At 36.8% G+C, this 288,358-nt stretch overlaps 1 protein-coding gene across 1 annotated transcript; it reads left to right on the top strand.

Annotated features, from left to right (window-relative positions):
* The first annotated feature begins 46,933 nt into the window (after positions 1 to 46,933).
* CHSY3 (chondroitin sulfate synthase 3) lies at positions 46,934 to 285,395 on the top strand. Its single transcript, XM_004420242.3, has 3 exons — positions 46,934 to 48,101; positions 50,648 to 50,931; positions 282,991 to 285,395. Exons 1-3 carry the CDS (start codon positions 47,300 to 47,302, stop codon positions 284,551 to 284,553), a joined length of 2,649 nt encoding a protein of 882 aa, XP_004420299.1. The 5' UTR covers positions 46,934 to 47,299; the 3' UTR covers positions 284,554 to 285,395.
* The last annotated feature ends 2,963 nt before the right edge of the window (positions 285,396 to 288,358 follow it).

Below are 288,358 nucleotides of genomic sequence, written 5' to 3'. Positions count from 1 at the left end.
CTATACCTGGATGTCTGTTTCCTTCCTTAGGTTAGGAAAGTTTTCAGCTATTATTTCTTCAAATAGATTCTCTGCCCCTTTGTCTCTCTCTTCTTCTTCTGGGACACCTATAACACGGATTTTAGGGTGCTTGATGTTGTCCCTTAGACTGTCCTTGTTCTTTTTAATTCTTTTTTCTTTTGTCTGTTCAGCTTGGGTGATTTCTTCTTTCATCCAGCTTGCTGATCCATTCTTCTGTATCATCTACTCTGCTATCGAGTCCTTCTATTGAATTTTTCATTTCCCTTATTATATTCTACATTTCTGATTGGTTCTTTTTTATATTTTCCAATTATTTCTTGAAGTTCTCACTGAGTTCATCCATTCTTCTCCCAAGATCAGTGAGCATCCATCTCACTATTAGTTTGTAGTCTTTGTCAGGTAGATTGTTTATCTCTGTTTTGTTTAGTTCTTTTTCAAGGATTTGTTCTTTTCCCTTATTTGGAACATATTCCTTTGTCTCCTCATTTTGCCTCTTTGTCTGTGCTTATGTCTATGTGTTAGGTAGATTGGCTATGTCTCCAGATCTTGGAGAGTTGTCTTTATGTATGAGATGCCTTATGAGGCCCAGCAGTGTGCTTCCCTCTCATTATCAGTTCCAAATATTCCAGGAGTGTCCCCTGTGTGGGCTACATGTGTCCTTCTGTTATGGCAGGGTTGCTCTTGCTGCAGGTGCCCAAGGAAGCTAGGCTGTCCCCCTGGCCAGCTCAGCTGTAATACTCAGCTGTGTGTGGCTGCTATGGTCCCTTCGGCCACATTATCAGGTGTGGAGAGCCACAGCACAGCTGGTTGCAAGGTCTAATAGCACATTCCTGTTACAGTCTTTCTGTTAAGTGAGTAGGCCCCCAGCATGGGTGGTTGTTAGGCTCAGGGGCTTACAATTGCTGTAGGTCTCTGTCCTATAAGGCTGTTGCCAGCTCTCTCAGGAGTGAAGCTGAGTGGGGCTGACCCCAGGCAATGGAGCACCCAATTGGGTGCTGAAACAAACCCAATTGTTTCAGACTTTGGAAGGTGGGGCCGATCCCCTATGTGGCTGTTTGAGAACCATAAGTCTACTGAAGCTGACAAGCCCCACCAACCACAGGGCCACACACATTGTCAATACAATCCTGCCCCGTGCACACTCCTTGACCCACTGCAGTTGACCCAGTTGCCCCGCTGCAGAAGCCCCACACACTCTACCAATGCAGGCTTGCCCCTTGCTCATTCCCTGCCCTGCAGAGGCAGACCCATTCGCCTGGCTGCAGAGGTCCCATGTACCCTGCCTCTGAGGGCCCATAAGTTGCTGAAGGGTTTGCTGTTGGGTGGGGCCAGTCCCTAGGGTGGGCTGCCTTCCCTGGCTGAGCTGGATTAAATCAGTGCTGTAGTGGGTGGGGCAGACCTCTGTGCTAACAGGCCAGGGGAAGAACTCCAATGGCATCTGCCAGCATCTGTGTCAGCATGCCTGTACTAGGTCACGATGATGGCTGCCACCAATGTCTCAGCCTGGGGGGGTTTCACCTCTCACCATGATGTTCTCAGAGCCTATCAAGTGAGTCTCTATTCACCAAAGGACTGTGCACCTTTCTTTCCGTTGATTATAGGTTGCTTTTCCAAATGGGTGAATTTGTGCATGGGCCCTTTTAGAGCAGGCTTTGTTTCCCCTTATGTCCTATAGCTTTTCTGGGGGTATTCTCCATTGTAGTTAATAGCCAGCAAAGCCAGATATTATGACACTTGTCTCAGTTGTGCTCAGCCCAATGGCTGCTTATTGTGGTAAAGCTCCCCTGCTCAGATCCCCCACTCCTCCAGGGAATGCTTCATAACTTAAGATTGCTCCTGGCCGGCCGTGAAATCCCGCAGCTTGAAGGTGGCTTTTTCCTCTCCAGAAAGGAACTTCTGCTTCTTCCACCTCAGTCAGCACTGTCCTTTGTTATGGGGGTTCTTTCTATCCAATCTTCAGTTCTCTCTCAGGGGTAATTATTCCAAGAGTAGTTGTAAATTTGTTGTGTCAGTGGGAGGAGGTGAGTTCAGAGTCTGCCTATGCCGCCATCGTGACACCAGACCTCGGAGTTGTGTTTCTGTACCCAGGCCCTCTGCCCTTATCAGGACCCTTTCCTCCACCCTCTCCTACATCTACAGTGAGAGCTCCCTCTGTGTCTGGTAACCCCTCCCTCTCATTCCATTTGAAGCCTAGACCTCCCTGGGGCTTCCACGATCTCTTCTTCACTTCCCTTAACTCTATCCCCTTCATCAAATTCTCAGTTATCCTGTGGAAGTGTCCACTTATCCTTCCAGGATCTGAATGGATACACCTCACCTCCTGTTACTCTACTCCTATCCATTTTGTTCCATCCACACTGGCCTCTGTGCTGATACTCGGACCTGCCAGGCACACCTTTGTTCTGTTTTCTGTCCCTGTAACATTCTTTCCCCACATATCCACATGGTTTGCTTCCTCATCTTCTTCTTATCATTAACCAAAACTGATCTTCCCAGTGAGACCCAAAATTTCAAACCCTGACATTTCCTCCCAGCTTTCTCCATAGCACTTATCACTCTCTAATATAGTATGTATTTTACTTATTTGCCTTTTTTTTGTGTGTGTGAGGAAGATCGGCCCTGAGCTAACATCTGCCAATCCTCCTCTTTTTTTGCTGAGGAAGATCCATGCCCATCTTCCTCTACTTTGGATGGGACGCCGCCACAGCATGGCTCAACAAGCGAACCCTGGGCCGCCACAGCGAAACGTGCACACTTAACCGCTTGCGCCACCCAGCCGGCCCCCTTATTTGCCTTTTTTATATCCATTTCCCCTTCAGAATATAAAGCACAGAAAAGTAGGAATTTCTGTCTTTTTTTTAATACTACTGTATCCTCAGTGCTAAGAACAGGGCCTGGTACATAGTTAGAAATCATTAACTATTTGTTGTTGAATAAATTGTATCTAAGTGCCCAACACACTGGTGATAGATGAATTTTTCAACTAATGACTGATTGACTTACTGACTGAAGAAATGAATAAACTTCAGTGCATGGAATCAGAGAATTTAAGAGCTGAGTGGAACTCGAGAGTTGAGAGACCATTTTCTTCAACCCTCTAATTTCACAGATAAGGAGATTGAGGCCCAGGTTTTAGTGACTTATAGTGAGACCCAGCGACTCTCCTACTACAAGTGAGAAACAAGGTAGAGATGAATATCCAGCTCTCTGACGTCTGGGTCCAGTGCCCTGCCACATTTGTAGATTCATTTTAGAAAGAAAAAATAGTGAAATATATTTCATATTATTCTAACTTTTATTTTATTTACAGATATTGATTGGAATATTCAAATAAACCACACTGAATCTTAGATTAGTGTCATAGTCATTTTTAGGGCTTAAGCATAGGTAGACTCTGGCTTTAGGCTGGTTTATTGTCAAAGCCTCTGCAACTTGTCTCTCAGCTGCTCAATATTACTTCTCACTGTATGAGCCACGGGTGATCTTTTTAATTCCACTAAGCTGCTGAAGCCAATAAAAGTAAAGGTCTTTTTGCCTCTCTAGCACTCCCGTTGATGCAGAAATGTTTTTTCTATGTTCTCTTGCACTAAATCCTCTTGTTTCCTAATTATCCAGAGGATGGAAAACCAAAAGAAAAGAGCATTTGTGCCCAGCCCCTACTGGAACATGGGTAAATAGTTTCCAAACTATTTCTATTTTTAAAATAGATTTAATAAGTAAAAAATCTCTTTAACTTCAATCTTCCTACATTATTTGCCATTTAAAAGTGACTCAGAAACAATCTTCATTTTTGGAATAAGCGAAAGAGAAATTCTGGGCTTTTGTTGTGGATGTTGGTGGTGGTGATGGACCATTTGTTGGTTTTAATCATTGTATACTTTATAGAAGAATGGACTATTTTTTAACAACCAAACATAACTAATGGTTTTGGCCTGAGAGAGGCATAATAATAACTCAGTATTTGGTCTTATTATCCCACTTAGAGATAAAGAAACTGAGGTAAAAAATAGCTTGTCTGAGGTCACATAGCTAGAAAGTGGCAGAATTTGGGTTTTAATTCAGATCAGTCTGATTCCAATATCTAAGCACTTCTGACTATGTTACAGCTGTAAAAGAGAATTTTCATTCCCCTGAAGAGTCATACCACTAGTTCCTAAACTACTATTCTTAAAGAACTTTTATATATTTTTAAACATTTAAATTGGATTCCAGAAGCATAGATTCTCAAGACTGAAAGTCTCTGGAGTCATCTAATCCAACCTCCTTCTGGCAGCTTCAATCTCTCTCACAATATCTGGGCAACTGAGCATCTGGTCTCTTACTGAACAACTCAAGTGATAGGGAACTTAGTCATTGTATCCAAAGTAGGTTTCAGTATAACTCTAATTATTAGAATAGTCATTTATTTTGATATAAGTTCTGTATCTCTAAGACTTTTGAGTTGTAGTCTTTAGAACAAAGGCATGTGTAGTTCATCAAAAATATGTTCTAATTCTTACATCTATCAACCTTCTTCTAAAGTGTAGAATCAGAATAGAACAGAATACCACAAAACCTCACTCTAATATATCTGGGAAAGGGGATGGTCCAAAAATTCAAATGCAAGTTGGTGATATTACCAGGTTAATGAAATAATCCTGATGAGCCTAGAATCCAAAGGTCTGTCTTGTGATCCAAATCTGCCCTGGTCCCTGCTGTGCTTTGGTGCCACCTGGTGGTGGATGCTATGTGACATATACCGTGATGTATGTGCTGGGTACTCAGTTGGTTAGTCTAGTGAAAAGACAGACTTAAACAGACAATGACACAAATAAATATATTATAACAAACTGCGATAATTTCAAAAAAGAATAGGAACAGTGATAAAGAGAGAATAGAACAAAACTACTTAATTAAGAGTAGAAGTGAGGGAAAGCCTCCTTGAGGAAGTAACATTTAAAAAGTAAATGATTATAGGAGTCAGTCTTACATGTAGTTAAAGGAAGGGAAACGGCAGGTGCAAAGATCCTCAGGAATATAGAAATAGTGTATTAAAAAAAAAACTGCAAGAAGCTCAATGAGGCTGACAGGTGGTTAATAGGAGGAAAATGAGACTGGAGAAGTGGCGAGAAGCCAGAACTTGAAGGTCTTGAAGAGATTTGAGGCTCTCAGACTGCAGTGGGAAGCCATTAAGGTCAAGACTGTTATTAGAGCAAGAACAAGAGTAAAAGCAAGGAGACCAGTTAGGAGAGTATTCAAATGGTTCAGTTAAGTGGGGCTGGTGCCTTGAACTAGAGTGGTAACAATGGATGGAAACAGAACAATGGTTGATTTGTTGGGAATTTGCTTTCTCTTGATTTCATTGTATCTTCTCTTTTTACACTTATGTGGTTTATGAACATGCCCACAATTTTTTTTTTTGAGGAAGATTGGCCCTGAACTAACATCTGTTGCCAATCTTCCTCTTTTTCTTTTTTTTTCTCCCCAAAGTCCCAGTACGTGGTTGTATATTCTAGTTGTAGGTTCTTCTAGTTATTCTATGTGGGAGATGAGCGGTGATGCTCTGCATTTTTGAATGAACAAAATGAGGTAATGAGAAGTACCATTGGTTGAACAAAAGCCAAAAGTTTTTTGTTTTGTTTTGTTTGTTTTCTGAGATAGACAGTTTGTCAGAGATAGCTGCTCACATTATTTGTGCCACCTTAGAAAATAGGAGGAAACGCTGCAAGGCTCTACATCAAATTGACCATCGGACATTCAAGGAGATGTTAAAGATGAGAATGGAAATGGGAGCTAGAAAAGAAATGTTTCTTCCTTGTCTATTCCATCAGGCTGTTTATCTAGCTTCCTCTCAGACGTGAGTAAGAAAAGTGTGCAGAGAGGCTGTATAATTTAATGGGTAAGAACACAGGCTCTGATACGAGACGGCCTGATCTCCCTCCCAGCTCTACCGCTTACTTGGGCAAGTTACCTAACCTCTTTGTGCCTCAGTTCTACACCTGTAAAATGTGGATAAAAATAGAACCCATTTCATCGAGTTGTTGGGACAATGAAATGAGTAATATAAGGAAGATGTTTAGAAGAGTATCTGGCATATAGCAGTGTTAAAAAATATTAGCTTTTAAGTTTCCGAAAGATCAGTACGTAGTTGTTTATTAAATACTTTGAAAATAAAATTGTCACCAATAAGAGGGTTATATACTTAGAGTGAGAATAAAAGTACAGCATTTCAACTTTTTCTATCTGCTACCTGGAGATGAGTCACATACTGGAAATACTTCCTCGCCAACTTGAACACCCAGAAAATCTGAGATCAGCAAAAGGATAAAATGAAGAAGAGGGAAAATGAGAGGAACATCAAGGGTTTCCACTTATATCCCTTTTTCTATTAAGAATGTGAAGGGACAGGTTTTTGGTGGATGTTCTCTATTTCTCCAAAGTTGGAAATCTGTTGGAAGAACCCTCTGCACTTAACAGTATTTTGACATCTCTGATCAGTGTATTGTAAATAACGCAGAATATAAATAAGACAATGCTCTCAAGACAGGTTACAGAATTTGCCGTGACTAAACTTAAACATAATAAAGACTTAAAGTCTTCACTGCATTTTCTTTTAAAGGATTTTAAGAGATGCTAAAAAATAGTTTCATCTGGATAACTGAGTTGGATTGTAAACAGCAGTCTGCAAGAGTAATATTTCCCAAGATGGCACTCTGAATTTTTTTAAACCAGCAGACCACTTTGGCAATAGCCAAAACATTCAAGAATAACTGTTAACGACATAGCCAGATGTGTCTTAGAGAATGAACTGTCTGGCCAAACCACCAAACCCTACAGAAATGGAGAATGAGCTCAGCAGGTAGAAAAAATTCCATCATGCATGATGTATGCTAGGAATATTATTGTGACTCAATGGCATAGTCTTTATTTCCTATTGGGTTTAAAACTCTTTCTTAAAGAAGCCGGTTTCTCCCAGTGCTTCTACAAGATAACAAATATACCTTCCTAAGTCATATCCTAGTATCCTGAAAGTATTCATGTGTGTTCCAGCAGGGCTTGATTCCTTCCCAGGAGACACTGTACTCACTGGGTGATTCTAGCTTATTATTACAAAAGAGCGGACATGCATTAGTCATTCAAATGTATTGTTATCTAATGAGCCATTATACTATGGTTTGTTTATTAAGGATTGATTTTTAAAACAAATTACTACTTGAAAATATCTCTTTAAAGAAAAACTAGTTTATTCTTATATTAGCAGGGAACACTTCTCCCTCACTTCTTCCCACCTCCTTATGCTTACATTCCGGGGCTCTTTACCAGGGGAGGCATCTCTCTGCCCCTCTCTCACTCCTCCTCAGAGGAGGAAGAGGATTTATCTGACTGGAAAGTTTGGGAGCTCTTTTAGGTCAACTTCGCTGTTTCTCTCTGTCTCTGTCCGTCTCAGTCCTCTGTCTCAGTCTCTCTCTCTCTATCCCAGCTGGATGCTGGCAGGAAGATGCATTCTCGGCTGTACCTTGTTCCACAAGAGCTTTTCTTGCCTATAGGTATTTTGCAATCTCATCTGCTTTCTGTCACGCAGTAACATTATGAGATTAGGTTGTCTCACAGGGCTGGGGAAGAGGAGTGAGAGGAATCTGGCAGTTTATTTTCTAGAGGGGAATAAATTCAGTTCACAGACATATAAGGAAGCCCACTTGAGCAGTTGATGCCAGTAAGTACCTAATTGCTAGTGGGGTGTTATGGGGCTGGTGATATCCTCAGGGATGCAAGAATGAGACTCTGGGGCAATGCACTGGCATATAACATATCTCCAGCATTTGAGTAAGATGGGGCAATGGTGATTTTAAGGGCTGTGAAGCTGATTAGTAACTGCTTCATGTCATTTATGCACCAAGGAAAGAAAATGATAGTGTCAGATGAGTTAATTCTCAACTCAAGTGAACAAGTGAAAATCAGAAGGCCTCCATGGTAGCATTTAAAGACATCCTCATCTCCTGAAGTCAGAGGGCAGACTGTTTCTTAAAATAGTCTCAGGACTTGGTTTTCAAACTAGCAGATTTATAAAGATTGTTGAATTAACAGCCTTCGAAAGTCTCTGTGTTCCCAGAGCCCTGATAAAGAAAGAATGAGATCCTGAGATATGGGTTGAGAAAATGTAGATGGCTGTCCTTGAGACATAGACTTCCAGATTTACCCTGAACCTTCTAAGCCAGCAGAAGTGTCTCCCTCCCATTGCTTTAAGATAGCACCGTCTCCTTGCTTGGAGACCATTTAAATGCCTCATGTGAGGTATATACCTTGGGAGACGATTCTGGCCCTCCTCAAAATCTGTTCTAATTTCCATCATTGCTTCTAAACCACTAACTAGATTCAGTCTCAACATGGCATGATCAGGGAACTATTAGCCCCGCTTTGGGAGGAAATGGAATATTCATCAAAAACACCCCAGGACCTGGCTAAGGTGTATTGGCAGGGACCAAAAGAACACATTGAATACTGGATGTGGATATCCTGTGATTTAGGGTTTAATGTCCTAGCAAGCACACCTACATTTACTTCTAATAGGCTGCTAATACAGCTCATTGAAGTTGGAAAAAATGATAGCTGGAAAAGCTGGAACTGCATGGATGAATATTGAGGAAGGCTCAGAAAACTAATCGTGTCAGAACGGATTTATTATACAACACTAGAGAATAGTTGACTGTGTTCACCTTGGAGGTCCCAGAGGAAACTCCCATACACTCTAGCCATAGAAATCTGCTGGTGAAGGAGAACCAGCATTGTTGAGAAGCTCAGTGGTGGCTGTCTTCTTTAGGCAGGGCTGAGAGTATGATCTGGGTTCCCTGGAGAGGACAGGATTCCAGACTAGCAAAGGCCATGTAGTGGCACTTAATTATTGGAGTCAATATCAATGCAATTATTGTAATGGGCAGCATTGCCAGAAGCAACCAGGGAGCCCTGACCCATAGGGATTAATTAGCGGTAATAGCTTATAGAACATGGTGATCCTAGGGTCAAGATAGGTGGGCAGCCAACAAGAATATGGCTTAATATCTACAATCAAAAATGATCAAGGGTGCAGGAACAGAAGGCTTATGTCAGCCATAGCAAAATCACGATCCCTTGCCAGTTTCCAGACCTGAGCCTATTCTCAGACCTAGAACCCATAGATTTAAGAAAAGACTGGGTCCACTTAAGGAAAAATTCTGAAATGCCTGTGCAATGTTTATAGTGTGATTCCCCCAGTCTTTTTCCTTAGGGACCTGTGACCATTTCCCCAGGTAATGTGCATTCACTGGGGAAAGGAGAACATTCAAACCTTTCAGGAGTAGTTTGATACAGTGTCTGAGATGACTATAACACATGGAACAAAAACACCATCATGGTTCTCCTGTAAGAGTGCAGAGGCTGGCGATAAATAGTGTCTTGGCTCAAATTTGGTCTCACAGTGGGACCAATATGTCATGTTCCTGGTCTCTGAGTGCATAACTGGTATGGATACACTTGGTAGTTGGCAGTACCCTCATGCTGGTTCCCTGGCCTGTGGACTATAAGCCAGAAGGGGAGGAAGGGCCAAGTGGAAGCTCTTGAACTTGCTGGCTCTGACCAAGCTAATAAATCAGAAGCAATATGTCATCCTATGCAGAATTGCACAAATTAGTGCTACCCTCAAAAACGGAAAAGGATACAAGTTCCCATTATATCCCCACTTAACCTACCAATCTGATCCCTGCAAAAGTGAGATGAATTATGGCAGATGATGTGAACTCATTTATTGGGTAACATGGAAGGCTGTCAGTTTTGAATGGGGCTTTTCAGTAGGTTCGGGCTGCATTGCAAGCATTGCCGCTACTTGGGCCATATGTCATGGCAGATCCTGTGGTGCTAGAGATTTCTAGATAAGGATGCCATGTCTTTTTCTGCAAGCCCCAAGAGAAGAGTCACAGCACAGACACCCTATACTTCTGGAGCAAGACGATGCCATCTGCAACAGAGAACTATTCATCATTTGAAAAGTAGCTCCTAGCATGCTACTGGATCCTGACAGAAGTTTGGCATCTGACTTTGGAGCATCAGGTGACCATAAGGCGGAGATGCCCATATGATGGAGATGACCATCCTTGTCTGGATTTTGTCAGGCCCACCAAGTAATAAGACAGAAGGATAAAACACAGGATGGAAATGATATGTTCAAGTTCAGACCAAAGGGGGCCTGGAGGGGATAAGAAAGTTAAAAATGGTCCACATTTCCTCTCCAAGACACCTTTCTCTATTGTACTAATGCCAATCCCACAGCTCACAGTTATGGCCTTGTGGAGGGGGTGGGGATCCCTATGACCAGCTGACAGAATGCAATGGGTACAGGCTGTCATGTTCATAAAATTCAAAAGTGTATCGCTACACCACATTCCCACTCAAGCTTTATAGGCTGACCAAAGACTCTAAATAGCCCATAAGATGCAATTCCACTGTATGCATTTAATTGATTTCCGTGCTCAACCTGGTTAATTATGTTTTACCTCTTTCTAGGATTCAATTTAATGTATGGCTTCAGTATATGGTTAAAACACCTTTCAGGAATGTACTTAGAGTGATATATTTTGCTGACTGCTTTCATATCAAAAATGTATTTATCTTGCCTTAATATTAAGTAATAATTTGTTACATATGTCAGAGATGGAGAGAAGAAAAAGAAACAAGAGAAAAGAGGAAGGAGTGAAAAATTATTTACATTCTGTTAATAATCAGAGAGAGGGGAGCCAATGATACCACAGGGAGCTTACAATTAGATCTAAAACATTTGGCTAAAACTTTGAACCACATATATTTTCAATTGATCTTTGATAAAGAAGCCAAGGCAATTCAATGGAAAACAATCTTTTCAACAAATGGGGCAAGAACAATTGGATAGCCACATGCAAAAAAAGAAGGAGAAGAAAAAGGAAGAATAATCTACCCTTTCCTTACCCTACATACAAAAATTAATTTAACATGGATCCAAGACCTGAATGTAAGTTAAAACTATAAAACTTCCCAGAAGAAAACACAGGAGAAAATCTTAGTGACCTTGAACTTGGCAAGTATTTTAAAATAGGATATAAAAGTATGAACTATTAAAGAAGAAATTAACAATTGGACTTCATCAAATTTAAACATTTACTCTTCAAAAGGCATGATATAAAAATGATAAGGCAAACCAAAGACTAGGGGAAAATTATATGTAGAAAATATATAGATCCTTAATCTTGAATATATAAAACTCTTGCTACTCTATAATAAGAAAACAACCGGTAAAACATGGACAAAAGATTTGAACATAGACCTCACCAAAAGAGATACATCAGATAGTAAAGATGCTCACAAAAAGGTGCTCCACTTCATTAGTGATTTTAGAAATGCAAATTAAAACCACCTTCAGATACCATTACATAGCCAACATTAAAAAGACTAACTATACCTACTGTTAACAAGGATATAGATGAACTGAAAATGTCATATACTGTTGGTAGGAATGTAAAATGGCACCACTTTTTTGGAAAACAGGTGGACAACTTCTTAAAAGTTAAACGTATACCCACCATATGACCCAGGCATTCCACTCCTAAGTATTTACTCAAGAGATATGAAAGCACACTCCCACACAAAGACTTGTACACAAATGTCCAAAACAGATTTATTTGTAATAGTCAAAACCTGGAAACAACATAAGTGTTTATCAACAGGAGAATGGAAAAAAGCAAATAGTGGTAAATTCATACAGTGGAATACTACTCAGCAATGAAAAGGAATGAACTATTGATACATGCAACAATATAGGTGAATCCCAAAATAATCACGATGAGTAAAAGAAGCCAGACAAAAAAGAGTACACACTAAATAATTCCACTTGTAGAAAATTCCAGGGGCCGGGCAGGTGGTGCAAGTGATTAAGTGCATGCGCTCTGCTGCAGCAGCCTGGGGTTTGCCCGTTCAGATCCCGGATGCGCACCGACGCACCGCTTGTCAGGCCATGCCGTGGCGATGTCCTATATAAAGTGGAGGAAGATGGGCACAGATGTTAGCCCAGGGCCAGTCTTCCTCAGCAAAAAGAGGAGGATTGGCAGATGTTAGCGCAGGACTGATCTTCCTCACAAAAAAAAAAAAAAAGAAAGAAAGAAAATTCCAGAAAATCCAAACAATCTATGTAACAGAGAGCGGATCAGTGGTTGATTGAGAATGGAATGTGGGAACAAAGGATATTTTACAAAGGGGCACAAGGAAACTGTTGGGGGTGATGCACATGTTCATTATCATGATTGAGGTGATGGCTTCATGGGTATATACTTATGTTGTAATACATCAAATTGTACACTAAATGTACGCAGTTTATTTTATGTTAGTTATACCTCAATAAAGCTGTAAAAAATCAAATTATACCTCAATAAATGATAGGAACTCCACCCTATATTAAGGATATTATAATGAGAAAACAAATGCATGCAAATGAAGTACTTAGTAACTGGAAGACAGGTCAAGACTTGGTTTACCTGCCCGTCTACCAAGTTTGCATTCGTGGATGTTCTAGGGAGGAATTTGGGTTTGTGATGCAGACTAAGAATCAGGACAGGGAAAAAGAATCTGAATTCTTAAACGGTCAACATGAGCCTATATGTCTACACGCTAGAAAGCTTCCGATGACTCCTATCTTTTGCTTCTCTCATGAACTCTGGTCAAATTAGAGTAAGTATAAATCTCATGGTTAATGTATCCACATTGTTTGCCTATTCTGCTCACTGACAAAACAGTGAGAAAGAAACAATGGCCCAGCAGAAGGAAACCTTATTCCTCCCCTATGCCCTGTGTCAATCAGTTTAGGTTCCGAGACCGAAGGCTGCCTAGAGTACTCTCACAGACCCAGAAGTGTGGGTCCACTACGAGTGGGGAGCAAAAGCCTAATCATTCTGCTCAGTGTGCCTCTCCGCTGAACTTCAATACTGCTTCTCTAGTAAGGCGCACACATAAGAAAGGTCTATGTGATACTTACCATGCCTTTACGGATTCTTGTTGTGCAAGATTGACTTTAACTCAACTGTCCTTTCCTGATCTTTACCAAATAGGTAAAACTTAATGATCTAGAAAGCTTGGTGACACTTTGCTCCAGCATTCCCAAACTGAAGGAAGAAGATGGTAATGAAGTCATTTGCTGTATAATACACAAAGCAAAATATAAAAGTGAAGCTAATCAGCCTGAGAAGCATTACTAAAAAGGAAGGGCAAGGAAGAGGAGGAGATAAATCACCCTTGGGTGCCATAGGGAGGAAATAAGGCAAGTAAGACCTAAGACCGGGGAGTTTGTGTTTGGTGATATTCTAATTATAGCTGCCCACAATGGTGCATATAAATTTAATTTTTATTACCCAAATTCAGCCTTCTCTTCTCACTCTGATAAACCCTACCCTAAGAACTAGCTTGTGGGACTCAAGGGATTGACTTTTGGACTTGGTGCCCTGAGGCATCTTAAGAACTTCATCCCCACCTATGGGGAGTGCAGACGAATATGTGGATGGATGAAGTATTGACAGCAATGTAATGGCAGATTTGGGGGGGATAAAATTTTGCTTAATTCTATTTTTTTTAAAAATATATCTGTTGTAATATATTTCCTCTTTTTTCCTTTCTTCACTTTTGCTGGATTGATTGGTTATTTTTTCCCTCTTTTACTGTCTTCTCAGGGTAACTTGAAAGTACTATTATAGAGTCCTATTTTTCTAATGATTAACTTCCTGTTTTTCTTTTCTTTTTTTTGTGAGGAAGATTAGCCCTGAGCTAACATCTGATGCCAATCCTCCTCTTTTTGCTGAGGAAAATTGTCCCTGAGCTAACATCTGTGCCCATCTTCCTCTGCTTTATATGGGAAGTGGCCACAGCATGGCTTGACAAGTGGTGCGTTGGTCCACGCCCAGGATCTGAACCCGCGAACCCCAGGCCGCCGAAGCTCGCAAACTTAACCGCTACACCACCAGGCCGGCCCCCTTCCTATTTTTAAATAGACTAATATTTCATTCTATATTTCTCAGTTGATGTAACAAATTTAAATAATATCACCCCAAATAATGTAGTCAGCAAGCATCAAAGACAGTTCTGATTTGGAGCCCAACCTCCATTGATTGTACAGATATGGGAGTGGGCAGTGGGGCCATAGGTCAGGTGACTATTTCCGGGTGAAAAACATCCATTCCTAGGTGGCTGGGGTTGGAGAATGGCCCCAGGATACATACAAGAGTCAGTGGCTCAGACGCCTCTTTTCTTCTGCCACCTTTCATTGCCTGCGTTTTCATTCAGTCCCTTCTGCAATATAATTTTGGGATTATTTTATGTTCTAGTAAAAAAACTGACCTTTTGGATTTGGGTTGTTTTTTTTTTTTGAGGTCATCTATGTCACCTTTTTGGAATTTCAGAATTTTCAGATTTTGAGATCAATTTGTTCCTGTCTGCTTTACATCTTTCAGAGATTCCCATTTTTCTGGTCTTGCTGTGTCAACCTTTCCTGTTTTCCAGGGCACTTACAAATTAGACTTGATATTTCAGTATTTTATGAGTAAGGCAAAGTCATCACATATGTGGCTATTGTGATCTCTATCGTAAAATCCAAAGGAAATAATTGATTGAGTAAATGAGAAAAGAGTAGATAACTGAGGTTTATTTATATATATTTTTTGAGAAATGCAATAGATACATAAATTTACCAAAAGTTTCTCAAGGTAATGTCACAGATCAAATTTGAAAATCATATAACTCACAGTCATGACTTTGCTTAATGCAAATACAGCACAAACATTTAGGAGATTTTATTATAAAATAATTGTTGCTGTAAGAGTCATTCAAGGAAAAGATATTAATCCTGATGACTTCTTGCATTTATTATTTTTATTTTCCTAGGCACTTGCTTTTCCTTTTCTTTGGAGTACAAACATGCAACTTCTGTCCACCATGAATCTGCCTTCTGTCAGTACCTTTTTTGTTTTCTATTTTGGCATGATTCACTTAGTCCTCACTTTCTACTTTGCATTGCTGTGTTAGAGGCCGGTGGTGAAGTAGTGTCTGGTGCATACTCAGTGTGTGTTTAGCCAGCATTTCACCACCCACTGCTCCTTGTTATTAATTGAAACAGAAAATAGAAGCTAACAGGAACCAGAGTTGGTGGGGCACACCAAGTTAATGAAGTGGAGGAAATATGAAGATTCAAGAGATGAAGGAAGATGCACCTCATGGATCACAGAAATAACTACTCCGAATTGAACAATTTCCCAATACTCTTTTGATGCAAATTCTTATAATATCCAGGGCTGTGTATAAAACCACAAAGCAATTAGGAATCCAGAAAATTAAGGGAAATAGATTCATTTTGCCACAGAAGGAAGAGAGTCAGTGGTTTGGAAAGAGCTGGGAAAAAAAAAGATTGTTGTGAATATTAAAGAGAATTAAGAAACAATAAAGGAAGAGAAAAAGTAATGTCTCAAAAGACAATTAAAGTGTAATATAGAAGGTAAATATTTCAGTGCAATAAAATTGTACAACTGGAGAAGTTAGCCAATATATAGCTATAACAACTGTAAGGGAGCAGAATTTGCCACTTCAAGAGGTGTCTCTTTGGGATGAGGATGATTTTGGGCTGCTTATTTTTAAAAAACTGCAGACACGGGAAAAGCTCTGGAAACCAAGGAGAAGTTACCCTTTGTAAGACACATTTATATATGTAAAGGAAATTTCCATTTGTACAGATGTCTTCCTCTCTATACCAGGAAGAGGAGGAAGACATTATGTCTAGAAACTCTTATCAATGCAGAAGGCAAGGACTTAAATCTGCATAATAATCTAATGCTTGTTTACTGTGCTTTTTCTGGTAATCTCCCATAACTGACTCCCCCCACTCCCAACACCCTCCTTTGTCTTTAGCTGAAGATGGTATTTAAGGTGGCAACCTCAGCCATTCTGGCAAGTTGCTCGGTTTTTGCTGGGTTTCTCCCAGGTATACATGTTATAAGGCTTTGTTTGATTTTCTCCTGTTATTCTGTCTCATGTCAATTTGATTCTTAGGCCAGCCAGAAGGACCTAGAAGGTAGAGTAATTGTCTTCCTCCCCTACACCACCTATGCCTATAAACCTAGACAAAGCCATCTTGCTGATGAAACAATTTAAATGTTATTTTTTTAGCAACTAGTGGAACAATTCAAGCATAGGGAAACAGCTTCATTGATTAAGACACTTTGATAAGCTTATTAAGGGCAACAAAATCATCTCAGGTTAGTTCCCAGGTTCCTAGGTGAAAGAGGAAGCAACTCTGCAAAATAAAATGTAGGGGGAGGGAAGTAGAGGGATGCTCACTGTGGCACTAAGGGTCCAGAAAATGGTTAGCATGGCTAGAGAAAGACTTTCACAAGATCAGACATGTCTAATAAGAATTTACCAAATTATATGTTAGTGATTTTGATTTAAATCCTTTACTCCGGCGGTGGCCTGGTGGCGCAAGCAGTTAAGTGCGATGCGCTCTGCTGCGGCAGCCCAGGGTTCACCGGTTCGGATCCCGGTGCACACCGACTCACTGCTTGTCAAGCCATGCTGTGGCGGCATCCCATATAAGGTGGAGGAAGATGGGCACAGATGTTAGCCCAGGGCCAGTCTTCCTCAGCAAAAAAAGAGGAGGATTGGCAGATGTTAGCACAGGGCTGATCTTCCTCACAAAAAAATAAAAAATAAAAAAAATAAATCCTTTACTCCATCTCACTGATAAGATTTTCAGCAAATTTTTACTTGCTCACTAATGCTTTTTGTAAATGGATTATTTCCATGGGATATTTAAAGCTTCATGTAAAGCAATACAATCTATAAAGAAAATGTCTTGGAAAACCAAAAGCTTGCAACCTCAGCCAATTTGACTTTTGAAATTTAGAAAAACTCAGAAAATATTTCTTTCATTTAGGAAATGACAGAAACTACCTACCTCTATCTATTACATTACTTTTATTCATTCAGCCATGAGTTACTGACTTTCTGTCCTTCATGAAGCACTGGTAGGCGAAATTGTATAATCAAGTTTACTTAAAATGGGATAGTGAGTAGCAATAAGTTCTTACATAATGAAATACTAAAATAACTTAATGGACGTTAGGTATAATGAGTACTCAGAAGTACAGATTGCTCTAAAGAAAAAAATGAAAAAGAATTCAAAAATGAAATTAAATATGAACTGGATCTTAAAAGATAGGTGAAATTTTGTTAAGCTGAGAATAGAGTTTCCATGATGGACAAGAGGAGCTGGACACACCTAAGTAACGACGTGGTGATATAGGGAAAGCACAGCATGCTGGAGGGAGAGTGGAGGTGTAGGTCCAGTGACAAGTGAGAATGTGCTTGGATGGTAGCAAAATAAGCCGAAAATCAGGCAGAGTCTGATGCTGCAGTCACATGTCTGATCCTGCAGTCACAGAATTACCCAGGCTCTCTTAGGATTCTTACGTGAAAGTATGGGGGTTGATGGAGAAGCAGTGGCCCCCTGAAAATTGGAATGTTGGGGTTAGGCTAGAGTGAAATGAATGTGAGAACTCTGCAGTTCTCACAGAGCTCCTTTTGCCAGCAGAGGCCCCTCTCCTCTCCCTTCTGACAAGCTGACTTTTCGTTGTTTAAAGACCTAGTTGTGACCTCCTCTGAAGCAGGTGTATGGAAATGGATTTTAAAGGTGCTGGGTTAGAGAAGAAGGAACATGGCATTAATTGGGCCATTCCACACACATTCCTTATATTTCTCTATATAAGTTAGCAAAATCTTGCATTTCTTTTTGAGTGTAAGCTGTCTCCTCCTGGGTCAGACTTTGTGGCTTATTCCCTGGTGTGTTAGTTTCCTATGGTTTCTGTAACAAAGTACCACAGACTTAGTGCTTAAAACTACACAAATTTATTCTCTTAGAGTTCTGGATATCAGAAGTCCTAAAATGGTCAGCAAGGCTGTATTCCTTCTAGAAGCTCTAGGGGAGAATCATTTCCTTGCCTTTTCTTGCTTCTAGAGGCCTCCTGCATTCCTTGGTTCATAGCCCCATCCTCCACCTTTAAAGCCAGCGGTGTAGCTCCACTCTCTCTGAATCTGACCTTCTGCCTCCCTCCTATGAAAATCCTTGTGCTTACATGGAGCTCACCCAGTTAACCCAGGATAATCTCCCCATCTGAAGATCCTTAATTTAATCATATCTGTAAAATCCCTTTGCCATGTAAGGTAACATATTCACAGGTCCCAGGGTTTAGAATTGTTAAAGTAATTAAACAAAGAGGCTGTAGGGGAGGAAAATAATTTTCCCTCCACCCTTCTATGTTCTTAGCTGAGACTCTCCTATAATAAAAGACAAATTAACATGAGAAAAACAAACAGAAGTTCAATAACATGTATACTTCTGTATACGTGGGAGAAACCCAAGAAAACCAAGTAACTCCCCCAAATGGCCCAACCCACCACCTTAAATACCATCTCCAGCTAAAGACAAAAGAAAATGTTATGGGGAGAAGCCAGTTATGGGAAGTCACCAGCAAAAACACAGTAAACAAGAGTAAGGTTGTTATGCAGATTTAAGTCATTGCCTTCTCCATTGACAAGAGTTTCTGGATATTTCAAATCATTTCTCTTCCTGGTACAGAGAGGGAGACACCCTTACAAATGGAGATTTCTTCTATAAATGTAAATGTCTCTTACAAAAGGGTAGCTTCTACTTGGTTTTCAGAGTTTTCCTATGTCTACTGTTTCTTAAAAATAATCAGTCTAAAATAACCCTTATGCCAAAGAGACATACTATGAGGTGGCTAATTCTGGTCTCCTTCAAGGCCACTAGACTGAGTGGCTGTAATGCCTTGGTAGCCTACATAAGCAGACCAAAACCTAAGCCAGAGTCAATTCCTGTAAATGCTCTTGTATCCCAGAAAACAAAATTTAAGAACACCCAACCATAAACAGCCAACTGGGCTTTTCCAAATAAGGCAAACATTTAAACTATAGCCAATAAATAATTTCCTTGTTTTGCTTCTGAGGCTGCTCCATAAAAGTGCTTCCCCATCTCCTGTCTTCAGAGTGCTCCTAAACACTTTCGGTTTGGCACTGCCCAATTTGAATTGATGTTTGCTCTAATAAACACTTGAGAATTTTAATGTGCTTCAGTTTATCTATTAACAGGATGTGGGCATCCTTGGGCCATTAGTCAGCCTACCCCACCTGGAGCATGTGGGGATTTGATGTCAGTCATGGGTCTAAAGGCAACAAAAATTGTAAAGAGCGGGGCATGAAAAGAATTGGTATCCCATTGTAAATTACCTCCTTCAGAGTAGCTGTGGCAACAATAGTGATGTAGTGACAGCAACGGTTTCAAATTATGAATGGCAGCAATGGTTTCCTGGAATCTGGATTATTGTGTCAGGGCATGACTTTTAATTGCAAGTTCAGTGTTAGCCTCTCTCTCTCTCTAGTTCATCCAATGGGTTTGTAAAAACCTAATCCTCCACAGTAAATCCTTCATTGCTTGAAATATCTAGATGGGTTTCTATTTCCTACACTGAACTCCGATTGATAATGACCTTGAATCCAATACACATATATCACCTATGGCAGCTAATAGCAATATTCTGACAGGTCTCAATTTTGCAACACTAACACTTAATGGCTGTGTGATCTTGGGTAAGTTTTTTTTTTTCTATGCTTCAGTTTTCTTGCCTGTAAATGGGAATTATAATACTACCTACCTGCCATCCAGGATTTTCTTTCTTACCTTTCTTTTTTTTTTTTTAGTTAAATGAATTAATACATGTAATGTCTTTAGAAAATGTCTGGAACATATTATTATACAGAACATCAAACCCCAAAAATATAGCAAATATTTTATTTTTCAGCACACATAGAACAGTCACAAAAATTTATCGTTTGTATCAGTCTGGTATTTTAGAAGAGAGACTATTTAATACAAGCAATTTTTATCTAGTTAACTAAAAAATGCAAAAAAGAACACTATGGTATCACAAGGTAGAAACTGCAGGAAGCAGCTATCACCCCTAGATTTGGAAAAACAAAGTGAAGAGATGGAAATTAATAAAAGTTAAAAGCTTGAAAGAGGGGCCCTATGGGGCTGAAACCCATATCTCTGAGGAAGGCACTATTTGGCCAACGCTAGTGTCTCGGAAGGCAATGTAATGAGGCTCATCCAGAATGTGTTGGAAAAAATATAAAATGGATTCAAACACTGCTACAGAAAGGTATCCAGATTCCTTTGTTGGAAATATTTTTTAAAAGCCTTGATAAGGTGATACACATAGAAGCAGGAGGCAAATAGGAAGCAAACACAAGGCAAACAGGATGGAACAAGTTTCTTTTCCCTCCTACAGCCTTGAGTCTGTCTCTCTAGTTCTGGATATTAGCCAATTTAACAGGGAGCCAGCCCAAAGCAGCAATGTGGTTTTGTAGAGTTTCAGCTCTAATATCTCAAAATGTGTATGGAAGGATGGGTTTGAAGCTGAGAGAGAAGAGCTTAATAACTAGCAAATCTACCTTTGACTACCCATATAAAACTTTAGATAAAAATTTGAAATTTCCTATTTCCACCCAACATAATGCAACTATTCTTCATACAAATGGAGACGTTCTTCTCTTTCCCCAAAATAAGAAGCAGCAAAGTTCCAGTAGCCAGTGTATCCATCTCTGGAAGATAGTCACCCTCTCCCTTTCTCTGCTGTATTGATTATTCTTCAAATTCAGTCATGGTTCCAACTGACTTTTGTATTACTTACAGAAAACTCTTACACAAAATTTTTATAAAACACCAAAGAGAAGGAGGAGATAGTGCATGGGGAGCATCCCTCGAAGGGGAAAGGCAAGTTACTCCATCTTATACCACTTACTGCAAAAGAGTCATAATGTTTAGTATACTTTTTCAATTCTGCAGGTGACATATACCACATTTGAGTGTCTTCTTTGGATTTGCTTATCAAGTAAAATTACATTTTTAGACCTAATTATTATCTATGTTGAATTTAACATTTAAAAAATGGGTTATAATTCAGTATATTTTGTCTAATATTTTTTAGAGTATAAAGAGATAGTTACATTTCCAAAATCTTCAGATTGCTATAGCACCTCTCATATATTCTCCAAGTATATTTGCTCTCCTCCTTTTCTGTTTTCATATGGTTAAATTTGTATTACAATCAACATTATTTTCCATACCCTTCTGTAAACCTTCATGATGTTCCACATATTTAACTTGATGCTGTCATTGATCATAACAATGCATGTGTGACCTTTCACTACTTCTGAATAAAGGAAATGGTGGCTTGTTCTAATCGAAATGTAAATATTAGATTTTGAAATACATTAGTGTATTTTTATCCTTTAAAAATTCCTTTTATGCGACTCTTCTCTCTTCATTCTTCTACAGGTATTATTTTCCTTCAAGATAGAATTTGATTGTTACAAGAAGGATGCCAAGAGGACAACAGAGTCAACATCTAGCATTTGATGTCCAGAATGGGATTTTTTGAGTCAGTAACATAAAAACAGACTTGAACAACCAGGCTTTGTTGAGAAGAGGATTTCATTAACATATCTGGGGACAAGGTTTGTTGATCAGATCATAGAATGTTATCATAAGCCAAGAATAGAACAAAATCAGAATAAGGTAAGGGCATACAGAGAGGAAAGAAAGAGCCTGCTCTGATTGACCTTGGATTGGGGGAAGGAAAAGGCTACAGACATCAAGGAAGTAGAGGTCCATTTCCTTTGTCCTGACTTACTCTTTTCCAGGCTGATGCCCCAGGAATCATGGGGTATGTATACTAGATGTGTTCTGAAGAAAATGGAAAACAGAATAGCTTTCACCTTGTTCTCTATTCGGAGCCCTGGTAGACCACACACAGACTGACCCCTCTCCACTATGAGGGGGAATAACAGGATTGGTGGAGAGGTGAGTAAAAAGATCTAAGGTATCTGTACTGCCTCCCCACAGCACAGGCTGATTCAAGGACCACACAAGACTGGGGAAACCTGTGCCCCATGCCTTAAGGACTGCAGAGTTTCCCCTATGCCCTGATTTCAGTTTAAAGAGGAAAGTGAAAGGGAGAAAGAGCCCCATAGGAAGATTAACTTTGGATTAAGAAGCTATTAATGCAGTAGAGATTTTTAAAATTGAAAGACACTGTTTAAAACAAAAGATAAGGAGCTATTGTTAAAATTCCCCTCCAATCCCAGTGCCTGTTCCTCCTCGTGGATAGTTTAGAAAAGCTACAGATAATAAAGGATGCTTGCATTCTTTGGACATCTGTGTGGTGTATGTGTGAATTTAAGACCACAATAATTATCTATTGATTTAAAAGAGCTTGGTGATAGTAGCTGTGTGCACAGAATTATATGTAAGCTAAGTCACAGGCATTTTGGAGACACAGAACTCCAAAACAGAAATGTAGAGATTATATTGGTTAAATATTTATTTAAATTATTTGGTAACGTTGATATTACATAGTAAGAAATGATTAGTTATAATAATATTCAAGTAGGTTCACTCATTTATTTTATGTAAAATTGTACAATTTGCAGTCTTTTATGATATTTTGCTATACTTCCATTTCAGAGCATTCTTACTATGTTCATTTTAGACAAAAAGTAATAAAAATTATCTTAAGATTTATAAAAGTCCAATATTTACAGAATAGATGGATACATTTGTAAGTTATCAGCAATTTTAAAAAGTCTGTATTATAGTCAGAAAGTTTGATGATTTGTTCTATTTTTTTACATTGTATTATTTTTTATCCAGTTTGCATTCTTATATTTTGATTAAAGCCAAGGAACTGACTAGCTATATTTAAAAGGAAACAACAAAATATTATCACAGATTATCATTTTAATATAATAACTGCTGCCATATATTTTCCTATTTGAAAATAGAATAATCTGAGTTTTAATGTGTTATCATTTTACTTGCCTCATACACTAATTAAAAGCCTCAGACTGGAACCACATTCTATTAAATATCTGTTACAAAATGTCTGTAGAAATGTCTGCTCTATGCATATAAAATTCTCAGGAAACTGGAAACATAATATTCAAGTTTTATATAATTCTGTTAACACCACTCTTAGAAAAAAATTAAGGAACATTTATGACTAAGGTACTGAAATAGCTAACAAAAATTCTGCCAATTTAGAATATCTACTGGTTGGTGCTATCCATAGAGTTTTTGTTTTAGTGCCAGAATCAAAGATTCCATTTAAAAAAATAAAATAAATAGAATGTCCGGGCCACTGGCTGGCAACTTTTGATTCATGGATTTTGTGCTGCGGGTGTCATCAAATATGAGAATTTATGTCTTCATTTTTATTCTATGTTTCTATTTTTTACCAAGAATTTCTTCACGATTCTTTGAGTTCCATTTAATTTCAGTGTGCCATATTTTCTCTACCATTGCCTTGCTTTGGTATTGTTTTTCAATTTCTTGCTATTACTTCTTTTAATGCATCTATTCTTAACCAGGTAATTTTTTTTCAGTGTGTACACTATTTAATGTGATATTAATAGCTTGCATTTATTGAGCACTTATCCTAGGCCAGACATTGTGCTGTAATATGCACACAATGTCAATTAATACTCCCCATTTAAGGAGGTTGGTGTTATTACTATGCTTTTATTACAGAGGAGGCACAAAGGATTAAAGTAACTTGTCCAAGGTCACAAAGCTGGCAGGTGAAAGAACTGGGGTTTTTTTTTTTTGTTTTTTGTTTTTTAATTTTTTGTTTATTGCAGTAACATTGGTTTATAACATTGTAAAAATTTCAGGTGTACATCATTGTACTTCTATTTCTGCATAGATTACATCATGTTCACCACCAAAATACTAATTACAACCCATCACCACACACATGTACCCAATTATCCCTTTCACCCTCCTCCCTCCCCCCTTCCCCTCTGGTAACCACCAATCCAATCTCTGTCCCTATGTGTTTGTTTATTGTTGTTATTATCTACTACTTAATGAAGGAAGTCATACGGTATTTGACCTTCTCCCTCTGACTTATTTCACTTTGCATCATGCCCTCAATGTCCATCCATGTTGTCACAAATGGCTGGATTTCATCATTTCTTATGGCTGAGTAGTATTCCATTGTGTATATATACCATAGCTTTTTTATCCATTCGTCCCTTGATGGGCACTTAGGTTGCTTCCAAGTCTTGGCTATCGTGAATAAGGCTGCAATGAACACAGGGGTGCATGTACCTTTGCAAATTGGTGTTTTCAAGTTCTTTGGATAAATACCCAACAGTGGAATAGCTGGATCATATGGTAGTTCTATCGTTGATTTTTTGAGGAATCTCCATACTGTTTTCCATAGTGGCTGCACCAGTTTGCACTCCCACCAGCAGTGTATGAGAGTTCCCTTCTCTCCACATCCTCTCCAACACATGTTGTTTCCTGTCTTGTTAATTATAGCCATTCTGACGGGCGTGAGGTGATATCTCATTGTAGTTTTAATTTGCATTTCCCTGATAGTTAGTGATTTTGAACATCTTTTCATGTGTCTGTTGGCCATCTGTATATCTTCTTTGGAGAAATGTCTGTTCAGGTCTTTTGCCCATTTTTTAATTGGGTTGTTAGTTTTGTTGTTGAGATGCATGAGTTCTTTATATATTTTGGAGATTAAGCCCTTATCAGATGTATGGTTTGCAAATATCTTCTCCCAATTGTTAGGTTGTCTTTTCGTTTTGTTGATGGTTTCCTTTGCTGTGCAGAAGCTTTTTAGTTTGATGTAGTCCCATTTGTTTATTTTTTCTATTGTTTCTCTTGCCCGGTCAGATGTGGTGTTTGAAAAGATGTTGCTAAGACTGATGTCGAAGAGCGTACTGCCTATGTTTTCTTCTAGAACTTGCACAGTTTCAGGTCTTACATTCAAGTCTTTAATCCATTTGGAGTTAATTTTTGTGTATGGTGTAAGGTAAGAGTCTACTTTCATTTTTTTGCATATGGCTATCCAGTTTTCCCAACACCATTTGTTGAAGAGACTTTCTTTTCCCCATTGTATGTTCTTGGCTCCTTTGTCAAAGATTAGCTGTCCATAGATGTGTGGGTTTATTTCTGGGCTTTCGATTCTATTCCATTGATCTGTGTGTCTGTTTTTGTGCCAGTACCATGCTGTTTTGGTTACTACAGCTTTGTAGTATATTTTGAAATCAGGGAGTGTGATACCTCCAGCTTTGTTCTTTTTCTCAGGATTCCTTTAGCTATTCGGGTCTTTTGTTGTTCCATATAAATTTTAGGATTCTTTGTTCTATTTCTGTGAAAAATGTTGTTGGAACTTTGATAGGGATTGCATTGAATCTATAGATGGCTTTAGGAAGTATGGACATCTTAACTATGTTAATTCTTCCAATCCAAGAGCACGGAATATCTTTCCATTTCTTTGTGTCTTCTTCAATTTCTTTCAGAAATGTTTTATAGTTTTCGTGTACAGATCTTTCACCTCTTTGGTTAAGTTTATTCCTAGGTATTTTATTCTTTTTGTTGCAATTGTAAATGGGATGGTATTCTTAATTTCTCTTTCTGCTACTTCGTTGTTAGTGTACAGAAATGCAACTGATTTTTGTATGTTGATTTTGTATCCTGCAACTTTACCATATTCGTTTATTACTTCTAAAAGTTTTCTGGTGGATTCTTTAGGGTTTTCTATATATAAAATCATGTCATCTGCAAATAGTGACAGTTTCACTTCTTCCTTTCCAATTTGGATCCCTTTTATTTCTTTCTCTTGCCTGATTGCTCTGGCTAGGACTTCCAATACTATGTTAAATAGGAGTGGTGACAGTGGGCATCCTTGTCTGGTTCCTGTTCTTAGAGGGATAGCTTTCAGTTTTTCACCATTGAGGATGATATTAGCTGTGGGTTTGTCATATATGGTCTTTATTATGTTGAGGTACTTTCCTTCTATACCCATTTTATTCAGAGTTTTTATCATAAATGGATGTTGGATCTTGTCAAATGCTTTCTCTGCATCTATTGAGATGATCATGTGATTTTTGTTCTTCATTTTATTAATGTGGTGTATTACGTTGATTGATTTGCGAATGTTAAACCATCCCTGCATACCTGGAATAAATCCCACTTGATCATGGTGTATAATCTTTTTAACATATTGTTGTATGCGATTTGCTAGTATTTTGTTGAGGATTTTTGCATCGATGTTCATCAGTGATATTGGCCTGTAATTTTCTTTTTGTGTTGTCCTTGTCTGGTTTTGGTATCAGGGTAATGTCAGCTTCAGAGAATGAGTTAGGAGCTTCCCCCTCCTCAATTTTTGGAAGAGTTTGAGAAGGATAGGTATTAAGTCTTCTTTGAATGTTTGGTAGAATTCACCAGGGAAGCCGTCTGGTCCTGGACTTTTATTTTTGGAAGGTTTTTGATTACTGTTTCGATCTCCTTACTGGTGATTGGTCTATTCAAATTCTCTACTTCTTCTTGATCCAGTTTTGGAAGGTTGTATGATTCTAAGAATTTATCCATTTCTTCCAGATTGTCGAATCGGTTGGCATATAGTTTTTCATAGTATTCTCTTATAATCTTTTGTATTTCTGAGGTGTCTGTTGTAACCTCTCCTCTTTCATTTCTGATTTTACTTATTTGTGCCTTCTCTCTTTTTTTCTTGGTGAGTCTAGCTAAAGGTTTGTCTATTTTGTTGATCTTTTCAAAGAACCAGCTCTTGGTTTTATTAATTTTTTCTATTGTTTTTTTGGTCTCTATTTCATTTATTTCTGCTCTGATTTTTATTATTTCCCTTCTTCTACTGATTTTGGGCTTTGTTTGTTCTTCTTTTTCCAGTTCCTTTAGGTGCATTGTTAGATTGTTTATTTGAGATTTTTCTTGTTTGTTGAGATAGGCCTGTATTGCTATAAACTTCCCTCTTAGAACCGCTTTTGCTGTATCCCTTAAATTCTGGCATGTCGTATTTTCATTTTCATTTGTCTCCAGGTATTTTTTGATTTCTTCTTTGATTTCTTCATTAACCCAGTCGTTGTTCAGTAGCATTTTGTTTAATCTCCATGTATTTGTGGCTTTTCTGATTTTCTTCCTATAGTTGATTTCTAGTTTCATACCGTTGTGGTCAGAAAAGATGCTTGGTATTATTTCAATCTTCTTAAATTTATGGAGACTTGTTTTGTGGCCTAATATGTGATCAATCCTGGAGAACGTTCTATGTGCATTTGAAAAGAACGTGTATTCTTCGGTTTTTGGATGCAATGCTCTGTATATATCTACTAGGTCCATCTGTTCTAGTGTGTCGTTTAAGGCCAATGTTTCCTTATTGATCTTCTGTTTGGATGATCTATCCGTTGGTGTAAGTGGAGTGTTAAAGTCCCCTACTATTATTGTGTTACTGTCTATTTCTGTTTTTATGTCTGTTAATAATTGCTTTATATATTTAGGTGCACCTACATTGGGTGCGTAGATATTTACAAGTGTTATATCCTCTTGTTGGATTGTTCCCTTGATCATTATGTAATGCCCTTCTTTGTCTCGTTTTACAGTTTTTGTTTTAAAGTCTATTTTGTCTGATATGAGTACTGCTACCCCAGCTTTCTTTTCATTGCCATTTGCGTGGAGTATCTTTTTCCATCCCTTCACTTTCAGTTTGTGAGTGTCTTTAGGTCTGAAGTGTGTCTCTTGTATGCAGCATATATATGGGTCTTGTTTTTTTATCCAGTCAGCCACCCTATGCCTTTTAATTGGAGCATTTAGTCCATTGACGTTTAAAGTAGCTATTGATAAGTATGTACTTACTGCCATTTTTTAACTTTTTTTTTTTCCTCAGTGTTTTAGTAGTCCTTCTCTGTTCCTTACTTCTTCTATACAGAATTGATGGTCACTTTAGTTTGACCTCTGTCTAAAGCTGTACTCTTTAACTCCCCTCCTCCCTCCTTTTATGTTTTTGATATCATATCCAACCTCTTTTTTGTGCATTTGTATCCATTACGTTCTAATCGTGGAAATAGATAATTTTTCCTATTTGTGGTCTTCTCTTTTCCCCTTAAATCAGTCCCTTTAACATTTCTTGTAACACTGGTTTCTTGGTGACAAACTCCTTTAATTTTTGCTTATCTGGGAAAATTTTGATCTCTCCTTCCATTTTGAACGATAACCTTGCTGGGTAGAGTATTCTTGGCTGTAAGTTTTTTCCTTTTAGCACTTTAAATATATCATGCCATTCTCTTCTAGCCTGTAAGGTTTCTGCTGAGAAGTCAGCTGATAGCCTTATGGGGTTTCCTTTGTATGTAACTTGACATTCTCTTGCGGCTTTTAGGATTCTCTCTTTATCTTTAATTCTGGACATTTTGATTATGATGTGTCTTGGTGTGGGCCTCTTTGGGTTTATCTTGTTTGGGGCTCTCTGTGCATCCTGTACCTGGATGTTTCTTTCCTTCCTTAGGTTAGGGAAGTTTTCATCTATTATTTCTTGAAATAGATTCTCTGCCCCCTTGTCTCGCTCTTCTCCTTCCGGGACACCTATAACACGGATGTTAGTGCGCTTGATGTTGTCCCAGAGGTCCCTTAGACTGTCCTCACTCTTTTTAATTCTTTTCTCTTTTACCTGTTCACCTTGGGTAATTTCTTCTAGTCTTTCTTCCAGCTCACAGATCCGTTCTTCTGTATCCTCTACTCTGCTTTTGAGTCCCTCTAATGAGTTTTTCATTTCCAGTATTGTATTCTTCATTTCTGATTGGTTCTTTTTTATATCTTCCATTTCTTTGTTGACATTCTCACTGAGTCCATCTATTCTTCTCCCCAGATCAGTGAGCATCCTTAACACTCTTAGTTTGAACTCTCTGTCGGGTAGGTTGCTCATTTCTGTTTCACTAAGTTCCTTTTCTGGGGTTTTGTCCTGTTCCCTTACTTGGAATGTATTCCTTTGCCTCTTCATTTTGCCTCTTTCCCTGTGCTTGTGTCTACGTATTAGGTAGGTCACCTCCGTCTCCTGCTCTTGGATAGGTGACCTTATGTAAGTGATGGCTTAGGAGGCTTCCAGTGTGCTTCCCTCAGTTCTCAATGTTCCAGGGGTGACCCCTATGTGGGCTACGTGTATCCTTCTGCTGTGGCCTGTTTGCTCTCCCTGTAGGCGCCCAGGGAGGCCGAGTTATGCTCCTGGCCAGCTGTTGTAATGCTCAGCTGCTTGTAGTTGTTGTGGGCCCTTCAGTCTCTTTATCAGCTGTGGGGAGCCCCAGCACAGTTGGCTGCAAGTTCTAATACCACATTTGTGTTGCAGTATTTCTTTTAAGTGAGTAGGCCCCCACCGTGGCAGGTTGTTAGGCTCAGGGCCTTACAATTGCTGTAAGCCTCTAGCCTATTAGGTCTCTTGTCAGCTCTCTGAGGATTGCAGCTGGGTGGGGCTGGCCTCAGGCACAGGAGCACCCAATTGTTTCAGGCTTTGGAAGGTGGAGCAAACTTCCTATGTGGGTCTTTGAGAAGTACAAGTCTTCTGTGGCTGAGAAGCCCTGCCGCCCACAGGTCCACACACACAGTCAACACAGTCCTGCCCCGTGTGAGTGCCCCGACCTCCCCAAGTGGACCCAGTCTCTCCCCGGCGGCAGCCCCACACACTCTGCCACCGCCCCACACTCTCCACCCGCTCCTTGTGCACACCCTGCCCCGCTCAAGTCAGCTCAGTTGCCAGGCTGCAGAGAATCCAGTCACCAATCTATGCAGGCCCACACGTTGCCTGAGGGCTTGTTGTTGGGTGGGACCAGTCTCTAGGGTGGGCTGCCTGCCCTAGCTGAGCTGGATTAAATCGGTGCTCTAGCGGGTGGAGCAGACCCTGGGCTAGCAGGCCTCAGGGAGAACTCCAATGGCGTCTGTGTCAGCATGCTCACACCAGGCCACAACAATGGCCGCCGCCAATGTCCCAGTCCCTGGAGAGGTCTCACCCCTCACCGAGATGCACTCAGGGCCTATTAGGTGAGTCTCTTGTCACCGAAGCACTGTGCACCTTTCTTTCTGGTGATTTTAGGATGCTTTCTGGAACGGGTGAGTTTGTGCGCGGGCCCTTTAAGAGCCAGTTTTAGTTTCTTTGTGAACCGGGTTTTCTGGGGGTGCTACCCAATGCTTTAGTAGCAGGCACAGTCAGATATTATGCTGCTGGTCTCAATTGTGCTGGGTCCACAAAATGCCCACAGCGGGGGCGCTCCCCGGCTCAGGGCCCCGCGCCTCCAGGGAGGCTGCGTACCTGTGAGCTGCTCCCGGCGGCCGTGAAGCTGGCGGCTTGTGAAGGCGGCGTTTTTCCTCTCCGGAAGGGAGTCTCTGCCTCTTCTACCCCAGTTAGGATTGTCCGTTGTTGCAGGAGTTCCTCTTATCCAGTTTTCAGTTCTGTCTCAGGGGTAATTTTTCCACGAGTAGTTGTAAATTGGCTGTGTCCACGGGAGGAAGTGAGTTCAGAGTCTGCCTACGCCGCCATCTTGACTCCGCCCCCCAAGAACTGGGGTTTGATTCCACGTGGTCTGACTTCAAAGCACACTTAACAATATTTTAGTGAAAATTCTATTAGTTGTGAGTGACAGAAACTTATCATAAACTAGCTTATGAAACATGGCATAAAATGCCTTGCATAACTGAAAAATCTAGGAGTGGGCTTCCAAACATCGCTGAACTCACATACTTAAATAACAACAGAGTCTATCTCTTGCCATCCTTGTGGCTTCATTCTTTTCATTCTCAGACTGCCTCCGCATGACTAGAACGATGGCTGCCAGCAGTTGTAGGCTCACAGGGCCCTTGCAGCTGGAGATCGTGGAGAATTGAGAGCATCTTTCCTGTTGTCTCTGGCAATAACCCCAGGGAGGGCTGCGATTAGCCTTGTTTGGGTCACACGCCTAAAGCTCACTTGCAGTCAGGACTTTAAGACAACTATGGACAACAGTCAGCCTTATCTAAACCATAAGGGCTGAACAGGATTATTGCAGAAGAGAAGTTAGGTGATTCCTCAAAAGAAGGATATTAGGCAGGAGAAAAAAAAAGTCCATTAAATGTCCATTAATGCACATTGGCATTAGACCTTGTGAATTACTAAACTTATACAGAAACACAACATCAAACTTTACAAAAGTACTGTGAGGTAGATTTTATCTTCATTTTTTCACATAACAGAAACAAAGACCAATACAGCTTGCCCAAACTCACATTATGTGTAAGTCATCAGATCTTTTAAAGATAAATTACGTATCCAACTGCACTGCTACTAGAGGAATAATGTACAAAATTCACATACCCAGACCTAAAAGTGATGGCATCAAATCTAACTACCAATTTTTTTAAAGATTAAACATATTTAAATGGATGAAATTAGACATTACTCTGATTTAGTCTTTCAGTGTTTAGTGATGATCTTTTACATATATCTAATGTCCTGTGCATCCTCACTCTTACTTGCAATTTCCTGAGGGTATAAAATCAAAGAGTGGAAAATTTCTGCTGGATGAATGTCAGCTTTATTCACATTCTTTAGATGAATAAATGTGATTGCTAAGAACCATGTTTAAATAAATAAGTTAAGAAGTTACAAGAACTTGAAGCAAATTGTTTATTAACGTTCTATGTAAAACAGAAGTGTCATTGGGGAAAGGAACTTATTTTTTAATGTTTTTAAAGGTCATTATTGCCTAAGGGAGGGGGGAATATGTATGGTATGAATCTTAATCTACATACTCAATATACACGCCATGTCACATTTCTTTATTTTTTTTTTTTGTGAGGAAGATCAGCCCTGAGCTAACATCCATGCTAATCCTCTTTTTTTTTTTTTTTTTGCTGAAGAAGACTGGCTCTGAGCTAACATCTATTGCCAATCCTCCTCTTTTTTTTTTTTTCCCCAAAGCCCCAGTAGATAGTTGTATGTCATAGTTGCACATCCTTCTAGTTGCTGTATGTAGGAGGCGGCCTCAGCGTGGCCAGAGAAGCGGTGCATCGGTGCGCTCCTGGGATCCGAACCCGGGCCGCCAGTAGTGGAGCACGTGCACTTAACCACCAAGCCACGGGGCCGGCCTGTATTTTTTTATTTTTTAAGTCGTCTTAAGTCCATCTCCAAGCCTCCATTTAGAATGAATGGTAAGAAGTGAAATCTAAGACATTGCTGGGATACACCCCCCACCCATGGCTGTCTAAAATCTTAGGGTTGTGTGCAGCATCAAGTATCTGGGATGCCCCTAAAGTTGTGTGTCTGCAGTTGTTTCTACTGATATATCCATCATTCTTCTAAGCATGGTCCCTTCAGATCTAGTGGCTCTCTGCTTCTCTTCTCTTGGGTGCCCTAGGTTCTTGCAGAGGCTGAAACTGCTGTGTCTAGGGTCCAGGCTCCCTGAAGGCTGCTACCTAGGGGGATTCAAGGGAACCCACAAATCTTTGGACCCCTTCATAGGTTGTAGAAATGTCATCTCTCTCACTATTTGGCCTCAAAGTCCTCACTGTCTTCTCCCCTCTCTCCTCATCTGCTAGGACAGCCAAAATGATCTGATCCATGAGCTAATACTTTTACAAAATATAGGAATGGCTGTTGTCCTCCTCAAGACGATTCTACTTCCAGCTCTGCAAAAAGTCCAGGAGCAAGAACACACAAATGGCCTAGCTAAACAGCTTGAAATAGGAGGAAGAGTGAGAAACACAGAAGATAAACAGAAATCATTATCTTAAAATATTGTTCTGTTATAATATATAACCAAGATCTGCAGCTTGAGTCGTATACAGTTTCATCAGTATTACCTCTGAAATAATATATCGTGTGACAAGAAAATCTCATCACCTCTAGCCATCTTGAAGTACAGCTAATCAATACATCTCAGCTCCACTGAGTTGGAGATAATGCCCAGAATGGATGCCAGCAGGATCCCTAAACAGCAGCTAGATGAAGGAATGAGGAGATACCAAGAGCAGAATAAATACTTAAAAACTGCTGGAGAACAGATTAAAGAGGCCAGGCATAAATACCTATAGCTAGAAAATGAGAGTCAAGTCAACTTGTTTAGTATCCGGAAACTGAGGGGTATACAGAATGTTGGTGCTGGGAGAGTCTTTAAGCCTGTCTAACTCCGAAGTCATCAGCCTATGTTCTTTGGGTCCATGGAGGGGCTTGAAGATGTCTGGAAATGTTTGATTGGAATTCCATTTAAAAATGCTGTTTTCAGCTATTTTTAACACTATAATGAAAAACAGAAGGTAAACCTAAAAGTGTTATATTGTGAAGGGATACCAAATGGATATGTAACTTAAAACTTGATTTGAGATCCTTTCACATAAGATGTGACTCCATGAGGCCCATTCTGGAGGAATAAGTGTTAAAACTTAAGTGAGGTCACATCCCTCCTCTGCTCAACACCTATAATGGCTTCCCATCCCACTCTAGGTGAAAGCCTTACATTGGCCAACAGGTGCTACAGAACACGCCCCTAACCTTGCCAACCTCATCTCCTACCACATTTCCCTTGCTCACACCCCTTCAGCCACCCTAGCCTCCTTGCTGCTCCTAGAACATATCAGGCACGCTCCTATCTGCCTGAAATGCTCTTTCTGTGAGCATCACTGTATTTTGCTTCCTCACATCCTTCAAGTACTTGCTCAAATGCCATCTTCTGAATGAGACCCTTTCTGACCACCATATTTAAAAATTGCCTCCTTGTCTCTAAGTCCCTAACCGCCTTTCCTGACTTATGTTTTCATAGATTTCTCACCATCTTAACATACTCTACAATTTAATGCTGTGTTTCATTTTATTGTCTGCCACCCCCAACTAGTGTGTAAGCTCCCTGAGACAAGGGCAAGGGAATTTGGTCTGCTTTATTTAATGATAAAACCCCAGCACCTAGAATAGTACTGTATAGAAGGTGCTTAGTAAATCTTTGTTGAATAAATGAATAGGAGGCTGGATGATCAGTGGAATAAAAGATCAAGTGCCACCTCAGAAAGACCAGGGCAAGTGATCAAATTTTTCTTTATAGATTTGTGTGTGTCTGTGTTTGTGTGTATTTTAACACTGAAAGTGTTAAAAATTGACAGCTTTATTTCTTATTCCAAATTGTCATTGGAGCTTGTTGTATACACACACACATATACACACACAAATCTATAGAGAAAAATTTGATCACTTGTTTAAATATATATATATTTAAGAATAATATTCGACTATAGGAAATATTTATTAATCACCTTCTGTGTTCCAAACCTTATGCTGGGAGTGTTCATCTTGTTTAACTCACTTGATCCACACGACAACCTACAAAACTATTAATGTTTTTCAATAGAAGTTAAACCCTAAAAGCAAGAGGCATTTGAAATTCTCTACCCACCCTCTAGTCACTACAAGGGTTTCATAGGTTATCTTAAAGGCAGAATGTCCACATATTTGAATACACTCTTTTTCTCAGTCTAGTTCAGCAGTCCTCAAACTTAAGTGGCAAAAAATATATCACACAGGGATATATATACAAGACCATGTATAATCTACTTTATGAAAAAGGAAGCGATTTTCAAGAGTAATTTTCACTCACTCCAATTTTCAGCTTATTTTCTAATCTAATCTCTTAAAAATATAACTTCAATTTATATGACTTTAACCTCATTGTGTTTTTAAGTTACCTTATTTCTGATTGAACTTCAGAAGAAAGCTTCAACTGTCGTATTTGCGCATATATTTGAACATTTTGTTAAGGAACCTTGGAACAAGAAGGTTGTTGTTCTTCACTACTCTCTTTAAAATTCAAGCTTACTTATGTCCACTCACATAAAATTGCAGCAGCAAACTCCTGTGCTCCGTGTCTGCTCCTCACAGCACAGATGTCAGTGGTACAAGGATAAGAAAATACCAAAGTGTTAAAATATACAGACAGCTTTATCTCTTATTCCAAATTATTGGTGCTTCTTGTCTGATTGCTATAGTTTGATTATGAGAGCTTTTTTTTTTTGATGTTGTAAGTAAAATCAAAATTTTCTACTTCTCTTTTAAGAATTTGGATCAGTTTAATTTCAGAATGTCCTGAGATTGCAAGGTGAGCTTTAAAAAATTGCTACTATTTATAACCGCTTATCTGCTTGAAACAGGATTTTATTTTTGAAATCATCCAACAAAAAATCCACAGGAATAAATTGTAGGCTGAATCTTCTCTAAGAATGTAACTGTCATCTACAATCCCCAATGTCAAAATTGTTTTTCCTTTCTTTAGTCTATCATGTTCATCAAAGCAGCCTTATTGTTCCTGATTGAATTTCTTAAGGAGCAATTATGAAAAATTTTAAGTTCATTTAAATAAATATACATTTGTTTGTTTCAAGCAAAGGGGTTTAGAATAAGATTTTTTTTCTCTCTTTTTTTTAAAGTTCTGTTACTGCAAATCATTTGAAAATCAATGCCTAGGAGTGGGTGAAAGTTTTCAGAAAGGGTCAAATCCTAAATATTTTAGGCTTAGCAAGCCAAGAGGCAGAATTGAGGATATTATGTGGGTACTTATATAACGTTTAAAATATAACAATTTAAAAATCATTCTTAATTTGGAGGCCACTAGAAAAAGGTGGTGGGCTGGATTTGGCCTATGGGCTATAGTTTGCTAACCTCAGCTCTAGCCCAATAGCCTTCTTTTTCTAGGTGAAGAAATGCTTAGCAGGATTGAATTTCCTGCGGAAGGTTCACAGATACTGTGGCAGCCTTGAGAGAAGAGCATGAACGGCATTACAGCTCTCTTGATGTCTGACACTGCTGGATTGTTAATGAAAACTTAAGAAAAGAGGCCCAGATACAAACATCAAAAGACCCCAAACCATGGGCGAAGCCAAAACCACAGAGAAAACGACTCCATAAACACTCACTGTGTAAAAGAACCACGTTTAGCAGGTTTTTTTCCTTTTCCATATTCAGCCCCACTAAACCTTTTTGAATGCAAAGGAATATTTCTATAATTCATATATAATTTCAGATATAATAAACCAGAAATTCCAGATGGCGAGGAACTGTATACATACAAAAATCCAACTTCCCACCTCACCTTCACAGCCTATTTGTTTCTGAATTTTAGAAGTTCAATAAATGTGACTTAATGAATAAAAAAGTAAAAATAGAAAAATATAGCACCTTTTTCTTCGTACAGCCACAACTTTGTGTCCTGATGTGTTGATTAGAGTATTAGTGATATGAATAGCAGAAAATGAGATTGCTTCTGGTAGGAACAAGCTTCTGTTTTTGGATTATTTCAATTAGCTTTACCTAGCAAAGTCTTCTAAGGAACTGAGTATAGACATCTTTACTGCTCAACCATCTTCTAAAGTCTCTTGATCATCGAAAATTAAGGATAAAAAAAGAACTGTTTATGCTGTCTTTACTATGCAGATTGTACTACTAGATAACTTAATAGTAACATTTCTCTTCATAGAAGTATTCCTGTTAATAAAGGAAGAAACAAGGGTAGATTTAGAATTATAACCATTTGCAACTTCTAACAAATTAATGAATCTAGAAATTCATTATCAACAGCAGTTTAGGTCAGAAACGAGATAAACAGTGTGTGCCTCCTACTGAAAAAACATAGTATCATCTATTAAGTACTTTTGTTCAGAAAGAAAAATTGAACTTGTATCTGGCAATTCTCTAGATCCTAATGCTAATTTACCAATTCACAGGACATATAGAAGACAGGAAGCATGTTAAATGACACCTCAGGAATGGAATCCGCAAAATCCGGACTGTGGGAAACCCCACAAGGCAAATGATCCTGTTTTTTTAACCAAATACAGTACAAGGAAAATAAAAGATGGAGGCAGAACCTATTAGAGAAGCTTGAGAGACATATAAAACAATACTGATTATAAAGAAAGATGAAAGTGTAAAAATGAAATTAATGTGACTTGACAATTTGAACAATTATTTGATATTTGATAATATTAAGGAATGTTGAATTTTCATAAGGTGATGGCATTTTTAAAGTTCTTATCTTCTAGAGCTATATATTAAAATGTTTATGGATAAATGAGATTTGTGATTTGCTTTTTTGTGTGTGTGTGTGAGGAAGATCAGCCCTGAGCTAACATCCATGCCAATCATCCTCTTTTTTTGCTGAGGAAGACCGGCTCTGAGCTAACATCTATTGCCCATCTTCCTCATTTTTTTTTTCTTTTTTCCCTTTTTCTCCCCAAAGCCCCAGTAGATAGTTGCATGCAATAGTTGCACATCCTTCTAGTTGCTGTATGTGGGACGCCGCCTCAGCATGGCCGGACAAGTGGTGCGTCGGTGCACGCCCGGGATCCGAACCCAGGCCGCCAGTAGCGGAGCGAGCGTGCTTAACCGCTAAGCCATGGGGCCGGCCCCCTGTGATTTGCTTTAAAATGATCCAGCAGGAGCTAAGTAGGTGAGGATATACATAAAACAAGATTGGTTATGAATTGAGAAATATTGAAGTTGGATGATGGGTAGAGGAGGTTCTAGTCCATGTATTTTGTGTATGTTTGAAATTTTCCATAGCAAAACGTTTTTAAAAAAATAGCCAAAAGGAATTCCCAATATCAAGACACGGTAAATGGCCTTAGCGGCCCCCTGCCTAGAATTCTGGTAGTTCAACAGGGGATGGCAACAGGAAAACATCAGCAACTCCAATAGCCCCATAAGAAGACTGTTTATATAAGATACATTCATCAATGAAAAGAAATCTGAATTAGCAAGACACACTTTTTAAAAATATTACTTGGTGTATTAAGACTTACTTTCTCATATGGTTTGTGTCTAAGAGTGAATATCACTTTCAACTTGTGGGTTAGAGCAGAGGCTGTCAGTGTCCTGCCCACATCTCCTTGCCCTTACTACTTCAGTGCTTGACAATGGTCTATCCACTACCAGCCTCTTTAATTCTTTGCTGAAGTGCTTTTTCTGACTGTGCAAGGGGCAGGCTGGAAGTGCTGGGGAATTAGTGTCCCCTGGGAGCAGCCCTTCATCAATGACTGACAGAAGTTAGCATGTAAATACATCCAACTTCTTTGCTCTTCCAATGGGATAAGTCTGAGGCCCATGGTCTACATTGACTACAAGAGTTGCCCAAGTGGAATTAAACTCCAGCTATCTACAGTGGTAACTGACATCAGAATTCACCCTTTATTTGTTTCATTCTTTCTCTTACCTTCTTTTTATTTCTCCACTCTCCTACCAGTATTCCCAGGATCACTTTCCAAATAAATTACTTGCTCTCAAATTCTTATCTGAGTCTGCTTCTTGGGGAACCCAAACCAAGACATAGAGAAATGTACACACATTCAATTTGCAAATAGCAATTGAATGAGGCTTCTTCTATCATTTTGGGCTGGAGAACCTAGAATTTTAGCTAGCTATCCATGTTTTTTGAGTCTGGTATATGCCAGTAGAAGGGTATAAGAGTTTTATTTTTTATGTTAATTTGTTTAATTTAATGTAAGTTCTTAGGACTTTGAATTATTCCAGTTATCAAGGAAGATTAGAAGAGTGGGTTACAAACTGTAGTATGTTTAAGAATCACTCAGGTGTCTTGTTATAAATGTGGATTCCTGGGCCCCATCCTCAGGGATTCTGATTCAGAAAAACTCCAGATTTACCATTAATAGTTATGCACATTCAAACATCATAAATACTTTTGTAAGAGTCCTGAGGATCCCACTTTGAGAAACACTGACCTAGGTGCCAAAGTTTTAATTACTTGTGAAATGTCATGGCCAGTTGGGTTCTACATGCCTATAAGAAGGTTTGGTCTGACTCTGATGGCTATATTATGTCCTGGAGTCCCAATTCTGTGCTGCTAATACTAAAACCTAAATTTAATTTTAATCTGATTCAGATGGCTCTGTTGTTATTCCTGTCTGCTTTCTGTAAAGGTAGACATAGGAAGTGCAGTCTGGGAAAAAAAAAATGTGGTGTAGAAGGGAGGGTGTGGTAAGCAGAACTCTAGCAGAAGTCTTAAGAATGTAGTGCTCCACCCCTCACTTATTCCTTGGGTGTGCCTCAGCCATGCCTCTTTCTGAATCTCTTTGTGCCCAGTTGGAAGATGAAAGCAGAAAGCACTGCTGAGAAATCACTTAGCTATGAGGCTAACATTTGCTCTTATTCTTCTCTTGAGGCTCTTCTAGACCTCTTTCTGCCCAACGAAGATTCAGAGCTAAGGCCACAAGGGTCCAATGAGAGAAAGTATCGTCACACATCCCACATACACACACACACTCACATTTTGCATCTTGAACAATATTCTCACAGCAATTTCAAAACAATGACCACTTATTTCATTTATGAGAGATAATTTACTTTTTTTAATTAGTTCACACAATGTTATTTGGATTTTGCATTCTGTCTATTCCTAGACCTCCAAATGGCTTCAGAAGGCAAATAATTGCACTTTCTACTTTATTGGTATGGCAATGTTATCTTCTTTCCTCACTAAACTGTATGGCTCTCCAACTCTAGAATTAATGTATTGAGACATTCTTTCTTTGGCACAATAATACAAAATGGCTGGAGCCTTAGAATAATGTATTGCCCTGCAGTTTGTTTTTGTAGAAATGACAAGTTTACTCTGAAATTTGTTAAAGATACTAATTTGTTACTAGATACAAATAGAATCAGAAATGTCTGAATGATTTAAATTCTCTTTGTCTCAGATGATTCATTCCTGCCATTCTCTTCCAATAGCAGCACATGCAAAAGTGAAGCTACTGGATTCCTATAATGCAGTAGGGGTGACTCTCAAAGCACGGAGGCAATAATATACTTATAAACATGTCAAAGCTCCAAAAATCCAAATTCAAGGACAGTCACTCTCATGTCATCTGAAACTATTAGAGTCACTGTTCCATCAGGAGCAAGGCAGTCTAACTCTTGATTATTCCTCCTAAAAAAACTGTCTCTTTCCAGGAGAAGAAAAAGATAAATGAAGAAATTTTCTTAGATCAGCATTCTCAAATATTTTGTTAATGGGGGTTCTTTATAGTCTTAGAAATTAGTGGGAATCCCAAATATTTATTATACAAGAAATTAAAAATTAGAAGAAAATTAAATATTAATTTATTAACTCATAGAATTAACAAACCTGTTATATATTAACATGAATAAATAAAATATTTTACAAACATAAGTATATTTTGTAAAACAAAAAAAAATCGTGAAGAGTGGGGGAAAAAAAGCTCTGCTCTCCTAATGCTAACAGTTTAACTGAAATCCATAAAACCTGACTTTCAAGACTGTTGAAAGACTTGTGTCATTATCGGCTCACTATGGACTTCAATAAAAGTCCACTGCTGGACGCAGTGGCCTTAAAATGAATTATAAACTGTGCCCGCCTCACTCAAGATGCAATGACAATGGGTTGAGAGATGTGATATCTAACCTCTCTCGCATCCTAGTAAAAATCCTGACATTTAATAAAAATAGGCACAACATAAAAGGAAAGACCCCCTAATCTCTCCTCTTATGCTTATTCAATAATGATAGGATGGTTATAAAGAATATATGCATCTATATGTACGTGCATGCATACATACATATCAGATATGTATGTATCAGTATGCAAAATATCTGTATATTGATACATAAGAAAGCAGCACAATAAATCATATAAATGTTCTAAAATCCAATTGTTTCTTTGTTATTCAAAAAGTGAGCTATAAGGGGCTGGTCCCTTGGCCTAGTGCTTAAGTTCGGCATGCTCTGTTTTGGCAGCCTGGGTTCGGTTCCTGGACGTGGACGTACACCACTAGTCGGTGGCCATGATGTGGTGGCGACCCACATACAAAATAGAGGAAGACTGGCACAGATGTTAGCTCAGGGAGAATCTTCCTCAGCAAAAAAAAAAAAGAGCTTTAAGACTTAATAGTCAGAACTGGATATATTGGGTAAAATAAAGTACATTGTTAAGATTAATTTCACTTGTTTTTACTTTTTAAAATGTGACTACTAGAAAAATTTAAATTACATATGTAGATCACATTTCATTTCTTTTCAATAGCAGTGGCAGCAAAAAAGATCAAGTAATTAACAGGGGTTGAAAATTAAAGCAACAGGAAGGAAGGTGGCACGTGCATTTTAACTTTTTTAAGATAGAAAATACTGAATTGGAGCTTATTACTATTTTAGGAAAGAAATGCAAGGAGAAAATTAAAATAACAAACCTTTTTAGAATAAATTCAGATTGGTGATTAGGAGCTCTCTGAAGATTTTGCAGCTCACTGTCTAATCATAAACTATTACTACTTAAAAAGAAAAAAAATCCTCACATCATAAATAGTGTTTCTTTATTTGTAAAAGCTTGATTGGGTGTTTCACTTATGTCTAAGAGACTATCATTGGAGCCTGGGGAGATGGAAGAAATGGAAGCTTTAATTCTGATATGGTCACCTCGTGACCCTTTCGTAAGTGACAGCAGGACTTGCATTCTCTTCTCAAAGTGCATTGATGGTTTAGACAAGTAGATCAGCTCATAGTCAAATAAATCTATAGGAAATAAAAATTGAGTGTGTGTTGATCTTAAACAAATACAATATTTTCTTTAAACTTTTTATTATAGAGAGTTTCAAATCTACCCAAAGGTAATCACCCAGCCTCAACAGTCATCAATAGCTGGTCAGTCAGGCCCCACACACATCACCATCCACTTAGCACCATCCTCAATACCATATTATTTGAATTCCAGACATCATATTGATTCATCTATGAACATTACAGTATATATTTCCGAACAATCACTAGTTTTTTGAAACATAGCCACAATACCATTATCATACCTGAAAAAGGAATTAATAATTCCTTAGTAGCATCAAATATCCAGTCAGTGCAAAAAAAATTTAACTACAACATTTTCATGTTGATTAACTAAATGTAGATCAGTATTAGGCTCTAGAACTTACATAATCTTACAATGTGCTCTAAATAACTACCTTTTCATATTTCAGTATATGAACTTCTACCATCCCCTCATGTGCTGATTTCTGAGGAAATAAAGATATAATTAAATGGTTATCTTCTTATGTCTCTATGATTACAATCTTCCTTGGCAATGTCAAAAATATTTTATAACACAATCTATCCCTTAGGAACAAACTGAATTACATTATGGTTATTAACCACTAGATGCCACAGTTGCTTCATGCAAATGAAATCAACTCAGCCTTGATCTGTCAAGAAAAAATGATAACATTCTAAATATCACTGTAAAATACTAAATCAAAGTGTCAGGACTAGCCTAAACTTGCTTACACCTTGTAACAGCAGCATGTGCTGAACCACAATATTTAAATAGTTACCTTTCACTTTCATAACTGATCAAACTATGATATCCCCCCCTTTTAAACTCACTTGTACCTTTTTCTGTGATTTTTAAGTGATTGCTAATTCTTTCCAATCAATTCAAACACTCAATGTAGTACCTTCAGAGCAGTCTGCTGAATGGCTCTCTAATTGGGTCAGACTTGTTTTCCGGCGGGTTGACATTAATGTCATTCCAAAGTCAGGGACACAACCCCTATGAGAGCTCTGCTTCAATGTGAATCCAGATGATTCCTTATGTTCTAGTACCTTTGGCTCAGAGATGATTCATGTGTTACGACAGTCAAATATGGACATGCTGGAAATTGTTAAACCACTTAGAGAGGACAGGGAACCAGTTTTGCACTTCTTTTCAGAAGTTTTTGTTGTTACTGTTTTTCTCAAAATCTACTACTGAGGGGCTTCATAGAGATCTTATTAGGTGGTTCACAAGTAACCTATTGAAACATTCTTGTTTAGATAAGAACAGCAAACCTATCAGACATTTTTAGCCAGCAATATTAGAATTACCTCCATTTCTGTATTCTCTCTTCCAATATAGTATACAGATCTGGCTATATTTTCATATGCATTTATTATGTTTACTTTTCTTCAATGATAAAGAGTTTTCATACAAATTTATCTCAACACACCTCTTAGCCAAATAACATTTTTTCTTAAATTCTTCCTAGAACATATTATTTTATTCTTTGTTTTAATAAAAAACTTAGTCCTTAGTAGAGATTCCCCAGAAAATTATCTAGCCTAAAACTCGTGTATCTTCAAAATTAAAGTGAGTACAAGAAAATTACTCCACTGACTTTGGGAAATACCAAATAAATAGCTAGAGGAGTCTCAAGAAATATGAAATTAAACTCATAAAAAACTTTCCCAATGCTTCTACTTATTGCAAATGAGGTGGAGGTGCAGACACTGTGTGGGAAGAAGAAGAAAAAGATGTTTGTCATTTTATTCTGTTCCAAAGTGATGGGGTGACTTCAATAATGTCTTAAATGCTTTCCCTGATTCTATCGTTGTCCTCCTCTAGTTTTTTCTTCCAGTAGGAGCTAGAGTGGTCCTTGTAAAACATAATTAAAAACCATACCACCACTCTATTCAACACCTTCGTTGTTGCTCAGAATTAAAGCCAAAGTCTTTAGAAATGTCTTGAGGGTTCAAAATATGCACTGTCCAATATGGTAGACACTAGTTACATGCGTCTATTGAACATTTGAAATGTTGCTGGTCTGAACTGAGATGTGCCATTAAGTATAAAATACACAATGGATTTGGAAAACTTAATACCGATAAAAGGAATGTAAATTTTCTCAGTAATAATTTTACATTGATTACCTGTTGGAATGATAATATTTTAGATATATTGAGTTGAATAAAATGTATTAAAATGAATTTCACCTTTTTTTTTTAAATGTGGCTACAAGGAAAAATTTAAATGACATGTCTTGCATTTATGGCTCACATTGTAATTCTATTGGACAGCACTGGCCTAAATAATCAACAAGTTACCAGCTCCCTCCCATTTCCAACCCACACTGGTCTCTTTGCTGTTCCTCGATATACCAAGTCTATCTCAAGCCTTTGTGTTGGCTATTCTCTCTTCCTGGAAAGTCTTCCCACAGACATCCTCATGGCTAGTCTCTCACTTTCTTCTGTTCTCTACTAAAATTATCAGAAAAAACTTCTCTGATCAATCAATTTAAAAGGGTCTCATCCAACACATGTACACACCCACTATCTTTCTCTATTTTTTCAGAACACTTATCACTCAGCATATTAAATGTAATTACATATATATATGTATGTAATCTCTCCTTAGTAGAATATAACCTCCATGAAGTCAAGGGCTTTGTGTGTTTGTTTTACTGCTGTTTCTCTAGAATAGTGCCTGGCTTATGGTAGATACTAAACAAATATTTGTCAAGCAAATGAAAAGATGAAATATCATAAAAAATAAGTAAGATGATATCTAAGAGATTTTATCATGAAGAAAAGGACTGGAAAATGAGAAGAGCTAACACTTCCTGAGTGCCTACAATGAACTAGACACTGTGCTAAGCACTTACATATAATATCTTAATAAATGCTCACAGAAATGCATTTACAGAAGAGAAATCTAAAGCTCTGATAATTTAAATAACTTTCCCAAGGTCACTTACCCAGTATGGAACATCATTTCAACTTTTCATTTTATTTCAATGTCTCCAAGTGCCTTCCCTGACTCCCAGACTAAATTAGATGCTCTTGTAAATACTCTCTCAGTGTACTCTACATTTTCCCTTCATGTCATTTGTCACCACTGTAATTCATTTTGTAGTGTGGTGTTTAATGTCTGTCTTCTCCACTGTACGATAAACTTCATGATAGGTGGCAGTGAATATCTTGTTAACATTTCCATGTCCAGAGCCTTCCACCCTGTCTAATGGTTAATCTCTAATACATATTTGTTAAATAAATGAACAAATTAATTTACTTTCTCCCAAAATATTATAACAGTTGGTGAGTGGGTTATTTGTGTTCAATGAGAATTAATGATTTTGTCAATCAACTACGTGAATGGCACTCATTGGAATGAACCCCGGCTGGATATTGCTGGAAAGAGTATGCTGTATGTGTAGGTGGACCATTTGTTCTTCACAATTGACCATAGGTAATGGGACCATAGGATACAGATTTCCTCTGAAAACGTGCTGTCCAACACAGCAGCCCCTAGCCACATGAGGCTATTTAAATCAAAACTAATTAAAATTAAATAAAATTGAAAATGCATTTCCTCAATCCCACTAGCCACATTTCAAGTGCTCAGTAATCATATGCTGCTGGTGGCTGCCTCATTGGACAGCGCAAAGAAAATTTCCATTATAGGGAGAGTTCTATTGAACAGCACTATTCTCAAAAGTTTAAAATGTCCTTGAGAAGATATATTTTTAAATCAGGAGAGGCCTGTTTGTTTGATTAGTTTTGTATTTTAACTAAAATTAAACTTTGAGAAAGAGTCCAATAATCTGTATCCCCAAGCGTTTCTGGGCAAGACCTAGACATGGAAAAGGAGCTTCATTGTCCAGCAGATGAAACATTTAGTCAGATGTGCTCACGCACAGCCAGTGACTGGTGTGGAAAGAACCACTCCTCTAAGGGCTCTGGGCAGGCCTGCTATTCCAGGGTCACTGCCAGCACCTTGCTGGATGGAGCCCTATGTCTAATACCATTGAACACCATCCCTTTGCATTTGATGTACAAAACAGAAGACTGAAATTTGAAGAAGAGGAAAGGGTTTGGGATGCCAAATGCACTTCAGACTATAGTTAGATTCACAACTTCTAGAGAGAAAGTTTTCAAATGTCTCCTTCTTTAAAGTGTCACATATCTCCAGCTAATTTCTTCTAATGTAACTTTCAGTGATTTTGGCCCATACAATTTAACTTTTTTTGAGATTCTGTTGCTGGAGATTTTTCCTCCCTAATTGGAGAGGTGAAACATTTCCTGGTCATTGCCTTAGAAAACAAAATGGTTTATAGACAATACAAATTATATTTTCTATTTTATTTTCTGATCAAGTTCATTTATTTGGGGGAGTAAGAATTTCCCTAGTTTGAATCTTCCGGGTATTTGGCCCTATAATTTGTTCACGTATCTCCATCATTTGCCAGTTCTACTAAGACTGAAAATAGTTCATGGTTCTCACTTCTAGACAAGAAATCACTAGAAGAGCCGAGGAGGCGACCACTAGGCAGGGCCACATTTCCTAACTCAACAGGTGGGGAACATGGAATCTATGTTCTTTGGGGGTTGAGCCCCCACTCACCATGATCTGCCCCGGCCTTTCGGGGTAGGTATTTCCAATCTCTCTGAGATTTTCTTGGGAGAGACGCCGAGTGACAACGGTGCTTCTGTGTACCGTTGGTGAAGGATGGTGGTGAAGGATGCAGGTAGGGATTGGGGAGTTGAAAGGCTGGGAGGAGAGGTGCTAGGACGGGACAGATGGTTTCCTGAGCTGCGAGCGGGACAAGGAGTGGAGAGAGAAGGCGGGGAGTAGCAGCCGTGAGAGAAACGCTAACAGGACCCAAGCGCCCAGAGTGGAGCCGGGCGGTCCCGGGCGGGGCAGAATGGGGAAGGGTCACGCCAGGACGTAACTGGCGGCGGGCCGGGGGAGGCGAGCGGGGAGGGAGCTGCGGACACTTGCCGGGGGCTCGGGGACCCGAGCTCCGCCGATGAGGTCAGCGGAGCCGACGCGCCGGGAGGAGGGCAGTGGAGCCCCCGGACGCGGGTGTTGCGAGGCCGGCAGAGGGGCGGGACGCGACGGGAAATGGGATGGAGAGCAAGGGCCGGGGGAGGAGGGACGAGGGGGCGTCGGCGCTGGAAGGCGGAGGCGGCCCGACAGGGATCGTTTCCTTCCGGAGAGGAGGCCGGCTCTGGACCGAGGCGCGGACGGGGGGCGTCCAAGGGCGGGTGACAGGGAAATACCGCGGCCCGCGCTTCCCCGGGCTGGCAGCACCGGTGCTCGTGGCTCCTCCTCCGGCCCGGTCCGAGCCGGGCGCGGGGGGAGCGGGAGGCGGGGAGCGAGGGCGGGGGCTCGGGAAGGAGGGAGGAGGGAGGGACCAGGCGCGCCAGTGACAGGGTGGCAGCCTAGGAGCGGACGCGTTGCCTCCGCCGCCGCTCCACCTCCTCCTCCTCCTGCAGCTTCTCTCGCTGCCGCTGCCGCCACCGCCGCCGCCGCCGGGAGAAGTTTCACTCCCGGCCCTCACTCACAGCCCAGACCCAGAGCGGAGCGGGGAGCGCGGCCGGCAGCTGCCAGCCGCAGCGGGCTCGGCGCCCCGAAAGCTCCGACTCCGAGCCGGCGTCGGCGCCTCGGCGGCAGGCAGCGGCCGGGCTGGGGGCGCTGAGGCGGAGGAGGGGCGGTGTGAGCCGGGAGCCCCGCGCGCAGCGCCGCAGCCGCTCAGCTAGCGTCCGCGCCGGGCACAGCCGCGATGGCCGTGCGCTCCCGCCGCCCGTGGGTGAGCGTGGCATTGGGGCTGGTGCTGGGCTTCACTGCCGCGTCCTGGCTCATCGCCCCCAGAGTGGCGGAGCTGAGCGAGAGGAAGAGACGCGGCTCCAGCCTCTGCTCCTACTACGGCCGCTCGGCCGCTGGCCCCGGCGCCGGCGCACAGCAGCCGCTCCCCCAGCCTCAGCCCCGGCCGGAGCAGTCGCCGCCCCCTGCGCGCCGGGAGCTCCAGGGGCCGCAGCCGCCTGAGGCAGCGCCTGGGGAGACCAGTTTTCGGAGCAGCCCCTGGCAGCAGCCACCTCCGCTGCAGCAGCGGCGGCGAGGACGCGAGCCCGAAGGCGCGACGGGGCTCCCCGGCGCCCCCGTGGCCGAGGGGGAGACCGAGGAGGAGGACGGGGGCGCGGCTGGGCAGCGGAGAGGCGGCCGGCCGGGGAGTAGCCACAACGGCAGCGGGGACGGGGGCGCCGCTGCCCCGAGCTCTCGACCCCGGGATTTCCTGTACGTGGGGGTGATGACCGCGCAGAAGTACCTGGGCAGCCGCGCGCTGGCGGCGCACCGGACCTGGGCGCGCTTCATTCCTGGCCGCGTGGAGTTCTTTTCCAGCCAGCAGTCCGTCAACGCCGGGCTCGGCCAGCCTCCGCCACCCCTGCCTGTCATCGCGCTGCCGGGAGTGGACGACTCCTACCCTCCCCAGAAAAAGTCCTTCATGATGATCAAGTACATGCACGACCACTACCTGGACAAGTACGAGTGGTTCATGCGCGCCGACGACGATGTCTACATCAAAGGTGACCACCCGCGCCGGCTGTCCCGCCTGCCCGTCTCCCCAACTCCTTTCTCTGCAACCAGCCCCAATCTCTGCCCAGCCCCTTTCTGCTACTCTGCCAGCACGTGCTCCGGGCTCCGGCAGCCCCCAGCCCGCGGTCCCCACCCCTCGCACACGCCCACCATTCCTAGTCCGCTCCTCCTCCTCTCCTGCGGTCTGGACCCTCCTCACACCTGCCTGGCTTTATTCGCCTTCCTCTTGCTGTTCTCCTTTCTGCCCAGAGCTTGCCCCTACTCTTTACCAGGTGGGAGAGGTGAGGAAGGGGACCTGACGGTTAAACCAAAGGCGGTTCCCACCCTGCCCAGCTCTGAATGCCCCCGGGTGGTGGTAGTTTCCCAAATCAGTCCAGAGGGGCGTGTCCTCGGTGAAGGAAGGGAAGACACAGGATGCAGGCGAGAGCTAGTCTGGAGATCGGTATTCCTGCTTTATTTTCCTACCTTTTTGTTTTAACTGGATCTAGGGCAGTTTTGGAGCTGGTGAGGTTGAGGAATCATCTTTGCTGTTCCGGACCCTCCTCTGTGCGTTTCCTTCCCTTTCGCACGACCCGCCACACACTGGGAGTCTTTGAGCACTCCCATCGCTCCAGCGCGCAGCTCCTTCCAGCTACTGTGGTGCAGCACCAAGCCGTCCCCCACCACCCCCCACCTCAGTAAAACCCCGAGGGCATAGGTATATTGACAGGAATAGGTGGTGGGGAAGAAGGGGACAGCGTCCAGGAATTATCCATACCCTAGGAGCTCCAAGCTATGCTAGCACACACTAGTAGGGATACTTTCCACTCCATCTTGGTGGCTGCGGTAATAAGCAGAGGCTGCAAGTCTTTCCCAAAACCACGCGCAGCCACAGCAACAGAAAACTTGCTTGTCAGTTTTAAAAGAGGCGCGGTCCTTCACCCTGAGTGTGCGTGGCTCTGGCCAGAGATTTCTAAACTCAGGAGAAAGAAGTTCCCTAGAGCAGGAGTAAATCTTTCCAGTCCAGCCCATTTCGGAGGTGGAGAGGGACACAAGGGAAGTAGCAGGGTTGTATTGAACGAGGTCTCCCTGTGCTTCTCACATTTCCTAGTTTCTTGGTCAAAGGGGGGCAGCCCTTCCTTAGTTTATGCCTCTCTACTTGTAGCCTCATTGCCTTCTGATCCAGGCGGTATCTTTCATGTGACTCATGGAAAAACAAACATAAAAAAATAAAACCAAAAATACCTATCCTGTTTTGGCGCAAGGAGTGTAAAATTAATAACTAAAAATTTCTTGGTTTTGGGTTAGGAGGAGTGAAATCACCTTAGAGCTGGTTGGCATAGGAAATATTGATAATTAGATACAAAAATAAATAATTCAAAAATTCAGTACAAAAATAAAGAAATGATTGCCTTTCTGATGAATGCACTATCTTATAGATAGATATAAGATAGATATCTGTAAGTGATAGGTCTGCTATCTTATAGTCCTCTTGTCTTCTGTGTCTCATTAAAATCACAAAGATTTCTTGGCAGCAGTTTGACACACTTTGCAGAGAATTTTCCAAAATGCATTAATAGCATCTACTTTTGTCACTTCTCTTAATGCTTTGAAAGATTGTCGTTCAGAACATTGAAATGCCATATTCTTTCCATTACTATTAAGAATGAAATGCAGTTTGTATTAGAAACCCAATAGTCAGCTAAAACTCATTGAGATCCAAGGGGGTGTGGCTTGAGATCAAGATAATGACTGTAGATGCCATGCTCATCAAAAATGATAGTAAAGATGCTGACTAGAAATATAAAGAAGGTGACTTATTCCAGTGTCTCACTTTGTAGAATACCAAATGCTTTTGAACTGTTTTTGCTACAGAATTTTATTTTTAAATTGTTTTTCCTGATAAACTTACAATCTATAAGTAAACTAATTATATTATTTAATTTTTAACAAATTTTATTTTTTTCCAAAAGGGTGTTTTCCAGAGTTCCAAAGTTAAATTTCAAGACGAGTTTGATTCTCTCTCTCTTTCTCTCTGTTATAAAACTTTTGAGTTGTATGTGACTGAACTTTAGTTAAGGACAAAACACTAAACTAAAGCAATTATCAGGAAAAAATAATTATTGGACATCAGTCTGCCAAATCAATGCTAAATATCAATATTTAATATTATATATCTGAGAATTTTATCATTACTTCAAACATGCTAAGAAACCTGTCTTTATTCTCATTTCACCTTTTACAAAAAAATTGATGATCATTAAACTTAAAGTTTTTCAGTGACCTTGACTAGAAATTTGATAAAGTTTTACTATCACATTATTTAATTTAATAACTATAAATTAGTATTTTTAATTTAATGAATAACTATAAATTAGTATTTTTTAAAAATAATAGAATATTCAGAGAGGTTTTTCTCATTTTCAATTGTATAAGACTTAACGGGGAATTTATGTACAATGTTGGAAGTTCTGTCCCTACTTTCTATTACTTGCTTTGTACGTTACAAATGATCATGAATTAGGAAAAGGGGTGATTGTTGTCTTTCTCTTTGTAGGTGATAAGTTAGAAGAGTTTCTTAGATCACTGAATAGCAGCAAGCCTCTCTACCTGGGCCAGACTGGCCTGGGGAATATTGAAGAACTTGGAAAGCTGGGGCTGGAGCCTGGGGAGAACTTCTGTATGGGAGGACCTGGCATGATCTTCAGTCGAGAGGTTCTCAGAAGGATGGTGCCACATATAGGTGAATGCCTCAGAGAAATGTACACGACTCACGAGGACGTGGAAGTAGGAAGGTGTGTTCGACGTTTTGGTGGGACTCAATGTGTCTGGTCTTATGAGGTAAGATGAGCTGTGATGAAAATCTTCACATATTACAGGTGCATGCCACTTGACAGTCTGAGGCAGTGATTCTGTTTATTCTCTCTGTATCTTTGTATTTACTTGAAAATGATAGCAGCAGCCGGTAATGGACACAAGGGTGATTATGGGAGATGCAATTCTTATTAGATCTAAGGCCTGTCTGAGGCTTTCTTATTAGCCTGACCCTTAACTTTAAGCAGCAGCCTATTTATATGGTCACATCTCTGGAAGATGCTATTTCCCTTTTATTTGATTTATTGTTGTTTATATACATGCATATCCATTTCCTGTCTCTAACAAGAGGCCTAATTTTATTCTCTTGGGTTGTAGATTTTAGCATTTGGTACTTTGTTGTTGGTTGTTGTTGTTGTTTTGGTCAGGTCACATCTCTTTGTTTTTAAATAGTTAAAATCTGAAGTTTCTTGGAAAATTTTCACATGGAAATTTAACATGTATTTTTTTAAAGTGTAGGAAAAGTTAACCCATAATGCAGATTTGGTAAATCTGCAGATAAATCTAATGATATATTTATTAACAAAATTTTAAAAGGAATGAATTATCAAGAAAAACAGAGGGAGTTCTGAAGATGTCAAGTAACTGCTTAATATTATGATTCGTTCCCTAAAATTTATGTCTGCCCTTATTCCATTTTCTGAATAGCAACCATTATTTAAATAATCTGAGTTAAGAACAGTTGTTTTATTGCAATAATTAGTTTTATGACATACTCTGGGATTTTTTTCCTTCAGAAATTTGTTTTGAAATGAAATACAGTTTTATTTAAAATAATTTCCTGAAAGATAGTCTTAGTAGAAATTGACATTTAAATAGTAGTGTATTGCAGTTTTCAGTATTGTTTGGTTTTCAAGTGGTTGGAGTTTAATATATTTCATCTACCCAGTGCACACATTTGTAAATTATAACTTAACTCATTTACTTATCTTTTCAAATTTTTCATGTCTCTTAATATAGAAGAAACATTTTATGAAAATATGTTCATTGTGAAATCATTCTACCTCAAGATTGCACAGTCCCATTCATTTTTCTTTTAGAAGTGTAATCCCACTTTAGTTAATTTTGCTTTCTTTTTTATACTATATGGTATTTACACTTTGGGGAAATATTTCTTATATTTATTACAGGAAGTAAAATTATTGATAACTAGTTATTTGGAATATGTACTATGCAAATTTAAAATTATTACATGCCTCATTCCTTTTGATAATAAAAATAGTAATTTTTCTTTTGTAAAACTATCATATGACTATCCTATAGAATAAAAATTTATGCAAGAACATATGATTTATAAATAGCTAATTTAGAGTAAACTCAGTGAAAAAGATTTGTCTTTCTCCATTTAATACAAAAATAACGAAGGCAAAAAGTAAATACTCAACATAGAAAACAGGTTCAGTTGATTTGTTTACATGAAGACATTATTTTTGCAGACATATACTCTGTATGGATGAGTAAAAAAAAATCGTCCATATTTATATAAAAATCATTCCATTTAAAGATAGAAAATTATTATGTTTTATTTGATACCTTATTGCCTTAACATCACATACAAAGTTTTAACAAACCTTTTGTTTAAATATCCCTCCCTTCAGGTTTTCATTGATTCTGCTATGAAGGTACAGTTCTCACACAGCAGTCTACCCATTCATGTTCCAAGAGAGTAAAAAATGCTCAGGTGACCTACATGCTCAAGAATGGATTTAATATTTTATTTATAACATAGGCATTTGTTTGGGTTAAAGTGAAGGGAGTGATCATAGATGTGCATCCTCTGTTAGAGTAAGTGGAATCTCAGATCTTTTCATTAACTGGTATAAAAGAAGACAAAGAAAAGGGACTGCAAGTCTTACAGGATGAAGCTTCACGATCACGGTGTTTTCATTAACTTTTCCCAAAGTATTTGAATTTCAGACTGACACTTGTCCATCACTGGCTTTAGAATCTGTATGAAAATATCACCTCTGCATTTTTTTTGCTAGCAACAGGAAATATATATAGAAAATATAAAGGAAAACTGTTTCAGAATGTTGACTCTATATTTTGCTAAGCAATTATATAGAATTTACTTTGTTTTGGAATTTCAGTCTTTAAAGGAGCTATTTGAATAATATTTTCAAGTAGGCATTGATTTAATCCTAATACAAAAAGTCTTATTTAAAGGAATGATGGAAAATTTTATTACCAAGGAATATATTAAATAGCATCTGTTAATAAATTCAGTAAAGGTAAATATACAATTAAATTATATCTAAACATTTTAATATTAGGGTGTGTTATATGTTTCATGAAACACTTGAGTAGGTCGATTGGAACACAGCCAAGCGAGGGCTTTCCAGTTTGGATTTTAGGTTAGTTGAAATGATGTCCATCTAAGCTACTATTCACATTATATGGAAAAATTAGTGTATCCCACTCTGGGTTGGCATCCACAGTAAAGGTGAAATTTCACATCTGGTCATAGAATAAGTTATGAAATTGATCAGTAATTTTGTTTTCATCTTTCTTTTAAAAGAAACGTCTGGGACAGAATTCTCTTAAAATTTTGAATTTCCTTGATCTATGCGTTTCATGGGTTTCAGGATTTTGTTTGGCTTTTCTTCCTACTAAAAGTTCTTGCAGAGTTGAGAGCACTGTTATGGAAATATATTCACAATTATTGAGTTTGAATAGATGAAATATTTGTGGTGGAATGTTATCTTTCAAAAATGATGAGCAGGTTTGCAGATCTTGTAGGAAGAGAATTGGACAAAAATATTCAAATATATAGGTTGTGTAGCTTTTCTTGAATGTAAATTATATTTTTGATAAAACCTAGGAATCTTCTAGTATTCTTCTTTACTGCTCAATTGAAGTCTACTTTCTCTGTATACAATTAAGCACAATACTGAGAGAGAGAGAGAGAAGGAATAAACTTGAACTTTTGTTTGGGTCACTACTTTAACACTTATGAGTTTCATTGCCTTTTGTAAGTTACTTCTCTGAATGTTGTTGAATTCAACTGAAAGTGGAGATTATAACAGTGTCTACCTCATAGATTTTGGAGACGATAAAGTGAAATGGTGACATGCTCCATGTAAAGCCCTTAATACAGTGTCTGGCACATAGAAAATTGTCAATAGATGTTAGCTATTATTGTCATAATACTGAATAGGTACTATATTATATAATATGTGATTCAATTTTATTCGTTTTTTAATAATTATTACTAATGAGTGATTCATCTATATCAAAAGAGTCACACTAAACATAAATTCTTTTCAGTTAAAGAATCCAAGTTTGTTTTTTTGGCAAGGGACAAGAAACCAATATGTTTCAGTATTTTTGGAAGTATGAGGAGTCCAATATCAGTAAAACTTATTATAAAACATGGAAGACTGTTTAAAAGATGCATTACAAATATTTGCCTCAGTCTTGGAACGTAATATTAAATATCTGACCTGAGGGAGACTATGTGAAAAATATTATTTAACAAGTGATTATTTAATATACATATTTAAGGAATCCCAAACAGGTCAGACTCTATCTACATTTACAAATTACTGTGTAGATTTCTAGATTAGTTGCAAGAAGAATAGCCCCTTTTTTCTGAGTTTCTCTGGAATTTTCAGTAGGAAAGAAAGTCAGTAGTATCCCATTCTGCAATCATCTCACATGGCCACCCAGAAACTTGTCTCTCATGGCAGCTGGCACTTCCCCCGATGTTCCTCGGGTTTTTCAGGAAATGATGTATAGCTTCAGTTCTTTCTCACGATAAGATCCTGGTGGTCTGGGAAAATATGTCTTGCCTGTTGGCCTCTTGCTCTGTTTCCTTCTCTGTCATCTCCACACTCTTTTTGTTTTTTCCTTCTGTCTTTAATGATAAATAAACTAAATTACAAATACATTTTGATATGCACTACTTTTCATCAGGTTCGTAGTAAATTAATGTGCTCATGACAGGCCAACACTGATATTCCAAGAGATCACAGGATGTGCACCCAGATCACACTTAGGGCCCAGGAATGGCTTGACCACATCTGAAAAAAGAGGCCTTTGGCTGCTGATGAACCTCAGATAGAGTGGTGCTCTGTGTGCCTGAGATTGTTAGAGAGTCAGAATGAGATTCTCCTTTCCCCACCTGGAGGTAGAAACATCTAGTTTTCAAGGACATATGACAGATGGTAATAATCAACAGACTTCATGGGTTGCTGTTGTATCATTTATACCTCAAATTGCATAAGTAAAGATTACTAACTTAAGCTTGTTCGTGAAAAATTATTCAATTCTAGTCACTCTGTGAGTGTTAGAATTTATTGGCATCTACTGTTGGCTGAGTTCACGTTTTCGGTTGAGATCTATCTTGGCTACTGTTTTTCTAGTTATCTGAGCTGCAATCTGGCAGCCTGGGAGGCTACATATGGCTCTTAAACATTGTTTGGCATGTGGAGTGTTTTAAGGTTTTTTGTTTTTGTTTTTTGATGCCTTGAGCAGAGGCAGGCAGTCTTCAGCCCCCTTCATGTCCTATTGTTGTACACCAGGCTCTCTTCGCACGTTTATTTTAACTGCCTGGCCCGGGTAGGCATGAGAGTCTCGATATTTGGAACCAGGTAATCCATGTGGTGCAAATTTCATGAAAATATTCTCTAGAAAATGAAGTTATTTTCCAGTGAGAAAGAGATGTGTATTTTGAAGACTTTAATTTACAGGAGAATTAATTTTTTTCAAACTTGGCTGTTAGAATTATATATCATATAATACAGTAGTTACACCTTGTTGTTATAGACATGTTTTTAGTAAATAACTAGAAAGTCATCACTGTTAAAAAAAGTTATTTATACAGTTTATTTTTAGCTTGCATCTCAGCAGAATTGGAAGTTCTGTTTTTTGATTTTTGTTTTAGTTAAGATCACTTACATTAAAGCATTAAAATAATTTTTAATTTCAATGATCCTTCTTTTCCCTGTGAGGGAGTTTTACATTTCATGTATGAGTTATTTTCAGAATAGTTTGTATTTATTTTTGTAATGTTTGCAGTTAAATGGAGCCAAAGAATATATATCTTTATTTCATTCAATTAAATGTTGTTTCGAATAAAACATAGCTCTATGTTGATAAAAATATTTCTCTATGGGTTTAAAAAAACATTTCTTATGACTAAACAGATTTTTATTAGATTCCTTAAAGAATTAATTTCATGCCAGAATGTCTTATGTCTCATCTTGGCCCCCTAAAGGCTGTAAACACCCTAGAAAATTCCATTATTTCACAAAAGGATATGTCCTATAAGTGTTTCCCTGGGCTTGTAATGTCAGAGATCTACACCATAAAAAATTTAACTACATATAAGTTCTTCATAACATACCCTTTAAGGCTAAAATATCTGTGCCATTCTGCTAGGGGCTGTTGCACACCCTTCTTATCTTCTTCCTGTTTCTTATGGGCTTCCCTCTTCTGTAATGCTAATTTTAGTGTATCATGAACATAGTTTCTGCCCCCAAAATATATATATATATTTTTGTGTGTGTGTGTGAGGAAGATCGTCCCTGAGCTAACATCTGCCAATCCTCCTCTTTTTTTTTTTTTTTTTGCTAAGGAAGACTGGCCCTGAGCTAACATCCATGCCCATCTTCCTCCACTTTATATGGGACGCTGCCACAGCATGGCCTGCCGAGCGGTGCATCGGTGCGCGCCCGGGATCCGAACCGGTGAACCCTGGGCCGCCGCAGTGGAGCACGCACACTTAACCGCTTGCCCCACTGGGCCGGCCCCATGCCCCCAAAATATATTAATATCTATAGAATAGTGTAAGTCTGGGATTTTGATCTAAAATTCAGTCTCAAAAATCTTTTCTTGTTTCTGATTCAGTCACAATTTAGTTTTTAACTTAACTAGAAGCAGTAAGCTTCTCACACCTACTCTTCACACCCCATTCCACTTGTCAGATGAAATCATCATGCATTGATTTTATGAAATTCCTTTTCTGAGATACTGTTTTCTTCATTGTACAAAATAAAATTGCATTCCGAGTTGAAAGCGAAACATAGTATGGTTTTTTTCATAATTTGTAGTCTTAGCTAGTTCGTTTTCATTGTTAACGGGTGCCTTATCACCTGAATCGTGACAACACGTACTTTCCAAGAAGGTGATTTCCAACAGTTATAAAAAATGTTAAGTTTGGATGACGTCTCCATACAATTTGAAGTAAGCTCCATAATACCATAAATGCTCATATTAGTTTTAAAACTTTGAATACTCTTCCTTTTTAATGGATCATAAGTATTCTAATTTCCTGAAAAAATTCCAAGTCGATTTTCTACTTCCACTTTCTTTGTCTTGGTCTTCAAAAAGCTATATATTGAGAAACATTTATTTCAATCTTTTTTCTACCTAGTGAATTAGTGCTGAACATACAAAGAAATGTATTCTGTTGTATAACTCTACTGCATTTTACTTTGATTATAACATGTTACTTATTCTACACAAAGGTGTAACTTTTAATAAGGAATTTGAGCTAAACATAAACTTCATTAAAGTTAAAAAAACAGTGTCTTGAGTCATATGAGTCATTATTTGATATTATTGAATAGTAGGAAAACCTAAGTAAACTGAAAAATTGAGGAGTTGCAGTTCCTCAGAATTCTAATGTTCTCTTCATTTACTGTCCTGTTAAACAACACTCTAGTTAAGACTTTACCACATATGAATCATTTTGAGTCATGGCATACATTTGATGTTACCCTTTCTTCCAAAGGTGTTAGACATTTGTAGTACAATAAATATGTTACACGTTTCTAAATTAACTGAATCAAAATATTGTTTTTTAAAAAAATTCAGCAGGCACTGTTTTGGAACTAACTAATGAATGAAATGGATTTCTTAATTTTTTGAGATTTTAAAATCTTTACTCACCATTTATAATTTTGAAAGCTGTGTCCCTCATTCTTCACAGTCAGTGGTATCTGAACTTTTCATTATCCCTTTCAGTTTCATTCATTTTTGTTATAGAGCTATTTGTTTATCTATAGAGTACTAGTACCTCAAAAAGACATGTCTTCAAGAAATATACATATTAATAAAAGTAAAATACAATACAATAAAATTAAAATGTGAAGAAATAAGGGAAAAGTGAAAACGTATAGAAAAATAAGAAAAAAACACTAAAAATACTTTAGGCTCCTATTTTCCTGACATTAAAGAGAACCCTGACTTATTATTATTATTTTTTTAATTTATGAATTTTTTTTCCAGTAACTTTATTGAGATCATAATGGCTTATAACATTGTGTAATTTTGGGTGTACATTATTTATTATCAATTTCCGAGTAGACTTCATCGTGGTCCCCCCAAGTAGTCTAATTATTGTCTGTCACCGTATATCTATGTCCCTTTACCCCTTTCACCCACCCTCCAACCCCCTTCCCCTCTGGTAACCACTAATCTATTCTTTTTATCCATGTATTTGTTATTTTCCACACATGAGTGAAATCATGCAGTATTTGTCTTTCTCTGTCTAGCTTATTTCACTTAACATCCTACCCTCAGGGTCCATCCATGTTGTTGCAAATGGGACGATTTTGTCTTTTGTTAATAGCTGAATAGTATTCCATTGTGTGTGTGTGTGTGTGTATATATATATATATATATATATATATATATATATATATATATACCACATCTTCTCTATCCAATCATCAGTTGATGGGTATTTGGGTTGCTTCCACCTCTTGGCTGTTGTGAATAATGCTGCAATGAACATGGGGGTGCATAAATCTCTTTGGATCATTAATTTCAAGTTCTTTGGATAAATGCCCACTGGTGATTTGGATCATATGGTATTTCTATTTTTAATTTTTTGAGAAATCTCCATACTGTTTTCCGTAGTGGCTGCACCATTTTGCATTCCCACCAGCAATGCATGAGGGTTCCCTTTTCTCCACATCCTCTCCAACATTTGTTATTTTTTGTCTTGGTAATTATAGGCATTGTGACCAGTGTAAGGTGATATCTTATTGTTTTGATTTGCATTTCCCTTCATAATTAGTGATGTTGAACATCATTTCATGTGTCTGTTGGCCATTTGTATATTTTCTTTGGAAAAATGCCTGTTCATATCCTCTGCCCATTTTTTGATTGGGTTGTTTGTTTTTTTGTTGTTGAGTTGTATGAGTTCTTTATGTTATTTTGGAGATCAACCCCTTGTCGGATAGTGATTTGCAAATATTTTCTCCCAGTTGGTGGGTTGTCTTTTCATTTTATTCATGGTTTCCTTTGCTTTGCAGAAGCTTTGTAGTCTGATGTAGTCCCATTTGTTAACTTTTTCTTTTGTTTCCCTTGCCCGGTCAGACATGGTATTTGAAAAGATGCTGCTAAGATCAATGTTAAATAGCGTACTGCCTATATTTTCTTCTAAGAGGTTTTTGTTTTATTTATTTATTTTTTTAATTTCTTTAATTTTCTTTTTTGTGAGGAAGATTAGCCCTGAGCTAACATCTGTTGCCAATCCTCCTCTTTTTGCTAAGGAAGACTACTGGCCCTGGGCTAACATCTGTGCCCGTCTTCCTCTACTTATAAGGGACACGGCCACAGCATGGCCTGATAAGCGGTGCGTTGGCGCGCGCCGGATCTGGACCTGAGAACCCTGGGCTGGGGAAGCAGAGCGCGCGCACTTAACCCCTACGCCACTCGGACGGCCCCTCTTCTAGGAGTTTTATGGTTAAGAGAACCCTGACTTATCATGATACTGAGACCTGAGAGAACTCTTCCCCACTGAACAGACAGGGGCTCTGAGGGATCACATACTTAGCACGACTTCTATGATAAGTAGAATAGCATAGTTCGTGTGGATGTTTCTTATAAATCCCCTCAATATAAACCAGGAGTATGACACAGAAGGGCAATTCTGCAGGAGAAATTCTACTTGGAGACAAGGAAATAATAGTCAAGTGCACCATTGTTTGGTACCTTGCTTGATTTTATTTTAAAATTTAGAATACTGTTCAGAGAGCCCTCCATGGATATTACTTCGCACTCAAATATTTTGTATTAGGTTGGCCAACAGGAAGTTTGAGTTATGCGTATTTTCTGGTGAGAATCCAGAGTGCACCTGTTGTGTCACTGGATAAGGGAGATCCACGGTTGTGCTTTGCTAATCAAGAGGAGAGTAGAGACACCAGCTACAGATGGAGGAATCAAACCAGATCAAGGACCAGATGGCCACCCCACCTGAGGAGCACAGGCAGGCCCAAGAGAATTCTTAACAACTTGCCTAGAGTTAGCAATGTGGTTACCTAGCTATTGAGCTGATTATTAGAAGTGTCTATTTTCATACATTTAATAATTATATTTATCATATAATTATTATATAAATAATATGAATATTTATATATTTATTAAATTTATTATATAAATATAAATTTAAGGGTAAAATTTGCATGCACAAAACAAAATATTGAGAGGTCAACATTTTAATGAAAAAACAATATATTTTAATAATGTTCTATTATACAAAAATTTTATATAAATAAGGATATTTAATATACATATGAGTATCTTAAAATATGAAAAAATATAGTGTTAAATTGAAAATATTCTGCCTTAGAATTCAGTCATCTCATATCTTATGTAGCCAGCTGATTTCATTTGCTCAAATATATTTCTTGAGCACTTGCTATCAGCAGTGAGCACGCACAGACCTTCTTTGTCCTCATGGAGCTCACAGGGAGGAGGAGTCAGGCTTCTAACCAATCTCTTGCTTTCACATCTGATATAGAGTCTCCATCATCCTTCTCAATTCTTTTTTGTTCTAAGTCATGAAAGCTCCACTTGGGTCCAACGGTGGCTCCTGTCTCAGAAGTAGGATCAAATGATTCTTATTTCAGTTTTCTTAAGTGAGCATCTTCCTCTCTTGTTTGTATTACTGTCTCCTGAAGAGGAGAAAAATAAAGACATGCTTAGCAATTTTATTGCATATTAATTATTGTGTGTCCATTGTATAGCACAGATGATTAGGATTTTGTTTTTTAATTAAGTCTAGAGCGAGACTCCCTGGCTTCAAATCCCAGCTCTGCCATTCACTAGCTGTATGGCCTTAGACAAGGTATTTAACTTATTTGTGCCTTAATTTCCTCATTTATAGAATGGATATGACAGTGCTTACTTCACAGAACTCTGAAGATTGAGTCAGTGTATATAGCAGTGCTCAGAATAATATCTGGCAGGGTTAAGCATTCTGCAACTGTTAGCAATTTCCCTGGAAGCAGAATGGTATAAAATCATGGCAACTTTACGGAGTCATTGCGAGGAATAAAAAGCTCAGTGTATCAGGAGCCCTTAGAGTAAAGCTTGACACATAATAATTCCTGTATAACTGTTAACTGTTATTAATATTTTCCAGTTTACAATGTTTATATTCGTTTTTTTCCCCTCATGGGAAAGAAATGCCATTGATTGGCAAGGGTTTATTGCCATTGCTTTTTGAAAGATGGGCTTTGCTGTAGTAGCGAAGGTGCTGATTCTGTGGTTCTCTTCCCTGACTGCACAATGGAATCCCCTGAGGGACTTTGAAAAAATGCTGGTGTTGGAACCCATCCCTGACCCATTTTATCAGACTCCCTTACAGGTGAGCCTGTAGCATGAGTAGTGTTCAAAACTTCCCAGGTGATTCTAATGTGACTGTAGGGTTTAGAACACTGTATAAATTTTTTTTATTAATTTTCTGTTTTCAGATACCCAATCCATTCTTAACTATTCCTTAAAAATTACTTTTTATTTTATTTCCGTTTTGGGAAAATCATAGGAAAGTAACCAGCACTTCTGCATTTTTTTCTGTCTGTTACTCATCTGTTCCAGAGAGCTAGTCACTGGGTTTAAAGACAATGAATATAAAGCCATTGCTCACAACTATATGTTTTCTCATGATCTGATTTTCATGGTTCATATATTACTTTTTGTTTTTTTAGAAAAGTTCAAGATGTGTTTGAAAACATTCTCAGAAAAAAATATATTGTTTATCCATGCAAGACTTAAGGTTTTATAGCTATTTTTATTTATTACATTTGAATAATATATAGTAATAGAGTTCTTAAAATATAGGTGGAATGTTTTCATTGACTTGATTGCTTTACATTGATGTACTGAATTAGAGCTCAAAAGGAAAAAAGGTATCAGAATGACCTGTTTGATTGCAGAAACCATAATTTATTTAAAAACTTAAATGAGTAGCTTTGATTTCAACCAGTCATTCTCAACAAATATTTCCGTGCTATAGCCAACTGCCATAATGGAGGAAAGTGTAGGATACACAGGAATGTAAGGGAAGAAGTCCTCGAGGAGTATGGGAAAATGCAGTATTCCTCCAAACTAGAAGTAATGCATAAGGACGTTGTCAGGTGTGTGGCGATACGTGGGAAGGCATGGGTGGAAGAACAGCGTGATAGTAAGTAGTGTGTTGGGTTCAAGCATATCTGCAGGCAAGAGAAATGAGGCTCGAAAGCTGTTGGTAGAACTTGACTATGAAAGGCCTTGTATGTCATCCTCAAATGTTTTGAGTATACCTTGTAGGTCAGTGATTCTTACAATTACTGGGGGTAATGTAATTGGTTTAGATCTAATTATGGTGGAGCTGGTGAATAATATGTTAAAAATCTCTCTGGGTGATTCTAACAAGCAGTTGGAGTGAAAAATCCGTTCCATAGATAAAGGGTAGCTTTGAAGAGATTTTCATATATGAACACCATGCTCAGTTTACCACATAGTGGCTGTAGCACGGAAGGGTGGATTGGAGGCTTTTGTGCCTAGGGATGGTGATACAAGACAGTTAGGAGGCTGTGGCCCCAGACTAAGTGAGAGTTGCTTCTTGACGAAAGAGTCCAAGTGGAAGAGGGGAGGTAAGGAGGTGGAATTGAGAGCTAGTGAGGAGTGAGAATTGACAGAAGTGGGTGATTGATTACATGTAGGGGTGGAATGGGAGAAAGTTTAAGGTGACTCCTAGGTTTTAGACTCCGTTGAGGGGCTGACCTGATAGTGTAATGGTTAGGTTCACACGCTCTGCTTTGGCAGCCCGGGGTTCTCAGGTTCGGATCCTGGGCGCAGACCGATGCACTGCTCATCAAGCCATGCTGTGGCAGTGTCCCACATACAAAATGGAGAAAGATGGGCACAGATGTTAGCTCAGGGCCAATCTTCCTCAGCAAAAAAAAAAGGAGGATGGCAAGAAATGTTAGCTCGGGGCCACTCTTCCTCGCCAAAAAAATACTTGAAAAACAAAAAATAGACTCGCTTGATAGTAATATTTCTAGAAATAGGGAATAAAGGAACAAGAGTAGGTTTGAGTGATTGGTGTGTTTGAGGCATGGGCAGAGGAGAAATGAGTTCTATTTTGCATACATTGAGTTTCGTTCATTATTCATTTATTTGCCAAATACTTACTGAGAATCTAATACTCGAGGCATTTTTCTTGGTGCTGGAGTTATAGCAGTCAAAAAAAAACAAAAGACAAAAGTCCCTGCCTTATTTTCCAGAGGGGAAAGACGATAAGTAAGCAGGGAAGGGGCTAAGGAATGCATGATCATGGGGGTGCAGTTTTAAATAGGGTGGTTAGGGGGGCCTCAGTGAGAGGATAGTATCTGAGCCATGCAGATATCTGAGGGAGAAGATTTCCAGCCAGAAAACAGTAGATGGACAAGTCCCCATTGAAGAGTACTTGGCAAGTCAAGAACTAGCCAGAAGGCAAGAGAAACTGGAGTTGAGTAAGGGGCTGAGAGAGTAGTAAAATGTGAGCTCAGAAAGGAAGAGAAATGAGAGATGGGGGCAGATTTCATGCACGGCTTGGCAGCCCTTTGTAAATACTTTCTAGTAGAAGAGTGAGGTCCACTTGCTTGAACACCTTTCCCAGATTAGGCAGGCAGGCGTGTCCCTCCATTGTGAGTATCATCAAACTATGTAAATGCATTTTTTTAAAGCAAGCTTCACTCATGGGTGAAGCCATTATTGTTAAAAATTAAAAAAGGAAAACCATATCACAGTCATAGGATAAAAGAGTTTAGTTTGTCTGAAATTATTTCATTAAGATTAGTAATTTATTTGTATTTAGTGATTTGAACCGGTAATATTATAGAATGGTTCAAAAACTAAAAGCATAAAAATATATACAGTGAAAAATCTTCCAAATTCTGTTCTCCATCTGCCTAGAGAGGCCCTCCCTCTACCTACTGTCTACTCTTTTTTCCAGGGTTTCTCTTGCATATCAGACAACTATGTATATACAGTATTCCCCCCACCCCAATTTTTATTTGTCACTAGAGGTAACATATTATACACATTGTTCTGAATGCTGCTTTTTTTCAGTAAAGAATATTTCTTGGAGTTATTCTTATATCAGTACCTCATTCTCATTAAGTAATCTCTTTTTCGTAAAATAAAAAGAATCCTCATTCTTTTTTATTTGAGTGCTGCCTAGTATTTCAGAACAATTGAATTATTAGTTTAAGAGACCTTGCATGCACTTATGTGAGAGCAAAAGAAGAATGGGCTGCACAAGAGCCTCAAATCAACATGCAAATTCCCACCTGTTCTAGACCGCTAAAATTTTTTTAAAAGAGTAACAGACTTCCCAGATGATTAGCGTTTTAAAATATGTCTCACTCATTTATTCTGCAAACATTTGTTGAGTACTTCTTGGGTCTCAGATACTTTGATGGGTTCTGGGACAGGTAAGTTCTCTGTCCTTGTGGAATTTATAGTCTCATGAAAGGAGATAGACAGTAAACAAGTAAACAAATAGATGATCACAAACTTTGATTATAAATGAACAGGATGATGTTAGGAAGAGTAAATGTAGAGGCCACTCTAGATAAATTTACCAGAGAAGGCTTCTGGGAAGAGGTGACATTTGAGCCCAGAGGCAAAGCATTATAATGAACCTGGGAAGAGTTGAATGTCTAGCTTAAGGAAATAGCCTGTGCAAAGGCCCTGAGGTGTGTGTGGAACTGACTGGAGGCCAAGGTGGTTGAAGTATAAACATCCCGGCAGAAAGTGATATGAGAATGAGGTTCCAGACAGGCAAGAGTCAGATGGCAGAAGAGAAGCTTAGTAAGAGAATGAGAACACTGGAAAGATTTTAAAGAGCTGGGTGGTATGTCTTATTTATAACTTTATGAATTTTTTTTTCATATTCTAGAAAGTAATGTGTATTTGAACATGTAAAATCATGATCTCATTTTTTTAGATATGTATAGTGTGATCCGAAAGGTATCTTGGTGTGAATTCTAATACGAAAAACACACTTTATATTTCTTGAATGTTATTTATACTAAATATGTAAATATTGTATTTAGTACATTATATTGCATATTAATTATATATACATATATTTAACATATATGTGTATATACATAAGACAATAATATGTGAGCTTGTGAGGACAGATTTAATAGAAAGTCACAGAAGTGCTTTATTACTAAATGGTTAGTAAGTGGGTAATGAGCATAAAGCATAATGTCAAATTATAAATTTGAGTTTCCATTTATTATATGTCATTTACCAGATCTTATATGCAATATTTTATGTCAGTGTATAGTTTTCTGCAATAGGATTACAAACCAAATTTTGAGTCATTAAAGCACATATAGCATGAAACTTTATTATACAATATTATTTGGCAATGGACCAAAGTTCTTTTTATTTCCCTTGAAAATTTAGTTGGTAATTTTAGATAGGCAATTTATTGCATATTTACATGACATTATTTGTTACACTTGGAGGTTATTCTTATAATGTAGAATCATTTTTATAAATTTTCTATCTGAAATGGCTTTAGTTTAGTATTCTAAATCTCTTAAGATATATGTCTTCCTTTGTGAAAATGGAGTTTTGGATTTATGAACATATAGTTCTGTTTTGTGTCTTCGCTAATTGAATTGTAGGTGCTTCTGCTACAAGTAGATTCAGAACAGGATAACTTTAGGTTAATTACATAGCATATAAATTCATCATCCTTGACTTTCTACCCATATAATTGCTTATATTAAGATTCATGTCCTTCCCCTATGGTTGTTTAAAATTCTGCATTTCTCATATTTAACCTTTATCTTTTCTTGATTTCGCTTTTTTATTAAATAACCTTAAAGATTTATGAAGTTATGGTCAATCAAATTATAGCAAGAATGTCTTCTGACTTTGGAAAGTCTATGGAAAGACCCCCCCATAGTCAAATAGCTTTGTTAATCAGTATTTTGCTCTTCTGACAATATATTTTATAGTAGTGTTTGTGAATGTTTATTTTCATTGGTTATAAGCATGTAACTGATGATTATTCTTACTATTATACACATTAGTTACACATTGTTACCATAATATTTATACATTCAATCCATTAAATTCTGCATATAGATTGCCTAACAATCAATTGTAAAAATAATTTCAAATCCATTAATATTGATTTGTTTTTTCATTTGAAGATCATTTAATAGTATACCATAAATTAGTTTTTTGAAACATAAGCAGTGTAATGAATGGTAATGTATTAATTGAAATACATAATTATGATTATAAAATATTTATGACACTTCTATAGTAAAACGAAATTACTTGAAACAGACTCTATAAATGTAGACATTTTTATGAGGTCCTATAAGGTCCAAATAAAAAAAATTTTAATTTTCTGTCCTTTTTTTCTTATCTTAACTAAGTACTAATTTTCTTAATCTTAATTAAATTTTAATTTTCTGTCCTTTATTCTCCTAATATTTCTTTGTTTTCTAGTGCTCATAGTGTTCAAATGCTATTATCAGGTTTTATTCTGCCTCAATCCATTTTCAAAATGATTCCTTAGCTGGCAAATATAGCCGCATTGACCTAATATTCTTGACACATTATGAATTTTGATTACATTTTTTTTTATAAAACTAAATTGCCAGATTAAGTGAGAAAATATAACATCTTATTTAAATTTTGACACTTTTAACAAAGGGACACATGAGCAGGTATTATGTTCAGAGATGCAAAGACCAGCCCGGCAAACACCCTCAAATTCTCCACAGCTTGCAAAACTTAAATCTCATTTGAGTTAGACCAAAGTTCCATGTCATCAAATACATCATTGGAAGAATTGCTTGAAAGAGTTGATTATGAGTGAAATTGATTTTACCAAATTTGACAGACAGTTGTACAAGGAGTCTGGAAATAATGGGAGGAAGATCTGTTCCATTGTTTTCCAGGTGTTATTGTATAGCAGTTATCAGTGCTGTGTGTAAATATATAAGTAATGATACTGACAATTCCTGATTACGTAGAACTTTTGTGCTTTTATTTTTTAAAGAACCCCTGCTTTCATCTTATTCTTTGTCCGAAGGAAGATTTGTGATTGAAACACTAGGTAAAAAGATATTTTTAGGGATTTGAGTGGTGAATTCTTCTTTTGGTTTTCCATTTTTCCATGTTAATGTTAAATTCCAGTTTACATGCATGAGTTTATGGGACATCAAGTTTTCCAGCCAGCCTCCACAATTCCTAGGTAAGTTGAATCAAGAATGATGTTAGTGGTATATGATTCTTATGGCCAATTTATGTATATTTATTAGTCACAGATTTTGGAATATTAGAAAATTTTGAAAAAATTTTTTGTTAGCATATTTGCCATATTTTTTTTCTGTAGAATAGAATAAGTGTGCCTTGGCCAAATTAATCTAGATCTGGATCTAATAGATTTTCTTTTATTTTAAAAATTGGTGGGTAATGCTGGCATCATTTTGTACAGTTGTTTTGATCAGATTTGTTTCTTTTGAATGCTATACTTATTATTGAAGTAAATTTAGATGAGTCTGCATCATTTTAACAGTTAAGGTATATAGCCTGTGGAGAAAACAGAAGCCAGAATAAGGACTTATTTTAGTGTGAAAAGCAGTATAGAGAACCTGATCAAATACTGACCTGTATCTTGGTGAAGTTCTATTAATTTCTACTCTGTCTTATTAAGAATAAAGACTATGCTAGGAAATGTCTTGAAATGTCTAGTATTTCATTATGCTTATGATGAACAATAATCTAAGCTTTTTAACTTTTCTAAGTATATAATATAATAATAATAAGCATCAAATTGATTTATATTTATATATAGCTATAAAAATAAACTATTGATCATTAGTTATGTACCAAGCACTGTACTGGGCTGTAAGGAGGATTAAATGAGACAAAGTATCCTTTGCCTCATGCTACAAGTGGGCAACAGGCTCGGAGCAGTTTAGTAACTTGCCCAAGGTCACACAGCTAGAGGGCTGTTAGCGTTTTGCCTTGAACTCTGGTTTATTTGATTCCAAAGACCGTATTCTTCTCGAAATGTTACATTGACATTCTGCCTATGGATTCAAAGAATGATATTTCATTTTTATTTTAAAACTATGATGTCAGGCTGGAATAGACAAGTTCAAGTATATTCAATATGAGGAAATTGGAAAGAAAAGAGGTAGGCTACAAAGGTCAGACAGTAAACACACAGAATGGAGAGCTGCTGCCATCAATTTTAGCTTTCTCTCTTCTCGTGGCTACCTGTTGGAGATAAAGAGTCTCTTCATCTTTCTGGAAGATATCTGAGCGAATGAAAGGGACCAAAATTGTTACAGTCCTTCCAGTCCTTAGCATGTATGTTTATAGCAAAAATATCTAACAATAAAGTTTTCATTCTCAATAGAAACAGAAAATTATATATTTTACCTTATCTCAGGGCAAGAATAAAAATGTAAGCTGTCAGTTTTATCTAAATTGTTTTTCTTTCAGCTGTACTATTTAGGAACAAAGTGCACCTGAGCATTTGTGTCACGCTAGAAATTCACTTGTTGGGATATATTCTGAGAACTCATCATTTTACCTTGAAAATATTCCTGTTCTGGTAATTGGTTTATGTTAGAATGAAGAGTTCTTATTTACTGCTCAGAAATACATACACATATAGGAAATTTCTCAGGAGTAGTTAAATATATTTTTTAAAAAAGAGCTAAAACTTTGTAGAAACGCTTATTGTTTCAGAGATTTTTAATATAAGTACTATGTAAGTATTAGTTTCTAGGAGTGACTTTCACAAGGACTTATATGGTTAATAAATTCTTTTGAAAATCCCTGTGGATCAATGGGGTTATTACCATCTTTATAAGAATTATCATAGTCAGCTGGCTTGTGTTGAGTGCCAGCCGTATGTTAGCTGTAGATGGAATATGAAAATAAAGATGGTGCTTCAGATAACAGCTTTAGAAAGGTACAGCTATTTCTGGAGTTTAAACAAAATATAAAGTCATGCAGTAGAAGTATCAGAACATTACACTATATCTGATTGAGTGTATTCAAAGCATTTACTAAGTATAAGATTTCATGCATTGTTCTAAGCACATAATCTCCTCCCTTGAAGAGTTTAGTGTGTAGCTAGGAACAAGGATAGCTAAATGAGAATGTTAACATGGAAATGAGCATACAATTGATGAGTGGTACATGGACAAACACTATAGATGTTTAAAAGGAGCCATCATTGGGGACTATGAGGTTTTGGCAGGAAGGCTTCATGGAGAAGTTGATCTTAACTTGAAGAATAGGTAGGTCAGTTCTCCAAGCATAGAGAAAGGATGAGCCAAGATGAGCTGTGCCTGATGCCCTGAGAGGACGATGGTCAGGCTGGCTTCCCCTAGGTCAAAGCTTGGAAGAGGGAGTCAAAGCACCACAAGAGGGACCAGAGACTCTACCCGCATGGGGCTGACTATTGGTGACTACCTAAGAGCCGAACTGTTGGCAGAAAGCGATGCAAAGACTACAGACAAAAGATGATGGATGGGCCCCGAAAGTATGAATGAGAATCCTCTCTTACGACTGGGGACTGAGGATCTCGTCTAGCCTTCCAGTTAAAGTAAGGTCTTGAAATTCTGGAAGCCCTTCGTCCACTAGGTTAACTTAATCTCCTCTTTGAAAACAGCTTTATTCTTATTCTTGTCCGATGTGACCCAATCTTTCCAATCCAGCTCATTTTAAATGGCCTCTATCTCAGCCTCCTTGATCTTATTACAGCCCACCTATAGCAACATTTGTAGGCTCATATATCATGATAACTGAAAAAATGTTTTTTTCATTTTGAATAATCTGCTGAAAACAGTTCCTGTTTAATACAGCTTTGTAAATAATTTAAAACATATATATTTGTGAAAAATATATCTAGCCTAAAAATGTAGCTATATTCTTATTTATTAATGCTGTTCTACAACTGTTTGTACCTATGGACAAACTGACTTCTTTGCCTTGCTTTGTGGGTCTCAACTGATTTGTAGGGCTGATTTCTTCCAGCATAGCTATAAATGAAGGGCTTTTAAAAGAAGGCATATTAATTGCTGTCCCAAATTTTAATTAAGGAAATCATTAAATGCTTAATAAATTATACCAGGGCTTTTAATATTTGTATTTTTTAAAATTATTTTTTTACTAACCTTTCTATAAGGAAGCAAATATTTACCAGCTTAGTGCTATACGTATTTGGGTAGATGTTATAAAGCCATCTTATAAGTCACTGTGTAAGAGAAGAATGTATTTGACTAAAGAAAACAGAAAACTTGACCACAGTGGCTTTTGTTGGTCAATTTTCCAGACGTGTAGTAGACCATGACTAAGTGGATGCTAAATATCATCATGGTCCCATGCTTTTTACCACCTTTTTGCTCTGCCTTGGCTTAGTGTTGGCTTCTGTCCTTACGCTTATAGATTTCAGGCAATTTTAAGTATCTAATCCTGGTTCCAGATAGGAAGGGCAAAGACTTTTTACTGGCATGAGTTTAGTCCTATTTTCAGGGTTGGAAATCCTCCCCATGGACTCCTGCCAACATATCCCTGCTTAGAATTGGGTCATATACCATCTGTGGCTATAAGAGAGGTGGTAAATTGAGTACTTCTCAATTTACCTAGCTTCCTTAGCAGAAGAAAGCAAAGGAAGAGTTTGGGAATAGGTGTTAATAAAGCTAACTTGCTGTCTTAGGGTTCTCTAGAGAAACAGAACCAATAGGATATATGTCTGTCTATCTGCTTATCTAGCTATCTAGCTATCTATAAAGGAGAGAGAGATTTTAAGGAATTGGTTCACATGATTCGGGGAGCTGGCAAGGCTAAAATCTGCAGGGAAGCCTAGAAGGCTGGAATTTTGGCAGGAGCTGATGTTGTTCAAATCTGAAAGCAGTCTGGAGGTAGAGTGCTTTTCTCTTTGGCTCTTTGGAGGACCTCGTGCTTTTCTCTTAAGGCGTTCAACTTATTGGATGAGGCCCACCCTCATCCAATGAAAGGTAATTTGCTTTACTCAAAGTTTACTGATTTAAATATTAATCACATCTTAAAAATACCTTCAGGGACTGGCCCAGTGGCATGGCAGTTGAGTATGCGCGCTCTGCTTCGGCAGCCTGGGGTTCACAGGTTCGGATCCGGGGTGTGCACTGATGCACCGCTTGTCAAGTCATGCTGTGGTGGCATCCCATATAAAATAGAGGAAGATGGGCATGGATGTTAGCCCAGGGCCAATCTTCCTCAGCAAAAAGAGGAATATTGGCATCCGATGTTAGCTCAGGGCTAATCTTCCTCACAAAACAAAAAAAAGAAAAAAAACTTCATAGGAACATCTAGACTGTTGTTTGGCCCAACAGCTGGGTGCCATATCTTAGCCGTATCTTAAGTTGACACATAAAATTAACCATCGCACCTACATCATTTACTAAGGTTTGATAGTAACCAATGGTTTAGAACTTTTGCTACTCTAGTCCAGTGTCAGCTTCAGTGGGTTGACATGTTTCTGATTCATGTTGTAGTTTGTGTATATCAAATGCAATAATTTTTCTATGAATCTGAGAAAATTCTCATGTTAATTCTGAAATAGAGTTAAAATACTGACTAATATCCATTTAAACAAAGGAGAGGCTTTATTTTTTAAAGATATATTGAGATTTCTTAGGCTCTGATTTAGTTCTAAGGTGGTAAATGACTTAGAGCATTTTAATCAATCAGATTATTTTTACCTAAATGGACCCGAGAATGTTAGGAGGGATGGTGGAATGTTGACTGGTCTGGAAATGAGGAGATCTAGGTTTTTATATTATCTCTGCCATCAGCTAGTTCATTACCTTGCCTTTCTGAACCACCTATAAAAGAGGACTAATAATAGATTCCCCACCTTTCCTACTGGATTGTGACAGTTACATGAGATAATGGATCTAAAAAAATGCTTTATGAACCATAGTGATAAAAATATATAAAGAGACACTGGAATATAAAGATAAACATTTCATAATAATATCCATGATTGGAGGATGGCATGGCTGACGAGCTGTCAAATGAAGGTTAGAGCTGAAGGCAGACTCAGAAGTGATCTGGTCCAAGCTCTGATGGAGTAAGCTTTAGCCTAGAGGGCCTCAGAGGAACATCCATCCCATGAGAGTGTGATTCTGTGGAAAGCAGTAGGAAGGCCATTTCCTGGTAGAAGGAGGAGGGTTTTGAAATTAACATCAGGCTGTTAGTTTTCATCAGCATGACAGCTGTTTCAATCCATGCTTGTTTGACCCTCTCCTTTGGAAATATACACAATTATTCAACCAATATTGGGAAAAATATAATTTAAGAAAGATTTCATTTTAAGAACAAATTTCTAGAGCTAAATATTAGTTTTTAAAAATACCAAATAAAGGCAGTAACGGAAGAGTTTACCTAATGTATTTATTAAGAGCAGCCTTTAGTCTCAAGTGATGTTACTTAAGTTAATTTTACTTGTATGTAGACTAATTAGACACAACTACAAGTCATTGACAGTTGTTTAATTCAGTGAGCCATCATTTCAAGCACATCAAAATCAGCTAAACTTCTAAAAATAGTTGATAATAACTATACCTGTGGAATGAGGTTTACACAACCTTAACTGCTTTAACATTAATCTCTGACTTCTTTCGTATAATCCTAAATGTCTTTGGGAGAATGATTTCGAATATGTTTATAAATGATATCAACTTCTTATTGATAAAATTTAAAGGCTATACCTAGCAATTTAATTCTTTTAAAAAATATTGATTTTGAAACTCTTAAACACTAGCTGTTAACACTTTTTCTTGATGTGTATGTGAAATAGACACTTAAAATTTCAAAGTTGGTTTCAAGTTTTCAATGTAGGTTATATGTAGTCTATCCTTTGTCCTAGCAATTTCACTTTCAGTCATTTATCCCAAGGAAATTAGAGATAATTTTAGATTTGTGTGTAATATTTAATGTGTGCGACAACCTAAACGATAGAAGCAAATAGTTAATCTACTGTGTGTTCCTATGACAGAATTACAGTCAGCCATTATTAAAAATGATTCCTACGTTTACTATGTGAAATAGAAAAAAACTTATGACATAATACTATGTGAAAAGAATGGGGTGAAAGTGGAATATAAACATTACCTCAAGTCAACATATAAATTATGTATTGCAGTTTAATTAGGACTTTAGGGACAGTGCATTGCACTCTGTTATTCTTGATAAGAATATGTTAATATGTAAAATATTATGGGTACTCTGTTTAATGAAATTTAGAGTGCTTTTTTATGTGAGGAAATGAAAAAACCAAACAGGGTGGGTTATTGCCAGATGATGGGTATATAGCCAATATAGAAGAATTTATTTGAATTTGATTCAATATGCACTATCGTATGTTCTTAGGTAGTGAAGTTCCATGATTACGATAGCCTTTTAGGTAGACAACTGAAGTACAGGGTGTGGCAAATTCTAGAGGAGTAACTGGTTTTGACAAGGTAGATAGGAAGCTTTTTCTTGTCGTTCAGGATAGGTTGTTCATTGGTACTTGAGTGTGTAAAAAGGCTCAGTGTTGGTTCTTGGAGAACATAAAATTAAACTTAGACATCTGATTTTGTTTCCAAAAAATAATACTGACATCGTTTTATTTTCAGTAGTGGTCTGATATGAGTAAGAATTGAGAAAGGAGAAGAGAAGTGATGGGAAAGCAGGTTGCCCTAAGAGGCTTAGCTTTGACTACTGGAAGGAGCTGCACTGGAATGGTTAGCCTACTCGGGAATGTAATTGTACAAACTTAGGAGCACTTAGTTTAAAGGTGGCATTTAGAAATAGAGAAAGAAATTCTTACCCATAATAAGAGTTAGACCCTCACATTAAATGAATTGTACTAAGAGCTGGGTTATAAAAGGAAGATGAACTACTAAAAAGAGCTATTTTAATTATTGTGCTAAGAAGTACATTTCTAGTAAAGATACAGTTTCCTCAGTTGCACATGTTTTCTGTTGTGCATTTACCTCTTTTTTATAATTGTGGTAAAATTTTAATTTAAGTATTCAAATTCACATTTATGAGGTAAACTTTCTGAAATATTTTATTTTGAGCAGTCCTTTTAATGTTTAAATAAACTCTTTCTGATCACAACCATGAAAGAGATTGTCTTATTATGTATCATTTTTCTTCATAGTAGTCACGTATAGTCATATATGAAATATGAAATAAGAAATTTTTGTTTATTTTTGGCAGCCTGTATCTTTATTCTGTGTCCCAAAATTAAACTCACGACACAGCCTTACCTTAGAACACTCATTTTCTTGTGCCAAGTAAAGGACAGACATGATTCTTGAGGCCACTCTGCCGTTCATCCAATTAAAAGATTGGTCCTTGACAATCTGTCATTTGGAAAAAATATTTATTTGACACAATTTGCATTTTCAGAGTTCATTCATCCGCAACAAGGATAACAAATAGCTGCATAAGGGGAATTCTTCACAAACAGAATTGCTTGAACAAAAAGGAAGAATCGATGGAGAAGAAAACCTAAATTTGTTATGTTTAGAAATGAGATAGGATACTCTTTTGATTTATTTACTGTTTACTAAATTCTGAGTCAATCACATGGAAATACTCCATTTTTAAACAAGTGATATAACAACATTTACAGTCTCAAACTCTGAATTGCAGTTGCCATGCTCAGGTGTTGACTTACATAACTCATAGACCACTGGCCCCTGTTCAGACAGTTTATCTGCAAAGTTGTTGCAGGAAAATGTCTTGTTTAATGCTTTTTTAAACCAGATTGCTGCAGAGCAGTTTCTGACTACAACAGATCTGGAAACAGGGCTGGGGACAACCTCTTATTTGTTGATTCAGAAGGCAATTTTTGGCAAAAAGTAACTTGAAGGTAAAAAAAAAAAATCAGAATTTCAAAACTTCAGCAAAATACCAATTAAAAGATAATCTATATTCATGTGGTTTTTAACCATTAATTAAATAATACATATGTCCTTATGTAAAATTTTGGGAAAGCTTGATCTACTTTTTAAAATTCTTCAGAGGATTAAAAGAAATAAAGCTTCTAAATCAAACCCACATTTGGAGAAAATTAATTTGCCTCTAATTGGCTTTTGCTTTTTCATATCCTACAAAATGGAGGTCAAGCACTTTTGCATGGCATATCTGTCAGGATTCTCGGTTGAAAGCAAAAGTGCCACCTCTGGCTAATTTATACCGAGGAGGATTTATTAAAGGATCTTAGGCAATTCACAGAATTCTGACAGAGCCTGAGAACCAGGTCGAGGCTAGCTTGCCAGGGACAGGGCCCAGAATTATGCCCCAGCCCCTATCTGCTGTGATGTCAGGTGCCATTGCAGCTGAGTGTACACCAGAGCTTGGTCACCAGACACTGCCCCTGGAGCCACAGGAAATGAGGTGCAGCTGCCTTAGCAGCCACCACCATTGCAGGGAAGCAACGTGTGCTGTTTAGGCTACTTCTTGTCACCAGCTTCCTGGATCAGGTGGGGCCGGTGGGGAAATTCCAGGTCAGATTTCTACACCCTAAGGAAGCTGTAAGGAAGGCTGTGAATGTGACTGTGTTCCATTCTTTGCTTCTTTGACAGACATAAGATGAGGGGTTCCTCAGATATAAGAATGGGGTATAGATGGTAAGAGTCCAGAAAAAAATTAAAATGTGTATGGCATGCAAGGCCTTAAACTACCATCTTCATAGCTTGCTCTGTCCCACCTTCATGTTGTCCTGTATAGCGTGCATTCTGGCCATAGATGCCTCATCATCCCTTCAGCATCCCTTACACTTTTCTCACACTGTGGTTGTGCACCCATTGTTCCCTGAGCCTGGGATTCTCTCCTTTCCCATTTATGTAGACTGTCCTTCAAGGGCTACCTCCATAACACATCTTCCACAGAGTCTTCCTTTTTTCCTTAGGAAGAAATATCTTCCTTCATTTGCTCTCTCTTGCTCTCATTCTTATTCACTTCTTAGTTTCTGTCTCATTCCCACTTGAATGTAAACCCTTCAAGATGAGGTGCCATGCTTCGTGATTTTGTGGAGCTTCAAGCCGTACTGATCATTAGGCTGTATTCACTGGTGCATCCTCTTGTCAAAAGGATTTTTGATATGACTCTTTAAGACTCTAACTTTGTAATATTTTAATGGGAATTTAGATTTTTGCTTATTTGCTCCCAAACACTGTTTTGCATATAGTTTCAGGTATTAAGTCTTTGCATAATTTGAAAAGTGAACTAAGCTTAGTAAAATACGTAAATTTGAATTTTTCTCTCCAAATAATAATGTATAATGTTAAGACAAGTTCCTTTGGATTAAACACCAAGCCTGCCTACCTGCTTGTCTAAATGTAGGTTCAGTTATATTGGGAGGCTATCATAAAAAGAATTTTTCAGATTAAAAATAAAAGACAAAAAGACAAAACACAAACCTAGAATATTGCTAAATGAAGACTTGGAATATGGAAAATCTTATTCTGAATGATGCTTTGAATTTATATCATGTGGTGAACTTTATTTCGGTGAGTCCAGATTTATATTTGGGACATGAGTAATCTTCACTGGTGTTGAAAATGATGGGGTGAAAATCAAAGTGCTCATAGCTTTTTCTTGCAGAGCCTGTAATGTCAATTAGCATGGGAAATCTTTTTATAAGTACTGCCTCAAGATGAGATCAGATAAAGCCTGAGGATATGAAGACGTAAAGATCAAACATGTCTTAAATTCTGATTATTGTATTTCATATGATAATGGCAGATATTATTCTCATTCACTAGGGACCATTTTCTGTTATCTGTTATAAAACTATTAAAGTATGATCTTGATATATTATCTCAGATTCTAAGTAGTTTATGCTAATCAAATTATATCATTGAAGGAGTTCTTTAAAGGCTTGACATTAAATAGAAATAGTCTAAATTCCTTTTTCCAGTTTAGACTACCTTAGTCCTTGAGGACATAGGGGAATATATTCTTATTGCCTACATGTCCCATACATTGTCTATGCACCAGGTATAAGAGATTTAAACCTATTTTCTAGATCTAAAGTAATGTGGGGGTGGCATCCTGCTTGCTTTTTTTAAAAGCAAAATGAATCTTTATTTACTATAGATGTGAGATGAATTTATGATCATTGGATTATTTAAGATGTGATGAATCTTCTTTTGACTCTTGCTAACTAAACCCATTCTTAGCATTTGTATTGATAACTTATATGTGATTAAAGTTTTTCAGAAGAGGTAATTGTCAAAAATATGTCATTAGACTTCTATAAAAATTTTATTTTTAGGAATATCTTTAGACGTTATGTTAACCTTTTACAAAATACACTGAGAACAAATCCACACATTAGTAATTCTATGTAGATTCTTAAAGATGTAAGAATATGTGTTCTGGGGGGAAAATTACATAAAATTGGCCTTGTCTCTCTTTATAAAACTCTGCTTTAAAAATTTCACTGTTATAAAAAAATGCTGCAGTGTATATCCTTGTGTGTATATGTATATATGTATACTATATGTATATAGTATATACAGATGTACAGATGTATGTGAGAGTATATTGGTGTAGATGACATATATAGGTATATCTGATATATATAATATATATTCATTAACCTAAATGATAATTATAGATATATGTCTATATATGTCTATAATTGTATATTTGCACACACATACACATAGCTTTAGTAGTAGACAGATATATGCCAGTGCCTTGATTATGAATTTTACGGGATGTTTCTTGGCATAAGTGAAACTTTTCTAGACTTCCGAATACATCACTTTTGCTACAGTAGGGCCCATTTAAATTCTCATAATATGAACACTAGTTCATAAAAACCATGTGATGATTAGCAGAGTTTAACAGTCATTGAAACTTTAAGAACATTGTTAATTTGTTTTAAATGAACCCATTATTCTCTTATAAATGTTAGTCTCTAAAATTTCTATTACGTATTTGCAAAATTACATTTGTCAACTTTTCGTAACTTTCATAAAATTAAATAAATTTACCCCATATTCTTGAATATAGATTTTATTCAGATATAATAATAAAATAAAATGATTATTATTTAAAAATTTTATTTCCATGGGAGATGGTCCTGATTAGCTGGAATAAAAGAAGGTATTCACATTTATTGAAGCAGGTACTATGCATAACATGACCTATGTTATCTTGTTTAGTTTTAACAATAACCCTGAGTGTATGTGTTTTTATCTCTACTTTACAGATGAAGAAAACAGGTGCTTAGAGGAGATTAAATAATCTTCCTAAAATCTATCTGATTTCAAAGCCTGTGCTCTTTGCACTCTACCTCATCAGATCAGGGAGAGAGTGCACACTTTGGTTTGAATTTTTAAAAGTATCTTTTATTTAATGATGGATTTGGGAGGTAGAACATGTGTTTAATGTTGTCTCCACTTATGTCATGTTGCAAATTGAGTTGGTAATCGTTGACAAGATTAGCTTCATTTGATCCTTATGTTTATCTCGCCTCCAATGGAAAGTCTCCACTGGGGTGTTTTCTTGGACCTCAAGGAATCAACAGTTGCATTCTTATGGGTCTGAAAGTTCTCCACAGAAGTTATTCTGTGTTTTTATTTTGATGATAATTAAAAAGTATATAATGACACATGAACAGATTCTAGATCATTTGGATGATGCCGTTATAATTGAGTCTTGCCATGCAGTATCAGTATATTTATATCCACTTTTACTCTTTCATTGGAGCCAAATAGGACTCTTCATTATCATGAGTGAAGGGTAGCAGAAAAGAGTTAGACTTAATATGGACATAATACATTGGCACCAAAATGAAGATTAATATATCAACAATGCACACTGTAAGAAAGGTTTTGCAGTAGTTCAAACAGAGAAAACTGTTGGAGAAATTGCTTAAGGAAATGGTGATCATAAATGCATGCTGAACTCAAAAGAACCTATGCCATTGTAGGCAGTACCCTAAACAATGGCAAAATAACAATTGTCGCATTAAAATATTGCAAAATTAATGTTAATTCAAATTTTAATGTTTGCCATGTTTGTGTTTTATTTATAAATTAAATATATAGAAATAGAGCTGTATTATTATGTGGGATATAAGTCTATAGATTTTATACTTAGTGATATGTTTGTACATATTTAGGTAATATAGTAATAAACAATTTAAATCAAAATCATGATCCTTCAGAATTTTTTTTCCTTTAAAAGTGTTTTCTACATAGAATTTGATAAAGCATAGACTAGGATACTCCAAATGCCTTGAAGACAAGGACTAAGTCTACTTCAAAGCTCTAGAGTATAGATGTTTTCAATAAATTTGTGAAGAATTAAATTGTAAAATACCACACATATATAGCAATTAAGGAAACACAGATCATGCACAAAAAACACTGTGATAATGAACATGTAAAGTTTTTGGGGTTAACTATTAAACATCGCCACAAAATTTGGAAGGCATTGGGGCCGGCCCGGTGGTGCAAGCTGTTGAGTGTGCGCTCCGCTGCGGTGGCCCGGGGTTCGCCGGTTCGGATCTCAGGCGCACACCGATGCGCCGCTTGGCAAGCCATGCTGTGGTGGCGTCCCATATAAAGTGGAGGAAGATGGGCATGGATGTTAGCCCAGGGCCAGTCTTCCTCAGCAAAAAGAGGAGGATTGGCAGATGTTAGCACAGGGCTGATCTTCCTCACAAAAAAAACAAAAAAATTTGGAAGGCATTAACTGGAAATCTCACAAAATTAGATGAAGGCTAGACAAGTTGCACAGAGCTGGAGAAGACACATCTATGAGAGTTGTGGTAAAGTTGCTTTCCTTGTATATCTTGCCACTACGCAGTGCTACATTTCTTTTCTAATGACAGCTCTTCAAGGATTCCTATCAAACTTAAGAGTTTCCACTTGGAAAGTGATAGTCACAGAACTGTTATTTTCCCCTGGGCTTCAACACCAAGTCTACAATATCCCTCTCCCCTGGTGCTTGGAAAAGGGCCAGCAGTAATTAATCTGAGGAAGAGTCAGCACCTCTAACCGAGAGGTCTCCTTTCTTGGACTAAGATAAATGACCCCTCTGAATACCCATGGTAGTTTGCTGGTGGAGGTGAGGAGGAGGGAGAAGGCAGTCATTCTAGACTGGTAGTGTAAAATAACAAGAAAGAGCTCCGTTTCAATTGGTTTAAACAGAATTACAAGTTATGTGTGAAATGGATTTAGTATTTTGAACAGCTGGCTACAGCATATATTTGTAACTATTAGATCTAATTATTTTAGAAGAATATACTTTGAAAGTGTTACATGAAAACAAATTTATCCTGCTTACAGATGAAAATTCCAAGGTCTGTAGTTTTTCTTCTTTGTTTTAATTACAAAAGTAATGCATGCTTCTTATAAGGTAAGAATACACACAGGTAAGGGGAACAAAGTAAAAGTCTCCTTTCGCTATACCCTTCACAATATGTGTTCATATATTAAACAAAACAATGGCTTTTTGATGAAAAAAAATGAACGGCACAGCAAGGATTGTTTTGTCATTTTCTGAGCAAATGCTGATGTCAAATGATCATTTTAGTACACTAATATTCCATGATAGGAAATCTCTTATTTTCTCTTTATTTCTTTGAATTTGTCTACCCAAATTAACTGCATCTGAAATTAAAATAAAATGAGCCCACAGGTTGGACTTGTTGTGCTTCAGTGAAAGCAGATATCTGTTTAAAGACCGATTACTCCAATATCCGAAGTCCATGAAGCCTTCTGTGAGCTACTGCCCTGGGTTTTGTAGGTGAAGATGGGCATTCAGAGACTCTGTGGGACGGGAAGAATGTGGAACATGGCACATGCGACTGCTGGGAGAAAGCAAAAAACAAAAATTGCTAGTCTGCTCTTTTCAAATTGGCCTGGGCACCCCAAGAAAAGCCACAGGATAAATATAGTACAGTTGCCTGAAGTATCAGCTTTGCTTGAAGTTTTGAGGGCAAAAAGTTATAATGAAATAAATAGGCAATGTTAAGGAATGAAATTAAGTGCCTAATTTATAAGAATTTTTAAGTTTTAATGTAAAACAAAAGAAATTCTTTTTGAGCATCGAGCTTATGCCATCAATCCCTGAGTGTTTGTATCTCATCTCCTCTGCCCTTAAGGGTACTTCTGGATGGGAAAATTTGAGAATGTAGAGAAAGAAGAGAGAGAAGACACTCATGAATTTTTCATTTTGGACAGTATGGGAGAAGAGATGGGTAGATAAAAATTGAGGATTTCTCACTCATTTTTTTATTACCCACAGTGTTTAGCATAATACTTTGCAGATGGTAGGGCATGTCAAAATGCTTGTGGGTTTTTTGATTCAGTTTCTCTTCTTATTAAGGGAAAATGATGCTAGTATTGAGTGCCAGCTCCCAAACTTTGCCAGTAAGTTTTCTTTAACACTCTTCAACTGGCTGGTACTTTTTTTTTTTTTTTTAATCCTGTAGATATAAGAGGCTCTGACTCTCTCAGAGAAAAAAAGAACAAAACTTTGAGAGAAGTGAAACTATAAACGTACTATTCAAGCCACGAAATTGGCTTTTTAACAGTCTTCCCACACTTAGTGTCTTGAATAGCGTGAGAGAAGCACATCTTGACTTGGTGAAGTACAGTGGGGTGCTGGGCTGAACTTTTCACCTTTATGAATATCCCTGTTTTGTGCACCATCTATTTGTTTTAAGTATGTGGGCTGATGTTAAGTAGCATGGCTGAAGTATTTTTTGTTTGTTTTAGAAAAAATGGACATTTCCAGAAATTTTTATTTCTCATTTCATAGCTGCTTCCTAAAGAATAATTTTGAGGACAAGTTAGGGGATTTGGGAAGTAAGCATATTTTCCAGAAAAGATTTCTCCAGAGGAGGAAATTATTATCCAAAGTTACATCAAGGTAAAATAGAAGATCATAGGATTAAAAGTGAAAAAGTATATGTTTTAAACCTATCAATCCAAACAGAATTATAAATTTATGTGAACATTTTGTTTAAGGTGGAATTGTGTCTTTACAGATAATTTTGTGTATTTATAGATAATTTTGCATTAATCTATCCTTTCTTCACTTTTAATTTAAAAACGTACGTTTAAGCAAAATATATGAAAATTTCTATTTGATATTAAATATGGGTTGCATTAAATACCGAAGCATCTTAGTGTAAGTTACTTTTTATTATTTAATAATTGGTGTCAATATGAGTAATTATATTTAAGCAATACATATCTATAAAAATAAATGTGATCAGATAGGAAAGGTAACATGAGAATAAATATAATATTTTCAGTTTTTTATAATGCCTTTTCCACTTTCTGTTTTGGGAGTTGATATTATTGGCCAGGTTTTTGTCTAATCTCCTATAAAATAAAATGTGCAATGTTAATGTAAGAAATAACATATAAGGTGTTTACTGAGACTAACATTTTTGAGAAGCAATTGGAAGAGTATAAATAGAAAGCAGTGGAATCTATACTGTTTAATTAATATTCAGATGTGTCACAGTCCCGTGGAAACTTTGAGAATAATTTTTAGAATATAGCTCCATTCAAGTATGGTTAAACTAGTATACACACACACACACAGGTATTCTAAGAATGTTTTTCTAATCTCATCAATTTTCTTTTACCAAATCTAGTAATTTTGTGTAATCTTCAACAGATGATAACAGCTAAACAATTAGTCACCCTTCCCTCTGAACGACTACAAAATCTGTCTTATAGTGTGCATTGATGATATTTTAATCTTCATTTTGGTGCTACTGTATTATGTCCATATTAAATCTGACTCTCTTCTGCTACCCTTAGCTCATGATAATGAAAAGAGTCCTGTTTGGCTCCAATGAAAGGGTCAATGTGGATATAAATAAACTGATACTGCACGGCGAGACTGGATTATAACGTGTCTGGGTGTTGTAGGTTCATATTCATTTCAATATAAATACTTGTGCCCTTCAGATTTTGGACTTTTTCCCCTATTATTTCTTTGATACGTTCCTGTGCTCCATTATTTTTTCACTCCTTTTTTCCTGAAATTAGTATCCCTTAGTCAGATCTTTTACCTACTGTATTGTTTCTCTCTGTTTTTCTTTCTTTTTTTTTTATTGTGAGGAAGACTAGCCCTGAGCTAACATCCGTTGCCAATCCTCATCTTTTTTTGCTGAGGAAGATTGGCCCTGGGCTAACACCCGTGGCCATCTTCCTCTACTTTATATGGGACGCCGCCACAGCATGGCTTGACAAACTGTGCATCCGTCTGCGCTTGGGATCTGAACCTGCGAACCCCTGGCCACCGCGGAAGCGGAGCGCGCACACTTAACTGCTATACCACCAGGACGGCCCCTCTCTCTGTTTTATCTTTCCTTCGTATTTTTCTCCTTCTCAGATTTACCTCCTGGGTGATATGTTCAAACTTATGTTCCAGACCTTCTATGGATTTTTAAATTGATAATCTTTTAACTTTCTAAATGTTTTTAATGTTCTCAGGTTGCTCCCTTTCAGAGCATTCAGTTGTTTTTTTGGATATGATATCTCTGAATATTTGAATGTTGTTAGTGTTTTTCTTCTGTAGCTTGAATTAGCACTTTTTTCTGTTCTTTCTTGCTCATGTTGTTGATTTTCCTTGGAAATCTGGTGATTTTTGGTTGTCTGCCCATATTTGAGTGAAAGCTTTGCTTGATTATTCTAATTAGGCAGTGTGGATTTCTTCTGGTGTTGTGTAACTAGGCCTGTTTCCTGCTGGGCCTTTCTCTGGAGTAGGGCATCTGACTGGGAACTATATCTACGAGGGAGATGAGCTGACTGTGAGAAGTATCGCTTAGGGTGAGTGGGCAGGAAGCTGCTGTCAAATGGTTGACCCCCGGGACCTGCATTGAAAAGCTGTCCTCCAGGTTACTTAAACATTTTTGTAACTTATATACTTTTGTTGAATTATTTTTGTTATCCATTAAATGTCACTTTACTGCTGGTTCTACCTTCAGGGAAATCCTACTTATTAACAAGTTAAAAGTCAATTATTTTTAGCTTATCAAGCAGAATTGAATGTAAACAAACAAACCAAAAAAGACCCTGTGATTCCAAAGTATCTGTCACAAAGAGTTTAGAGAAAAATCATGAACTTTATTTCTTGTCCTTCATATGGGACTTCATTGATTTTTACGTTTCTCTGTTTTTCTAACAAGGTTGCTTCTTGTTTCTTTACCCATAGAAAAAGAGGAGAATGAAAAAAGAGAAAGAGAGGAGATGTAGTTAGAAGTAGATGGTCTGCTGGAGGTCAAAAGTAAACAGCAGATGGAACCATACAATGCGAATAATAAGTCATATAAGCTCCAGGTTAAACTGTGTTCAATGCCTTCTTTTTAAGAAAATAGAGAAGTAGTTTCTTTAGAGAGATTATTTTAAATGGCCAAAGAAATTTATAAAGATTAATCTGTAAAAGAATAAAATAGAGGACTCTATATTTTCTTACTAGGCTAAATAAATGAATAGTTACTCTAGTTTGTTAGTGGAACATAGCAAAGCCCTATTCATCGTTCAAGGGTTGGCTTGAATCTTGCCTCTCTTCATGAAGTCTTCCTGGATAAACTCCAACTGAATGTGCTCTCTGTACTCTATTTACCTACTCTCATCTTTATTTCTCTCTCTTGTGATAATATGTTTTGCTTCATATTCTGATTTGTGTGCTAATATTATAGTTAATGTTAGATGTTAATCTTGTGAACAAGATTTTAATTTTTAATTATCTTCATATATTTCTTGGATACTTTTGCCCAGTAGACATGTAAATAAGATTGGTTAAATGATTGGAACAATGCATATCTCATCACATTTTTCCATAATAACTTGTTATTTGCTTCTAAGCAAAAAGCATTGCTCATATATCCAGGACATTGCTGCCTTTTGATGCTTTCCTTTCATATTTCCTAAACTTATCTTTAGGATTATAGTTGGTATTTTGGTTTATGGTTTGCATCTTGATATTTGGATGTTATGGATAAAAAATTTGAACACACGTACTCTCTTCTCTATTTTTTCACATTCATATTTATTATAACTCAGTAGAGCAAAGAAACTCCTAATTTGTATGTAAAAGAATGTGAGATATGTTGATTTCAATATTGTTAAATAGGGAAAAATAACAATAAACATATATTTATGATTTGGAATAGTTGAGTTCATTGTTATTCAGTTTGAATATGCAGCAAAACAGGCAAGGTTATAAATGTAAGTGGTTTCCATAGATAGCATTTTTAGACTTATTTGCATTCAGATTTCGATGTCACCAGCATGGGAAAGATGCTGAGAGCTATAATAAATTTGGAAGTTTTCTTCAATCACAGTTTTACTTAGCATGAATTTTTTTTTATAGTTTAAGGTACTACTTTTCCTGTTATTGTAATTGGTGTATATCTTTTTTTTTTTTTAACTTCTTAACAGCACTTTAAAACTTCTCTTATATCTTATTTGATTATTTCATTGCTACAGGTGAGTCATGTTGAGTGTTTAAGCATTTCTTATGCTGGTAACATGGTTCAGATACAAACCTTAGAAATCTCTAATCCTAAGAACTCTGAATAGACTAAGTTGGTTTTATGACAACAGATGACCATTCGAAGAAGTTAAAATGGCTTTTCTGGGACCCCTTCAAAGCAGTTTTCCCACCCCACAGACACCGACATGCCTGACTTCTTTCTTTTCCCAAAGAGCTCAGCACATCTTTCCAACACAGGCCCTGTGCTGCCTTTGTTCTCTGTGCAGGCCTCTTTCTCTACTTGACTTTGTCCACGGAAGGATGGATAGGGTTTGGCACATAGCAGATACTCACGAAAATGGTTGAATGAATGAAGTTTGATTTCCTGAATGTTGGAGAATCTTTGAAGGTTTTTGACCAAAACTAACATGGTGAAAAATGTGTCTCTAAAATATTTATTTCCTGATACTCTTTAAAATGGCCATTGATGTTGAAATTTTATTACTAGGTACATTTAATAAATAAAAAAATTTCAAGGATTGATTTTTTTTAATGGAATGGCTCAAGTAAATTTATAATTTTTATTATTTGAAAAAGACAACTGTAGTGAGATGAGCAAGGATCTGCACATTTTACTTGACTACATGAGGAAATGGAAATTATAAAAAAGGTCGCTTAACTCTAACTCTGCTTTTAGTTAGATTTGTTTGTTTTAATGTTTTAAAATTCTCGACATAATAATCTCTGATAATTTAGTAAATGTGAAAATTTGCATCAGCATTGTTTTAGTAAATCAATTGTTTTATACACTAATTGTTTTTTTTAAATAATGAATTTATTTTTTTGTTTTAGAAGTAAACTAGTTTTTACTTTTCCTGAAATCTATTTAGCAGATTTCTATAGAACATTTTATATGTACCCTACTCATAATGTTAGCATAAATAGAGAAGAGTGTTCTAAAGAACTGCCCTTGTAATAATTTTACTTTGTGTCTACTGTTCTGAGTTACCAACTTATAATTTATGTTGCAAGCTATTCTGAATACTGTGTCCACTAGTGGGTATGCTCAAACCAGTAGAAAATTTCCGCAGCATGTTCTGAGTTGAAATTCTTCCCAGAGTGACTTGAATTGGAATGTTTGGTTGATTGCGGCAAGTCTGACTTGCTTTTCACCATAAATGGTACAGACGTGAGTTTTCAGAAAATGGGCCATGGAAATTACAGCTAATGCATGGAATACACCAAAAGGGGTAATTGCTTCCTTCCTTCCGTCTTTAAATTTAGTACTTCTGACATTGCTAAAGTTGCTCAAAATGCTTACTTTCCTAATTGTAACATATAAAGTCAGTAAAAGCAGGGGAGAGGTGTAATAGTGATAAAAGGGGTTGAATTGAGGGATAATAACAAATGTGTTCACGTTGGCCTATAGTCTCTTACAATACTTTCATGTGAAACCATAGGAATACAGAGAAAATTATCCCTCAAAATTGTCTGAACTTCCCAAGTTGCACTCTTGCATCTGAGAACAAGATTTTAGATCACTGGCTCACCACTTTTAAGGAAAAACGGTTAATTGTGATCAACTCTTCTAATATCTGAGCATACTGTAAACAATACAGACTTAGCCCTGGGATTTTTCTCTGACACCCAAACACCCTAAACTGCTCGTGCTTTACTTATCCCTCTATGTTCCTAATTTTAAATACTACTTCAGATAGTCCCTTCTCTGAACATAATTTTTTTTCTTTCAGCATGATCCTTCAACTATTCCCTACTCTCCCTCCATTACCCTTTTGCTTGCTTTCCTTCCTTTCCTACCTAGGATATTTATATCTCTCCACACTATAGTCTACAATTTCATTAACACTTTATATCGTGACTCCCTTTAAGCCCAAACTTTCTTATACAAGCACAATTTGATGTCAGTTTGCACAACTGTTCTTAATTTCTCTGGTCAACATACTTTGTTTTAACTTTCAATAACTATTTCAAACCTTCTTTACTCTCACACTTCTTATTTCCCATGTCATTCTCTACAGATGACCCTGTTTCTTCCATCCAAAAGAAAATAAAAGTCATCATATGAAAATTCAGCTTCCCTCAGTCAAAACCAGGAAGGTACCCATATCTTCAGCCATCCTTTCAATTTTTTCCTCTGTTACATAAGAGGCGTCCTATCCGTACTATACCAAGCCCTTCATCTGGGCTTTGTTTACTGTATATTTCCCATACCAACTGTTTCATCTCAAAGGAATCACTCCAGTCAAGACTCAGACTCAACACCTCCATGACTGAATGCATGATCTTCAACACTATCCCCTGCCATTGATCCTCTGATATCAGTAAATAGCACCACTCCAAGCATGTGGAAACATGAGTCATTCATGTGATCTCTTCTTCTCCTACTCCCTGAATTCAATCTATCCCCAAGTCTTGTTGATCTGGTTTCCTAAGGTTCCCAGAATATCTACTTCTTTCCATAACCCCTCTAAACACCCTCATCCAAGCTAGCATCATCTGTTACCAGAGAGATTACCAAAGCCTCCAAATTCATCAAGACTGTTCTTCAATTAGAAGCTGTATTTAACTTTTCTCATTATAAATATGACCTGTCACTCCTTTGCTTAAAAGTCTTGAGTCACTTCCCATAACAAACAAAATAAAATAAAAGCCAAACTCCTTTCCGTAGCCTATAGGATCCCACATGGACTGACTCCTGCCTGCATTTGCAGCCCTGCCTCGCTCTCCCTGCTCCTTGTTCTTTAACCACATCAGCATTCTTTCCTGTGGTCAAGCAAAGGAATCCTGCTTCTTCCTCTTTGATCGCGACATCAAGTCTCTGGACTCTGGCTTTTCTGCATATATTAACTCAGTGGCAGAATTCTGGCTGCGAAGATTGCATTCAAATGAAAACTCCAGCAGAAAGAGAGGAGTTATCTAGAGTTATCTGAATTATCTATCTGAATTATCTGAATATAAAAGGGTAAATGGACTCTATGAGAGTTTAGAACACATGGGTTGTGAACTAGGTTGCAGCCACCTTGGGTGTTGGTAGTCATTCTGGAGCAGCCAGTTTCAGGTGGGGTTTGTGTTATATGTTCTGCTGTCTGAGTTATGCTAACCTCAGGGTGATTTCTAGGAAACTCAAGGTGGCTACCAGGGTTCCAGCTTCAATGGTGAGGCCAGGATGACTAGAATTGACCATTACTTATAATCAGTCCAACAAAACTATGGTGCGATGGAGAGAGATGACTTCTGTGCTGAGTCACAGGCTAGAATCCTATTGATTATTAAAGAAAAATATGACCTTATTTTATATCTCAGGCTAGGGAAGTGGATTATAGCTGTTACAAATACCTTACATCTCTGTAGTGTTTTAATATTTATGAAACTATTTTCCCCTACTAGGTTGATAGCTCACCAGTTCTTAGGGTAGGCACAACAACCATTTTTCAAATTCTTTTTATATAGATGAAGAAGCTAAAAGAAAGGCTACAACTTCACCGTGACAGTTTCTAAGCTAGAATGAACAGCTGCATCTAATTCCTGTGCTGCTCCTCACAGGGGTGGTATAAAATTCAACACTATCCTGGTCACAGTGTGTACTATTAACATATTAGTGAAGTGTGATGTAGTGGGAAAATAACTAGCAGATGACATTGAGGAGTCAATTTTCAGCTGATTTTTACAATGCAGCCCTCTATTCAGCAGTTAAATCAACCTACTTTTAGTTGTGTTTGGGATGAAGCCCAGAGCAGTACTGAACAGAGTCTACAACTTTCTGCTTGGTGTTACTTGCCATTAGTCATCATTTGAATGTCTCTGATGTTATCTGACTCAGAAAATACACATTTTCATTTTCTTCTACAGTATTGGTTCAGCTCATCTTGTGTCCTATATAGTGTCAGGGTTTTGAGGTTTTTTTTCCTTTAAGAGTTTGAAAAAACCCTAAGAAACGATTCTCTGTGTGTGTGTGTCCTGTAATTCACTTGTGATGAAAAATTTCTGAGGCGTGGTAGTGCTTACTTTCTCCATCCTCACTTCTCAGAGCGTATGTGCCAGTCAGGAATAGAGAGCTGTTTAACCTCCCTGTTAAGCCCACCTCGTGGGGAACAGGGAAATCTATGCCGGATGGGAATGAGGTAACGGTTCAGCTTCTTCTTCAGGAGCCAGGCTTTCTATGTGGGCTGGAAGCTGCTTCCAGAGAAGAGAATCTGCTGTGCCTCCTGGTCATGTGGTCCCAGAGTGACTGGCTGCAGGCCTGATTGACTCTGAATGTGCATATTTGTATAGGAGAGGAGAGGTGTCCTTGGATAAGGTGGAATTCTAATACTGCCACCATAGCCTCTGCTGTCCCGTCAATCAGGCTCTTGCCTAGCTTCGGAAGGAGAAGGTAGGAGAAGGTGAGAGTGGTCCAGGAAAGGGCAGAGTGTAATTATTAACTTTCCTTGAAGCTAGGGGCTAGCATAGCCTGTGTATGCATCCACAGGTAGCGTGGAGGATTCCGACAGCTCCGGATCCATCCCTGCCGGCATTACGTGCCTCTTTTCTGTTTGGGATTCCCAGTTGGAAACAGTGCACTGTCTCCAATCTTCTTATTTTAACAACCATTGTTTAACAGTCTAGGATTGAGTTATTTGGTATGACTTTTTCCCCTGTGTACAGCAAATAGTATGTACAGAATCTTAATCACTTCAGAAGTAATCTTAATGACTGACATAAGATGGGTTATTAGTAATTCTGGTGTGTTTAAAATTCTAATTAATGTGAAGAGTCTTTATTCCTCCCTGAACAAACTCTTGAGCTGTGAAGCTACTCACAGTGTAAACATTTCTTTTCTTTTTTTTTTTTTTTACTTTTGGACCTGTGACTAAAAACACAAAAGGTCTTTGATCTTTCTTTTTTCCCTTGATGTGTTTTCTCTCATTCAAACGTGAATATCTTTTTTGAAATATGTTTAATCTGCTACCCAAAAATATAGGTTGAATTTACAGCCTTTCATTTCTACTGATTTAAACTTCTAATTTTTTTAAATCGAAAAACATTTTTACATGTCTCATGAGAATGCTGTATTTGTGTCTACCTTATTATCAGTCTAAACACAATGAACTGTGATGGTCCCTGTCATCAGCATCAGGGGCTGTAGATATGCCTTTTACTTTGCCTTCAGGGGACTAGCCTTTGAGTATTTTCCTGGCTGCAGTTTGCAAGATAGATGTCAATGCTGGTGGCCGTACAGTGGCAAGAAGTGTGTGTGTGGTGGGGGGGTGGAGGATGGATGGTAAGTACTAGATAGTGTCAGGCTGCCAGGCCACATACATGCCAGGAGCCATCTCTGCTGATATCTATTTCTGCTGCAACTGTGTCTTTTTAGTTAAAAGTAAGAGCTCTTATCTCATCGAAGATTTAAGTGGCTGGGATTGTAACTATTCCTTTGGCAATTCTTAGAACTCATGAATGACAGGAGTTTTTTTTAATGTGCTTTTTTCACTGCTGTATCTCGAGCACCTATATCCACATCTGTCTGGTGCATAGTAGGCACTCAATAAATAACTTTTGAATCAATGAATGAACTGGTCTTCAAGGGGCAAGTCAAATACTAATACTCTGGAACTAACCCCTTTTTTTGCCAGAGCACAAATTGATATAGGTCATTGTCTTCTAAAATTTAATTTCAATGTGACATTTTCATAAATATATTAAGAGCATTAAGAAAAGCTTTGTATATTAAACTTATTTGTTCAAAATTTTCAGTGCCTATTATATGCCAAGAAGAGTGAGTTTTAGGTACTAGGGATTCCAAGATGAAGAAAACCAAATCCCAGCCCTCTTGGAATTTACATTTTAGTTCAGAAAGACAGACAACAAACCAACAAATAAATTATGCCATGTCAAGTGCTGGCAAGTGCTATAAAGAAAAATCTAGAAAAGCTCTCTTGAGGTAACATGTAGCAGAGACCTGAAGGAAGTACAGTAGTGGTCCTTGTGAATATTTAAAGAAAGAATGTTCTAGGCAGAGAAAGTACAAAGGCTTTGTGGTGGTGACATGCTCAGTGTACTCATAGGCTTAACAAGAAGGCCAGTGAGGCAAAACAGGAGTGAGGAAGGCTAAGGTAGTATGAGATAGTGAAATATTGCAGGGGGAACAGACCATTGCAGGCTTGGAATCCATTGTAAGAATGTTGCTTTTCCTTTGAGTGAGCTGGGAAGCCAGTGTAGGCTTTCTGAATGACTTGGTAGCAGAATCATCAAGAAAAGAAAGTAGGATCTTCTCCATCATCTCTGTGGGTGATGGGCTAATGGAGCCACCCCATCCCCATATCCATGGTGTCTGCAGTATTGTTATGGTACCCAGGACAACATACTTATAATCAGAGCTGGCCCAAGAGAGATCTATAGGTAAGACAGACGACACTGCCCCATGCCTCCAACCCCCCAGCACACATTTATTTAAAAAAATTTTTCCTTTTAATTTTTTGTTATTCTAAATTCCAATGTTAGGTTTGAATTCTCTGGTTATGTGTGTTGGTCAAGACTTGGATTTAAGAGGAGTTTGCATTTCAAGAATAAGCGATTGAACGGTGGTGGGGGTGCACATTATTTTGTGGAAAAAGCTTTGAAATGGGTGTCAGAAATCTGTTTTTTCAGGTCAACTTCTGATAAACACTGCCATTTGACCTTGGGCAAATGATGTTACCTCTTTAATGCTTAGATTCGTCATCTTAAAATAAACAGAATTTGACAAGATGTATTCCAAGGACTTTGCCAGTCAGTATCTTATTCATCTCAGGCTGCTGTAACAAAATACCTTAGACTGGGTGGCTTAAACAATAGAAATTTATTTCTCACAATTCTTGAAGCTAGACGCCCATGGTCAAGGTTCAGGCCACTTTGGTTCCTAGGGAGAATTCCTGGCTTGCAGACAACTGCCTTCTATGTCTAGTCCTATAAAGGCACTAATCCCATCATGAGGCCTCCACTTTCATGACCTAATTACCTCCCAAAAAACCATTAAACTGAGGCTTCAACATATGGATTTTGGGGGATACAAACATTCAGTTCTTTACAACCAGCTTTAAAATCTGTGACACCATCACATGTTCTTTCATTTTATTAAAGAATTTCCAAGTGACTTTTATCTATAGTATAATTTGTTTGACATGCAGCTCACCAAAAGTTTGCTTTAACTGTCAGTACTGCCAGTTAAATATTGTATGCACTTGCTTTGTGGACTCCTCAATTTTAGTTATCAATGCTATTTTGGTGCTGCAGTGGGCTTTGAGGTTGTTTCATTTAAACACACTTTATATTAATACAATGCTCTGAGAGTAGTTGAAGAGAAGTTTTCATTGTACGTTGTTTCATTGACACAAGATAATTGACAGGTTTCAAAAAGAAACCCACAATAGTAGGGAGGTTACTAATTCTAACATAAAATTGGTAAAGGGTAGCTGTCTTTACATATTTGCCATACGTTTTCTTCTTTAGTAATTATTCATTTCAGCTGTAAGAAAGAAAGTGTAGAGATGTTTCTTTTTGGGTCACCAAAGGCTTTGTTTTATATTAGGAAATACTAGTTCATCAACTATTTGTTTCTTATAAAATTTGCTGGTTATTTCAGGAAATTTCAGTTAGATCAGAGTCTTAAATTCTTGTTTTAAATCTATTAGATGAGGAACAGTTGACTGAGTGACTCTTCTCATATTCCATGCATTCTGGATTCTGTCCATCAGAAACATATTTTGATGGGGGGAGATCTGCACACACTTGTAAAGATGTAAAAGGTTATCCTAACATTTTTGACAACATGCCTTATTCCAGATGTTATTCTGTAATTGTATTGTAGGCTGTTAAAGAAAATTCTCTTGGGGCCAGCCTGGTGGCACAAGTGGTTAAGCACGCATGCTCCGCTGCAGCGGCCCAGGGTTTGCTGGTTAGGATCCCGGGTGTGCACTGACGCACCGCTTGGCAAGCCATGCTGTGGCGGCGTCCCATATAAAGTAGAGGAAGATGGGCACAGATGTTAGCCCAGGGCCAGTCTTCCTCAGCAAAAAATAAAAATAAAAAAAGAGGAGGATTGGCATTGGATGTTAGCTCAGGGCTGGTCTTCCTCACAAAAAAAATAAATAAATAAAATAAATAAATAAATAAATTTTAAAAAAAGAAAATTCTCTTTATGGTATTAGAAATACGAAATGGTTGGAGAATAATAGCTGCTGAAACTTTGAGGAGTGTTTATGTGGTGGAAGCTAAAGTGTGGAGTATTTTTCTTCTATTTAATCTGCTCATTCAAATAAATTCATCTTTGGAAACTATCCAGTGCCTGTATATATCAGGATGTTATGTTTGGTGAATGACAATAATCAACGTCTCATTTCTTAGTGCACAGTTGAATAGGTAGGTAGGTCATTTGTAAAAGCTCACACTGCACAAGTTTGAATCCTGGCTCTCCAACCAGCTTGCCCTGTGACCCTTATCTCTCTTGAATTTCTGTGTGCTCATCTGAAAATGGGGCAATCATAAGACCATGTCCATAGGGCTGTTATGAGCATTAAATTGGATAATAAGATGTTAATAAAATAATGCAATTTGTGTGTGTGTGTGTGAGGAAGATCAGTCTGAGCTAACATCTGCCAGTCCTCCTCTTTTTTTGCTGAGGAAGACTGGCCCTGGGCTAACATCCATATCCATCTTCCTCTACTTTATATGGGACACCGCCACAGCATGGCTTGCCAAGCGGTGCATCGGTGTGCGCCCGGGATCCGAACCGGCAAACCCTGGGCCGCTGCAGCGGAGCGCGTGCACCCAACCACTTGCACCACTGGGCCTGCCCCTAAAATAATACAATTTTAATAAATATTTTTATTTGGGGCTTATTACATTTCAGAGGAACCAAAACTCTGAAAGATTCCCAAGATATACCCATCAAATCAGTTTGGAGTTTATAGAGCCTCTGCAAATTCAGCAGAGATTCTTTACTAAATGGGGGCTGTTTCAGTTCCATAAAAATTTCCAGTTTTATCCGGTGGCTACTTGAGGGAGAGACTCTAACCTACTACTGAGGATCAGTTTTCTTAAAATGTGTTTAGCTCTGGCCTTGAAAAGGGAGAGAAAAAGGGCAATAAGAAGAAACAATAAGAAGGGAGCCAATGCCTGGCTTTTTTTTCTGTTGGTGACCATGTTGCCTGTCTTAAGCTGGGCATACTGTAAGTAATTTTATACTTAAAGTCAAAGGACTCCTTGTGTAGGGTCTCAAAGTGTCTAGTGTTACTTATGTCGAAAGCAATTTAGGAAGGTAATAAATGAATGATTCTGACCATCCTCTATTTATATAACCAATTTAGAGTGACAGGGTTGTAATGGAAAAAACACTCATCGTATAATCAAAGGTCCTTATGTTTAAAATCAGACTCTACACCTCCACTGCCCTCAGTGTTCTCATCTGCAAAATAAAAATATACTTCTCTCACAGATTTTCTGGTTTAATGTGCTTCACACATAATAAGTATCCCCTATATGTTAGTTAAATATGAAACTTAATCCAATTATTTGAGGCAGGCTTGATTCAAACATTGATGTGAAGAAACATCAGAAATCTGACTTAATCTTATTTGAGGGTGTGGTCATTTGGCTGCCCCATGTATATCTCTGTGTGTGTAACAAAATGGTTCTGTGTATCTAGGGACAGGAAATAATTTAAAGCCACTGAATTCACTTTTTTCAATTTTATTTTTCAGAATTGAAAATCAATTATCCTTTATTAAAATTGTTCAAAATTTAAATATTTAACAGCATAGAGTCTTTCAAATTGGGCATCACAGTATTTTTAAAAATATAATTTACAATAATTCTCAAAATTGGGGATTAGATTTTAGGTATTGAAAATTTAATAAAAGATAAATGAGTGAGCCATAAAAACAGTATTTTTTGTATGGATAATTTAATCTGGATTTTTCCCCTTTAGAATTCCCCTCACTTTTTTTTCTCCATTGTAGGTATGGTATTCTTATCATTAAAAAAGGGAGGGAGGAAAATGGAAATATTATCTCTCTCTTCAGGTAATTTTATTTGCCTAAATGAGATTGACTTTATAAAATCAAATTTATTGCAAAAAAGCTGCATGACTCAGGTGCCAGTGGCCTGAGGAAGACAAAGAAGTGGCCCTGGCTCCCAAAGGTCCTTTCACGTAATCAATAGGATAATGTTTGGATATAGGAAAGAGCTAGAAAATGGTTCCTGAGCAACATTGTAATCAAGTGTTTAGAAATGTAGCTCAGGCAGGATTAATGAGCACAGAGCAAATCCCAAGTAGAATTCCAAGTGAAAATTTGTCCTCTAGTGCATATTGGTAGGAAGGGAAGAAAAGATCATTTTAGGGCATGAGGGGTGCAGTTCAAAAAGTATGAGTTTAAGAAGGATGAAAATAAAGCCAATTATATAGGATAGTATGTTAAACTTCCCAGGTCACATTTGTTTAGGGTGAGAAAAAGAGTTTGAAGGAAGATGGAATCAATTAAGGGAGGGCCTTTTATACCAGTCAACATTTGATCCAAGAAGAATCAAAATCAAGTAATGTGAATGAAGATGATTTCAAATTATTACACTTAATGAAAAGTATTTATATGACATACAAGTTACAGATATAGATATATCTGTAGCTTGTTTACTTTTTAAATATCTTTTGAAGAGAATAAAACAAATTTATTTCTCTAGAAATTGAAAAATAACTTCTAACTGTTCTTTTTCTGGCTATATATGGCATTTATTTAAAAGGTCTAATATTTACCAGTCACTGCTATTATTTGGTTCCATAACAATCTTCCTAATTATCTGAGAAAGCCAAATGTGATATGGGCTTTCTTGGCAGAAGGATATTGACTTTCATTAAGACTGAATTGCAGTACAGACCTTTAAGTCTTTATCTGCATCTCATTAACTGGCATGTGATTTGGGAGAGTGGCTATTAATTATACAGAAGACGGTGAGTGAATAGAAAGGATCATTCAAAGGCAAACCATGCTTAAACCTGACTGTGTCCTCAACCATTATACACTTCATCTGACAGGCATTAATTTGCCTAAGTGTTTGGAATCAGCCACAGTAAGGGTTTTTAAAGGACGCATCTAGAAACAACATTAATGTCTAGTTTTTTTCATTTAATTTAATTTACTGCTAAGTCATTTTTCTTTAGTTTGAAGTGGCAAACAAGGAGCATGTATGATGTAATAAGAATAAATCCTGAGAAGCTACGGATCACTTTTTATGAACTAGATTCCTCTCCCCTCATTATAAACAATGATGGTGTACTCTTCTAAAATCCACTACAGGTTAAAATAAAATGTTTCCTTAGTATAAAGATTCAAGAAGAGGCAATCCTCACACTTATTGTTAAGATGTCAGTTAGTAGATTGTGTCTTGTTAAATGAAGACTATACTGGAAATCTACATTCTGCTTTCATTTCTATTAGAGTGACATCTTCTCATAATATATTTTTATAAATCCACACATAAGTATAGATTAAAATGACTTTGCAATAAACTCTATGTGAACTCTGTTTTCAGTTTTATCTGTGCAGCTAATTCTTTTAAAATTGAGCCATGTGTTCTCAAGTTTGGCCTCTTTTTAAAGTCAAACGCTTACATCTAATTTATGTAGGCAAAATTCATATCATTTCCAATATTAAAATTACCTGTCTTACTGTGTTTTGGCAAACACATTAAATATTGAGTGCAAAATGTATTGTGCTACATTAAACCATCTTGATGGGCCATCAAAACTTGGAACTCTTAACATTTACCTTGGGAAAAGCAGGGTGGGGAAGAGAGGATTTTCCAACTTCACTCATGGTGTGGACTGAGTGTTAGTCATTTGATCTGACCAGTTGGTTTCTCGCTAGTTTCTTACGAGTTGAGGTGTAACTGTGTTGTAAATGAAAGATATTTCCTACACTTTGTTGGAGCAAAAGCAAATGGGAACCAATAATTTTGATTGTAGATTTTTATTAAATGGTAAGCATTCTGTGACAATAAGATCCTGGAGCAAATAGGCCAATGTGTATTTAAACACACTTCTGGAGATTTTCCAGGCTATAAAGGGCAGTTCTTCCCAAAGTTCAGACTACTGATAGTCTACCTGCATTTGAAATATATGAAGTATTTGTCAATGTAGATTTCTTGGCTGCACTTCAGACTTAACTGAGTCAGAATCTCTGGAAGGGGAGCCTGTGAATCTGCATTTAGCATATTCCTTGAGTAATTCTTAACCACTGATTCAATTATCATTCTAGCATATGAGTAGTGAGTGATTTATTTCTACAAAAAATGTTTATACTTAATGGGTATCACATTATAGCTAAATCAGTGTTGTTATATTTTGGTATATATTTTACAAAATTACTATATCTTTCAAAAGAGAATCTGTAGGTCAGTGGAAGTAAATTGATGCCATTGTGATAAGTCCTTTCCTATTTTCTCATAAAATGATACTTCAAAAAATTTACTTTGTGTGTATACACACAAACACACAGACATGAACACACATATGAAATTAAGAGGTGGCATGGCTAGGGTTAAATAAGTTGGTACAACTTTGGAACCAGATTTCTGGAGTCAGTATAAATACCACTATGTTTAAACTAGTTGATACTACTTCCGTTATCAAGGTAATGATTTACTCATTAATGTTTAATGCTTAAACATTACTTAATGTAATTAAATGGATCATGTTTTATGATGCGTATTTTCCTCAACTAAGCATTAGATAATTGTAGTTAAGTCATTAAGTATACTGATTGCATGCTAAACACATTTTCTTGCTCTTCATAAACATTTAATTTGAAATACTGTAAGAATAACTATCAGTTATTTTTCTTTGCCTCTGTCTGAACTCAGGCCTGAATAGAAACTTTCTCATAAAGTATTTAATTCATTTCTCTTTACACAAAGGACATGCGATTTCAAAGCATGATGTAAGTGGATTTGCAAGATTCTTTGGAGTAGAAAATATACCTTCCTCACCAATTTTAAATTCTTTTGTCTTTTATTCAGCAGTGGAATCATTTATTCTCAAGTACTATTTCTGTAATACCTGAAGGTCAGCCAGAAATACAAGCTTGAGCAAAATGTTCTACTTTAATTAACTCATTAAGGCAGTTTCTTTCTGTTGAATCAAGGGGAAAGAAAGAACTTACAAGCAAAGGCCAATGAAGCATTATGCATGTATTTATTTGTTGAATAAATAAAGTGAATGCTGTGCTCCTTTCACTTTCTCCAACACTCCAAGCTATTTCCTGCCCTAGGGTTCTTGCCACACATTGTGCCTCTGCCTGTGAAGAGGTCCCCCAAGTTTGCAAAGCTGCCTCTTTCTCATGTTTTCAATTCCCACTTGAAGGCAGTCTTCTCAGATCAGCCTTGTGTGACTACTACTTTATTTAATGTAGACCTCCATTTCAGCCCTTTGTTTGCTTCTTTCTTAAGACCTTACAACTTGTAATTGTTTTGTCTGTTGACTGATTTCTTGTCTGTCTTTCCCACTGGGCTGTAAGCAACTTGAGATCAGAGAAAATATTTGTCCTGTAAACATTTGTGTCACCCAAGCTTAGCAGAATGACTGGCACAGAGGAGGTACTCAATATACATATTTGTTTGACCTCAGGGTTGGATGAGTGGATGGATGGATGGATGGATGGATGGATGGATAGATAGATAGATGAATAAGAAATGCTCTTGTATTGAAAATATTTACAAAGAGAGAGAGAGATCTTAAATGGCACGCTAACATGAAATAATGCTTACATTTAATCAGTGGTGAGGAAAGGATAAACCCGCAGAATGATTTTATATTTATCTAAACCACTTGAGTGGAATTGGACTAATCGAGTTGGAGCATTTTGTGGCTTGTGTCATTTTTCTGAGATCCTTGATTCACACTGTTCTAGGTGACTCGTTTGATACTATAGATATGATTTTCTTTATATAACTGTGGACATACTTTTTCTCCTTTTTGTAAAAAAGACATGATTTGTGGGTGTAATTTGACGGCTATAAAGTTATGCTGCCAGAAGTCATGCTGTGATTTGAATTTGATAAATCTCTAAACCTGATGATATATGGGATAGCATTGGGGAAAAAAATGAGTTGATATATGCAATTCTAAATTATTATTGTTAAATATCAGTGTAAACGCTTCTACTATGCCAAATAAATAGAAGGTCATGGCAGCTCTTTTCCATGAAGCTAGAAAATTAAGGTTATTGCAGTATGTACCTATAAAATGTGTAGTTAGTGCATTCCTTGGTGTTTTGTTTAAAAATACATGAAAACATTTGGAAGAAATTGGAATATTTGGAATTCAAAGGGAATGTACTGAACAGGTCCAAGAGATTGAAAGAGAGAAGTTTTCAAGATTATTCTGTTCTCTAATTTATGATAAGATGAAAGTCACTCTGCCTGTGTTTTAATTTTAATAATAAGGTAGGAGACTGTGCATTTTAGATTTGGCATCATATTACAGAGAAAGATAGATATTTTTAATACATTAATTAGTCAAAATATAATAAGTTGTTTTAAGACAGATGCTGTTTTAAAGGTATGCAAAAATAATAAAAAATACCATGTTGGTTCCTAATTTTGTTACATGCTATTCCTTTAGCTTTATAAATTTTCAATCATTAGTTAATAAAATACTAGCACAGGAATAGTACTATGTACTGTAGGTTGAATTGCTTATTGTATTATATTACCAGGCACTGAGCTAGGCAGGTTTTTAATATATCTATCTTCACAGCAGCTATGTAAGTTAATATTATTATCTCTATTTTACAAGTGAGAAAAACGTGGCTCAGAGAAGTTATTGGTCTAAAGTCATATTGCTAAAAAATTGCTGAGTCGAGTTTATCTGCTTTCAAATCCCAAATTCTTTATGCCGTATCATATTGCTTCTAGAAAATAGCTTCAGCAATTTAAAATAAAATTCAGAGACATTGTTAATGTAGTTTATATTTTCCATTTAGTTAGTCAACAAACATTTATAAGAAGTGACCAGGCACTGAACTGAGAATTGGGGATAATCTAAAATTACGCATGAAACTTGTCCCCAAGGACCTTATTTTTGTAAAGTTACATTGTTGCTGGCAACTGTAAATTTCTGCACGTGCTTGGGTTCTAATGGGAATTCATCTACACTATTTTACCCATGTCTTCATCTCTAGCTAGTTCAAAAGCGTGAAAGAGCTGCCTCCCCTAGAGCAACTCTCAGTGTGCCTTGTTTAACCAACGATGACTAAATCATTCTGACAAGAGACAGATTTTCCCTTATGAATCAGATTGGAATTTTGACTGAATTAAAGTAGCTAATTTGAATGAAAAGAACTTCAATGTTGCCTGCTACCTGCGGAGTAAATCTAAATTATTTAGATTGTCTTAAAAAATATATCTTCAGTCTCTAAATTTAAAAACACTCCAAATTGTCTCCAGATTACTACTCTGAACACTGAAATCCAAAAAGCTGGTTATCTACCTCCTTATTCCTTAAATTTGCCCTGGTGCTTATTGATGCTAATCCTTTGCTGTAGGGTTCCCTGTGCTTGGAGTGTTTCTGCTGCTTTGGCAAATCTTACTTGTATTTCATGTCTGGCTCAAGTCAACTTCCCTGGCAAAGGCTTTCTCAACTGTTCCCATCCCTATTAATCATCCCTTCCCAGAACTCTTTTAGCCAGTATTGTTTCACAGTTCTTTGTTCTCTAACCTTTTGTATGCTCATTCATCTCTATCCTCAGTATGTGACTATGTTTTCAAATAGATTGTAAACATCTGATGATCAGGGATCATATAATACATTCATCTTTGTTTTTGTAACACCCAACTGGGGCCTCAGACACAACTGGCATTTAATGCATATAAGTTCAATTAATAAAGCCAATTACTAAGTGAGGGCTTGTAATTTCTAGTGACCATCAGCTGTAGTTATTTAACTTCTTCAAGCTGAAACCTCATTAGACTAGGACTAATGCATCAGCACTGAGAATTTCAGTAGGGAAAGATTTTACCTTTGAGAATAAGGGAGAAATTCTAAGCAGAAATATTTACTTGCTACCGTTGTCAATCACCTATGAAACAGAGGGCCAAGGGCGCAACATTTTTAGTTGCAGGGAATCTGCAATGAAAGGATTTGCACTTATACTTGGTTTGATACTTTAATTTTGAAGATTTATAAAAGCATAATTGATTTTACTTGAAAATGAGAAATCTCATGTTGAAATCCATTAAAAGCTTAATTGAACATAAAATGTGCATATAGCATCATCACTACAAACATGTGGACTGTCATATTGTTACATTCCTCCTAATTGTCTTTCTGATAGTATCATTATGGGCTGTGTGTTTTTGTTTTTGTTTTTGCCTTTAACTAGATAATAAAGCTTAAATGTGTCCAATTTCCCATAATAACCCATTGTCAGGGTGCCATCTGTAAACTTGTATAAACATATTTTCATCTTTTTCCAATCTTTTTATGAAATGAGTAACAAAATCCTTATATAATATATATACCATAGAATAATACTTCATTTTATTTAACCCAATACTCAGCTTTAGTAATCACCACTAAATCTAAGTGGTGCATAGCTGGGGAGAAGAGTTCCTCAGTGTCTGAGGTGAATAGTGTTTTGCTAATATGTGCCTGTGATCTCTCTTTCCATTTGGAGTAGCCTTTAAGCATCTATTGTCCAATAGAGTGGTTTGGACTGAAATTCCTTCACTAGACCTTTTCCCAAAAGGGAGAGATGCTCCTATGCCTGTTTGTTTGTTTTATCTGCATTTAGTATTTTCGTGCATGTTCCCTTTGAAAAAACAACAAAAACGTATTTTTTTCATTTAAATGAAGAATTTATTAATAATTCTAGCCATACCAATACCAAAATATTCTAAGAAAATCCCAGTGTCTAAGCAGACTTCAGGGTTCCAGAAAGATAAAAGGAGGAAAATCATGCAAGAGAGAGGGGATGACTTGAGGACACTTAGCCTCTGTCCCTGGAATGTTAGCCTTCCTACTTGCTATTTCTAGTATTCCAGGATGTGGTGAAACAAGCCCAGTTTAGTCCTCTGAGCCTGGATATATATAGGAGGAGGCATCCTAATATTTTTTCATAACCTAAAATTCTTGATGGTAGTAGCCCTTCCTGGCTAAGTAAAACTCTTCATGTCTGTTTCAGGAGCTCTGTTCTGGGAAATCTACACCATGAAAGCCAAAGCCGCTAATGGCCTATTTCTGTAGTCAAGTGTGTGCGTGCATGTGTGTGTGTGTCTGTGTGTATCTTTGCGTCTGGATGAATATGGGAAAATGCTCTGCAATTGGACCCTCAAGGATACTTCCCCCACCCATTGTGCACTCAAAACCAGGCCTGTAATAGGCAAGAAGTATGTAGGGAAACTCTCCTCTTTGTTCCTCTCCAGTGTCTGGTTCTTAGATATTGCCATCTTGCATGCTCTCTGCTGCCTGTCTGCTCTAGTTGCCTGGGTCTTAGTTTTGTGCCTTGTGTCTTCTCATGGCCATCATCTCTGTCTCATAGGCCTGTCTTGCCTGCCCTGCCCATTTTTCCCATGCACTGTCCTGTCCCTTCTTATGTGATCTTTAGCCCACTGACTGGGTCTTATGATGGGTCACTCATACTTTCTCATCTCGTGATGAATCTCATGCCTTCTGTGGCTCTCACACTGTGGTTGTAACTCTCTCACATCATGCTCCCTGCTCCTCCATCCTGTTTGATGGTTCTTTCATTAAATACCTCTCTTGTGAGTTATCTTTTAGCTATGGGGTTTATGAAACCCTTGTGCCATAAATCCTGCCTACACCAATCAGACCTTATCAGGAATTTAGTCCCATCAGCCGTGATTGTTGATTCACATCATATTACTCAAGTGCAAGACCATATGCTTTTCAAAAAGAGCTCATTCCTGTTTTATTTCTTCTAATTTAATTACACTTTTTATGAAGAATTTTAAAGAGAATCTGAAATCGTATCATAGTCCTGGCTTAGCTACTTCTAACTGCATATTCAAATGAACTGAGCAAATTTTGCCTGTTTTTATATATCTCTGAATCATATTTTTGTACGACTAGCTATTTTCTGAATATAAAACTCCTGTTCCTGTTCTAATGACTATAAAATGTTTCTTTTTGAATAGTTGCTAAATTTTTGAGATAATTTTAAATGCAACTTAGTTTCTTCAGGATTTCAAAATGATTATTTTTTTCTCTCTCTCTCCCTCTCTCTTTCTGATTCCCACTGCTGTTTGGTATAATTTCTGTTAGAAATTTGTAGCAGTCTATATTGTCACGTTGTAGAATCTACTTTCCTCAATTTTTACAAGCAGGTAATAAAGGCCTCATTACCTCTCCTAGAGGAACGATGCGCTGCATGCTCACAGTCCGTCCCCTCTCCAAATGATTGCTTCCATAGTAATCTTTCTAAAAATGTCATTCTGGATAGGGCATTTTTATGCTTAGGGTCCTTTAGTGTCTCCCTAGTGACAAAAACCAGACTCTACAGCAAGATCTGCCCCTGCTTACGTTCTCAATAAAAATTACCCTACTCCCTATAAAACCCCAACTACTTGTGTTTTCTCTTAGAATGATATGCTATTTCACAACACTGTGGCTTTTTTATGCTGGATCCTTGGTCTGGAATGCTTCTATTTTGTCTGTTTGGCAAATTCCTATCTGCTCTGCATTCTTAATAGATTGACCACTCCTGGACTTTTTATAGTTGTAAAAAGAACTTTTTAGCCCAAATAACTGGATATGAAATATTAGAATTTCATCAAATCTATTTTGGAGCAAATGGGATTTCCTGGCATGTAGCTTCTTTCTAGTAGTCCTTAATCGGAAGGGATGACTTGGAGCTGTTGAGGCCCTCTGCACTGATCTGGTTATACTCCTGCCTGGTCCTTCTTGTGAATCACGTACAAGGGATGGAATGTGCCAGTCTGAGTGTGCAGATTAACACCACAGGAAGGAGAAACTAACAGGCCCTTATGTGGACTGACTCTGGCTTGCTAAAGCTATTACCTTTAATAAGAATTGGACCAGTCTGAGGAACAATAATTCTAATTGAAATAATTTAAAATGTGTTTACCCTTACCCCTACCCTCCAGTGCTCTTGCTGTAGTTCCTGTTGCTCATCTTTAAACTAGGATTACAAAACACCTAGTTTCAAAACTAGAATTTTCAAAACACACAGTATCTTTCAAATTATCTCTAGTGAAATAAAAGTACCATGATTGAGAATAAAAAGCAAAGGGCCCTCTGTACTTATGGTTCTTCAGGGCTGTCAAGCGTGGTTGGGTAGTTGGTGCACTTCACGGTTCTAGAGAAATTACATGGTACAGCTGTGAGGGGTGGCACTGAGAACAGAAAGCTGAGCGCAGGTTTCCTTCATTGGGTGTCAGAGTGGGCAGCACAGCAGATGGTGATAGAATCACAGATTCCTACAGATTTCAGGCCACCATAGAGTGTCCTTTGTTCTTTCTGTAGAAAGGATCTAAATTTATAATTTATACTGGAAAATATGTATTGACATAAAATACAGTATAGAGAAGTAACGTTAGGCATGATGATATTTAAAATCTAGTAAAGATTATTCCTTTCATTGTTTCTGATATGGTAGCATCTATTTAGAACTTTAGTTTTTTAAAATTTATGTAATTATTACTTAAAAATGATTACTTCATAATTTATGACGTGACAAAATGACTTCTTTTTGACCTTTAATTTCTAAAGGAAGTAGCAACTTTACATTCTAAAGTTGAAGAATGTAAGAAAAGCATTGATTATAAGCTGACTGACGTGATCTTTAATGTTAAGACAATATTTTAATGCGATAATGAATTATTAATTACTTTTCATGTATCAAAATTATTTCTTTGCAAATTTGTCTATGATGGTCAAATATAAATTTTAAATAAAGAGCATTTTCTCTAATATATTTGATGATTTTTTCATTTTATAATGCATTTTTTGCATATATTATAGTACGTTATTCTGCAAATAATATTTTCCTTTGAAGCTTTCCATGTGTTCAGCATAGTGAGGCATTATTGTAATGAGGACATTACTTATAAACCATTTTTCTTATGAGATTTCTCTTCAGTGATAATGACAATGGTGATGATGACCACATGATAGGTATTGTATGAAATTTGACTTCATATTATATGCAAGTCAGTGTTCTAAGTATTTTGTATAAGGTTGTTACATGCATTAAATGAGATAGTTTATGAGGTGAGTGCCATCATTTTCCTCTTTATACTGGCAGGGAGGCTGAAGCATAAGGAGTCGAAGTAACTTGCCCAGGTTAGTGAGTGGCTGCAGTCAGAGTTGGATCTCAGCTGGTCTGACCCAATTCTACATTCTGTGTGTAAAAAAAGATAAAACGAGAGCTTCTCTGATTGAAATTAGGGGCACAATCTAGATCGATTTGCACAGCATCCCTCACATGTCTCTAGGTTCAATTCAATAATCTGAACTCAGAGATTTGGCCAAGCCCTTCGTTATATAAATTAAGATACTGCTGAATAGACAGACCAGGTGACTGCCATGTGCCTTCCCAGGGTCACATATCAGTAGCCAGTTGGAAGTAAGGCCTCGTTACTGCAAATTAAGTGTTGTTTCTGCTACAGAATTGCCCTAAGATTTAGTTTTACTTTAATGCAACTTGTGTGTGTCAGGCAGCACAAGGCATTTATTAATTCAACGTCTATCAAATATTTGTCTATTTACCTAATATGCACCAGGGCCATTTCTTCCTCTACCTCAGAGGTGACTTAGACTCTTATTAAGGCTGATCAGTACTTAGGGGTTTTTTAGAGGCTGAATTCACTGGCTCAGATGCCTGAAGCCATTAAATGAACTCGCCTTGGTTTGAGCAGGAGAGCATTCAAAGAGACCTGTGTCAGAAATGAAACTATTGGCTGGAGTTTCATCTTGTTCAAGAATATCGGCTGATTTATTTGCTCTCTTTTCGTATAATAGTAGGTTTGAAAATGTCCCTTTCTCTGTAACAGATAAACAGCTAAAGACACAGTGAATTTTCTTGTGACACTAGAATCAAGTGTTATAAAAGGGAATGGTTGAATGAAGGATTTCTGGGGATCTTGCCTTTTTTGGAAATTGTATTCCTTTAGTGATATTTAATATAGGTCTTTCTGATTGGAAGACTTACATGTACATAAAAAACCTCATAGAATTTTTTTTTTAACGATGAGATTTCAGGCTATGTATGTAATGATTTGTAGAGGGAAGATGGTAGCAGACTGACTACTCTGGCATTTTTACCTCGTGATAAAGAAAACTCCATAGTAAACTGAAAAAGATTTGTTAAAAAGAAGAGCTGAATAAATCACATTGTTTTTCTTATGATAGTCTCTGACTGGGGGTGGTTCACTTGAGCAGTTCATAAAAAATGTCTCAAAAATTGTTCTTTAATTTGTTAAGAGAAAGCAACTTTCTTGCTTATTAGATATAGATAAACTAGATATGATATTACTGTATATAAGATTTTCTTGTTTATTTTAGTGTTGCTTTTTTTGTTTCAGATATTACTCTAATATTTTTATTTAATTGATGTCATTTAATTGAGTAGCTACTATGCAAGACACTGCTTACTAGGTGTATTATATGTAACATCTCTAATCTGCGAAAGAACTACTTAAGGTAGAAATTATTAACGCTACTTTACTTATAAGAAAGCTAAAGCTCAGATAATTTTAGGTAAAGCAATGTTCCAAAGGTCATGCAGGAAATGGCATTGTGGGAATCCAAACCCCAGTCTCCTCTCCCCAAAGATCACGCATTTTTCGTTGTACCACACCAGCCCCCGAGGACAAAATGAGTCCAAACAAAGCAATGTCAAGGATAGGCTATATTTTCAACTACTGATTAGCAGCAAAATGATAAAGTATAAGCAAGCTTTTAAGGACAACATTTTATTTGGGCACAGATTTCTTGGGACTAACTGCCCTGGTGAATCCTAGAGGCTCACCATCCACGGTGGCTGCTCAAAACAAAGCAGGCCTTTGTGCGCGTAATGTATCTGTATTAAATAAGTTAAATGTACATTTGTCTAATGTCACCCAAAGCTGGTTTGAGTTCTGTAAGACAGTTTTAACAATGTAGGCAGACAATAAGTAAAATCTGCTGATGATTCATCAAAATATAAAAAAAGAATGCAGTGAACATAACATTTAACCAGGTGTCTACGTTTTAATGGTAATTATTCCCTTTAAGTAAATTAAATATTCTTTTACTTTGGGGGAAAATAAAAGATTGAAAAATATCATTTGATCATAACCATATAACTGTCAAAAGATTAATGATGGGACTATCTGTACTACATTTTTAATTTAAAAGAAATATTTGGAACATATATGGAAATATTAAGTCATTTCCTTGATTTTGGCTTGCTCAGTATTACCACTATATGTATAAGTAAAAAACAAAACAATAACTTACTTCAGGAGAAAAAAATAAAGCAGAGGTAGATTTCTGAATGGGGATTATAAAAGGCAGAACTGAAAGAAATCCATCTAAAACTTCCTTTCGCTAGATTTCCTCAGTCCTCTTTCTTTGTCAGTTTCTGTTGTGCTTATTTTCCACCTTAAATACAACTTTCTGTCTTTCTAGAAAGTAAGTGTGTTAATTACTTATGCAGGAGTTTACAGTGCTGTGAACTGAACATTAATGTGCTTTATTTTTAGATATTCCTTCAGTTCCAAACTTGGGGTTCTAATTATTTTGTTGGCTTTCATTGTTGTTTTTTGCTTTTGAAAAAAGATGTTCAAAGTTCTGCTTCTACTGAAATATTTTCAGTAATATTTATAGTATTTCTTCGATTTCAAAACTTATAATAATATCTAATATAAAAGATTTATTTTAATCATATCTAAGTTATTTAATATACAGTATTTTGCCAATGGAAATTATACTCATAAGAGTTTTTTAGTAGCTTCATTCATATTTTTCTCTTCAGTTAGATATATTGGAAGCTCCTTGAGCAGAAATTAGTAGTTTCTAAAATACAGCAGGCTCTCAAAGTTTGTTGAATTGAACATTAACTGTAAGAGTATTCAAAACAGCTGTATATTTGTATCTTTTAAAGTGTACTTGTGTGTATATATATGTAAATATTCTTGATATTAAGTCTCTTTTGAAAATGTATGAATTCAGTTTAAGGAAGCAGAACAGGTTTGATATCACCTTTTAATGTATTCTACTGTTTCTGCATTCAGTGCTATGGTCCCTCTTTTTTACAACTGTCAAAAACTGAGAAAATTAAGCTTCATGTCCTCCTCATCTGGGTGCATTCTCCACCAGGACCAAATTTAGGAAAAAAAAAAAAAAGTGGTAATAGTTTTGAGATATGTGACAAGGCTGGTTTAAATTTTGTAGGTTTAAACCATTCTATGTGGTTTTGATGTGGCTTCTTTGAATATAATATGATATATTTGAATGAAAGAATATATGTACATAGGAACAATCATATAGAGTTGTATCTCTATATTAACTGTAACTCTTACCTTCTGGTTATTTTGACTTAAATTGGGGAAGCGAGGATTATTCATTAAGAGGAATGAGGATATGGAGAGGTGGAGGAAAATGGTGAGTTTTTACAAATTATGATAGGTACTCTCTTTAGGTGTTAAACAATAAACAAGTAGCAGGAGATTCTTGAGTGAAATGGCAATTTATTTAAAAAATTTATGTATACTCTTTAACCCAGCAGTCCTACTCCTTGACAATTATTTTCAGGAGAAAACTAAAGAAATTTGGGGAGAAATTGTGGATGAAGATATTTCTTGAAACATTGTTTATAACAGAGGAAAAACTGTAAGCAACCTAAATATCTGTTACTGAAGTGTAGTTAAAAAAATCATGGTATATTTGTAAAATATAACATGGTACAAGTACTAAAAAGTATAATGTCTATCATCTACATTGATTATCTTAGAAAGATCTTCCTGATACATTGTAAGAAAAAAGCAGATTGTGAAACGGCATGTTTAGAATTATTTTATTTATCAAAAAAATTTATTTGTATGCACAAGTCATCCTGAAGTATAGCCCATAAGGTTGATGGGATTTGCCTCTGAGCCCTGAGTATTTTGTCTTTTTTTAATGCTTTTTTGAATTTTCTACAGTGACAATATATTATCTTAGTTTATCTATATATATAAAAATAGTTTTAATCTACCTGGAAGAAGAAAAAACACTGAACACATTTGATAATTTTTTAAGCTTGAAATTATGGTTAGTTTCCCAACTACAACTGTATTTGTTTATTTAGCTATCTAAAAGGTAGAGAAATGTCCATTAGTATTATACTGTCATGAGAAAAATTGCTACTAATTTAGTAGTAAGTAATATAAATCAGAAATTAATCTATTGTGGAAAATATTATATTCAAAAGTTAAAATCAGAGCCAGCCCTGATGGCCTAGTAGTTCTAGTTCGGCATGCTCCGCTTTAGTGGCCCAGATTTGGTTCCTGGGCAGGGAACCACACCACTCATCTGTCAATAGCCATGCTGTGGCAGCTGCTCCCACAGAAGAGCTTGAAGGACCTACAACTAGAATATACAACTATGTACTGGGGCTTTGGGAAGAAAAAAAAGGGAGAGGAAGATTGAGAACCGGTGTTAGTTTAGGGCAAATCTTTCCCAGAAAGAAAAAAAAATGAAAATCATAAATGAGTTTAAAAATTAACTTAAGGTTTAGGTCTTCCTTATATTATATATACTCATTCACTGGATGATATCAGGTGGTATTTTAACTTCTCAGTTGGTAACAAATGGTTCAATTAGAGTGAGGTTCTGGCTCACCTTTTAATAGGATTTGAGTGCCATGAATATTTTTAATTTTACCAGCATAAGCATTTTTATCTTTTAGTAATCCATTTGTATAACTTAGTTTTTTTTTAATAAATCCTCTTTTAGGTTCTTTGCACATTCATTGAATCATCTTTTCCCCTTTAGAGAGTAGAATAATGTCTTAAAAGCAGTTATATAATTTGATCAAAATTTGTGTCTTGGATTATTAGCCCAATGTATAATTTTCTTTTGGACAATTCATAACTATGTAAAAAAATAATAAAAAAAGATAAAGAATAGTTACTATATTTAATACAGTATCTTTCGTTCACCCTTCCCAATGTATTTTAGTAGTTTCATCAAATTCAAATGTAAATGAAACATTCTATTTCTAGGCTTTAGAAAATTTATATTAATTTAATTAAAGCAAAGTGTCAGAAGCAGCATTCAGCAAGTTAGATAAACACTAATAGAATTAAACTTGATTAGAAGTGTGTATACTTTTAGCTTTTGATTTAAATATGAAGTTCATTTCACTTCTTTGTTTTCTTATCTGATAGAAGCAAAAACGATAGTTACTTCACAGAGTGGTTTTAAGAATTAAATGGCCCAATGTAGTTAAAGGGATTAACAGGGTACCTGGCACACAATGAATGCTCATTGTGGTAGCTTTTATTAATGGTAAGCTAAATGGTAGCTTTTATTAATGGTTAATGTTCATTATAATTTTCTGGTTGGAATTTGAATTTTATTTTTTATCATTAAACTAACCAGTTTTTAACTTTCCGTACTATAGTGAAGCATAATTCTTTTTTTAAATAAAAATTGAACTTTTAAGGTATACTTTGTAAAAGACTGTATTATATATCCACTGAGTTAAAAAAATATAATAAAATAGATGTCTTTTGTATGCTTGAAGTCGTGCCTTTGCATCATCTTTCTTCTCTTCATTTATCAGCCCTATGACTGTTTCCAGAATGGAAAGATGAAATCTGTAGGCTTTTAATGTCTTGTTCAGGTCTCTTTAGTGCTGTGGTAAATTGTAATTCTTTTAAATTCATGCTCACGGAGATAGTGTGATTAAATCTACTTTATTTTTTGCTTAATATTCTTTGTCCTCCTAGAGCCATATTTGTCAATATTATAAATGTAAGCAATGCAATATATTGCTTATTATGAAATAAAATAATTTTATTATTTGCTCCATTTTTAGAAGCACATTAACATTTTTTCTACTGTATACACTTAGGTTAAGCTTAAATATTCTTTGATCTCTGAGGAAGGTGAAGTCTTTTCATCCTTCTCTAACGTGGGCTATGAATATTCAGTTCAACACATATTTATTGAGCACCAACTATATACCAAGTGGTAGGGTGGATGCTAATGATAAAACCATGAAAATTGCCTTTGGGATGCTCAGGCACATACAAACTCATTTCAGTGTAGTTTAAGTGTTAAGACCAATTCATGCATAAAATTCGAGGGGAATAGAGTGTCAGAAAAGCGCCTAATCCAGCTTCCAGGAAATGAATTCAACCCAAACAACTCTTCAGAAAGTAGAATGATAGTTATATTCAGAATTATCTCTCTGAATTTTCACCAAACTCTCAGTCATCAGTAAAGATTCACTTACGATCATGATCATTTCCTGAATATTAAGCAAAACATCCTAATGCATTTTAGTAAAAACATTTAAGTGTAGTAAACGGGGAGGGTTGTCTGCTTGATGATTAACTAGAAAGTGCATCAGAAACCTCATTTCTTAAGTATTATTACTAATCAAGGATTCACACTTTATTTGATTGAGACTATCTTTTAATTCTTAATATACTACTGATTTTTTTAATACCAGCATGACGGTTTATTGCCATTTTCTATATTTCAAAAAAAGTTTTCTTATTAAAGAGTTTTCTTTGATTAAAAACAAATTGGGCAAAGCTGGAAAATAGATATCATAAGAAACTAGCAATATTTTTTAAATATTTTATAATTATTTAAATTGATAAAAATTTGCTTTTACTAAAGGTACATTTTTTGCAGAGTTTAGTGGTTACATTAGATCTTGATATTTAACAAAATAAAAATATTAGAATAAAGAATACAGAAAAGATAAAGATTTTACCACTATCCTAGAATCCAGCTTGTGATACAAGGAATTATGTTCGTCAGTCTGTTCGTAAAATTCTCTGGGCCATGTGCAGGGGATTCAACAGTATGTTGTCAGTAGAGCTATTTGAAAAATAGAGGGATCTCATGATACAAAACTAATATCAAACACCCATCCCAGTTAATGATGTACAGAGAATGCAAAATGTTGTCCTTGTCATATGAAGTGAGTACAAGATGTTTTTAAATAAGACCTTTTTTTTTTTGTTTCCACTAATTGGATCTTAGGACAGATTCTATATAATTAATAACAGGAGATTTTTCTTAATTCATGATATCAGCTCCTTCACAGTATTTAAATTTTTTTTCTGTCTTGGTCATATGTGTAACGTGGCATATTTGTGTTAATAATTTGACTATAAATTATACTTAAATAATAGCTGGCCAGTAAGAAAAATAAACATAAATATCTTGGGAAGAATGATCTTACATTTGGACCATTGCTTTCAATTGTTGTTAACTATGTTGGAAGAGTCGCTAACTCTTGTAGCTACAGTTGTGGCTCTTAAGTCATTTCTTTAGATTTAATATCAACTGAAGATGTCAAGACTGCCTGTTTCAGATCATTCTCAAAATCTTCCTTTTATACTTCCATTCGGCCATGAAATTTATAATTAGCAGTTAAACTTTTAGGTAGCTGAAATAATCTACACATGTTTTTTTTAGTGAACCAAGGAATGCAATAAAATAAATTTATAGAACACTTATAACATAAAATGTTATAGGCTAAAAACAAGTTATTGTCCTTGTCCAGGGAAATGTACTCTCCTGATAATGGCATACTGTTCCCTGAATTTGGATGAGTAATAGCACCAGAGCCATTTTACATGTAAGTGAGTCCAGATCTCTTAGATTCTTTTCATCCTGTGTAATCACTCAGGAGGTGAGTACACATGATGAAAACATTATTGATAAAAAGCGTACCTTGATCATTCATCTAAAAGGGTATCATTAGTTTCCCTCACCTTCCTTCCAAGATGCCTTTTCAGAAGCAGACCTATTTATGAACACTGTTGAAGAATTAGGCAGTGGTAAGGACGGCCATGAGACCCCATTCGCTTTTATGGTATCTTCTAGAAATATTCTTTTCTGTGATTGATGATAGTCAGTGTTGGCTCTGCCATTTCAGAGCACATGAATTCATGTATATTTTAGAAAGCAGAATGTCTGCTGTGGGCTCTGCTTTTTCTGTATCACGTGTCTTGTGCTTTCTCTCCTGCGTCCTCAGAATGTGTATGTAACCTCACCATACAGGTAATGGGCTGCTTATGGACTCTACTTTCATGATGTTGGGCAAAAATTATGTCATCTTTCCTTCTTGCTTCCCTAAGTCATAACTTTCATATGAAAAAATTATTTTCTGGAGGCCAGCCCCAGTGGCATAGTGGTTAAGTTTGCTTGCTCCACTTCAGCGGCCCTGGTTCACAGGTTCGGATCCCAGGTGTGGACCTACACACTGTTTGTCAAGCCATGCTGTGGCAGGCATCCCACATATAAAGTGGAGGAAGATGGGCACGGATGTTAGCCCAGGGCCAGTCTTCCTCAGCAAAAAGAGGAGGATTGACAACAGATGTTAGCTCAGGGCTAATCTTCCTCACCGGAAAAAAAAAAAAAAGAAAGAAAAGAAAGAAAAAGTCATTTTCTGACAACAGGAAAAAGATTAAATATTAGCATTTTAAGAACATGTGTAAAAATTCCTAAGGAAAAATCTCACAAATAGGACATTTAAAGCCAGAATGAAAAGTAATATTTATTGGAAGGAATCTTCTTACAACTTAGCACAAATAATAAAACTTCTTTACTCCTCTTGGTGTATTGATTTTGAAAGAGAAGAGTACACATTTATTATATTTTTTCATTTTTCTTTAAAATTTAGAGGAAGGCTTTTTATTTACAACTAGTTTAGGGTATAATTATGATAAACTTGAAGGATGACTAAGCAGAAATGTTTGTCAATTTTGTTCACTGCTGTATCCTCAGCACCTAGAACAGAGCCTTCCTCATAGTAAGTGCTCAATGAATAATACTGAATGAATGAATACATTATGTATATTCTATTAGAACTGCTGCTTGTGTAAGTCAGTTAACTTTTACTAGATCATTGGGCTAATCAAGTCAAAGATGTAGCCATTTGGAGCTACCGACTTCGCAAGAGTGCTCTGATCTTTTGCAATAATTATATTATTTTTAATATTAATTATTATTAATTATGTTTATATTCAACTATATACTATACTATACTATACTATATTATATTCAACTGTATACTATACTATACTATTCAACTATATACTATACTCAACTATACTATACTGTACTATACTATATACTATAGTATAAAGTAAATATAATATACTTTATATTCAACTATATACTATACTATATACTATATACTATACTATATTTATATTCAACTATATACTATACTATATACTATATTTATATTCAACTATATACTATACTATACTACAACTATACTATACTATATACATATACTATAGTGTATATATGTATATACACTATTCAACTACTATTCAAGAAAATGTTGAAGTATATAAATCCATGCTATAAAATTTAAAGCAGGGAAAGACTTTAAAACTGTACTTGTGTACCAATGTCATCAGAGGGGCTCATTAGCCCTCCTGGAAGGGCAGCTTGGAACATTTCTCCATGCTGCCTCAGATCTGGCACGCTTCTTCACACAGCTGCATTCCAGTGAGGGGTGCCTCAGAATGAGAAGAGGTACACATTAAGAGATTTTGAAATCCAATAAAATCTACTTGAAATAATTGGTAATCCTGGTGCTTTCTAACAGTTTGGCCCTAAAGCCTCACATTTTAGCAAAACCCAAAAGGAGTATATCATTGAAGGAAGAAAGCATCAAGATTACAAATTATGTCAAGCATATTTTATTGGATTTCAGAACACATAGCATGACTTGGAAGAATACTACCATATGTGTTATATATAAATAATTACTGTTAATGATATATACATTACTATGGAGTATTTAGAGAACCATTAACATTTTAAAACCAGGCAACTATTCATTAAGTAAAGTGCATCAGGTTAACTTGAATAAAAACACTATGACAACCAGGTTTGCTCGTTTGCAGAAACTATCTAACTCTTTTCTCTCTCATCAAGTTTTGTAAAATTGATGTGTTAAAGTGGAAAATAACATACAGATTAAACAACACCAAAAAGAGGTTTTAAATAGTGTTATTTGCTTAGTTCCTTTCTATTAAATTAGCTTGACAGGCAATGGTTAAGAACACAGGCTTGGAACCAGAGTGCCTTTGTCCCAGCTCTGCCACTTACTAACTTTGTGACATTGGGTAAATTACTTACCCTCTTGGTGCCTCAGTTTATTATCCATAAAATGGGAATCATTTTGTGCCAACCTCATAGGATTGTTTTTGTCATTTAATGATTTAATATAGGTAAAGTGCCTAGAACAGGATTCAGCAAACGTTTTCTGCAAAAGGACAGATAGTAAATATTTTAGGCTTTGCAAGCCATATGGTCCCTAAGTAACTATTCAGTGCCACCATTGTGGTGTGCAAGCAGCATAGATAATCCATAAATGAATGAATGTGGTTAGGTTCCAGTAAAAATATATTGACTAAAACAGGCAGTCAATAGTCATAGTTTGCTGACTCCTAGTCTAAAATATTGTTTAATACATAATCAGGTTTCAAAATGATTAAATATTTTATTCCACCTTTTGAAGTTTTTTATCAATTAACATATCATAGACACATAGAATTCTCCAGTATATAAAAAACCACAGCATATTTGAAAATCTAATTTTTTAACAAAAATAAAAAATGATTATACTGTGAAAGAATGTCTAAAAATTTCTGGTGGGAAATCCTCAGATTAATCAAGGGATATTATTAGAAAGTATTTCTAGAAGAATATAAATTGAATTTGCTTAGGGACACTCAATGATTTGGTTCAAGTCGAGAAGCTGAGAAGCAGCAGGAGTAGGGGCTGACGTGGTATGAGTGAACACACGTGCATGCGCCTGTGTGTGTATGTTGGCGTGTGTCTCCTGCTTTTGGGTTCTGTGGCCTTTGCGCGAGCTAATCTTCAGTATGATGGGATTCAGAAAGTATGTTTACCTCTTTTTTTTTTTTTTTTTTTTTGTGAGGAGGACCAGCCCTGAGCTAACATCCAATGCCAATCCTCCTCTTTTATGCTGAGGAAGACTGGCCCTGGGCTAACATCCATGCCCATCTTCCTCTACTTGATATGGGACGCCGCCACAGCATGGCCTAACAAGCGGTGCGTCGGTGCGCACCCGGGATCCGAACCGACGAACCCCGGGCCGCCGCAGCGGAACGTGCGCACTTAACCGCCTGCGCCACCGGGCCGGCCCCAGTATGTTTACCTCTTGACCAAACAAATTGAGTATGAAGCAGTGTGCATGTTTAAAGATGACTAGGTAATATATTACCTCAAATTTTTAATTTTGTAGACTTTAACTTCACTGTCTGGTTGTAACTGACTTAATGCTAGAAATATTATCTCAGTCTCATTTATATCAAGGTTGAATTAATCCAATCAAACTCCATTTGTTTATGTAGTAGTGGGTTTTACTCATATTCATTTATTTCTAGACTCATTTGTTTATTCATTAATTCATTTAGTAACAATTTGTTGAGCATCTTCTCTAGGTTAGGATTTGAGAACAAGAAAATGAAAAAAACATAGTCCCAGTAATCAAGAAATCTACAGTAGAATAGGGACAGTAGAGAAGCCGTAAGGTGATTGCATCATGGTTGGCAAAGGTACTGTAGAAAGACACCCAGAGGGCTGTGAATGTGCAGAAGAAGGGCACATAATCTAGCCTTCCCAAAGAGATGACACCTAAACTAAGACCTCGTGGAGGGGTTATTGTTAGCAGGTTTAAGGATACAGGGAAGGGCATTTCAAACAGGTGGAGCACCAACCTGAGAGATCACAGGGGGACACCAAGTAGATCATTAGGAGTGAGTAACATGAGAAGGGTCTAGGTTGCAGGTTTTTGTCTGTATAGTTACAGGGATGGTGACTAAAGTATTCAAGTTGAGGAATAGCATGATTGTATTTGTCGTTCAGGCAGAACGTTTAATGGTAGGTGGGGAGTTAATTGGAGGAAGATGAGGCTAGAGGTTGAAATAAATTAAGAGTTTTGTAGTGGTAATCCATTTGACAGATGATACCAGCTTGGACTTCTGAAGGAAAATTTAGGAGGTAGAGTTAAAAGATTTGAGGATAGATTCAAGGTGGGAAGTGAGAGCAGAGATGAAATCAGGACGACTTCTAGATTTCTGGCTCTCTTTTATACTAATTTATGTGTGGCATCTCAAGTGTGGAATTTCATCATACATTAATTACTCTTTGTATTCTTTTTACAAAATAATAATAGTGCTGATGTGTTCAAGATTTTATTCCTTGGATAGTATAACAGTAATAACGGTAAACAATAGATTACGGCACTGAGATCTGATCATCAAGCTTCTGAGTTTTTCAGTCAAGTCTTAAGCAGTTTCTACCGTAATCAAATCTGTTCTGTTGCAATGGTTATAAACATGAAATTTGGATTCTATAAGTAATGGAACTGGGAAGCAGCCATGGGTACTACATTAAGAACAGCATGGGCAATCTATCACTAGATGAAGGAGTAGGAGGATGAGAATGAAGAGATGGAAGAGGAGGAAGGGGGAGAGGAAGGAGAGAAGGATTCTTGCTCTGAATTGGGAATCAGGGAAGCAGATAACTGTTAGCACTTGGATTAAAAAGCAAAAGCAAGAAATAATGTTGTCTCAGAGATTTTAGGGGAAAAGAAGTTACTTCTTGCAACTCTCTAGGTAGCTGCTCTGCGGTGAGTGCCCTTTTTCTGTGTAGACGGAAAGGATAGACGCATCCTATAGTACAAACTTCTCTTTGTTACTCCCTTTACCCTATCCGAGAAGCACTGGAGATAGACAATCAAGGATGAAGCAAGAACCTTTTAATTAATTAAAGTCGTTTTGCAGCTTTCTTTTGAAGTTTTCTTTTCTGCGCACTCCTTTAGCAGTTCAAACAAGCCATATGACTGTGTAAACCAGCTTGCTGAAATTGAAGACCAGCGAGCATCCTCTTGCAGGACGTTACACACTTCTGCTAAGGAACATACTTTCTTTACCTTTCAGTCACAACAACAATAAAAGTAAATTAAAATCTAAGTAGAGTTCAATAGTACCTTATCATGGCATCCCAACTAAATGATTTCCTTGATTAAGCCAGTATAGTTTTCAGAAGGATAAGAATATCTCCCGTGCTTGTATTTATTTTTTGTTTTTGTTTTTGTTTTCTTTTGTTTTTTGGTGAGGAAGATTGGCTCTGAGCTAACACCTGTGCCCATCTTCCTCTGTTTTGTATGTGGGCCACCACCACAGCATGGCTTGCTGAGCAGTGTAGAGGTTCGCACCCAGGATCCGAACCTGTGAACCCCGGGCCACTGAAGTGGAACACGTGAACTTAACTACCACGCCACCAGCTGGCCCCTATTTTTTAAATTTTTTTTTTTAATTTATTTTTTTCCCCCAAAGCCCCAGTAGATAGTTGTATGTCATAGTTGCACATCCCTCCAGTTGCTGTACGTGGGATGTGGCCTCAGCATGGCCAGAGAAGCGGTGCATCGGTGCGTGCCCGGATCCGAACCCGGGCCGCCAGCAGCGGAGCACACGCAATTAACCACTAAGCCACGGGGCCGGCCCGGCCCCTATTTTTTAATAACATTTGATTTTTTACAAACTTTTTAGTTAGAAACCAGAATTCACTGAGTAGTTGCTATTTTTAATTACTAAAAGTTGCTGGAGTAAACTACAAATACAACATAAGATACAAAATGGAAAGAATTGGCATTCTTTGGTACTTAAAAGATTTTGTCTTAAGTTCTTGAACACATTTCATAGTCTTTAGATTTTCAAATGTGATAGATTTTTCTCTTACTCTGATAAAGCAGGAAAGCAATCATGATGCCTGTTATTGGCAGTATTGTAAGCAGAGGAGATGGACTGTGACAGTAGTCCTGTCCCATCAATAGATCCTGTGTTTTATGTCTGGAGCAACTGTTTGTAGTTGCTGTCACCTTCTGTGGCTTTTGCTTTTAAATCTCTGATCTACCTTTTTTGCTCAAAAGAACCAAACTATTTCTAGTTGCTACATGCTGGTCTAGTTGAGGCGATTTCCTAGTAAATTCCCAGTCATGCCATGTTATATCAAATTGTGCTCCAGAGCAGTAGTTCTAGGCTTAAATTCTCACACATATTCATTATTATTAGTAGTAGTAGTAATAATATAATAAAATAATAACAAAGTTTTGTTTAGTGTTTTGAGTGTTTGAGTGTTTTGAGTTTAGCATTTTCAATAACAAAGTTTTGTTAAGTATTTTGGCACTCAAATCACTGTTCTAAATGGTTTATAAATATTGTCACTTAATTTTCATCCCATTCCCAAGAAATGAGTACTGTTATATGCTATTTCAGATGAGAAAATTGAGCTCAGAAAGTTTAAGTGACTTGCCCGAGTTTATACGGCAAATTAATACATGTTGGAATCAGGATTCTAGTTCTAATCATTCATTCTACTGCAGCACCTTTTATCTACTATACTCTATCTGAATGATCTGGGCCCAGAGCATCTGTATACATTAAAAAAAAGTAGTACACATTCACGGAGGTTGCATTTATTCCTTTTAGGCAATGAATGTGCACTAAGAGATTTCCATCTGCATTTAATAGCCACTTTTCAGGGCCACAGTTCATGTGGAAAACCCGGATTCATTTGGGCATTTTTTTGTCTTTTTATCTTTTTATTTTTCTTTCCCCTCTTACCTCCTCCCTCCCTCCCCCCCGCCTTTCTTCCTTCCCTTCTTCCATCACCTCGTCTTCCATCTCCTCCTCCACCTCGTCCTCTTCCTCCTCCTCCTTCTTCTTCTAGACATAGAGCATGGGGCTTAGAACCAAATAGACCTCATTTCAAAGCCTGGTTCTGTCTTTTTCTAACCACCTTTTTTTGAGAAAGTTACTGAACTTTCCTGAGACTCAGTTTTCCCATCTTAAAAAAGGGATAATAATACCCTTGTCAGGGTAGTTTCCATGTCTGGGAAGTAGAACCAGTAGCTGTTGTTATTATGATTAAATTTTGTTATTATTGTCCATACTATTACTTTAGGTCACATTGGAGCTTCACTTTCAACGCTGATGTCATTGGCATACTTGGCCAGTGCAGCCCAATTGCTTTGTCATATCTTTAGAGCTGATGGAATAGTTTGCTTATAAGATCTTTTGAGAAACTGTATTATTTCCTACACCGTCTGTGAATGTCCTCACAAACTGCACAAGAAGCCCAATGGGACATGGTGGCATTTTTGCCCCTCCAAACCCTGAAGTTGTTTGGATGTGTGGATGTGTTTATTTTTACGTCTTCCTATAACATTTTAAAATGTTGTAGAACTTATTGCCAGCAAGAGTTTCTGGCTTCTAACCAACATACAGGATTTCTTGATTTGGTTTCTTAGTTCGTTGTTAGAAAGAAGTTGTTTTAAAAATGCACAGCCAAGTTCTATCTTGATGAATATTATAGATAAGTTTCATATGGTCAAGTTTTTGAGGAAGAGGCCTTCTAAACCAGACTGGATATTTCAAAGAATTTCTTGTTATCTTAATGACAGACACATAGTTCTAAGGTCTGCCATCCCCAATACACACACCCACACTCACACACACACACACATACTCCTACAACATTGGCTTTATTTTCTTGTCTTTATAGCATTTATTATATCCATAGCAACCTTATTTAATTGTTTACTTGTTTATGATGTGTCTTTCCCACCATACTTACAAACCAATAAAAGCAAAAATATTAATTGACTTGTTTTTAATATCCCTAGTACAATATAGTTCCTGAATTTATATGAGTTTTTTGAACTAACGAATGAAACCATATAAGTACCAATGTCTGGCTCATAACTATGCCTTCTGTAAATGTTTGTTAGTTTCTTCCTCCTCTTGAATCTTCTGTGCTTGTGCTTCTGATGATTGAATTCTACCAATGGACACATTTTTCAGATGACTCAAAGCATATTTAAAAACTTCCAGCTCTTTTGTTTCATTCTTGAGAATGACTTATTTGAATAAGTTAAAGAAAACCATACCAGTTCACTCTCTGCACTTACTTTGTCAAAACCAATATATGACAATATATGCCATATACATGACCAATGTGACACCCACCTCATCTTCTCTCAGACAATAAAGTTCCATCAGCAATGCTACTCATTGTTTAATCTGACTTTCCCAAGCCAGGATTTTAATTGAAAAAGCTATTTATGCATATTTTTAAAAAATCGAACAAAAGTAACTGTACAGTGATGTTAAAGTCTCTTTGTCATGTCAGACCCCTTGGCTTCATGCCCAGAAGTAATCAATTATTTAATCTCTACTAATTATTCAGAAACATTTATGCTAGCATGTGTGTGTGTGTATATACTTAAATGAATACTACATTCACTGTTAGAACCCCTTGGTTATTGTTCCCCACTTAAAAGTATATATCTTTTATGTCTTTCTTTATTAGTACATGAGGATCTGATTTTTCTTTTAAACAACTGCACAGTATTTCACTGTGTGGTTATAATTCCATTTATTCCATTTGTGTTTCTTTTTTTGCTGTCCATTTTTCTTTTGTGTTTTTAGCTTTTCTTACTGATTTGTAGGAAAGCTTCATTCAGTACAGAAATTGATTCTTTGTCATATGTGGCAAAATTATTTTTTCAGTTTGTTGTTTGGCCTTTTTTTTAACTTTATTTTTCATGCAGAATTTAAAAAAATGTATAGTTATGAATCTTTTCTAAGGCTTCTGCCTTGATGTCCCATTCTAAATGATCTCTCAGGGCACCTGTTAGTAGCACTTAGCAAAATGTAATTCCATCTTTTGTGCGATTATTCAGCTAATTTCTTTCTTACTCACTAGACTGTAAACTCCATAAGGCCAGACACTGTCCGTCTGTAACTCCCTGTGATATGCCCACCGTATGACGTGACACCTGCCTGTTTTGAAGAGCCTCTTAGGACATATTTGTTGAGTGAATAAAGGAGGGAAGTAATAAGTGATATGACATAATTCATTCACCTTAAATATGTGAGTATTTATGTTCAGAGTGTGTATTTATCACAGGCTCAAGTCCCAGTAGCATATAAATATATCTTCAAAAAGAAAAAATGATCCTCAATCCAGTTTATGTCTGTACAAATCATTGAAGACTATATTTGAAATCATTTCATATTTGCTCTAAGAACTGCTGATTTTTATAAGGCTGTGACTTATTTAGTTGTCATTTCTCTCTTATACAGCATCGCTTTGTTCATTCAGAAAATGAAAATCTCTTGCTTGCCAAGAAATTTGTGATGAATTTCAGCATTATGTCTCAGAAACAGCTAACTTTGAACAGTGGTGAAAAAACATTTCTCATAAAGATGATCACTATATTTAAAGAACTCATGACTTTTTAAAAGAATAGACATTTAGTTTTCAACAATAATGATTAAGAATGATATGTATTTTACTTTCTGTTGCTTTTTACGAGAGATAAGAGCATGCTAAGTATATTTTTCCATCTCTTACTTTAAAAACGTTTTAGGATTTTGGTGTAAAATTTTGAAAGGCTACACTATAAAAATAATGCTTTTGGTAATAGGTACAAATAACAAGGTAGATAGAATGAGGGTGCATAATTTTTATTTGGCTATCAGTAATGGAAGAGTTAATGACTAGAATTATCTCCAATTTTAAATTTCAAGTCAACCCAAATTTATACTTTATTTAAAAATCTACATCATTTCTACATTTATTTAAAAACTTACATCTACATCATTGTAAGTTTAAAAGATCTTTCTAACACCGGTTTATATTCAGATACATTATGTTTACTACTTTTAATTATGTATTCTTTCTCTATCTAGGTACTTAGAAGTTGACAGTTATTTTACAGACTGGTAAAAGCCAGGTAGACTTCCTGGCTTCTTTTTTATGTGTGTGCTCAGAAATTTAGGCAAAGGGATCCACCTCTCAGCCCTCAGGTCTTTGGAGGTTAAATTCATTCTCAAAGGAAGGAAGAGATAATCTGAGAGATAGTCATGATTTGACAAGTTTTAGAATTAGGGTATCTCTGGAATTCATTTCTTTTTTAATTCTCCCTTTTTGTTGAAGACATTTGAGTAAGTAGTCCACTGAAGGAGTTACCAGATGGTGGAGGTGTTGTCAATAACACATGAGACATTGCCCTATTGTGTCTGTGGCAGGGATTGGTACCAGGATCCAGTGAAGGGCCTGGGATGGGAACCAAGATACACAGGACCTCAATGAGAGTGTCTCCCCACTTCCATTATTCCGCAGGAATAGTATTACGTGAGCATTCTGTGAGAATTTATGTATTGTTGCTTCTAGTTAGGGGGTAGGATAACATGTGTAGAGTAATTTAAAAGCCTCTCTATTAGCTATTCTTCATTGTTATTTCATTAAAAATTGATAGCATATTTTTAATTTTTTTTTGGTGAGGAAGATTAGCCCTGAGCCAACATCTGTTGCCAATCCTCCTCTTTTTGCTGAGGAAGATTGGCCCTAGCTAACATCCATGCCCATCTTCCTCTGCTTTATATGAGGGACACCTGCCACAGCGTGGCTTGATAAGCGGTGCATAGGTCCACGCCTGGAATCTGAACGTGCAAACCCCAGGCCACCAAAGCGGGGCATGTGAACTTAACTACTATGCCACTCGGCCAGTCCCCAATAGCATATTATTTTTAAAAGATCCTTATGCTCATAAAAATTGGCATCCCTTATTCTGAACATGTCCTCACCAATAGCTTTCTCTCTTCTAGGTTGGGAGAATACAAATGTCTGTATCCCTCACATTGACTTTCAGAGATTTAACCCACAAACATAATCTCATGTAAACCAAAAAGGGCAAAAAAAGATAGTTAAGATAATTAAAATTCTGCCTGGTTTCCTTTAGGTTATTGATATGTAAGCCAATGCTTATATTTACATTTGAATTACTCTTTATGCCCTTGTTTTATTATTTTTAACCCATGACTTTAACAATAGAAAATGACATTCTGTTGCCTATATATGAAGGTGGTGCAAGGTGGCTTCCCTCTATGTCTCTATCTGTTGTCCCTGTGAGAACCATCTGGGTCTCTGCCTTTTATAGCCCGGATTTAGGACAAATTCGACAAAGCCTACACTGTTAAGGAATAGGCTTTACTGGAAAAACCTACATAGCCCAGGATCAACAAGAGAAGAGAAGGTGTGGGTGCCTCTCTTCCTCCCATCACTTCACAGAGAAACGTGTCATGGCTGAGGTGCTTCTGGGCACATGCTCTCAGAGCAGGATACACAGGCTGATGGGTGCCAAAAAGCCTGGATTTAGGATGCCAGCTGTTTAAAAACCTGGAAATGCCAGCTGCCCAGTGCTTGCAGACCTTAGAACCCCTGGGATATTACAGTTCCCTCTGTGGGTGAGTGGGAGTTATGGGAAGCTGAACCTGGATGGCCTCTCCTGCCTGGAGACAGGGGAGCCTTCGTCCCAGCTAGCTTATTGTCCCTGCAACCAGAATACTCCCAGAGTCATTTTCAGACAATCCTGATCCTCATACTGTAATGAAGGAGCCACTGAGAGCAGAGTAGAATCTAAAGAGACATAAATCAATTTTAATGATTGGAACCTGAAACACGTATTAAGTGTGTTCTTTTTTTTTCTTTTTTTTTTGTGGGGGCTTATTATTTGAATTCACATAACCACATTTCCAACCTAATTGTTGGGCTCCCAAATGGCTTTATAAATGTTTTCGAATTACTGTTTCTGTTTGCTTTGTTTTTAACTTTCCTGTGTGCAGTCCCCATTTCCCTGTGTCGCTTTGCACAGGACTGTTATCAGGACTACTCAGGTAACTTTCTACTCCAGCTGATTTGTCCTAAGCTGTCCTACAACAACTGACGATCAGCTGTGCGTGTTGTCAGAAACTTTGTCCTGTTTTTCGATGTGGCCGATAGGATTGTTGCCAATTAAATTGTTGGGACTTTGGACAGGATATGATGACAGTTCAGATTCTTGTTTTCAAAACTGTAATGTAGCCAGGAGCATTATCATTCAGATAATGTGTTTTTCGTGAGGTACAATGCCATATTATAATTGACTTCACTGGTATGTAAAAAGGATATTTAATGTCTTTGTTTCCTCTGGATGGACAGGAGGCTTTCAAAGGAGTGATGTTTTGTAGTTCCTTGTGGAATTTATTGTGGTCAGAGTGCTCTTTCAGACTTGTGTCTGATAGATGATCAACCTAAATGGTGAGCGGATTTGAAAAAAATTATCTGAAGCCTTGTTGCTGGGGCTTCGTGGTAGCTCAAGGGCGGCTTAGGGAAGGGCGCTGTTGGGGTGTTGAGTGGCCTTGTGCTCCAGGGCGCAGTGGTAGCTGGGGGAGGATTCACTTTGCATTCCATCCTTAGCTTGTGCTGATGTGCTAAGGAGGCAAGGCAGAGAGGGGTAAACCAGACAGGATAAACAATATTTAATTTAAAAATTAAGAAAGCAGAACAGAAAATCATCCCAGAGAATAAAAGGAGAAGAATTTTGAAGTTCTTCCCTTGACAATTTGAGACCTTGAGGTCCAATTTTATCTGAACTTTATATAATGAGGAAAATTAAATGTACCATTGCAAAGCTGACGTATGTACCTTAAACACCTCAAAGATTAATTCTGATGTACACAAAATTTTTTGAAAAATCACCATTTGAGATGTCATGAATCAATTTTCATCATATCTTTTATTTATTTATTAAGGGTAATTTATTTTTTACTTGTTGGAAGACAGATACTAAAGTATTACTATTTTTGAATAACTTATTATAAAATCCTATATTCACCTCATGCTTAAATCAAAAAAGCATTGATATAAGAGTTTTACCAGGAATCAGTATAATCTTAATGCTCATTGTTGAAAAGTGGCCAATTCAGAGTAATGCTGACAACTACTACAATCATTTTAGTGCTGAAATTTGAGACTCAAAAAATTGTTTCCTTTAGTGAAATTGATATATGGGAAATTCAGTTAAGTCATTAAGCTAACTAGAATATTTTATGAGCATCTTATTCTTGGTCCTCACTGCATGGAGAAATTTCTCATGTAATGAAAGTTGTTCACTTTCTTTTCTTTTTTTTTTCAGTTTTATTTAGGATAATTGACAAATTATATATAAAATTGACAAATTGACATCTTCTTTATCCACTGACAGACATTTAGGTTGTTTCCATATCTTGGCTATTGTGAATAATGCTGCAATAAACCTGAGAATACAGATCTCTCTTCAATATTCTGTTTTCATTTCTGTTTGATGAATACCCAGAAGTGAGATTGCTCAATCATATGGTAGTTCTATTTTTAATTTTTTGATGAACCTTCGTACTGTTTTCCATAGCGGCTGTACAATTTACATTTTCATCAACAGTGTGCAAGTGTTCCCTTTTCTGCACATCCTCGCCAGCAGTAGTTATCTGTTGTCTTTTTGATGATAGTCATTTAACAGGTGTGAGGTGCTATCTCATTGTGGTTTTGATTTGCTTTTCCATGGTGATTAGTGATATCGAGCACGTTTTCATGTACCTGTTGTCCATCTGTGTGTCTTCTTTGGAAAAATATCTATTCAGATCCTCTGCCCATTTTTTAATCATATTGTTTGGTTTTTTGTTATTGAGGTTTGTGAGTTCTTTATATATTTTGGATATTAACTTTTTATCAGATATACGATTTGCAAATATCTTCTCCCATTCTGTAGGTAGCCTTTTCATGTTGATGCCTTCCTTTACTGTGCAGAAGCTTTTTGATGTACTCCCACTTGTTTATTTTTGCTTTCGTTGCCTTTGCATTTGGTGTCAAATGTAAAAAATCATCACCAAGACCAGTGTCAAGGAGCTTACCCCCTATGTTTTCTTCTGGGAGTTGTATACTTTAAGGTCTTATTTTCAAATCTTTAATCCATTTTGAGTTGATTTTTATGTATGGTGTAAGATAGGGGTCCAGTTTCATTCTTTTGCATGTGGCTGTCCAGTTTTCCCAGCACTATTTTTTGACATTTTAGAATTACTCAAATATTTCATATAACATGGATACTTATTTATTTAATTAATAAATGGTTTTATTTATTAGATCTATGGTTTGCTAGAATAGCTGTTTTTTTTTTTTTCTTTGAGAACTTTACTTATTTGAGATGTCTACCTGGAATATATTCTGAAACATGGGAAGCCATTGATAAATTAAATATTCTCTAGATTTATGTGATCTTTAAGCTTGCTTTAATTTATTTAATAATAAGTAAGTTAAATTATTTAATTTAACTCTTGAAATTCTAAGATGTAGGAAAAAATTTGTTTCTCATTTTTTTGGGGTCTCCATATAGTGGCCATGCAACTCACTTTTCTTGAATTAAACTATATTATTTTCTTAACTGAACCACATAACGTGAAGTTGACTTTGGAGTGGCAAATAATGAATAATGCAATATCTTTCATTAAATAAGCTTATATTTTGCAATGTTTAAGATTTTTATGTATTTGAATGTCAGTAATATAGTTCTATTCACTTTGAAAGTTTTAAATCATCTAGAGTAGAAGTGCAAATTGGAACTTGATCTTTATTAAAGATTACTTAAAGTAAAAACTAAATAAATCCATAGAAGCTACAGCTACCCAGCTATATGCCTGTTTGTCCTTCTGTTTTTATTTGTTAATAATATCTGTTTGAACAAGGAAAGAGATAAGATGAGGAAAAGTGTGAGATTTGGTTAGGGTAAAAATGAGAAGACCTAAAATAGATTAGTTTTAAAAATTGATATTTGGGGATTGAGGTGGCTCTGAGTTATTTATTTGCATATCTCTAAAAGGGGGGATCACTTTTCAAGTGAACATTTGAAAGTGATTTGGATATGGTTTGAGAGATTAGGAAATAATACTTGCAAGACTAGAAGATAATGAGGTAGGGCTTGAATAGACTTGTCACTTTAAAATTATATTTATGCATGTTTTAGTTTATTTTCCTTATCACCTAATATCCTCATATAATCTCAATCTTATTTTGGATGTAAACAATTTTTATGATACATAAATAACCTAAAATCATTATATCAAGTTAAATGATGCACTAAGTGAATGTTATTTAAACATTATCTAAAGATGATGGTTTGTGTGCATGTTTAACAGTATATAATTTGAGAATTCTATTTCAACAGCACATATTTAAACTCAATATATTAAACTTTTTGAAGATATTATAGAGTCCAGTTTTGTAAAAATCACCATTATTTAGGTAAGAAATCAGCTGAAATTTTTTAAAGTCACTTCTTAAAAAAACTATATTATTATTATGTCTAATAAAAATAAGTTAATTTTTAAAATATCACTGTAGTGTACATTGCTGTACATGACTCAACACTGAATTTCAATTTCAGTTCACATTAACATTCTGAAGATATTACGGAACTTTAAAAACTTGTGCTATTTTGGAATCACTTGTTTCTTTTTAATTGCTTTTTAAATCTATAGGTATTTCCAGTAAGATTTCAAATTAAAGTACTCAGAAAAAATCATTACAATCTTTATTTTTTATGTTCAGATCTGCAATAAGGCAATAATGAATAACCTCTGTCCTAAGCACTCTAATACCCTTAATTGCAAATTTAAAATATGTCAACTCTAAAATATTCTATTCAAAGAGGGAAGTAATGCATATATAATCCCCAAGTAATGTATGTTTGGCTATAGAATACAGTCATTTATACTTTTTTTTTCTTTTTAGTTTATCTTCATTGTGTTATCAACAACAAATATTTGTTGCCTCCCAAATATTTGTTTAGAGTATTGCTAAAGATAATGGGAACCCCAGAGGCATAAGACATGGACTTAGTCTCCTGGGCAAATTGTACATGAAAAGATAAACAACAATGGCAGCACATGCTAATGTGTGTGCCGCAAGTAAATAAGCATTGCAGGAAGTAGGCGGGTATTTGGGTCATTGGGGTCTAAGGGTAGTCAGTGACCTCCATGTTCTTGGATTGTACTTGGATACAGCACTCAGGACTGAGCTAAAATAAGCAGAAAACAGGAGGAACATTTTCCAAGCAGTGAAAATTTGGGTTAAGATATAAAGTTAGGAATGTGCCTGGAATGTTTGTCTGGAGGAGGTCAGATCATGTAGTGTGACACCAGGATCGGGGTGAAGAATGTCAGGCTCAGGAGTTTGTTCTATGTAGCTCCTGCAGGTCTTTGAGCTGAGGGTGACAAGTGCTAAAGAACCAGTTGTAACAGATGGATCAGAGAGTGGTGAGCGTTATGTGGATCTGAGTTTGGGTAATATGTTTGAAAATGTTTTATAAAATAACATTTTATGCTACAGGTTTTGGTTGCTAGAGCTCATAATATTTAAAATATTAATAAAATTTTGGATTTTCTAAATACTGCATTGAATTACCCAAGAGGCAGATGAAGCACAGGTGTCGCACATCAGCAAAATATCCTCAAAAATAATCTATGAAAGAATTGATTTTTTAAGAAAGGCATTGAAGTATTCATTAATGGAAAAAATCAGAGCTTTATAATTTTTAAATTTTAATATTGTCGTTTTCAATTGCATATAGAAAGGGGGTATATTTTTGGTGTTGGGGCCTCTGAAGAATTTATCTAATTCTGTGTAAATATAATCAGTAATGAGAGGGTCCCTAGCCTACAGTGCTGGATGACCAAGGAAATCAATTGATTCTGAAGAAACTATTGATCAGCGGCTCTCATATGTTAACGTCATACTAATCATCTGGAAATCTTGTTAAAAATGCAGATTCTCATTCAATACGCCTGGAGTGGAGCCAGAGAGTCTGCATTTCTAGCAAGCTCCCAGGTGATACCAATGATGTATGTCCTTACTTTGTATGATATATGGCCACACTTTGAGTAATACAATGAAATTTTCAACAAGTTAGTCTCTTAATGTATAGTACATGGACAGTCACTTATACCATGTTGTTATGTGTTGATTTGCATTTAAAAAATGTTCTAAGATTCTATCCAACAAACTTTAAATACTATGAAGGATTCAGCATTCTCTTATTTTATGCTTGATGTTTTAATTGTCTCTTCAGTTACTGATCTGCTGTGAAGGACAAAAAGTTGTAAAAGATGTTATCATCACCCTCAATTAATTTCCATTTAAAAAGGGACATAAAGACTCACAATTAGGATATAAGGCTGTGCATAGATTGTATGATAGATAGTGTCTGGTGTGAGCAGATAAAGCAGTGTGGTTTTACAGCTTATGTTTTTCTTAGTCCACCATTTGAGAACATTATTATTAATTATTAATAATATTAATTATTGTTCAAGGAAAAGAAGGACCCTAGCGTGCCTGAAATATAGAGATCACATTGAGGATTAATTAGACATGAAGCTAAAATATCATATTAGATCTAGAATTTCTGCTTGGATTTTATTTAGCAGGCAATGGGCACCATCCATTAAAGGCTTTTGAGTTAATAGAGAAGATTGGGAAGGAGGTGCTGGTAGAGGGAGGATCATGAAGAGATATTTCAGAATCTCAATATGGGGCATAGTGTAGGTGATATTGGTAAGAGTCTGTACATAGTTGGGGCTTTTAGGAGACTACTGTAACCATCCAGCCATGGTAAGGACCAGGATGAAGGCAATAGCCATAGTAATTGAAAGGCACGGCTATAAGCCAGATTTATGTATGTTTTACCCTCTCACTAGTATCTTTATGGTGCTTCAAGGTCCTTTGAGGATAGTATTGGCAGTTTCTTTCTTGTTTGTGTGGGGTGTTTTTTTTTTTTTTTTTGCTGAGGAAGATTCGCCCTCAGCTAACATCTGTTGCCAATCTTCCTCTTTTTTTGCCTGAGGAAGATTAGCCCTGAGCTAACATCTGTGCCCGTCTTCCTCTATTTTGTATGTGGGTCTCCGCCACAGCATGGCTGATGAGTGGTGTAGGTCTGTGCCCAGGATCCAAACCTGCAAATCTGGGCTGCCAACGCGGAGCATGCTGAACTTAACCACTACGTCACAGGGGCGGCCCCTGTTTGTGTGTTTTATATTGCTGCTATGCAAGTGTATAGGTTTGAGTGGGTAAGGTCTGTGTTTAGGGTGCCACCTGCCTCTTGATATTCTAGAGCTTAGTGGCTATACCACATTTAGATTCCTGCTGCTTGTTTTTCCCCACTCTGTATTTGAGAGCTCCTAACAAGCTAGTGTCTCCATTGCTCCAGGCTTTCTTGAGTCATTAGTGTTCCCACTGCCTCTCTAGTGGGTCTTTTAATGTCTGTAGGCGCTGGGGGTGGAGTTGGGGGTTGGGTGGAGGGGGTGGTTTCTAATCCTGATGTCCTTAGAAAGCAGTGAAAGAGAGAAAGTTACTTGGCTGAACTGATCTCCTGAGAAGTCCTTATTATCTTATTTTCTCCAATAAGAAAGTTTGACAGGCTTTTAAAAAGTCTCTTTTCAAGGAAATCTCACTCCATATTCCTACTCTTGAACAATGTTTACATTTACTTATTTATTGTTTCTTTCGGGCAAGTTGAATGCTAACGCTCTGAAGTAAATTTTTAAAAATGTTCTATGAACAATGTTTTCTTGTAGAATATAAAGCTTACTAAAACCTAGCTTTGGAACACATTTAAATAAAACATAATAAACTACTAAGCCATGATATTAAGGGGATTTAACACAGGAACTCCAGAAAGTGACAAAAACAGCTTTGTTTCCACTTGCTTTTATGGTATCACTAGGAGATGAGAAAACCAACCCTAACCCTCTTAAACCTTCTTTGAACAAGGAAGCCTACTCTTGGGAGAATGGGGTTGAAGGACATGTGACTCCTTTGTGGTAACTGCTGTGTTTCCTGTTAAGTGGTCTGGGGGTCACAGCTGGGTGCCCGCCACCTCCTAATCTTATGTGGGATTTGCCACTGAAGAGAATTGAGTAGATTACAGAGGTACACCTTCAGATCCTTTTATTTTTTAATAGACAAACTTCTCCTAGCTCAACTATTTTCTTTTTCTCTTTAAAGGGAGAATATGATTCACATTTGTTTAAAGAAATTATATTAATGTGATAAAAATAAAGTCAGTCCTTATTTGCCCCATAAATCTCTATACCTCTTATCCAGATAGACATCTCCTGGTGTTTTAACAAGTATCCAGAAATGTTATTGTTTACATTAAAAACATCCATACATCTCCAACTATTTAACATCCATACACCTCCAACTATTTAACATAACATAATGAGTAACTATGAAATGGTCCTAGTAATTAAGTCAATAAATTCTTTTGCAGTATGTACTCTCTTTCTGGTTCAACCTGTGCTTTGCGTATTCTGCTGTAGCTTTGTGCCTCTGAATGAATATTTTCTTGTTATGAAGGATTTTGTGATGATTATATTAGGTCAAACAGATTTCTTGGCGTTTTGTTATTTATAAAATGACTTGATATCTTAACTACTGGCTAGCCTTGTTGATCTTTAATAGCTCTATCATAATATATCTCATAAAAAATATTTTTTCTAAAATGTTATATTCCCATTTAAATAACTATTTTTATATCTGTTTGTTTGAAGAACAGTTGTTCTTATAGTTACCATCAACGTGACAATATTATTAGACCTTAACATGTATTCTAGAACAACTCATTTTGCTCTTATCTTTCTTTTCCCTTTTTTTTTGATGTGTTCTTTATCTCTGTGATTGGCAACATGAACTACCCCATTACTCAGCCCAGAAACTTGGACATCCTTTGCCTTCCAATACTCATTCATCCCCCCACAATTATTACTGGTTGATCTTATCTTCTAATTTCCACCTAATTAATCCATGTCCAGACTAGCTGGTCCTTATACAGGCTTACCCCATAGAATAACAACCTGGTTCATGTTTTCCTGGTAGAACTGCTTTTGGTTTTTATAACTAAAACTTCATATAACGTATTCACTTGATCTTTGTGTTGGAAAATTTTATAAATTTTTAATTTAGCAAAGATGCATCAGGTTGAGTGTCAGCTAAAGGTTTGTGCATCTTTGATATCACCGGTCCTATGAAAAGCCATGTTATTCCTCTTAAAGCTCTGTGGTTTAGCAATCATATTGTACCATCTGGAAATGATAGTTTGTAGATATTTTATATATGCTTTAGAAAAATGTTAGGGATTTATGTTGACTTCTTATGCATTATAATTCTTTCCACTTAAAATAATGGGAAATAAGCTCCAATTAGCATTTTGCTGAAGAACATCAGAACAGCTTATTTTCATGAGTTATTGATGTTAGGAATGAGATGTATATACTTTCTCCACACTGTTGTCTTAGGGATCTTACTAAAACACAAATTTGACTCTCCTACTTCCCAGATTAAAATTTTTTCTAGCTCCCTCACATCCTTTTGATTCAAGTTTAAACTCTACCTTGCTTTGAGAAAGCCTTCTATACCTCCCCATGACTTTTCACACTGTCCCTCTAGCAGTCCTTCTCCACCGAGGACCACATGTATCTGAATCACCTAAGATGCATATTAAAAATACCAGTTCCCAGACTGTTTCCCAGATATACAGAATCAGAGATTCTGGGGGCAAAGCCTAGGAGTCTGTACCCCTCCCCCGAGCTCATCAACATGAAATCTGCTGACCTTTACCTGAGCAATAACAAGTTTTGGCTAGTGGAGTGCTTGTGTCATTCCCCTGGGAAGCCTGTTGCCCTTCCCCATCCCCTACTCAAAGTCTATCAAAATTCAAGTCTTGCTCATGTTTGTCCTGTGTAGACCTTTATCTAACTCTCCTCCATACCGTTAGTATTTTCGGATATGTACATGTTTTTTTCTTCTCAACTCTATTAGACTCTCAAGAGAAGGAGCCATGTTACATTCAGTGTTGTGTCCCCAGAATTTGGTATGTATAAGTAAGTTCCTGACAAACAGATGAATCCAAGTCTTGATCTGCCAAGGTGGTAAGCCTTGGAGGCAGGACCTCTGTTTATTTGTTGTTATCTACATAGCTATGAGGTTGTGGCTAAGTGCAATACTAAGAAATTCTTGGTTTCTATGCCTACACTTGTGGCTGTAATGCTGCCTTACTATCACCACCAGCAATGTGCCCCAAATAGTAATAATACTCAACTGGCAATATTGAAGTTTTTAAATTACTATTATTTACAGTCATAATTGAATTCCTATTCTAACTCTATCAATGCAACCTGATTTTTTCTTCATATCCTGCTAAATATGGGGAGAAAATAAATGAAAAAAATTGCTTTTCTTCTCAGTTTCCATGGTAATGGAACCTTGTATGTGTTTAACCGGGAAGGAATGCTAGCACAAGCTTTTTTTGTTGTTGTTCTCTCACAAGCGCGCACACACACACACACACACGCAAATATATGCATCATACACACATGCACACACACATACTCACATACATAAGAAACATACACCACAAAAGTTTATTCTGTCAGATCTTGTCAAAACTAGAATAAATTTTAATACTTCTTTCTGCTTCAGTTAATTTGTCTTACCCAATGCTGTTTCTTTTATCTGAAAATGGTAAACACTATCTAAATTCATGTGTATGATGTATATTTAGAAAATGAGAAAGGAACAAATGTGTCAGTATATTTTCAAAATATACTGCAACTCTCAGGGTTATGAAGACTTTTACTTCTCTAATTACTGGGGTTTCAATAAAATTAGAAAATAGATAGTTTTTATTTCTATTGTTTATTCATTATCTTGCCGATATAAATTTTATGTAATTGTGTGTGATCTATTAGAAGGATCCATATAACTAGTGAGACACGTGGAGTACGGAGGTAATTAACTGCATTGTTCTTTATTGGTATGAATGAATTAGGTCATTAGTTGGGAAAGTAGATTAAATTTCTTCTCTCCTCTGAAAGGTTGAATTTGCTTTTGGAAGTATTACCCCCCACCATGGGGGCTGGATGAATTTGACAATTTGATTTATAATATTAATGTAGAAAATAATTTAATTCTATACCTATGAGATGAGTGAATATCTATTTCCATCTATACCAGCTTGTTATTGTCAATAATTTGGATTTACCATTACTGTTATTAACTTTCATTTTCATGTTTGTGAGTCACCCCATTCTACAGTATATTTACATTCTTGGCATTTATTAGCATTATCTACATCATCTTAATAAGTCGTCATGACTATGAATTGTGCTAAGTAACTCTTTTGGTTTTTATGTGTACACTGTGTTTGAACTGCTGCTGTAACTACCACCACTGTTAGTAATGTATTAAATTACATATATGCTTGCATTTGATCCTAGCAAAAGTGAAAATATAGAAAAGTCTTTGAGAGCAGTACCCAGTTGTACTATTTATTTTCTTTGTCAATGACATCTTGCCTTATTTTTGTCACTCTGGTCAGTCAAGTATAATTTATAATCTATTTTTAAAAGTGCATTTTCAACAGGGAGTGAAGTGATAAACTTAATGAATAACACTCTCTGTGTAGAATTTAGTCATTTTACACTCAGGACATAGTCCTTTGTTCAAAGAGGCCTTCCATGAAATCACATTATTTAAATGTTGCCACCTTAACTTGTATATTACTTTAGAATATATATCAAAACGAATGGTAAATATATTACATAGAATGGAAGCACAGAATAGTGATTTCTCTTCTTATTTTTGTGTTTTCAGTTTTGCAAAAGGTTTCTATGAAACTTCCAAGAAATGTGAAATTTAATTCACTTAAAATTTAAGATATAAAATATGCCCTATAGTTGTTGTATTTGGGGAAAGGATAATTTTAAAGTCATATAATGATGGACTCATAAACTTAAGATAACATAAACTTGACTTTAGGTGGAGTCATAAACTTGAGATACTGGAAACCGTGAACAATGATTAGAATGTCCCTGCATATTCCTAGAGAAGACCTCAAAATTCTTGAAAGATTTCATAATACCTTCTAGAATGTTCCAGATTAGAGTGATTTCCATGGTACACTCTTAGATAGTGAGACCCTCCACTTCCCCTTTAGAAATGGGAAAATCTCTACATATAAATTGCTCAGTCTTTGTTTTTGAAATTTTGTTTTCCCTACCCTTTGCAGAAAAAAAGAGGTTGTAGGTGTTACTGAACTATAGGCTAGTTAACCTAACTGTAAGGAATTTAGTAAATATTAAGAGGTTTTGTTACTGAACCAGGTTCGTCTTGCCTGCCGTGCAGTAGACCAATCACTGAGATAAGTTTACAGCAGAAAAAGGGTTCATTCACAAGGCAGCCAAGTGAGGGGATGGGAGAACAAGTCTCAAATCCTGCTCCTTGAAAGTGGGGATTAGGGGTATATATGGGATAAAGGGGCAGGGTGGTCTGAAGTGTGGGGATAGATGATTGGAGGTAAGGAAAAGGAAGGTAATTGCAAGGTAATTGATGATCTGTGCAAGCATAGTCAAGCTTCATGGCTCTTCATAGGATGCATGTTCACAAAATGGCAGCATTAGCATGATCTGAGGGTGGAGTTTTCAGCCCAGTGACGTCAAAGGTCACCTATTGGTCATTCTCGCAGGCTCGGTTGATGAGTTGGTGGTCTCAACCAGCCTGAACTGGACAGAGAGTCAACTCTCAGTTCCTGAAAAACAACTTAAGCACCTGTTACCATAGTGACCCAAGCCTAGTCAGAGATGTTATGTGTAAGGAACCTACTGAGAGTCTGATAATATATTGCTTATCTACATGACTTTAAAAATAATCATTAATGGCTGTCTGGCCACCGGTTTCAGTTTTCTTGGTATACATTTCTTCTAGAGAAATTATATAAGACAGAAGGGACCATAATCTAGCCTTTGATTCTGATTATGCTACAGTTGAACTTCTCTAGAGGTCTGTTTCCCAATTTGTCTCATAATAGCTATCGTGAAGTTAATTATAATGCAATAGCAATAATAAATGCAATAATAATAATATGTATAATGGGAAATAAACTCTGGAAATGAATAGTGTTTATGAGAATTTCATCAACTAAATTTAAAACTAATGTGTTTAACATATAACAAGAAGATCCCAACCAAGGTTAAGTGAGAGCTAATCATTGTGCTGTATGCCTTCAGATTTGCAAGATTTACAAATTTTTTCTAAAACGTATGTAAACAGTGAATAAAGGACATTGAAGTCTAAAACTATCATCACAGGGTATTAAAGATCGTCCTGAGAACAGTGTTGTAGAAATTAACACCCAGGCCTTAATGTAACACCTTCCACTTTTTTCTCCGCTTTTGGTCTGTTAATGGAGTATGCCGAGAGGGAAAATGAGTCAGGCAATTTAACCTAACATAGGAGGAAACACTTGTTCTCTAAATAGTCTGCATTAAAGTACACATTATTTAAAGATAATACAGCAAAACCACTTTTTTTTCTTTTTTTACAAAGTAGCTCTTTAAAAGGAAATGCAAGGTTTATGGCATGAAGGCACGAACTACTGTGATGGCTCATGGTATCACATTTTCCTAATACCAGGTATTGTACATACCTCTTAAAGGTTTTGAACAGTTTATTCCACGTAAAATATACAAGCAAAATAGATGCTTCTTCTGAGGCCTACTTTACCTCCTCTTTACTAATCTAGCGCTATCCCCATCCTTCCCTGTAATAGATGCCAAAAGACACTAAAAACTGGTCTTGCTCTGTGTAGGGCTCTCTCCTTGCCTGTCTCATAATTGTGTAATGTGTAACCACCTTCCCCAGGGGGATCTAAATTCCGTCCACATTAGGAATAAAATATCTTCAAAGTTTTTTCCCCAGCTTTTCCAGTAGAGATAGAATCCAATTTAAATGAGTTTGATAAGATTTCAAAATGGCAATAGTTCACCTAAATCTTTTACATATGAAAGCCCATTGCAGTGATCTCTATTTTATTGCACTTTTGCTTGGTTAATATAATTTGAGTGCTTTGAATTTTCAAGCAGTTAGTTCAGGAAGGGTTTATTTGTAGGGAAGACAATAGTAAGCCTGAAGCAGGCTTCCTGCGTTGTGCAGTCACTTCACAGCAGCCTCTAGTCTCTGTTTTAACCTCACTTGACACAATATAAGATAGTCTTAATCAAATTGTGTTTTACGAAATGTAGTTTTGCTGATTTCATATTGACAATATGGAGAGTTATTTTTTTTCTACATGCCTAGAGCTGTGGCGAGAGACTAGAAGTTCTTTGTAACCATAGATAGCATGAAAAAACAATTAGATAAAATGTTGAGGCAATGTCCACAAAGAATCTGCATTTTTTTTTTGAGGAAGGTCGGCCCTACCCTAACATCTGTTGCCAGTCTTCCCCCCCCCCTTTTTTTTTTCTTTTTTCTCCCCAAAGCCCCAGTACATAGTTGTGTATCATAGTTGTAGGTTGTAGCTCTTCTATATAGGACGTCACCTCAGCATGGCTTGATGAGCAGTGAGTAGGTCACCGCCCAGGATCTGAACCGGCGAACTGCAAGCCACCAAAGCAGAGCGCATGAACTTCATTGCTCCGCCACTGGGCCCACATTTTGAGTTTGGCAAATTCTCACTGGTCCCTAACATTGCTTTGTAAATTACTATGAATAAAATTAAATGAGTAAAGGGCAATTCAAAAGGTAACTGACATTACTGAGTACAGGAGTAGCCTTGCAACCCCAGCTGCCGTCCTTTCTGCACAAGGATCTCTATGAGACCTCGGTAGGAATTACCTGGGCAGGTTTAATGATGTTGACAAACGTTAAAAAGTTTTTAAAGAGTTAAGACACCTTTTCACATTTACCATTTCGTTTAATCCTTTGAAAAACACCTTGAAATAGGCTGCACAGCTATTATTTTAATTCCAATTTTACAAATAAGTTATTTGAGTCTCAGAGTTGCACAGGATCAAAACCGAGAATGGCCACACTGTGGTTGAATTCCATTTATAATTCTACATTCATTAATTGATTCAGCAAATGTTTGATGAGTGATTAATTTATGGCTTGGAGCAGGTTATACAGTAGGAAATAAAACAAAGAGTTCTTCTCTTGAGAAGAATTTTGAGAAATACACATTTTCTCCACCATGTAATACTCATTTACAGTGTCATATTAGGGACCTTTATGGATTAGTGTTCTGAACATTCTCCTGGTTGGCAGGCCCCTTGATTTGGCTTTGCATGAGAGAAAATAACAGAAGGGTCCTAATTTGGATTTGGTAGAGGGATCAGTGAAATCCTTTCTAAAGAAGTAACCTTTTGGTTGAGAACTGAAGTTAGCCATGTGAAAAATGGAGCGAAGGGGTGTTCTAGGCAACAGAAGCAACATGCCGAAGGCGCAGCACTGGGAGCCTGCCTAAGGAAGGTGGCCAGTGTGGCCAGAGTGAAGACAGCAAGGAAGAGAGGGACTCACACAAGCTGAAGAGCCAACAGGAGCCAGACCACGTGGACCCTTGTTGGGTCACCGAAAAGATTTGTTATTTAACAAAGGAAGCTGAGGAATTATTTAAAGGAGAAAAGTGATATCATCTGATTTATGATCATTTTGGCTGTTATGTTGACAGTCTACTGAGGGGCCAAGAAGGAAGCAGGGAGGGATCAGTTTCACTAACATCCACAGCCCCTTGCAGGCATCCAGGTGAGGGATGGTGGGGGCTCCAAGGACCAGGATAGTGAAGAAGAGAAGTGAGTGAATGTGAAGGAAATCTCCTCCTAGGGCCATGTTGCCTCAAACCAGGGAGAGTTACTGTTCATCTTTTTTTTCCTGATATCTCTGATCTCTGCAGCCCAGCCTTCCTTTCCTTGAAATTTCTGCATTACCATGGATTCATGGCATCCACAGATAGGAATTACTGTTTATCCATAGTATCTCCTCTTAATTACCAATCCGACATTTTGAAAAACATCACATTTTATTTGGAAAAGTATTAAAATGTAAGTAATGAAGTGATTAAAATATAAACTGCTTTCACTACAATTAAATACTAGTAAAAGAAGATAATCATTTGTAAATAAATTGCCTGCTGAAAACACTGGTAAGCAGGATTTCCTTCAATAGAATTCATTGCTTCACATCAGCAAAAAATGTTATTATGGACTCTCAGGTGGGATCTATAAATAGCAGTGATATATTTTAGTGGTTTTGATGTAACTGGATTTATACCTTGTAATTTCTGAGCCTAATTTGCCAATTTGCAATTGCTGCCCTTAAAATTGTATGTAACTTTTTTTGGCATTTTATATTAGGTTGTGTTTTAAAAACTGAGTTATTATAAACAAATTATAATAAAAAATTGCCGTCCTTCAGAAAGTTTGGCAGATTAGTCTATTTAAATTTGAATTAAATAACAGCATGTAGTAAGCTAAAATGCTTATCACATTTTATTCCATCACATTTTTAAAAATACTTGCTATTTCACTTTTTTTGTAATTTGTGAGAAAAAAATATTATTTTTCTCAAGAGCCACGTGTGTATGTGTGTAAATCTAATTTAAAATAATGGACAGTAACGTGCTTTGTGCTCTCTTTTCCTGCATTTATGGCCCTGATTACTGCAGGGCCACTACCCCATGTGGCTTATCTTTGTAGACCCATAAGAAACTCGAACTTGAACTGTGTGCCCCAACACACCATGGTAAATTCAACTTTTCGGGTTCTCTAGCACCTTGGTACTTCCTGAGACATGGGAAGGGGCTTTATATTGGCATTGAGAAACTCTGCTTTGCATTGAACTTAGCAAATTTTATAATATGAATCTAATGAATCTACAGCAGATAAGGGATGTAGCCTTTCATTTGATATCTATAAAAGTCCAAACCCTAGACAACTTTGTGAAAGGAGAACATAATGAATTAGCAGGAAGAATAGCCATGACTTTGCTGGTTGTTAGCTGGTCATTAAAATGAGTGTGATCCTGGGAAAGCTCCTGAGCATTTATTTTATCTGTAAAAAAAAAAAGTGATAATAGGATTACTGTGAGGATTCAATTAAACCAGGCATGCAGAAAACTACCAGATGCATAGTAATTTTCAATAATAATGATAATTATTATCATTATTATACATAATAATATAATAACTATTATATTATTATTTGTTCAAGCATCCAACATGTTGCCTGGTACATAAAAGCTCCTTAATTATTTTGGTTGAAGTGAAACCCAACTTATTGCTATGGCGATAGTGAGATGTTTTTGTCTCACATCACTGGGAAGTCCAAGGGTCCTCGTTCCAGGGTCACCAGGAGAGGGTGCTGGGAAAAGTTTCAGTCTCACTCGAGTGTGCTCTCTCTCTCTCTCATGCTGTCATTTTATCTCTTTCTCTTTCTCTGTTTTTGCCTCTACTCTTTGTCTCTGCCTCTCTGTTTCTGTCTCTATTTCTCTGTCTTTTGTCCCTCTCTAAAACTCTCTATCTTTCTCTCCTTGTCACTTTCTTCCTGCCTCTATCTCTCTGCCTCCCTTCTCTCTACCTCTTTCCATCTATTTTCTCTCTTCTCTAGCCCTCCTTTCTCCCACCTCCACCTCTGCCCTGTGTCTCTTCTCTTTCCCTCCTTCTCTCTATCCCTTTGTTTTTGTCACTTCATCTGTCCTGTTTCCCTCTGTCTTACTTTCCTTTGTGTTGGTAATAATTCTCAGCAGACTCTGATATCAGGAAGGCCTCTGACACTTTATATGGAAATCAGTGCTGGTGATCCCACAGAAAAGACTCCTTCCATACCTCCAGCAAAAACCCATTTACCCCAATCCCCCCGGGAGTGAGTGAAGTACTGTGTTTGCCCAGGTCTGGAGCCTGGAGCTTGTTCCACCCGAATCTCTTGGGACTCAAAGTAGATTGTGTGTAACAATAATAAACACTGTAGCTTATTAGGTATTTACTATGTAACAGGCCCTTTGCTACACATTTTTATAATCTTATTATGTCCTCATAACATCTTTGGGTATTTAGAACTATACTATCCCTCCTCAACAAATGAGGAAATTGAGGTTTAGAAAAATTAAGTATCCTGCTCAGGGTTTATCAAATAAGTAAGTGAGCTGGCATTAGAAAATAGACTGCCTGGCCCAAGTCCTGTGCTCTTAATTCCACACATGCCACATGTCACAAGAGATTTAAATTCTCTGGGTCTCCATTTCTTCAACTATAAAATGAACTATTTGATTTAGGAATGTATACTATTTAGTCCTTATAATAATTTTGCAGTTGATCTGCGGTATGTTATAAATGTGTTTAAGCATCCTTTGCTCCTCCCCAATAGCTCTCACTTCTCTTTTGTTTTTGTATAACAATGCATGGGATTTTATTTAAGACATTATTTCAGATCTACCAGAGCTCCCAGTTAACATAGCGTGCCGTAAGAGAGAAAATTAGCATTGGTTGCCACTGTGCACACAGTGCAAGTGTTGGCTCCCCTAACCAGAATCCAGCCCCACTCCTATCTTTCCTTCAGAAATGGGGGTTGAAGTCCGAAGACTTCTCATTCTCAACAACAGGCCAAATCATATCTTTGTTGTACAGTTGAAAAATATAAGAAGTAGTGGAGTAGCCCTTTTTCTTTTGCATATTATAAATGAAAGTTACTACAGGCACAAATATTTGCATCTGTCCTGTACTTAATTATTTTTCTAAATTAGTTTTCTGATTTTTATTTCTCATTATTTTTCTATTTCCTTTTGGGAGAACTTCTAATTTATTCTCTAGGTTGATCTATATGTTTTATTATTTTGTATACTATAACAATAATTTGAATTTTCTCTCTTAAAATATCTTTATCATTGCTGATATTTTGTTCTAATTAATTGAAAGGGGAAGTTTTAAATGTCAGAGTTTTCCAGTTATGTGACATTTAACCAATTTTGTGCAGTGCAGGTTTAGAAGAGTATTTTTAAGACTTTATTTTTTTAGAGCAGTTTAATGTTCTTAGCAAAATTGAGGGGAAGGTACAGAGATTTCCCACATACTTCCTGCCCTCACACGTGCTCAACTTCCCCTATGATCAACATCCCCCACCAGAGTGGTAGATTTGTTACAATTCATGAACCTATTTTGTCATATCATAGTTATCCGAAAGTCCATAGTTTACGTTAGAGTTCACTCTTGGTGTTGTACGTTCTATGAGTTTGGACAAATGTATAATGACATGTTTCCACTGTTATGGTATCATACAGAGTATTTTCACTGCCCTGAAAATCATCTGTGCTCCACCTGTTCGTTATTCATTGCTCCTCACCCTCCCCAACCCCTGGCAACCACTGATCATTTTACTGTCTCCATAGTTTTTAGAAGAGGGTATTTTTTGTTTATTTGTTTTATTGATATGTTTCTTATTTCTTCTAGAAATGAATGCAACATGATTTAAATTTCCTTTGTCAAGAAGTTGAGTAAAATTATTTTTATTGTTAAAACTCCATTTCAAGGTTAATTCCCCCAAAAGAGTGTGTCACAACTCTGAAATAATTGCTGGTGCTTACATCATTGTTCAAAAATAGAAAAATTTTAATATTACCCTATGTTGACTCTTATTTTGTTTTATGAAAATAATCTGTTAATTCAATAGTGGATTTTAAGTATTGTTTTTACAAAGTGTGATATTAGTAGTAATTTGACATTTTTAGTTCTAAAATCCACTTTTGAAGTGCTGTTAAGCTCTTATCTGAGCCATGATCCCACAGCGGCCTCTGGGTGGGCTCTTCACTGAGTCAGGGTAGTCTTCCACGGTTACTGGGAACTCAATGTTGCCCCCTCCAGCTGCTTTTTTACAGTGCTTATGAGCCCAATCTCTTTGGCTTCTGAACCATCCTTTGAAGGTTTGAAGATGATCTGAAGAATGGTAGTTAAGACTCATTATCATATTAGTTTCTTATAAACCATTTTGCTACAAGAAAAATGAAAGGAGGTTTTTGCCTAATTGCATGGTACTACAGAAGCAAAACAGGGAATAGTTTTTACTTTATTAATTTTAGTAGCTAGAGTATAGCAGAATCATAGACACATTCTGGGAGAATGAAACCCTAGGTCTTTATTTTTCTTTGAAAAAACAAATATTATTTATTCAAGATAAAAGACAGTATAATATAAAGAAGACCTAGACTCTGCTGCTCCTTATGTGTGTCTAATGAATTCTTAACTTCTGCACCTTTACTGACACATGAGGGGGCTGACGGTCTGTTCAGGGATTGATGTTATTAGACTCATTGTCTTTATTCATCCAAGATATACTTGTTTGTTGCTGTTGCATCCTTTAATGAATTTTATGCAAATTTGGATTATGTAAATTTGAAATAGTGTAATATAGAATATTTTTGTCTCACTGTGTGCACAAAATTTTTAATAGAATGACACCCCACATTAACTTTTTACTTGCTAAGGAATTACAAAATTTGAAAGATAGGTGGTTATTTGTATACTTTGTTTATGATATTCCATGTGGCAACATTGCTTTGGCTAGTAAACCAATAAAACTATCATTGGACATCAGGATTTATGTGAATTACACAAGTTTTGAATTGGTTGAGGTCTGCAGGGGTACGTATCTTGCATAAAATGTGAATACCGTGCACATTGTTGTATAAAATATTTTTATTACTATGCATGGTTTGAAAAAAAGGTAACTTATTCATTCAACAAATTACTTGAATTGTATAAGATGTTATAAACACAAAAGTGAACCAAAAAGATACAGTATCCTCCCTCATGAAGCATGCAAGGTAGTTTCACTAAGTGACATTTGGGTAAATATCTAACAATCTACTGTTTTAAGCTTTAAAAATAAATTATCTCTATTGAAATAAACTTGTTTTAACAGAAATATGCCCAAGGTAAACATTTTTATATTTCACAGAGGCAGACTAGAAACTGTTAGGAGGAAAAAGTGATCTTCAACTCAGATGTAACTTGGTAAATCAAAGAATGTAGACATTCAATGAAACATTAAGCAAATTGCAAGTAAAAGCAAACTTTCATTTAACTTATTCCTCTACTATGATCCCTGTTCCTCTACTACTTATTGTCCATAAATTCAACTATATAATTACATATGGATGAGTTTGGAATGTATCTGTTGCATCTCTCTGTAGTATGTTCTAGTCCATGTAGTTATGGTCTTTTATGAGAGCCATTTGCAAATCATTTTTCCCCACATATTAGAAATGTGTGACAACTTTAAATAATAAAAGAGTATTTCCCTCCTAAAATAGTTTTTGTTTGGAAGATAGTATTCATACCACCTAGATTATATGTATTATGTTTCTAATAATTTAATAATATTTTTCTTAGACGGTACTTATTTGTGTCATAGAGTGTTAAATTAGAAGCTTTGGCTGAGATATATTATCAAGGCAGATCTTGCCTAGGCTTCCTTCAGAGAGAACTCTGCTGTGACTCAACACCCCCTATTTCCGGCATGAGAAGAGTGCGGGATGCCATCTCCTACCCCAAGCCTAGTGACAGAGTCCTCAAGGAGAACTCTGTTGTGCATTCTGATCTCCCACCTTCCAAGGAGTGCTACCCCCTTCACCTCCAGATAAGAGAGAGGGGATTTAAGGAGACGACTCTGAGGGCATAAAATGAGTCCCCTGAAGTTTAGAGATATAGTGGACTACTGTCTAAAACATGCCTGAGGAATCAAAGTTGAATACAAATGAGAGAGATGTGGGTGCTTTAGGATAACCTGCCCTCCCAAAGTTTGTTGGAACTTCCCAAGATGAATCTCAAACAAGTCCTGTCACAGGTTGGATTCTCCAGGAAGCAAACACTGGGATGGAGTTAGTTTATTTTATTGCAAAAAGGTTTATTGCAGAGTTCACAGCTGTGAAAGGAAAAAGAGAGAGGCAGGATCGATTGGGCTGGGGAAGCCATCAGGAAACCATGCAGACCTGACAAAATCTCTGACAGCCCAGTAGGGAGCTCTGAGCAGGGTGCACTTTAGAAGAGTCTCATGTTGGGTGGAAATGGCCAGACCCTTGTACCAGAGTCTTGCTCAATCACGGGCTGGGGGCCACCCTGAGAAAACTGTACCGGTGACTTAAAAGCAGAGGCAGACACAGAAGCTGACATGTTCCAGCTGACAGCTAACCACACTCCTCACAGATGGGCATCCAGTGCTTTCTGGGAGGGGAATCTGGGTGGGGCATCTCCCTTTGTAACAAATTCCCTCTCATTTCTGTTTATACTCATAAAAATAAAAGTCCTTTGTGTACTTTTAGTCATGAAACAGTCTCATTTAAGTAATTAAAATTTTCTGATCTAGTGTAATAATTCAAAATTCTGAATTTTCTCCCAAGTTTTTCTTCTCCCTCCAACCCCAGCACATATTTGACTACTCTCCTCCTCCCTTTGCTCTTTAACTCTTCTTTCTCCCACTTGCTAGAGGTAGTTTCTCACCCTTTAGTTTAGACCTGGAGAGAAGAGGCATTAGTGGAAAGAGGAGATACTATTGGGGTCTCCTTGACCCACAAATATGCAATTACTGATTCTGTCTTATGAAACTTTGTCTTATGATAAATGGAACTTTATTGAATGATGAAAGTACTAGATGCTTTTGATGTGTTTTCATTAATCATAATAACTACACTGATTTGGCAGACTCTCTACCCAGCACTTTATTTACAAACCCTATCAAATTTTAATGCTTATATATGAGAAACAAACCCCACGGGTAAATGGAGGAGCTGGAATCTGTGTGTCTGAGGACCCCAGAGTTCTTGTTCCTAGGCTGCCCAAAGGTAGGATAGATTTTTTAATGTTTTCTACATTCTTTACTTTATATTTTATTTTTTATTTTTACACCAATAAAACTCTTGAGTTTGATTATATTTATCAATTGCTGGTCTTACTCTTAGTGCAAATCAAGTGAGTAAGTACAATCAATTAGCTCAGAACAAATTCAAGAAGTTTAACTTGCAATTCCCTGCATGTTTGGAAGGTAGTTTTAAATGTAAAAATTTATTTTTTGATTTAGGAAGATACAATTTAGCAAGTTACAAAAAGAGTGAACTTGTTCTGGAAGAAGTTGCTGAGGAGAATAACAGATCTAATTCAACTAAATCTTGCTTTTGGCTGTTGCTCAAGTATGTCTATACAGTAAGGTCTCCCAGCTGCTTGTTTGCAAATTGCTTTGGTATTTATCACTTGAAATAGAGCATGCATCAGTTGTGGCTGGTTCTACTTTTTCTTACGTTAGAGTAATAAAGAAGTCAAGATTTGTTTGTTTGTTTTGCTATTATTGTTTACAAAGAATGTAAATGAAATGGAAGCAAATTTTACTGTCTTTTACAATGAATATTCTGATAGGTTTTTGCTGTTAATCTTAGATGATTTTCCAATAGGAGACTCTACCATTATTAACTTCCTAAGTTATTCAGAATTCATCTCTTCCATATTTATAAGAGGTACAGTTTTACATTTTTTAAAAGAATGGTTCATTTCCCCAAATAGAAATCTGACCACTGACAATTTTAACAACATTTTCTTATGAGCACTTGTCACCATTCTCATCATTGACATTTAATTGGTTTCTTTTCAAAACCAAGAAAGGATCCATTCAACAGGTATTTGTGATACTGGCACAGTTCTAGGGGCTGTGGATAAAACCATGAACAAAACAGACAAAGCCCTTCACTTCAGAGAGCTCATGTTCTAGAAAGGCGAGATAATTTAAAATAAACAAGAAAAATATTTAGCATACCTGATGGTAATAAGTGCTGTGGTGAAAAATAATGAAGCAGAATATCAGGACAGAGTGCTGATGAGGTGGGAGTGGACAGCGTGTTATAATTTTAAATGGAGAAGTAGTCACTGAGAAAATAATAGTTGAGTAAAGACTCAATGGAGATCAGGAAAGAATCAGATAAATATCTAGAGGATGAACATCCTAGGCAGGGAGAACAACAAGTGCAAAGGTTTTGAGACAAGAACTGACTTGGCTTATTTAAAGAAAGAGCAGAGAGGTCGATATGGCTAGTATGGAGTGGACAGAGGAGTGAGCAGAGATGAGGATAAAGAAACAATAGAGACATAGTGGATAAGGTCTTGTAAGTCATTTTAGGAACTAGGACTTTTATGCTGAGTGAGGTGGGAATGCATAGAAGTATTTTGATCATAAGAGTGACAGTGGTCACTTCCATTTCAACATATATGGCAAATATACTGCATCAAGGCAAAAGAAGAAGCAGAGAGATGAGGTAGGAGGCTGTGGTAATCATCCAAGTGAGAGATGATAGTGACCTGGACCAACCACAGCAGTGGAGGAGATGGGGAGAAGAGGCAGTTTTCTGGATATGTTTTGAGGATGGAGCCAGTGGGATTTTTTGATGGGTTGATGGTGGCAATGAAACAGAGAGAGGAATCCAGCCTGCCTTTAAGATTTTTGGTATGAGCAGTCAAAAAAATGGGATTGCCACAATATGTGAATATCTGCAATCCAATCATAATCATTTGTGCATTTGGAGTTTACTAGTCATAGTACAAGGTATTGCTAGACAAGAGAGAGAAAAACAAACTAAATTGGCTATAGTTAAAGTAAAGCAACATGAGGTCTATAGATCACCTCAGGCTGTGAAGAGAAATGAGTGATATGGCACATATGCCTCAAGATACAGAAAGCAGAAAATGAGCCAAGGTCAGTAGCAAGGGTAAAAATTACTATGTGGAGGGAGTAATCAGTTCTGTTCGTGAGAATACTGTTACATCAGATCTTCAGTCACTGTAAAAATGACTGCTTCTAGCTAAATTTCTTTCTTTTCAAATTCAAATGACTTCTTAATATCTGTGCAGCTAATTGCTGTGACATTGAAATTAAGAACAATGTATGTGGTTGATCAGAATACTGGCATCCCCAGGGTAATTCTAGAGCACCTTCCCAAGTTTGGTCATTCATTTAGCTGTTCATTTACTACTGCTTAGCAAGAAGTTCACAAATATCACCGTGTCAGGCGTGATCATCCTGAATTAAAAAGTCAGATGCTAAAATGCTAAAAATGTTACAAGTCACGTTGCTTGATCTTTGCCAGTGAAGAGAGTAGCTTGGTTCCATGTGCACTGGCTATCTTAACAAAATGGAGGAAGATGGATTTAGCATCTCAGTGTTGTCTCACACTCTAATGTAACATAACAATAATTCACACATACTTCTCTTACACTGTCTCCACGACATTATGGAGAATTAATTAAATAATGCCCGTGAAGTGTACATTCTTTGGGGAATATACTGAGCAAAAACAGTAGCAACAGCCTTCCCATACCCTCCGTTAATTGTATCTTCTGTACGATCTCATTTTGTCTATTTGAGATTACCAAATTTAAAATTTGCATGCATTCTTAAATTCTCTAGATATTATTTTCCTAATATGTCTCTTCCATTTCTCTGATTATATTAATTATAATTATTTAATTTATATATATATATATATATATACTTTTTTACATATATATTTAAAGTTTTTTAAATGAAGGAAGAAAGAAAATATTCCCCAAAGTGCCCAGCACAATGCTGGGTTCATATTAGGCAGCAGATAGTATCCCAGAGCCAGATCCCCAGGAGAGAGAATCTGCCTTTTGGGACTTTAGTAGTTAAGTTGTTTGAATCCTACCTTCACTTAAAAGCAGTCATCTGATCATGTATAGAGAAAAGAATGCAGATTGATTTTTAATCCAAGGGTCATTAGTATTGGTAATGAGATATTTAATTTTAGAATCACTTATCCTCTTGACCCTTAATTTGTGGTGCTATTTGACTGTTAAAAAATGGCTGTGAGAGGACAGTAAGTGAGATAAATATTATTAACCTGAACTTGATCTTTCATTAGCCGCTGTGATATGCAGTGCTACTGAACACAAAAGATACCTGTTTTAGTAGGTTAATTTCTGCCAAAGAGGGAGCTACTGAAATTTACATTTGCTTTGTATTTAACTATCTGTAGAAAATGACTTGAGATACTTCTGCCTAGGAAAAGGGCAGAGTATTAATATTGAGTAATTATCCTTTCCTTTCTGTCCCCAGAAGATTTGTCCCTGAAAAAGATTTGGTGATAGTGAAAACGGCACTTCTTTATGTTTATCTCCTTGGAAAGTTATAAGGCAGTATTGCTCTATTACCTTCTAATAATAAGACAGCCGATTGTGATTAAACTTGAAAATATACTTAACTTACAGGATGACTGTGCTATTCTTGGTCATAATTATGACTTTTAAAAAAAAACTTGATAAACTTTCTCTTATATATGACCATGAATTTGTAGTTAACCAAAAAGAGCAGGTAATGTAGAGGTTTTGCATGCGTAGGTTCATACCCTACATGCAAAGATTGGGAAAGACTGAAGTGCATCAAACCGTTAGTGATGCTGTAAGGCAGCTAAGTCTTTTGTAGGGACTCTCTACCTTCCTCTCCATAGCGCATTGTTTGACCATTTCCATCTTTTATTCCTTCGCCAAAGGATTTTAGTTCTCTCTACATCTGCAATAGAAGACAATGAACATTCTGCAGGCTGGACAAGGAATGTTTATCTGCACTGCACTATACAATATGTGCACCATTATTGTGGTTAAGAGTGAATGCCTGGTTTTTAGTAGAATCATAACAGAAGTCATTAGGAAAGAAGAAGCAAGGACAGTCGATAGATTATCTTTACTTCCCAGTCTTTTCCTCTTTTCCACCTATTGTACTTAAACTTACTTGAAATTGTCAGAGGGAAAAGAAACAAAAGCACCACTAAAAGAAATGCCAAAATTCAGAGGAATGTTTCTACAACATAATGGTTCCTAAAAAATTGTTAGAAATAGAAGGGGAAGTTTGAAAAGTTCAGAGATTAGAGAGTTATAATATTTTCAATACATTTTTTTTTTTTTTTTTTTTTTTGCTGGGGAAGATTTGCCCTGAGCTAACATCTTTTGGCAATCTTTCTCTTTTTTTTCGGCTTGAGGAAGATTAGCCCTGAGCTAACATCTGTGCCAAATCTTCCTTTATTTTGTATGTAGGTCGCTGCCACAGCACGGCTGACGAGTGGTGTAGATCCATACCAGGATCCAAACCCCCAAACCCGGGCTGCCGAAATGGAGTGTGCTGAACTTAACCACTATGCCATGAGGCTAGACCCCCAAAACACTTTTCTGATTTTGATTTACCTCTAATTAAATCTAATTACAGATTCACCAAGAACAAGATGGCAATTGTGTGGCAGATTCCCTTTCCAGGATGTTAGTGTTATTTAGAGTTATCTATTAGGATAGAATTCCAGCAACAGGACAGTTCATAGAATAAAAATAGATGATAGATTGGTATATTAGTTTGTGTGTGTGGGGGAGGTGACAGCTTTGTAATTGTTTCATAATATTCTTGAAGTTGATTTATTGAATGCTAAAGAATTTACAAGATTGTTCAATACACTGGAATTTTGTTGTGGTCATTGTCTGGGATTTGGAATTTTTCCCCTTGGTATAAACATTATTTTTCCAAAATAGCAGTTGTAGCAAAGGGATTTGCCCTGTGAGAGCTTTTCTGGTGCCCAAATCTCTTGTGATATTTTGTATTCTAGGGTTCCCTTTTGAAAGATTCTAGATAGTAGTCTAAGTTATTCAAATTCTTTTAGTTTTGGTAGTTTTAGAGAGGTTGGCTAAGGTGAAATTAATCCATTTCTTCCATGTGGAAAGTGAAGAGTGTGACTATAAATATTTTGAACTTTAGTCCCGAGTTTTGTGCTCTGTTGACCACATCCCTGATTGCTAAGCATCTAGATACTTGGGAGCCCTGGTGCATGAGCTCTGATCGAGGCCTTTGAATGTCTTTTCATTAAATTTGAGATAAAGTTGCTTTCAAAATAAATTGAATTTTGAACCTCTAATCAGTGACCATTTTCATGGAAACATTGAGTAATTGTCTTGCATTTAGTGTACACCCTGAGAAATCAAATCACAGCAAAAGCTCTCCTTGTCCAACTGTCAGCATTAGATTGTCATCAGACTTCCAGAGTACCAATTTCCACATTGTTTGACAGGATATTCATTCTAAAATTTGCTCCCCCAAATTGTTCAGACATGTAATAATATGCATTTGAGACTGTGAAAAGATTTGAACTGTCAAAACTGCCTTTCTTTTCCCGCATTTAATTTTGAGGAGATGGGGAAGTCTCAGACCAGCAGGGAAGATACTCAATGGTCTATAATAAATCCTCTATGGCCCTTGTGTTTTCAATATCATATCATGGAAAGCTATAAATCATAGCATGCAGTTCTGATGATGGAAATTAGAGAGGCAAACAATTTGAAACTTCATGGGCATTCAAAATGAGCAAATGGTTAGGTTTCAGAGAAACTGATTCTTACATCAAACTCCTAAATGAGCAGTTTTCAACCTATGTTGACAATATTTCTTGAGGAAAGAGGGAAAGTGGTTCTTTCAAGGCTCTTCCTAAACACCTTCAGTGTATATTCCGTGCAGATCACTTTGGGAGGTCACCTATATGATTAAATACACTAAGTGGTCTATTTATTTTCAGAAGAGAAAATAATATAGGGTAAGCTCAAGTAGAAAAATTGTTTAGCTATTTCTTTAACAAAAGCAAATTAGTATTGATGAACAGATAGGGTGACTAAGGAAGATCCTAGCTGTCTCAGCTGTTGAGATACTGCTCAGATCCCCACCTATACTGTCAGTGAGCCCATCAGGAAGCTCCTCTAAGGCTTGACTGCTAACAACTGAAACTGCCTCCTTCTCTGGAGAATTGTCCTTGGCATGACAGGAGTTATCTTACCCCTGAAGGAGGTTATGCTTCCCTTCTCCACCCAATGACTGACTGATAAGAGGATATAGAAGGTGGCCCCTTTGCTTCAAAGTGGAATACACTCTGCTGTGCAATTTGACAACCATTGCTCCCCAAGCAATCAGACTGCAGCTAGACTCCAGCTGAGACCACATCAAGCTTAGCTCCTTCTGCTCTAACTGCTTCCCTCACTCCCTTCTCCCCAAGAGTGCTCCCTCAATAAGACTTGTGCGCCTGAACCTGCCTCTAGGCAACCCAACCCAAGACAAAGGCGAATGCTGCATTTCTTCAGCTCTACTATTACATTGCTAGTATCAAATGTAGGAGACACCAGAAGTGACTAGAAAGCCATCTGTTACTTACCTCTAGTCATCACACTAAACTGACAGAATGACAAAAATAATGAGTGTTTTCTCAAAAAATATATCCTAATTCTGTAAAGATGAAGCTCAATAAAAGAGAAAGGTACAGAGAGTGAGTTTAAAATACTCACATATGGGTCATTAAATTTTCCTCTTTTGACAACATTTTTTATTTTGCTTTTCAAAAGTCGTGAAGCTATATTTTAATATAGGTATAGATAAACAGTGCAGTGATAGAGATTAAATGCATAGCTATTGCATTCTAAATTTTAAGAAATGTAAAAGTATTTCTTACATCTTTTGGGGATGCCTGTGTCTTTATAAATTATAAATTGGGAAGAGTGCAGAAAGGGTAACAGTGGTAGAAGTGATAAAAGCTTTCAGAGACATTTTAAGGAAGCTTGGAATTAAGATTCAAGGATCTCCTTTGTTACCAGATATCATTACTACCTTCTAGATTTTAATTTGAATGTAAATTTATTGTAGCATAGCATCTAATATGAATTTCCCCCCAGATAGTAATTATTCAGGCAAATCTTTAATTAGATCAAGGCAAAATAAATATTCATACACTCTAATTTTGAATTATTTGCACTTCCTATTACAATTTTAAAATGATAAATTCTCATTATAATATCAGTTATTTTTGTCTGCTGGTTTTAACAAGCTAAGCTCGTCACTTAATTTCATCAGCACCCTGCATATATGAGACAGGGTTTCAATATTTATCTGTTTCTGGTTAAGATATAAAGTGTTTATGTTCTAAGTTTAATAAAGCTTGTTTTTGATTTTTTAAGTTATGGTGCTTTAGAGATAAAATCAATCACCTTTCTTGCCATGTAGGGAAAAATAGAACGGTTACAGTTAGCAGGGCAGAGTTATTATGGAGCAGAGTGGTGCATTGCTGTCTTTAATTTTCTTCACTCTTCAATATAGCAAATAAACATTAATTCATTATTTTGTATTTTGTGTGGAGTACCCTAGGGGAGTTTTCTGCTTGTTATAATGGTACATATTATCTAACCATCATTAGTAGAAATGCAAAAATGTGTTCAGAAAAGGAATTTGATTTTCTGGTTCCTCAGCAGGCTCATCATGGTAACTTAGAGAATTCCATCTCAAGAACTGAGGTAGCCAACTTTGATTATAGAGCGTTAAGTAACTGACCTGAGGTAGTTATCCTAATACCTGAAACTTATGTAGAACTATTGCTGACCAAGTGAGCAAGCTGAGATGTTTTCCTTAATCTTGATATAAATTTTATATTAACAAGCAGTCCTCTTGCCGTCACAACTGCCTCCACTAACTAGGTCAGAAACGCAAAAATCTCTCACATTAGAGATTACTTTTTGGTGTTATTTTTTGATTGTTTTGTTTTATTTTGTTTGCTGTGCTTAATTGGAACTTTATTTATTGTTAGATGTCCAGATTATGTTAAATGTTCAATTAGGGAGAAGTCACCTATTTGGCTATCCTATAATTTATAATGCCACGTGGATGACTCATCAGATCTTTTCCTGAAGATAGATTTTAATAAAGAAATAAGGGATTGAAAGGAAGCTTTTACATGGATTTAGATATCTGGAGAGGGGAGGACCTAGAAATTGGAGGTAGGTAGCAAGTTACTTGAGATATTTCCCCTATTTCACAATTCTGCTACATAGGTCTGTTTGCATTATCTGTTTTGGTAGAGAGGAATAATGCATACATCATCTAAATCAAGTGTTAGAACATTACCATCTACAATCCTAAACGAAGGGCATTGACAGCACAATTATCCTTTGCAGTACTACTGCACAGTGTTTTGCATCCTAATCTGGAAGTAAGTCACATATAATTCTGGTTATTCATCTATTGTATTTGATGTCACGTAAAAGAATTAGTTTAAGAAGTCATTGGAAAAGCACCTGAAGTATGCACAAATTTTTTGATGTTTATGGTTGTGCTAAAAGATCATAGAAAAAGAGCAGTCTTTAAAACTTCTTTGAAGAAAAATATTGGCTTCTGACTTTAATTACAATTTAGTTCTAGATTCAAGATCAGTGTATTTTTATGTTGAAAAACACCGTTTTATCATGCAAAGCCTGTATTGTCAGCTTTGTGGTTCTATAACAAATGAGTGTACTATAAATGAGAACTTTGAACAGGAATTTGGTGATATCATACATTTCTTCATTCATTTTGTTCAGTAAGCAAATATTTATTGAGTGCTTACTCGGTGTTCTTCACTGTGTTAAGTGCTGGGAACACTGAAGTGATCAGGAAAGCAGATCCCTGCCCTTGTGAAACTTAAGGCTTATTGGAGAAGTCAGATAAACAGGAAAACAAACAAGATGAGTATAAATCTTGAAAAATGCAGTGAAGGGAGCTAATGAGGTGATGTGATAGAAAGTAATGGGAGAAGGCTACTTTAAGTAAGTTGGTTAGTAAGGAACCTGGCAGGCCAGGAGTGATGGTTGGTGTATTTGGGGCAGGCCAAGGTCACTGGTACACGTGGAGCAACACTGCGAGTGTTGGAGCATGAGGCCAGAAAGACAAGCAGGGCCCACATCTCTCAAGGCCTTGTAGACAGATGTGAGGGTTTTACTGCAAGAAGCGTAGAGGGTCATTCATAGTTTTTAAGCAGGAAAGCAATATAACCTAATTACTGTTTTTAAGAGATCTCTCTGGATTTATCTAGGGAATTAGAATAAGGGAACAAGGGTAGAAGCTGGGAGATGCAGATGAGGGTGGTAACAGTGGAAATAAAGATTGATAGCTTACTGATAAACTTTGGAGATAGAACCAGTAGGACTTGCTGATTTGAAAAAAGAGAGGGAAAAGAGTAATCAAGGATATCTTCATTTTTTCATTTAAGTAAACTGGGTGAATGGTGGTTCATACATTGAGGTGGTAGAGACTAGAGTGGGGAGAGAGTATTAAAGTGGGAATCAAGACTTAAATTTGGCCATGCTGAGGTTAAAATTCATGTTAGACATCAATATGCAGACGTCAGGTACGCAGCTGAATTGAGTCTATAGCTTAGAGAATAGATCAGAGTTGGAAATACATATATTGAAATACATAAATCTTCAGTGTATATAGATGGCAATTAATTAAAGGGCCAGGATGAGATAAATTTACTTTAAGAAGACAGTATAGATTGAGAAAAATCTGAAATGTCTAGAACTGATTATTTAGGAACTTCACAGTTTGGAGGTCAAGTAGAGGAGAAAGAACAGTGAAATAAGACCAACGAGTCACTAAGAAGTAGGATAAAAACCAGCAGAGTGCAGTGGCCTGGACACCAACGGAATAGAATGTTTCAAGAAGGGGAGAGGAGGTCAGCTGTGTCAGCTGTGGCTAAAAAACGAAGCTAGAGACGTTGTCACTGAATTGAGCAACATGCGGTTTTGTTAGGTGACCTTGATGAGAAGTTTCAGAAGCATGGTAGACAGACATCAGATTGGAGTGTACTGAAGCGTAATTGGTAGGAGAAGAGGACGGAAAGAAAGTTAAGTCAGATCTTTTAAGGGCTTTTGCTTTGAAGCAGGGAGAGGAAAAATGGTTGCTGGAAAGAATATGAGGTCAAAGGAGATATATATTTTTTAAAGATATAAAACTCTTAACCGTATTTTTGCATGCTGATTAGAATCACCTAATAGAAAGAAGAAATGCATGACACAAGGAAAAGATAATATCTTGCAAGAGCAAAATCCCAGTGGAGACAAGGGAAGGTGAGATACAGAGCACAAGTGGAGAAATTGGCCTTTGGTAGAAGAAAGAACTCCTCCTCCATTGTGACCGTAGGGAAGGCAGAGAGGATGGGTACAGATGCAGGCAGATTTATAGATTCAGTGATAGGAAGATGGGAAATCCTCATCTGATAGCTTCTAGCTTCTCAATAAATTGAAAAGTGTAATCATTAGCTAAGAATGAGTAGGGGAAGGAATTGGGACAGTTTGAGGGAGAAGAAAATGTCTTAAATAATCGTTTTGGAGAGTAGGAAATTGAGTTTATTAGGAAACATAAAAGAATTTCCTGGCAATTTTGAGTGTCATGTGATGGTTGTTGTTGAGAAACTAATGTGGAACCAGTCAGCTCATTGTGTGATTTCTTCCAGTCACATTAGATGCTCAGATACAGATGCAGATAATGGCAGAAAATTGTGTTGAAACCAGGTCAGGATTTTTCTGGGATGGCCAAGATGTTGGAAATACTTATAAGGCAGTGACTATAATGATGGGCCATGGAATTAAAGCCAGGTAAGGAAATAAGTGAAGCTAAGAGGATGGTGATGGGCAGTGAAAAAGTAGAAGGCTCAGAGAAACTCATTATGAGGTAGCAGAATTTATGATTTATGTATATGAGTAAATGAAAAGGGTAAGAAGATGTAGTCAGAGTAAGATACCTGTATACAAGATGAAGGAGGTAGAATATTTCCAGGTGAAAACTAGGGCTAGGATATTATTATAGGAGTGGGAGACTGAGTAAGGGAATAGGAAAAGGTTGTTAGAGGTGATAAAATCAAAGAATTAAGACATCAGAGGGTCATTCACAGGATGTTGATGTCACCCAGAAGGATGACAGAGTAGAAGATACTAATGTTGTCAATGAATGATCCGAGTTTGATAAATAATACTAGTAGTAAGGTTTGGTGGATGGCATATTTGGGTGACATAAGAAAATAAGGTTTTTAATGGGACTAAGTGAATTACAAATAGGAAAAGAGGTCAAGAACACTCATCTCTACCTCCTGGCACCAAGGCACATACAGTGTAAAAGAAAATAAAAAAGCATTCACTAGGGAGGGCTGGTTAAAGAAAATGGTGTACTCAGGATATGTTCAAATTTGGGCTATGACAAGGTGAAGGAAGCATTTAAAGAAGAGATTGAGAGTAGAAGAAAGTTTAGTATCACGGACATGGGGTTTTAGAGGACACATTAAAGTGTTTAGAAGGGAATAGAGAAGTGGAGAATTACAAAATGTGCAAAGGACAAACTGGGGATGAAAATTTGAGTGATATGATCTGGGAGGTTTGCTCTCTGCTGGTGGCCAGGGATGTGGGCAAGATGACATTAGTCCTGAGAGCATCAGAGCAGAAGGAAGACTAATCAGTTCTGTCTGTGTGCGTGAAAATTTATCTGATGTAGAAGTTTTGGTGCTCTCCCTGGGAGCGTGTGGTGATGCCATGGCCGTGGAACCACTGTTACCGGCTAAGGATGGGGAAGCGTCGTGCATTCCTCCTTTAATTTGTCTCAGTCTGGGTCCTGCTAAATCTGGTGAATCTTCTGAGCTAGAAAATATGTCACTCATGTCAGCAAATGAGAACATCCTGTGCATCTCAAAGTAGGTAAACGTTTCCAACCCTGCCAAGGTGTGCTTCAAACCTGATTGATATGGAAAATCCCTATGCTCATCGGCAGGGTAAGGAGTGAAAGGAATGAACTTTCATTGTGATCTAGCTGTGCTGGGCTCTTGACAACCTTGTCTCATTTATTGTGACTTCAGTCCACTTTTCTGCCCATTTTGCAAGCAACAGTCTCAACTCTACTAGGGCTATAACGGCTGGAAAGTGGGAAACAACTGTTATAACTCATGTCATTATACTAATGTCTTTAAAACTACCTTGTTAAAGTGAAAAAAGTACTGGCCAGAGAGGTCACTTTGTTATTATCACATTACATTTAAGTAGAAGTGATACTGCATTTGGAACTCAGATTTCTTGCATCCTAATCTTTTTGAAGGTTAGGAAGCAATGTAGGATACAAATGAAGGTGAACTACGTTATCCATGACAAAAATTAAATTGGTTAATAATTAGATGCCATGTGTGCTATGCTATTCTTTTAGTATATACTAAAGTAAAGGTTCAAGTTTGAGGAAATGCTGTGAAGGATGTTATCATGAAAAAAAAAAAAAACTGGCTAGTTATTAAGGTGCTTTAAAACCTGACATTTTCACCATGACAAACTTGTAGGCTAATATATTTGGTCTTGTGGTTATCCCAAATATCTATTATCCCACATATCCCCAATACAACTAATGTGAAGGAAGCTATACCTGAAGATACAATGTTAAATATGACATATTTCCTGACTCGAGGGAGGTTACCATCTAGTAAGAGATGTAATCGACTGGCAATTACAACACCCCAACCATCTACATTGGAAGAACAGGGAACCTAAACTGGGGGGCCGGGTGTCAGGACAGACGTCTCAAATGAATGGAGATCTAAGCATCAATAAATAATTTTCATAGAGACCTGAAATCAGAATTTCAGTTTTTTAATTTACTATTAAAATGTCTGTCTAGAAAATCAGACTTTTGTGACCTCTTAATTGGCAGCAAGTTAATTGTAAATAAGTTCAATGTATTCAGTTGTCATGTGCTTGGAAGAGATTAGATTTTAATTAATTAATTATTAAATTAATAAATTATAAAATTCACTAAAATAAATTAATTAAAAATTTAAAACATGGTATTGTTTTTCCTATCCTATTTCAGTGGATACATGTAATTTCATATCTTCTGTAAATACAGGAAAAATAAATAAGTCAAATTTAAAAGCATATTTAGAAGTTGCAAGATCTGGTTCTGCAAAAACCTTAGAATAATGAAAATAAAAGAGAAAGTATTTTCAATTTTTGTCTTTGACCAATGTAAACTGTGTTCATATTAAAAAATACACGGAAATTGCTTTAACTCACCTCACCTTTATCTGATATTTCTCCCTTAAGATTTAACTACTTTTAGGAATAGTAATGACTCATTCATCTAACAACATTTATGTTTTACCAACTGTGTATAAAGTACCATATGAGCTCTGAGTGTGATTTCAAGATAAACCAGACAGGGGCCTCCAGCCATGAGGATCTTACAAATACACCCTGACCAATTGCACACAAGTTAAATACTACATTATAGGGAAAAAGTGTTTTCCAAAATCTTTGAGATAGTAATTCATTGGCCACCCAGAGACCGTCATGATCCCTTGTTCATCATCCAGGGTTTTTCCTGGACCAGATCCCACCTCTATATAATAGGAAAATTCCTGTTGGGTGCAATTCACTAGCTGAGATAAAGTTCAAAGAAGGCATACTATATTGCACAATATATTCTAAAAAGCCTCAATAAAAACATTTTAAACTCTCACTAATGCCAAAGCAACAATAATATCTAATTCCATTTGAACTATAGAAACCAGGAAATAAAGACTGATACTTTACATTTTCATCACTTTTCCCTTTTGTCATTATCTAATCAAATCAAATACTATGCTACCATTGCATATATATACGTTTTAACCACTTTTGTAAATTCAATTTTTTTTTCTTGGTGTGGAAGATTAGCCCTGAGCTAATATCTGTTGCCAATCCTCCTCTTTTTGCTGAGGAAGATTGGCCCTGGGCTAACATCCATGCCCATCTTCCTCTATTTATATGTGGGATGCCTGCCACAGCATGGCTTGATAAGCAGTGTGTAGGTCCACACCTGGGATCCGAACCTGGGAACCCTGGGCCACTGAAGTGGAGCATGCAAACTTAACCACTACACCACCAGACCAGTCCCCCGGTAAATTCAATTTTCAGTAACATTTCACTTTTTGTAATTACTGAACAGAGTATATTGGCAGATTTTTTTTTTGTTTTAACTTGCAAATCTTGGGGATGTCCACTTTTTTCTTTCTTTTTTAAGTAAAAATAAAATATAACCTTATCTCCATTACAAACGTGTGGCTTTTAAAAAGAAGGAAGCAGAGAAAAAAATATGGAGGAAAAAGCAAGAAAAAAAGTAGAAGTTTTTTTTTTTTTAATATAAAGTGAAATGTATAGCTACTCCCTGAAATATACTCCTACTCCTCAAGGAATATTTCTGTGTACTTTGTAATTTTTTGTCCTTATTTTACCTTATAGTTTATGATTTTCCATGTGTTTCTCTGAAAAATGATCACTCTGTGTATAATTATTTCAGCCAATGCAATTCTTTTTTGTGTCCTCTCGAATATGTGGAGCACAGCTTGAGGTAGAGACAGAACTGGGTGGACAGGCCATGTCTCTGCAGATCTGTAAGTGGACTCCTGTCTTCAATTAGGGAACACACCACGTCCAGATCTGGGCGAATTACTCTGCACATTTCTCCATTTTTTTCCCTTTCTTTCTCTTTCTTCTTTTCTATTTTTCTTCTTCTTCTTCTTTGCTCATGTTATTTACCTTTTCTCCAAGTTCTTCTTTTTCCCCAATCCTCTTCCAGCGTGTGAGTGAGATGATGAGGGTGGTTATTAAGATTTGGATCATGAGTGAAACCCACTTTTCACCTAGTTTTTCCCCTTCATCAAAGTTGCGGGAAAAGAGATGGGATAGTGGTTTCAGAACTGACAACATTTATAATTTGGCCTTAAGTCTTGAGATATATTAATATATTTTCAAACTGTCACTTTAGAACTTGATGTAGAGTTTCTAAATAAAAAGTAAAATACGATGTTTATTTGGTCAGAGTTGAGAATTTTGGTTTTCATGGTTGGGAAGAAATTATCGCTCCAAGAAGATATTTTTAAAAATTCTTTCATTGACAGAGACTGGAGCTTCTTTTAATGTCAGCTGGGAACCTGCTTGCGTAGTACAAGGCTTCTCTTATGAAAGGAAATAATTTGTTAAAGCTGTGTCTCCTTACGTTTTGCCTACAGATAGCTGGCACATGCCATGAAAAAGAACAAGAAATCATTCTCAGATGTTCCCTTCCATGTTGTTCAAAGCCAAAGGCCACCGTGTAGCAGCTCCTCAAACTTAGGAAATCTAACTAGACTTCTGGGAAAAAACTTTCAAGATGTTTTCTTTGACATTGAATATATATTTTTTAATTGAAAGAGGAGCTGTCAGGCACTCTAGTAACAGCATAAGCTTACGTTATTAACTGATAAAGTATGAGGATAAACCCCTCCACTAGGATGTGCTTTGTAAATGTCATGATAAAATGCTGTTTGATGCATTCATTAATTAGCACATAATTAGGTGGTTCTCTTCCGTGACCAGCCATCAATCAATGATAAAACATTTCCTACATACTTTTCCACATCCTTAATTGAGATTGTCAATGACCATGCCTCTTCCTGAGCAGGTCACAGATGGGAGGAAATAAAGTTCTTCTGTCTGTAAAGTCAGCACGAAGGGAGAATAAGCTGGTCCTCATTTTGCTTTCTTGGTTGGATAGCAGAATTTCTCTATGGTTTGTATTTATTTGAATGCCTTGCCAAGGGAGTTCAAAGTAGAACCTTGTATTTTAAGACTGTTTCTTCAACCCTTTCAAGGCATCTAGGAGCACATTTTGTGGGTATGATGTGTAAGCTGTGTCTGCGTAATATTTGAACCCTAAGAACCAAGTATAACTCCTAAGCCACCCGGTGTTGTAGAACTTTGTGTAGATGCTCCACAGAGGTGAATGCACATGCAGCTCTAGCAGGATTGTATTTAAGTGCTCTTTTGGCTGGTACATTCCCTTCTAGTGTTATATAAGTGCTCCTGTTGTATGCCAATTATCTTCTATTATCTCTTGTTAATCATTTTGTGAGACTAATTCAAATTAGCCTCCATTTGGTATGTTTTCCTGTTTAAAAATAATTTAAATTTCATTTGTCGTATCTTCAAACAATATATTATAGTTAAAAGGGGGCATTTATAAATGACACCATCTGCCAACAAGAGGAAAGCACAGTATTCTACACAAAGAATACCAATTTATTGTTACATTGTGAAATCCTGATTTAACCGACTGCTTTTTTTGAAATACCAACAATTTCTAAAGAAATAATAATTTAACGAATATTACACAATAGCTAGTTGTATATACAATTTTACCCTTTATAGAAGGTTTAATAAGCACTAACATTTAGGAACAAAAAAATTATGTTTTAAAACTAAAAACCTGATAAAATGAATGGAACATAGGCACTGGAATCACACATAGTTAGATTCAAATTCTAGATAAGAACCTGTCTCCACTGTTAAGGGAATGAGAATTTGGACTTGGCCTGTGTAAATAGATTCATTGCCAGTATAGACACTCATTTATAGATACAAATGAGCAAGCAAGACTCATCAAGGTTTGAGGAAAACCAACTGTTAGTATTGTTACCAAACTCAGCTAACAAATGAAATCACCACAATTTATTTATCTTTTTTCACTGTAGCATTTTTGCAGTAGCAACACATGCCCATCAATAATTTAATGGTTAACGTTAATTGGCATACATCTATCTTTGGGCTATTAATGCAGCTATTACAAAGAATATGATATATTTATATACATTATCATAGAAAGATAAACAGTATATTAAACAGAAGAATAATATAGAATGAAACATTAGAATACTATAAAGTATGATCTTATTTTTGTTAACAAAATTAAAATATATTCATATTTACAAGGAAATCCTCAGTAAAAGATCTGGAACAATGTATATCAAACTCTTAACAGTGATCACCTCTGTGGAGAGGAGTGGATGCGGATGGGGGTGGGCGTGGGGTGCTGCACGAAGGGAGGCATCATATATTCTGTGCAATTTTATATTATTTGGATTTGTTTTTAGGGTAAAGATATATTCATATGTTGCTTCTGTAAGTATAATATAAGGAATATAATTGAAAGTCACCAAAAACAGTAAGTTTACTTGTTAAATCACTGTAAAACTTTTTGAAAAGAAACTAAAGTTCTTTAGAGACTATACATCTGTCTACAGGGTCGTACTAAATTTTGATTCTTTCTGGCCTGCTTTATTTTCCTAATCCCGGAAGACACGTTTTTTGAGAAGATAGGGAACATATCTTACTGAATCCACTGATTGGGAGCCCACAGTGTGCCTGCAGTGCTCACATTGTAATCAAGTTATTGCGTACCAGGAAAGAAACTGACACCATATGGATGTAGTATATAATAGGTCCCAAAAGAATGATCTAGAAAATTATCATAGGATGTCATAAATGCCTCGGAGATGGGACAGGGACATTTTCTGTGAGGAGGGCATGTTTGACTGTCTGGAGAGATAAGCCAGAATCAGGCATTTGAAAAAAGGGACAAACTTAGGGCAAAGATAGAGATAACTATTTTTTTTTTGTGAGGAAGATCAGCCCTGAGCTAACATCTGCCAATCCTCCTCTTTTTGCTGAGGAAGATTGGCCCTGGGCTAACATCCATGCCCATCTTCCTCTACTTTATATGGGACACCACCAAGCACGACTTGACAAGCAGTGTGTCAGTGCGCACCCGGGATCCGAACCCCGGGCCACTGCGCACTTAACCGCTACGCCACCAGGCTGGCCCCTAGAGATGACTTTTTTTTTTTTTTTCTGAGGAAGATCAGCCCTAAGCTAACATCCATGCTAATCCTCCTCTTTTTGCTGAGGAAGACCAGCTCTGAGCTAACATCTATTGCCAATCCTCCTCCTTTTTTTTCCCCAAAGGCCCAGTAGGTAGTTGTATGTCATAGTTGCACATCCTTCTAGTTGCTGTATGTGGGACACGGCCTCAGCATGGCCGGAGAAGCGGTGTGTCAGTGCGCGCCCGGGATCCGAACCTGAGCCACCAGTAGCGGAGCGTGCGCACTTAACCACTAAGCCATGGGGCCGGCCCTAAAGATGACTTTTAAGGAATATTCAGGGGACAGAGATCAAGACAGATGAAATGCAAGATTTATGAAGCATTTTGGAGATGCTAAGGGGAGAAAAGCAAGTTGTGGTCAATCGTGAATAGGCTTGTTACCCAGATGTAGAATTAGAGTTGCCAGAGGAGGTGAACAAGTGACATAAAAATAGATGCATACACTGAAGTGACAGAGCAGGTTTTGAGGTAGAATTGGGAATGGCAACTCTGTGCATTAATATTTGAAAACAAAAGTGAAACGTACTAAAAGGCTTAGAACGGAGCAAACCAAGAACTATACTTTGCCCCCTCTCTGCTTTTCTGGGTGTATCTGTGTCATTCTTTCCTTTTTTCTCTGCAGAGGAGCTTTCACAGACTCTCAGTCCACACTGCCATAGATCCTCACTCTCACAACTCCCACTCTGCATGGTGTAGCCCCATAGACAGAGGTACTGGACTCCCTTTCTCCCAAATCTCTCATTATGGGGAGAGATGAATCCAATTAGCCAAACTTGGCTCTAGAACCCATCTAATAATCTACCAATGAGGAGTCCTGAGCAACTGCATAGTGCAATCAGGACTCCTGTGGGTTGCCCCCAATGTGTGGATGCAGTTCCCAGAGAAAGCAGGGGATTGAGTTGTGAACCAGATCCCTCCTCCATCTATTAGCTATATAACTATTAACTATGTGATAGCCATTGTGGAGATTTTCCTTTTGGAACTATCATCAGTAAGAATATTGCTAAGAAAAATTTTGTGACTAAGCATTGGGTCCCATGGCATGGTCATACCAGTTCATCATCAATAATAACAATTATTTTACGGTCTCCTCTGCTCTGTGAGAAAATAAGCAGGGATTTTAGTCAAAGGGAAAACAGAGAGACTTCTGTCTAATCAAGAAGTGCTGAAACCAATCTTGGGAAAATTTTTTTCTAGTCTTCTAATGGAGGCTATGTCTTTAGCCATGACTTTCTGCATCTTAATACTACCTAGATGTTGTAATAAGCTAATATCTACAGGCTTTGATGCTCCTTTCTGCCCTTATTTTACAAACAGAAAAGCTGAAGCACTTAAATTTTCTCAAAGCTACATAAGACTGAGAAAAATGGACTCACCTCAATAAACACGTAACTTTAAGTACTGGAAAAGGCTCTGATACTAGAGAGAATGCCTAGAAGAGACAAGAAGCTATAAAACATGATAAGTAAACAATATAAAACTTTAATAATTATGAAGGGCAGTGAACAAGGGTGAATTTGACAACAAACCCATGATTAACTGTCGATTTAGTTGTATGATGATAGCTATTATAAGTTCAGAGGAAGGCAACACACTAAAGATTGGACATGCTCAACAATTTATGTATTCCTGTATAGAGACATCCTCCTAAATTGAGCCATTAAGACAGAGTTTGTTGTAAAAAAAAAAAATAGCTACTATTTGTAGACTCAGTCTCACAAAGGAGAATAGAATCGCTAAAGGACTAAGTAAATAAAACCAAAACTAGAATGTAATCAATTTTAAGTAACAAGTGGATAGTATAGACAATGAGGGCAGAAACAAAGTCAGGACCAAAATGGGTCACAGCAGCTCAAAGTTATAAGGAAGCAAGAACTATAATTAAGGAGATGCTGTATAGAGTGAAAGGTAAGAATTAGTGAATTGGAGGTGGGAAACCCAAATAGACAGATCTATAGAAGGAATGCACAGAGCAGAATTGAATCTGTTAATAATGACAATCATTCCTCATGTTTATGAATCTCAGATCCATAGATACTGCCTTGGTTCCAGAACTATCTTCTAGTTCCCAATTGTGAGACTAGGCTTATGACATCTCTTGATTGTGAATTTCCGTGTGATTCCATCACCTTTATCACCTCACGTGTGTCTTTACAATGACTCCTGTACTGGCCTGAGTGAGTCTCTGATCTTTATAACTAGAAGAGCCTTAGAATAAGTATAGTCAAAGTCTTAGTCAGGTTGGCCTGCCATAGCAAAATACCATAGACTGGGCGGCTTAAACAACAGAAGTTTATTTTCTCACAGTTCTGGAGGCTAGAAGTCTGAGATCAGGGTGCCAACATGGTCAGGTTCTGGTGAGAACTCTTCCTGGCTTGCAGACAGCTGCCTCCTCAGGGTATCCTCACATGGTGGAGAGAAAGAGTAAGCTATCTGCTGTCTCTGCTTATACAGGCACTAATCCCATTATGAGGACTCTACCCTCATGACCTCATCTAACCCTAATTACCTCCGTAAGGCACATCTCTAGATAACACCACATTGGGGATTAGGACTTCAACATATAAATTTGTAGGAGAAATAATTCAGTCTACAGTGGCCAGAAAAGAGAAAAGTTAAAGAAGGCATTACATTCGGAGGCAGGATGATTGGAAGAATATTAATGTTGATGATAGAAATAGAGTAATTAAAATGAGTCTGTTTAGATTAGGTGAGCTCAGTTTTAAATATGTTTTAGTTATGTTTACTTGGAGGTGACCAAAACTAGTAAAATATGAATTCTTAGTGAATCTGAAAAGTTTATCATGATGTCTCAAGATGTGTCTATTTTACTCATTTTACCCAGCATTCTTTGGGACTTCTAAACCTGAGAACCTGAAACTTTCCTTAGTTTTGGGACATTTTGTTCTATTATTGCTTTACATGTTCTCCTGCTTTATTTTCTTATTCTTTCTTTCTGGAAAGCCTATTGTCAAATATTGGAATCAGTCCTGCACATCCTTTGGCTTTTCTTTCGTTCTTTCTATGTCTTTGTATTTTTAACTGCTTCTGTGAGAATTCCTTGGCTCATTTTTCTAGTTTGTTCTTCAGCTGTACGAGTTCTCTCTATTGAGCTTTAAATGTCAATGATCACTTTTGTCATTTCTCTGAAAACTAATTGATTCTTTGTTATGGATGTTATAACCTCTTCCTTCCCTGATGATATTAGTTATAGTTAATCTAAATTCTTGAGCAGTTTGTTCTGTTAATTTTGTTTCCATATATATTAATGTTTATTACTCATTTTTCATGGCATTGGCTTTCCTCAAATGTCTGTGTGCTCACTTTTGTAATTGAGATTCCTTGTCAGCTCAAGAAAAAGTCTAGTGAAGTAGTTAAGAGTGTGAGGTCCAGAGCCGCATGGCTGGGATGTGATTAATGACTTCATATTTCTATGCCTCAGTTTCTTCACCTGTAAAATGAAGGCACTTATAGCTCCTACCTCACAGGGTTTTTCTGAGATTTAAACAATCAATATATGCAAAACTTTTGGAAGGCAACCTACCACACACTCCGTCCCCACCGCTCAATATGTGTTAGCTTTTAATGTTATGGGAATAATGAAGTTTCTAGTATTAATGAATACTAGCTGTTAATATTATGTGACTACTGAAGTGTTTTATTGTAGCCAGACTCCAGTGATTGTGTGAGAGGTTAGGCTGTGCCGCTGGGAGGAGTATACTAGTAGTTTGTCCTCTAGGTGTAGGGGCTTTCTGATCCTACTGAATATAGTCATCCACCAGGGGCACTTACTGCGCCAAGGGGATGGGTGGGGTCTGGAGATGCGAGTGGGAGAGCGTGATATCTCTTTCTCACTCCACGTGTGTGTGGTGAGGTGGAGGACCACGCAGCTGCTCCAATCTGATATCACTGCTCTTCGCCCTGTTGGAAGTGTGTCTCCCCCTGGGTCTGTCATTTGTAGGGATTTATGACAAGAAAGTGAAGTGCAGCCTGTGCTCTGATCCCCGTCTTGAGCAGACCCTCAGTGATTGAACATGAGTTGCATAATACTATTAGAAAAAAAGTTGTGTGTTTTGCCATGCCCTCTTTTCTCCCAATAGCTCTTAGTATTTGCCCCTTGTCAAAATGGTCATTTTTAGCTATGGATATGGCAATCTACGAAAGTATTATAAAGATAAGATCTTTGTTTCCATTCTACAGTTTATGATACATGGCTATAATGTCTAACATTATCTGTTAATACCACAGAGTATAGATTTTCCCTTGTGAGCTGAGGTTAATAGATTTAGAAAGAAGAGTTGGGAACAGCTGGAAAACATGTTAAGCCCCTGGCTTTTTTGTACTGATGAAACAAAAAAGACATGAAAGTTTCTTCAGCTATTACTTAGATGGGCTGTCTTAATTATTTTCATGGAATCAAATAATGTCTTTAAGGGCAGAAAATGAAAATAAGACAATGAGAAGACACAAGTACCCTAGGACTATCTGTATGTTCCCTCCACATCCCAAAGGATATGCAGCAATAGCAGCAGCAGCCAGCAGCACTGTGGTGGGAGTAGACTCAATTTTCCAAGCAGGGTGCCAGTGAGGCCTGGGCCTTTTGAAGAGATGATGTGTTCAGTATCTGAGCTCATGCAGAGCAATGGCAGAGTCACTTTCGTCCCTCCCCTGCAGAGCTGTCTTGGTGGCAACTGGTCACCAACACCAAGAAAGGCATGATAAAAACGATGTCGATAGAAAGATTTTGAAAGGTGGTGAGAATTGATGCTGATTCTCTTTCCCTTTTGAGCTCGTAAGTATTAGTATTGCCTAGAATTTGGTGCTCATTAAGATTCTCCTTGGTAGAAGAGGGGAATGCCTATAATGCCCTACCTAAGGACTGAGGTTTTTGTGACATGCCTGGAAAACCTCACCTTGTAATTTCTTTGCTCTGTACATCCTAACTTCTCTGGGTTGGATGCAATTCATTCATTGACCCAGAAAGTATCTGATGACATTGATTTGGCACTTAAACAAACTCTCTGACTCAGCTGGTTAAAGAAAGTTCTGGTTCATCAGAAACAAAAATTCAGAAAAAAAAAAAAACAACTAAAAAACTTGAGCTATTCATTTGACAGCTCGGTGTTCAGTTCGATTTAAAATGTGCTGCCTTCTTGTTAAAATGATAGCATTCCATTTATTGCGGTTCCCATCTTTAGGCTTTTTTTTTTCTTTCTTTTGCTTAAAGAGCTTTGATAGAGTTGGGTTATAGCACTGTGTAAGAAACAGGGAAATTTCAAAATTTCCTTTGAAAGAAAGAAAAGGAATTTCAAAAGGAACCAAAGGTGAATCTTCACTGATCTCAGTAGAAAAGCAAAGGATGAATGGAAGCTTGACTTTCATAATTGATCTTTTTGTTTTATAGCCAGTTCTCACTTCAATAAAAAAAAAGAAAGAAAGAAACTAAGTGTACACACCTATCACATTCTTCTAAAGTGAATATCAGCCTTTATAGCAAGTAGTGCGTGAAGTAGAATAGCTTAGTGATTTGGATCATGGATAAAATCCTGACTCAGCCCCTTACTAGCTGTGTGGTCTTGGGCAAGATTCTTAACCACTCTGTGACTCAATGTCCTCATATGTAAACTAGGAATAATAATTGTATATGCTTCGTAGGATTGTTAAGAGGACCACATGGGTCAACACACAGAAAGCACATAGAACAGTGCCTACTACACGAAAGCTATATATATATATATATATGCTTGCTATCAATATTTCCTTTAAAGGAAACCACCTGAAATTATGGGGAAGCTTAAGTTCTTGGACTAGATAAAATGAAACTATTTCTGAAGCTGTTTGTAAAAATACTTTATGGTTATGACATCGTGTGTAGTAAATTGCTACTAAATAACTTTCCCATTTACTATTAGGAAGCTTAGTAATTAAACAATAATTGTTTTTACCAGTGTCATTGTTTTCTGAAATTAAAATATTTTTCTTTCCTTTGGATGGCTCAGTATAAAAAACACAGAAAATGTGCTGCCTTTGGAAGGAAACTGTGTCAATAATCCCATAATACTAATATTTGTCATTAATAGCATAACTCAATAATATCATTAGTTTGTAGCATTTTTATTCGTTTTCAGAGCTGATAGCAAAAAATCACATTAAACTTTTGCATTTGTTGAATGCCAATGCCTTTTAATGTAAATATAAATAGACTAATGGTGGAATCATCTATAATTCTTGGCTTGCTTTCTGTTTGTATCTTCTCCGGTGTTAACTCTCTGTTGATGAAGATGTTCATACGAAGATGTTTATCCAACACCTCAAATTCAACACACTTCATACTTAAGTCCTCATCATTTATGCTTGCTTCCCTTTTTACGTATCCCCCCAACCCTCCCCTTACCCTGCCTACGTCAGCACAAATACACACACAGCAGCTCTGCTCACCTTCCTTATCAGATATACCTTTGTTTTCCTAATTACCCAATCCTGAAGATTTAGTTACATTTGATTCATAATTTCTCTTCATTCCATTCATTCAGCAGGCAACTGAATCTTCCTTTAAATTAGCTCTTGTTTATATTCCTTCTGTTCCACCACTGGGGAATGTCGCTCCTTTAATCCCTTCTTTTCTACCACCTGTCATGACTCAAGATAAAACCCTCCATTTCTTCTTTCCATCTTGTGTATTTACAATATTATTTATTTAACAATCTGCATTTGTTGATCAAATTACTTTTTATTGTCAAATGTAGAGGCAAGATGATCCTTGCTTTAAAAATGTTGCATTGGTTAGTTATCTTTAGGTGTGGGTAGATGAAAAATGGACATGGAGTGATAAAAATCATATTACATCATAAAATAATGTAAGTTTAGATCAATTAGCTAAAAGTAATTGTCTGAGAGGAAATAGATATTAATTTTCTATGTATAGCTACTGCATTAGTTTCCTATGGCTGTCATAATATGTTGCCGTTAACTGAGTGCCTAAAACAACAGAAACTTGTTATCTCAGTTCTGGAAGCCAGACTTCCAAAATCAAGGTGTCAATAGGGCTGGGCTCCCTCTGGGGCTCTAGGGGAGAACATGTTCCTTGTCTTTTCTAGCTTCTGGGTGTTGCTGGCTTCTTTGGCTTATAGCTGTATTTCTCTGCTTTATCTTCATATGGACTTCTTCTCTATGTCTGTTGTTTTCTGTGTGTCTTTTATAACGACATTTGTCTTTGGATTTAGGGCCTGTGAGGGTTAATTTTATGTATCAACTTGGCTAGGCTATGATGCTCAGTTGTTTGGTCAAATGATAGTCTAGATGTTTCTGTGCAGGTATTTTGTAGATATGATTAATATTTACAATCAGTTGACTTTAAGAATGTTATCCTCAATAATGTGGATGGGCTTTATGCAATTAGTTGAAGGCCTCAAGAGCAAAAGCTAAAGTTTCCTGGAGAAGAGGGAATTCTGCCTCAAAGCAGTAGCATGAAAAGACCTGCCTGAGTTTCCAGCCTGCTGGCCTCCCCTACAAATTAGGCTCAGGACTGTATGAACTCTTACGTGAATTTCCAGCCTGCCATATAGATTTCATACTTGCCAGCTCTGACAATTGCATGAGCCAATTCCTTATAATTACACTCTCTCTCTCTTTATATATATATGAACACACACTCACACACATGCATATATACATGTATATCCTACTGGTTCTATATCACTGGAGAACACTAATACTGGACCTAACCAGATAATCCAGGATGATCTCATCTCCAAATGCTTAACTTACTTCATCTGCAAAGACCCTTTATCCAAAAAAGGTAACATTTACAAGTTTCAGGAACTTGATGTGAATATCTTTAGGGACCATTTTTCTGCCTACCACCACTACTCTATAAATTAGGAATTTCTGATTCTATTTTAGGGGTACCATGGAATGTTAGCAAGTTTTTCAAGAAGTGAAACAATTCTCAAAACAGTTATCAACACAAAATTAATTTTATTCACATCAGAGAATGAATATGTATACCAGATGGAACTTATAAGAGAGAAGAATGTCTTAAAGTAGATTAAAAAATAGTAGAATGAATTGCAACTTGAAAATTCATGCATATAGCTATTTTTGTTAATTAAATCTAGAGTCTGAGCCACACTTTAAAAAAAGGAAAGGAATAAAGTGAAAGTATTTTACAAGGAAACTCATCTTTTTACAAAGAAGAAACCCAATTTCTAAATATTAGGCCTAGAGGTTAGCACATATTTTATTTGTTTTATTAATTGCACATTTGCCAGAGTTTATGAAGAGTTTTTTCCAGTGAATAAGTTATTCAAGCTCTTATATATCAGACTGAAATAAACAATGACCATATTTTTAAGGTATGTATTGACTCCCCTCTGCCTGTCCAATTTTTTTTAAAGCATGTTGAGAAAATACAGATTTTTTTCAGCTAGGAGTCAGTGCCCAAAGAAAAAACAGATTTTGATTTAAAAATAATTTTGCATTCAGTGGATAATGCATAGCTCCTGGATTTTGTTGAGTGTGGCTTCTTTCAGCATTCTTTTCTTTCTTGCATTTCAAGATCTCTTTTAAGATTCAACAGAACTAGGTCTTCTTTATTAAATGGCTACATCTGTTTGTTTGTTTTTTATTTTTTAATTTGTTTCTCACCTTTTTGAAACAGCATAAATTTTAAAGATTTTCTTATTGTAGTTAAATAATCTGAGCGATATTTTGTCAATATGTGTCTACTGGCCTGAATTTCATCAGGTATTTGATTTAGGGGTGGAGAGAAGAGCTGACAGTGAAGAAAAAAGGGGAAGACTCAGCATAATTAGTAAGCTCAATGACTTTTAAAATAGCTTTTGGAGCTCAACTTTCATTTGTACTTATACACCAACTGTCAAAAGGTCCATAAATTTGGACGTGTTTCAGTAGTACAATTTCTGCTGTACTAAAATGTTCTTCATCTGATCTGTTATTGTTGGGACATCTCAGACATATATTTTTGTAATAGTTTTGTATCTCTTGTCTCCCTTTTTCTCCCGAAATTTCCATCTTTATTCCTGAGCACCTATCTTTGTTATTGTTGTTATTATTAAATATCTGAAGAGGGTGTCCAATCTATTTGTTAAATTAGTATTTTCATTTCCTGAATGATTAGGTAAGTGAGGACTGACTAAGAGGGATCCTAACAGTAAAGTCTTTGAAGACGACTGTAGGGGAAATCACTCTAAGTTTGCCTCTCTATTCAATCTCTAAAGAAAGAGGAGTTTCAGGAGGTTTAGAAAATTAACATGCAGATGTGCTAAGGAACACTTAGAAAACAACTGACTTGGCATTTTGGCTGAAGACAATTTTACTTTTAGAATATTTCCATCATTAGCCCATAAGCTGATAGATATTCCTATCTAATTCTGTTATTAGCAGTCATTTTTAGGTACACATACTCTGTCATAAATGTGCCAGGTGTTTTCCACATATTCTGTCCTGTCCCCACAGCAGGTCTGTCATGTAGGTTTAAAGTCCATTTTACATGGAAAAATCGAGGCTGACAGGTTAAAGAGTTTGCACACAGTTATTCAGTGGCAAAGCCAGTACTGAAGGTGAGGTCTATGTATTGCTTCAGTTCTTCATTGGCCATCTGTTTTGTATTTGGAATAAAGGAGGTGGTTTTGAAATGGTCTTTACTTGCTCTAGGCATGTTTCAGAAGCAAACCTACTTCTGTGACACATGTTAAGAATTTAGAAAACAGTTCGAATAATTTTACTTAACTTGGGAAACAGATGAAAGTCTTGTCTGCTATTCATTGACTTCACATTTTGCATAATGAATATGTGACGTTTAAATCAGCATATGCCTGAGTCTTCATCGAGAATCAGATCTGAGAGAGTTCCCAAGGGTAAGGGCTGTTCCCAGAATTCTTCCAAATAATTTGCAGGGTCCAGAAAGTTGAGTCCAAACAAAGTCATTTACCATGAGAAAAGAGAAAAGCTGGATTTGTTACCGAATCATTTTGCTGCATATGAAACACTATTTTCCCTTCTGATTCTGCTTTTGTGTTAAGTTTAACGAAGTGCCTCTCTGAGTAGCTGCCTAGGTGGAATATTTTTATTTTGAACAGTCAGGGATCCATGTATAGTTTCTACTTTGCATACATCAGTTTGTAAGAGCAGAGTTTTTTTCTTCTTTCCTTTACTCTGTGTGCAATGATTTCCTGCATATATGGTGAATAGGACTTGCTTTCTGTAACTCATTCATCTGGAAGAAGTCCATTATTTTGCTACTACTGAGTCAACAGATGCAAATGCCTGGGAACAATTGAATTTATTTAAACATCTTTTGTTTTTTTGTGATGGTTGTTTGGGTTTGCCTTTAAAATAGTGTTCATTATTTTGAAAGAGTAAATTCACTTTGAAGGAAGAGGAATATTGTTACTGGCTAATAACAACTTTGACATTTAGAACTGGCTTGTAAAGTCCTCTCTTAACAATGTTTGAATATTCATTGAAGAATTAGTAGTAGCTGTCAGCCTCTGTCTAATGCTAATAAAAAACAAACACAAAAACAAGCCATGTAGGTCAGTGACCTTTTGTCTGTTCCTTTCTGTAGAAAATTCTTATTATAGGAATTTCAAGGCACTTTATGTAAAATGAGGTTGCTTGTTTGTGGTTGTGTGGAGTTCACTGAGGTCCATTCTTTGTGTGACTCTTTCCTATTCTCTGGGGCAGCTTCTTCTTCTTGGGTGCATCTGACAAAATGATGGAGATCAGACTACCAAAGACTGTCCTGAGAACTTTACTGATTGACTTCATAAGTCAAGAAAAGCTGGTTAAGTGTAAGATATCTAAGCTATCATTACTGTTTCAACACAGTATAAAAGGATCAGAGAAAGATATACTTCTAGTCTGACATTTGATCCAATTTGTTAATATGTTCCTAAATTTATTATCTAATATCATTGTTTAATCACAACTGTTCATTGACTTTTCTTGTTTGGTGAGATTCCAGCTTAGTAGACTGAAATGTCTGGTTCACACGGAGTACCCTCCTTGTCACATTGGTTCAGAGCCCACAGGTTTCCTAATTTTAAACAATTTTATTGTTCATGCTGCTTTATATAGCATTAATATCTCACCAGTGTGCTTTCAGTTGTATTGTATTAACTCATTGTTTCCAAACACATACTGGCTTCTACCATGAAAAATAAATCAAAAATTGGACACACCATGTCCTGAGACTGCACCAAAACAAAAAGTCATGAATCTTTGCCCTGATTTCTCCATACTTCCTCAAACCAGCCTTTTCTACCGCTTCTGACACAGGTTTCTGCTAATCATTACTTCTTTTTAAATATCCCTATTCATATTTTTCTTTCATTTATAATATTCTGGAGGATACTTAGGTGAGTATTGAGTTCCTGACCAAAATCTTCTATTCCTATTGATTTCACACACAGCTATGCTGGCTGTTATTCCAGAACACTCCAGGTATAATCTTTTGTTACCCCCAAAATGGTAGAGCATGATAGGGCCATAGAAAGCACTTGGTCAACCTCTTTCCTTTTGAATAATAAGACAACTAAGGAGCATAAAAGTTAAGTGACTTGTCCAAAGGTCCACAACTAATTAACAACAGAGAAGAAATTTGAACTTAGGACCCCTTACTATAAGTCTAGTATTATTTCCATGCTGCTGCACTCTCAAAAAAAATGGAACTTGGGTGTTTGGTACAGTAGGGCTTGACAACCCCAAAAAAGAATGTGAAAAAAAACCAAAGCATAGCTTTCCCCACAACTCTGTGAATTTCACCCAATCCTTGGGTAGGTAAAGCTTTACTTAGTCCACTTCTTGTTTTTATAATTTGTATTTAACTTCATAAGCACTTTGATATTTTTAGGTGATTTTCATTATATAATCTAACTTTTCCATGAAGAAAATAGTCATCTTCTCTCAGTGTGCTGGCTTCCTTTCAGGCCAAGACAAGGCCTAAAATGCAGGTCAGAGCGTGGGCATAGGAGCAGGCTTTACTGCTGACACTTCCCAGCACCATTCAGGATCTAGGGTCTGTCATAGGTTTATGGTGGCTACTTCAGCAAGGGTGTTGTTTTATCCTATGCATGGGCTACTGCCAGCCAGGCCAGGGTGCTAGATTCCTTTTCAGTGACCTGCTAATGTAGGAAATGTGTTTTATAATAGTGCTTGAGAATTTTGTGAGTCAATACTTACATTTCTCTTCCTGCCTGCATTTCATTTTTATTATTTTAATATATGTTTTGTACAGGGCAAGTTGTAGTGACGTTGGGTGGGAAATGGTTCTTTACTAAAGTTGTCACTTTATGGTTTGCTAAAACTCACAAGTAAAATTTTCTAGTAATAGTAAAATATCCCCCTTCCTAAAACCTTCTCTAATTCCACTGGCCAAATAGTTCTCTTCCTCTTATGTATTATAATTATTTTGTATCCTGTAGATTTCTCTATGAATTTGCCACTTTTTATATTTTTGTTAGATACGTCTCTATACTTCTGTTTTGTAATATGGTTTGAGCGCAGAGACCATTTGAAAATTGGCATATCCTTTACAAACTTAGTAGAATGGTTTGCATACAGTGAGCACTCATATTTTCTAACTGGATGACTCTTTGAGATAATGAAATTTTGTTCTCTCTCCCAACTTCTCAAATAGCTGTGAAATAAAAGCATGACCTAGACTATTTCTATAAAACAGACTTTTGGGGGTAGAAATGTTCATTTAGAAGAGTTAAAGTTGTTCATAGTATATAACTAGGAGGGAGATGGGAAGAAAACCAATGTCTTTGAGTAAATGAAATAATTGTTATTCTTAGGTATAAATTTGGAATTATTTGTGTTCTTTAGATTTGATCTCCCCCTTAACCTTGTTATCTTCCATACAAAAACTGTGGCATTCTAAGTAAGGCCAAATGTATTATTTCAAAGTGTCCTTTTCTATGTGATTGTTTTCTGCTGAAACAAACCACAAATTCAGTAGAGTATGTGCCAGTCTGACATCCCATGGTGAGAGTAGATTTCTTGAGATTTTCCTCACATTCATTGTCATTTTTAAATGGAAACACATCATAGGGAGTGGTGAGGCAGAAGGCACTAGTGGGTACCTGCATGCACAGGACGCTACAAAGGGGCTTTACTTTGGGACTTACTGTGGCTGGGCCATATTATGTCAGTTAATGTCAACATAAAGTCAATACATCCATGAGGAGTCTTTTCATGGAACAAAATAAACTTGCTGACGCTGATGCCAAAATGGCAGCTTATTAATTAAAAATAATATGTACAATGTCAAGTCCAACATATTTACATTAATTATCACTACATTCTTGGCCTGTAAGCAAATGCCTAGGATTCTAAGTTATAACAACAATGGTGACTTACTGAAACAATGAAAGAAAGGAACACTTAATAGAGGGACATTGACATTAAAGTGACTAGTCCATTCTGTATCTGAATGGAAAACTATGTGAAAATCCAAACTATTAGATATTTTTATGAAGAACATGAAATATGAAGGTGATAAGTTGTGTGACTCAAATATTTAATACCATCAAGATCAGACTGTGAAACCCCCCTGGATCCATCTATGTTTTTAAGGATATACCTGCCACTGGGAGAGGTCCTTACAGGGGTAGGACAGGACGTTCTTTTTTGTGGATTTTTTTTTCATAGCTTCTCACCCCATGTTTGATTCTTTTGGTGTTACTTTTCACTCCTCCTAGCTAAATTGGCCATCTTCATTTTCTTGCCATCTTTTCTCTAAACAGTTTATTGGGTCCCACTTTCTGTATTATGATAATATAAATATCATCCATCCTGAGGGTGTGAGCCATGTGCCTCTCTAGGAGAAGGACATTCTAGGCAGAAGAAAAAGTCAGTGCAAAGGTCCTGGTTTGTGCCTGAATTATTCTGAGAATAACAAAAATATTGATATGGTTAGTAGGCAGTGAGCAAGAAGGAGAATAGTAGATGATGTGTTGAAAACACCGTAGTGAGACAGTGCAGGAAGGAGGGAATCCATTAATCTATGGAAGAGATGATGGTTTCAATTAGGGTGGCAGCAGTACAAGTGGTAAGAAGTGGTTAGATGCCGGAAATGTTTTAAAGAGAGTCAACAGGATTTGCTTATGAATTAGATGTGGGGGTATGAGAGAAAGCTAGGAGTTAAATATCACTCCAAATATTTTGACCTAAACAACTGGAAAGATAGTGTTGCCATTGAGATGAGAAGGATCATATGGAAAGTGGTTTTTTCTCCCATCTTGTTCAGCTGTGCAGGTAGAAAGTAAGTAAGTGCAGAGTTGGATGTACTCACAGATATATTTTCAAAAAATGAGTAAGTGAATCAAGAGAGTGGCAGTAGTTGAGGGTGTATGTTATTATAAAGATGATAATAATGGACCATGGATTTTAAGCTAAAGAAGGAAGGAAGTGAGGACATAAGTAAAATAATGATCAGATCAATCAATTGTTGGTCCTAGAGGGGTTGAATAATTGTAGTGTTACTAAAAGAGTGAGTTGGAATGATAGAAGATGGTGGTCATAGGATGGGATAATGGACATTGAGATTATGGATTGGTTGTGTTTATTGGTAATAAGATCGAGAGTATGACTTGGGAGTGAAGAGCTGAGGTAAAGTGGTGATAGATCATCATATTATTAAAGATGAAGAGGTTAAGGATTTGAGAGGCCAGAGTATTGGGAGGTTGGTTTTTTTGGATGTTGGTATTAAAAAGAATTATGCCAGCATTGCAAGTACTTACAGGAACCCAGGTGCTAAAATTTTCAAGAATTGAGGGACAGTGGTCCAAAGTTGCCATAATTGACTGTGACAAGGAGGAACAATAGATATAATTTGATGACAGGAAATTCAAAACTGGGTGTTTTCATGGAGGGGAGAGGGGGAATATGTGCAGTTGCAGTGAAGACACCTACCAAACGTCTGTACTTGATGGTACTGAGTTTTAGAGAAAAAAAATCTCCTCAAGAAGATTCCAGGGAAAGTGGTGCCCTCATGGGAGAGAGGTTAGAGCAAGGAGGTTAGAGCAAGAGGGTGAAAGGAATGTTCAGGGTAGAGGTTGAGAATATGAGTGATTATGGATGTGGACATACCTGCTTTTTTTACTTGATTGTGATATCAGACACATAGACTGTATTTTATTCATCTTTGGGTTCCAAGATTGTTATTCCATTCTATCACAAAAAAAGCATTTTTGAATGATTTAATGTTGTATAGATTCCCGAAAATAATCTAGAACTTTTTAGAAAATAAATTTCAGCCATAGTTTAGGTTTGTGAAAATTTAATGTTTGTCAGTCTATAAATAACTGTCCCAGTGAATAACAGGGTACTTGACTCATAAATGTCCAGACAATTATAAACATATTGTGTGTAACTATTTAATATTTAAGCTGCCAGCACCTCTTCTCACCCCTTCTTCAATGTGGCCTATTTTCATATTGAGTTTAATTTTATTTGTAATTCTTTATTGGTTTTCCAGCCAACAACTAAGTGTCATTATCATACACAGAGCACCGCCAATTCCTGTTAATTAGCCCTATAATTGCAAGTGAAAGAATTGAATACACTTGAGTTTCCCATGAAAATTAAAAAATAAGATGGAAATCCACTAATTGCCTATTTCACTTTCAGAAGATTTCATAATTACTGAAGCATCTCTCTGCTGCTTTGAATTGATGCCTCTGACTGTAAATCATGGTTCAGGTGCTCACAGGATGGGCTGTCTTCAGTTGTGCCAATTTCCTGTTTGTTAGGAGGAAAACACTGTGACAAAAATACTATTCCTCTAAAGCACAAAAGACTATGTAACAAGATTTCTACTCCCTTTCCTAACATGAAAGTCTTGGACTGTGCGGAATTCACTTAACATCCCTAGGTATGTATTGGGAGGGACATAGCAGAGCAAAAGGGATGCCACGTAGCCAGCCCGGTGGTGCAAGCGGTTAAGTGCACGCGCTTCACTTGGGCGGCCTGAGGTTCACAGGTTTAGACCCTGGGCGCGCACACACGCACCGCTTGTTAAGCCATGCTATGGCGGCGTCCCGTATAAAGTAGAGGAAGATAGGCACAGATGTTAGCTCAGGGGCCAGTCTTCCTCAAGAGAAAAAAAAAGGGAGAGGACTGGCATCAGATGTTAGCTCAGGGCTAGTCGTCCTCACAAGAAAAAAAAAAAAAAAAAGGGGATGCCACGCCCAAAATCTGGGTAGAAAATAGGAAGTAAGATCACACCATACTACGTTTTTTTATGAAGGACACAGTTTTAAATAATATAATTCTATAAAAACATTTTCTAAACGCTTTCGTCAGTTATGGTGGTATGTGATGTTTACAGTCAATTTATTTATAATCTGCCACTTTCAGGGTCTAGCTCAAAGAGCTGATCTTTCACTTTAGGTGAGCTGATAGAGTTCATTAAAAATAACTAACACATATTGACCACTCTCTAAGTGCTAGGTACTGTGCTAAGCACTTTCTATGTATTATCTCATTGAATCTTCACAACACTAAGAGGTAGGCACTACTATTAAATCCTTTTTATAGATAAAGAAACCAGAATACAGAAGTAACTTTCCTAAGATCACAGAGCTGGTAGGTGTCAGAGCTGGCAGAGCAGGCAGTTTGACCTGACAGCCCATGCTAAACTGCCCCCTAAAGACATTGTTCCTCTTAAACAAGCTGTTCAATAAGGCCTATGTCAGTTTGATTTGCTAAAGCGTTTTCTTAGTCTTTTATATATATTCATTAATTGGTTTGTTTACTGATTAAAAATATTTTATTGAGTGCTCATTATGTCAATGACCAGAAATGAAGATCAAGTAGCCCAACTATCCTTGCACCCTCTTGCCCTGCTATACTCCTAACACACACTCAGGGATGTTAAGTGACTTTTCCACAGAGAGTTTTATATCGAGAAAATGGGTAGAAATCTTGTTACGTAGATTTATCATAGAAATGCAAATTTCAACTTAATGGAGTCTTTTGTTTCCAGTAGGAATTTGTTAAAAATACATGCTAAATGAATGAAATGGAGATATTTCAGGTTAATAAAAATGTTCAAATGCATAAAAGTAGTTACTAGCAAAACTGGAACTGAAACTAGTACTGTATAACTCCCGGACAAGGCCTCCAAGAAATCTTCAGTGCAAAAATGGACACATGAATGCTCTGGTTTGTGGTGTCCTCTAACAAAGGTCAGGCCAGATATAATCTAAAGATTATAGAATCTCGTGTAGTCTGTGCACATGATAAGGAAGAGTGCCTATAAAAATGCAACTATTCTTAAAGCATCTAAATTTCAATAAACATTGAATGAAACAGCAAATACATATGTATTTTGGAGCAGTTTTTTTAAAAAATAAGGTATAATTTGATACACATCTGAACAATATTTAATTTTTTTTCATTATGGAGACTTACCATGAATTCTGCCTTGGACTTAAAATCCTTTTCTGTGATTTATTCTAAATTTTCTTCTTACTCAGTATCAAAGACTCTGAGGATACTTATTTTTCTGCAGGTCATTTGAACACCTATTTGTCTCACACACACACTGCCCTTACAGCATGACAAGCTGTCCAAGGTAGCCTTTTCAGCCAACCTAAATGATGGTAGTGGAAAGAAGATATATTACAGATTTGATGATGTAAAACCCTGGAACTTTTTCCTTTATTCATAAAGAGATATTTTTCCCCTTGCTTCCCAGACCTCCCTCCTGCCTTCAGTCACAATATTCTTTTTCTACCGTTAGGTATACATTGATTTATATATACCATTTATTTTTCTCCATATAGTCTGTTGCTACTAAAAAAGGCTCAAAACGTAGGTTAAGAGAGACAGATTCTTTTTAAACACTTAAATAGTATTTAAGTAAAATTTATACAAGGATTTTGTATAGGAATGTTAGATTATGTTATGTGATAGTCTAAACTTTTAAGTCTAAAATCTTCATAAATATTTAAAACCGTAAGGTTTTAATTTAAGTAGACTGAGAATTACTTTATTTTTTGTAAAGTAAAATAAAAAGGAAAGATGCTTTGTACCTTGCTTCCTTTTTATATTAGTGCTCTCAATCCTGTTAATATTTTCATGTTTTCTGAACAGTCAATCTCTTTAAGAAAGCAATTGTCATCTCACATTTGGTGATAACCATCTGTAATGGACACACACAAGACCAGAGACTAAGTACTTTTGTTTTGTTCCTCCCTGTCCCCCCGCCCCATTACTTATATGTCTATCAGTTAAATGTCTTGCGAGTGATATAAATTGACCCTAGCCCACTTTGGCATTAGAGGATTTATTGAGAAAAGACTAGGTAGTTTGCTTAGTTGAAAGAAGAGCTGAACGACATGCCTAGGTAAGGCAAGAACAAGGGTAATCCTGAATGCCACAGCAGTAGGAGTTGCTGGCCGTTTACAATAGTTGACTGCCAATGACTTCCTATTACTAGGCTTCTCCATCCAAATTTGAAATTCCTGGGAGAAAGAATCTGAATGCTCCAGCTTGAATCATGGGTCTTTACCCTGGGTTGGTAAGCTCTGGTCAGGGGGCAGGGTTTTGGAACACATATACCAGTAGGCGTCAAGGGCCATTTCTACAGAAAGGGGAATGACTGTGAGTGGGCAGCTGTCTCTAAGGGTATCTGCAATAATTGTCCATACTGGCTTCCCCAGAAAGGAAATGAGAAATTACACCCAACATAAAACATTTACATACACACACACAAACACACACACCAATGAGAATATATGTTCACTCTGTTTTGGATAATTTAACTTATGGTGTAAACCTTTGTAAAAGTTTAGTAGTATTTGCATACTACAATGATTCCTACATTGTGCTGATTTTGTTAATCTAGAGCTTGAAACTATCACTTGCAAAGAAACAAAGCTTGGGAGACATTTTTTGATTATTTATATAACTAGTTCATGCTTATGTTTTATACTTTCTGAAAGAAAAATCAAATTTCAAAGTGGAAAAAAGAATAATTTATATGAGTAGTTCAATAACCACTATAAAGCAGACTTGTTGAGAAAAAGAAACTTGTGGATGCAGTTTTATTCATTTTAGCATCCACAGAATCTTGTACCAGAGTCTATTACTGGTCTAGAACTCAATAATTATTTTCTGAATGAATAAATAAATGGGTGAAATACCCAAAAGATATGCATATATTTCATTCCATGTGTTGTCATAGAAAATCCATTTTCTCTGTTAGGCTATCCACGGTTCAATCACCTTTAAATCAAGTTAGCAGAGGTTGAAAACATAAGTACTAGTTAGCTCATTGGATGGAGAATGTTATTAAAGAGACAGAAATGTCCAAGTTTAGGGCTGGCCCGGTGGCGTAGTGGTTAAGTGCATGCGCTCTGCTGCTGTGGCCCAGGGTTTGGGTCCCTGGTGCGCACCAACTCACTGCTTGTCAAGCCGTGCTGTGGTGGCGTCCCATATAAAGTGGAGGAAGATGGGCATGAATGTTAGCTCAGGGCCAGTCTTCCTCAGCAAAAAGAGGAGGGTTGGCGACAGATGTTAGCTCAGGGCCGATCTTCCTCACAATAAAAAAAGAAAAAGAAATGTCCAAGTTTAGGCTTATCATCACAGAGACTGGGACCAAACACATGGACACATGGACACATAGCCTGTTTATCATCTTCCCAGATGTGGGAGATAAATGTATTTGAAGATAGGAGACTACAGAGGAGGAAATTATTATTAATATGGATTTGCAACCAAAAGGCTTGTCAGGAACAAAATATACATTTCAATTTCATTAAGTATATTAAACAAAGATACAAGAAGAGCTTACATGGAACAATTTTCTCATAGAATTTTTTTTTGTTTCTGGTGTGCCGAGGCCTATTTGGCAAGTGTATACTTGTCAATCTTTGCTGACGTGGCTATTTAACATTGGTGTAATTTTATGGCTATATTTGCATAATGCATCATATATCATTTGACTTCCTACTATTATTCTTATTGGATTCAAGTTCCGGGAAACGACATATTCTAGACTGTGCTCTAGATATAACTAATAGCTAGGAATCTCATAATTTGGAAAACAAAAATTATCTACCACCTACGTTCATGTTTCCCCTCTTCTCACCAATCCTTTCTCTTCTAAATTAAGATTTTGGTTGACAGTTCCTCTGTCATAAAAACAGTAATGAATTACCTTTGATATTTTCAATATTTCAATAAGAGGTCACTTTATTACCATTACTACTATAGTATTTGCATTTAACATTTGGCACTTGTCTTAAATTTTTATAGAAGCGTTAACATTTTTGTTTATGCAACTTATATGTATTTTTCTCTCATTACATGTTATGTGCACATATATATTTGTGTGTATATTATCTATTTTATGATTATAGAAGTAGAAACACAGAGAAGATTACATGTCTAAGGAAAATGTACCAATAATAGACATAATGGAAAATTCATTTTATATTTTATGGGCTATCTTACAAGCACAGTACATTCTTCAGAACTTCAGAAACATCTTTCCATTCAATATTAACCTATGAATGTATTATGTACTCAAATTTTTCCTCATGAAAATCATATCTATGATGGATATTTGAAAGATATATGTATAATATATGATTTTCATGAAGAACATATATTTTTTATCATTTCATTTGGATTATTGTTATGCACTCATTGTCATATAATGCTAAAAGAAATGATAGCTATTAAACTAATCAAGCAATTTGAGTTGTTCCTAGAATAGATTATATTGATTGGATTATCAAGCTACTTGCTAGTGAAGGCTGGGATATCTGGTTTTCAGCCAAAAATGAGCCAAGATTAGGGCACAATGATTGAGAAGCAAAGACTTCAATGAATGAATCCTCCAAATCCAAATTTCCCTGGTTCATCACAGTGTGTTTTCCACACTGTAACTGTAAGATCAGTACTCATTTATTTGGCTAAATGCTGTACTCTTGACTTATTTATTACAGTTTTATAAAAATAAATTCAACTTTAACTACTTTGGTAAAATATACAGATCTTCAATACTGTTGAAGTGTTAATAAAAGTAAGATGAATCTCAGTAGTGTTAAAGCTGTCTTCAGCAGCCAAAATAAAACTGGCTAGGAATAAACACGGTAAGAACAGTCAGATTTTGATTGCTTTCAAACTCAGATCTGTTTTATTGGTGCTTTGGTAGAGATTGGAAGTCACTTTTATTTGATTTCTTTTTATTTGCAGGGGAAGGGTTTGGAGGTTTCATAGACATGTGTCATAAGTCAATGTGTTCATATATCTGTATGTCTGTGCCTTTTAACTGTATACATATTTTTTTCAAGATGATATCAGATTCACAGTGTGGAATCCAATCTGATGCCCAACTTTCACAATACATCAATGCAGTGTTCTCTTGGTAATAGCACTATTGAGATACAGAAGCCTCATAAGCACAGCTATTGTTTTTTAACTAATTGGAAAATCAGAAAAGGCACATTATTATAACAATATACTAGAAGTAACACTTGTTAAGTGAAATATTAACTAGTTTTTTATGGCCTAGTCTTTTAAATTTAGATGTTTGCATGGAAATTAATGAAAGCTTCCATTCAAAATTAATGTTCAGGGGCTGGCCCCACGGCTTAGCGGTTAAGTGCACGCGCTCTGCTGCTGGCGGCTCGGTTTGGACCCCGGGTGCGCACCGATGCACTGCTTGTCAGGCCATGCTGTGGCGGCGTCCCATATAAAGTGGAGGAAGATGGGCACAGTTGTTAGCTCAGGGCCAGTCATCCTCAGCAAAAAGGAGTAGGATTGGCATGGATGTTAGCTCAGGGCTGATCTTCCTCCCCACCCCCCAAAAAAAAGAAAAAAATCAATGTTTAAACTTGTTTGCATATTGTCAGGAGAAGAGTTGAGCTCCTCCTCTGAATCGTTTGGATGGTATAAATAAATGAGTGAAAATAGCCGCCACTATTTGTGTGAGAAAACTAAGCAGTTTTATTTCACCGCATAGTACAAGACAAAATATAGTTGAGTAGAAAAATATCACCAGTGGCAAAATTGTATTGAAATCAACTATACGGTCATGAGTCGCTTAACAATAGGGATACACTCTGAGAAAAGTGTTCCTAAGTGATTTCGTTGTTGTGCAAACATCATAGAGTGTACTTACACAAACCTAGATGGCATAGCCTACTACACACCTAGGCTATATGGTACGAACCTTATGGCACCACCATCGTATATGTGGTCCGTCACTGAACAAAATGTCATCATGTGGCGCATGACTGTAAAAGTATCCTCCCAAATTTTCATGTTAGAGAGTATATTGTATCTAGTTTTAAAAGCATATTCACATTCATTTCTATCTTATTCTCATAATAAACCTGACAGATAGGAGAAATGAGATACAGAGATTCGAAGTAACAAACCCAAGTTCGCAGAACTATTATGTGAAGAGCAATATTCTCCAACTGGGGATCAGACTTCATTAGTTGGTTTGACTTTTTGTTTTCCTTGCCTGTGTCCTAGTAAAGTGATACCACATTGGACACTATAACAGTTTTCTTTCAGCTAGAATTCAACTATCAGCTCTTTTCTTTAATAGTGCACTGCTTAATAGAAGATAACGGTACACATTTCTAAAAGATACAGCAACATAGTAGAATAAAACTGTAACAACAAAGGGATATAAGAGGGTTGATTTGGATATAATCAAATTAGCTCTCTTAAAATCTAGGAACTGCTGAAAATAAAATCTTGATAGAATATGGAATTGCTACATAATTTCTCCAATAGTATATATAAAAGATCCAACTATATATGTGTGGAAAATATTTGGAATACTTCTGTTTATTGGCTCTGAAAATAGGGAACAGTTTGCTCTAGTAAATGCTCTTGGGAGAAGAAATAATTTATTAAAGGTTATAAGACTGTTCATTCCTTCGATTTTTACATTAACCCAGCAGAGTCATAAATGTTCAGTGTTGCCTCACAGAAATATTACTTCCACATTTAGGATTCAATAGTTATTGAATGCAATTGGAAACTTTGCTTTTATACTAAATAAAAAGGAAAGCTGAATTTCTGAGAGTAATCAGTTGGAGTTAAATAAACAAACACATAACAATAATAATAAAGGAGAAAAAGTCAGGAGATGGGGATCACTTATCAAGCTTTTTGACTTAATAGCCACATAACTTCAGACAAGTTACCCTGAGCTTCAGTTTCATCATTTGTAAATGAAATGAATTCCTCTCTTGCTGGAATGTTGTCAGGATGAAATGGAATAAAGGGCTTTGAGACTGTAAAGTCTTAGGCACATTGAGGTGCTATACCATTTGTTTTAAAGCTGCTGTTACTTTTTTCAACAACAGCAAAAGGTTGTTGTGGTATATCTACTTTAAATGTGCATAAAATATTTCAGGGCTGGTGATACAGCCGACTCATTATTCTCTCCTTGCTTTACAGGAAAAAACTCAAACACTTCTTTGTTTGTAACTTTGGACCTAAAATTTAAAAAAACCAAAACACCTTGCTTTTTTTGATACTTCTTGATACTCGGAATACCTTAAAACTAATTGAAATACAGTGATAATACAATAAAGCAGTACAGTCATGCACCACATAATGACATTTTGGTCAATGATGTACCACATATATGACAGTGGTCCCATAAAATTAGTAGCATATAACCTAGGTATGTGGTAGGCTGTATCATCTAGGGTTGTGTAAATACACTCTATGATGTTCGCACAACGACGAAATGACCTGAGGACCCATTTCTCAGAACGTATCCCCATCATTAAGCGATGCATAACTTTATAAAATTCAAAGAGATTAACTGTATTCATATCCCATATCCTTTAATTACTTCAGCTTATGCAGTAGTCTTCACTCTATGGAAAAACATTCCTTTTTGAATATACCAAAGTGCCTCTCTGTTCCTTTTCTCTTGATTTTATTTAGTCCTCCAGGCAGACTTGTTTCCTTTCCTCATCTATTCAAACTTTTATTTTTCAAGTGACTCTTACATAGAGGAGACATTTTGCTAAGCACCATGAAGAATACAATGACTAAACATGTGTAAATCTTGACCTCAAATTGCTTAGCATCAGTAAGGTAAAGGTAAATCAGTTAGAGATACATATTAAAATACAAAATGCAAAGACAGAAGTGCCTTGGGAAAAATGGAACAGTACTTGCTATGCCATCTCTGAGGAGGAGTGGGCCATATCAGTGGCATGAGATCAAGTAAGGGATGTGCCATCTGAGGTCCTTTTCATATAGACCAATATAATTTATTCATATTACTACTACTACTGATTGTTTCCATTGCTATCCCACTATCTCAAATTCGATAAAATATACAGCCTGAATTAATCATGGTTTCCAAAAATACTATTTTTGTTTAACCTGATTTTCCTATTTCTTTTAAGAGTATCACTCCCATTTCAGCAATGGCAGCTTAAAGTCTTTGTAATCTTTAATCCTTCCTCATTCTCCACATCTAGACTCTGTAAGGACAGTATCCATGCTTTGTCTGTTGCCTTCCTGGTTCCAGCGTTGCTTTGAACTAACTGCTTCCCACTTTGTGAACACACCCTATGCTGGTGTTCCTCTGCACCCCTGCATGTTGCTCCTCTGCACCCCTGCATATCCATTTTCCTCCCCCTAGAATGCCCCTCCTCTACAATTATTTTCTGAGGGCTATAAACAGCTGACTCAGAGGCAGCATTGTCCATGAACCTCGCCTGTCCTCTTTTTCACCACATACCTTTGCGTCTGGCTTCAGGACATCCCACCCTCCCAGCTTAAAGTGAATCTCTTTTTTCAAAATCCCATGCCCCTCAGTTTCTATCTCTTTCGTGGCTCTATCCCATGCTGCGCCGCGCTATAATTATTTGAGAGCATTCTTTGTTCCTTAACTAGCTTTGAAGGCCCTAAAGCAAAAGCACTGTTTCTTTTCATTTTGGTATCCTGAGTCTTGTGGAGTAACATAGAAATAAATGTTTGTGTATGAATGAATGAATATATGAATGTAAAACCCGTAGGTAACTTCAGACTTAAATGATTTAACAACATTTCCTTGAGATTAATGTTTTTAGAAATATTCCTATGAGCACACTTTACAACTGCTCTAAAGAAAATATATATATATTTAGATAAACACACATAGGATTTTACTTTTTTATTCTCAGTATAAAAAGAAACGTGTCTTCTTCCTAAGGATGCTACATTATTCCCACTAGGATTTAATTGTAACTTTGTGATGGGGAGGAGGAGGATCTTTAGTCTTTCCTTGGAGTTAAAGATTTTAGACTAGGAAAAATAATGACAAATATAGTTGGAAGAGACACATAAATGGTGCCCACATCTGGGTGGAAGAGACTTAAGGCCTGCTTCACAAAATTTTCAAAGTTCTACTCATCTTCCATATCCGCCGTGATTCTGGAGCTTGTTTTAATTTCAACCAAATGTACAGTAGGAAAGTATAATTACTGGCAGTGCCCCCTCCTTCTAATTTGAAGTAGCTAGATACCATAACATGGCTAGAGTGTGGCAAAAGCCGAGATAGGAATTTTAAAGGAGGCTAGTAGAATAAACATGGGACATTCTCATTGTGGAGATGTTGTTTGGTCCAGCAACGTCTGTATATGCCGTATACAAAGGATTTATGAAATAGAATTATTATTCTCCACTATTCAGGACAGTATGTTTAGTTCAGCAAGGTAGGCAAGAAGAGGAGTTGGAAAATTCTTTCTTAATATGTATTATATTTTGTCTACAAGCAGGTGCTCTATACTGGTAAATGAAATTTGAGAATATCAGAGAAATCTGAATATCCACAGGGATAATTTGGAAGTACCCATATTACCCACTAAAAGATCTTGTAATCTTTATATTCATGATGCCTAATTATTGTGTCTAACTTTTTTATTAATCTAATAGTAGTTTTGACATGTATATGTATATATACACACATGCATATATGTGTATATATACACACATGCATATATATGTATATATACCTTTTTTTAGCTAGAAAGTATGTTGAGGAAAAATTTTATGTGTTTTATTGTATATACCAAATAGAAACCTCCCAGTAAGACTATTTCTAAGAAAAGTTAAAAATGAATATGTAGTCATAACAGCTAGCATCTATTGAGGACTTAAAGTTTGCCAGTCACTGTGCTAAGTAACTTATGTTGGTTTTCTTTGTTTAACTGCACGACACTTTAAAGTATTATTTCTATTTTATAGATGAGGAAACTGAGATATAGAGCTTAAATAACTCATCCAAGGTGAAATAGCTTATAAGTAGTTGTGATAAGATTTTAAATCAGGCTGTCTGACTCCAGATCCCAAATACACCACGTTGAGGGGCCGTCCGTACCACTTTACCTGCTATATCCCTGTTACCTGAATTATAAATGCCTCCTTGCCAGCCTACCACCCGGGGCTTCAGAAACACCAAATATCATTTCCATAATTTTACGTGCTCATGATGCTGTGATGTTCTTACTCCGTGGGCCTGCATGTTGTTTCAGGAAGGTAACAGTGAGCACTTGCCTATAGAGTTGCCACGTAAAGAAACATATTGTGGTCCCTGTAAAGCTGCCCCATCTCAATGATATAATCACTCTGGGATTAAAAAGGGGTTAATTTCTGAGATCATTTTTAAAGGTTTTTAAATGTTCACACGTCAGTTTTGTCACCAGTGGGAGCTGATGCTTCAAATTTTTGTCAGATATTCAAAAACTATAGCTATTGTTTGTACTTATTGCTCTAACCAGTCATTGCTAAGCCAGATTGCTCTCCTAGTCACTATTTTAGGAACAATGTACTGAAGACCATTTGGATATACATTGCATAGCTGGTCCTTAAAAACACAAATTACAGGGGCCGGCCCGGTGGCGTAGTGGGTTAAGTTCACGAGCTCTGCTTCGGTGGCCTGGGGTTCTCACGTTCGAATCCTGGGCCCGGACCGATGCACTGCTCATCAAGCCATGCTATGGCAGTGTCCCATATACAGAATGGAGGAAGATGGGCACAGATGTTGGCTCAGAGCTAATCTTCCTCAGCAAAAAGAGGAGGATTGGCAATGGATGTTAGCTCAGAGCCAGTCTTCCTCACACACACAAAAAACACACACACACACACACACAAATTACAAAACCCCAAAGTAAATTCCTGTTGACTTCATCAAAGCAGACCTGATTGTTTTGCTCAATGCTTGAAGCTTTGCTGATGCCCAGCTGGGATCCAGAGGAGAGAGAGGAAGACAGGCTAGAAAACAGCCATGCCCGTTGCAGAGGCAGTGCAGAGCAGTGGAGGATAAGACGGATCCACTGGTACCTGACCCCAACCCTGTCTCTCATGCTGAGCTTCTATAATCAGCTGCACCTCTGGGCTCACTTGTCTAATATGCTATAGTCATCAAGGCAGGACACTAAGTACTGAGATTCCTTTTCCTCCAAATGTTATTCTGAGGATTGATGAGATTATGTTTGTAAAAGATTCCAGCAACCATCAAATGAAAAGCACTGCCTGCTTATCAAGAGCTGCTATATTTGAAGCAAAACACCCTTCTTCTCTACTTTTTACTGTCTGCCTCTGAGACCGACAACAACACTCATTCTCCCATTTTCCCAGCCAGGATGTGATTGTAAAGAGGACAACGCTCAAAGCTGAGGCCAGAACTGCTTTCCTTAGACTTTTACGTCTGACTTGTATTGCTATCATCTCTTCTAAGAGGAGTATTTCCTTTCAAATATATTTTATGCACCTACAGATGTATTTAAATAAATAGAAGCTTCTTTTTTAAAGACTTCAAGCCAAATCTCACAAGGAAAACTTTTTCCTGGCTGTGGTATTTTTTATTTTTGACATTTGGAGAAATTTCAGGCTGTATGTGGAAAACAGAATGTTGTCTTATTAGGTTTAAAAGCAAATATTTTTGCTACTTGCATTTATGATGCCAATGATTGTTCTCATGTGTAGAATGAAGTCCTTCTCCAGGTTCTAGAGAAAATGATTTTACAGAGAGGCAGAAAAAGGATCACAATTAAGAACACAGATATGAACCTTACTTGGGTTCAAAAACTGGATATGACACTTACTAGCTCCCTGATTTCAGGCAAACAGCTCAACCTTTCTATATCTTTGTTCTTTTTTCTGTAAAAGTAGAATAATAATCATACTTGTTGCACAGAGATGTCATGAAGAAACCAGATATTCATGTGAAGTACTTGGCACAAGTTTTAAATAAATGGTTCTTACTGATGATGCTGATGTGCTTTTTAAATACATATCAGAAGCAAAGAAGTTTGTTGGTGCAACGTATGAGAAGTAGAAGGCCAACATTTCTCTCTGGCTTCCTTCTTGTTATGAAGCCATTACATTTTTCTGTTGTTTGTTTTCTGGCAGGCTCATAGTTGGCCATACTCAGGGAAATATTTTCCGCCCTAAAGAAATACACCTGAACATTTACATACATACACATACACTTAAACATATACATAAAATTTATATACATATATACACACACTTCTATCTATCTATCTATCAATCAATCAATCAATCATGAGGCTAGCACCACAAGCTACAAAAAGTTTGATCTATTTAATGGCTCTGTGGCCAAGATGAATCAATTGGCCCTCAGTTTATATTCATCTATAAAATGGAGAGTTTGAAGTAGATGAACTCCCAATTTTAAATCTTTAAAATTTTTAAATTTATCCTTTCTTTTTATCTCCAAATATAGTTATATAGAATATAATATAGTTATATAAATATAAATGCTTCACCAATGAAGTCTTTGCTTACCCTCTAACTAGGTCAAATCTCCATTACACACTATCATTGCACCATGTACCCATCCCTCTGTGTGACTAAGGTTTCTCCATCGGTGTGTAATCTTTGTAATATCTATTCTGACCATCACCAGTGCAGTGCCTGTACATAGTAGGCACTCTGTCCATATTGATTGTAGGACTGTTTTATAACTGGACTAATTTCTGTGAGTTGTCAATTAAAGCCCACTAGAATCTGTTTCTTCTCTCAGTTTATTTCTGCAAGCGGAGTACTTTGTAATGAGTTTATTATTTAGTTGATAATGTATTATCCTTGTTCTTAGGATATTAGGTAAAATTGAGAATGTAAACAAAGTTTTAGCAATTATTTAATGTAATCCTTGGAAAGTAATCAAGACCAGAAGTCATTGCGTGAGCTGAACAGACTGGCTTCTCTTTAAAAAAGACCATCTGTATTGTTTCAGTCCATTTATACCTAAAAATTGTGGGCAGCACGCAGGCAGAACAGAGCAAGCAGGTCCGAGATGCTTCACTTACTGTGTGATCTTGGTCAGTCTTTTAGACTCTCTAAGCCCTTGTTTCTGAATTGAAGATTATATATCCCACAGGCATAGTGTGAGGATTAAACTAGATACATTATGTAATATCTTAAAATATCCCCTTGTACCCAACCTATATTCTTTTCCTCCCTTTTTAAATATTTGTCACAAAGATTTAACAGAAGAATTAAAGAAAACAATCCCAAGTTATTGCTATAACTAGAAATTCTCTCTACTTATGTGTCTTTAATCAAAAGTAAACCCTAAAGACATTCTACATTGAACAAAATCTTTCTCCTAGGAACACCCACAGACTGGTGTGCACATCATAGGAATAAAATGAAAAATTGTATTTCTCACTTGAGGCCAGGCTAATGCAAACCTAAGTGTTAGCATTAGTCATCTCCATTGGAGATTCATGGAGTTACGATGATGATGGTCACTATTTCAAAAGCCCAGCAGAAATGACATTTAGAGTAGATTGCTGAATTTTGGCTTATGTATTATATATAAAGAGCTTTGATTTTAAAAAGTAACAAGTTATTGATAATTGCAGCATATGGTTCATTACATTTTTTAAAACATGAATTCTCTATAGAAAAATTACTGCAAGGGATTCTGGATATGATAAATTCAAGAAGCAGTTACTAGTATATTTTACTCAGAAATAAGAAATCTAAATCGTAGTAGAGTTTGTTTCAAATCATGTGTTTGATCTAATAAAACGTTTTCTCTTAAGGCTTTATCTTTGGTACTGAAAATTGTGGAAAGAATCTTCTTTTCTATTGTTATGAGAGCTTAAAAATCTCATTAGTGCTAATCCCTAATTAAAGAATCTGACCAAATTCCTTGTCTACTGATTTTTAAAAAGTGACCATTTCCCTGTTGAGCATTTTGTGTTTTATCCCCAGAGATCGTGGATGGTTGAGTAGGGCTGAAGCAGGGGCGAGAAGGCATGTCTACATGTTTTTGGCTGTGATTATGAAAGATCTTCAAGAAACATGTGATAAACACCAGTTTCTCAATTACAGAAATGGGGTATATTTAATTCATTGCATGTGCTTGGATGACAGGAGTTCTCCTGAGAGGCTGGAGAACTTTAAGACTTGATTCTTTTTGAGTAGTTTTGGGATCACCGCAAAACTGAAAGGAAGGTATAGATACTTCTCATATTCCTTCTGCCCCGACACATGCATAGCTTCCCCCATTATCAACATCCCCCACCAGGGTGGTACATTTGTTACAATTGATGAACCTACACTGACACATTATAATCACTTAAAGTCCATAGTTTACATTACAGTTCACTCTTGGTGTTATGTATGCTATGGGTTGGGACAAACGTACAGCCATGCATTGCTTGATGATGGGGATGCATACTGAGAAATGCATCATTAGATGATTTCATCATTGTGCAAACATCATAGAGTGTACTTACACAAACCTAGATGGTATAGCCTACTACACACCGAGGCTATATGATACTAATCTTATGAGACCACTGTCGTATATGCGGTCTGTTGTTGACAGAAACATAGTTATGTGACACATGACTGTAATGACATATATCCATCATTATAATATCACACAGAATATTTTCTCTGTGCTGCATTTATTCATTCCCCCCCCACCCCTGCGAACCCCCAATAACCACTGATCTTTGAGAACCTTTTTTTATTTTATGTTTATTTTTATTTTTTTGTGAGAAGGACTAGCCCTGAGCTAACATCCAATGCCAATCCTCCCCCTTTTTCTTGAGGAAGACTGGCCCTGGGCTAACATCCATGCCCATCCTCCTCTACCCTATATGGGACGTCGCCACAGCATGGCTTAGCAAGCGGTACCTCAGTGCGTGCCTGGGATCCGAACTGGCAAACCCCGGGCCGCTGCAGCAGAGCACCCGCGCTTAACCACTTGCGCCACTGGGCCAGCCCTGAGAACCTTTTTCAAAAGAAGAAATTGTTTAAGTTATAGAAACAGAGGTGACAGAAATAAGGAGCTTTAATTATTTTCTGTATTGCAAGTTCTTGTTGAATACAGTGTGGAAACATAACTTGCCCAAGACCTGAACATTTGTCTCTCTCTTTCCTAATATAACAAGTGATTACTGTATTCAAAAGCACTATGTGGTCTCACTCAAATATTTTATTTTATATTTGGAGATTGTACATTTGATCATCAGTAAGGCTAGTTCATTTCTCAATTCTTCATCTTCCTGCATACATAGTTATATGAGAACAGAGCAGGTACTGAGCTGGCAAGGCATTTTTTTTCACTGGATCCTGTTCTATTATTTTAAAAATTTGTCTCTGCTGTGTTAGCATTTTATGGAAATGTATGCATAGGAAAATACATACTATCTTACTCTTTTCTCAAAACTCATTTACACTGCCCTGAGGTAAACAATTCCATGTTAAAAGCAGGTATTATTACTTAGCATAAATATGACAAGAAAAATATTAAAACCAAGTTGAATCATCACATGTGGTAACATCTAATTTATCTGGCATTATTAAGAAATTAGATGATAAATATAAATTAATGTTTTAGATAATAAAGGGTTATTTCCTTATGTGCTTTCATTTTAGCAAGTTTTCTCCAATGCATCTTTCTAAAATGCATTTATACTTCTATGAATTCTTGAAATGTATTATTCTAATTACCAGAAAACATTTTTATGATGATTCAAGATCATGATCATAAAACGTATTTTTTGTTGTTTTTTTGTATTGAAATACCTCAGAAGTCTTTAAGGAGTATACATTTTTTTGGCTTTTTTATAAATAGATTTGTACTGTTTTCTTTTTTCTTTTTTTTAAGTTGGAGTTTGTATTTCAGTATTTTTCTCCCTCTAAATATGAGATGTGCATTTTTATCAAATAGCCTTACTGCCCACCTCTAGTATTTCCCTCTCTTTCCTTTAATGTAATCAAATAACTAATTGTGTTAAACCAATTAATGTAATTTAGCCAGAACGGAAATTTCCTGTGGTCCAAGGTTGTTTTATATTCTCCTGAATGTAATTTATGTTAACTTTATATGATACCTTTAAAGAGGCCCTTTCTCCACTTACTTCTGTGTTTATAATTATGTTGCAGACACCTGAAATTGCTGAAAACTTACTCTCTCCAACAAATGGGAAATTTTTATATCAGATTTTTAAATAGGAAAATGTAATACATATTGTTAATCAAATAATGATATGGATATGTGATATGTAAAGCAGCCTTGTAAATATTACATGAGTGAGCTCAGTGTCAGAAAATTTGTCTATGATTCTGATGATTTTTATATTAGAGCATTTTCTATCTAGGATGATATGGAGTTATTTTATTCAACAATAGAGAACTCATTTTTTAAATAAATAAATCAAGCATCAAATGACCAAAAGAAAAAAATGCTGCCTTCAAGTGGGTATTAAACTTTTGCTTATCAATAGTTTCAATTTGCATGTAGTACAAAATGTGTTCAGTTGTATAACCTTGACTTAAGTTTCCAATATCTGATCTATTTGTAATAACGGAAAATATTTGAAAAATATTTGCTGAATTGATGTTAGGGGAATAGGCATTGCCTGATGTGACATGCCTGTTTGATTTCTTCTCGTCTATTTAGAAAACTGAATTCCTGTTACTTATTTGTGTGTGTATGATTATACACATTTCTCTCTGTCTGAATATACGTAAGCAGATAGGTAAAGGAAATGCAGAGCTCTGTAAATTGTCATCCATGAGGTCCTGATGATAAGGGAAATGGAAGCTTATTATTGTCAGCGTGTGTCCATATAACAACTGTGGACTAACAAGGTTTTTCGTCCAATATTTACACTTCAATATGAAAATGCAGTTGAAACTGATTTATTGAACTAACTGAACACAGCAGGGGGCACACATCTTTATTCTTTCAGGCCACCATCTTCCCTTCATCCTCCTCACTAAAATCACTTACAGTTCCCATGGCTTTTGCATTGAATCCAGCTACTAAGACATGGTTTTGTTTTTTAGGCACTTAAGAGTCCACTCCAATCTAATATCAAAGCTTCAATCTCTTACTAGCTTGAAAGTTCCTGTCTTCCCCTGATCAAGCCTGCCTTAGCTTCTTCATTCTTTGCCCTCCTCTTCCATTCACCAAGCTGCCTCTGCTGTGGAGAGTTGGGTGAGAGGAAGGAGAGATAAGGGGGTAGAAAAGGCTCGTATGGTGTTGGTGCCTTCTGAGAAAGTTGGATATCCAAATACAGATTCTTTTTCTTGTGAGGTGCTTTTGTGGGTTCCTCCAAGAGCCCTTCATTGGAGTCTTCCAATTCCCTGGCATGCTGAAGTCCCTCCAGTTAGCCCTCTACAACTAACTCCCCTGCAGTGCCTGGCTGCCAGTGCTTCCTTTCTGGTCACTTCTGTCCATGTGTCTACTTGGGTGGAGTCACTTTCAGGAAAATGCACGGTTGGCTCCCTTCCTCAAGGGTCCACCTCTGGTCTCTCTCTCCTCTTACCACTGTTACTCTCCTCACTCTGCAGGCTCTAGGAGGTCCATTGAACACTTAAACGTTTTCAGCTGTGAGCTTGTACCAATCCCTGCATCCTCCAAACTCTGGAGAAGGTGTATCATGTTGCAATACCCAGCCATTTCTCTCCCCAGTGGTTACATTCATTGTCCATGGATTTTAATGCACATAATTTATTTACTCAGGATACACACAGATAACATGGCGTTGTTTCCATTGACGAGTGCCATCCTTGTGATATCACCAGTGGGAGAGAAGGAAGCAATTACTTAATGAAAAGTGCCTCCTCTCAGATTGGTACTTCCCAACATGGGGCCTTTATAAATCATTTTTGAGGATAAAAGAGGACTTTGTTTTTGCCTATGAAACAGGTGAATGAATCTACTGTTTGAAGCGTGGGGTTGGTGTAACCTGCTAAGAGCTGTCTGACACATGGGTGCTCTCTTCCCTTTCAGATCTGTTGTTTTCATTTGGGATGTTCTGTTTATGAGGTATTTATAATTCCTGTTTACCAGAAATGAATTTGGACCATTGCCAAAAGCACCAGGTCTGCTGTTTCTGAACTTAAAAAAAAAAATTCTTTGCTTTTGTTCTGTTTAATTATGTAGGCTTTTGCTTTCTTATCAGGACCATGATTCAGTCCTTTTAGTGTATAATTATTCCAAGTGTCCTCGATTTGCTAAAGTGAGAATCTGTATATTTTTGTCAGAAAATAGAGTGTTGCTCTGCTTTGGAAATCTTTTGCAGCATTTTGTTTCCAGTTGTGCTTTTGTGACCCTGAATGTAAACACATGAATTTGAATTTCTACTTGGTAAAGAGAATTAATCTTGAAATAAATTAACCAAAAAAAAAAAAAAAAAAAAAAGAGGAGGCAAATTCTAAGCATCCATTGCCTTATCTGTAAAACAGCTATGAGGAGCTTAAATGTTGGATGGACCAGGCCAAATGATCTTTTGAAGATCCTTCTAGTTCTAAGTACAAGAACTTGAACTGCTAAAAAAAATTTTTTTTCACTTCTTCAATTTCCAGGTCCTTTATCTGTAAGATTCAGGTAATTAGACTTCATAAAGTTCATAAGAACATTGTATGATATAACAGTGCCTGAAACAAAGACATGAAATAAATGCTTGTTTTTTCTAATAATGCAATGTATTTAGATTAAAAAAAAATAGTACTTTTAAAATTGTGCTTGAAGAAAGGATACCTCAGGAAATTTTCTAAAAATTCTGATTTTACTGTCCTTTTTGCAAAGTTAATTGATATTCCTAGGTACTCCGTGTTCCATAAAGTTAACTAGCCTGCGGTTTAAAATGAGATCCCATTAATGGTGAAGATCGCTATTTTTTTGACTCCTGCCCATGTCAGGTCACCAGCAGTTGTATTTGGGAATCCCCAGAGAGGGAATCTGCTCTCATGTGTTCTCATGAACAAACCCAGTCGGTGACTATTTAGAGTCTATTTTCTTCCTCTCTGTTCCTGCCGCTTTGAGTGAGGTGTGTTGCTGAGCCGTGTGAAAGCACCACGGTGTTTCTGATCCTCTCTTGGGCCCCTCCGCTGCAGGACTCCACTGCTGCAGACCCTCAAGGAGGCAGAGGGGGCCTATAATCTTTGAAACCTTCAAAACAGTGTTCCTTGCATATGATATGGGAGAATGCTTTTCTCCCCATTCTGTTACATTTTATCATACTGTGGAGAAAAGGTTAGTTTAGGGGACAAATCTGAGTTACAAATGCCATAATATAGAAATTACTGGCAGACCTACACTACTGGTAAGCCAGATTTACATAAATTGGCCAAAACCCATTGTGATGTCAGTATAGTCTTGAGCTGGGACCTCTACTAGGATGATGTTTAGGTTTGTGCCTCTATATAAAATACGTAGAGCTCTGTCTAGCATAGACTCAGAGGAACAACTTATTCTCTGTTCCTAAGATGGAGTGTTCTTCTGATTCCTCAAAGTGCTAAAATGTGGACATTTTTAATGTACCCAAGACATTTCCTATCTTTCGCTTTGTATGTTGGCCTTTCCTATGATCTGAATAGTTATTATTCAGTTGAATTTAGGGTGTTTTATTATGCCTACTGTTGGAAGGCCCCAGAAATACAAATATGAAAAAGGCACGAGTAAGTCTTCCAGGAACTTCCACAGCCTGTAAGAGAGTTAGAAACAGAGAAAAATTTAGACATATCAGTGCATGTTATCTCATCATTTTTGAAACACAAGCACTAATTAGTTTATTTGAATGACCTAACCACATTGAGGTTCTCTGGAATCATGGGTGTTTTAAAAAAAGTATTGTTTGGTTGTAAATATTAAACATTACTACTCCCATATAATTAGATTTCCTTATCACCCAAAAAATATGCACAAATACTGCTAATAATAGCTCTTACTATGATTGTGTGCTTGTGTGTACTGGGTGCTTCATATGCTTTAACTTGCTTAACTATTGGAACAACCTTGAGAGTTATGTATTATGTGGCTTATTTTACATAGACGGAAACTCATGAGAGATGAAGTAAGTTGCACAGAATCAAACAACAGCTGGCCCAGGGCAACTGTAAAGTTTGTGCTCTGGGCATTACCTCCTCTGCTTGATTATGCCTCAGGGAGACAGCATCTCCTCAAAGGGTGGGTTTATTTTCATCCTTATGTATTTTTGTAGCCACAGGTAGTAACCACCAGGAAGCAGACTTTGAGAAATTGCTATTTAGGCATAGAAAAAGTCCACTTAATGATAATCAATGGTGGTTTTTAATTTTTTTCTGCTGACTAAAAAGTACTACATGTCTCTTGTAGTGCCTTCCCTTAACACCCTGCCAGTCCCTTGTCTTCCATCCCTTTTCACCGTTATCCACTATTACCTGCAATAATAACAAAAAATATAATACATACAAAAATGCACTAGCACTCTGCATGACTGTTTGGTGTCAGCACACTCTCTAAAGGGCTGGGTGTGAATAGACATGGCAGCCCTCCTGGGAATCTTGGTAAGTACCTGACTTCTTTCCCAAAACAAGGTCTCCCATGTGTTGAGGAGTAAGGGAATAGGCAGGTATTTCCATTGCTTTTCTGTAAATAGTGATGCTGATCTATGGACTACTTAGAAGATTCCAAATGTAAGCATTCAAAGAAGGAAAAATTAACAACAACAAAAAATTCCTGGTGTAATTTTTTGAGCTATTTAGATCCAATTAAAGGCCAAACCTAAGCACTAACGTAGTTTAGAGTAACAGCAGCCTGTAGCTTGTAGATTAAGCTTTTTCACTGTACTGACTTTCAGATGCATGATTATTATAACATGGTACAAATGCTCTATTTAATTCTAAGTAATTCCAAACCAGATACCAGGATAATTGAGGACTGTACTTATATAAATAAATAAATAATTGAATAAATAATTAAGGGAGTTAACAACTCTCCCTTGCAGAATAATTCCGATTATAAATGTAGAAGGAAGGACTACATTAGAAATACAAAATTATAAATAGAAAATCACTATTAGAATGCCACAGTAATAATTGCTGCAGGCAAGATCCACCAATGGATACTAAAATTAGTAGGCAAAAATAGCAGATTTGTGTAATCTCAAAGTATCTCCTCCAAAATATTTAGTATTACAAATGGAAAATTAATATCTTTTTTGGCAATCGTGGCAGCCACCGTCTTAGCTAAGGTTGACATTACCACTAATCGGTATCATCCTAATGAACACTCTGATATGATACACGAAGAAGGACGTATCTGTGTGGTGTCACTCCAGATAATACATAGTCTCAATACTATCATGAGAAAACATCAGACAAAGCAAAATTGAGGAACGATCTACAAAATAACTGACCAGTGCTCTTAAAAGGTCTCAAGGTCATGAAAGACAAGGAAGGTTGAGATGACTAAGGAGGCATGACAACTAAATGCAATATAGGATCCTGAGTTGGATCCTGGAACAGAAAAATTACATTCCTGGAAAAACTAGAGAAATCTAAATAAGTTCTGTTCTGTACTTTAGTTAATAGCATTGTATCAAAGCTCTTAGTCTTTATAAATTCCTTCCAGTTATGTAAGATGTTAACAGAGGGGAAGCTGGGTGAAGGGCATATGGGAATTCTCTGTACTATTTTTACAACTCTTCTGGAAGTCTAAAGTTTTCTCAAAATAAAGTTGCAAAAAGTTTGCTTTAATTTTTTTTCTGCCAACTATTCTTTCCGTAATATAATATAAAACTTTTGCCAGACATTTTTTTACTGTCTTTTTAAATGAGTGACCACCACCTGCAGTTAGAAGCAGTTGTGCCATCTTTCAAAAATTCAGCCTCTTCATCCCAAGTTACGGAGCTAGTTACTTCCAAATGGTCTTAATGGGGAGAAGCACCTGGAAGAAGAGCCTTGATTAAGACCCGAGTTACTTACAATTCATGAGTTTCGTTCTTTTCTTCTTTGAGTACTAACGTGTTTTACTGCTCTCTCTCTTTCTCCTGTTAAAATTTGTGGTATATAGTATTTTGATACTTAAATATAGTATTTTAGTGTACTGCTTTCAGGGGCCTAATTTGGTTTTTACTCCCCTTTTGGACACACACACTCATAAAGTAGAAAAGTTTTCTTTGATAACTTGGTGGCTTAGTTATAAATTTGCTAAGAAATTTGGAATTATTGATTATTCGAGGAGCCCTAAGCTGCTAGATAATATGTAAGTTAAAGTAGGCAATACATTCTCTGCTTGCAGAGTGGCCCTAGGTCACCAACTATACTGTCATTTTCTGAATGGTCCCTCTTAATAACTCCGACACCAGCCATTAGGTATATCTAATATTAGGCTGACCAGAGCAGCCAGTCAGCCGGTGTGGCGAGACAAGACTTGGAGAAAGACTCCCACTTCCTTCTCTGTCTCCCTCTGTGAGCAACCGCAGGGAGGAACAGTCCAAAGACTGGCTGCCACGGCTTATTTTTCTCCTCTAAGCATGTCGCAGATGAGCCTCTAGGAGTCTCCTGCTGCCTGTGAGAATGACTTAATTGAGAAAGTGCTTCTGCAGGATTTCACTACCTGCCCCTGGCTTTCTTATGGGCTTCTCTCCTGTGTCTGGATTTTCAAAACACTTGCTTGCTTTTTAGCTTTGTTTAGTTTGTATTTCAAATTCATTTCATGTAACTGTATGTTAAACTGCCTGCACTATTTTTGATTAAATGTTTTATTTTGAGAGTTCACATGCAGTTGTAAGAAATAACACAGATTCTGTGTATCCATTACTCAACTTTTCCTCTTACAAAACTATGATACATATAAATTTCTTATAAAACTATAATACAATATCACAATCAGGATGTCTTAGTCTATTCAGGCTGCTATAACAAAAATACCATAGTCTGGGTGGCTTAAACAACAAACATTTATCTCTCACAGTTCTGGAGGCTGGGAAGACCAAAATGGAGGCACTGGCAGATTTGGTGTTTGGTGAGGACCCGCTTCCTAGTTCATAGGAGGCCATCTTCTTGCTGTGTTCTTACATGGTGGAAGGGGCAAGGGAACTCTCTGGGGTCTCTTTTATAAGGGCATTAATACCATTCATGAGGACACTGTACTCATGACTAATCACTTCCCAAAGGTCCTACCTCCAAATGCCATCACTTTGGGGATTAGGTTTCAACATATGGATTTGGGGGGTGGGGACACAAACATTCAGTCTATAGTACAGGGTATTGGTACAGTAAAGATACAGAGCATTTCCATCCCCTGAAGGATCCCTCATGTTGTCCTTTTATAACCACACCCACTTCCCTCCTGCTCCACCCCCTCCTTATTCCCTGCAACCATCAATCAGTTCTTTATTTCTATATGCACTTTTAAAAAAAATAATTCATAAAGAGAGATTGATTTGCCTGCTTCCCAATGAAAGGCAATCTTTCTCCTACAACATGGAGGGTAGATACTGCCATATTCATAGACTATCTGCAGAACACTAATCTGTCGAGTTGGGTATTTGTGAGAGTTGGTGCACTCATGGTTTGGTGGTAAATTCATGGGTCTCAGCACCAAACTATGGGGTCAAATTTTTCCTCTGCTTCTTACTGGCTGTGTGACCTTGGACAAATTGGGAGACTTCTCTGAAACAAAATTTTCTCATCCAGGAGGAAAAAAACCAGAAGAGAACAATAATGACATTTACCTTAAAGCATTCAGGAGAAAACTACATGAGATGATTTAAGTAAATTACTCAGCATAGCAACTGGTACATACTAATCCTTCTAGCTATTATGGAGGTGGCTCTGCATAATAGTTCTGGAACTATGGAGGTGGCTCTGGCAGAGTTCAGAAAGTGTGGAAAAGGCAAGTGACATCTGACAACCCAGATTCCTAACTCAACTTTCTGAAGCCCAGGAAGGGAAAAAAAAAATCAAATTTATACAAGGTTATTCACCAAAAGGAATCATCAAGATATTTAGAAAGTATGAAATTAGAATTAAAATTACAAAGGATCTTGATCAATATTTTAATTTTGACTTTGAGTAGTGACATTTACTTTTCATTTTCTACAGTCAGAACCTATCCATTAATGTCTTTGAAATTTCTTAACTGTATTAGAATTTCTCCTTAAAATATGCCTTTATTTTACAGTGTGGGCTTGATTTTACTTTGCAGCACAACCCTAAATGTGCACCTGCACAGATTTAAATTCATTCTCTACTAAGCATGCAGATCTCAAGAGCAGTTGGGGAGAGCAGCATCTGTAATTGATATAACATATTGGTAAATCAACACATTTGCCGTCCCCCCCACCCCGTGGGTCATACAGCTGTATACACCTAAAATAAACCTTAATTCTACCTCCCACAAACCGTTTTGAAGGCTATCTGCTAATGTTTGTTTGGCAGTTGATAAAAATGGAATAATTATATTGAATTTGTTTTTCTTTCTAGTATATCCAATGCTCCTTTCCAAACAGGTCTCTGAAAAAATATTTGAAAGGCAATTCTTTCCATTTCTCCACACCTCCTTTGGCATGCTGGTAGCAAGGCAAGTAGATGTGTTCATTGTTAGTAATATTTTCTTTAACTAAAACTGGGCCACATTTTACCACAGATGCCAGAGATGTAATAGCTGTGTAAATCTTATATAATTCTCAAATATTACATGGTTTAACAATGACAATGACATAGGAATTTCCTCTGCATTTATAAGTGAATTAACACATTGGTTCACACATGAATGTGTGAGAATGATTCTATTTTGAATAAGTAATTACCTATAAAACTGATGTTAAGCATTCTATCCTTTCATTTGTGTTTTACCTACGTGAGGAGATGGCTATTATTATAAGTTGCATTTGTGAGCCTAGAATTGGGTCAGAGGCAAATGACGAAACATTTCTAGGGGATCTTCCTTGCACAGAATCTCAGGCTAAAATCACGAGGTAAGCCATGGCACATAAGAACCATGTCAATCTCTTGAAGCCAGATTCTGCCAAGCTTTCAGAGCTGAGTGGTGAATACAGCAGAAGTCTGGGGCAGGCTCAGTCAGGCTCAGTCACAGACTCTGCCTAGACCTGTCATGAGTCCCTGGGCATCTGCCATGTATTCTTCACTTTATTTGAAATGTGATCACAAGAAATAGAGAAAGTTTTGCAGGGAGAAACTTAGAAATACATCCTGTATTTGGGAAAACAAGGATTGGTGGGAGAATGTTTTTATGAGCACAGGCACAAGGGATGGGAATCTCATAAGGCCAGAGATAAAAATGAGGCTTTCGATATACTCTATTTGAAGATTTAGACTTCTAATCCATTTATATGTTTCCTGCTTATATATACCTATTTGTCAAAGTATCTAATTGTCAGTTGATTATTGATTTTTCTCTAGATTCCACCTAAAGCTTGAATAGAAGAGTCAAATTTAGGTCCCTTAGTGATAATAGTTAAATAAAGTAGCTGCTATTCATTGCGTGCATATTATGCTCCAGGCACTGAATTAAGTGCTTTGCATGAATTGCATCATTTAATCCTCAAACTAACCTTATGAAGTTGATATTTTATTATAAATATTACAGTAAAGTAAACTGAGGCTTAAAGAAGATAAGTAACTTACCCAAGTTTCAAATATTTAGGAAATGTATACTTTGTAAATTTGTAATTACTATCTCAACACTCTTAAATAAGTCTTAGAAAAGGAACAGCTTATTGACTTATTGATTTAATCAAACATCAACTGTATCAGTCGTGATTTAATCAAACATAACTGTATCAGTCATGAAAAGGCTCACATCATCTTTGCCTTGAAATATAAATGTTTCACTTATCTGGTCTAAATTTTTCCAATTGAGTTGCCCCAGAGGTATAAACTCTCTTTGAATCTAAATATATTAAACAGTCCCCAAAGTGCTCTTTAATTGAAAACTAAGGCTGCTAGCAACTGTCTGACAGTTGAAGTGTCTCTGAAGAGCTGGCGTTCAGTGGACTAGGTCCTCGTAGTCCCATTTTCTCACTAGTGATCATACTGCTGCGGAATCTTGAAAAACATATCCATGGTTTGGTTTGGTTTGGTTTGTCAATTTAACATTGTCAAAGAGTAATTGTAACCAGATTAGTGACCAAATAAATGCCATCTTTTACTTTATCACTTCACCCATAGAATAATATGGCATATATTACTCAACATTAGCATTAATGCAGCAATTATTACAAACTTCTGAGAAACACTACATAGCATGAAAGTTCTTCCTGGAAAAAAAATCACCAAAAAGGCATGGCCATGTCAATCTTATCATTAATACATTGACTTTAAAATCTTTCCAAATTTACCTTTTTATCATCAATCTTGAATACTGTTGTAATTAGACAACATTAAAACGTTTACTATTTAATAAATCAATGCAATTTGAAATCCTTTAATAAATCAATATAATTTGAAAACCTTACTGGTAGTTAACTATTGAGAAAGATTCTCTTTTTATTTTTTAATCACTCTCCTACAAAAAGAAACACCAAAATACAACCTAGTGAGCAAAAATATTTTCAATCACTTTATCAGTAACCACATTTGCTTTATGGCCCACACCGAAAGCAAGACAATGATTTCACTTTCAGATGGGGCTAGTTAACTTGCTGGTGTTTAAGCACATGCTTGATATTTTTTATCTACTAGATATGAGAGCACAATTCATAGGGATGTGATAATGTTGGTGACCAGGAATAATCCTTGAATCTAAAGCCAAGTGAAGCATAAGTTATAAATATGATTTAATTGGAATTTAAGCTTCTACATATTGGCCTGGTCAGGGAGAAGGAATATGGAAATAGGGTTCCAGGAATGTTCTGGCCCATGTTATTTCAGAACTTTATTCCGCTCCCTTTTTTATGGACCTTCTTACCTACATGTTTTCCTAGCAGTTTGTTCCCTGAGAAAAAAGTATATAATGACTCTAGCAGAGTGTTCCAGTTGAGGATGAAAGTGTTTACTGAATAACTCAAAGGGCAGCAAAAGGGTTATTTATTTGCCTAACAAAAAAATGAATCTCACACTCTCCTAGAAAAATAGCACTGCTTAGCTTCCTCATGCCTAGATGCAACTGTGGATTCAGCCAGATGAACATATGGCAGAGACTAATTAAGAGACTCCTACTGGGAAGAAGACATGCACTTACATAGCCATTTCTAGAATGTTGAAAATTTCTAGCAACAGCATACTCTGTGGTCTTGTTTAGCCTTCTGGCCACATTTGCAAGTTGTGTGACAAACCTACTTATGCAGGAAATGGGTTGTACACAATCCAGAAGTGACTGGATCTGTGAATTCTGAAATTAATATATTATGAAGATTATATTAGAATTACTCCAATGAGTTTTTTGCTTCTATGGTGTTGCACAACGTAGAGAGCAGAAAGTAAGATAAATGTACGAAGGCTAAATATGCCTTATAAGTCTTGCATAAATGTTCCCTTTATGAGCTGCAATTTCATTATTATTATAATTATCTTCTTTTTATATTTTGGTCCATTCAAGTTCCACCTTTTGCTGAGCATACTCTACCCCTAGAAAATTAGGTAGCATTGTGTTATCAGATATGTTAAGAGAGAAAAATCTCACTGTAGAAAGAAGAAAACAGAGAGATATATGTATGTGTATGTGTGTATAAAATGTTTTTTATTGAAAATGAAATATTTTTTCTGTGTGAACAATCTTAAAGTACATAAACGTTTACTACTACAAATAGGGAATTGTTAGTGTTACGCATAAATTTACCTGAGGGCATTGGCTTCTTACATCTAGGAAAGACTTGCTTTTTGTGTTTATAAAATACCATCCTAATTCTATTCCTTGCTTTGTACATGCCATGATGTACATATCTTGAGCTGATGGAGATACACTGTTTGCTCTGTGATAATTCATTAATAATGTAGTTGCCAGGAGTCTCTTATGTCTTAAAAGTGTCATATCTTAAAAGCAGCAGCTTGCTCTAGGCAACGAGTAAATATGTATTAATGGACTTTATATTTAAGCATTCCTGTTTCGTAAATGGCCAAATGCATTTGCTATTTTGGTAGTTAAACTTGAAAGCACATTTTTATGTTAACTTTAGTTTAGTTTCTTTTTTTTTTTAAGTTGATTTTTGCTGTAGAAGGCTTACTTTATACTGTTTATATCACCAGTCCATAAAACTCAGCAGAGGCATAAATAACTTGATTATTCACATTGATAAAAAAAAAATGCTTCTACGATATTTGCCAGCAGATTAAAATCGAAGCTGTTGATTAAACACATATTTCAGCACATCTCAGCTGTGATGTTTTCTTATGGGAATCCTTTCTCACCAAACAGCTCTCTCACACATACATATGTGGCTTCAGGAAAGAATTAACACTCTTGATCAAATTAACTAAACGTGTTTTCAAATACCACCTTCCATCATGGTAATGTGCTTTGTTGATGAAACATAATGAGACTCAAAAAGAAAAATTGGGGGCTTGAGGGCTGGAGGAAGAGATGACCTCTTTTCAGGAGAGACTTCACGCCAAGCCACAGCAGAGGTCCAGGGCTCCTAGTCTCAGTGCATGAGATGTCAGATAACCAGAGAGCAGGAAAATCAAGGGAAGAGCAGTGCCATAAGCAAAGGCATGGGGTGAGGTGATTAGGGCATTGGGTTTTCTAGGACATTTTTTTTAAGGTGCTATCGTGGGTGCGAGTGGGAGACAAGTGGGATAAGGCCAGGCTATCAAAGGTCTTGATTGATAGGGGAGTTTGGGGTAGATTCATTGGTCACTCAAGCAATCATTCTTGATGTTTGAGCAGTGGCCTGAGTAGTTTTTAGGGATTTTAGTGTGACAACAGTGTGGCGATCAATCGCAAGTGCAAAGTATGATTATGAGATTAAGGAAAACAAAGTGTGAAGTCTTTCCACAGTACAGCCCTATGCACATCCTTTCCCTTCCCTCTTTTTTTTTTTTTTGCTCCCTTTTCACTCTTAGTTTAAAAATAATTTGAACACAAGCATTTCGGAACTGCAAGGTACTGTTTTATTTCGAATATCTAGTGTTTAGACAAAATGATTCAGTCTCACTACCAGAGGGTTCATTGAGATGGAAATGGTCCTTAGGTCTATAGAGTTTGCCATTCATTTAATGCTTCAAGTTGAGATTTGCACTGTGGCATAGTTTATCATTCTCTTGAGTCAGTCCAGATCCAACTGTATACAAAGATGACAGACGGAGAGATTTATTACTAACCTCAAGAAAGGCCTGCATGAAGTAACACATTCTTAGAACGAAGTGGCGTGGAATTAAGCATAACCTTTAATCATAGGCACTGTTTTGTTTTGAAAATAGTTTGTGGTTGTGCTGTCATATTATGCACATTCCTACACAGTAGCTACTAACTAGATATTTTTAAATTATAGTTAAATTTATAGCCTCCTGACTCTGGTTGAAATTCTGGCAGAGTCCACTCAAGTCTCCATCCTCAATCATTACTTTTCAATTGCATTCGTCATAAGCATTGAATTATCTCCAGATTATCTTATGGAAACATCAAATGTAAAACAAACGTGGACATCAAATTATTCTTGAAAATGTAGGATGGGGCCGTCCCGGTAGCATAGCGGTTAAGTTCGCACACTCTGCTTTGGCAGCCCGGGGTTTGCAGGTTTGGATCCCGGGTCCAGGTGCACACCGATGCACTGCTTGTCAAGCCATGCTGTGGCCGCGTCCAATATAAAGTAGAGGAAGATGGGCGTGCATGTTAGCCCAGGGCCAATCTTCTTCAGCAAAAAGAGGAGGATTGGCAACGGATGTTAGCTCAGGGCTAACTTCCTCACAAAACAAAACAAAAAAAGGTAGCATGTAGCAATTCAAGTGTTCTGTTCTCAAAGTCCCAATGATTGGTCTATTTATGTCCAGTTATAACTGTGTCAAAATGTCTTTCCCTGGCCTTCCCCAGAAAACTAGGGTGTTGATTTTTTCTGTCTAAGAACAGAGTTTTGGGGTTTTATTTTTGGATTTAGATATTTTTCAATGTGAATATGTGAAAATGTTTCGCTCTGATTGAGACTCTTATTTAGCCTCTCAAAGCAAACAAAGCCACGTGGATTTAGATATGAGAAGAAGAGTCTCAGGCTCATTTCAGAAAAATAGCTGCCAATTATATTACTGCACCACATGATTCATTTAATCAGCCGTATTAATTGTAAGAGAATTTTATTTTATTAGTCGTATGAAGAGACATGCTTAGCTTTGCAGTAGCTTAAGTAGGCATATTACACTGTCATGCACTTATGCTTTTTCATTAATTCACCTAATTTTAGTGCTTTTGAATAGTGTAAGTGATCAATCTTAACACAAAATCCTTTACTTTGTGTTTAGGGCATTTTGCCCCAAACAGTACAGGAGGAGAGTCCACACCCCACAGGCTGACCAGTTACTCAGAATGCTGCCTTGTATGTGCCAGACACTGTTTGGAGCACTGGGGATACAGCAGGAATAAGATAGATCAAGACCCTGCCCTCGAGCAGCTTCTATTCTCCTGCAGGGATATAGACAGTAAACCCATAAACAAATAAATACATTTTAGATGGTGCTAAAGTCCTATGAAGGAAAATAAAGTGGGATTGGAGTGAGAAGGGATTGTTGCAGGAAGGTGTGGAACACAGTGTAACCTGTCCTTGATGTGACATGGCATGGTCTATTATAAATACTCATAATTGTAAGACACATTGGTGTAGTTATGTTTGTCTGTCCCTAAACACAGATCTATAATCCCAGCTGTCACTGTTCTAGAAGTCATGATACCTACCCCAAACTGCACCACTTAGTATATTTATTACTTGCATGGGCAAGAAAACCTGGAAACGAGCCTGGTTAGAAAAATTACAGTAAGGATTAATCCAGCTCCGCATAAATACTAAGGAAAGTTGATAATTTTGGTCTAAGCAGTTTTTATGTGACAAATGCTCTAGACTCTCAGTGACCTTTTTTGTTTATGCTTTGAAGAGTTGAGATTGAAGGACATTTAATTAATTATTGTCATTTTGTCCCCATAAGGGTCCATTTCTGGCTTTACCACTGAAGGATCTTAGGTCTTTTACTAAAATATGAGTAACTATTAAGATTATTAATATGCTTAATATAGCATAACATTGATAACGGTTGCTTCAGTTAATGTTGTGCCTTTTCCAAAGAAAAATGATTTTTACTTGTATAACTTGTATTTTCTGGATCAGAGCCTTAATTCTTGACTCTTCATCTGTAAAAACAGAGATAAAACTGATCTGAATTGCAGTTTTGCCATCCAAGCATTATATAAAGGGTAAATTCTCCTGACCTTCCTCACAATGTTACGATAGCTAATGTTAATAATAGTAATGTAGAGTTCCCACTAGCTCAGCAAGATGAGTAGCGTATATTTGAAAATGAAGGTGACTTGCTCTGAGTCCCTTTTCCTGAATAATCAAGCATTCTTTAGAGGGCCATATATCTGTATAAAGGAAGTGGTACTGATACTAACATAAATTTGAAAATAAGTTTGTTTCCTTCTGTTTTATACACACGTATACCCCTTTTGCAAATGTGCTCTCAGCTTAGGTAGCCCTAACTTCACTCTTATAGTGTTACATATGTAATGTCAAAATATGTTTTGCTGATGTGTACAACAGACCCTGGCAGGACTCAGAAATCAAAGACTAGACTAGAATAGATACATTGTAAAACTGAGTGATATTTGATCAATCAAGTCAGTTCAGTTTAATGAGTAGGTCTAATTATTGGAATCATGTATGCAAAGCAGCCTCTCGCCCCTTCACCTCTCCCCACAGTTACCCAAATCAATTGACAACTCTTCTCTTTTCTTATTCACCTCCTTTTGCCAGAAGCAGAAGAGCCAAAGAGTTATGTTTGTTTAATTGTTCAGCACACTCTTCCATAAGGCTGGTAGATTCTTTCAGGACTTACATTGAGAAATATTTTTATTATCAAAACAATTCATCTGACTACAAGCATAACAACACCTGACAATTTTATAGTTCTTTATAATTTATAAAGGACTTTCAGATTTTTTTTTTTTTTTGCTACTCCCAAAAGCCTTGTAAGTTAGGTAGGGCAAGAATTAATATTCCTGCCTAATTTTATAATTCATGCACTCTGGTTATTGGACATGTAATTCTAAAGTGCTTGCAAAAACTTATTACATAATGAAAATAGATACAGATAATGTATATATTTCAACGTTAGTGATATGTTTTAAGTGGTCTGTAAACATCATGCTCATATTGGAATTTCTATGCATAATTCCAGAGAATCTTTTTCAAAAAAATTTTCTCCTGCATTAATGTTTCAAATCTTTCTATTAGTGTATATATGATATATTATACATTTTATAGGGCAATCCAAAGTCTATGTAAAGTACCTTAATACAAATAAATAACTTTCCTTTGGCTAATTTAAGTGGTAATTTCCCATTCACCTGACATTGGAGTTTTATTTTTTCAGGAATTACACTTGTAATCACTATTCCATAGAATGTTAGAAAAATATAAAACTAACAATTAACCTAGTTTGTAATGCATTGTCAAAGTTATATTATCATAAAAACACAATCATATGTATATAAGGCTATGATGTGTTAATGTGAGGTTTAATCAACAGTGAGGTTGAATTTATTGGTCTTGCTTTGTAAATGTGATAAAGCTTTTACAACATTTAAAAGAATAATTGCGTTGATACTTAGGCTTTTCATTAGAACGTTGACATGCTATGTTATGAACTTAGAAGTGGGTTCACAAACAGAGACAATAATTAAGCATTTTTATCCAGAAGTACTTTTAAAGGTTTATTAATGGAATAACATCTGCCAAACACCTAGAATAGTCCTGATATATAGCAGCTATTCAATATAAGGTAAATATTAATTTTATATTTTGCAGACACTTTCTTCTACAAATAGGCCCAAATAATCAAAAGCGTTGGTATTATCCATTTGACTGTCTTAGCCCTCAAGTTTCTTGGTCAGAAAGAAGATTGCAATCTACTACAGTTATATTCTATTATTTACCTTAATAGTTACGCCATTCTTTGAAAATAAGAAAATAAAAGTTCTAATGGAAAGAGACATTAATTTGTGAATTGGGATACAAGTCTAAGAAACTTTAAAACTATTAATCTATCCTTATGCAAATGCAGACTCACTACAGTTTAGAAATCTATGTTGCTTACAAAAAGTCCCCCTTCAGTCTTTGCTTAGGAATATAAACATCGTTTTAAGTGTCATGGATTTCCTTTAAATTTTCACCAGTGAAGCACAGAAACATCATATTATATACTGCGTTTCCACTAGGGGGTGATCTCCTATTGAAAGTAGTAAGAAGAGAAGATTTGAAAACACTGTGGCCCTACCAATACAAAATGGAAATTCTTGGTAGAAAGCTCTCAAATAAAATATTTTCAGTAAAAAGTAAGAAAAAATAAAACTAATACCTTTGAAGTTGGCTCCAGCCAGGAGAACTCTAAAATCTTTATCACACATATACGAAACACACAATTTTGAGACTTAAATGTAAATATGTTGGTCAAGCATTTTTTCTCAGTTTCCAAATTTCGGGAGTTCAAGTTTTTCTCTCATCAATGTAGAATATAAGGAGCATTTCTATCAAAGAGGACTTTACCTTTGCTTCTTCTTTAAAGAACAAAATTTCTTATTCTGGAAAGAGTAATTTTCAAAAACAAATTTTTGCATATATAATACTTTGTAAAACAATGTTCACATGAATATTAGAAAATCCTGGGTGGAGATTTGAGAAGAGGTTGGAATCTGACAATTATCTAGCGCCTACTCAGAGCTAGACACTGTGGTAGTCAGGTTTCATACATCATCTCCTTTAGTCTTGTCAGTCTTCTTGTTTGACCCATAAATGACTTGAAAACTGCAGAACTCCAGAAGGGGAGGTGGGCTAAAGATGGGTTATTAGGCAGTAGAAGGAGGTGGGACAAAGAATGGAAGGTTCGCAATTGCTTAGAAAACCATCACTTATAATCTACTAAAGAAAAAGGCTTTTAAGGGGCTGGCCCTGTGGTGCAGCAAAGTGCTCGCGTTCGGCTTCAGCGACCCTGGGTTCACGGGTTCGGATCCTGGGCACTCACCAACGCACTGCTTGTCAAGCCATGCTGTGGCATCATCCCATATAAAGTAGAGGAAGATGGGCACGGATGTTAGCCCAGGGCCAATCTTCCTCAGCAGAAAGAGGAGGATTGGCATCGGATGTTAGCTTAGGGCTGATCTTCCTCACAAAAAAAAAAAAAAAAGAAAGAAAGAAAGAAAAAGCCTTTTAAATACTGAAGTTGGAGATACCAACAACCCGTGACTGCCCTGATAAAGGGAAGCATTGAGAAATCACGGGTATCAATAGCAAACCTGGCTGCTTCTGAATATTTTTCTGGGGTTTGTCTAAAAGAAATGCTTTAGGATCTTGTTTTTATAGTAACTTCGAAAGTTAGCCTTGGCTTCTAGTGAACATGGGTTTGATTTAGTCACCATTGTTTATCGTTTAATTTCCTGACAAAAATTTGAGTAAAGTCGTGCCTTTAGTCAAAACTTCCACCATAAAGAGTTGTGTTTTAAATGCAATAGATACCTAAATTTAGGATTAAGAAAAAATATATCTCCGTTTGATTTTCTTCTTCTTGCTGCCATGCCCGTAATAACACACAGAGGGGGAGCGGCTGTTGAGAGCTGTTGTTTTTTTAGCTTTTGTAATTCATAAGAAATATGTTCTAACATTTCTTAAGGGAGAAACCAGGTAAACCACAATCTAATCTGTGGCTTTCATTCTGCCCAGAGGGTTTCATGCTGACTGTATGCGAAGCTCAGACCTCATTAACATCTGTCTTGAGGCTTGGAGCGATAATCTTCATAGTGGATGGACACTTACATGCAGTTTTTTCCTAACTTGGGTGGAAAATGTATCCCACTTATTTTCTATTTCGTGTAAGAAGCATTGCTTCTTTACATTTCATTAACTTGAGTATTTATTAAATCCAAATAAAATATGTAGCATTATAGGAGATCTTTAAACTCTGTGTACAGTATATCCTTGATATCTTCAAGAGGAATATTTGTAAGATCTTTAGAAATCTCCAGGCTTGGGAACCTGAAAATGTTTGGACAATCTTCTGCTGTTTTTAGTATTGAAGTTTTGCTGGCAGCAGCTTTTATAGCTACCTTTTCATCTTTCACTGACATTTTATTTCTTACACGTTGCCTGTTATTCGCAAACCTCCATGTTCTTATCATTGAAAACGGAATATGAGACAGCGGGGAAGTATGCTTCCCGGTGGCCTAGGCTCACTCACTAGCACAGCAGCTCAAATCCAATTAGCCAGCCCTATGGCATGAATCCTGCAAATCTATGTTTCAGTAAAATGCAAATCCCCATAGCTGTGGACCTTCAGGATGAAAAACTGTTAAGGTTAAACTCTCAAATGCCAAGAATCTGCTATACTGTGTTTTCACTAGTATTGCCAGGATTGAAGGATCGCCTCTTCAATCAGTGGGGTGTTTAAAATTCTGTACACGCTAAAGTGGATTGCCTGAAAGTACACATTTTATAACCCTGAATATGTATGGTTTATTTTATCCTAAGACCTCAGATACATCAAGATCCAGATGTTATTAAGTTTGCGAGCCTATTATACAATGAGCCCAAGTTTTTAGACAGCTCTGTATATGGCAGTAGAGCTTTGCTCTGTTCAGTGTAAGGTTCTTTATGTTGATTAACAAGGGATCTCAAACATGACCATTATATTCTAGAAACATCCCATTTATTTATAAGTTAAGGCAATAGTTTCCAACCCTGGCTGAACATTAGAATTTCCTGGGAGCATTTTTAAGTATTCTAATACCTGGGCTTCAGCCTAGGTCAAGTGAATCAAAATCATGAAATCAATAATTTTTTAAAAAGCCTCCCAGATGATTGTAATCATCAGCAGGGACTGGGAACCACTGGGTTAAACTGATTTCTTTCAGCCATCTGGAAATAAAATACTGGCAGAGTATGAGCAAATAAAATGAGTCGACTGTGTGGGTAAAATATAACAGATGCAATTGATTTTACACATTTTATTTTTGAAAACACATATACAAGACTTACTAGATGTCAGACAGAGTTTTAAGTGGTTAACTCATTTAACCCTTATAGCAATTCTATGAGGTATGCACTAACTCGTCCTCATTTACAAATGAGAAAATCAAGTTAAACTTCCTCAGGCTTAGTCAGCTGGTGAGGGGCTGAGCCTAGCTTCAGAGTCTATGTTCCAATCCATTGGTTATCAAAGTGTGGTCCCTCAATCAGCTGCATCAGTCCCGGCTGGAAGCTTGTTAGAAATGCAAGTTCTCAGACCTCATCCCTAGAGTTTCTCATTCAGTAAACCAGGTGTGGAGCCTGAGAATTTACATTTTTAAGTTTCGAGGTGATGCTGCTGCTGCTGCTGGTCTGGGAATCACCTGGAGAACCACTCCGCTATACTATACTGCCTCTCTAAATTGTCCAGCTCCACTCCACTGTAGACTAGTTCTCTTCATTATAAGAATGATGTAAGTGTAAAAGTCCAAGTCTCAATAAACATAAAATATTTTTGTTACTCAGAGTCACCTTTATTTATTTGAAGAGGCATGGGCTGGCGTTGTTTAGAGTTGATGAATCAGTGTATAAATTGCATAAGCTGCCACTGAGTTCTTGATTAGAGATTGGGAAAGTGAGATTAAACAAAAAGGCAATGAAAACAGAAATGAGATTATCGGTATAGAGTATCCTCATTTCACTGTTCCTTTGACCACCACCCAACTATTTCCCCTTTTAGGTACTTTGTTCCATGCCATCCTTACTCCATTTTCCTTTGGCTAAATAATTCAGTGGTTAGCAATGTAATGCAGAAAATTACTGTTATGGACTCATTTGTAGCTGATATTTAGAGATAATTAGAAGTCACATTTTAAGCTAGTGATATTAATCTTTTGTGTAACTGTGTTGTTATGAGAGATGTATTATATTTGGAATTTTATAATCATGAGCCATGCTGTGAAAGTGATATAATAAGTGTATATGTATGTTTTACATATATACATACATACCTCATATATATATGAGAGAGAGAGAGAGAGAATTTCTGTTAAGAATATGAGACAGAATATCAGCTAATGTCCATAGCAAGGAAGATAAATGATGAATTCATAGATTATCTTTCTGGTAATATTTCAGCTCCAAAACTTTAGTGTTTATGTAAATCATGCATAATATCCTAATATATTTTTGTCAGAACTTAGATCTTTAGTATACCCTCATCAAATACAAGTGTAAGTTTTGATCTGTGTAGGAATATATTTCAGTACAATTCTGTGTACTTCATTATCTCTCAGTTGATAAATGTCACAATGTATTTAAACTCAGAAGCAAAATAGGACTATTAAAAGAACATTTCTAATTCATTCAAGAAAATCATGTTTTCTATTATAACTAGTAATCCAGAATTAAAAAAAAAAAATACAGACCTAGCAGTTAGGGATCGTGGATACACTTTTATGCCATGACTTGGCACAGACTGGGCATCTGATGTCTGCTCCTAGTGCACAATTCCTTTGTCCAGCACACGGCACCGTCTCTCCGTTTGTAATCTTCAGTCTGACGCATCCCAGGAGTTGTAGGAGAGATAGACCTACAGCACACCATCCAGAGCTGTCTCACCAAACATATCCATCACCAAATGGAGTCATTTTTGTAGTGCTGCTTTTAACGGGTACTTAAAAATCAATTATTTTCTATAAAAATATGCTCCTGCCAAGAATACTATTACAAAACAAGAAAGTGCTAAAAATTCTCTCCATTATAATGGGGTCAATAAGAATTAGATACATAATTCCTGAAATGATACTCTCCTTTTGTCATTACCACCGTGAGATCTGCGTTATGTTTTTGGATGTGGGGATATGATACTACCCCTACTGTTGTATATCATTTTATGAGACTCAGTTTTTGTTAGTATTCTTTTTCTTCATTGTTGCCATAAATGATTTGTGTGAAACAGACTAAGAAAACATCATTATAGGTTTAAAAACCTCAGATAATAGTTTATCCCAAATGCAGTTATTATTGAACCTTATTTTTGTCGTTTTAGTTGTAGTTCTTGATATTGGCTTATAAGGACAGCAAAACAGCTAGAAGCCTGGAGAATTTTACAACTAGAGAATTATGGATAAAGTTGTTCATGTGATGGTGGTTGATACAGAAGAGAAGGCATGGGAAGTTTGTATAATAAATGAATAATATAGTGAAGGCCTATTGGACATTGCTGTTCTTCCAGCTTCTTGAGATACCAAAGCCCCGTAGTGAGATTAGCAATATGAAAACATGTCATATCTTGTAATCTCTGCATACTGAGAATAATAATAGCATCAAGCTCATAGAGGTATCATGAATAGTAGTGCCATGGAAATGTTTGATAAATACAGTAATGAATTAACAAGAAAGATGCATTGAAAGCTTCTTTATGTGATGTTCCTGAAGCAAAAAGCTTTATCCTTTCAATTGTCCTTGCCTTTTCAAAATATTTGCAAGTACTCTTCAGACTGTGTCCCTTTCTAGCTGTCCTTTAGGAAATCATCTAGCAGTCCCAGGCGGAGTGACGAGAGCCTCCTGCTCCCTTTCCTTGTACCTGTTTCTCTTCCTGCCCGTTGCCTGCAGGAACATCTATCCTTAGCTGTCTCCTAAAGAAGCCACATTACTATGGAACACTTCTCCTTAAATTAGTCCTAGATCTGTCAACTATCAGTAGGGTCTGTATTTACCACTATGGAATGTGCAATTGACATGTTAAAACTCAAAGACCACAACAATGTGTCTAGAGTAGGATCACAGCTATACAAAAAAATATATATGTGCAGGAAAAAATTAAGCAAATATTAAATAAGAGTTTATTGAATTTTAGGTGATTTTATTTCTTTTCCTGACTATTTACGAATCTTCCACAATGAGATCGAAAGATTATAATATGAATGATTGCAGAGACGATTTTTTTTTAAATCTCACCCCCAAACATACTTCTAAAAGTTTTAAATTTTTCTTTTGTCTTCCATGGCTTTACTTCCATAAATACAGGGGACAAAATTATTTTGTGAGCAAATAATCAAATTTAATGTTTTGATAGTAATGTGTTTATATTTCTAAATTACAATATTAGATCTGAAAAAGTCACTTCAAAGCAATGCATGAGTTTCACATTTTCCTGGTTTCCATAAAGTATTTCTCCGTGTAAACATTTTCTAACATTTTTGGTTATGTTTTATATCTCCAGTTTACCATAGCTTAAAACGCCAATTTCTTTTCTACTTATGATGCCCCTTGAAGATGAAAACCCTGATAGCTCTGCCCAAGCCAGAATTTGACACTTTACCATCCTTTTCTCTTAAGATTTCTTAAATCAATGATTCAGCCTTTCTCTTTATTCCTACAGGATCTTTTACTTCCACGAGATCTTCTGTCCTAATCTGTTGACATTTTGTTAATTTAGAGCCCAATTATCCATTTCTCACCTGGGTTATTGCAGCATTGTCTCTGCTGACTTCTTGTCTGTGCCCAGCTACATTACGGAATTTTGAACCACCAAGAACAAGGTGCATGTAATCGTTAGTGCTAAATAACATTTGGTCTGAGCTCAGTCAGATTACAAGATGATACTCAAAGCAGAGCTGCTCTTTGGAATGGCAGTGTCTTCCAGACTAGCAGCCCAGGGAAGCCCAGACTGGCCCAACATCTGCGGGATCTGTTTGAGCTTCATGTCAACCTCCTCTTACAATGGCTCAAAGACGCCTCCTCTTCCCAAGTTGTCTCCCCTCACTGATTTCTTGTCTAAGGGAGGCTTTTAATCCTCAATTCATTATCTATCCCAAAGTGACCCAGCTTAAGTGCATCAATGCCCCTTTCTTCTCTACCATCTCCCTAGTGATTCCTTCATTTGCCTCCCGGAATTATTTTTGAAAAACTTTTCTGGGAAGTTTTAAGATATTTGACCCAAATAGCAATGACAACATTTCCAGCAGTAAAAAGAGGAAAGTTACACTCCCACAGCCTTAAGCAATCATACTAATTATCTTAGAAGAGTTCACAAAAATGTGATGAAGACAGAGTGCTAATTGTAATGTTCGCTCTCTGATACGATCAGGCTATAAATACTGTCTCCTAGATCAGAGTAAGCACCAGGCTTTTAAATATGTTCTTGAAGTAAGTTTGTCCCTTTTTATATCTAATATTTAATTCTTCCGGCATGTTTGTTCCTACCGACTAAACAAGAGTTCGTATGAGTCAAGGAGTAGAAAGATTCGTGGGCAATATTAATCCTGTAACCTTAACAGTCTGGGTAAGAAGCTTAACTGGCACATGCTTTTCTTTATTCCTGACGTAATGGCCACTGTAGTTGGCTGTGATGAATTATTCCACCTCTGTGGGCAGTTGGCTGGTGCCAAGTGGAGTGATTCTTTGTGATTCCTTAGTCCATCGCTCCTTCTGAAATGCAGAGTTCGCTACCTGTATGGATCACCTAAGATCACACAGAGTCCATCTGTGTGTGCCGCTCGTAGGAATGCCAGCCTGAAGGCAGCGCCAGCAAGTAGAGGTCAGATGATCCATTGTGGCTTTCCAAGCCAAGCCTATTCAGAATTGGTTCTCCTGAAAGCTCAGTCAGCAGTATAATAAGAGACTTGACTAACTTGCCCCAATTGGAAATCATCTTTCAGCTTTAGCTTAAATCATTTGGCTAAAGAAGTTATTGCAGTAAAAGCAAACTTGTTGGCTGGGTAGTAAGTGTTATATTTTTCCAGCTTATATAGGCAGTTTAGCAGCGTTTCAGGGGGAGACGGGCTACTTTTTGAAGGATGGAGGAGGGAGTTGAGATGGGAATGGAGATCATCCTAATTCTTACAGTGTCTCCCTCCTGTACCTAGCAACCTCTTGTCACTCAAGTGGAGCTGGATGGGAGCATGTCAAGGATCACACAGAAACCTACCACAGTGGTGTGATAAGGAAGCAAGGAGATGTCCGTATGGGCACCATCCTGGTGGAGCACAAGGAGTTGGTGGGAGTGGAAGAGTGATGGTGTTGACGTGTCTCCAGGATAGAGAGAAGCACGGAAGATGTGTCATATGTTAGTAATCTATACACTAAGGAACCATGCAGTCATGGAACTCTGGTGATGGAAGGAATGGTGGAAACAGACACTTGCAAACCATTTAGTTTATGGACAATGAAACTGAAGCCCAGAGAAGTCCCCTTGAGATCGCATGGCTAGATAGTGGCGGAGCTAGACATAAACAACCCATCTCGTATCAAACATACCATACATCCATACCAAACATACTGATGTTTCCAGATCATTTTTCTTGGTGCTGAGAGTAACGCTGCATTTTCATGAAATTCTCAGCATTAATAGCTAATTTTGTTTTCAACATATATAAACTAGGGCATTCATAGTGTTTTAAATGCAGATAGACTTACCAAAACAATCAGAATTTGCCAAGTTGTTTTATCAATAAACCAGGTTATTCTAAATAGACAATTGATAGCACACCTAGGATTACTGTACGTATTAATAATAGTGATCCATATTGACTTCAGGCTATTTCTGTATATGTGGAGAGAATAAATTGGAGCACGTGAGCCTGTGCTACAGAGTATGATAGTTTTTCAGCAGTATTTTTGCAAATTACCATCAATTTCCTTTCTCCACATGTAACCTTAAAATGAAGAATTGTGCCTTTTCTTCTAATGGAGGTGAAATTTTCTTCCCTAAATTACTCTGGATAAAGCACTTTGCTAGAGTGATTCTTTAGCTAAGTGTCCATGAAATAGGAGTGTTGTGATGCTTTTGTATTCCAGGTGTGTCATTAGGTGAGGCTGTGGTGATGAAGATCCTGCCACATTTCGCTTCTTTTTCCACATACAGATAGGAGGAAGGGGAATGATGACTAGAAGCCCAGTGCTGGTTTTATATACATCGTGTCATTTAATGTCCCTATGACTAGAAGAGACATACAATTTTGTTTCAAACTGGACACGTCTTAATGAAAGAGGACATTCTTAATAATTACTCAGGGCCAACAGGTATAAACAAAGACTATCCTGGGAACACCAGGAAATGTGATCATCCTGTCTTTGACCCCTAGATAAGATCATCAGACCCTGCCATTGTACAAAGAGGAAAATTGGAGTTTAGAGAGGGTAAGTAATTTGCCCAAGGTCATCGTAGTTAGAAAGTGGAACATCCAGGAGTCCAACTCCGGACTGTCTGACTCCACAGCAGATGCCGTTTCTGTCATAGTTTCTTTCCGTGCAGTTCAGCAGTTCCCAGATTACTTACACAAACATGCTATTTTGTGGCCATGATTGCAGGAGTAAGGGTTGAATGCTTGAGGAAAATGAAACTGTGTTAAACACCCTAGCTATTTCTTTTTGTGGCTGATTTGTTACGTCGGTGTTTAGTGTGTGAAATGCCTTTGAAGAGCTTCAGACCTCAGGGAGGAGCTTCCTCATGGCCGCTCATGTGCCTTTTCCTGCCTGGAGCAGCACTGACTTCTGAATTTCTGTCTTTATTCTAGGCTTCTGCTTGATTTATTCAACCAGATACTCCCAACAGAAGGGGTTATCTTCCCCTGATGGAGGTTCATTGCTTGTATTCTTGACACATCATCCATGTCATTTCCTAAATTAAAAACCTCCACTCTGCCCTTTCCTACCCACACCTGACCGTTTATATGGAGAGTCTTCTAGCTTTGATCCTTGGTGACTTCACCTCCTCATTACCTCTTGCCTAGATAATTTTAGAGACTTCTCTCAAATATCTCTGCTATGTTTTCTTTTCTTGCATTGCTACCAGGGTCATCTTCCTGAAAAACAGCCTGATCATAGTACCACTTGGACTGTTCTATGGTGTTCTCTGTTGCCTGTAGATAACATTCAGTCTTCCCAGAATAATATACAATATATTCCTTACGGGGGAAAATATGAGTCTCTCTTGAAAGAGAGAGAGAGAGACAGAAAGAGAGAGAGCAAGGAGAGAGGGAAGAAGGAAGGAAAAAAGATATGACTGTCTCAGGAACATACTGTACAACCCTGCTGATTGCACAAGTCACCCGGTTGCTTGAATCTGGCCTTCATGCTGCCTTCTGTAGCCCTGAGTCCGGGCACGTGCATGAGACTCCCTGGAAGAAGAGGCTCCTTTTTCTAATTTACACAAAAACTCCTCCACTTGCCAAGCCATGTGCCCACGGGGCTTCATCCATCTGGAGATCAGCACATTTTAAAAATGTGCCAACAGCTCTATTTAGGCTGGCTGTGGCCCTGGCTGTTTCCTCAGATAGACTTTGTATATCTCAAGGGTGGGGACGTGTCTTAATGGTGCTTTCCCAACTTGAACGCTAATTTGAATCACCTGAAGATCTTGTTAAAATGCAGGTTCTGATTCAATGGTTCTGGGTGCTGATGCTGCTGATCCACACTTTGAAGAGCAAGGTCCTAAAATCTAGTAGCGTTCTTAGCATATAGTAAGGGCTCCATAAATAAATGTGGACTAGATGGGTAAATGGAAGGAAGGAACGCAGAGAGGGATGGGGGGATGAAACCATATTTCATACATACCAGAGACCTAGAGATCCATTTTTCTAATGTATTTAGAGAGAAGATGCCAGGTCAAGGTAAAATGATAGAGGAGAATTGTGAATTTTTTTTCCTTAGGTAAACGTTTTTCACAATTTCAGGCCAGACTATAAATCCGTTAGATGAGTTCTCTGTATTTTGTCTCAGAGCTTCCCTGTAGCCCCAGTCAAAAAACTTGGCGTCCACAGTAGCATAGACATACATACCTACAGGGGTGCATCCCACGTTAAATAACTACTGTAAAATATTTGCGTTCGTAATTTTTGAGGAATTTAGGGCAGTAATCTTGTTGAATAAACTTGAAACCATTCATTTCAATGTTTACTTGTTTTCTCCTAAGAAATAAGAAAAAATGCATACTTTGTCATGGCGATGGGCAAGCAATAAGAGCAAACACATTTTGTTTTGTTGGGCCACATATATCTCCAAATTGCCTATCTCATTTTAGAAATGGAGACAGAGAGGCTGCTGAGAGGCATGACGCTGGGTGCAATGGAGCCAGCAATGGGCTGAAAGCAAGAGGTGGCCCTGCCACTACATGGGTGAGTGGCCCTAGATAAGTCTCTCTGGGCCTCAGTGCCCTTCGCTGCACAGTTCATCAGTCCAGCATGTATTTATTGAGTGCTTACTGTGTGTGAAGGCCCTGTACCCAAGGTGATATAAGTGAGTACATTGAATTAGGTGACCCCAAGCTCCTTTTTTAGTCTTAAATTCAGTAATATATGTGACTTGCCAATATACACATGAATACATGAATGAATAAGTAAGTAAATGAATGAATGAATGGATGAATGAATATATATATACATACGCACATAAAGTCAATCTATGAAAGCAGATTTAGGCACTCTTCAATTTGTTGCTATTTTTGTTGTTTCCTCTCTGTATATATTTATTAGACCACATTTCTTCGTGGAGCTGAAATAGATCTTTTTTCAGCTTTTAAGATAAGATTTGGGCAAAGCAAAAGATTGGTCTAATCTAAGCAGAACTATTGCTTTGTGTGGCTCTTTACCTCTTAATGATGAATGTCTTTCCACACTTAAGCTTTTTCTTGAAGCCTTTCTGGAAAGAAAAAAAAAAGGAGGTATACATTTTTGTTCTCTAACAGCCTGTAGCAAGTAGCACAAAAGCAGCACTCAGCTTTCTTTCTTTTTTTTTTTTTGTTTTTTGAGGGAGATCAACCCTGAGCTAACATCCATGCCAATCCTTCTCTTTTTGCTGAGGAAGACTGGCCCTAAGCTAACATCTATTGCCAATCCTCCTCCCTTTTTTTTCCCTTTTTTTCCCCAAAGCCCCAGTAGATAGTTGTATGTCATAGTTGCACATCCTTCTAGTTGCTGTATGTGGGACGCGGCCTCAGCATGGCCGGACAAGCGGTGAGTCGGTGTGTGCCCGGGATCCGAACCCCGGGCCGCCAGTAGCGGAGCGCGCGCGCTTAACTGCTAAGCCACGGGGCCAGCCCCAGCACTCAGCTTTCTAACAACACTGTCTTGCAGGAAGTATTTGCGTCAGTTTTCAAAGAGAGGCCTTCAGACAGTTCCACAGTTGTGAATATGCAGCAGCCAGTGTTTGCTGTTGGGTTGAGGGTAGTGTTGCTTATGTCACTTGCAAAATAGAACAGTGTTTTCTGGGGAAACTGATAAATATTTTGGCCTACCTAAATATTTAACAATCAAAGAAAAAAAAAAGATTATTGCCAGCCAGGAATAGGTTTATTAAAGTATAAAGTGCTTTCTTTTCATGTAGTTTATAAATGTTCTTTCATACCAACATATATTAGAAGCAGTATATAACATGAAAAAATTACCCACAGAGGGAGTACATTTCTGGTGTCTGTTTGCTCTCACTTCAGTGCTGGAGAGAGGTGATGTTGACTCAACACATGGCAATATTTCTGTTATTAGATGATAACAGAATATTAGATGCCATCCCACCTTTAGATTTTATGTACTTGGAACAAACATTCTGGAATCCATTTCTACTGGCATTTTCTTGAATTGGTAGGTGTGACCCCCACCCCCATAAAGTGCAGAAAAAAAGTTCGTTAAAAGCTTAACAGCAAAGAGAGGCATTAACTCAAAACATTTCTATCAGATATTTATAAAATAAAAGTAATTTTATAAAGTCGCCACTGTGTTTAAAAATAAAATTATAGTGATTTGAAAACATTTCTGTTGAGCACCAAATAGGGAGATTGTTTCAGAAAAAGAGTTGGTTTTAAATTCACCATTTTCAATCTAATGAATATGTTGATTTTTCAAATAAACCTATTTAGGGCACGTCGATTACTGCTCTCTGTCTCTCTCAAGTTCTCAAGTGCCAATATACACACACAAACTCGCACACAGACAGAGTGCCTGAAAATAGTTTGTAACACAGTGATGAAAAAATTAATATAAACAAATTAAGATAAACAGTTCTAAGAGCAATGGAGGAAAAGCATAGAAAAGTCACATGATAAAATAGAAGACAGAATTTGCTAGATGGTTTATAAGTGATGTCAACAGGATGTGAGCCCTGGTGGCAAGACAGTGTCTCAAAGGGCTGAAATCGCCTCTCTAAGCCTTCCTCAGCCTGCAAGGATCAACGTGAATCTCTTATCTTCCTTCCATATTCTCTGCCCCTAAATCATCTTCATGGGAGCACCCTACTGAGAATGAACCCACAGTAGTAATCCTCATAATCTTATCTATAAAATAGGGGAAACAATGTTTCTATCTTGCACATTTATCAATGCTTCAATTTGCTAGAAAGTTATTTCAGTAAGAATACCAAAAACATGCATGTTGAACTTTCACTCTTCAAAAATTCAGCTTTTTAAATTTGGCTCTAAGTGTGATTTCTCTCTCCTTACTCTTCAGGCACCTCTCACATTTTGCTCTCAGTGTCAGTAAAAATTCTAGCAGAGAAGATGCTTGTTACAAAATAAATGGGTTGAATATCAGTCATGCTGCATTTTTCTTCTTTTTCACTTCATCCCTAGAGAACAAAAGAGAGTAAGGGTTAGAAATGAAATCCTGAGCTATAAATAATAAAATTTCAAGGGCCGGCCCTGTGGCGTAGTGGTTAAGTGTGTGCGCTCTGCGGCTGGTGGCCCGGGATCGGATCCCGGGCGCGCACCAACGCACCACTTGTCAGGCCATGCTGTAGCGGCGTCCCACATAAAGTGGAGGAAGATCAGCACGGATGTTAGCTCAGGGCCAGTATTCCTCAGCAAAAAGAGGAGGATTGACATGGATGTTAGCTCAGGGCTGATCTTCCTCACAAAAAAAAGAAAAGAAAAAATAAAATTTCAATATAGAGACAGTGATAAACTCCAAGTAAATATCTAATTTAAGATAGGAATAAGGGGTTCAACATTTAGCCTCTTGATCCCCATTCTGATCTCAAAGCTGTACACCACTGTGGTGGTCACTTGGGAACAGGTTTGTTTGCCTTTGAATCTGTTGAATCGATGGTGGCAAAACCAAAAACAAAAGAGATAAGTGATCCCAGAGAGCTGCTCTTGTAAGAGTGTGCTGCTAGACTGTCTAAGGGTTCCTTGGATAGCAAACCTGAATTTTAGATTTTGTGAATCTATCTCTTATGATTGTGCACACTGGTCCCAGGAATGTCATTCCTCCCACACTCACTAGCTAATAAAATGGGCACAATTAATTAGAGCTTTTAAGCTGACGGTAACCTCCCAGCTCTCAAGGTGCTTCCCTCACACACTTTTTTGATATATTTGATATCGGTCATTATAATAATACCTTGGATTTATCTTTTGCAATACCTTTTTATATACTTGTTTTCTCACTGCTCTTTGATGAATGCTATTCTAATTAATAATCACATTTTGAGGTTGCATGAGAACTGATTTCATATCTGCCCCCAGTATAGTTTTCTTATCAATACAGAGTCCCTAGCACATCGTAGATACTTGATAAATATGTGCGTATTGATTTCTTGCTGAATGGCCTCTACTGGGCTTATTAACCTTACCTAAGGAAGAAAGACCAATGATTATTGGTCATTTAGGTTTAGTAAAAAACGTTGGGTCTTAGACTGTAACATTAGATGATCTTCTTGCTCTGCTTCTAAATCCTTATGCAACATGTAGGGCTTGTGTTTATAGTCATTAAGTTACCAACTCTGGATCAATGAAGACATAATTATGCTTGTGGTATTAAGCAGAACTTCCTAGTAAGAGTAGTGTCCATCTGTCTTTTTTTTTTCCTATAGTGATAAGAGTGGCTTATAATTTTGTTATGGGGGAGACAGGGAGAGAGGGAAAAAGGGGGAGAGGAAGAGAGCAAGAGAGAGAGAGAGACCCTGCTCTGTCTATAAACTGAGGAGTGCATATTGATCTTATGAATTTATGACTGTATGTTTTTGCCCTGGTAAGCCAGAGCTTGAATGGTCAGATCCTTCACATTTTATTTCTTGGCTTTTTTTGTCATATGATTTAATAGTAGCATGACTCTATAATAGATCATTCAAACCAGGACACTTTGAGAGTAAAAGGGGCACTTTTATAATTATCTGGGAATGAAAAATACCATTGGAAATGATGGGGTCACCTTATCATTATTGTCTTTTTTCCTTTAAGCTCTTACTTCACTTTCGAGCCACCCCTGTCTGACTTGAACAAATGCAAAAAGGGGCCTTGCTATGGTTCTGTTGCTCATGGCCTGGGTGACTCTGCTAATGCTTTCTGGCTGTGCACCAAGTGGAACATCTTTCAAAGACATATGAAAGATGTTGGCATCTCCCAGCAAAGGCTGTATCTATTTTTCTCTGATACATATGCAGACAGTATCAGGAAATCTAATCTCAGTCAAGCAGCAACTTCGTACTCCAAGTATATATTATCAATATACTGTGATAGAAAAAATGAATCAGTGTAACTCATGCCACATTTCTCTCTTGAGACAATCATCATGGACTTAGCCTTTTTCTAAATCTCAGCTTGTGGGTAATTACACCAGTAATGTTAATATTTCCAAAGTAAGCCCCTATTTCATGCCATACACTGTGTCACTTTCCTATGTTATCTCTAATCATTAAAACAACCCTGCAAGCTAAGTGTCATATCCGCATGTGAAATTTGAAGAAAAAGAAGAGCAGAGAGACTAAAAAACTTGCCTAGTCAATAAACTGTAGATTCTGGGTTGCATCCTAGATCTGTCTGACTCAAAGCCCATGTTCTTTCTAATAAACCCTGATGTCTTTTTAATTAATAATTACCGTCAGCTCTCTAGAATATAATTATATCTTACCCTCAGTTGTTATCTGATAGCAGTCATTTTCTATAAATCTATGAATAAAAACATTTTGTTTTATTTTGGTATTTCTTACGACCACTGTCAAGTCATAAATTAGGAAAACTAGACAGTCACAAAATTAACAAGGACTCAAATTTAGGTAAATAATTAAGAAATTGCCAGTGCTGAAATTAAGATAGCAGCAGCTGCTTAAGGGTTACCCTGTTTCCTGTGCTTTTTCTCCATGAAGATGAACTAACAAGGTTTTGCTCTATTCTAAAGATTATTTCAGAGCGTAGGATGCTTTATTATGATTCTACACTATTAGTGTTCTCAATTCTATAAATATATGCTTGAAATATAGCAATGAGGTACAATTTCAGCACCTTATCAACCAAGAGAGGAAGTATGTACCTAAATTGTTACCTCCACACTGACAATTTGCAACTTTAAATTATTTACAAAGTTTGAAAGAAGTATATCCCAGCTTGATGGAGAATTTAATGCAAAAAGTAATGCTTTTAGCTTGTTCCAAGAAAATGTTTCCAGTTCTAACAATGAACACATACTGAGGAATGATGATAGCAAAATCCCACAGAGTTAAAAAAATATATACATAAATCTCTTTCAAAAATTCTGCTCTCAGAGGTGAGCAAGTTTAAAAGATATTTCCCTAACAACCTTTATTTCTTATTAAAAGAAAGGCATGAGTGTGTGTGTGTTGATGAAACTGAGTTTTTTTTTTTTTTTCCAATACCTCTACCTAGAGAAAATTCAAGCAAAGTTATGGCTATTCTAGTTGGCCAATACTCTAGGGAAATGTGCACAGCAAACTGTTATCTGCTCTCTTCTCGTGAGGCACATCTAAACTGGGGTAGACATAGAAAGCCCTCTGTGCCAAGTTTCCTCAAGGTAATCAGTGCCAATTATGTGGACGATCCACAAGTATTTGTTGCATTATTCTCTGCTATTTAGTATGTCTAAAATATAACATTAATAAAAGGTATCATCAATTTAGCTCTGATCTTCCCTTGACTGAAGGGCCCATGTAAGGTTGGTTAGATCAATGTTTGACCAACCTGATACATGGGATGACTCAAAAGGTTGGTTAAACAAGGGCTCCCAAGCTTTCTACTCCTGGTATGCCACTAGTTGCACGTAGTTAAGTGTCCCAAGCTTTTAGGTGAGCAATGGAATTGCTTGGCTTTGTCAGAAATACTCCCTCTTTACATGGCACAAATTAATTTATAACACACAAGAATTTAACTATGCTGTTTATCTTTCTAAGTCACAAAGTAGAATGATAATCTTCCCTTATGTGGTTGTACATGTGCTATTTACAAAACTAGGGGCTGGCCCGGTGGCAGAGTGTTAGGTGCGCGCCCTCCGCTTCGGCAGCCTTGGGTGCGCAGGTTCGGATCCCAGGCGCGCACTGTCACGCGGCTTGTCAAGCCATGCTGTGGCGGCATCCCATATAAAGTAGAGGAATATGGGAAAGGATGTTAGCCCAGGGCCAATCTTCCTCAGCAAAAAGAGGAGGATTGGCAACAGATGTCAGGGCTAATCTTCCTCACTAAATAAATAAATAAATAAACACAAAATGAATAAAATGTTTAGGCCTTTATCCTTCTTTAGAGATGCAATGATATAAATACACATAGAAGTTTAGAAAAATTAATATTAATTAATTAATTTTAAATTTTGTCATAAAAGCATATTGTAATGGAAAGAACAACATACAATCTATCAAAAGCTCCAACTCTGGGCTGGTTTCTGCCACTTACTCGTTGTGTGTGCCTGTGGGAAAGCTGCAGACTCGGCCTCATTTTCCTTCTTAGTAAAGTGCAGAGGATGCCACGTTGCCTGATCTCAGAGTGCCCGTGAGGACCCAGTGGAAGAAAGCACAGAAAGTCCTTCTGAAGCTCTGAAGTGCTATATACATATAAACTGATTTTATTAAAAATATTACATTTAACGTACTTTTCCTCTGAATCTTAAGTAAGACATAATTAGCTTTTGATGGAAAAATATTGTCACAATGATTAAAAAAAAACTAAATTTCACAAATTTCTACCTGAAGATAATTTTATAGGAAATAGAAATAGAGGAATTTAATTATCTTAACTATAATCTAACTTTTGTAAAATGTTTATTATATTAGGATGAGTTTATACACAATGCTCTAAATATGTATTTTCCCTTGCATGATTTTTTTTTTTTTAATTTCCTGCTGTCAGTGTATATCCCTCCTTAGGTTGTCTTTCTTTTTCTTTCTCACTCTTTCTTTCATTTTCATTATTCTTTCCTTCTTTTCTCTCTCCCTCCTTCCTTACCTACTTCCTTCTTTCTTCTTTTCTTTTCCTTTTCCTCCTCTCCCTCTTCTTCCTCTTCCTCCTCCTCTTCCTTCTCTTCCTCTTCCTCTTCTTCTTCATTGTCTTCTTTCTCTTCTCCTTCCTCTTCTCCTCCTTTTTTTTTCTTTGTCTCTCTCTCTCTCAGTCTCCTTCCCTCCCTCCCTCCCTCTCTCTCTTTCTTATTTTGCTTTCCTGACATCAGACCCAAATACAGTTAGGGCAGTGTGACAGTATGACTTCTGCCATCCCCAATGACCAGGAGGTTACTGGGCAATGTCCACCTGGTCACCTTCGTTTTATGCTCTTGACAGGCTTGCGTAGCTTATGCACTTCTGACTTCCCACTTCTTCTGAACCATCCTCTTCCAGAATTCCATGCCATGTAACCATTTAGAAATCCACATTCTTAAATCTATGGTATAGACTTGAAATTCTGCTCTCATGTTCCCTCCCTAGCTTGCACAGTCTCTGAGGTGCTACAATCACTTTATCTTGAGGTTCTCGTTATTTCTCTAACCCATTCCTGCTCATTAGCCAGAATTAGGTTTACAGGATCCCATCCTCCAGTCACATCTCCTCCTTGGGACACTAAGACTCCTTGTAGTCTTCGACAGGGACTTAACGGAAGATGCCCCAACTGTTGAAGTTCCCTCTGAGCACTTACCTCCTGCACTTCACTTGGGGAGAGACGGCAGCTGTGCATCGTGCTTTTCTCTAATCGGCCCAGACAATTGTAGCTTCTTCTGCGGTAATTATAAGTCTGGTCCCTTGCTCTTTGTCTTTAGTTGCATGCTCCCCAGTCCCTTTACTCCAAGTCCACAAACCTCCACACAGGTGTTCACCTTCTCTTAAGAAGTACTTCTCTGACCCACTTCTACCAGAAATTGTTTCTAAGAAATGATGCATACTCTTGTATCATGTTTCTTGCTCTCCCTCTGCATATTTCACAGACAGGTTCTGGCTTCATGATTCTCCATACCCTCAGTATTCCTGACTGCTCACTGAGGGTTTCTCAGAGCCTGCTCCTCGTCCTTCTTCTGTTTTTATCTCCACATATCTCCCTGAGGAAGATCAGTTACTCTCACTACTTGTATAGCCCATTTCCCACTTAGCATCTACTCAGATATACTTAGGCAGGACCAAACTAATGCAGTGAAGATTACATTCTAGAATAGCTCCCCCAAATCTTTTTCCTTACAGTCTCCACCTTAGAAAATCATTGAATGGGTCAAGTTGGAAACTCCAAAGTATTCTTAGATTCCTCCCTTTCTCTCACTTTCCACACTCGATGTCCCCTAACATATCCTCATTTGATGTACTTTTCTATGTCTCCATACCACTGTTGCCTCTTACCTGGTCCTCTGCAATAGACTCCTACCCTATCTCTGCTGTTTTCACTCAACTCTCCACACAGCAGCAAGAAAGCACCTCTAAAACTGTAAATCAGATCATGCCACTTGCCTACTTAAATCCCTAGAATGGCTTAAATTTGCACTTAAAATAAAATCTAATATCTATATAAACCCAAAGATAATAACCACTATTTAAATGTGTCTCTTTATTTATTACCACAACCACCCTATGGGGTAAGTCCTATTAATACCCTAATTGAATAGACAAGGAATCTGGGGCACAGAGAATACAGGAGTCCTGTGCAAGGTCATAACAGGTAATAACTGGTGAATCCAGGATTAAAACCCAGGCAGCTGCCTCCAGAGTCTGCATCATGAACCAGTGCAGGTCACTACTCAAAGGCCCTGCAGAGTTGGCCATTGTCTACTCATTCAGCCTGACTATATCCACTAGAACATAAACTCTATAAGGACAGAGGTGTTAGTCTGCTGGGTTCACCCCTGTGTCCCCAGAACCTGGAACAACGTGTGCACCTGAGAGGCAAGCTCTCATCCATGTGTGGTCTTTGCACATGCTGATCCCTCTACCTGGACACACTCCTAAATCTTACTGTGGAAACTTCCTCTTTGTCTTTGATGTCTTACCTAAACTGTGATTTCTACTTCCAAAGCCCCGACAAAGGCCTTCTTCCTTGGCCACCGTCTTACAGCAAGTCCTATCTGACTATTCTTACCTCATCATTCAGTTAATTTCCTTCATACCATTTATCCCAATTTGAACTTATTGTTAATCAATATATTCTTTTCTCTTTTGACTCACCTGCCAGAATGTAAACTCCACAAGGGCATAGTCATTTGTGCTGTTGTAAATACCAGGCATTCAAGAAATATTTATGAATGAATTAACTTTCCATTTTCAAGTTTAAGCTCTCTTTAAGCTCAGAGACAACCTCAAACAAGCATAGTTATTCTTGGTGCAGTCATAAATTCAATGACTAGAGTCCTTTATCTTGAAGCTAATGCTATGCTAGAAACTGGAGATGCCACAGTGAGCAAGTTAAACGTGGTCCTGAACCTCAGAGAGCTCACAGTCTAGAAAAAGGAGAAATATAAAAACAACATAACAATAAATGATTATAATGTAATATGATGTGTCGTTATTATAGAATAACCCATTATTCTTGGTATTTAAGCCACAGTGCCAAAATCCAAGTTGATATATGTAGCTAGACCTTTCATTTTCCAATGGACCTGTTATGTATATATATATATATATATATATACACACACATATATATACACACATGTGTATGTATTTCGGAAAGGCAGCAGTCCTTAACTGGCTTTGTTGGGGTAAACCATAGTCTCCCCTAAATCTTTCAACAGGAAGGTGCTCTTTGCTTTGTTTTTGACCTTCTCACAGGACAAGTAGCAACTTGCTTTGCACACAATATTGCTTAGTGATTCCTTCTGTTGCGAGCTCTTTCTCAAGCTCTGGCTTCTGCCTTTGCAGAAATGACCTCACAACTGGCTGAACTTTTCAAGAAGACACCTTTTCTCTCATTTCTGCTATTCCCCTGCCTTGTTCTTGTTCTCCATAGTTTCTTGTAACTGTATCTAGTTCTATTTTGTTCACACAGCATTGGTCCCTAATTCTCCAAAGGTCCAGTTTCACCCTCTGTCTGCAGGATCTCATACTCCCACTGTAATTAACTTTTCTTATCTTTACCCCCTGTTATTGAATTCTTCAATAATCTATCTTAAAATCGAGCACCAAATCTTTGTTGGGGGATGGTTGCAGATATCAGCCACAGAAAATCCTTACCCAGGAACTAATGCCACATCCTGTCTGCCTCCACTCTGCATATAATTCCACATGGGTGCATGCATGCATGTATGTGTGTGGTGGGGGCGGTGTATAAACCACATGTACCTCCCCATGAAAGTATCAAAATGGCCAACATAGTAGATAAGATTTACAGTGGACTTATACCCATAATGAGAAATTAAACATGAAAGGGAATAATTATTATGATGATGATAACCAATACATTGTCTTAGTTATTTACACCAAGGAGAGGCAGTAGGAAATTAAAGCAAAACAAAACAAACAAAAACTTTGTTAATCAAAGTTTTTATCCTTCTAGGATAGCAGGTGGCATCCTAGATATTATGAACCTAGCTAGGTTCATAAATAGCTAGGTTCATAAATATCATTAAAGTGCTTCTAAAATAGTATTTATAGCTAATGATCATTTCTTTAGAAATAGAATAAATAAACAGATGAAGGAGCAATGATGTTACTTATCAGTTTTAAAGACTTGGACCTCTCCCCCGCCCAAGCCCTTGAAGTATATTAAACATGTAATATGTACACTCTTTTAGAAAGTAAATAGGCTTAGGGTAGTGAGAATTGATTTGGTTAATACAGATAGCCCAGTGGTTCTCAACTGGGGGCAGTTTTACCTCCCACCCCAGGAGACATTTGGCGATGTCTGGAGATATTTATGATTGTCACAACTGGAGGGTACATCTAATCAGTAGAAGCCAAGATGCTGCCAAACATCCTACAAAGTGCAGGATGCTCCCCTCCAAACACACACCAAATAATTTTCTAGCCCCCAAAGTGAATAATACAGGTTGGAAGGTTGGAAAGCTCTAAGATAGCCTAATACAGGCCTCGGAATCAGATTTCTGTGTTCTTTCCTCAAAGACATCATAAATGTTGCAGTTAATATTTTCTAAGCCCCTTTACTAGGTATAATTCACTCGGAAAATCTTTATTGGAAATTACTATGGGCCTATAAGATACGCCCCTTCTTGACTCTTTCTGTAATGTAATTGGATATGTTGGAGAGATATGTTATTAGCACTGAGTCCTGGGATTTTTGTGTAAAAGATGATATAGTCATTCACCAATTTACCAAAAGTTCCTCTTGGTAGACATAAGAAGGACTCATAGTCTCAGCACTATGACAAGGGCAAGATCAGAAAGTTTTAATAATTTTGCTTCCATTAAACTCTCAATCATCTGTGAGATGATTGTGCAGATTACTTGTAATATATTTTTTCTCCTTCTAGTCAGTCTTGGAATTGACCCCTTGCTGTGCATAGACATGTGTGACTGTTGGGTGGCCTTGGGTGCCACCTGGGACACATAATTTATACTTTTAGCTGTCAGGAACTTGGAACTAATGAAATATTCTGATTTTTACTATTTCTCAAAAAGTAGGTTTCAGAAGAGGTTAAGCATAGAGATAAGTTTCTAAGGTAAGAAGACAGTGAAAAGGTCTCATATAATGGGCTGCCAACCTGAGGGAGAGCAGCAATGGAGAAAGCTGCTTTAGGTTTGCTCCCAAACTATACTCCCTTTATTTCAATTACCTCCTTTCCCCCGATGCTTAATTCTAATTCTTGATTTCCAATTGTTTCATAAAAATAATACCAGATTATAACGATTAACGACTATTATTATTAGTGTTACTATCTTAATAACATCTGAGCATCTGCTAAGTGCCATTGCCATTTACTTAATGTTTTATTTATATTTTCCCACTAATCTTTTAAACAACCCAGTGAGGTATGTTCCCTTTGTTATTGAAGGGGATAGTGAGGCTTAAAGAAGCTATATTGCTTTCCTGGGGTCACAGAGCTTGTAAGTGGCAGATTTGGATTCAAACTCAGGTTTATCTAATTCTGTGCATTGGCAATGGTCCTAATCTCCAAGTTATCACTATACTAGCCTGCATGGTGATTTAACATTTAAACAATTTTAATTTGTTTTATTTTTTGTTTCCATTAGGAAAGCCAACAGGTTAATGGTAACTTTAAAAGGGGAGCCTTAGAAATCGAAATATAATATACAAGTTGTGGGCCGGTCCCATGGCTTAGCGGTTAAGTGCGTGTGCTCTGCTGCTGGCGGCCCGGGTTCTGATCCCGGGTGCGTACCAATGCACTGCTTCTCCAGCCATGCTGAGGCCGCGTCCCACATACAGCAACTAGAAGGATGTGCAGCTATGACATACAACTATCTACTGGGGCTTTGGGGGAAATAAATAAATAAATAAAATTAAAAAAAATAATAATATACAAGTTGTATATTTTGGTAAGGCACAAAAAGGTTTAGGATCATTACTTTGACATTGGCAGGTAGCAGTCAAGAACATGTAGCATTGTTCTGAATCCTGTTCACATTCACCAGTTTAATCTATAATTATGAGCTTATGTGACGTCACATTTTAATATGTTGAAGATATTTACTATCTTGAAGAGGGCCTTCATCTGCTAAGAGGAAAAACTTGGCTGAGTTTAAAAATGCTATTCCTAACAATCACTGAATCATCTTGAAATCACTATTAATATTACTACACTGATTTATTTAAGATCTTGTGATTAAAGCTTTTAACTAAAAACAAAGTAATTCTGTATTTTGCTTGCAACATTTGTCTATACACGGTTAAACTGTCATATTTCAGTGTTTTAATGGTAAGGATAACCGCAGCATAGAGTTTCCTTAAAACAAAGTGAATAATTGCACAATCATCTCTGGTTTTATTTACTTAAGTGTTCTTTCACATTTTGTGGTTTTTTTCCCTGATTTTTATGTGGCATGTGGCTAAAAATTCACAAGCTATGAAGGGGTAAACAATGAAAAGTGTGTTTTTCTCCAACATCAGGCCCTAAAGCCCATTCCCTAGAGTTACCTGTTTGTGACTCTTATCTTTCCAGAAATATTCTTTGCATGTAGATATAGATGGGTATAGATACAGATATACACACATTTATATTTATATGCATACATATACAAACACTTGTATGTATATGCTCTCTTCTTTTTGGCTATAAATGTGAGTATATTATATAAGTCCTCTTCCATACTTTAGTTTTCTTTCACTCAATAATATCTCTTAAAATATTGCACACTAACAAATACAGATTTACTTTATTTTTTTTAAGGACAGCAAAGTGAATTACTAAATAGACGTTGAGGTTTGTCTTTGAAAAATCAGACTACGAAGCATTTTAACTGTCTGAAATAAACTTTTAATTTCTTTTTCACATATTTTCATTTGTTTAATTTAACTTTGGAGCTCATGCCAGTCACGTTCTTTCACGACTTTTCACACTTTCAAATTCAATTTTGTTGTTTGTTACCCTCATTTTTCTCCACCTCCTCATATCACAATGAATTGGTTTCCCTGCATGTCAAAACTGTCACTGAAATACTGTTCAGAAAGCTCTCAGGCTTTGCAAGTAGTGTTGAATTCATTACTCATTTCTCTGGAAATAAGCTAGTGTTTCTCAAGAGAGACCATGTCTTGATTATATATTTCCTAATAAAGGTAAAAAAGACAGAAGATTATTTTGCTACCCTCATTAATCTTCAGACTCAGAAGAAATCAGAAAAATCCATTGTTACTTTGCTTATATAATTGTTTAGAGACTGTGTATTACCAATAGACCAAAATTAAGAATGTTAATTTTTCTTTTATTCTTCTAAACATTTATTGAAGGCCTTCCGTTTCCTAGGCATTATGCCATGTGTTCAGGATTCCAGACCCTTCCTTCAAGAAAGCTAATAAAGGAATCAAGCAAGTGGGTCAAAAATAATAGGACATGGTGTTATATAATCAAGGTATGCATTGGCTACTGTGGGAATCTGAAGAGGTTATCTAGTGTAACCAGGCAGGGGTCAGGGCTTCACTAAGAAGGTAATACTTGATTTGAATCTTAGTGGTTGAGGAGATTAAACCAGATAGAGAAGCGATTAGGGGAGCAGAGATGGAAGAGGTAGAAAGGTAGAGATAGGTTCAGGCAGAAGGAATTAACTCAGTCCAAGGCAAGAAACAGCATAAGGTATTTGGGAAACACTAAGTGATTTGGTATAACTGGAGTGTACTGCACATGTGATGGATGCAAAGAAATCCCAGGGACAGTCATGGACCCTCATGCCAAGGAGCTGTGAGCAGCTGAGGTTTTGAGGCAGGGAGCAATATGAATGGATTCTAACTCTGGCAGATGGAATTGAAAAAGATGAGAGTGGGCCATTTCAGAAGCTACTGAAATAGTCCAGGCAAGAGCTGATGAGACACAGATCTAAGCATTGGCAGGGACGATGGAAAGAAAATAATGGTTTGAGATTTATTTAGAAATTAAACAGAGCTTAATTCGTTCCTGAGTCATTCAATAAGAAAGTACTCAGAACCTACTCAACAGTAGGCTCTGCCCTAAATACGGAGGCTCCGTGAAGCATATGAAGAAAAGAGGCAAATTATCAGCTAGGAGCAATGGTATTCTCCATACTGCACTGCAAGTTTATACAAGGTGCAGTGAGGACCAAATGAGAGAGTAATCATTTCTATCTGGGGAGCTGCTGGTCTCAGTCCTGCTAGAGCCTTGCATGCGAATGGCATGGAAAGGAGTCAGGGAACAGATCCCAGAGGCCTCACATGCCTCATTAAGAGTTTGGACTTTGTCCACTAGACAAGGAAAGGAATTGGCAGATTTTAAGCCAGATATGCCTTTTAAAAGTTTACTGTGAAATCGTGTAGAAGACAGATTGGAGGTAGGGCAAGACGCGAGGCAGGAAGAACAATAAAAAGGCCAGTTTACTAGTGTAGGTGAGGTGAGAATTACTCAAGTGGTAGGAATGGAGGGAAAGACACAAATAAGACAGATGTTATAAGTTAGAATCAATAATACTCAGTCATGAATTAGAGGGGTGAGTGGAACAACAAAGTTGAGGATAACTCCCAAATTCTGGAATAGCCAACTGGGTGAAAAGGGACAGGAACACCAAAGCAGCTACATTAATGGGAAATACAATGTGTTAGGTTTTGGTTCTGTTGAGTTTTAGGAACCTGTGGAAACACCAAGTGGACAAGTCTAGTTGGTGGCTAAATATATGCAGCTGAGCGTCAGCAGTGTTATGTGGCAAAAGATCTAGAATTACTGTGTATAGTAGGCAGTCGCATCTATGAAGATGGATCAGAATGTGCGGGGAGGGTCTGTTGATTGAACCCAAAAGAAGTTGATGAACAAACTTCTGAAAAACTCTTCCCCATGATGGGCAAGGCCACATGGCCTCCCCCTGAAAACCCCTCCAACTTCATGGCTTCAGCCTTATAGATCTTGTTCTGTTTTTCTAATACTCCAACCTTGTTCCCCTTTAGGGCCATTGAACTAGCAATTTTTTTCTGCAGAAAATGTTTTGCTTAATGGCTACTTCATCAGAGAGGTCATCTCTGATGACCCTGTATTAGACCCCCCATTCACATTCCTGTCATCTCTATCACATTACCCCTATTTTCTTATCTTCATAGCACATAGCACTATAATTTTAATTTATCACTTACTTAGTATCCCAGTGCCTCTCCTAATTCCTTACATCTTGAAGCACCATGAAATAGGATCTTGCCTTTCGGTATTGCCACTGTACTTCCAGCCCCAGATTTGTGCCCGAGATGTAGTAGGTACTTGAGAAATATTTGAACTGTGAAAGAATGCCAAATTCCTTACACCCGATGTGATTTAACTTGTACACATGGGATATATAATTGTCGGCTTTATTCCTATTTTCAATTATACGTACATTTGCAGAAAGACCATAACAGTTTTTTTAGGTTCATATATCTTATGTATGTTTTTGTCTTAAGAGCATACATATGGTAGCTAACTTCAAGTATTTTTATAGTTAGATTTCATAATCTAAGTAGAGATTTTAATTATCTTTAGATTTTATTCAGAATCTCATTATTTGCATCACTTGAGCCAAAAAATTTTTGACAGTTCTTTTCCAAAAGAGATTAAATTTTATTTGGAATATGTTTTCTATTTTTATGTTCTTTTTTGCACCATAAATATACATGACATTTATTTAAAATATAAAGCATAATAATAACATAAGCATTTTTGAACTCATCATCCATCTCAAGAACCAGATCATCATCAGTAAGTGGACCTATCTATCTGTTTCTCCCCTATTCCATTAAGAATGATGCTCTCTCCTTTTTTCTTAGCATGTAGCTAGATCAATATTTGTTTGCCCACTTTTAGTAAAGACAAAGATAGAAGAATATATTAACTTTGTGCTTAAATCTTCCATATGAAAAAAAGCAATAGTACAAACATGATGACTGGGGTCATTGCCATTTGGCTACAGCTGAGGAAGACAGTAGGTGGCACAGCAACTGTAGCATCTAGAGAGAGAAATCACACACAACCTGAAGAATCAAGGGCTACTTATGTCAGTAGAGAGTTGCCATGCGGCACATAGATCCAACATGTTATAGCTTCTACCTTCAAGCCAGCTTAGAAATCCAGTTTTTGGTGTTTTGGGTTTTTTTTTTTAATGTGAAATTTTCTAATTTTCAAATGTTAGTAATGAGTTTTAAAAAAAGAAAGAAAAGAAAAAACTCTCTGTATATCAACACTGTGCTGGCCAAACAAAATACATAAATACGTCTGTAGGCCAGGCATGGCATGTTTGTAACTCCTGCTTGCCAATCACTGCTACAGATGTTGTTTTTAGAATTGAAGCTTATTTGGCAGAAGTGTGGAGCCAAAGAGGCACAGCTGGGCTGAGGAGGCTATGTGAGGGCCGAGCCACCCCCAGGTGCTAGGGCATAGCTAGATGAGCTAAGGGCAGCATCTCCTTAAGAGTCTGGCAGCAGGCTGTGGCCAGAGGTAGACACAGGCTGTCAGCAGCAGCAAGGAGGTCTCAAGCTACCTAAAGGTAGGCAGCCATTACCTGAAAGGCTGGTAGAGTAAGCAAGGGAGGACCCTCTGCCCACAGAGGCAATGGTAGTAGGCGTGGCCTAGGGTTAGGGAATTCAGAGGCAGCCAGCCAGGCAGAGATTCTGAAACTGGAACCAATTTACGTGGCAGGACGTGGGCTATTGGGAAGAAGGCAAGACACTGGACAGATACTAGAATAAGAGCAGGCAGCAAAGCTGAATTGGTGCTGAACCATTAGGCTGAAGTCCCTTATGTTCTTTATGCCCAGAAATAGGATTGGTTGCAGAGCTGAGAATGAGGCTGAACCTGTGGTAGGTAGGAGGTGAGGGATGGTATCAGGGTGACAGAGTGGGAGGGAGGGGAAGGAGGAGTGTGGTAAAAAAAAAAGGTACATTATCACAGAGGCAATTTTATTCTTGACCTAAAAACTCTAGGGACTAAAGATTATTTGAGATGTACAAATGTGCGTGTGTGTGCATAAATATATATATGTATATATCTTCCCTTTTGTTAAAGTAGTGCAATGATAAAACTATCAAAGGAAAACATCTAAAAAATTGGTTCAGTCAAGGCTAGAGATTTCACATATGTATAAAAAATGAGATATATAAGATATATGTATTATATATAAAATAGCCTATATATATAAAATATTATTAAAGGAGAATTTCTTGAAGAGAAATCTTTGTATGCAAAATTTCCAGAACACCTTCTTATTCTTTCTCCTGACTAGTCTTCAAAAAAATTAAAAATGAGGATTCAATAAGGAAAACAGAGGTCCTGGAGAGCCATGGGCGTTTAGGGAACAGAATCCTAGATCAAAAGTCTGTACTGCAGCTATAATTCCAAAATTTTTCTCATACAGTTATTAATCCTTTCCTCAAGAAGTCAGATCAGCAGGGCTATCACTGTAGCTATTTTTGAATGGAATATTCTTCAGAAACTTTACAGGGTTAATTATGTGCAATTATCTGTTGTGCAGGAATAGACAGGAAAGAGGTCCTGAGAACTTTTACAACGTTTGATAATCACTTTCATCCACCCAAGTGGATGAGAGCCAAAATATTGTAACCAAAAGAGTTAACTGATTTTATAATTACTATATTGATAATCCTCATAAGATTTGAAATCAACTGTATGAAAAGAAAAAGAAAATAGCCAAGTGGAAAGTCTGGAGAGCAGTACCACATCGAGTTTGCTTTTATATACCTAGTCAGGTATGGTATACAGTGTATGTTGGTGCTTAATTAATATTTGTTGAATGAATGAATGTTTAGCAGTACGGAAAGTGGTTTAAAGTCTTCTGAGAGAGAGAAATGAAAATTTTCTCTTAATTTGTCCTTGTGGAAGATGCATTTTTCATAAGAATGATGATAAATAGCAGGTTAGATTTTGTTTTATGGTGAAAAAACTTTCCAAGGTCAGTGTTTATGTTATTTTTACTTGCAGATCCAAAAAGGCTAGACTAATCCATATTAAAATATAGACTATTAAATCATAGTCATAAATCAATATCTTCCTTTTGAAAAACTATCTTTTGGGAAGTAATCATATGTAATATATAAAAGGGATCATTGTAGCCAATTTGGCTCCATTTCATAATAATTGGCAAGGATAATATAGAGATAATAGAGGCCACACAGAGAATACACCCTTAATCTGATTTAGCAATGAGCAAGACATTGCTAAAATAGTGATGAATTATGAGATAAGGATATATTAACTCAAGAGCTCATGCAGTTTCTGTAGGTTGGGCCTGAATCTCTTTTTTTTTAATTAATTAATTTTTTGTTTATTGCAGTAACATTGGTTTATAACATTGTAAAAATTTCAGGTGTTCATCATTATACTTCTATTTCTGCATAGATTACATCATGTTCACCACCAAAATACTAATTACAACCCATCACCACACACATGTGCCGAATTATCCCTTTCACCCTCCTCCCTCCCCCCTTCCCCTCTGGTAACCACCAATCCAATCTCTGTCCCTATGTGTTTGTTTATTGTTGTTATTATCTACTATTTAATGAAGGAAATCATATGGTATTTGTCCTTCTCCCTCTGACTTATTTCACTTTGCATTATACTCTCAATGTCCATCCATGTTGTCACAAATGGCTTTTTTCAAGTAGAGCAAGGATGAGACTATCAAAAGAAATCTATCCAAAACAGGGATTCAGCCAAGGCTAGTAATTGATTGGCTCAAAGAGTTCCCTTGGGCAAGACATGGGAAACAACTTTGAAGAGAGAAGTAGAGATAACAGCAGGTGATGATTTTTCCCATTTTATGAAGTTCAGAGGCTCAGAGCCAGCTGTGTGGGCTCTGTCATACTTCAAGCAGGACACTGAAGTCTTAGTGTAAGCTCCAGGTTAGAATGAATGTGATAACCTTACATCTTGAAACAGAAGCCTAGGTAGCTGGTAAGGCAAAAAGCTGTCAGCCATAAAAATGAGAGCAACACTTTGTTAGAAGATCTAAGCAAAAGCAATTTTTTAGAATAGGAGCTGCTTTATTTGAAGTTCAAGAGGTTTTCTTCTGTCCTGCTAATGGGAACATGTGGCTGCCCTCTGAGTTTTTACAACAGAATATCAAAACCATGCAGTTCCACTCTGAGTATTCTATATTTAAAATATGGCAAAGAATATTCACAGTGATCATTAGGGGTGCCATTATAATAGATGTTGACTATTGTGGAAAAACTGGGAGCAAAGCTGGTATTTTTAGGGCTTCTATATTACTAGATTAGCTAGTATTTTTAGGGCTTCTGTATTACTAGATTGCTTAATATGATTTTAAAATAAATTTTTAGCCAATGATTGTAGTTACAATAGATCTCACCTTACAAGTGTAACTAGTTCTCACAAAATTTAGCTATCAAGTCAGGCGCAGTGATAGGATTTTGAAGCTTATTTTTTTAAAAAATTCAATAGTAATGTGATTTTCACATTATTAGACTAGCGATCAGTATTTTCTGAATTTTGTTTAGGCTCTGGCTCATACAGCCAACCCTTAAAGCCACAAAGTGAGGGGATGGAGATCTTAGAGTATTTAGAAACTCACAATTATATACATGCAATGATTTCATTTATTTAAAATAAATTGTGACTTCATTCTGTAGCTATGATTTCATTTGGTGACTCAAACATTTATTCTCTGATGTGAGAATCTTGGCGTTTTGTTTACAATTTTTCTTTTCCAGTTGGAACATTGTAACCTCACTTTTCTGAAATGTTACTTTTAGCTAAAGAGGAAATAAATTATTCCAACGTGATTATGTTTGAGGAAATTATTTTGAAGTAAGGCATCAAAATCAATCTCTTTTTAAGGAGTTTTTGTTCTTGTTGTTGTAGGAATTAATTACATAATACCAAGAGATAAATGAGAGCATAAACTCAAGTTCATCAGAACCTTACTTTTGAGGCTGCTTCTGAGGAAAAATTATCCTGGCAGTTGCTGTTATTCAGTGTGCAGGGAACTCCTAGGCCACCTGATCAAGTCCCAAATCTCCACGTTCCAAGGTTGGAGAATCGGTGACCTTCCCCTTAAGGGAATCGCTTAATAGCTACTTTGTTGAGTTTTCACTTGTACTGGAAGGGCCAAGCTCCAGGAAATAGGGCAGAATCAGATGAACGTGTTTGGTGGAGTTTAGGATTTCCCATCAATCGGAACACAGGAGATGGCAGGAAGGGAGGTACAGAAAGAGGAAAGGGAGCCATTTTTAAAGAGATAGAAATAGTGTACCTAGATCTGGCCCTGTATTCTGTCTTCTATAAAAGTATGGAAATGTGTTAGGGCCTTGACATGCAATCTATCAGTTGTTAATGCTGTTTTCTTATTAATGTGCATTGCTGTGATTTCCATTTGTCTACCCGAGAAAAATAAATCCTTAATTACAACAGAGAGAAAATTTTTTATAGATAAAAGTATAGCAATTGCTTAGCATCAAGAGCCAGCTGGTTCTTCCTTCAGGCTATCTCTTTCCTTTGATCATTGTCACAACTGGTCTGATGACACTAGCTTTAGTTCATCAGTTGAAACACGAAGGGAACACTCCTCCAGAGTTAAATGAGTATGAGAATGGTTGTAATAGCAAGACATAATACTGAATTTACTAGGAAAAATAAACAGAACATGAAACAAAGGAATCTTAATAGACCCACTAAGGTACTAGAGTTCTAAGACAGGCCAAATTAATCTATGCTGTTTGAACTTTAAATATATGAATTCATATAGTATGTGTTCTTTGTATCTGGCTTCTGTCACTCAGCGTTACATCTGTGAGAGCACTTATGTTGTTGCATGGAGTTAGGGTTTGTTCATTCTCATGATACATTCATTCATTCTACTGGCTGATAGATATTTGGACTATTTCCAATTTGGAGCTATTCCTACTATTGGGGGCTATTGTATGCTATTACTACTATGAAAATTTTTATACATGCCTTTTGGTGAACATATGTACATATTTTTTTTTTTACATACCAAGGAGGAGAATTAATGGTCATGGGATATACATATACTTAGCTATACTGGATGCTGCCAAACAATTTTTCAAAGGGTTTGAACCAACTTTACATTCCCTCCAATAGTGTATGACAGTAAGTATTACTTTTATAGTCTGGAAAAAGTAATGTCACAAAATAAACGTCAGAGGGGCACCTTTACACTGCTACGTCTTTTTTTTTTCAAGTCATTCAGTCTAAGGGTGTCTAGACATTGGTAGGAATGATTTGTAGGTGGCCCCAGGTCACTACACTTAAAAGGTTCAAAAGGTGTTTCTTCCGTAAAGATCTGTTTTCCAAGCTGAAAAATATTTAGAAGTACTTCCATGTTTACTAATGGCAAGACTTTTAATGACTTTTGATATAAATGATAGTACTTTAGAACACAGAAATATCTTCCTAAAACCTCAAAGGGTTTTCACGTATTGTTATCTAATGACTGTACTGCTTACCTCCTTTTCACATGATGCAGCTAAGATCCAGAGAAGTTAAAAGATAAAAACCTTTGTTTAGAGAGCATCAGTCCACATCAAATTGTGGCCTATGATTTAGACGTTCAGAGTGCGGGGTGAGACCTCATTCTTCCCAGATGCAGACATAGCTCTGTGAGCCAATCTTTGAAGTATATGTGAATTGTGATTGTACTAGCTCAGCTTTATTTCAGGTAGTCCATACCACTGCTAATTTGCTTGATTGCTTTATCTTAATTTAGACATTAGTCTCCTTTTTAAAAAAATTATAAATCAAGTCATAGAAAGATTACATGCCTTGCTTATTATTACTAGAAGGTGATATTCCGTTTCTGAAGTTTCATTTAAAATATCTTTAGCTTCTAAAACATCAAGCATTTTAACTGTACATGTAATGGCACCTCATTATGACAGATTATTATGTTAAATGGGACTGATTGAGCATATAAAGAATGAGAATGCGTTATAGCCAAAAAGCCTGGTGTGATAAGGGTCGCATCTCTTTCCCAGAATTGGACAGAGTTGCTGCTATGCATTTATTGGTAAAAACATCAGTTTCTGTGTCCAAGTTTCTTTAATGAAGTGGGACATTACAGTGATTTTTAAAATATAACTTATGGTTGGAATTTTTATGTAGCCATTAAAATGATGCTTATGAACTGTTTGAAATAATTAGCTTTAGAAGTAGATTGTGAAATTGCATATGCCTTATGATCACAACTGTGTACAAATATGTGGAAAAAGATTGAAAGTAAGTATATAAAAAATTAATGGTGACTCTCATATGATTTTGGAAACATGGGTGTCTTTTGGCAACTTTTTAAATTCAATTTATTTAAACTAAAAAAAAAAATCCACAGTTCACCCATTTCTCCTAGGCCCCCAACCACTCCCCTCTTGCAACTACCTATCTGTTTTCTGTATCTGTGAGCTTAGTTTCTTTTGCTTTTTTTTTTTTTAAGATTCCACATACAAGAGAGTAAGAGAGATCATACAGTATTTGTCTTTCGCTGTCTGACTTATTTCACTTAGCATATGTCCTCAAGATCCATCCGTGTTGTCTCAAAGGCGAGATTTCATGCTATTTTATGGCTGAATAATATTCCATTGTATATATATATACCACAATTTCTTTATCCACTCCTCCATCAGTTAGGTTGTTTCCGTATCTTGGCTATTGTAAGTAATGCTGTAATGAACATGGGGGTGTATATATCTTTTTGAATTAGTGTTTTTGTTTTCTTCAAATAAATTCCAGAAGTGGAATTGCTTGATCATATGGTAGTTCTTTTTTTAATTTTTTAAGGAACCTTCTTACTGTTTTCTGTAGTGATTGCAGCAATTTACATTCCCGCCAATGGTGCACAAGTGTTCCCTTTTCTCCACATCCTTGCCAACACTTGTTATTTCTTGTCTTTTCGATAATAGCTCTTCTAACAGGTATGAGGTGATATGATAATTCATTATTAGTGTAAAGGAATGCAACAGATTTTTGTGTATTGATTTCGTATCCTTCAACTTTACTGAAGTCATTTATTAGTTTAACAGTTTTTTGATGGAGTCTTTAGAGTTTTCAATATATAATATCATGTCATCTTCAAGTAGTGACAGCTTTACTTCTTGCTTTCCAGTTTAGATGCCTTTTATTTCTTTTTCTTGCCTATTTGCCCTGGCTATGACTTCCAATATTATGTTGAATAAAAGTGGCGAGAGTGGACGTCCTTATCTTGTTCCTGATCTTAGAGGAAAAGCTTTCAACTTTATACCATTCAGTATGATGTTAGCAGTGGGCTTTCATATATGGCCTTTATTATGTTGAGGTACATTCCCTCTGTACCTGCTTTGTTGAGAATTTTTATCATGAATGGATGTTGAATTTGTCAAATGCTTTTTCTGTATCTATTGGGATGATCGTGTGATTTTTATCCTTCATTTTCTTAATGTAGTGTATCACATTGTCTGATTTCTGGATGTTGAACCATCCTTGCATCCCTGGAATAAATCCCACTCGATCAGGGTGTATGATCCTTTTAATGTATTGTCAAATTTGGTTTGCTAATATTTTGTTGAGGATTTTTACATCTATGTTCATCAGGGATATTGACCTGTAATGTTCTTTTTCTGAGGCATCCTTGTCTGGTTTTCGTATCAGGGTAATGCTGGCCACATAAAATGTATTTAGAAGAGTTCTCCCCTCTTCTACTTTTTGGAAGAGTTTGAGAAGGAATGGTATGAATTCTTCTTTGAATGTTTGTTAGAATTCACCAGTGAAGCCATCTGGTCCTGGACTTTTTTTTTGTTAGGAGGTTTTTGATTACTGATTCAATCTTCTTGCAAGTAATCAATCTGCTCAGATTTTCTATTTCATTGTGATTCAGTCTTGGTAGTTTGTGTGTTTTTAGGAATTTGTGCATTTCTTCTAGGTTGTCCAATTTGTTGGTGTATAATTTTTCATAGTGGTCGCTTATGATCACTTGTATTTCTGTGGTATCAGTTGTAACATCAGCTCTTTCATTTCTGATTTTATTTGAGTCCTCTCTCTTTTTTTCTTTGTGGGTCTAGTTAAAAGTTTGTCAATTTTGTTTATCTTTTCAAAGAAGTACCTCTTAGTTTCATTGATCTTTTCTATTATCTTTTTAGTCTCTGTTTCTTTATTTCTGTTCTGATCTTTGTTATTTCCTTCCTTCTACTAACTTTGGGCTTTGTTTGTTCTTCTTTTTATAATTTCTTGAGGTGTAAATTTAGGTTGTTTGAGACTCTTCTGGTTTCTTGAGATAGGCATTTATTGCTATGAACTTCCCTCTTAGAACTGCTTTTGCTGCATCCCATGAATTTTGATATGTTACATTTCCATGTTCATTTGTCTCAAGGTATTTTTTGATTTCTCTTTTGATTTATTCTTTGACCCTTTAGTTATTTAGTAGCATGTTGTTTAATCTCCCACATATTTGTGAATTTTCCAGTTTTATTCATGTAATTAATTTCTAGTTTCATTGCTAGAAATAGACAATTTCTCTTGCTGTCTGTTTTTCTCTTTGTTAATATTTGCGTTATATATTTAGGTGTTCTTATATTAGGTGCATGAATATTTACAAATGTTATATGCTTTTGCATTATGTAATGCCCTTCTTTGTCTCTTATTACAGTCTTTGTTTTAAGGTCTGTTTTGTCTAATATAAGTATGGCTACTCCAGCTTTCTTTTGGTTTAAGTATTTATTACTTTAAAAAGAGAAAAACTTAATAGAAATAATGTTATTCTAGAGAAACCATTGGAAATACTATTGATAAGCAGAGAAGTGTTCAGTCAACCAGTACTGATTAATAACAATCAATACTTGAATATATACTATCAATAGAATTCTAATGATTACACAATATTTAGGACTACAGCAGTCTCAGAAGAATGATTTTTACCCATGGTGTTAAGAGCTCTGTGAACTTTCATCCTACGTGTGGTAACTTACAGGATAAATTAGGCCCTTAGTCAGAACTATAAACTGCTTATGTCTTTACTAATGAAAAGCACATTTGAAGTAGCACTGGATCTGCTGCTTGGATTTTCCATCTCTTCTGAATCTCTAAGGAGGAATAAAACTTGCAGCTATATTGGTTTCTCTCTGGTTTTGTGTAACTTGAAGGTTTCATAAAAATATTTCCATGTGCCCTAGAGAAATAATAAAAGAAGTTTCTTAAAGAAATCATGTGTTTTTGTGGGTCTGACCCCTTCATCAACTCTAGATTCAGTTGCAACACCACACCAATTGGTTTCAGAGCATGACAACTAATACAGAAACATTTCACAAGCTCACAAGATCTGGAAAAAAAAAAGGAACTCTGTAATTCAGTATCATTCAGACCCACATGACATTTTGCTGGGACTATGGGTGCCATATTTTGTGTGAAATGTTAGAGAACACATTTGGAATGTGGATGCTGATTCATCATGATCCACCAAGATGTTGCAACTCTTTCAAGTACATTCTCAGTTTTATAAGTGGTCAGAGAAGAAAACCCTAATCAACATTATAGTTTCAAGACTGCTGATGACTTTGCAGAATGTCATCATTGTAAGCCTGTAAATGCCTCATTTGATGAGCAAGATGAGACATGAATCCTTTATCTGACTGATGGTTAGTGTGAAACAGGACCAAGTGAAGGGTATAAAGTTCACAAAGCAAGTGCTGACATGCTCAGTTCATTCTTTCATGTATTCCCTCAATAAATGGTTATGGAGTGCCCACTCTGTGCCAGCTGCTGATCTCAGCACTGGAGACATAGCTGTGAACAAAACAGCTTGCATTCACTGGCATTATCACTATGGATACACCTCAGAAGTTTTTAATTTCCTTGAAGACTCGACTGGGCCAGCCACTCAGTGCATCACCAACCCAGCGCATCACCAACCCAGCATCATTTAAATATAATTCTGGGACTGTTTGCCTCAGAAGCACTTAGGACACCTTTAAAAAATCAGAATCAGATTTTCTTCAGACAAGACCTGGAAATCTGCATCCCCAGCTGCCTCTTCACTCTTGAAGTTTAAAAACCACTGATCCAAGAGGGTAGATCTTCTGTTAAGTGTTCTTAATACACACACATGCATAATAATAATAATATAGATGGGAGGAAACTTTAGGAGGTGATGGATATGTCTGTGGCCTTGATGGTGGTGATGGTTTCATTGGTGTATACTTATCTCCAAACTCATCAAATTGTATACATTAAATTTATACAGCATTTTACATGGTAATGATACTTTGATTAAGTGGTTCATATTTTTAAAAATTTTAAAAATAGAAATGAATAGAAACCACTGGTCCAGGTATTTATTTCTAATATTTATTATGATAGTAGAGAGAAAAATATTTGAGGCCAGAGTAATTTGCAAACTTTATGACCATAACCAAAATTATTGACTTGCCATGAAAGTTGAGGTCTTCCCATTCCAACATCTGTATTCGGAGAGAAGTAACTGCAGACTGACTATATTAATGATTTCCAGAACACATTGAAAAATTAAATAAAATATGCTTAACAGCATGTTTTAATACTCTAATAAATTTCATCATTTCTTTTCTTCCTGTAATTTTTGTAGATGTTTTTGTGTTGAGGTTTTTTCTTCACCAAAGAGCATTTAAAATTTTTCCTATCAGCTCTATGATAGTGAGTAAGAGGAGGAGAGTTATTTAAGTTTCTAATCAATGCTCTTTTGCTAACATTGGAGGTAAATAAATAATTTAAAATCACAGATGGAATACTTACAATTAAAATTACAGATATAGCAATAGACATAAAAGTTTCTTTTAAAAGCAGCAAAGAAAAGAATCACAGCTGTTGTTAAAAGCTGTTTTGGGAAGAAATATGAAGTCAGCTTGATTGATAATATTCAGTGCCCTTTGAACATCTGTTAAAAGCCCTTCATTCATTTTTTGGTAATATAAGGGAGGAAAAATAATTTTCCCTCTACCCTTCTAGGTTCTTGAATGAGACCCCCTGTAATAAAAGACAGATTAACAGGAGAAAAACAAACAGCAGTTTAATAACATGTATACCCCCTGTATACATGAGAGACACCTAGGAAAACTGAGTAACTCCTCAAAATGACCCAAGCCACCACCTTAAACACCATCTCCAGCTAAAGACAAAAGAACATATTGGTGGGCGAGGGATCCAGTTATGGGAAGTTACCAAGAAAAGCACAGTAAATAAAGGTAAGGTGGTTATGCAGATTTAAGTTGTTGCCTTCGCTGTTGATAAGAGTGTCTAGAGATTTAGTCATCCTCCTCTTCCTGGTACAGAGAGGGAAACACCCTTACAAATGGAGATTTCCTCTATAAATATAAATGTCTCTTACAAAAGGGTAACTTCTAGTTGGTTTTCAGAGCTTCTCCTATATCTGCTATTTCTTGAAAATAACCAGGTCAAAATAATCCTCATGCAAATGAGGCATATTTTGGGGTGGCAAATTCTGCTCCCCTTCACTAATATCTAAAAACTGAAAGAATTATTACAAACTACTTGCTAGCCTAAGCAATATGAGTTTATATCCACTGAAATATTATAAAATTCTTACTTTCTATGTGCATTTTCTCTATAGCCCCAGTCAAATCAAAGACACATCACATAAAAGCAACTACTGATGAAAGAAAGTTCCCTATTTTGCCCCAGCCCGAAGAATGATCATTCTTAAGAGGAAGTCATGATATTATTCACCAACTTCTTAAAATTAAGCAAATTTGTTGCCTTTGTGTACTCTCCTAGCCATTCTGAACTCTATTTCATCAAAACATCATTCTCTCTCGAGCCTTTAAGTTATGCAAGTTCAGTTTTCTTACCTGAATACTTTCTCCCATTATCTCCGCTTTTACTTGGCACCTTTTCTTTTTTTTTTTATTGAGGTCACATTGTTTATAACATTATATAAATTTCAGGTGTACATCATTATATTTTGACTTCTGTATAGGCCACATCGTGTTCACCACAAAATGTCTTGTTGCCATTCATCACCATACACCATCACTCCTTTCGCCCTCCCTACTTTGCACTTTTTGATCCTTGAAACCTCAAGTCATAATCCCTAATCTGGGAAGCCTTTCCTTATTGCTCTGGAAAGTTAGTCTCTCCTTCACCCACAGATCCCTGCATGCAAGTTTCTACTTCAGCATACATTACATTGTGCTTCCTCCCACTGTCTGCCTCTGGAAATACTACAGCCAGTCTTATTCATCATGGAAACCCCCAACTGCAAGGCTGCTGCCAAGCTTCTGGTGGGTGAAAATGTTACCGAGCCCCAAGGGACCCGTGACCTGCAAGTGGTCATTCTGCCTGGGGTCGCTTGCACCAATAGAATGAGCCCGGGTTGGGAATAGCAGAGCAGAAACTTTATTCATTGTTCAAAGAATGGAGAAAAGGGAGAGCTTGTGCTCTAAAACACCTTCTCTCTGAAGGGAAGATAAGCAGGGTTCTTATAGTATGTGAAGTGGGGAGGGGTCTCCACATCATTGCTCAAGGCGGGGGCATTTGCGGCATGCAGAGATCTTCCCTTCTTGCCTACGGCACCTTTTGCACAAATTTCCTTTTGCACACAGCATTCCATTGCCATCTTGGACCTTTCTAGTTTTGACCAGTTCTGTGGTTTGGCCATCTGGTAATGTTCTGCCTTGGTTTCTGTAAGTAAGCACAACTTAAAAACAAAGCATTAGGGGCTAGCCCAGGGGCGTAACGGTTAGGTTCCTGCACTCTGCTGCGGCGGCCTGGGGTTCGCAGGTTCCGATCCTGGGCAGGAACTGACATACTGGTTGGCAAGCCATGGTGTGGCGGCCTCCCATACTAAGTAGAGGAAGATGGGCACAGATGTTAGCCCGGGGCCCATCTTCCTCAGCAAAAAGAGGAGGATTGGCAATGGATGTTAGCTCAGGGCTAATCTTGCTCACCAAAAAAAGAACAAAAGCAAAGCATTATACATGGAAAATATTAGGGACTTCTCTGGGTGACAAAAATACCCTAGAGTTTCAAGTAGAGCTTGCAAACTTCAGCCTACAAAGATGTTTTGTTTGGTCCATTCATTGTTGTTTTTTATGTTTTTTACTTTTTTGTAGCCAGTATTTAAATATTAGGAGATTGCACATGTCATACACATCTGGATTTCTGGCTATTTTTAAAAAATCAGAAGATATGGCAACATTGGGCCCAGCAGATTAGAGTTTAAGGAATAGTTGTCCTTTATCATATGACAAATACCTTGTCACTTAATCCCCTTCACCCATTTGTTCCTGAACCTTGTAGGTATTAGAATTTGTGTCCCACACCTTGATTTAAATTCCAAATGCCTTAGAATGGAGTGTAAAACACCATCATATCTAATCCAAAGTTTTCTTAATCTATGTCTCAGTGAACCCTCAGATGCTCTTAGTTTCACCCCTTCAGAATGTCTCAGAGCTTTCCTAAATGCCATCTTTCTCTGTGTCTATCCATCCAGCATTGTGATTATTCATATGTGTCTAGACATTTTAGCTCTTTGGATTGAGAGTGTGTCTTTTTCGTCTCTGAATGTTGTGTAGCACATAGATGTTCAATAAGTAGTAATGTGTTAATTAACTTTGACGTGAGATGTCTATGTGAAATTGCTGTCTATGTGAAATTGCTGTGTAACTCAGATTAAATTCTTTTCTGTTAGAAGGAATTAAAGTTATTGTTAGGAGTGTGGGATAATACAATAAAACTACTAAGAGAGTTAGAGATCTTCCTAGGGAGACAAAGAATTATATAGAAATTGACTAACCCTGTGCAATTATAACTTTAATGTGCATCCAAATCACTTGGAGATCTTGTTAAACTGCAGCTTCTGAGTCGGTCAGTCCAAGGTGGAGCCTGAGTCTGCATTTCTAAAAATCTCCAAGGTGATGCCCATGATGACACCTTGGAGAGCAAGTCCAACATATTTGATTCTTTAATAGAGAATTTGGTGTTGGTTAAGTGGTAGACCACCTCTCTGGGACACCTTGTAATCTGAAGACAAGGGCTGTAGGAGGCATGTCTGTGAGTTTACTTAACTTTGGTTTTAATTACTCAGTGTGCCAAGAAAACTGAGTACTGGACTCTGGATAGGGAGTTTGTAATGGGCCAGCAGATTCCCTTTGTATAGTAAACATGGGGCCTTTACGTATCTAGGAAGCTTTCACTTCGGAAAAAATGTTCATATAAAAGAAGGCCCTTTGATTTCAGCTCCAGGGCATGCCATCTGGCCCTCTTGTTGCATAGTAATCAGGCTAATAATGCCAGTGTCTTCATTGGAGAGAGCGTAGAATGGCACTTGAAAATCTGTTCAAGGGCCTATTTTTAGACTCTGGCAGCACAGAAAGAAGTGTTTATTTCATGTTTAATGCAACCTTCCACTTCAAACTAAAAACGTTTCTTTTCCTCCACTGAGTTTCTATCAAGTCTCCCAAGAAACACTGCTGGCTTTGCATATCTCTATCCTCTAAGATGATTAACTTTTTAAAAGTGAAAAGCCCTGAAAATGCAGGTGACGCCACAGGTCCCCAGTGGGGTAAAAAGGCAACTCGAATAAATAAAACGTTTCCAGATGGTTTAAGCATTGTGTTCTTTATGTCCTCAAAGCAAGGGAGGGATCCTAAGCTGGCCGAGTAAGTGAAAAGTCATTTTGAGGAATATTGGGCGGCTTTCTTTTCAGAAGCCTGTGAAGGCCACTGCCTAGTTCCTGGGGTGCCATACATTAGTGCGATTCTGCTGAGCAGCTGTTCAGCCTGGGTAAGAGCCGCCTTAGCAGAAGGCTGACAAGGCTTGTGGGGTCTCTTGTTTTTGAATCATTTACACTTCTAATCTAGTTTACAATCTCAAAATGTTTTCTTAACCTGACAGTTTAGAATCTGAGAGCAAGCTGTTTCTGTTAATCCAAATCAATGGATCTTTTTGTGAGAAGAGTGCAGTTTTACCTTTATTAGTAATATTGAGTTTTTACAGAAGGTCTTGAACTGTCAGATTTCTTACCACACCGTATACTACCTGGAAGCATTTTTCCCCCTGAGCACTTTAGTCACTTCTCTTTCTGACAATCCCTTAAAATATATCCTCCACCTTTTAAAAAGAGAGACGTGCAAGTTATTGCTTATTTCTAGCTTTCAGTCACAAAATCCATAAAAATTGTGTTGTTTCAAAATAGAGAGAGAGAAAAGAGTATGGATTTTAAGCAGGTGTCAGGCTGTTTATTTGGTTTCCCACTTTGAGCAAAGTGACGCCATTTCAGCTTCTAGGACATGTTAATCCTAAGGTACACTTGTCCTCTGTGGAATATACATATTTAGCATTTAAATAGCAATTTGCGTTTTCAAAGTGTTCTGTGAATGTTAATTAGCATTTCTTCACAGCATGCCTGTGAGATGGGTCAATATCATTATCACCATTTTACAGATCAGAAAAGTAGGATGGCAGAAGCTGAGTTATTTGAACGAGGAAATATAACAAGTCAAAGGCAGCCAGAAATTGCTTCATAGCACCAGCCTGGGAAATCAAATGTATTGCACTCTCCGAACATCATTGCCCCCCACCCAGTGCTCAGAGGGGGCTTAATATTAGTAAATGCAAAGATAGTTTTGCTTAAGCAGCAAAGGGACAAATTACTAGAGAGTTTAGTTGATTATTACATGAACTAGGTCTGCTGCGTGTAAGCAAGCTGCATCGCATGGAAAGCTACAGACTGAACTGTAGGAACAGGCTTTTTGACACCCATGTCTGTGACAACATCATGGAAACTTTTTTTTTTAACAGCAAAGAAATACTTTTTATTGAGTATTTACTCTGAATGCAGATAATCTTAGAATCTACAAGCGTCATTGCTATGACACCTATGAGGAGGTATTATCATTCCCAATTTACAGATTTAAGAAACTAAGCTTTATGGGTTAAATTCCTTGTCCACATCACTAGGCTGATTAGAGCTGAGGCTTAGATTCAAATGCAAGTTGATGAATGATTTGTTTGTGGTCCCCAAACGTGCAGATGATAAGGTTGTCAGTCTGGAGAGAGAGATGTTTATTGGCAGCGCTGACTTCTCTCTCTCTAGTTTTGTCAGTGACTCGGGTGAAGTTATAGGCAACAAGCACGTCGAGTTTAAGAATCCTGTGTGGATTAATAACATAGATGTAAGATAAGAGAATAAGGATACACTAAATTTTCAAAAGTTCAAGACATTGAGCTAAATCGAATGCTGTGCTGATCAGGCCACACTCCGAATGCTGTTGAGTGTTTAGTTTGGTTTATTATACTTTAAAAGGACTAAAATCCAGCAGAAACTTGCTTAGAGGTGAGTGACTAGAATGCTAATAGGAAGTATTAGGCTGCTAGCAGCGGACCTAAGCCATCATAGCCATCTTTCACGTAAATGGATGTCACGTGGCAGAAGGAATAGAATCTGGGTTTGGCACTAGAACACTAGATGTTAGAATTGACACCAGTGGTTAAATTAAAGGGCCGGAGACTTTGGTTTAGCAGAGAAAAATTTTCTGCGCGTCAGATCTATCCAAGCAATAAATTGGTTAACCAGGGAGGTCCTGGATCCCAGTCATTAAAGTCGATTGACTGGTGTAGTGAGTAGCAGGAGCGTGCCTGTAGAGCCTGACATGCCAGAGTTTGAATCTCAGCTCTACTGTTTGCTCTGATACTATCTTGTTCTTAAAGAATCAAGTAACGGTAAGGTCCACCCTACGTTAAAATTCCTGGAGTATTTCATTGCCAACAAGAACACCTCAGAAATATTTAATGTCGGTTTGTTAGTTTAGAGGGATCTAATAGAATTCATTTGACATCAAATGGGGGCTTAGACAAGATGTGCTTTAAAGGGCTTGGCATCATGCCCTGGACAGCCTTTGATTTCTGAATCAGGGGCCACCATTAAGCAGAGGAATGAATTTTGTAAATAGTGATATGTCATAAAGGAAAGTACAGGTGAGTTGAAAGTTTCTCCCAAAGTTTTTGCATCATGTCTCTGAAAAGTATTACTTAAGTGTAAAGAGAGAAAGAGAAACTTGTAGTCAGATTTTCAGTATATTAAAAAAAACGTTTATTCCTTAATTCTGTATTAAGGTGTTTTAAAGTATGTTTCACTCATAAGTTGTACTTGAGACAACTTTAAATTTAGTTATACGCACTTTTCTTTTACATATTGTATCTCCTCTCCTCTGTCCTTTTCAGCTTTCAATTGAGGCATCATAAATAAAATAAAAGCTTGAATGCAGTATCTTAATTATGTGATATGAATTTTCTCTGTTAGATGCAAATTAAATCTAATAACTTTAAACAACTGAATTAGCATATATCAATTATACTTATGCTAGCAATTTTGTACACATGACTAGAGGTGTGAGTGGTGAGACTTAGGGTATCGGTAGTAATTGAAAGGGCAAGTAAGAGCAGAGATGGGCATTGGTGATTGCTGTAAGTCAGCCAAAAAATGCATCCAAGGTAATGGGTTGCTGGCAATACTTAGCATGGAACAGCTTCTTGGTAGAAGTGCCTACCTAATGTGACATGGAACATTTCCAACTAAAAATCCCTAATAGTAGTATTTTTTTTTTTAAAGAACATCAAAGGCAGCACAGTGGTCTGAAAAGAGTTTGAAGGTGTCATCATGGTTACAGAAAAAGGAGGCATATGTTTTTGGAGATATTCTATTTTGAGATTCGTTAGCACCATTTAAAGACAATTCCATCTTAGAAGATGATTTCTGTCAAATCTTGCATTCCAGTTTGGATCTAAATCTGGAACAGATTGAGTTTTACATCCTATTTTTATTCATGGAAAGATTATGTAAATTAGAACCACAGATTTACTCATTTCAACTGAGCAGAGTTAAATTAAGAATAAGCAAGTTTCCTGACCGTGTTACTCCCAATACTTGCCTTACTTAGAAGAAGTTGCTTAGAAGTCGTGCTATTAGGCAGACCCTCATCTGCCCACCACCAGATCCTCAGTCCTGCCTGCGTCTGCACCCCGCATTCTCCTCATTCCCTCCTATTGTAACACAGGAAATGTCTTTTCTCCTCGAAAGGCCAGTCCCTCTCTGGTGCTGTGGGCCTCATTTCTTGCTCAGACACCTGTCTCCTTCCCTTTGTAAGTCCTTCCCTTTCCCTCCTCCTTCATTCTTTCCTTTCAAAATCCATTAAACAGTTTGCTGAGTACCTACTCTGGGCTGTTCTGATGTCTTCTGCATTTGGAGATGCTTCCTGTCTCTGGGCTAAATAGAGTTTTGATCCTTTTATTCTCACAGAGGGAAGATTCATGGAGACCTCCTTTCTTTCTCTCTCATTAAATGCAATATCCTAACAGTAGCTAGAAAAGACCTACACTGGTTTCAACTCTGCTTCCAGAAAGGATCTTCAGTTGTTAGGAAGGTTCTAAGCTAGATGGTGTTGCTCACTTGGCAAATGAGGATGGGGTAGAGGATGAAGGAGGTGGCCATTAGAGCACTTTCACCACAGCTACAACTAAACCTTTGGAGGCTATACCGGGGAACATGCTCCAGAAAGTGGAACAGAATTCTGGTCCTTTTTATTACTTTCCAGGGAGCATAGGCTATGGGCTCTCCGTGATATTATATTCAATTACCACTTCTATTCATGATGAAATGCTTATGTTTATTGAGTATTACTGTATGCCAGACATTCTTCAAAACATGTTGTGTATACCAATTAATTTAATCTTCATGATCGCCATACTATTTTCCACATTTTATTGGTAAGAAAAGTGGGATAAAGAAATATTAAGTGATTTGCGCTAGATCACATTGGGTAGAGCAGGAGTCAAACCCGGGTAGTCAGAGCCAGAGCCGGTCCTCTCACCCCACCCCGAGATTCTGCACTCTATTTAGGAAGATAATACAATATAAAAAAAATCTGAACAAAAAGTTTGCTGCATTCCCTCAGGCACAGGTACTGAATGACTTTGGCACAGCTTACTTAAAAGAACAAAGAGTAAAATCTCTTAATCTGAGTCTTTTCCTATGAAAATAAAGTCCCAAAGTGGCAGAAACAGGGAATTCTTGGGATCCATTTGGAGCTTTTTCCTGCATGTACCTCATAACATGTGCGTTCTTTTCTGCTATGAAAATCCTTTCTCTCATTATTCAAAGTAGGCTCTAAAGTATTCCATCTTAAAAAAAGAGAGACAGCCAGCCCTGATGGCCTAGCAGTTAAAGTTCAGCTCGCTCCACTTTGGTGGCCCGGGTTCGGTTCCCTGGGAGAGGAATCACACCACTCATCTGTCAGTAGCCATGCTGTGGCGGTGGCTCACATAAAAGAACTAGAAGGACTCACAACTAGAATATACAACTATGTACTGGGGCTTTGGGAACTTAAAAAAAAAAAAGAGGAAGATTGGCAACAGATGTTAGCTCAGAGAGAATCTTTCTCAGCAAAAAAAAAAAAAATTGACAAAAGACTGGCTGTCAGGGAACTTATGCTTTGGAAAAAAAAAAAAAAGAGAGAGAAGGGGCCAGCCCAGTGGCGTAGCAGTTAAGTTTGTGCACTCCACTATGGTGGCCCTGGGGTTCACATGTTCAGATCTCAGACGCAGACCTACACACTGCTTATCAAGCCATGCTGTGGCAGGCATCCCACATATAAAGTAGAGGAAGATGGGCATGGATGTTAGCCCAGAGCCAATCTTCCTCAGCAAAAAGAGGAGGATTGGCAACAGATGTTAGCTCTGGGCCAATCTTCCTCAGCAAAAAAAAAAATGAAGAGAGAGAAAAAAAGGTAATTTTCCTCTAATACTTTTATACATATATAGATTATTAATCATCTAAAATTTATATTTGTGGGAATGTTCTAAATTAGGACTCAAATGTATTTTTCCTAAATTACACACAATTATTCTAACAACGTTTGTTGAATAATTTATCCATTATCTACCTATTAGAAATACTACCTTTTAATTTATTAAATTTCTGTATATATGTAGGACTCTTTCTGGATTGTTCATTCTATTCTATTGATCTATTTGTCTATTCTTGTGCTAGTACCATACTATTTAAATTACTCAAAGAAATTTGATGTCCTCCTTTTCAAGACTTTTTTGACTAGTTTTATTCAACCACCTTAGGTATTTTCAGATAAGCCTATCAAGTTTCATTTTTTAAAAGTTGATATAGTTCTGAAGTAATATTATATTTAGAAAGGCATTTTAATAAATTCTAATTAATTAATTAAATTTTAACTAACTTAGAAATTAATTTTTAAAGAATTGCTTTCTCATTAAGGATTATGGTAAATTTTGCAATTTATTCAGAGCTTGCTCTTTTGTTCTTAAATTCTCTTTAATAGTTGTTATACATTTCTTATTAGGATTTTTGAAGGTACGTTATAATGTATATTACAAAGTTGGCATGGTTATTTTGCAAAGGACATCAGTCAATTATACAACCATTACAAACTTGTTACAATAAAAGAATGCTTATTGTATCTTCTCACCACTTTGACTTTGGCATAATGTTTCTGATTTAGAATTGAGTGATTTTAATTCCTTAAAATGTAGTTTGACTATTTCATCTTACAAAAAGATCCAAATAAATTATTTCAGGAACTCAGAAGTAAGATAACATCTAATTTGAAACCATCCTTAATTTTCCTCATGAAGGAGAGTTATAAGAAATCCTAAGCTCTAAAGTAAATTATTGAAAACTGAGTTTCCTGGTCTCTTTTAACTAACTTACTAATGCCCTTCTTTGCTGCTATTTAAAACTTTAAATTAAATTGAGAAAACATGGTAAAAATAAATGAAAGCAATGAAAATTTTAGAATGTGTTTTGTTCAGACTATAACATCTATATATTCTACCCAAGATTCTGATATACCATCACTCCATTGAGAATTACTGATCTCAAGTGAAGAACATTTGATTTTTTTACTTGAAAAATTAAAAGTATCCTTGGATAATGTTTCAAATTTATACCAGAAAGGAATTTTTATTTAATTATTATTTTGTCAATTGATTTTACTTCTCAATAGATCTTTTATCTATAGACACTTCCATGTATAATAAATGTCATTCCTTGGTTTGTTGGGACATTTGTAAAAAATTAACATTTAACCAGAGATACATTTTTTTTCTACGTCTCTTCTTTTAAACTGGTCATTTAAATAATATATCATATATTTAAATGTGTTTTTAATGCTTTCATATAACTGTTCTTTTTTGACCTTCACACCAACAGTGTACATTTGAAACGGCAGTGATTTATACTCCCCATTTAATAGGTGAGAAGATCAACACAGACAAATAATGTGGTTTGCCCACTATCATGTAGCTGATCAATAGACTCCCAGTCCAATGGTCTTCCTTGTAAAATCAACTCCTTCCTAATATTCCTTTTTAAAATGCCATAAAACCAACTCTCAAGATTCCTATCTTTGTTTTTTTAGTTTGTATGTTATTTCTCATTACACTTTCTGCAAGTGGCAGTTTTGGAGCAGAGCTGTGAGGACACTGGAAGAAGGGAATCTTGAGGGGTGATAGAAAAGCCAGATACCAATTGTAGTGTGGATCTCACCATAATACAGAGCAAATAAATTACACAGCCGCAATCAACTGAAATCTAAACTCAGGTGATGTGAATGTAGCAATATTGTGCCTTCTCTATGTAATTGCAATTACTTTCAAGTTTATTTTGTCATCAAACAAGCAATTTCTCAATCAGTGCAGCTTGTGCAAATCAGCACTCTAGTATATGAATTATTTAATTCATTTATTATGCACTTTTTAATGCCCAGCCCTCACCACCTGCCCCCCCTCCAAATAATAAGATCAAGAAGTTTAAGGAAAGATTACACAGAAAGCAAACATATAGGGGTCAAAGATAATATCTGAGTTGGTTCTCATTCTCAACAAAGAAAAATTACATGTGAGAAGAGTAGAATAATGCTATTAGCAAGACACGTGATTTTATTTAATAGAGAAACAAAATATTTGTCAAAAAAGAGCATGAGATATATTTTACACTTGAATAATTTTTCCTTCTTTTTAGATAAAGTACATAAACATACACAAGAACTGTTTGTTTTAACAAAGAAGACATTTAAGCAGAAAGAGGGTGCCCTCACCCTTCATTTCCTTATACAAATGGACAAATGCCAGGCCAACAGGATTCACTCCCAACTTATCTCTTCAACTTCTGGATCTTTCTTTACTTAGGGTTGCAAAGAGCTACTCCAACTTTTGTTCTAATGTCTGCTCTAAGAAAAATCTATTTGTTTTTCCTAAGACAACATATTTCTTTTTCTTCCTCATTAAAATCATGATCATTTAATCAGATTTTGTCATTCTTAATTATCCCAACACTACTCATAGTGAGCTAAATGAAAAATCTGTTAGGTAGTACCTTTGCCAAAATAAACTTACAATCTAACTGTGGATAGAAGGGGAGTGAAAATAACCAAATAACTAATTAGCTAATTAAATAAATAAATAACCCCCAAATTGATAGAAGAATAAATTAGAAAGCCAAGTAATATACTGAACACCAACCTATGTGATATAGTGAGCTCTTGCAAAGAAGAGTCAGGCTGTCCTGGAATTGATAGAAGATGCATCGGTGTGGTAGGAATTTAGCTGGATTTCAAAGGATGAATAGCATTTGAATTGGCAGGGCTGTGCAGAAAGGTCAACCTCAGGTGATTGCGAACAGGGATTTTCAAACGTTTTTTCCCTTTTGCAGAAATTTTTCTTCAAGTAAACTGTTTGAAATCTGATATATAACAGCTTAAAGCAGAGCTTCTCTGATTGAAGGGAGGAGGGAAATGGCCTTCCAAGTCCTATTAATATGTCTTCCTGGTTTCTCCTGGGCCTCTAATTTAGCATGTTTAGAATCATCCATTTATATTTCATTTGCATCTCTATCTTCTGTGGCTTCTTTGACCACTAATATTTAAGTCCCATAATGGACATTTGCAATAATTCAGACTTGAACCAGGGTCCAAGCAGTAAGAGGGGAAGAAAACAAAAGGATAATTAGGGAGCACTTATGAAAAAGACATACAGTTTGTTGACAAGGATGCTGGGAAGAGGATGAAAGGAGGAGTCTGAGATGGTGCTTAAGTAATGTGTCTTTGTATCAGGAAGAAAAGCAATTGTCCTAGGTAGAGAACTAGGAAGTCAGGACAAGAACTGTATTTGTTTGTTTTAGTACATGTATATGTTTTATTCATTTTTTTCCCCTTTCAGTATATCCCTGTACTGAGATGGGCTTTAAAGCAGTGACTTAAGGATCAGATTTATTCTAGTTGGGTCTTTAAGTCTCTGATCTTTTCTGAAAATCTAGAATCTACTCATAGACATATGAGATACATCACATGTCCAGATAGGCTCCCATCCCCAGATAGCCCTGGCCTGCATCATTTACAGCATACCAGGCACTGGAGATAGAGTGAGAAGAAGACACAGTCATAGTCTTCAGAAAATTCCCACATTTGTTAGGGTGACAGCTGTATTTAGATGAACAAACATATATAAAATTAAAGCTGGGTTAAATAGTGGGGAAGAACGGCACCTAGTGCAAGGAGAACATATACCAGTCCTGATCTAGTCAGAGAAGTAGCCATGAGGCAGAGACATTTAAGCTGAGTAATAGTTAAATAGGAAAAGAAATGAGACTGAGAGATGAGAGAACATTCCAAATAGAGGGAAAGGCATGTGCAGAGGCACTAAGGAGAGAGGAAGCCAATATGGCTGGAGCATAGAGGGTGAGAGGTAAGAGAGAAAGCTGGAGAGGAATGCATTATTCTAAGAGTGTTTGTTGTCATTGTGGAAAAGGAGAGTCACATGATCATATTTGGGTCTTGGAAAGATGACTCATGTTGCATCATGGAAAACGGTTTGGAGACTGGCCAGATGAGATATAGTCAGACAGGTGATTATTGAAGAAACAGAGAAAAGTCTTGGTATCTTGCACCAGAATGGCTTCCCTGAAGATATAAGAAGAAAATCCAGATTCAAGAGGTAGTTAGGAGGTAAAATAGATTGGAATTGGTGATGAGGGTTAAAGGAGAGCAATGATAGATTAATGATATATTAAGGATAATAACTGTTAACGTGGCATCATTATTGCAAAAATCACTTTCACAATTTATTGTTTGCTTTTTAATTTTAGTTATGGTGCTTTTGGTATGGGAATATTTTAATGTTAATATACTCTTAAAATCTATTATTTTTTATTTATATTTTTTGTTTATACCTTTTTTTTTTTACTTAAAAATGACTTCTCTACATGCTTAGAAAATGTAAATATTTACCTACATTTTCTTCCCATTCTTTTACAATATTTTTTTCTTTTTGTAAGGGGTAGTGCTAGTAGGATTTAGGTCTTTAATACATCTGAGATACACACACACGTGTATGTACACTGTACACACATACATGTATATGTATATGTGTATGAATATAATATATTCAGTATAAGCTGTGAAGTAGGTAAGGATCTAAATTTATTTTTTCCTTGTAAATAGCTAATTGTCCTATAACCCATATATTAAGTTGTGATTCCAGTTATTTGCCTTTTTGTCAAGTATTTTCACAATGAATGTGCCACTGAGATTAGCCCTACAAAATATAAAAAATTAGACATGATATTCATGTGAAGATTTTTAAGTGATCTATTTAAAAAAAAAATAACCCTGTAAATATTATGTAAAATAAATTTAAAATGCCATCCAGTATTGGGAGCAGTAGTGTTGAAAACAAAATCATGAAAACAAATCCCAAAGCTAGTAGGATTTAGAGTGTATAGTTTTGCTTGTTTATAAAATACAGCTTTTTAATTCATTAATTGTACTAATCATAGTTGTATTCCTCAAGTCTCATTGTTTTCTCCTTGGAATGCTACTTTTGCCTTTTAGGACTAAAAATAAGTCATTTATTTAATTTTATCTGCTCAGACAGAAAAATTTTTAAAAACTCCTTTTAACCAATTTTGAAAGATAACTGTGCAGATTGAAACCCAAATTATCCTTTACTCTTTTACTAAAGCTAATGAGTGTACTGTGAAACTTACTGGGTCTCATGAAATGATTTTATTACTCCTCAATATAAATTACCCTTTTCTGCTGTGATGACTTTATATATAAGAAACAAACGTGAGCTATACCGAGTCTCCACTGAGGAAATGTCAGTGTAATTAGAAAGGTCAAAATGACTTAATTCATTGTGTTTTCATTTCCAGAAAACTTGACTTTTAAAAGATTAAGCTTCACTTAGTTTTAGTTAGCACCATCTTGGAAACACGTATCTATTAATTAGAGCTGTGATTCTCGTCCATTCCCACAGCAGTGCTGTGCCCATGCAGAAGTCTACAGCACTATAATTAGGAATTTTCTCCTAAGAAAAACATTATAATAGACATCCTGCCATGCTTATGTTATTTTAATTGGGTATTTAGCTCTAGGGATCTTCATAATTTATCATAAAACTTTCATGTTAATAAAATCAGCTGGAAGGAAGCACTACTTATCTCCTTGATTACACCATAAGCAGTAGGATCTTAATTTGAGCCTTTCTTCTTTTTTTAAGCTAATGAGAGCAAAGAATTTTAAGTGGATCAAGAGATCTAAGCACTGTTAATACAATGCACCAAGTGTTGCCTATGGCCCATGCGAAAGAAAAATTATACAGGACAGAGTTAAACAGGCAAGGAAGACTTTATTCAAAACTACTGCAATAAGGGAGAGAGATTGAACTCAATTACGCTGAAATAAAAGTTAGGAGAGTTTTTAAGCGCTGGAGTGAGCTAGCGAAAAAGTACTAGAGGACTTTAGCAGGGACATTGATCAATGTGATTAGGCATCTGTGTTTGCTAATTGGCCCTTATGGAAGTTAGGCTCCTACCCTCCCACAGAGACTGGTAGATAGGGCTCTGTGTTTCTTGATGATTACATTTCAAAGCAATGGCTCCCTGGTCCTTGAGAAAGACATTCCTGAGTTGTAAAACTGGCAAGAGGCTGGAAGAAGATTTACATCTTGAAGGATCAGAGGAAGAATTTACAGTTACAAGTTTTCTGAAGTAAATGCTCTAAGCAAAGGGAGGTTAGGGACCTGTAGTCAGGAAGAAACCTGTCTAAAGTTTAATCAAGCTGAAGGGAATGTCAAAGCCATATTGGTCACCCATTTGGTGGACTATGAGATTTTACTTGATGATCTGGGAACTGATCTAAAAGTACAAGTCTTTTCCTACATGCAAATGATACACAATCTTAAAATCTTTAAACATTATGTATAACTAAAGGTTATGCATTAGTAACCTACTAAATTAGATATTAGTGTATGGCGGGGATGTCTTTGCAATCTGCTTTAGAGTGCAAGAAATTTCACCATCTAAAGTTTACTAAACCGTAATGATAGTAGCACCTATTGAGTACTTAATCTATGCCAGACACTGTTATAAGCATGTTTTATGTAACGTAGAGAACAGTGCAGGAGCTCTTGTTTTCCCAGAAGTTGTAACTTGTCCAAGGTCAGACTGGGAATGAAAGAGCAGATCTCAAAACAAGGCCTGTGACTCTGTGGTCCCAGAGCCAGGATCTTAGCCCAGAATAGACACACAAGAACACAAGCTGAAGCAATGACAGGGGAACATACAGGAGAGATTTGTTTTTCTTTTTTCTTTCCTTTAAGTAATTGAAAGATCCCGAAAAGCCAGGCCTAATTCCACACCACTTGAACAATTCCTACGTAAGCCTTAGTTTTGTCCTGTTTCTTGAGTGGAAGACTAGCTTGTCTCCACACAGGTGGCACAGGCCTTCTTGGTAGCTTTGCTTTCGTTCTCATTTACCATGGTCTCTCAGCAGCACTTCATTTATTTGTGCAAAAATTATTAATGTGACAGAGCCCGGCCTGATTTAGAATCAATTTAGACTCCTACAATCATTTCACATTCCAGTGGCACAAAGCAGGAATGATGATGGGTGTCTTCAACCTTTCTCCCTGCTTGGATGACTACATCGGTTATGAAAATAGTAAAGAGATGTAGGACCACCATCAGTCATGGTACAATAGTAGGGGACTGTAGGTCACTACTTAAGTAAGATATAATAGCTTTAAGATATGTGCCAAATCTTGTACAACAGAGATGTGTCAAGTCTTCTGTTACATTTTACTTTTTAACTTAAAGAAGCATTTAGAAGCCTGGGAAATAATGCAGAATGCTGAGAATTTTCTATTAGACAGTTAAAGTTCTTACAGTAAATGGTTTGGTGCCTGTTTTGGTTACCAACTAGTTTTAGGGGGAATATGTTAATTTATTAAAAATTAATTATAAATATTTTATTAAGTGTTAGGCCCAGGCTACCCTCTGGGAGCAGGCCACCTAGAAAGGCATATGGTCAAGTAAAGCTGCAAGTACAATAAGGAATAATTAGTGCAATGAGCACTTGTCAAACTTATACAGCTGTTTAATAAATTTATATATTTGGTACTTGTCTCTTCCACTAGGCAGTTAACTCCATGAGGGCAGGGATCATGTTTCTTTTATTGCTCTATCCAGAGCAACTGACACATTTTAGCAACTCTATGAATATTTTTAAATGAATGAATGAGTCATTCATTCTACAAATAAAAGAGACAGCAAAAATGTTGGGAAGGATTAGATCAGGAAAGGTTTGGTCAGGAAAAGTTAATGAAAGAAATTGTCGTATTGTCATAGAACCTATTATGTTATCTTTCTCTGTTTTCAATGTTTATATTAATTGCATTCCACTAGCTTTCTTGAGCATCTACTGTGCACATGGCACTGCACTGTGTTCTACCGTATTTATCCAATAAGACGATACTCCGTAATGTACTGACAGCTGAAGTCAATTTTCTGCTTAATGAATATGGAATTTTCACTCTTAAATCTTGAGAATATAATATCTTGTTTTCATTTCAAAGTATATTTGAACATAGACCTTCTACTGACATAAGAAACTGCACATAGGGGCCGGCCCCGTGGCTTAGCGGTTAAGTGTGCACGCTCCGCTACTGGCGGCCCTGGTTCAGATCCCAGGCACGCACCGAAGCACCGCTTCTCCGGCCATGCTGAGGCCTTGTCCCACATACAGCAACTAGAAGGATGTGCAACTATGGCATACAACTGTCTACTGGGGCTTTGGAGAGAAAAAGGGAAAAAAAGGAGGAGGATTGGCAATAGATGTTAGCTCAGGGCCAGTCTTCCTCAGCAAAAAGAGGAGGAGTGGCATGGATGTTAGCTCAGGGCTGATCTTCCTCACGAAAAAAAAAAGAAAGAAAGAAACTGCACATCAACCAATTAACGTTAAACACCACATAATGGCCAAAGACTCCTTCTGTTCTTGGAAGGTCATCAAATTTTAGCTTCTTACAAACAGCGCTCCAAATTGCCCTGAAGGTTGCTATAGGAACATTACTGATAATCACTAAAAATTGTCATGTAGCCAAAGTCCATAATTGCAGAAGTATATGTCATTCTTTAAACAAAATATCCTGTTTCCCCAATCCTTATCTTCCCCATTCTGATACCTTCTGCATTTGTGGATGACATGATGTTCATACAGAATTAGATAAGCTTATGGTAAGTCTTTCATGATGTTAAATGACTGGTTGCTCAAATTTGGGGAGAATGAAAGTAAAAAATCAGCACCAGAAAATCTTTGACTTTAGCTTTAGCACCTTTAGTTAAATAGGAATCTACTTGGGATTTGAAAGCTTTCATAACTGGAATAAAACCTATGTATTAGAAAGCAGATCTTTTTCTCTTTTTTTATTTGGAAAGTGTAATTTTATGCATGATCAGTGCCATTATACAGTTGATACATTTCCTCCAATGGATACAATACATTCATTAGTTGTATTAATGTCTTTCAAAACTTTACGGCAACTACGATCTTTATGTTTTGTTTTTCAAAGGTCTTGAAATCCTAGTTTGGAAGTGATAACCTCCCTCCTTCCTGTTTTCTCTTAGTTATGGTGTGATAATTAAATCACCAGTGAAGGGGGTAGTTAAGTATTACGTGAATAAAGGGTGTGTGCAGGTTTGCAAAGTGGCAACTTGAAAACCTCTTGAAATTCTTCTTTGCCTCTTCTCTGTAATAAATTGTGAGTAGAAAAAAAGGTTTAAGGAAATAGTGAATACAAAAAATTTACTTGACAATTTACCAAAAATTTAAAAATGTCTACAGGTTTATTTTGTAGGTTTCAACAACGATTCACTGTTATCTTGAATATTTATCAGAAAGCATCTATATGCTCACTGCTTGAATGTAGGTATGTCAGGCTAAATCAGGCAAATTGATGAGCCATCAAGTTCACTTATCATTAGTGGTTTTTTTTTGATTGGAGTATTATTTTATTTTGTAACAGGGTAATTTTAATTAAGGTATTTGGGTTTATTTGAACTAACATGGTTATGTGCCATGACACCATTATAAACTGAAATCTGATGAACTTAGTGATTTCTTTCTGATTTTAAATCTCTTTTATGTTTGCCTAAGATAGCATATGTCCGGAATACATCCAGCTGGGAAATGTATATCATATGATTATTCTCTGTGTTATCTGAAGTATTTTTAAACTGTAGAGAATGTATACTACTGAGAAAACTTCATCACATATAAGAGTTAATATCTGGAAGCTATTTTCTGTGTTGTCTGACAGGTTTTTTTTTTTAAACTAAAATAGCTAACAAAATGAAATTAACAGGAAGAAAAGTACCAGTTTTAAGGGTACAGATTGCCTATATGAGATTGTTGTTTGGATTTCAACTAAGATTAAACTAGCTAATTAAACAGAGGCAAATCATACAGAGCATTAGCACAGAGCTGAAATTAAAATACATCAACTTGTCGGGGCTGGCCCGGTGGTACAAGCGGTTAAATGCACGCGCTCTGCTGGGGCAGCCCGGGGTTCGCCGGTTTGGATCCTGGACATGCACGGACGCAGTGCTTGGCAAGCCATGCTGTGGCGGCGTCCCATATAAAGTAGAGGAAGATGAGCACAGATGTTAGCCCAGGGCCAGTCTTCCTCAGCAAAAAAAAAAAAAAAAAAAAAAAAACGAGGAGGATTGGCAGATGTTAGCACAGGGCTGATCTCCTCACACACACACACACAAAATACATCAACTTGTCAAATTGTTTTTGACAGAATTCCTTTGGTTGCAAGTGACAGAACCACAACTAAACTGCCTGAAACAAAGGAGAAACTACTGTCCTGGGAAACTAGGAAGTCTGAGGGTGATCTGGCCTTAGGCACGGCTCAATGCTGTGTTCAGTGTTCTCAACAGCACTCAGTCTTTCTTGTATCATTTCTCTGCCCTTGTCTGGGTGGCAAGGTCTGCTTTTCTTTCTGTGGGATTATAAAGTGCAAAATGTGAGCCTATAGTCAAGGGGAACTATTTTTTGCTAAAATGAGAGAGATCTTGCCTATACATTTATAACAAAGTATATTAATTGGCCAGACTGTAAATTATATTTCTAGATGGAAATGGGGATGGGAAAAGGTGATGATCATGTGAAATAGAAGGAAAAGAAGTTTTTTTATCATTTTAATCATTTTTAAGTGTACAGTTCAGTAGGGTCAACTATATTCACATTGTTGTGCAGCAAATCTCTGGAACGTTTGCACCTTGCAAAACTGAAACTCTATACCCATTGAACAACTCCCCCTTTCCCCTTCTCCCAGCCCCTGGAAACTACCATTTGCTTTCTGTCTATGAATTTGACTACTTTAGATACTTCATATAAGTGGAATCATACAGTATTTGTCTTTTTGTGACAGGTTTATTTCACTTAGTATAATGTCCTTAAGATTCATCTATATTGTAGCATATGACTGGATTTCAAAAGGAAAAGACATTTTAAGGTTTTTTTAGTTACATTAAAAAGATATCCAAGAACACAAATGCCCTCAGGCAATTTAAATTCATGAAACAAACAGAAAGAAAGTTTATGAGACTGAAAATAAATGGAAAATGTTCACTTAACATTTTTCAAATTCAAATTCATTCAAAACACTGGGCTTACCAAGAAAAAAAGGCAAAATCAGGTCTGCAGCCTTTGGATACAAGTTTTCAACATTGATACTTTCAAGTGTACTTTGGGATGATTTCTTTAAAAGAAAAGAAATGAGACAAAGTTTCTTTTCGATTTTTTTGTATATACTTTTTAACCCTTTTATTTTGAAATAATTATTGATTCACATACATTTGTAAAAAAATAATGCAAAGAAATTCCATGTACCCCTTAACCAGTTTCCCCCAATGGCAAAATCTTGCAAAACTGTAGTTAAATATCACAACCAGGATATTGACATTGATATATTCCACTAATCTTATTCAGATTTCTCCACTTTTGCTTTTATTTATGTGTGTGTATGTGTATGCACACACATGTGTATTTAGTTCCATGCAATTTTATTACATGTTACACAGTGAATTTTTAAAGTAGAGTTTGTGGATTAGATGTGGCTATTTCCAAGGTGCTACTTTTTTTTTTTTTCCTGAGGAAGATTTGCCTTGAGCTAACATCTGTTGCCAGTCATCCTCTTTTTACTTGAGGAAGATTTGCCCTGAGCTACCATCTGTGCCAATCTTGCTCTATTTTATATGTAGGTTGCCACCACAGCATGGCCTCTGACAAGTGGTAGGTCCGCGCCCAGGAACTGAACCTGGGCGCACTCTGCTGAAGCAGAGTGCGCCAGACTTAACTACTAGGCCACGGGGCCGGCCCCAGTGCTATTATTTTTATATCTTAGTAGCAAAATAATGCTCTTAATTGTATGTAACAATGCATACATACATACATGATATGAAGAAGGGCATATCTTATCATACTTAAATTAGATCTTTGCTTCAACAACTTATCCAAGCCATACCTTTTAACATTTTTTCATTATCTTTATAATTATAGAATGATATATGTACATTTATTTTTCCCAAACTCATTTCTTCTCTTTAATATTTAAAATTAAGTACTGTTTTCATTGTGTCATTATTACCAAAGAAGTAGCACACACTTTAAGAACTTTACTGTTAATATTTGAAGACAATAATTGAGGGAAAATAATTGTGTTAATTTGAAAATTCACTATTTCGCTTAGGACCTTTATATTTACTGGTCTTATAAAATAAATGAAAGATCATTAGGCATTTGCATTAAGGGCAATAAGACTCTCCATTTAGTTATGTAGTATTGCATAACTAAATCAAAGAGAATAAAATGAGCTTAAATATTTGCAAGGCAAATTACCCAACCCTTAGGTACATATTCACCATAATATTTTACACCACTTAAAGGATTATTTCCCGTTCACCTTCATAAATTATTCTAATTTGCAGTCTGTACTTCCTAGAACAAGAATACCTCCTTTGCCCAAATCCTCCTTAATATTATATATAGGAAGAGATTCAAAGAGAATTTTCTAAGTTAGAGGATCCTTTCTTTTTAGGAAAAATGGAGTGGCATATTGGGAACAAAAGAACTTGCACTAAACTGAAATAGCTTCTTTACATAAATAAATTAAGGGAATTTTCTCCTTAATAGAGAAAAATTAATGCAATTGTTTTCTTAATAGAGAATGCAAAAGATGCTCGTGAACAGCTTTCCAATAATGGCATGACCTCTTATTTCCCCTTCATTACAACAGAGACCTCATGAAGACAATTCAGTTTTTTAGTTTTTAGATGATGATCTGAAATCAAATGATGACTATGCTGAGCATATTTGAATTATTTTCTAAGGAAAAGTTAATCGAGGCCATTCTTATTTTCTCATTTATTCAATATCTGCACTAATAATAATAATAGTAAAAACAAATAACAACAGTACAGTAATACTAGCTAACTCTTATTGTAATTCCTATTAATAGCTGTTACTATGTACCAAGTACTCTTCCAAGTCCTGAATTGTTTCTAATTTGTTGTAATTCTTTGTTTCTATTCCATTTTTTTTTTTCTGCTTTTTTTTGTGTGTTTGTATGTGTGAGGAAGATCAGCCCTGAGCTAACATCCATGCTAATCCTCCTTTTTGTTTTTTGCTGAGGAAGACCAGCTCTGAGCTAACATCTATTGCCAATCCTCCTCTTTTTTTTTTCCCCAAAGCCCCAGTAGATAGTTGTATGTCATAGTTGCACATCCTTCTAGTTGCTGTATGTGGGACGCGGCCTCAGCATGGCCGGAGAAGCGGTACATCGGTGCGCCCGGGATCCGAACCTGGGCCGCCAGTAGCAGAGCACGCGCATTTAACTGCTGAGCCACGGGGCCGGCCCTCTATTCCATTGTTTTTAACTTTCCTAATTTTCATCTTTCCTCTCCCTTACCGAGCTTTCCACAGTGTCTGTTCTATTCTTTTCGTTCTGATTTTGTTTTCATGTCTGTGATAGTTTATTTTTTATTCTTTTTTTATTTCTTAGCTCTGTGAGCTGACATTTCATCTCTTACCACCACATCCCTGAGGTCTTATATTTCTACTTTGTTGTTTTCAAAGATCAAGGAAAATGCTTCTTATGTTTTTTAAAACAGTTGCTTAATGTTTTCCTCAGTTCTGTGGCTTGTTTTTATTCGGGGTGAGAGGAGCTAGTTTTTCATCTAGTCTTTTTCTTAAAAGAAACTTTGTGTTAGTGCTGTACTATTTCCCTTTTTTAGAAAACATACTTTCCTCTGAAAAAATTACTTGTCCCTGGACAAGCCCTTCACCGTACATTTATTTTGGCAGAGATGTTTGTTACCATCCTAGGCTTGCTGATTTCCACAAAGAAAAGGCATCGGTCCTCTCTGCTGCCTCAGACTAAACCTACTTCATGAAAACATGGCTTAACTGTTTAATGCTTTGCTTTCTGTAGCTCTGTCTGTTCTGCTTCTCAGAAACAGAACCATTCCATCAGGGGCTTATTCTGCCAGCCCAAGCCAGCTCGGTTCCTGCACCCGCAGCTGGGTACGTAGGATAGGTTCTACGCCTGCACTGTCAGGCAGTATATTTTTCCTGGTTATTTCTGAGATCTGCTGTCCCTGAACCCTTTTGTCATGGACATCATTTTGTGTGGCCTTTTGTCTCCACTTACTTCCCGATGAGCCTGCTCAACCCCATCAGCTTTTGGAAATCCTACACGTATTTTGGTGACTGTATATTGTTCCAGTCTCTTCATTTTTAAAACTAGAGTTTCCTGTATTTTGTTTTTAATATTCCCTATGTCTCTTTAAAAATAGCCTTCTTGAGGTATAATTTACATTCTCCAAAAGTCTCCCCTTGAAAGTGTGCAGTTTAATAACATTTAGTAAATTTATTTAGTTGTGCAGCCATTACCACAGTCTAGCTTTACGAACTTTGTATTTTGTTCCAAAAGTTACCTTGTGCCTGTTTGCAGTTAACTCTTTACTATTTCTTTGAAGATTTTAATTGCTGAAATAGAAGTCCTTTATTTACATAGCTATGATCACTCCAGAAGTTACCTATGCTATGTTTTCATTATTAAAAAATCTAAGGGGCAAATGGAAGTTTAATATAGTAGAAGATTAATAATAGCATACAACAACATCTTGGCATTTATTAGTCCACTCTCTGATTTTTATAATAGATTTTTCTATAGCTTCTCAGATAATTTTCTTCTCAGAGGGTGAGATTTGGGGTGACACACTTACGGCACTGGGATCAGTCGGGACACACTGATGTTAATGGCAGCTGTGATTTTGTTAGCCTAAAATTATCTCCCTCCTTTCAGTGTAAGGCTCTGGAGGTACCACGAAGTCAATTGAAAATTCTGTAAAGGAGAAGAAGCCAATTTAAATCAGAGGTCCTGAATTATTTCAAACAAGCTAATATAATTTTAAAAGTAAATTTTACACTTTTTCTTAAAACAATTTTGCTACAGTCAAACTTTAGTGTGATAAGTAAAAAAACTGGCTATTTAGTCTAGTTTCAGTTATAATCTCATTACTCTCAGTAGATCCTTGGTTAAATCACTTAACCCTCTTGAACCTTGGTTTCCTGAAATCCTCACAGTAATTTATCTTTCTTGTAGTGAAATGTTGAGGACTCTAGGAGAAGGTGCCTCAATGGCATGTTAGACACATTGAAGCACTGAGTGTCTGTGGCCAAGTTATAACTGTTCCCAAGCATTTCCAGAAATGAGCAAAGATGAAGCAAGCCAACTAAAGCATGCTGCTTTCATTCTCTGAAAACTCCTAGCTAAAAGAAAAAAAAAACAAACTCCTAGCTAAAACTCCCCTCAGGGGGAGGTTGACAAATCCTCGAACTGTTATTTATACATAGTTATTTATTGAGTGTTTTCTATATGCCAGACACAATGCTAAGCATCATATATATTTTTTTTCTTATTGAGCAACATTTTAATATACATTGAGGTAGCTGGCATTTTCCCTTTTGTAGATAAGGAAACTGAGGTTTAGACAGATTGGATAGGAAATGGCTTACAAATGGTAGAGCCAGTTCTCAGATCCAGATCTGGCTAACTTCATAGCCAGGCTCTTAAACATTCTCATGTCTATCCTATATAGCTTGGCTCTCCCTACATATACAAGTAGAAAGTTTGGATATGCTGTATGCTTCTTGATGGAAAATATGACATAAATTCAAGATATTCTCATCATTGCTGTACTACCTGGATTATGTATGAATGTGCTGTTTTTAAGGATTGTTCTCATCATGGCTTGTAATATTTCTGCAAAAGATCACATTAGAAAGATAAGCACTATAGGACAGCTTAGGTTGTAATGATGTGAGTGATGCGAGTTCGTTAAACATTTCAATACTAAGATATTATTTGTTGTATAACAAAATATCACCTTTATCAAATTGTGCAGTATTAATCACTTCAATATCACTAAAGGAGCCAGATAGGCCTGCAATTGAATAGTTTGCCTCTGAGCAATGTTTCCTATTTAATTTAGCATGTTCCCTTTTTCTTAGTAATGTAAAGCATGCCTTAAGAAAGAATAGTTTCAAATAGCCAAATACTTTTTAGAGGTGATATAATTAGTAGTCTATATGTGATGAGAAATATATTTTTTTACTTCTTGCATACAAAGAAAAAAAATCCATGGAAAATTACATAAAGTAAAATATTGAAGCAATTTCGGGTAAAAAATAATAACACTACAAAAATGGAGATATAACAGCCCACTGCAAATTATGGATTTAATTTGATTTAACATTGATCTAAGTTTCAAATAAAAATTGGCATATGTTTTCAGGAAAAAAATATTGGATGCAACTGAACTACTGTGTCTTGAATCAAGTCCAAAATCTTTCTCAAAATATCTACTGTTATACTCTTCAAAGTCAAATGATGTTGATTTGAAAATCTTTCTGAGTATAGAATAGAAACCGGGTAAAATACTGGAGATAAAGAATCTCCTATGGTATTGGTCTTACTCCTTTTAGGTCACCTTCTCTAGGAAAACTTCCGTGATACTCTCTCTTTGTATTCCACCCACATATCCATACACATTTATGTACATACGTATCAGAAAAACCTACCTAATTCTACATGCATATATATACATATTTTTAAAACAAAGTATTTTATTCATTGGAGAGTATAATAGACATACATACCTTAAGTAACAGTTCAGTGAATGTTCACAGATTGAATGCATACATGTAACCATGACCTAGATCAACAAGTAGAACATTACCAGCACACTAGAGCTTGCTGCCCTCTTTCTTTTCTTTTCTTTTTTTTTTTTTGAGGAAGACTAGCCCTGGGCTAACATCTATTGCCAATCCTCCTCTTTTTGCTGAGGAAGATTGGCACTGAGCTAACACCTGTGCCCATCTTCCTCTATTTTATGTGGGATGCCACCACAGCATGGCTTGATAAGCAGTGTATAGGTCCACGCCCACGATCCGAACCTGCAAGCCCTGGGCCTCTGAAGCAGAGCGTGCGAACTTAACCACTACGCCACTGGGCCGGCCCCATCCTGCCCTCTTTCTTGATTTTTGATCACTATTCTAACAGCTAACAGCATAGTTAGCTTTACCTGTTTCTGAATTTCATATAAATAGAATCAAACAAAATATATACTTCTGTATATGGCTTCTTTCACTTTGTAAGATTTGTCCACATTGCTGTGAATAGTAGTATTTCATTTATTTTAGTTGATATATTGTTTTCCATTATATGAATATACCACATTTATTTATCTGTTCTGCTCTTCATGTACATTTGGGTTGCCTTCAGTTTGGGAGTATTTTGAATAATGCTGCTGTGAAGATTCTTACATATATTTTTAGGTGTATGTAAGTATGTATTTGTATTGGGCATATATCTAAGAGTAGAATTACTGAATCACAGGAATGCGTATGGTCATTTTAGTTGATACAGTTTTCCACAGTGGTTGAACCAAGTTACATTCTCACCAACCATGTATGAGAGTTCCAAATCTTGACAACACATTATCAGTCTGTTCAGTTTTAACCATTCTTGTAGGTCCGCAGTGTTATCACATTGTAACTTTAAATTGCATTACCCTGATGATGAATGAGCTAGAGAATGTTTTTGTATGTTTATCAGATATTTGCATATTCTCTTTTGTGAAGTGCCCATTCAGGTTTTTCCCCATTTTTCAGCTGGGTTTGTCCTTCTTCCTTACTAATTTGTACAGGTTCATTACCATACTCTGGGTATTAGCCCTTTTTGATAAGATCTATTAAAAATATCTTCTCCGACTATGGAGTTTACCTTTTATAATCTCTTAATGGTGTTTTTGAGGAACAAAGTTCTTAATTTTAATATAGTTCAATTTCTCAACCTATTTTTGTGGTTAGTACTTTGTGTCATATTTAAGTCTTCAACTAACCAAAAGTTATGCAGATATTTTCTTGTGTTAACTTTTAGAAATTTTATTTTATTTTTTTACCTTTTATATTTATATCAACAGTCCATCCAGGATGGCTTTTTTTTTATTATTATGGGATATAGGAGCTCAGTTTTTACTTTTTTCCATATAAATATCCAACTGACCTTGCACTATTTACTGAAAAGACCACCCTTTCTCCAATCTCAGTGTCATATTTGTCATAAGCCAAGTGATAAGTCCTGTCATGAGTAGGTTCATTTATGGATTATTTTGGTCCTTTGTTCTGTTAACCCGTGTACCAATATTATACTGTCTAAATTTCCATAACTTTTTATCTGTAATGTATCTTTCTTTAAGATTATCTGGAATATCCTTGACTTTTCATATCTATGTAAATTTTAGAATCAACTTGTTAATATCAACAGCAACATTTTCTTTTTAAAAAATGGTAGGATTTGTATTGAATTTGTGTTGAATCTATATATCAATTGGGGAAACTGGTATCTCACAGTATATTCTACACAAATATTTGCAAATATATTCCAGGCCTATATAAAGAGGATAATATATCAGGATCATGATAAATTTAGTCAAGGAATACAATGGTGGTTTAATATTAGAAAATCAATCAGTGCAATTCACCATAACAGAAAAAACAATAACATCACATAATCTTCTCGATAGATGCAGAAAAAACATTTGATCAACTTCGAAATTCATTCATGATAAAAACTCTTAGCAAACTAGACATAGAAAAGAACTTCTTTAATATGTTAAAGAGAAATATTGCCAGCTTCTTCCCCGACTCTGGGATTGGAACAAGGATTCTGCTATTCCACATTTTACTGAAGATGCTGCCAGCAACAAGGAAACTAACGTAGACTTTTTACTTAGCAGCTGGCTTCTGCAGAGTGCGAGTTCCCAAAGACAGGAAGCAGAAGCTGCTGATCTAGAAACTGGCATAGTGTCACTCCTACTGTGGTCTATTAGTTAAAATAGTCACAGAGTCACCCACACTCCAGAGAAGGGGACATAGACCCCACCTCTCAGTGAGAGCAGTTTCAAAGAATTTACCACCACAAATCTGCCACAAGTTCTTACATATTAGGAGGTCTTTATTTTTTGCAATAAAATTTTAGCTCTAGCCTGATTGGGATAAACTTGAGCTCTAGCTTGATTGAATATAAAATTATGAGTCATTAATTTGCTTTCTTGGGGTCTTCCTAGGCTGTGCTCTACTATTTTTCAGCATTGAATGTTGCTATAGAGAATGTTGTGGCAAGATTCGTTCTTTTCCTACTTACAGCCACAGTGGGTTTTGTTTGTTTATTTTGCTTTTTTTCTCTTGGCCTAATTGCACATAGTTATATATCTACCCTTATTTTAAGGGAAGTATGTCCCTCAGACATATTTCACGTAAATATTTTTTATCTCCTGTAATATATAGCCATACGTACTAAATATATATCTAAACTTTTAAATGCATGTTACATATATACATTTTTACATATGTGTGCATATGGATATATATCTTTCTCCAAACTTTTTTAATCTCTCTTTTATATTTCTATTATTTTGCTAAATTTTTTCAAGTCTCTTCTTCCTATGTTTTCCACAAATCTTTTTATGCTTCTTGTAATGTGACTATCAGTGGTTTTATTTATCCTCTTTAAGCTCCTGTGTCTATTCTTTGATTTCTTTCTTTATGGAGATTGTATTTTCTTTAATTTATTTGATTCGTCTATAATTTTTACCTGCTTTGGATATGTTTTCTTAAGTTTGTGATATTCCTTTCCTCTTTATGCATCAATATATTGGCAGATATCTCATGCTGCTGCTGCTGCTGCTGATGATTCTCCTCCTCCTCCTCCTCCTCCTCCTCCTCCTCCTTCTCCCCCTGCATCTCCTCTCCTGCCTCTTCATTAGTACTTATCTTGGAGGGTGTGATGGAGGTTTCTTTATTGCGTGGCAGAGGAAGAGGAGTCAGCTGGCAGTTTAAAGTGTCATCTTATAACTCTCTGTTTTTTGTCATTTTTGTTTCTGCCTGAGGTAGAGAGCTTGTTCTAGACCAGCAGAGAGCCTTTCGGGCTCATAAGGATGTCAAGCATGTCTAATTGGGGATATGATCCTTCAGATCAGTAGTGTAGATCAATATAGTTTCTGTTCCATCTTACCTTACCAAGAACTTACTCTGTAAAGATGGTATATCGGGATACTAAATAAAATTTACATCTCCTCTGGGGCAGATATTGCCATTCCAAGCAACAGGGCATGGGGTTTACTCCTCAGAGAACCTCCATATTTTGAAAAATCCATGCTCTACCCACTCTGCCTTTCCCTCACAATGATTTGTTATGGGGTTATGGATATATTCAAGTCTTGTTTTCTTTGATATTTTGGGTTGATTTTAAGATAGAAGGACAAAGATTCTTCAAAACATAGCTGGTGGTTCGTGTGCAGTATTTGCATGCAAATTGACAGGTTAGTTTGCAGTATTTGAGCATCTGAATTTGACATTTTATAACTAGTTTCATTTCTTTTAAATATAAATTTTACAAGTTATTTTTGTTATGAAATACCATATAACTAATTTTTATTAATTTTTTTAATTTAAATGTTTTAGGTTATTGCTTTATTTCTTTTTAAATTTATTCTGACCTCCTGATTTCTTTTTACTTTTCAGATGCAGCAGCTGTTCCATGAAAATTATGAACACAATCGGAAGGGTTATATCCAAGACCTTCACAATAGCAAAATCCACGCAGCCATAACACTTCATCCCAACAAAAGGCCCGCCTACCAATACAGGCTTCATAATTACATGCTGAGTCGCAAAATTTCTGAACTTCGTTACCGTACCATCCAGCTCCACCGGGAAAGTGCTCTGATGAGCAAGCTTAGTAACAGTGAAGTGAGCAAAGAGGACCAGCAGCTGGGAGTGATGCCTTCTTTCAACCACTTCCAGCCTCGAGAGAGAGATGAAGTGATAGAATGGGAGTTCCTGACAGGGAAGCTCCTTTACTCAGCATCTGAGAACCAGCCTCCTCGACAGAGCATCAACAGCATCCTAAGAACAGCACTGGATGACACTGTACTACAGGTGATGGAGATGATCAATGAGAATGCCAAGAGTAGGGGACGGCTCATTGACTTCAAGGAAATTCAGTATGGCTATCGCAGGGTGGATCCCATGCATGGGGTGGAGTATATTTTGGATTTACTCCTCTTATACAAAAGACACAAGGGGAGGAAACTGACTGTGCCAGTGAGACGTCATGCCTATCTTCAGCAGTTGTTCAGCAAGCCTTTCTTTAGAGAAACTGAAAAGCTAGATGTCAACAGCCTTGTGGAGAGTATTAATAGTGACACTCAGTCATTCTCTTTTATATCTAATTCTTTAAATATATTATCTTCTTTTCAAGGTGCCAAAGAAATGGGAGGGTACAATGAAAAGAAAATACACATTCTTGTTCCTCTCGTTGGGAGGTATGACATTTTCTTGAGATTCATGGAGAACTTCGAAAATACTTGTCTTATCCCAAAGCAGAATGTAAAGCTGGTCATCGTCCTTTTCAGTAGGGATTCTGGCCAAGATTCCGACAAGCATATTGAGCTGATAAAAGAATATCAGAACAAGTACCCCAAAGCAGAAATGACCCTAATCCCCATGAAGGGAGAGTTTTCCAGAGGTCTTGGTCTTGAAATGGCTTCTTCCCAGTTTGACAATGATACTTTGCTGCTATTTTGTGACGTTGACTTGATCTTCAGAGGAGACTTTCTCCAACGATGTAGAGACAATACAATTCAGGGACAACAGGTGTACTACCCCATCATCTTTAGCCAGTATGACCCAAAGGTAATCAATGGGGGAAATCCTCCCACTGATGATGACTTTGTCTTCTCAAAGAAGACTGGATTTTGGAGAGACTATGGATATGGAATTACCTGTATTTATAAAAGTGATCTTCTGGGTGCAGGTGGATTTGATACCTCAATACAAGGCTGGGGCCTGGAAGATGTAGATCTCTATAACAAAGTTATTCTATCTGGCTTAAGGCCCTTCAGAAGTCAAGAAGTAGGAGTGGTGCATATTTTCCATCCAGTTCATTGTGACCCTAACTTGGACCCCAAGCAGTATAAGATGTGCTTAGGATCCAAGGCAAGTACTTTTGCCTCAACCATGCAACTGGCCGAACTCTGGTTGGAAAAACATTTGGGTGTCAGGTACAATCGAACTCTCTCCTGACAGTCCAGGCAACACATATTGCCTTTTTAAAGGGGAGTTTACCTCATTGTTGGTTGTTATTTTTATTTTATTATTGTTATTTTTATTGTTATAATTATTATTGTTATAATTTTATTTTGTTGTACTGGTCTTAAACTACTCTTGGTTGTCTTCCAAAGGGTGTTTGTTGACCTCAAGCAAGAAGAGTCTGCAGTTCACTGATATTTCAGATTTCTACTGAAGTCAATATATGTATTACTTTTATATATCTTTGAGATTGAGTTAAATCGTGGCAATCAGATGACTTTTGAAGCTCATTCATCATGAGAGACAGCATAGAAGAATGTTCTCTTGGAGCTTAAAGATGCAATATTGATTTTTATTTTGTTTGTCAAATTCAATGTGATACAATATTTACTGGTGAAAGGTACCACAAAAGTGCTTTATGCTTCCTATGGGGAAGGGACTCTGTAACATAAACTTGAGTTTTGTAATTTATACAAGGACTTAAATCTATAGACAATAATTTTCTTCATCTTTAGAATTTTTAAAGTAAATGAACACTTATGATTGTATGTTTATTTTTTAAAAAGAGTTTTAAAATTTGAGGAGTTTTGTTCCACAAGCAACCGGTACTGGCTACCCTGGTCTTATGACAATTATGTACTCCTCACAACTGTCTGCTATAAATGCGAATGAACTTTATTTTCTCAAGGAAATATGATTTAATTAAATATTCATGTACATTTTAGAAATGAAACATTTTAGAAATAGCTTTATGAAACAATGTCCTTCATTTGCTGGCAAGAAGATAAAATATGACAGAACCTGGTTATTTATAATAAAACACAGGTATAACAGTATTCTTTTTCAAAAACACTGAAAACGTTGTGTTGTTTCCTTTTAGTCACATTTGATATATTACTTAGTGGTCATACTCACCAAAACGTGCTTGCTGCACAAAATGGAAAAGTTAATAACGGATTATTGGCATGCTATTTGTATTATTATGCTTTAAGTCCTAGCCTTCATAAGTGGTTAAAATGAGCAGTTTCTTTATTCAATAATTTACAGTCCAGGGGAGGCATTCCTCCTCAATTTCTTCAGCTTTCTGATCAAACTGAACCAAGAACAGGTCAGAAAGAGCCTTTAATATGGGTTGGTAGATGGCTCAAAGACAAAAAAATCAGTGCGGGGGCCGGCCCCGTGGCTTAGCCGTTAAGTGCTCGTGCTCCGCTACTGGCGGCCCAAGTTCGGATCCCTGGCGCGCACCAACGCACCGCTTCTCCGGCCGTGCTGAAGCCTCATCCCACATACAGCAACTAGAGGGATGTGCAACTATGACATACAACTACCTACTGGGGCTTTGGGGAAAAAAAAGGAGGAGGATTGGCAATAGATGTTAGCTCAGAGCCGGTCTTCCTCAGCAAAAAGAGGAGGATTAGCATGGATGTTAGCTCAGGGCTGATCTTCCTCACAAAAAAAAAAAAAAATCAATGGGGAAATTATGAATATAAAAATAATTTTACAATTAGAATTTTGCAACTATATAAAACACAGGAAAATATCTGATTTAATGTCACTTATCATTCGTTCTTAAATCTGAATCAATGGTGTCTACTTTGTAGAAAAACATAATCTCGTTCAAGAAATGTAAGAGAAAATGGAAATTCATGCAAAAAGATCTCATGAAGGCATATTTTTTAAATTTCATCTTGTAAATAAGTGATACATTTGCATGGTTCCAAAATCAAAGGAAATTTTTAAATGTCTACAGCTATCGGTCCCACTCTCTATCCACCTGGATCTGCCTCCGACCACACATATCCACTGTTTGGGGTGTCTGTATGTTTGTGTACATGTCTTTCCAGTTTCTTAAGCAGAAAAGACACATATTTTACTTTTTCATCCTTTATACACAAAATGTAGCATATTGTACATACTGTTCTGCACTTACATTTTCTTTCTTCACACAATAAGACTAAAATTTACATCAAAATTTATTTGAAAGCGATTGTTGTAAATTGTTACCGTTATTTGGAACTGATTGCCAGGAGGCCATATGGCATTTGCCTTAGTGATGGATTCCTTACACGGCAACACTCTCTTTTAGTGAAGACGTTCTGCGAGGCCTCAAAAAAATAATACTGCTTAATATTGCGACAAACATGATGGCACTCTCCTTGACTATAACCTATAATCTTAATAATGTCAGATTCATTAGAAAGGAATTAATGGCACTTTTAGATGTTAAAAATCTTGACAGGGTCAACCATTTAGAATTGATCTCTGCTTTAATATTGTCTCTGGCCTTCACAGTCCCTTACTGTAATAGCTTATTTTCCTACGTTACATCACTTAGCTCTTTTTTTTTTTTTTGTGAGGAAGATCAGCTCTGAGCTAACATCCATGCTAATCCTCCTCTTTTTGCTGAGGAAGACCGGCTCTGAGCTAGCATCTATTGCCAATCCTCCTCCTTTTTTTTCCCTCAAAGCCCCAGTAGATAGTTGTATGTCATAGTTGCACATCCTTCTAGTTGCTGTATGTGGGATGCAGCCTCAGCATGGCCGGAGAAGCGGTGCCTCGGTGCGCGCCTGGGATCCGAACCCGGACCGCCAGTAGTGGGGCGCACGCACTTAACCACTAAGCCATGAGGCCGGCCCACATCACTTAGCTCTTATGCCAGTTTTATTTTCCTGAAGAGTAAATATATTAACACGCAGTAAAGATAGTCATTTGGGAAGATCTATTACTAAATAGTGTTTATTAATGATTTTATTAATGAAGAAAAGAAATTAGGATCTGCTCTTTTCTTTAACTTAGACAATTGAAATAACAGAGAGTTCTACTGAGGAATAAATGTAAAGGCCTCATTTCAAACACCCCGAGTCTTCGAGAGTCCTGAGGCAGCTGCCCAGGGATGAAGTGGCATTCTCCATTATACTGATGAAACAGGGGAAGGCAGAGATCTCATTTGAACTTAATTATTCATGTGCACACTATGCTGAAATTAATATAAGTGCATTTAAATTCTATTTTATAATTTTGCATTGAGCTTTCCTATGTTTTTTTTCAGGCATTGCAATATTTCCTGACTGAAAATTTATTGGAATTATCCTAGTAAAATTAAGAGTGTTTTTCTATCCTTGTAGTATCTACTACTTAAAATCCCTTTAAGGTTGAAGAGCAACACAATGTGAATGCAAACTGAAGCACAATATATGTACATTATTGGCATTACCTTATTTGGACACCTATGGATGTTCTGTTTAAATGTTACCCCAATAACAGTTCTGTCAACCTTCAACATCATCTTATTGATCATCTACTGTCCACTCTGCACCACGCTATGCATTTTACTTGCATTGTCCTTTTAAATGTAATCCTCACTATAGCTCTCAGATAATATTTTCTTCATTCAACAGATATGGAAACTGAGGCCATGAATGATTAAGTAATTTGTCCTGAGTTCACGCAGTTGCCATACTATAGAGTTAAGATTTAAGTTTATTGCTGTCTTAATCTCAAGCACCTGTCTTTCCACTCTCACCCATAGCTTCTCAGTTGTTGGGGTGATAGGAAGACAACAGGGGAGCTAAGGTCTAGCTGACACTATAAACGTGTTTGATCCACCATTCAGCTTGCTTCTGTCATACGCTCATTTAGGACAGAGCTAAGTTTGCTGATGCTTTGCTCAGTTAGGGCCTCTTCAGGCTTTTCATCTCAGTCTTCCACCACTTTGCTAGCTCCCTCTGAGTAGCACAGTGTTGGGAAAGGGTTTCTTTTGTCCACTTGCTCACAAGTCACTGGACCTCAGCCAGCAGAA

The sequence above is a fragment of the Ceratotherium simum genome, chromosome 4 (assembly GCF_057802395.1).
Source record: "Ceratotherium simum simum isolate JZ-2026a chromosome 4, ASM5780239v1, whole genome shotgun sequence".
Taxonomy (NCBI): Eukaryota; Metazoa; Chordata; class Mammalia; order Perissodactyla; family Rhinocerotidae; genus Ceratotherium; species Ceratotherium simum.
The sequence above is the reverse complement of the archived record's forward strand: the minus strand, read 5'-3'. Positions and strand labels throughout refer to the sequence as shown.

Coding starts and splice junctions, on each gene's coding strand:
- CHSY3 (XM_004420242.3), top strand. CDS start 47,300: ATGGCCGTGCGCTCCCGCCGCCCGTGGGTGAGCGTGGCATTGGGGCTG. Junction 48,102..50,647: donor CGACGATGTCTACATCAAAG/GTGACCACCCGC, acceptor TTCTCTTTGTAG/GTGATAAGTTAGAAGAGTTT. Junction 50,932..282,990: donor AATGTGTCTGGTCTTATGAG/GTAAGATGAGCT, acceptor TTTACTTTTCAG/ATGCAGCAGCTGTTCCATGA.